Source organism: Balaenoptera borealis (assembly GCF_965194805.1).
Source record: "Balaenoptera borealis genome assembly, chromosome: 8".
Classification (NCBI taxonomy): Eukaryota; Metazoa; Chordata; class Mammalia; order Artiodactyla; family Balaenopteridae; genus Balaenoptera; species Balaenoptera borealis.
The window spans coordinates 76,450,163-76,738,520 of record NC_138865.1 but is presented as its reverse complement, the minus strand read 5'-3'; the positions used below and the strand labels follow the sequence as shown (position 1 = coordinate 76,738,520).

At 35.0% G+C, this 288,358-nt stretch overlaps 1 long non-coding RNA gene and 1 pseudogene across 5 annotated transcripts; both read left to right on the top strand.

Annotated features, from left to right (window-relative positions):
* The first annotated feature begins 73,579 nt into the window (after positions 1-73,579).
* Positions 73,580-284,565, top strand: LOC309633122. 4 transcript variants are annotated; one of them, XR_014247314.1, is made up of 5 exons: positions 73,580-74,949; positions 83,750-83,883; positions 87,722-87,842; positions 219,710-219,842; positions 279,841-284,565. It is a non-coding gene; the product is annotated as an uncharacterized lncRNA (long non-coding RNA). The 4 variants fall into 4 exon arrangements; XR_014247315.1 differs by having other exon boundaries at positions 83,750-87,842; positions 279,841-280,020; positions 280,454-284,565; XR_014247316.1 differs by having other exon boundaries at positions 83,750-87,842; positions 279,841-280,609; positions 282,068-284,565.
* Positions 284,566-285,461: 896 nt separating this feature from the next.
* LOC309633111 (large ribosomal subunit protein uL14 pseudogene) lies at positions 285,462-285,984 on the top strand (annotated as a pseudogene). Its single transcript has one exon. The product of its transcript is annotated as a large ribosomal subunit protein uL14 pseudogene (transcript).
* Positions 285,985-288,358: the final 2,374 nt, after the last annotated feature.

The window sequence follows — 288,358 nt, the reverse complement described above, 5'->3', positions numbered from 1 at the left end:
CCTCTAAAGCAGATGTGGAAAAGTGGAAATGGTAATTCAAACTTAAGTACTTTCAAATTTTTAGTACATCATATCAATGTGACCTCTTAAAATGTTGTTTATACATTGCACTATCACTGGCAATGCATGAGCATGTTCTGTTGCTATCTCTTAGAACTTCACTAGAACATGGCCCTTTCTTGGAACTTTCTTCCCTAAATTTTTCTCTATGTTGTCTTTTATTTTTCAGAGAAAATATATTTTAAAGATGACACCTTTTTTCTGATTTTCCCAAATACCTTTCTACTAACAGTGAGGAATAAGTGTACGGATACTATAAACAAGATTATGTTCAAAAATCATGGTGGATCCTAATAAGTTTAGACTTTTTTTTAGACTTTTGTATATATAAATATTTACATAAAAATATTTGGGGAGCAAAGTGCCAGAGAAAATTCAGTACACACCATTCTTGTTTATAGAGAGATGTTTCTGGGAGGTATCATCGTTGAAAGTCAGCTCACTAATCTGAATATGGATTCTTTTACACAGAACATTTGCCCGGTATGAGGCAAGTTGTATACTTATAGTGCTTTGCATATTAAACACACTCAAGTATTCATTTATTTATTAAAAAGTCTTACAGTGTACCTACAGAGGGCTTCCCTTTTCTGGTAAGAAAGTGGCAGAGGCCTACATTTAGAACTCACTACCCAGCTTTTGAAAATCAAATGAAACCATCAATGCTCAAAAATTGCAGAATATCTAGCAAACAGAGAATATAATATGTTTTAATATACATTTAAAGATGGAGGAAACTATCACCACTAACAGAACCAGCACTTGAGCCCATCTCATAAATGGAGAGTTAGGAGAAGATTACGTGGAAAAGAGGAGACAGCAGTCAGGGCCCAGCAATGGTGGAAAACAAATAAAACCATCTCCAGAAAGAAAGTGTCCCATCTGAAATGCAACAGAACACTGGTTTGCAGGGATCTAAGGGGCAGGGGGGCTCGCAAGTGAAGAAAAGACAGCTTCTGGAAAGCATTACCATGAGGCATCCTATGAAGAGTGGTAAAAGGACAAATAGAAATAAGTTTGGGAAATAAAGGGTTCTACAAAAACAACAAAACAAACAAATACAAGATTAAGGGGCTGCTGCAACTCTTAAAAAAAAAGTGGCATCTATCAAAAAATACACTTCGCTGTACCAACAGAACAGGGCATATTTGAAGCTAGAAACTTGTAAACCACTTAAACCTTTCCCCTGTCTTCAAGGAATCACCTGTTTTCACTGATGCAGGAAAATCCAAATACTGTGTAATGAAAAGAAAATCCTGGGCAGCATTCATACAAAGCAAGTATAAAATGAAAGTAGACGATGTAAATTAAGTTTGATATCAATATTTTTTCTTAAATCAAGAATTCATTCTTATACTCCATTCAAATCCAATAATACAGGGCTCTTCCTCACCTCACTCCATTCCATATTTGTATCTCCCTTCTCCCATGATGAATATCCTAGTGTCCCCCAAAACCATAATTATATTTATTCGTTGACGCTATCATTTTAAGTAGGGACGTAGAACTGAAATAACTATCTCTCTGCTCCACCATTCATATATTATTACCTCTCAAATAATCAGACCAGATCTGATACATTCCTGAGCACAATCCTACCTAGTTTAGTATAAAATTGTACTTATAAGATTAACAAGAACCAGTGACTATGTAAAAAGTGTGTTGCCATGCTAGGTTACATAAAGTAGAATTTCTAACCATTTTTTCAACCTAGGCCTATGTAACAATAATATCTGTATATATTAATAATTATTATTGTGACTCACCATTCTTGATAAATATAGGTTAGGAGCTTTGGCATAGAGAAGAGTGTGTGTACTATTCACAGCTATTCATCATTAACTATAGCTTCACCATTTTTTCTTCCCCTTATATTTAATGCAAGTGAATGAAAATGATATTTTTTTCAGGGCTAGTCTTCATTCCACTGTAATTTGCATTTAAAAGATCAAAACAAATTTAAATTTAAAAAAAGATCAAAACAAACATTAATTATTTACGTAGACATTTTATTGAAGTATACGGGTATGCAGAAACTTACAAAGATCACAAATGAACAGCTGGATGAATTTTCACAAGCTAAACACACTTGTGTAACTGACACCTGACTCAAGAAAGAACATCAGAAAAACAGAAAAAAACTCTCATGCCACTTTTCATTCATGAGTAACCACAATCCTGAATTGTAATACTATCCATTAGTTTTTTCTTGTTTTGAAATTTATATAACTATATACAATGTGAACTCTTGGTGTCTGCCTCCTTTTTCAGTATTATGTTTGGGTATAAGCAGTTTTAGTTCATTCTCAGTATTATATAGTTAACCATTATTTGAACAAAGCAAAAACAATATTTATATTTTCAATTTTTGATTGGCAATTGATTTCCAGTTTTTTCTTATTATGAATATAAGAATATAAATATGTGTGTAACGTATTTTGGTGACCATATATTTGCATTTCTATTGGGTATATATACCTAGAATTAGATTTTTTGGGTAAATTATCATTTATATTTAGATTTGGTACATACTGCCAAGTGGTTATCCAAAACGGGCCCAGCAATTTATACTTTTACCAGGAATGTATGAAAGACCTGTTACCTCCTCCTCTTCCAAATTCTTCTTTAATCTTGGTTTGTTCTTTCTCTCATTCTTTCTTTTTTTTTTTAACTTTGTACTTTATTCTTTCTCCCTGCCCACTCCACAGTTTTTCTCCCTCCCCCCTCTTTCTCCCTTCCTCTGTCTCCCTCTGTCTTTCTCCCTTCTTCTCTCCTTCCCTCTTTCTCCTTTCTTTTTTCTTATTTTGTCGTTTTTGTTTTAGCCTTTCTGTTGCTGTGCTTTAGTATCTGATTGTGTTTTACATTTGCACCTATCTGAAGAATAATTATGTTGAGTACCTTTTCATATGTTATTGGTCATTTGGATCCCTGCCTTTGTGAAGTGCCTGTGAGAAACATTTTGTCACCTTTTTTCTTGGACTGAATTTTTTCTTATTACTTTTTATGAGTTCTTTATACATTCTAGACATAGCATAAAACAACTGCCTTGTCCCATGCTGTGGCTTGCCTTTTTACTGCATTAATGGTGTTATTTGCTGACCAATATTTCTTATCCTTGATATAGTCTGGTATATCAGTCCTCTTCAGTGAGTGCTTTTTATTTCCTAGTTAAGAAATATTTATGGATTTCAATATGATAAAGCTATTCTCCCTTGTTTTCTTGCAAAAACTTTATTGCTTTTATCTTTATATTTGGACATATACTTCTGGAAGTATTTCTGTCTATGATGACAGGTGGGGTAAATTTCATTTTGTTTTCATATGGATATCTGTTTGAGCTAGCACTGATTATTGAAAATATTTTTTTCTCACTGCATTAGATTATCAGGTTTGTCACACACAGTTTATTGTATGCATAGACTGCTGTTTCTGGATTCTCTATTTTGTATTGGGTTGGCCAGAAAGTTCTTTCAGTTTTTTCCATAAGATGTTATGGAAAAACCCAAACAAACTTTTTGGCCAACTCAATACTATTGGTTTATTTGTCTTTTCTTGCTCTAATACTATATTATTTTAATTAGTAAAGCTTTTAATATATCTTGATTTCTGGTAGTGTAATTCCTTCAGCTTTGTTCTTTTTCAAGATTATTATTCTTTGAAACATCTTGTCTGTTTATACACACACACACACATGTGCACACACACACAAACAAGCAAACACAACTGCTGGGATTTTTAGTAAAATTGAGTTTTCAAATCCATTTGGGTAAAATTGAAATTTTTACCAAATTATGTCTTCCAACTAAGCACATGTTATGATGTCTCACTCGATTTTTCTGTATCTTAATTAATGATTTCTAAATCTCATTGTAGAGTTCTTTCAGGTCTGATAGATATATTCCTAAGTTTCTGATGAATATTGATGCTATTAAAACTATCATATTTTCAAATGTAATTTTCTAGTTGTTTAATGCTTGCATTATAATACAGTTTATCTTCGCAGATAGCCATTTTATATCAAAATATTATATCTGATTATGAAATCAGCTTCCAACATGGTAGAATGAGGAGCTTGAAAGTTGTAAAGGTGGACAAAATTGTAAAATACAACCATTTCAGTGCTCAGGAATTCAAAAGTAGATAATCAAGAAAGAAGCATTTATTAATAAAAATGACTAAATTTCAAGTAAAAACAGCATAGTCCATAACATTTTTGCCCAAAGCTTCTCCCATTTCCCCCAGCTTGGTCTGCATAGTAGTACAACCATGGTGGGGTAGGCTGTGAATATAAGTTTTGCCACCAAAAGGGGCACGCTTGGTTTGGATTGTGTCATTTGAAGTGACAACATCCATGATAAGGGAACAAAGAGGGCCAGTGGTTTCTATCCTGAGATCACAGGCCTGCTTGATGGAAATAAGAAACCTGTGCACTAGCAAAGGCGAACAGGGAGGTGAGATAGTCATACATCCCAGGTTGACCAGAGGCTGTGTATGTGTGCTACATAAACTGTGTGTATGTGCCAACCACCTGCACATCCCTGGCAGAAGAAGCCTGTAATGACCAGGGGGAGATGTCAGAGAGCCCATCTGAAACACAAAGCAGACTTAAAAATAGCCTGAAGTTTGAATGTGCTCCCTGGCCCCCACACACATCCTTCAGCACATAGTGGAAGACTTACTGGTTTGTAGTGTTTGAGCCCAATCTTTGGCTGAAAAATAAGCTATGTAAACTCAAGCTTGACCTTTGGGGAGTCAGGCTTAAAATCAAGAAAGAAAAAAAGAAAAAAAAGAAAAAGAAAACTAAGCAGAGGCATCAGCAGCTGCACATTGTTCAAGAAACAGACTTCATAGATTTACTCCTGCTGTAAAACCTGCACAAAATGCATGGAGTGGCGTTCGAGGGCTCTGAAAAGTAATCATACCAGGTAAATTGAGGAAGAAGACCATAATGTAAAGCATCATTGACCTAATGGTGAGATTGCTTGCTGTTGTTTTCCTCCAGTATTTCTGGCCAGTGTAGAAGTGGGCACTGGTTAGCATACAGAGAGGGCTCTAGGAGAAGCCCTCCAGTTCTGGCTCAGAGTGAGAAGGAACACTCATCACGCTCGGAGAGAGTGAGGCACCTCCTCTCCCTTTTCTCATATTTTCCTTCCGCTACCTCATGTCTCAAGCCATTCCACCGTAGCATTGGCGGCAGCAGCAACAGGAGCCCAGAGGAGCCCAAACTCTAAAAGAGGAGCATCTTCTGCTCCCATTGCCAGATCTGTGTTCTCAGGATGGTGGGATCAGCCCCCATTGCTCTTTTTCTCTCTCTCTCTCTTTTCCCACTGCTTGACTTTCATTTTCGTCCTTGTAATGATACCCTTCACTCTTACAATGTGGTCTAATTTTCCCTCTTCTAGTAAAAGGACAAAAAATATATGACGTATATCGTATGATTCTATTATACAAAGTTCAAAACAGACAAGTGTTTAGGGAAGCATTTTGGGGTGATCAAAACTATTTTAAAAAGCATGGAACTAACTACCATACAAATCAGGGTAGAACATAATGGGAAGGAACAGGGTCATCATATAGTGAGCTCAGTGAAAAGGTGAAAATGGGTGAGTAGCTCTGGGGGCATAAACTGTATATCTAACCAAAACCCCAAATCTGGAAGCACAGATAATGTTTGTCTTCTACACTTGGTGTTTCAACACAGTATACTGTGGAGACCTGACACTGAATACACATTACATATGTAGAGAGAATAAAACTCCTTCCTCTACATTGTACATATTTGTATTAAAGGTTTTTATTCATGTCAAGTAATTTATCCTGGTTCTATGATACTCTTGGGATCTAAAATGCCACCTTGCTTTAGGCTCTGTGCACAACTATTGGCTTCGTAAATACTGACCCACCAGTATACATCTACACTCAGTTTACAAGGCATTCTCAGTGCGCCTTTTCATTTTGAATTATTGTGCTTTAACTTCTCAGCATATATAAGTTACATTATGCTTAGCCGCATGTTCTTAGCCCTCTTCCTCAGTTTCACCTCTTGGTGAGACACTGAGTATCCTTCGCGAGACTTTAAGTATCTTCATTTTCTGCCATTACCTCCTCCAGTTTCTTTAGTGCTGCTTTTAGATATAAAAATTTTTAAAGAAATCTATTAATAGCTACCACTTATCAAGTGCTTACTATAAATTTTATATACATCATCTCATGTAATACTTAAAATAAAAGAGGTTAATGTTGCACAGATTTAAAGAATTGAGATTCAAAGAAGTTGAATAACTTGGCCACCATCAGAGAGATAATAAGACATACTTGAATTTTAGATGTCTCATTCATTCATTCATTCATTCATTCATCCATTCAGTATCTGATATTGGCTAGCTCTCATGCCAGTTGTTTGTGACACACTGGCAATGGGAGATAGCCAGAGTCCTCTCCCCATGGAGTTGACAACTACATGACAACTAATGTATATAGAAACAAACAACACCCAAATAAATGCATAATTACAAATTCTGTCTATATGCTACAGTGAATGGAAATCATCTGTAGTCGAGACTGCTAATTGACTTGTGCAGAGACTGACATGTCTAGAATAACCCTTTGCTTTATACAACATAACCCTTCATATTCACAGTGATGTAGCATCTGTTGAGGTGGGACAGGCATTTCTGAAAATTAGTTTCAGAATGATTCTACCAGAGCTCTACCTTACAGGATGAGGTATTAATTAGTACTCAGTAACATCAGTCAGAACTTCAGTCATCCACAGACATAACACTGGTCCTCAGTATAATGAACAGGCTGGAAGGGGACTTCAGAAGCTGAGTTCTGAGAGGCTGTTCATAAAAAATTGATTTAATTGATTTTTCATATTTATGTTCTAAGACAGTGGTTCCCAGCTTTTCCCAATAAGAGGACCTTTTTAATTTTATACATATCCACACATAATAAGAAATGTATTTTTGATAATTTTGGATTGGGAAAATCCAAGTCTAAAAGCTTTCACAGTATCAGAAACAATAAAATTAGTTTGCATTTTATTAATTAGTAAAGCATCTTGATATATTTAAAAACTAACAGTATGTGTGTTTGGCCTCCAAGTACTATTTTACTAACTCTACTAGGGGGTTAGGAGCTATGTCCCCAAACTATGGGTTCAAAATGCCTTGGCTACATTAGTTGCTAGTTGTGTGACCTGAGCATGATTACTTAACCTCTATATGCCTCAGTATCTAGACAATGAAAATATCAAAAACAACTATAATAAAGTATATACCTCAAAGAATTTTTTAAAGGCTTCATGGTGTGTGTGTGTGTGTGTGTGTGTGTGTGTATGTGTGTGTGCATGTGCACTATGCTTGCATATGTGAAACTTTGAAATGAAGTAAGTTATACACACAGAGAAATCCAAACAATATTTCATTCAGTTCAGTAACTGGTATCCCTGTCAAAGAAGCAGGCCTCGTCAGCACTCAATAAAGCATCCTCTTGGCCCCTCCAGTCCCTGTCCCTTCCCAAGGCAGCCACTGCCCTGACTTCTAATAACAGAGATTAGTTTTGCCTTGTGTTCATACATTGTGAAAATGGCACCGCATACATATCTGACTCATTCCTTCAGCATTAAGCTTACGATGTCCAACCATAATTTTAAGTGTATTATACATTGGATATCCTCATTGCTCTATAGTATTCCATTGTTTGAACCTTGCGGAGCTTTTTGTAGAAGAAAATGATGTAAATTGCCTAAAGTGCTTATAAGAATGCCTGGCTAAAAATGCTCACTACATTTTACTGGTAGTAACCTGATGATAGGAGCTTTTCAATACATCAGCCCACAGGCAAATGAAGGTACGATGTCATCATTATCTGTGCTCTGCACAAACAGAGATGACACGTGGAAAGCAGCATGGTGTCCCTGTTAAGGGACACAAATTAACCCTTATTTAACCTCTCTAAGCTTCAGTGTCCATATGTTTTTTTCTTCTTTTGTACAGCAGGTTCTTATTAGCTATCCATTTTATACATATTAGTGTACATATGTCAATCCCAATCTCCCAATTGATCACACCACCACCCCCCGCCTCTTTCCCCCCTTGGTGTCCATACGTCTGTTCTCTACATCTGTGTCTCAATTTCTGCCCTGCAAACCCATTCATCTGTACCATTTTTCTAGGTTCCACATATATGCGTTAATATATGATATTTGTTTTCCTCTTTCTGACTTACTTCACTCTGTATGACAGTCTCTGGATCCATCCACGTCCCTACAAATAACCAAATTTTGTTCCTTTTTATGGCTGAGTAATATTCCATTGTATATATGTACCACATCTTCTTTATCCATTCGTCTGTCAATGGGCATTTAGGTTGCTTCCATGACCTGACTATTGTAAATAGTGCCGCAATGAATATTGGGGTGCATGTGTCTTTTTGAATTGTGGTTTTCTCTGGGTATATGCCCAGTAGTGGGATTGCTGGATCATATGGTAATTCTATTTTTAGTTTTTTAAGGAACCTCCATACTGTTCTTCATAGTGGCTGTACCAATTTGCATTCCCACCAACAGTGCAAGAGGGTTCCCTTTTCTCCACACCCTCTCCAGCATTTGTTGTTTGTAGATTTTCTGATGATGCCCATTCTAACTGGTGTCAGGTGATACCTCATTGTAGTTTTGATTTGCATTTCTCTAATAATTAGTGATGCTGAGCAGCTTTTCATGTGCTTCTTGGCCATCTGTATGTCTTCTTTGGAGAAATATCTATTTAGGTCTTCTGCCCATTTTTGGATTGGGTTGTTTGTTTTTTTAATATTGAGCTGCATGAGCTGTTTATATATTTTGGAGATGAATCCTTGTCCATTGATACGTTTGCAAATATTTTCTCCCATTCTGAGGGTTGTCTTTTCATCTTGTTTGTAGTTTCCTTTGCTTTGCAAAAGCTTTTAAGTTTCATTAGGTCCCATTTGTTTATTTTTGTTTTTATTTCCATTTCTCTAGGAGGTAGATCAAAAACGATCTTGCTGTGATTTATGTCAAAGAGTGTTCCTCCTATGTCTCCCTCTAAGGTTTTTAGAGTGTCCTGTCTTACATTTAGGTCTCTAATCCATTTTGAGTTTATTTTTGTATATGGTGTTAGGGAGTGTTCTATTTTCATTTTTTTTAAGTGTAGCTGTTCAGTATTCCCAGCACCACTTATTGAAAAGACTGTCTTTTCTCCATTGTATATCCTTGCCTCATTTGTCAGATTAGTTGACCATAGGTGCGTGGGTTTATCTCTGGGCTTTCTATCCTGTTCCATAGATCTATATTTCTGTTTTTGTGCCACTACCATATTGCCTTGATTACTATAGCTTTGTAGTATAGTCTGAAGTCAGGGAGTCTGATTCTTGCAGCTCCATTTTTTTCCCTCAAGACTGCTTTGGCTATTCAGGGTCTTTTGTGTCTCCATACAAATTTTAACATTTCTTGTTCTAGTTCTGTAAAAAATGCCACTGGTAATTTGATAGAGATTGCACTGAATCTGTAGATTGCTTTGGGTAGTATAGTCATTTTCAAAGTATTGATTCTCCCAATCCAAGAACATGGTATATATCTCTCATCTGTTAGTACCATCTTTAATTTCTTTCATCAGTGTGTTGTAGTTTTCTACATACAGGTCTCTTGTCTCCCTAGGTAGGTTTATTCCAGGTATTTTATTCTTTTTGTTGCAATGGTAAATTGGAGTGTTTCCTTAATTTCTCTTTCAGGTTTTTCATCATTAATGCATAGGAAAGCAAGAGATTTCTGTGCATTCGTTTTGTATCCTGCAACTTTACCAAATTCACTGATTAGCTAGAGTAGTTTTCTGGTGGCATCTTTTAGATTCTGTATGTATAGTATCATGTCATCTGCAAACAGTGACAGTTTTACTTCTTCTTTTCCAACTTGTATTACTTTTATTTCTTTTTCTTCTCTGATTGCCGTGGCTAGGACTTCCAAAACTATGTTGAATAATAGTGGCAAGAGTGGACATCCTTCTCTTCTTTCTGATCTTAGAGGAAATGCTTTCAGTTTTTCACCATTGAGAATGATGTTTGCTGTGGGTTCATCGTATATGGCTTTATTATGCTGAAGTAGGTTCCCTCGATGCCCACTATCTGGAGAGTTTTTTGGAAACAGGTGTTGAATTTTGGCAAAAGCTTTTTCTGCATCTATTGAGATGATCATATGGTTTTTATTCTTCAATTTGTTAATATGGTGTATCACATTGATTGATTTGCATATATTGAAGAATCCTTGCATCCCTGGGATAAATCCCACTTGATCATGGTGTATGATCCTTTTAATGTGTTGTTGGATTCTGTTTGCTAGTATTTTGTTCAGGATTTTTGTATCTATATTCATCAGTGATACTGGTCTGTAATTTTTTTTTTTTTTGTAGTATCTTTGTCTGGTTTTGGTATCAGGGTGATGGTGGCCTCATAGAATGAGTTTGGGAGTGTTCCTTCCTCTGCAATTTCTTGGAAGAGTTTGAGAAAGATGGGTGTTAGCTCTTCTCTAAATATTTGATAGAATTCACCTGTGAAGCCATCTGGTCCTGGAGTTTTGTTTGTTGGAAGATTTTTAACCACAGTTTCAATTTCATTACTTGTGATTGGTCTGATCATATTTTCTATTTCTTCCTGGTTCAGTCTTGGAATGTTATACCTTTCTAAGAATTTGTCCATTTCTTCCAGGTTGTCCATATTATTGGCATAGAATTGCTTGTAGTAGTCTCTTAGGATGCTTTGTATTTCTGTGGTGTCTGTTGTAACTTCTTTTTCATTTCTAATTTTATTGAATTGAGTCCTCTCCCTCTTTTTCTTGATGAGTCTGGCTAATGGTTTATTAATTTTGTTTATCTTCTCAAAGAACCAGCTTTTTGTTTTATTGATCTTCGCTATTGTTTTCTTTGTTTCTATTTCATTTATCTCTGCTCTGACGTTTATGATTGCTTTCCTTCTACTAACTTTGGATTTTGTTTGTTCTTCTTTCTCTAGTTCCTTTAGGTGTAAGGTTAGATTGTTTATTTCAGATTTTTCTTGTTTCTTGAGGTAGGTTTCTATTGCCATAAACTTCCCTCTTAGAACTGCTTTTGCTGCATCCCATAGGTTTTGGATTGTTGTGTTTTCGTTGTAATTTGTCTCTAGGTATTTTTTGATTTCCTCTTTGATTTCTTCATTGATCTCTTGGTGGTTTAGTAACGTAGTGTTTAGCCTCCATGTGTTTGCATTTTTTACGTTATTTTTCCTTTAATTTATTTCTAATCTCATAGCACTGTGGTCAGAAAAGATGCGTGATATGATTTCAATCTTCTTAAATTTACTGAGGCTTGATTTGGGACCCAAGATGTGATCTATCCTGGAGAATGTTCCATGTGCACTTGAGAAGAAACTGTAATCTGCTGTTTTTGGATGGAATGTCCTATAAATATCAATTAAATCTATCTGGTCTATTGTGTCATTTAAAGCTTCTGTTTCTTTATTAATTTTCTGTTTGGATGATCTGTCCATTGGTGTAAGTGAGGTGTTAAAGCACCCCACTATTACTGTGTTACTGTCGATTTCCTCTTTTATAGCTGTTAGCAGTTGCCTTATGTATTGAGATGCTCCTATGTTGGGTGCATATATATTTATAATTGTTGTATCTTCCTATTGGATTGATCCCTTGATCATCATGTAGTGTCCTTCCTTGTCTCTTGTAACATTCTTTATTTTAAAGTCTATTTTATCTGATATGAGTATTGCTACTCCAGCTTTCTTTTGATTTCCATTTGCATGGAATATCTTTTTCCATCCCCTCACTTTCAGTCTGTATGTGTCCCTAGGTCTGAAGTGGGTCTCTTGTAGACAACCTATATATGGGTCTTGTTTTTGTTTACATTCAGCCAGTCTGTGTCTTTTGGTTGGAGCATTTAATCCATTCACGTTTAAGGTAATTATCGATATGTATGTTCCTATTACCATTTTCTTAATTGTTATGGGTTTGTTTTTGTAGGTCCTTTTCTTCTCTTGTGTTTCCCACTTAGAGAAGTTCCTTTAGCATTTGTTGTAGAGCTGGTTTGGTGGTGCTGAATTCTCTTAGCTTTTGCTTGTCTGTAAAGCTTTTGATTACTCCGTCGAATCTGAATGAGATCCTTGCCGGGTCGAGTAATCTTGGTTGTAGGTTCTTCCCTTTCATCATTTTAAGTATATCATGCCACTCCCTTCTGGCTTGTAGAGTTTCTGCTGAGATATCAGCTGTTAACCTTATGGGAGTTCCCTTGTATGTTATTTGTCGTTTTTCCTTTGTTGCTTTCAATAATTTTTCTTTGTCTTTGATTTTTGTCAATTTGATTACAATGTGTCTCAGCGTGTTTCTCCTTGGGTTTATCCTGCCTGGGGGTCTCTGTGCTTCCTGGACTTGGGTGGCTATTTCCTTTCCCATGTTAGGGAAGTTTTCGACTGTAATTTCTTCAAATATTTTCTCGGGTTCTTTCTCTCTCTCTTCTCCTTCTGGGACCCCTATAATGGGAATGGTGTTGCGTTTGATGTTGTCCCAGAGGTCTCTTAGGCTGTCTTCATTTCTTTTCATTCTTTTTTCTTTATTCTATTCCGTGGCAGTGAATGCCACCATTCTGTCTTCCAGGTCACTTATCCGTTCTTCTGCCTCAGTTATTCTGCTATTGATTCCTTCTACTGTATTTTTCATTTCAGTTATTGTATTGTTCATCTCTCTTTGTTTGTTCCTTATTTCTTCTCGGTGTTTGTTCTTTAATTCTTCTAGGTCTTTGTTAAACATTTCTTGCATCTTCTTGATCTTTGCCTCCATTCTTTTTCCAAGGTCCTGGATCATCTTCACTGTCATTATTCTGAATTCTTTTTCTGGAAGGTTGCCTATCTCCACTTCATTCAGTTGTTTTTCTCGGGTTTTATCTTGTTCCTTCATCTGGTACATAGCCCTCTGCCTTTTCATCTTGTCTATCTTTCTGTGATTGTGGTTTTCGCTCTGTATGCTGCAGGATTGTAGTTCTTCTTGCTTCTCTCAGAGTCCATATCGTTAAGGTGGGGATAATAACAGCACCTCTTCAAGGAGTTGTGTCAATTATATCATAATAAATGTAAAACGCTTTTCACTAAGTATTGTATAAACTTTACTTAAATAATAATTGTACTTCTGTATGTTAATATTGTATATGTCATATGACATGTTTCATTTATATACATATAAAAATAGTTTAATTAAATATATATTACATAAATTTCAGTATATGAACAAAATATTTAGAAATTAAGTATTATTAAATTTATATAACTCTATATCATATGGGTTATATTAATATTAGTATAGTTAATGTGATAAGAACTATTAATATATCAGTATGTACACATTACATTTGAACATAATTTGTGTCTAACTCATCACATCTCCTGGCCTGTGCAGATGTGGCCCCAATACATGAGATTGTAGTATTATGTTCCTCAGTGTTTACTGAGGACTATCTAGAAGAACCACTGCAAGGCCCTGTGAGGGGTACATTAGGTCACTCCCTTTTGACTATTCTGAGTACAGAGAGAAACTGAGTGCAGAGAATGCAGCCCATGTCCTCACTGGAGCATGCCCTGGGCACCCACTACTAAAGTTACTGTTTTTAATTAGGTCTGCATTCCCAGAATCTGCTCCCCAGTTGCTGTGCCCCATTTACTACTCAGGTTCCAGGATGGAAGTGCAATTAGAGACCATAGTCCAAGTGGACCCAGGCCTTCCTAATTCACCTACCAGAGATACTAAAAGAAAGAGGAAATATTTGATATCTCCTGAGACTAGAAAGATGCCTGCAATTTTGTGGTCAAGAAGAAAGTGGTTGGAAGACTGGATGAATGTGTGATGGTATCAGTATGGTCTAAGCAGTGAAAATATCCATCTCTCTAGACTTTGCCTGGGGGCCTAGGGCCATCCAGGCATCATTGTTCCCAAGGCCCCTTCATCTTTAATGTAGGGATGCTAAGACTGAAGTGAGGACCTGGTGGCACAGTTGGATCCTGACTCTGAGGATTCCTGAAGGTATTCACAGAAGAGGCCTTTAGGAAAAGAAGGGAAGTTACTGACTTTAGAGGAAGCATTTTCTGTGAGTTTTCATAAAGTTAGACATGGATGACTCTGCCTGTGACTTTCCCTTCTTTGTTGTGTTAAAACTTTCTTCAGTAAACTTGAAATTGTCAAATCAATCACTTTTGTGGTGATTTGTGTGTTTGGAGGAGGAGAAGAGATGAAAATGGAAGGTGTTAGGTGTTCAAATTTCCAGCTTTTGGTTTGGACTTAAGATTAAATATAAGACTAAACATTTCCCCAAAACTAATAGGATAACCTTGACATAAGAATCATTAACAAATGGTAGTTGTTTTTTTTTTTTCTCAAAATGAAATATGTGTTGTGAGTTAAAATGTTGATTGTGTAAGCCTTATTAAAATAGCTACTGGTCATTGAATGAGCCAGATGTTTTAGATGTCATTTTCAGATCCTTATGATAATCCTAAGAAGAAGTTATTTTTTCAGGCCCTGATGAGCAAAAAGACTCAAAAAGTTTACTTTATTTAAGATTTACTGAATATTAGGGTCTTGGCTGAACCATTTTTATTTCACCTTCCAGGAGGTACATAATTCTCAGGAAGATTGAGGAGGCGTTGAGAGTTTCTAAATCATCTAGTCCTGCACATCAAAAGATGATTTTGGCTCATATTTGGAAACAGGTAAGAAAGGGGTTAGAAGGTGACCTTTAGTTACAATGTCTAACTCTAACACACCAATATACACACAGGAAACAAATAGACATGATCCCCCATTTTTTTTTAATTTTATGAATCCATGTGGATTTTTGAGGAATGAAACTTTTGGAAATCATCAGATCTCCATAACTAAATTCAAGGAATGATTATAAAGATAAATTTAACTTGAAAAAAAGTTTGATCATTAGTGCAAATCCCTGGGTGCTCTCTAGACAAATCTTATGTTCATCACCACAGATACGGCAACTATTCTTTCTGAGTCTCCACCCCTAATTGCATGTTTGTACTCTATTCCTGTTTCCGTTTAGAAAGAGAAATTAGTCATGCCTGGAATTCCCTTAAAGCATATACAAGTGTTAAGTTTATAGTTTAAACAAAATGATTTATACTTTCCTTTTTATAAAGAAAGAAAAAATGCTGTGCTTTCATACTACTTTGGAGAAAAAGGAAGAGATTCAAGAAAACAAAACAATAACCAAAAAAAGTCAATTAAGTAAGAATGTAAGAAATATAAGAAAATAAGAAATGTAAGAATATAAGAAAGCAATAAAAGACGATATATATTTAAACGTTGTAGAGTGATGAGATCTGTGTATTCAGAGGAAAGTATATGTCTGGAAAAGATTGGAAAGCTTCAAAAATTTTACATAAAATAGCCCTTGATATGCTAGATGAGCAAAATATGAAATGAATTGAAATGAAGTAAAATAAAAGTTACAAAGATAGAGAAGTGGGGAAATATCATGTGAGTTTATCTGGTAGTGGGCTGTCCATCTGGTTGAATTGGACTTGTTTAAACACTGACTAAGGCTGGCATATAGGGAAGAAGCTACTGTGAAGTATTGGGTTGGGCAAAAGGTTCGTTCGTTTTTTTCCCCATAAGATGGCTCTTGTAGCACTTAGTTGTCTTTAACTTCATTCAAAACAATTTTGTTAGATTGTATTGTGACAGCTGTCATATCAGCATGCATTTTAAAAAAGACTTATCAAAATTGGTGAATTTTTGTGTATCCATTTTAATATTGAAGAGAGAAGGAAAAAGCAACATTTTCTGCACATTATGCTTTATTATTTCAAGAAAGGTAAAAATGCAATGGAAACGCAAAACAAAGATTTGTGCAGTGTATGGAGAAGGTGCTGTGACTGATCAAACGTGTCAAAAGTGGCCTGCGAAGTTTTGTGCTGGAGATTTCTCACTGGATGATGCTCCACACTCAGGTGGAACAGTTGAAGTTGATACTGATCAAATCAAGACATTCATTGAGAACAATCAACATTACACCATGCGGGAGATAACTGACATACTAAGGATTCCAAATCAAGCATTGAAAATCATTTGCACCAGCTTGGTTATGTGAATTGCTTTAATGTTTGGGTTCCACATAAGTTAAGCAATAAAAACCTTCTACACTATATTTCTGCATGTGATTCTCTACTTAAACATAATGAAAACATTCTGTTTTTAAAACAAATTGTGACAGGCAATGAAAAGTGGATACTGTACGATAATGTGGAATGGAAAAAATTGTGGGGCAAGCGAAATGAACCACTACCAACCACACCAAAGGCAGGTGTTCATCCAAAGAAGGTGATATTGTGTATATGGTGGGATTGAAAGTGAGTCCTCTATTATGAACTCCTTCCAGAAAACCAAACAGTTAATTCCAACAAGGACTGCACCCAAGTAGACCAACTGAAAAAATCACTCAATGAAAAGCTCCCAGAATTAGTCAAGAAAAAACGCATAATCTTCCATCAGTGTAACACAAGACCACATGTTTCTTTGAAGACCAGGCAAAAACTGTTGCAGCTTGGCAGGGAACTTCTGATTCATCCTCTGTATTCAGCAGACATTGCATCTTTGGATTTCCATTTATTTCGGTCATTACAAAATTCTCTTAATGGAAAAAATTTCAGTTCCTTAGAAGACTGTAAAAGGCACCTGGAACAGTTCTTTGCTCAAAAAGATAAAGTTTTGGGATGATGGAATTATGAAGTTGCCTGAAAAATGGCAGAAGGTAATGGAACAAAAGGGTGAAAACGGAGATAGCCTCATCCACCAGAGGGCAGATAGCAGAAGCAAGAAGAACTACAATCCTGCAGCATATGGAACGAAAACCACCATCACAGAAAGATAGACAAGATGAAAAGGCAGAGGGCTATGATGAAGGAACAAGATAAAACCCGAGAAAAACAACTGAATGAAGTGGAGATAGGCAACCTTCCAGAAAAAGAATTCAGAATAATGACAGTGAAGATGATCCAGGACCTTGGAAAAAGAATGGAGGCAAAGATCAAGAAGATGCAAGAAATGTTTAACAAAGACCTAGAAGAATTAAAGAACAAACACCGAGAAGAAATAAGGAACAAACAAAGAGAGATGAACAATACAATAACTGAAATGAAAAATACAGTAGAAGGAATCAATAGCAGAATAACTGAGGCAGAAGAACGGATAAGTGACCTGGAAGACAGAATGGTGGCATTCACTGCCACGGAATAGAATAAAGAAAAAAGAATGAAAAGAAATGAAGACAGCCTAAGAGACCTCTGGGACAACATCAAACGCAACACCATTCCCATTATAGGGGTCCCAGAAGGAGAAGAGAGAGAGAAAGAACCCGAGAAAATATTTGAAGAAATTACAGTCGAAAACTTCCCTAACATGGGAAAGGAAATAGCCACCCAAGTCCAGGAAGCACAGAGACCCCCAGGCAGGATAAACCCAAGGAGAAACACGCTGAGACACATTGTAATCAAATTGACAAAAATCAAAGACAAAGAAAAATTATTGAAAGCAACAAAGGAAAAACGACAAATAACATACAAGGGAACTCCCATAAGGTTAACAGCTGATATCTCAGCAGAAACTCTACAAGCCAGAAGGGAGTGGCATGATATACTTAAAATGATGAAAGGGAAGAACCTACAACCAAGATTACTCGACCCGGCAAGGATCTCATTCAGATTCGACGGAGTAATCAAAAGCTTTACAGACAAGCAAAAGCTAAGAGAATTCAGCACCACCAAACCAGCTCTACAACAAATGCTAAAGGAACTTCTCTAAGTGGGAAACACAAGAGAAGAAAAGGACCTACAAAAACAAACCCATAACAATTAAGAAAATGGTAATAGGAACATACATATCGATAATTACCTTAAACGTGAATGGATTAAATGCTCCAACCAAAAGACACAGACTGGCTGAATGTAAACAAAAACAAGACCCATATATAGGTTGTCTACAAGAGACCCACTTCAGACCTAGGGACACATACAGACTGAAAGTGAGGGGATGGAAAAAGATATTCCATGCAAATGGAAATCAAAAGAAAGCTGGAGTAGCAATACTCATATCAGATAAAATAGACTTTAAAATAAAGAATGTTACAAGAGACAAGGAAGGACACTACATGATGATCAAGGGATCAATCCAATAGGAAGATACAACAATTATAAATATATATGCACCCAACATAGGAGCATCTCAATACATAAGGCAACTGCTAACAGCTATAAAAGAGGAAATCGACAGTAACACAGTAATAGTGGGGTGCTTTAACACCTCACTTACACCAATGGACAGATCATCCAAACAGAAAATTAATAAAGAAACAGAAGCTTTAAATGACACAATAGACCAGATAGATTTAATTGATATTTATAGGACATTCCATCCAAAAACAGCAGATTACAGTTTCTTCTCAAGTGCACATGGAACATTCTCCAGGATAGATCACATCTTGGGTCCCAAATCAAGCCTCAGTAAATTTAAGAAGATTGAAATCATATCACGCATCTTTTCTGACCACAGTGCTATGAGATTAGAAATAAATTAAAGGAAAAATAATGTAAAAAATGCAAACACATGGAGGCTAAACACTACGTTACTAAACCACCAAGAGATCAATGAAGAAATCAAAGAGGAAATCAAAAAATACCTAGAGACAAATTACAACGAAAACACAACAATCCAAAACCTATGGGATGCAGCAAAAGCAGTTCTAAGAGGGAAGTTTATGGCAATAGAAACCTACCTCAAGAAACAAGAAAAATCTGAAATAAACAATCTAACCTTACACCTAAAGGAACTAGAGAAAGAAGAACAAACAAAATCCAAAGTTAGTAGAAGGAAAGCAATCATAAACGTCAGAGCAGAGATAAGTGAAATAGAAACAAAGAAAACAATAACGAAGATCAATAAAACAAAAAGCTGGTTCTTTGAGAAGATAAACAAAATTAATAAACCATTAGCCAGACTCATCAAGAAAAAGAGGGAGAGGACTCAATTCAATAAAATTAGAAATGAAAAAGAAGTTACAACAGACACCACAGAAATACAAAGCATCCTAAGAGACTACTACAAGCAACTCTATGCCAATAAAATGGACAACCTGGAAGAAATGGACAAATTCTTAGAAAGGTGTAACCTTCCAAGACTGAACCAGGAAGAAATAGAAAATATGATCAGACCAATCACAAGTAATGAAGTTGAAACTGTGATTAAAAAAATCTTCCAACAAACAAAACTCCAGGACCAGATGGCTTCACAGATGAATTCTATCAAACATTTAGAGAAGAGCTAACACCCATCCTTCTCAAACTCTTCCAAGAAATTGCAGAGGAAGGAACACTCTCAAACTCATTCTATGAGGCCACCATCACCCTGATACCAAAACCAGACAAAGATACTACAAAAAAAAAAGAAAATTACAGACCAATATCACTGATGAATATAGATACAAAAATCCTGAACAAAATACTAGCAAACAGAATCCAACAACACATTAAAAGGATCATACACCATGATCAAGTGGGATTTATCCCAGGGATGCAAGGATTCTTCAGTATACGCAAATCAATCAATGTGATACACCATATTAACAAATTGAAGAATAAAACCATATGAACATCTCAATGGATGCAGAAAAAGCTTTTGCCAAAATTCAACACCTGTGTACAAAAAAACTCTCCAGATAGTGGGCATCGAGGGAACCTACCTCAGCATAATAAAGGCCATATATGACAAACCCACAGCAAACATCATTCTCAATGGTGAAAAACTGAAAGCATTTCCTCTAAGATCAGAAAGAAGAGAAGGATGTCCACTCTTGCCACTATTATTCAACATAGTTTTGGAAGTCCTAGCCACGGCAGTCAGAGAAGAAAAAGAAATAAAAGGAATCCAAATTGGAAAAGAAGTAAAACTGTTACTGTTTGCAGATGACATGATACTATACGTAGATAATCCTAAAGATGCCACCAGAAAACTACTACAGCTAATCAGTGAATTTGGTAAAGCTGCAAGATACAAAATTAATGCAAAGAAATCATTTGCATTCCTATACACTAATAATGAAAGATCAGAAAGGGAAATTAAGGAAGCAATCCTATTTACCATTGAAACAAAAGCAACAAAATACCTAGGAATAAACCTATGTAAGGAGGTAAAAGACTTGTACTCAGAAAACTAAAAGGCACTGATGAAAGAAATCAAAGATGACACAAACAAATGGAGAGATATACCATGTTCTTGGATTGGAAGAATCAGTATTGTGAAAACGACTTTACTACCCAAAGCAATCTACAGATTCAATGCAATCCCTATCAAATTACCAGTGGCATTTTTTACAGAACTAGATCAAAAAATCTTAAAATATCTTTGGAGATACAAAAGACCCTGATTAGCCAAAGCAATCTTGAGGAAAAAAAAAAAAAAAAAAACAGAGCTGGCAGAATCAGATTCCCTGACTTCAGACTATACTACAAAGCTATAGTAATCAAGACAATATGGTACAGGCACAAAAACAGAAATATAGATCAATGGAACAGGATAGAAAGCCCAGAGATAAACCCATGCACCTATGGTCAACTAAGCTATAACAAAGGAGGCAAGAATATACAATGGAGAAAAGACAGTCTCTTCAAGAAGTGGTGCTGGGAAAACTGGACAGGTACATGTAAAAGAATGAAATTAGAACACTCCCTAACACCATGCACAAAAATAAACTCAAAATAGATTAAAGACTTAAATATAAGACCAGACACTATAAAACTCTTAGAGGAAAACATAGGAAGAAAACTCTTTGACATAAATCACAGCAAGATCTTTTTTGACCCACCTCCTAGAGTAATGAGAATAAAAGCAAAAATAAACAAATGGAACCTAATGAAACTTAAAAGCTTTTGTGCAGCAAAGGAAACCATAAATAAGTTGAAAAGACAACCCTCGGAATGGGAGAGAATATTTGCAAACGAAGCAACTAACAAAGGATTAACCTCCAAAATATACAAACAACTCATGCAGCTCAATATCAAATAAACAACAACCCAATCCAAAAATGGGCAGAAGACCTAAATAGACATTTCTCCAAAGAAGATATACAGATTGCCAAAAAACACATGAAAAGATGTTCAGCATCACTAATTATTAGAGAAATGCAAACCAAAACTACAATGATGTATCACCTCACACTAGTCAGAATGGCCATCATCAAAAAATCTACAAACACTAAATGCTGGAGAGGGTGTGGAGAAAAGGGAACCCTCTTGCATGTGGTGGGAATGTAAGTTGGTACAGCCACTATGGAGAACAGTATGGAGGTTCCTTAAAAATCTAAAAATAGAATTACCATATGACCCAGCAATCCCACTACTGGGCATATGCTCACAGAAAACCATAATTTAAAAAGACACATGCACCCCAGTGTTCATTGCAGCACTGTTTACAATATCTAGGTCATGTAGCAACCTAAATATCCATCAACGGATGGATAAAGAAGGTGTGGTATATATATATAGAATGGAATATTACTCAGCCATGAAAAGGTATGAAGTTGGGTCATTTGTAGAGTCGTGGATGGACCTAGAGACTGTCATACAGATTGAAATAAGTCAGAAAGAGAAAAACAAATACCGTATATTAATGCATATATATGGAATTTATAAAACTGGTACAGATGAACTGGTTTGCAGGGCAGAAATAGAGACAAAGATGTAGAGAACAAACGTATGGACACCAAGGGGGAAAAGCTGGGGTTGGGGGTGGGATGAGTTGGGAGCTTGGGATAGACATATACACTAATAGGTATAAAACAGATAACTATTAAGAACCTGCTGTATAGCACAGGGAACTCCACTTCGCTGTACAGTAGAAACTAACACAACATTGTAAAATAATTATACCCCAATTAAAAAATAATAATAAAAAATGAAAAAAAAAATTTTAATGGGTGAATACATTGTTCAAAAATGTTCTTGGTGAAAATGAAAAATACGTCTTTTATTTTTACTTAAAAACTGAAGGCACTTTTTGGCTAACCCAATACCTTGAATGGTTTAAAGATTATCTTTGACTTATGCTATAGTGTGTTTCATGTAAGAACAGCCAAGAAATATTGAATAAGGAAGTCTGGTTTTTGCTACCTATCAGTAGGCTTTTACTTTGGGCAATTCATTTAACTTTCAGTTTTCTAATAAATTATCTCTAACATTCGAAAAGGCATAGGTATAAATGAAGAAACAGAACAACTGCCTGAGTTTCACAAAGCTCTAAAACCAAATGAAATCATGTGTGTGAATTTATTTAACACACTATAAAGAGTAAGCTAATAAAAGTGACACTAATACATGCATTGTAAGTTAAGTAGTATCAGGTGAAACAACCTGTCTGGCTAAGTTTTCAAAAGGAGAAAAATTGAGAATGTCTTTGAATTTTATTTCGAAGCGTTCTTTTGTGAACTAGTATCTGTCAAAATGTAAAATTATGCAGATTTTATCTCAGAAAAAAGAAGTATGTTTGAAATTCTCATTGTAATACTCTCCAAATTATTGCAGAAAATAACAAGAAAAGGCAATAGGATAGGTGTTATCATGAACATAAAGATTACTTACATTTTTAGAAGCCATTACTAGTCATATGTCCTTAAGAAAACTTTTCTCTAAGTACATGAAGTATTTGGCAAATAAAAACAAATTATTATGATTATAGTTCTCAACAACTCCCCAAAACTATTTTATCTAAGCAAGATCATCCTTTGGAAATTGAGTAAGAAGGTATGGAGGAAACAATATTATTGATCTGTCTGAGAAGCAGTGTAATATGTTACGTTTTAAGTAAAACTGAGTTGAAAAAATAGATGTCAGTGACAGTTTAGTTTCACAGAAGGTGAGGATTCCCTCACAGAGCTCCTGTTTTATAAGTTAGATTAATGAATGTAGCTCTGAGAAGTTAAGGAAAATGTATATAAAGGGTAACAGTAAAAAGATGAGACACCTTCTAGTTCCTATTCAATGAGTAGCCAAAGGGTTTTTTATGGTTACTGTTTAAGACCAAGATGAACATGTGACATAATGATCAGAAGGAAATTTGCTTTCCTTACAGAATGAACTATTTTTAGACAATGATACACAGAAAAGATGCAGGGAAACAGATTTTGGCATCTTGACACATGTTTTAGGTATGAACAGTCTACTTAAGAATTTGCTTAAAAACAATTAATTCACAGAGAAATCAGTTGCTCACTATAGAGCAACCTACGTGGAACAAAGAGAAAGAAATCTGTAGAGATGTGGCTCTTGGAAGTCTTTGCAGTACAAGAAGAGAAAGTATATTTGGGGTCTAAATTAATGCTTTCAACACTTCCTGAAAGATGCAGTTACCCCTGTTAACTTCATTTACCTTTAATTACTTTTTCCCATTTTCACCTTTTGTTAATGTTTTCATGCATTTTACTTCTACATATATTTTAGGCTCCCAGACATTTTAAATTCTTTTTATACTGTCAGTATACATGTATATTTACCATTTCATTTTGCTTCATTCCTTTGCATTTCCATGCATGTTTCTAGGATCATTATTCTACTACCTTAAGAATTCCTTTTATTTAGGATTCTCAGGGTTGATTTTTCTGTTTTTTGTTTGCCTGAAAATATTTTCATTTCACCTGCCTTTTGGAGTTGCCACTGCATGATTACTAGATCTTTTCATCATGTACAATATGTCTCTCATTCTCTTCATGTTCTCCTCTTTTATTCTTTCTGTATGCTTTTACCTGAATATTTTCTATTGATTTATATTTCTATTTACTAATTCTCTTCTAAGTATCTGATTTACTGTTAAACTCATCAATTTGATTAATAATTTCAGTTAATATATTTTTCAGTTCTTGAATTCTAAATTCCTTTTTTTAAAGATTTTCTTCTCCATTGAAATTATCTACTTTTCTCTTGATTTTTTGCATGTATTAATCACAGTATGAGTTATGACTTTGTTAGATTAACATTTGTTAAGCGGAGTCATAGGGTACTGGATGGTAAGATTTGATTCAACAAAAGACCACAAGAGAAATTGATATAGAGAAGTTTATTACTCACAGGTCCTGGAGGAAGTACCTGGTGTGCCTCAAGGTTCCACACAGGGAGGTTAAGGCAGGGTACAGGCAGAGTCAGAGGCAGGACCTGGGGCACATGCTTTTATTAGAGTCCTGGTGGTGAGGTGTTTTGTGTTCCTAGGCTAAACCGATTGGTCAATTCAGTACAAAAATTTTAGCAGGATTTTGGTAAGAACCATGAAGGTCTTATCTAAGAGGCACACAAGGAGAAGCCCTAGGAAGCTAGGGAAGCTGTTGATCACAAAGGCTGTTAGAGAAGACATATTAGGAACTTACATCTGCTTGTGACTCTGTGGGCTCTTTTCTAGGGCATGCAACAGTCTCAGGCTCTCCACAGTCTGCTTGGCAAACCAAATGGATGCTTAAGCAGCAATACCATGGAGTAGCTTAGTTAAAGTCCGGATGGTATGTTTAAAACCCGCATCTATATCCCAGCAACCTGCAGTTCTCTTTTTTATAAGACAATTTGATGCAGTCTTAACCCTGTCTCTTGGAATGTTTAGTAAATATGTTTTAGTTGAGAACTTAGTTTTGCTTTAGACAGGCAATCAGGATATAGACAAACTACCTCTATCCAAAAAAGGATTGAGTTAATTAAAAGCTTTGTTTCAGTCTTTGTAAGAAATGGGTTATTTTTGTTTCTGCTTTACTCCTACATTATAGCTCTTCAGGGCTTCTAAGTGAAAATCTAGGATGTTTATCAGAGCCCCTTCTCTTTGACAATTCCTGAATTACGTCTTACTACCTCCTCAACATTGTAAAACTCATGACAGCTCTACTTTGCTTCTCACTATTGGTCTGTCTTACACGTTCAGTTTCTCACCCTCTGGAATCTGAACCAATTTGACAATTAGGAAATCCCTTGAGGGAAAATATGGTGAAACATCAGAATTTCCTTATTGCTTTTCCAGTGACTCAAGTATTTGGGTCTCTCAAGTCCTTTTAATGTTGGTTCTATTTTAATGCATCAAACTGATTTTTTAAAAATTTTAGAAGTTTTTAACTAATATGGACCTACTGTATAGCACAGGGAACTCAACTCAATACTCTGTAATGACCTATATGGGAAAAGAATCTAAAAAAAAGAGTGGATATATGTATATGTATAACTGATTCACTTTGCTGTACAACAGAAACTAAGACAACATTGTAAATCAACTAAACTCTAATAAAAACTAAAAAAAATTTTTTTAGAAGTTTTATGTTTGTTCTTATCAGGGATCTACTTCTGCTTCAAGCTACACCCTCATATTTAGCCATGGAAGTTCTTGATCTTTTTTCAGTATTTGCTCTGAATAACATTTCTTTGTCTGTCTTAGAAATAATTATATAATTATATGGTTATATCTTTTACAAAATGTATTTTTCTATGAAATTCTGCTTTTCTTCTGGTCTACATTTACATTATATGAACGGTATAATAGATTGTTTATTACCAAATACTATTTCCACTTTGATGGCTTTTTCTCAAACTACATCCAGATGATCCTTGAAGACAAAGTAACCTTCCATGGACCTTGCTTTTTAGATCGCACTCAAAACTACTGTCAAGTATCCCTGAGAGGTGAAATGAGAAAACAGAACAAAAACAAAACAGAAACTCTTCATCACATTTTTAAAATTTTACTCTTAAATTGAAACTTTGTTTTCAGGAATAATGTTTCAGAATATTTCTGACTTCTGAATTGAATACAAAGATAATTATTACACATTTTAAAAATTACATGTATTGCATCACTAAATATCAGGAAAGGACTTAAAATGTCATCAACTCTAACTTAATATATGAATAAGGGAATAGAAGTCCTTAGAAGTTAAATAATTTTGGAAAAAACTACCATAGAAACCCTAAATTTGTATCACTATTTACACCAATGTGGAATTCTAATTTAAAATAACAGACATGTCTATAGAATCATTATATATTGCCCACATTCTCAGAGTCTTAAAATATGTAAAAATATTAATATTTCTAAAACATTTTTTACATGCATTCATACTTGATTTTAAAAATGAAGAACTAAAATGATTAAAAATAATTATTGAAGATGTATTAGAAAATAGTTTGTGGCCTATTTTTAAAACATGAGTAGATACATTGAAATCTTTTTAAACTACATTAACATTTCCAAATAAATCTTGTTTTTGAAAGAAAACTTACTCCATAGTTTAATAAATTTAACTGTCTCTGTTTCTCATTTGTGACTTGCTGAGCTAAGAATATATTATAAAGAGCAAAAGCATTTGTATATTATTTTGGAAAAAGGCTTTTAAAGAGGAACTCTAGAGAACACCTCTGTGTGTGTAGGTGGTACAGAAATTTCCAATATTCTGTTCCATTTTTCAAAAATCAAAATATAGACAATATTGAAATTTATCTTTGTATATAATACATGTGATCATAAAATTAAATGTCAAACTGCATCTTAGTGATTTTCAAGTCAATACTCAATTTAACCGTATAGCTAGCATTTTTAATTTGTACCACTATACATTATGACTAGTTAAATAAAAATAAGTATCAATTTTAATTGTTCCGTTTATTTCCAGTTTGGCATTATAGGAAATATACTTCTCTCTGAAATCTGAGTTTTTTGATATATCCAACTTTCTTTTGACTTTTCATGTTATTAAGCTGGTCATATTGTGAGATAGCTCTCATTTGTGACCTAACTTTTGACATAGAAATGCAGCTATCTGAAAACAAAATATAGCCAAGTTCTTCTTTCTCCTCCTATTTCATTTGCCTCCTGACATTTTAGTGTGTAAAATAATGGCCTCTGTGGTTGCATTCAGTGATTTCTTCTCTTCTGGCTTCCTCAGCCAACTTCCTGGGAGTAAACCTTCCCTTCTACATTCTTGGCTTCTTTGCTTGGTCATGGAAAAGAAAGAATCAGTTTATCACATAAAATATTTTAAAGGAAATCTCTTAATTATCCTTCAAAAGTATGAACATGGCACACTTTTTTGAAGGGACAAAGACAGTGAAGAAAAGAGGCAAAGGCAACAAACAGTGTGGAAATGCAACTTGAAAAAGAAAATCAATCAACATCTTATAAATACACTCTAAAAAACACAGGCTTCTTAGTCCAATTTGCTATTTTGCTATATTGTTTAATTTAAATTTGATAATGACTTGCAAAATGCCCAAGCAAAACATGTGAATTGTTTTCATTTTGTTTGCATCAGATCAGTTACTTCAGACTTTCACCTCAATCTGTTTCTGAAGGCACTTTTGTTACAAAGACCCTAAATATCCCTTGCAGTTTGATGGAGCAGGCTTGCCTGAAACTACCTAACACTGACAAACTATACTGGCATTATGTTTTGAGCTTAATCCAGAATACTTCTGAAAATATAAAAAGCATTTAGTTTTCTAACTATTCTCTGTTAAATGCTCATGTTCTCTAAATTTCATCCCTAACTTTGCGATTATATGTCAGATTCTCTTTGCTCTTGACCATTGGTACTTAAATCAGGCCATTCAGGAGAAAAGTAAAAAACACTCCAAAACCTCTCCACCTATTTGGAGTTGTTTTTCACTTATTCATTTACTGAATATTTAGAAAATTATTTCATCTATAGTACAGTATCTGTGTTTTGTGAAAGTACACTGTTTATGAAACCAAAACCACAACTTCAAGTGACATGTTTTCATTGTTTTTTTTTTTTAACATCTTTATTGGAGTATAATTGCTTTACAATGGTGTGTTAGTTTCTGCTGTATAACAAAGTGAATCAGCTATATGTATACATATATTCCCATATCCCCTCCCTCATGCATCTCCCTCCCACCCTCCCTATCCAACCCCTCTAGGTGGTCACAAAGCACCGAGCTAATCTCCCTGTGTGATGCAGCTGCTTCCCACTAGCTATCTATTTTATATTTGATAGTGTATATATGTCAATGTTACTCTCTCACTTCGTCCCAGCTTAACCTTCACCCTCCCCAGGTCCTCAAATCCATTCTCTACGTCTGCGTCTTTATTCCTGTCCTGCCCCTAGGTTCTTCAGAACCTTTCTGATTTTTGCAAGATTCCATATATATGTGTTAGCATACGGTATTTGTTTTTCCCTTTCAGACTTCCTTCACTCTGTATGACAGTCTCTAGGTCCATCCACCTCACTACAAATAACTGAATTTCATTTATTTATGGCTGAGTAATATTCCAGTGTAAATATGTGCCACATCTTCTTTATTCATTCATCTGTCAGTGGACACTTAGGTTGCTTCCATGTCCTGGCTATTGTAAATAGTGCTGCAATGAACATTGTGGTACATGACTCTTTCTGAAATATGATTTCCTCAGGGTATATGCCCAGTAGTAGGATTGCTGTGTCATATGGTAGTTCTGTTTTTAGTTTTTTAACGAACCTCCATACTGTTCTCCATAGTGGCTGTATCAATTTATATTCCCATCAACATGCAAGAGGGTGTTCCCTTTTCTCCACACCCTCTCCAGCATTTGTTGTTTGTAGATTTTTTGATGATGACCATTCTGACCGGTGTGAGGTGATACCTCATTGTAATTTTGATTTGCATTTCTCTAATGATTAGTGATGTTGAGCATCCTTTCATGTGTTTGTTGGCAATCTGTACATCTTCTTAGGAGAAATGTCTGTTTAGGTCTCCTGCCCATTTTGGGTTTGGGTTGTTTGTTTTTTTGATATTGAGCTGCATGAGCTGCTTGTATATTTTAGAGATTAGTCCTTTGTCAGTTGCTTCATTTGCAAATATTTTCTCCCATTCTGAGGGTTGTCTTTTCGTCTTGTTTATGGTTTCCATTGCTGTGCAAAAGCTTTTAAGTCTCATTAGGTCCCATTTGTTTATTTTTGTTTTTATTTCCATTTCTCTAGGAGGTGAGTCAAAAAGGCTCTTGCTGTGATTTATGTCATAGAGTGTTCTGCCTATGTTTTCCTTTAAGAGTTTCATGGTGTCTGACCTTACATTTAGGTCTTTAATCCATTTTGAGTTTATTTTTGGGTATGGTGTTAGGGAGTGTTCTAATTTCATTCTTTTACATGTAGCTGTCCAGTTTTCCCAGCACCACTTATTGAAGAGATTGCCTTTTCTCCATTGTATATCTTTGCCTGCTTTATCAAAGATAAGGTGACCGTATGTGCATGGGTTTATCTCTAGGCTTTCTATCCTGTTCCATTGATCTATATTTCTTTTTTTGCCAGTACCATACTGTCTTGATTACTGTAGCTTTGTAGTACAGTCTGAAGTCTGGGAGTCTCATTCCTCAGGCTCCATTTTTCTTTCTCAAGATTGCTTTGGCTATTCAGGGTCTTTTGTGTTTCCATACAAATTGTGAAATTTTTTGTTCTAGTTCTGTGAAAAATGCCATTGGTAGTTTGATAGGGATTGCATTGAATCTATAGATTGCTTTGGGTAGTAGAGTCATTTTTCCAATGTTGATTCTTCCAATCCAAGAACATGGTATATCTCTCCATCTGTTTGTATAGTCTTTAATTTCTTTCATCAGTGTCTTATAGTTTCCTGCATACAGGTCTTTTGTGTCCTTAGGCAGGTTTATTCCAAGATATTTTACTCTTTTTGCTGCAGTGGTAAATGGAAGTGTTTCCTTAATTTCTTTTTTTTAATTTATTTATTAATTTTTAAATTTTTTTTATACAGCAAGTTCTTATTAGTCATCCATTTTATACACATCAGTGTATACATGTCAGTCCCAATCTCCCAATTCATCACACCACCACCACCACCCCCCGCCGCTTTCCCTCCTTAATTTCTCTTAGAGATTTTTCATCATTAGTGTATAGGAATGCAAAAGATTTCTGTGCATTTATTTTGTATCCTGCTAATTACCAAGTTCATTGAGTACCTGTAGTAGTTTTCTGGTAGCATCTTTAGGATTCTTTATGTATAGTATCATGTCATCTTCAAACAGTGACAGTTTTACTTCTTCTTTTCTGATTTGGATTCGTTTTATTTCTTTTTTTCTCTGATTGCTGTGGCTAAAACTTCCACAACTATGTTGAATTATAGCAGTGAGAGTGGGCAACCTTGTCTTGTTCATGATCTTAGAGGAAATGCTTTCAGTTTTTCACTATTGAGAATGATGTTGTCTGTGGGTTTGTCATATATGGCCTTTATTATGTTGAGGTAGGTTTCCTCTGTGGCTACTTTCTGGAGAGTTTTTATCATAAATGGGTGTTGAATTTTGTCAAAAGCTTTATCTGCATTATTGAAATTATCATATGGTTTTTCTCCTTCAGTTTGTTAATATGGTTTATCACATTGATTGATTTGCGTATATTGAAGAATCCTTGCATTCCTGGGATAAACCCCACTTGATCATGGTGTATGATCCTTTTAATGTGCTGTTGGATTCTGTTTGCTAGTATTTTGTTGAGGATTTTTGCATCTATGTTCATCATTGATATTGGCCTATAGTTTTCTTTCTTTGTGACATCTTTGTCTGGATTTGGTATCAGGGTGATGGTGGCCTCGTAGAATGAGTTTGGGACTGTTCGTCCCTCTGCTATATTTTGGAAGAGTTTGAGAAGGATAGGTGTTAGCTCTTCTCGAAATGTTTGATAGAATTCGCCTATGAAGCCATCTGGTCCTGGGCTTTTGTTTTTTGGAAGATTTTTCATCACAGTCTCAATTTCAGTGCTTGTGATTGGTCTTTTTATATTTTCTGTTTCTTCCTGGTTCAGTCTCGTAAGTTTGTGCTTTTCTAAGAATCTGTCCATTTCTTCCAGGTTGTCCATTTTATTGGCATATAGTTCCTTGCGGTAATCTCTCATGATCCTTTGTATTTCTGCAGTGTCAGTTGTTACTTCTCCTTTTTCATTTCTAATTCTATTGATTTGAGTCTTCTCCCTTTTTTTCTTGATGAGTCTGGCTAACGGTTTATCAAATATTTTTATCATCTCAAAGAACCAGCTTTTAGTTTTATTGATCTTTGCTATTGTTTCCTTCATTTCTTTTTCATTTATTTCTGATCTGATCTTTATGTTTTCTTTCCTTCTGCTAACTTTGGGGTTTTTTTGTTCTTCTTTCTCTAACTGTTTTAGGTGTAAGGTTAGGTTGTTTGAGATTTTTCTTGTTTCTTGAGGTAGGATTGTATTGCTATAAACTCACCACTTAGAACTACTTTTGCTGCATCTTATAGGTTTTGGGTCATCGTGTTTTCATTGTCATTTGTTTCTAGGTATTTTTTTATTTCCTCTTTGATTTCTTCAGTGATCTCTTGGTTATTTAGTAGTGTATTGTTTAGCCTCCATGTGTTTGTATTTTTTACAGATTTTTTCTTGTAATTGATATCTAGTCTCATAGCATTGTGATCAGAAAAGGTACTTGATCTGATTTCAATTTTCTTAAATTTACCAAGGCTTGATTTGTGACCCAGGATATGATCTATCCTGGAGAATGTTCCATGAGCACTTGAGAAGAAAGTGTATTCTGTTCTTTTTGGATGGAATGTCCTATAAATATCAATTAAGTCCATCTTGTTTAATGTATCATTTAAAGCTTGTGTTTCCTTATTTATTTTCAGTTTGGATGATCTGTCCATTGGTGACAGTAGGGTGTTAAAGTCCCCTACAATGATTGTGTTACTGTCGATTTCCCTTTTTATGGCTGTTAGCATTTGCCTTATGTATTGAGATGCTCCTATGTTGGGTGCATAAATATTTACAATAGTTATATCTTGTTCTTGGATTGATCCCTTGATCATTATGTAGTGTCCTTCTTTGTCTCTTGTAATAGCCTTTATTTTAAAGTCTCTTTTGTCTGATATGAGAATTGCTAGTCCAGCTTTCTTTTTCTTTCCGTTTGCATGGAATATCTTTTTCCATCCCTCACTTTCAGTCTGTATGTGTCCCTACGTCTGAAGTGGGTCTCTTGTAGACAGCATATATACGCGTGTTGTTTTTGTATCCATTCAGCCAGTCCATGTCTTATGTTTGGAGCATTCAATCCATTTACATTTAAGGTAATTATCAATATTTGTGTTCCTATTCCCATTTTCTTAATTGTTTTGGATTTATTTTTGTAGGTCTTTTCCTTCTCTTGTGTTTCCTGCCTAGAGAAGTTCCTTTAGCATTTGTTGTAAAGCTGGTTTGGTGATGCTGAATTCCCTTAAATTTTGGTTGTCTGTAAAGCTTTTAATTTCTCCGTAGAATCTGAATGAGATCCTTGCTGAGTAGAGTAATCTTGCTTGTAGGTTTTTCCCTTTCATCACTTTAAATATGTCCTGCCACTCCCTTCTGGCTTGCAGAGTTTCTGCTGAAAGATCAGCTGTTAACCTTATGGGGATTCCCTTGTATGTATGTTTGGTTTTTTTTCCCTTGCTGCTTTTAATATTTTTTCTTTGCATTTAATTTTTGATAGTTTGATTAATATGTGTCTTGGCGGGTTTCTCCTTGGATTTATCCTGTATGAGACTCTCTGCACTTCCTGGACTTGATTGACTATTTCCTTTCCCATGTTAGGGAAATCTTCAACTGTGATCTCTTCAAAGATTTTCTCACACCCTTTCCTTTTGTCTTCTTCTTCTAGGACCACTATAGTTGGAATGTTGGTGCATTTAATGTTGTCCCAGAGGTCTCTGAGACTGTCCTCAGTTCTTTTCATTCTTTTTTCTTTATTCTGCTCTGTGGTAGTTATTTCCACTATTTTATCTTCCAGGTCACTTATCCGTTCTTCTGTCTCAGTCATTTTGCTATTGTTTCCTTCTAGAGAATCTTTATTTTCACTTATTGTGTTGTTTATCATTGTTTGTTTGCTCTTTAGTTCTTCTAGGGCCTTGTTAAACATTTCTTGTATTTTCTCCATTCTATTTCCAAGGTTTTGGATCATGTTTACTATCATTACTGTGAATTCCTTTTCCGGTAGACTGCCTATTTCCTCTTCATTTGTTTGGTCTGGTGGGTTTTTACCTTGCTGCTTCATGTGCTGCATATTTCTCTGTCTTCTCATTTTGTTTAACTTACTGAGTTTGGGGTCTCCAAAGTCTCCAAACTTTTGCAGCCTGCAGGTTCGTAGTTCCCTTCGTTTTTGTTGTCTGCTCCCAGTGGGTGTGGTTGGTTCAGTGGGTTGTGTATTCTTCCTGGTCGAGGGAACTGGTGCCTGTGTCCTGGTGAGTGGGACTGGATCTTGTCTTTCTGGTGGACAGGACCGTGGCTGGTGGTGTGTTTTGGGGTGTCTGTGAACTTAGTATGATTTTAGGTAGCCTCTCTGCTAATGGATGGTGTTGTGTTCCTGTCTTACTATTTGTTTGGAATGAGGCATCCAGCACTGGAGCTTGCTGGCCATTGGGTGAGGCTGGGTCTTTGTGTTGAGACGGAGATCTCTGGGAGATCTTTCGTCGTTTGATATTATGTGGAGATGGGAGGTCTCTGGTTGACCAGTCTCCTGAACTTGCTCTGCCACCTAAGAGGCTCAGGCCTGACACCAGGCCGGAGCACCAAGACCCTGTCAGCCACATGGCTCAGAAGAAAAGGAGAAAAAGAGAAAGAAAAAAATTGTTTTAATAAATAAATAAATAATTATTAAAATAAAAAGAATTTAAAAATAATAATTAAAAAAAGAAGACAGCAACCAAACCAATTAGCAAATCCACCGATGATAACAAGTGCTAAAAACTATACCAAGATAAGCATAAACATCAGAAACAAATCAGTCACAGACAGCAAACTCCAAGTCTACAGTGCTCCCAAAATCCACCACCTCAATTTTGGGATCATTTGTTGTCTATTCAGGTATTCTCCACATGCATGGTACCTCAAGTTGATTTTGGGGATTTAATCTGATGCTCCTGAGGCTGCACAGAGAAATTTCCCTTTCTCTTCTTTGTTCGCAGAGCTCCTGGGGTTCAGCTTTGGTTTTGGCCCCACCTCTGCGTGTAGGTCGCCCTCAGGCATCTGTTCCCACCCAGACAGGATAGGGTTAAAGCAGCAGCTGATTAGGGCGCTCTTGCTCATTCAGGCGTGGGGAGGGGGAAAGGAGGGGTACAGTAGTTATAATTGGAATGCGGGGCTAGACAGCGGCGGCAGGGGCTGGCATGATGTTGCAACAGCCTGAGGCACACCATGTGTTCTCCCAGGGAAATTGTTCCTGGATCACAGTACCCTGGCAGTGGTGGGCTGCACAGACTCCCAGGGGTTTGTGGATAGTGACCTGTGCTTGCACACAGGTTTCTTGGTGGCTGCAGGAGGAGCAGCGTTTAGCATTTCATGCCTTTCTCTGGGGTCCGAGCTGATAGCCATGGCTCGCGCCCGTCTCTGGAGTTCATTTAGGCGGTGCTCTGCCTCCTGTGGGCAGACAGGGAAGGAATCCCCTCTCCTCGTGCACTCCGAAACAATGGTCTCTTGCCTCTTAGGCAGGTCCAGACTTTTTCCTGGACTTCCTCCCGGCTAGCTGTGGCGCACTAGCCCCCTTCAGGCTGTGTTCACACAGCCAACCCCAGTTCTTTCCCTGGGATCTGACCTCCGACACCCGAGTCTCAGCTCCCAGCCCTCACCCACCCTGGTGGGTGAGCAGACAAGCCTCTCAGGCCAGTGAGTGCTGGTCGGCACCGATCCTCTGTGCAGGAATCTCTCTGCTTTGCCCTCTGCACCCCTGTTGCTGTGCTCTCCTCCATGGCTCTGAAGCTTTCCCCACACCACCCCCGTCTCCGCCAGTGAAGGCGCTCCCTAGTGTGTGGAAACTTTTCCTCCTTCACAGCTCCCTCTCAGAGGTGCAGGTCTCATCCCTATTCTTTTGTCTCTGTTTTTTCTTTTTCTTTTGCCCTACCCAGGTACATGGGGATTTTCTTGCCTTTTGGGAAGTCTGAGGTCTTCTGCCAGTTTTCAGTGGGTGTTCTGTAGGAGTTGTTCCACATGTAGATGTATTTTTGATGTATTTGTGGGGAGGAAGGTGATATCCATGTCTTACTCCTCCGCCATCTTGAAGGTCCCTCATTGGTTTTTAAGGCACTAATATTACAAAAATACCTGTAGCCTTGAAAAAAGATGTTATAAAAAGATGATGGTAATTTTCTAAGAACTGAAATAACTTGATCTGTATTTCAATGCAATCCCAATCAAATTCCCAGCAAGCTATTTTGGGGATATTTACAAAGTTATTCTAAAGTTTATATGGAGAAGCAAAGGACCCAGAAAAGCCAATAAATATTAAAGAACAAATCAGGAATATTGACACTTCCTGACTTCAAGACTTACTATAAAGTTACAGTAAGCAAGACAGTGTAGTATAGATAAAAGAATAGACAAATAGATCAATGGAACAGAATAGAGAGCTCAGAATAGACCCTCTATAAATATAGTCAACTGATATTTGGCAAACGAGCATATATAATACAATGGAGCAAATATTGTCTAAACACAGACCTTACCCCTGCACAAAAAGTAACTCAAAATGGACCACAGACCTAAATGTAAAATGGAAGACTGCAGTTTCTTAGAAGATAACAAATGAGAAGCCCTAGGTGACCTTGGGTATGGAGATGACTTTTTAGATACAACACCAAAGGCAAATAATTGATAAGCTAGATTTCACTGAGGTTAAAATTTTTAATCTGCAAAAGTTAATGTCAAGAGAATGAGAAGACAAGCCACAGACTGGGAGGAAATATTTGCAAAAGCCACATCTGATAAAGGACTGTTACGCAAAATATACAAAGGACTCTTAAAATTTAATAAGAAAAAACCAAATAACACAATTTAAAAACTGGCCAAAGACTTTGATACCTCATCAAAGAAGATATACAGATGGCAAATAAGCATATGAAAAGTTGCTCCAAGTTATGTCTCAAGAAAATACAAATTAAAGCAACAGTGAGATGCTACTACACCCTGTTAGAATGGACAAAATCTGGAACACTGATAACACCAAACACAGATGAGGATGTGGAACAACAGGAACTCTCATTCTTTGCAGGTAGGAATGCAAAATAGTACAATCACTTTGGAAGACAATTTGGTAGTTCCTTACAAGACCAAAAATATTCTTATAATACAAGCTAGCAGTCGTTCTTCTTGGTATTTAGTCAAAGGAATTGAAAACTTAGGTCCACCCAAAAACCTGCAACACAGATTCTTATAGCAGCTTTATTCATAATTGCCAAAAATTGGCAGCAACCAAGTTGTCCTTCATTTGATAAATTAATTGTGGAACTTCCAGAGAATGGACTATTATTCAGTGCTAAAAAGAAATGAGCTATCAAGCCATTTAAAAACATCGCGGAAACTTAAATGCATATTACAAAGTGAAAGAAACGAATCTGAAAAGGCTACATACTGCAGGATTCTAACTATATATTCTGGAAAAGCAAAACTATGGAGACAGTGAAAAATATGTGTTGCCAAGATTTGGATTGGTGGGGAGAGATGAATAGGTGGAAGGCAGAAGATTTTTGAGCAGTGGAAATACTCTGTATGATATCATAATGATGGATACATGCCTTTTTTACATTGGTCCAAACCCATAGAATGTACAACACCAAAAGTGAACCCTGAAGTAAACTGTGGACTTTGGGTGATTATGATGTGTCAGTGTAGGTTTATCAGCTGTGACAAATGTACTTCCTGGTGCAGGATGTTGATAATGGGGGAGGTTATACATGTGTAGGGGCAGGGGATATATGGGAAATCTCTATACCTTCCTCCTAATTTTGCTGTGAATCTAAAACTACTCTTAAAACATAAAATCTTAAAAATAAAGTTATCTCTACATTCTAACATGAATAGAGGAGGCACAGATTGATGCCTATCCATTGGAGTACAGGAACAGCTAGTTATAAAAGCCACTATTAACAATTAAATTATAGAAATTCATAATTAACCACATTAAAACAAAGGTAAAAAACCTGGAAATTTGATAATTACCATCTGGTAACTCTAGAAATCAGATTTTCCCCTATACTCATGGGTTACTTTTTTTTTTTTTTTTTTAGAATTTGTGACAAACGTGCTTTTTATTTTTTAACATCTTTATTGGAGTATAATTGCTTTACAGTGGTGTGCTAGTTTCTGCTTTATAACAAAGTGGATCAGCTATACATATACATATATCCCCGTATCTCCTCCCTCTTGCATCTCCCTCCCATCCTCCCTATCCCACCCCTCTAGGTGGTCACAAAGCACCGAGCTGATCTCCCTGTGCTATGCGGCTGCTTCCCACTAGCTATCTATTTTGCATTTGGTAGTGTATATATGTCCATGCCACTCTCTCACTTTGTCCCAGCTTACCCTTCCCCCTCCCCGTGTCCTCAGGTCCATTCTCTAGTAGGTCTGCGTCTTTATTCCCGTCCTGCCCCTAGGTTCTTCATGACTTTTATTTTTTTTTTTTAGATTCCATATATCTGTCTTAGCATACGGTATTTGTTTTTCTCTTTCTGACTTACTTCACTCTATATGACAGACTCCATGTCCATCCACCTCACTACAAATAACTCAATTTCGTTTCTCTTTATGGCTGAGTAATATTCCATTGTATATATGTGCCGCATCTTCTTTATCCATTCATCTGTTGATGGACACTTAGGTTGGTTCCATGTTCTGGCTATTGTAAATAGAGCTGCAATGAATATTGTTGTACATGACTCTTTTTGAATTATGGTTTTCTCAGGGTATATGCCCAGTAGTGGGATTGCTGGGTCATATGGTAGTTCTAATTTTAGTTTTTTAAGGAACCTCCATACTGTTCTCCATAGTGGCTGTATCAATTTACATTCCCACCAACAGTGCAAGAGGGTTCCCTTTTCTCCACACCCTCTCCAACATTTATTGTTTGTAGATTTTTTGATGATGGCCATTCTGACTGGTGTGAGGTGATACCTCATTGTAGCTTTGACTTGCATTTCTCTAATGATTAGTGATGTTGAGCATTCTTTCATGTGTTTTTTGGCAATCTGTATATCTTCTTTGGAGAAATGTCTATTTAGGTCTTCTGCCCATTTTTGGATTGGGTTGTTTGTTTTTTTGATATTGAGCTGCATGAGTTGATTGTAAATTTTGGAGGTTAATTCTTTGTCAGTTGCTTCATTTGCAAATATTTTCTCCCATTCTAAGTGTTGTCTTTTCGTCTGTTTATAGTTTCCTTTGCTGTACAAAAGCTTTTAAGTTTCATTAGGTCCCATTTGTTTACTTTTGGTTTTATTTCCATTTCTCTAGGAGGTGGGTCAAAAAGGATCTTGCTGTGATTTATGTCATAGAGTGTTCTGCCTATGTTTTCCTCTAAGAGTTTTATAGTGTCTGGTCTTACATTTAGGTCTTTAATCCATTTTGAGTTATTTTTGTATATGGTGTTAGGGAGTGTTCTAGTTTCATTCTTTTACACGTAGCTGTCCAGTTTTCCCAGCACCACTTATTGAAGAAGCTGTCTTTTCTCCATTGTATATTCTTGCCTTCCTTATCAAAGATAAGGTGACCATATGTGCGTGGGTTTACCTCTTTGCTTTCTATCCTGTTCTGTTGATCTATATTTCTGCTTTTTTGCCAGTACCAAACTGAACTGTCTTGATTACTGTAGCTTTGTAGTGGAGTCTGAAGTCTGGGAGTCTCATTCCTCAGGCTCTATTTTTCTTTCTCAAGATTGCTTTGGCTATTCGGGGTCTTTTGTGTTTCCATACAAATTGTGAAATTTTTTGTTCTAGTTCTGTGAAAAATGCCAGTGGTAGTTTGATAGGGATTGCATTGAATCTGTAGATTGCTTTGGGTAGTGTAGTCATTTTTACAATGTTGATTCTTCCAATCCAAGAACACAGTATATCTCTCCATCTGTTTGTATCGTCTTTAATTTGTTTCATCAGTGTCTTATAGTTTTCTGCATACAGATCTTTTGTCTCCTTAGATAGGTTTATTCCTAGGTATTTTATTCTTTTTGTTGCAATGGTAAATGGGAGTGTTTCCATAATTTCTCTTTCAGATTTTTCATCATTAGTGTATAGGAATGCAAGAGATTTCTGTGCATTAATTTTGTATCCTGCAACTTTACCAAATTCATTGATTAGCTCTAGTAGTTTTCTGGTGGCATCTTTAGGATTCTCTATGTATAGTATCATGTCATCTGCAAACAGTGACAGCTTTACTTTTCTTTTCCAGTTTGGATTCCTTTTATTTCTTTTTCTTCTCTGATTGCTGTGGGTAAAACTTCCAAAACTATGTTGGATAATACTGGTGAGAGTGCACAACCTTGTCTTGTTCCTGATCTTAGAGGAAATGGTTTCAGTTTTTCACCATTGAGAATGATGTTGGCTGTGGGTTTGTCATATATGGCCTTTATTATGTTGAGGTAAGTTCCCTCTATGCCTACTTTCTGGAAGGTTTTTACCATAAATGGGTGTTGAATTTTGTCGAAAGCTTTTTCTGCATGTATTGAAATTATCATATGGTTTTTCTCGTTCAGTTTGTTAATATGGTTTATCACATTGATTGATTTGCGTATATTGAAGAATCCTTGCATTACTGGGATAAACCCCACTTGATCATGGTGTATGATCCTTCTAATGTGCTGTTGGATTCTGTTTGCTAGTAATTTGTTCAGGATTTTTGCATCTATGTTCATCATTGATATTGGCCTATAGTTTTCTTTCTTTGTGACATCTTTGTCTGGTTTTGGTATCATGGTGATGGTGGCCTCGTAAAATGAGTTTGGGACTGTTCATCCCTCTGCTGTATTTTGGAAGAGTTTGAGAAGGATAGGTGTTAGCTCTTCTCTAAATATTTGATAGAATTCGCCTGTGAAGGTATCTGGTCTTGGCTTTTGTTTCTTGGAAGATTTTTCATCACAGTCTCAATTTCAGTGCTTGTGACTGGTCTGTTTATATTTTCTATTTCTTCCTGGTTCAGTCTCAGAAGGTTGTGCTTTTCTAAGAATTTTCCATTTCTTCCAGGTTGTCCATTTTATTGGCATATAGTTCCTTGCAGTAATCTATCATGATCCTTTGTATTTCTGCAGTGTCAGTTGTTACTTCTCCTTCTTCATTTCTAAGAAGATTTGAGTCTTCTCCCTTTTTTTCTTGATGAGTCTGGCTGACAGCTTATCAAATATTTTTATCTTCTCAAAGAACCAGCTTATAGTTTTATTGATCTTTGCTATTGTTTACTTCATTTCTTTTTCATTTATTTCTGATCTGATCTTTATGATTTATTTCCTTCTGCCTACTTTGGGTTTTTTTGTTCTTCTTTCTCTAATGTTTTAGGTGTAAGGTTAGGTTGTTTATTTGAGATTTTTCTTGTTTCTTGAGGTAAGATTGTATTGCTGTAAACTTACCTGTTAGAACTGTTTTTGGTGCATCCCATAGGTTTTGGGTTGTCGTGTTTTCATTGTCATTTGTTTCTAGGTAGTTTTTGATTTCCTCTTTGATTTCATCAGTGATCTCTTGGTTATTTAGTAGTGTATTGTTTAGCCTCCGTGTGTTTGTATTTTTTACAGATTTTTCCTGTAATTAATATCTAGTCTCATAGCGTTGTGGTAGGAAAAGGTACTTGATACGATTTCAATTTTCTTAAATTTACCAAGGCTTGATTTGTGACCCAAGATATGATCTATCCTGGAGAATGTTCCATAAGCACTTGAGAAGAAAATTTATTTTGTTGTTTTTGGGTGGAATGTCCTATAAGTATCAATTAAGGCCATCTTGTTTAATGTATCATGTAAAGCTTGTGTTTCCTTATTTATTTTCATTTTGGGTGATCTATCCATTGGTGATAGTAGGGTGTTAAAGTCCCCTACTATGATTGTGTTACTGTCGATTTCCCCTTTTGTGGCTGTTAGCGTTTGCCTTATGTATTGAGATGTGCCTATGTTGGGTGCATAAATATTTACAATAGTTATATTTTGTTCTTAGACTGACCCCTTGATCATTATGTAGTGTCCTTCTTTGTCTCTTGTAATAGTCTTTATTTTAAAGTCTCTTTTGTCTAATATGATATGAGAATTGCTACTCCAGCTCTCTTCTGATTTCCATTTGCATGGCATATCTTTTTCTATCCCCTCACTTTCAGTCTGTATGTGTCCCTTGGTCTGAAATGCGTCTCTTGTAGACAGCATACATACACGTGTTGTTTTTGTATCCATTCAGCCAGTCTGTGTCTTATGGTTGGAGCATTTAATCCTTTTACATTTAAGGTAGTTATCAATATGTATGTTCCTATTACCATTTTCTTAATTGTTTTGGATTTATTATTGTAGGTCTTTTCCTTCTCTTTTGTTTCTTGCCTAGAGAAGTTCCTTTAGCATTTGTTGTAAAGCTGGTTTTGTGGTGCTGAATTCCCTTAAATTTTGGTTGTCTGTAAAGTATTTTTAATTTCATTTATTGTGTTTTTCATCGTTGCTTGGTTCCTCTTTAGTTCTTCTACGTCCTTGTTAAATGTTTCTTGCGTTTTGTCTATTCTATTTCCAAGATTTTGGATCATCCTTACTATCATTATTCTGAATTCTTTTTCAGGTAGACTACCTATTTCCTCTTCATTTGTTAGGTCTGGTGTGTTTTGACCCTGCTCCTTCATCTGCAGTGTGTTTTTCTGTCGTCTCATTTTGCTTATCTTACTGTGTTTGGGGTCTCCTTTTCACAGGCTGCAGGTTCGTAGTTCCCGTTGTTTTGGTATCTGTCCCCAGTGGGTAAGGTTGGTTCAGTGGGTTGTGTAGGCTTCCTGGTGGAGGGGACTATTGCCTGTGTTCTGGTGGATGAGGTTGAATCTTGTCTTTCTGGTGGGCACGTCCACGTCTGGTGGTGTGTTTTGGGGTGTCTGTGGCCTTATGATTTTAGGCAGGCTCCCTGCTAATGGATGGGGCTGTGTTCCTGTCTTGCTAGTTGTTTGGCATAGGGTGTCCAGCCCTGTAGCTTGCTGGTCGTTGAGTGAAGCTGGGTCTTGATGTTGAGATGGAGATCTCTGAGAGATTTTTGCCATTTGGTATTACGTGGAGCTGGTAGGTCTCTTGTGGACCAGTGTCCTGAAGTTGGCTCTCCCACCTCAGAGGCACAGCCCTGATGCCTGGCTGGAGCACCAAGAGCCTTTCATCCACACAACTCAGAATCTAAGGGAGAAAAAAATAGAAAGATAAAAAGAGGATAAAATAAAATAAAATAAAGCTATTAAAATAAAAAATAAGAAAAAAAATTATTAAGAGTAAATGTATTCAGAAAAAATTTTTTTTTAATTTTTAAAAATAGATTTATTAATTTTTTATAGTAAAAAATAAGAAAAAGATTTTTAAGAAAAAATTTATTAAGAAAAAAAATTTTAATTTTTTAAAATAAAAAATATGAAAAAACTTATTAAAAAATTTTTTAATTTCTAAAAATAGAAAATACAGAAAAAATTATTAAGAAAGCATATATTAGGGAAAAAAAATTTTTTTAAGTAAAAAAAAAAAAAAAAGGACGGACCTAACCCTAGGACTGATGGTGAAAGCAAAGCTATACAGACAAAATCTCACCCAGAAGCACACACATATACACTCACAAAAAAAAGGAAAAGGAGAAATTAATATATCCTGCTCCTAAAGTCCACCTTTTGAATTTGGGATGATTCGTTGTCTATTCAGGTATTCAACAGATGCAGGCACATCAAGTTGTTTGTGGAGCTCTAATCCGCTGCTTCTGAGGCTGCTGGGGGAGATTTCCCTTTCTCTTCTTTGTTCGTACAGCTCCCAGCGTTCAGCTTTGGATTTGGACCCGCCTCTGCATGTACGTTGCCTGAGGGCGTCCGTTCCCCGCCCAGACAGAACGGGGTTAAAGGAGCAGCTGCTTCGGGGGCTCTGGCTCACTCAGGCCGGGGGAGGGAGTGGTACGGAGGAGGCGGGGCGAGCCTGCGGCGTCAGAGGCGTCGTGACGTTGCAGCAGCCTGAGGCGCGCCGTGTGTTCTCCCGGGGAAGTTGTCCCCGGATCACGGGAGCCTGGCAGTGGAGAGCTGCACCGGCTCCCGGGAGGGGCGGTGTGGAGAGTGACCTGGGCTCGCACACAGGCTTCTTGGTGGTGGCAGCAGCAGCCTTAGCGTTTCCTACCAGTCTCTGGGGTCCGCTCTGATGGCCGCGGCTCGCGCCCGTCTCTGGGTCCGTGCTGTTAGCCGCGGCTTGCGCCCGCCTCTGGAGTTCGTCTAGGCGGCGCTCTGAATCCCCTCTCCTTGCGCGCCGCGAATCAAAGAGGCAAGAAAAAGTCTCTTGCCTCTTCGGCGGCTGCAGACCTCCTCTCTGGCTCCCTCCCGGCTCGCTGCGGCACGCCAACCCCTTCAGGCTGTGTTCACGCCGCCAACCCCAGTCCTCTCCCTGCGATCCAACCGAAGCCCGCACCTCAGCTCCCAGCCCCGCCTGCCCCAGCGGGTGAGCAGACAAGCCTCTCGGGCTGGTGAGTGCTGGTTGGCGCAGAGCCTCTGTGCGGGAGTCTCTCCGCTTTGCCCTCCGCACCCCTGTGGCTGCGCTCTCCTCCGCGGCTCCGAAGCTTCCCCCCTCTGCCACCCGCAGTCTCTGCCCGCAAAGGGGCTTCCTAGTGCCTGGAAACCTTTCCTCCTTCACGGCTCCCTCCCACTGGCGCAGGTCCCATCCCTATTCTTTTGTCTCTGTTATTTCTTTTTTCTTTTGCCCTACCCAAGTATGTGGGGATTTTCTTGCCTTTTGGGAGGTCTGACGTCTTCTGCCAGCGTTCAGTGGGTGTTCTGTAGGAGCAGTTCCACGTGTAGATGTATTTCTACTGTATCTGTGGGAAGGAAGGTGATCTCCGCGTCTTACTCTTCCGCCATCTTGCCCCTACCCTGGTTTTTTTTTTTTTTTTTTTTTAAACTTAAGGCCTAATACAAACAGGGCACTCACAAGTTTGCCTTTTTTTTTTTTTATTTTTTTATTATTTTAAAATTTATTTATTTATGGCTGTGCTGGGTCTTCGCCTCTGCGTGAGGGCCCTCCCCAGCTGCAGCAAGCGGGGGCCACTCTTCATCGTGGTGCGCGGGCCCCTCACCATCGCGTCCTCTCCTGTTGTGGAGCACAGGCTCCAGACGCGCAGGCTCAGCAATTGTGGCTCACGGGCCCAGCCGCTCCGCGGCATGCGGGATCCCCCCAGACCAGGGCCCGAACCCGCGTCCCCTGCACCGGCAGGCAGACTCTCAACCACTGCGCCACCAGGGAAGCCCGATAGCTATTTTTATATTTGCTTTATGAAGTGTCTGTTCAAATATTTTGTCCTTTTTTTTTTCTTGTTATTGAGTTTTAAGACCTCTTTATGTATTCTGGATACAAGCCCTTAGTTGGATATGGTTTTACAAAAATCTTCTCCTTGCCTATAATTTACCTTTTTAAACTACATCTTTTGAAAAACAAAAGTTTGTAATCTTGATAACTCCATTTTATTAGATGTTTTTCGTTATACTTTCCATTTTTGTGCCATGTTTAAACAAAACATTTTACTTAACTCAATATCATAAACATTTCTTCTATGCCTCTTCCATAAGTTTAATAATTTTATCTCATATTTAGGTCTACGATCCATTTTGAGTTAATTTGTGTGTATCTGTGAAATAAAGGTCAAGCTTCATTTTTTTATTTTCTGTACCCATATCCAATTGTTCTAGCACCATATGTTGAAAAACCTACTTGTTTCTCATTGAATTACCTTAGCAATTCTGTTGAAAATCAATTGGCCATACAAATGTGGTTCTACTTGGGCTCTCTATTCTATTACATTGATTAATATTCATCCTTACATTAATACTGTACAGCAATGATTTTACCTTTACAGTAAGTCTTAAGATCAGATATTTTACATTCTCTAATTTTTTTTAATATTCAAAATTATTTTGGCTATTCTACATCCTTTGTCCTTCCATAAAAATTTTAAAATTGACTTGTCAGCTCTGTCAAAAATACCTGTTAATATTTTGATTGTGAGTGCATTGGATATATAGATTAATTTGTGTAGTATTGTCATTTTAAAAATATTGAGTCTCCAAACCAGACCTTGTCAATTTATTTAGGTCTTCTTTAATTTCCTTTTGTAATGTTTTCTATTTTTAAGCATACAGAGCTTAGAAAGCTTTTGTCACATTTATTCCTAAGTATTTTTATACTATTATAAATATTCTAGTTTTTAAAATTTTATATGGGATGATACTATACATAGAGAATCCTAAAGATGCTACCAGAAAACTACTAGAGCTAATCAATGAATTTGGTAAAGTTGCAGGATACAAAATTAATGCACAGAAATCTCTTGCATTCTTATACACTAACGATGAAAAATCTGAAAGTGAAATTAAGAAAACACTCCCATTTACCATTGCAACAAAAAGAATAAAATACCTAGGAATAAACCTACCTAAGGAGACAAAAGACCTGTATGCAGAAAATTATAAGACACAGATGAAAGAAATTAAAGATGATACAAATAGATGGAGAGATATACCATGTTCTTGGATTGGAAGAATCAACATTCTGAAAATGACTATACTACCCAGCAATCTACAGATTCAATTCAATCCCTATCAAACTACCAATGGCATTTTTCACAGAACTAGAACAAAAAATTTCACCATTTGTATGGAAACACAAAAGACCCCGAATAGCCAAAGCAATCTTGAGAAAGAAAAATGGAGCTGGAGGAATCAGGCTCCCTGACTTCAGACTATACTACAAAGCTACAGTAATCAAGACAATATGGTACTGGCAAAAAAACAGAAATATAGATCAATGGAACAGGATAGAAAGCCCAGAGAAAAACCCATGCACATATGGTCACCTTATCTTTGATAAAGGAGACAAGACTATACAATGGAGAAAAGACAGCCCCTTCAATAAGTGGTGCTGGGAAAACTGGACAGCTACATGTAAAAGAAGGAAGTTAGAACACTCTCTAACACCATACACAAAAATAAACTCAAAATGGATTAAAGACCTAAATGTAAGGCCAGACACTATCAAACTCTTAGAGGAAAATATAGGCAGAATACTCTATGACATAAATCACAGCAAGATCCTTTTTGACCCACCTCCTAGAGAAATGGAAATAAAAACAAAAAGAAACAAATGGGACCTAATGAAACTTAAAAGCTTTTGCAGAGCAAAGGAAACCATAAACAAGACGAAAAGACAACCCTCAGAATGGGAGAAAATATTTGCAAATGAAGCAACTGACAAAGGATTAATCTCCAAGATTTACAAGCAGCTCATGCAGCTCAATATCAAAAAAACAAACAACCCAATCCAAAAATGGGCAGAAGATCTAAATAGACATTTCTCCAAAGAAGATATACAGATTGCCAACAAACACATGAAAGAATGCTCAACATCATTAATCATTAGAGAAATGCAAATCAAAACTACAATGTGATATCATCTCACACCAGTCAGAATGGCCATCATCAAAAAATCTACAAACAATAAATGCTGGAGAGGGTGTGGAGAAAAGGGAACCCTCTTGCACTGTTGGTGGGAATGTAAATTGATACAGCCTCTATGGAGAACAGTATGGACGTTCCTTAGAAAACTAAAAATAGAACTACCATTCGACCCAGCAATCCCACTACTGGGCATATACCCTGAGAAAACCATAATTCAAAAAGAGTCATGTACCACAATGTTCATTGCAGCTGTATTTACAATAACCAGGACATGGAAGCAACCTAAGTATCCATCAGCAGATGAATGGATAAAGAAGATGTGACACATATATGCAATGGAATATTACTCAGCCATAAAAAGAAACGAAATTGAGTTATTTGTAGTGAGGTGGATGGACCTAGAGTCTGTCATACAGAGTGAGGTAAGTCAGAGGAGAAAAACAAATACCGTAAGCTAACACATATATATGGAATCTAAAAAAAAAAAAAAAAAAAATGTCATGAAGAACCTAGGGGCAAGATGGGAATAAAGATGCAGACCTACTAGAGAATGGACTTGAGGACACGGGGAGGGGGAAGGGTAAGCTGGGACAAAGTGAGAGAGTGGTAGTGTATATATGGGCATATAAACACTACCAAATGTAAAATAGATAGCTAGTGGGAAGCAGTCACATAGCACAGGGAGATCAGCTTGGTGCTTTGTGACCAGCTAGAAGGGTGGGTCAAGGAGGGTGGGAGGGAGGGAGATGCAAGAGGAAAGAGATATGGGGATATATCTATATTTATAACTGATTCACTTTGTTATAAAGCAGAAACTAACACACCATTGTAAAGCAATTATACTCCAATAAAAACGTTAAAAAAATTTTTTATATGGGAAATGTTCATTGCTCATGTATAGAAATGCAGTTGATTTTTTGTATAACACCTTTGTATCTTGCAACATTGCTAAATTCAATTATTAGTCTAATGGATTTTTGGTAAATTCTTTAGGGTTTTGTACATACATTATCACGTTGTCTGCAAATAATGGAAGTTTAACTTCTTCTATTCCAATCTGTAAAACTTTTTTTCCTGACTTATGGTACTTTAAAGTATCTCCAGAACAATGTTAAACAGAAGTAATAAGAGCAGATATCTTTACCTTTTTCCTAATCTTTTGGTAAAAATTTATTGAGTTTTTCATTTGAGAATGATGAAGTTGTAATTTTTTTCGTAGATGCTCTTAATTCTGATATTGATGTTCCCTTCTTGACTTTAACGCCCATGTTATTTTTCACACAGCCATTCTGCTTTAAATGTATGTTTTTGTATGCATGGAAAAACACTTGGTAGTAACATACCATCATATTAATAATGGATATCTCTAGATGGTAGAAATTTAAATATTTTTATTTTATCCTTCTTCCTTTCTATGTTTCACTTTTAATAATAAGCGTGCATTACTTTACTAATCCATATATATGCACACATGTACACACACACTAAATATTATTTTAAAAGGCAATTCATTTTCTCATTACAAATCACATATAGATAATAAATACATACCATTATCAAAAGCCAAACAAGTCCTTACATATCAAGCCCTAAAAGTCCACTCAGAAACAAAGATATTTAAAATTTCCTCATAAAAAAAAAAAAAAAATGAGTCCTGAAATATGTTTTAAATACTAAAAATAAAAATTACTAATTGGATCCCCATTATTATCCCAGACTGGACACCTCTGTTTTAGACTCTTGAATTAAATGTGGTTTCTTTAGCTTTTAACACATTCATTTTTTAATCTGACCAGTAATTTCTTTTTATGAAATATTTTTTTAAGACACAGCTATTCTTTATTATTATGTCAAACAATTATTTACCACACCCATCTTGACATTTTTTGTCCTCAAATATTATTTGAATATATCTATTTCTATTTCCATTGCCATTATCACAGTGAAGCAACTATCATCCCTCACCTGGATGGATTACTTAGTTTCTTAACTATTATTCCCACTTTTACTCTCTGCTCACCCTGCTTCAGGCTCTCATTACGCAATATCTAGAATCAATTATTTAAGCTACCACTCTTATACTTAAAGGCTGGCAGTCGCTCTATATTGCATTAAGAATAAAATCCAAACCATTAAATATAACTTACAAGGACCTGTATGATCCAGCCATTAGACATAGCACCAATCTCAATTTGAGGTCTTTTTTTCCCCTTTCTTTTCTCCAGCTGTGCTGGTCTTTGATAATTTCAATATTGTTAAATTCTTTCCTGCTTCAGTGTTCTCTGAACATGTGTATTTGCTTCTGCCTTTAATGCTCAGTCTCCAGGCTCTTTGTTTGACTGGTTCTTTCTCAAATTTCAGGCCTTACTGCCTTAATAAGGCTTTCCCTTGACCACTCTTTCTCATATTATTATCTTCAAGCTACATCACACATAGCAATTTTATGTTTATTTCCTTATTTGTTAACTTTCCTATCCCTCTAAAACATAGATTATTGAGGATTGACACCATACATTTTGATTTACCAATGTATATAAAGCATCTGGCACAGGGCTGCCATTTTATGGAGGTCTATATTATACAATGTAATTGGTGCTCCTGTAGGACAACTTTAGCACTTAGGTTGTGTGTGTGTGTGTGTGTGTGTGTGTGCACGTGTGTGTGTGTGCAACCATGTATATGTATACTTACATTCATACATATGCATGTATATACATATATGATTCTGAGTACATTTGTGTTGAACTCCATCTAATGATTAATTCAATAGTAACATACACAATTAATTCCTACAGTTCCTAACTTACAAATAACTACATAGCCTCATCATCAGCCCATATAAATAGAACATGGTTTGTAAGCGGCAGGGTTATGTTGGTGGTATCTGTTGTTTTTGAGTTTTAGGAAGGGTACCACTTTTTTTATCCTGCTGATTATAGGTAATATTTTGTACCTAGCAAACTAAGGTTCACAAATTCAAGATTTATTGATCTCCAGAAACATTTCATCAAAATGCCTGATGTATCATCTGCCCTATCATCTGGTTTGCAACCATGACATCAAAACAGGGCCTTTTCTTACATGTATATTCACTCTGTTCCAGAATCAAGATTCTCCTATTAAGCCAAGGTAGAGGGTTCTTTGAGCTAGAAGATTTGAGGGTCATTTATACACACTGAGGGATATGTAATCTATTTTCAGAACTATCAGACATTGTCACCTAATCCTACAGGCATGAAGGAGCATAGAGAGACTAACTGTTGGTTTACTTGACTAAAATTATGAATACAGCCAAAGAACAGCCATTTTAGAATGTATTGAATATAACCCAAGTGAAAGATCAGCCAGTTATAAAAATAGTTTCTTTACAAACTCTTTGCAAGCTGTATTCTGCACAGTGTTCTTTCAGTGAATGGAGTGATACCTATTCTGCAATGCAGGCAGTAAGGTTTTTAACAAGATTGTAATAAAGATGTTTCCAGGAAGCTAAAACAAAACACTGTTTACTAATGTTTTATAAACTTACTCATTATCAATTCACAATAAAACATGAAAAATCAGGATATTAATTTCTCTGGTTCTATTGGACTTATTAAAATTGATAGGTACATACACAGACACTGTGAAAGCCAAAGATGACATCTAGGAATTACAGTTGTTCATTTTCATCACAAGATAATCAATAACTATTGTCATGGGGTCAAAGGAGATCCTTTTATCTCTACTGCCTGACCACAGGACACACTCAGCATTATATTCCTTTGAATCACTTATTTCTTCTGCATTTCCTACCAGTTCAAGCAATTGTCAAGCTTCTCTATGAAATGCTGTCTCTACAAAGATTTTTCTAATAGAAGATATGCAATCAGCAGTTAGGTCTTCATTGCTAATGGTTCTATTGTCTGAGAGACAGGAACAATGGGAGATCCAAGTCTAAGACACTTTCTCACATTTAGGATACTAAGAATATCTGAAACCTTGAAATGGGTTCAGAGTTACATCATCAAATTTTATAAATGCAGGGTATAATGTTTTATTATTGACTAAAAGGGGAGGGAAGGGTTATTGCTGTGGTAGATTCCTAGTAAGTCCTCAGATAATTCTAGACAAGGAAGATTCAATAAATGCAGTGGCTTTGTTTGCCTATTTAAAAATAGTAAACAAGTAATAAATGTTTTGTATGTGCCCAGCGCTGTTCTAAGTATTTAGATACAGCTGTATGCCTCATTTATATGTTGTATCTTTTAATCCTCACAACAGACCTCTTTTATGTGTAAGAAAACTGAGGCCCAGGAAGTTATATAATTTGTTCAATATGCAAACAGTTAACAAGTGGTAGTACGGTATTCAAACCTAGGAAATGTGAGCCTACATATGGTCATTTTGTATAATATAAAATGTACATGTTCAAAGACCTGGGTAAATGAAGATAAAAACAGTAACTTCTAACTCAGTATTCTTCAAATGTGGAAGAGTAGTTAGAAATAAAACCCGTAGATACAGAAAATGAACATCTTTCTACTGAATTTCTGTAATCTTTATTCTTAACTAGCTTCTCAACAGTGAAGAGATACTGTACCATGTAACATGAAAAGAGGGGATTGTTGAGGAAACTTAAGGTAGAATTGCTGGTGGCATCTATGCTTTTTCTGGCTCCTTCTTACTTATAACCTTTTGTGCTGGCCACGGCCTTTTTCGGAGTAGTTAAAACTGTGTACTTCCAGTATGACTTCGCCAAATGATTATCATTTTCCTTTGCTAAAATCTTCTCCTTTCATATTGTACTCATAAAATGCAGTTAGATGTATGAGTAAGGTGTAGAGAGAAGCAAAGAAAAATGGAGGGTAAAAAAAGAGAGCAAATAAAAGTGAAAGAGCATAGTAAAATAAAAAATGGAAAGAAAGTGTAATTAAAAATGCTCCACAATTAAACAACCTTCAGGGTATACCTAAAGTAAAATAAAATAAAATTCATATATATTGAACTTATTACAACAGGTCAAACTTTATTGTTCATAGCAGGAATCAACAAAATTTTTCCTGCAAAGGACCAGATAGTAAATAGTAAATATTTTAGGCTTCACCGACCATGCAGTCTCTATTGCAACTACCTCACTCTGCTGCTGCAGTGTGAATGCAGCCATAAATACTACGTAAACAATGGTCATATATCAATGAAACTTTCCCCAAAGCAGGTGGGGAAAGGCAAAAAAAAAAAAAAAAGCAGACAAAGGAGATAGAGATGGTTAAAGTATTAGTAGGCCCAGAAAATTTAAACAAAAAACAAAACAAAGCAGGCAGCAGTCTAAATTTGGACTGCTGACTGCCGTCTGCTGATCCTTGGTGAAAATAAATAGGTCATCTGAAAGAACAAGTGGACTTATCAAAGAAGAAATCTATACTGACCTATCTCTATCCAATTTTATATTATACTCAGAGGATGTCATTTGAAATGCAATATATAAATATGTCTAGTTTTAAATTAATACATGTATTAAAATTATTTTCTTTCAACTCTAAAAAGTTTGTATTTTACAAGTATGATATAATTAAATGGGAAATATTAAGATAGGAAACTTCTATGTAAATGAAAAATCACACATTTTATAAATATTTTATTTATACCATATTTATTAGAAACCCAATTCTTTACATAAATAGTTCATCCAAATTCAAATGCCTATTGTTATTAATGACTATGCTTTTTATAATATTTTATTGGCTTAACTTACATATTCAAGAATAATGATAATATGGTAAATGTGGGTTAGCTTTAAAATACTGATTTTTCTTTTTATCTGTTTAAAACTATTTTAAAATATCTTTTCCTCTTGGTAATATTAAGTACTTAAACAAGAAATTTAGTATGATGTCCTAGGTAATTAATGAGACAGAATCATAGGAGTATATGACCACTTATTTTTCTAACATATGTATTTTTTTAAATTTTTCAATAAGAAATTAAGTAACATGTTTAATCAGTTTTAAAACATGGGACAAGCAAATGAATTATCATTATTTTACCCTCTACTTTGAGGCACTAAGTGGTTATTTTTGCTTAATTTCTTTTTATAAATTCACAGATGTTTTGATCTAAAACACCAAGCGTTAAAGATTGAATGGCAATGCTACTGAGTATGCGTTTTGGGTTTTTAGGATTTTTCCCCTTCTTGATCCCTTAGTAAGTCCAGATCAAGCACTTCTACTTGGGGGTAAGCGTTGGAGCAGGCTATTGTACACCAAAAGAACCACTACTTTACATTCAATTCCAGTTTTAAAACAGTGTTCTCTCGTCCTGGGTGAAGAGTTAGGTGAGTCAATAGACACAGTGCTTTAGTAAAATTCTGAATTGAAATTCAGAATTAAAATACTGCATATTGAAATCCTAATACCCAGGAGCATTTGGAGCAGTCTGTTTTGTAATGTAGTATCTTTTGAGTTCACCTTGTATTTAGAATGTTTTTACTTTTCCCCAGATGTCTTTCATGCCATTTGGCCCATGGCCTTTCTGGGATAGTGGAAATTGTAAAATGGCAAATGGCTTCCCCATATGATTACCATCTTCTTTTGCTAAAAATAATCTCATTCTATGCTCCTAAAACAGAGTTAGATCCATGATATATCATTGTTTTGATAAAAATGTATCACATGACAAATCTAATAGAATAATAGTAGCTTTCTGTAGTGTTCTTTTAAGAAGGATTTTAACAGGAAACCTATCAGAGTAATCGAGAAACTATGCCAGTACCAGCTGGTGATATTTGCCACAAACTAGTGTCAGCAAACATACCATATATTTACTCCCTAATATCTGTGTGTATAACTCTAATCATTGTAATTACACTATTATTTTTATTTTTATTTTCTTTTTTAGATTTATTGAGGTATAATTGACAAATAAAATTGTAAGATATGTAAAGTATACTTCATGATGATTTGATACACATATACACTGTAAAAAGATTAGTCCCATCTACTTAACATCTATCACCTCACATGTTTATCTTTTTTGTGTGTGTGAGAACATTTAAGTTCTATTCTCTTAGCAAATTTCAATTATACTATATAGAGTTATCAACTATAGTTATCATATTAATACAATACTCAGACCTTATTCATCTTGTACCTGAAAGTTTCTACCTTTTTACCAACCTCTCCCTATTTCCCCCAGCCCCAGCTCCTGGCAACCACTTTTCTGCTGTTTCTATAAGTTTCACATTTTTTTTTATATTCCATGTAGAACTGATACCATGCAGTATTTGTCTTCTCTGTCTGCCTTATTTCTTAGCATACTGCCCTCAAGATCCATCTACGTTGTGGCATGAGGAGGATTTCCTTCTTTCTTATGGTTGAAGAATATTCCATTGCATATATATATCACATCTTATTTATTCATCTGTTAATGAACATTTAGATTGATTCTTTATCTTGGCTGTTGTAAATAATGCTGCAATGAACATGGAGTGCAGATATCTCCCTGATATAGTGATTTGGGGCTATATACCCAGAATTAGGATGGCTGGATCATATGGTAGTTCTATTTTTAATTTCTCGAAGAACCTCCATACTGTTTCCCTAGTGGCTGTACCAATTTACATTCTCACCAATGGCGCATGAAGATTCTCTTTTCTCCACGTTCTCGTCAAAACTTATCTCTGCTTTTTGATCACAGTCCTTCTAACAGGTATGAGGTGATATATCCCACTGTAGTTTTGATTTGCAATTCCCTGACGATTAGCGATGGTGAGCACTTTCTCATATACATACGGGCTATGTATTTCTTGTATGAAAATGTCTATTCAGGTTCTCTGCCCATTTTTAATTGGATGATGATGATGATGATGATGATGATGACTATTGCTATTGAGCTGTATGAGTTCCTTATATATTTTGGATATTAACCCCTAATCAGATGTGTGGTTTGCAAATACTTTCTCCCATTCTCTAGGTTACCTTTTCATTTTGTTGATGGTTTATTTTGTTATGTAGGAGCTTTTTAGTGTGATATAATCCCGCTTACCTATTTTGCTTTTTTGTTGCTTGTGCTTTTGGTGTCATATCCAAAAACTCATTGCTAAAGCCAATGTCAGGGAGGTTTTTCACTGTGTTTTCTTACAAAAGTTTTATGACTTCAGATGTTACATTTATGTCTTTAATTAGTTTTTGTGAGTGGTGTAAGGTAGATGTCCAGTTTTATTTTTTACTATTTATTTATTTACTCTTGGCGGCACTGTGCAGCTTGCAGGATCTCATTTCCCCCTACCAGGGATCAAACCTGGGCCACAGCAGTGAAAGCTTGAAATCCTAACCACTAGGCCACCAGGGAACTCCAGTTTTATTCTTTTACATGTGGTTACCCAATTTTCTTAGAACCATTTATCAAAGAGACTATCTTTCCCCAATGTATATTATTGACTCATTTGTCATAAATTAATTGACAAAATATGCATAGATTCATTCCTGGGTTCTCTATTTTGTTCCATTAATCTGTGTGTCTGTTTTTATGCCGATACCACACTTTTTTTGATTACTATAGTTTGTAGTAGAGTTTGAAATCAGGAAAAGTGATGCCTCCAGATTTGTTCTTTGTAAAGATTGCTTTCGCTGTTAAGAATCTTTTTTTAGTTCTGTATAAACTTTAGGCTTCTTTTTTCTATCTCTCTGAAAAAAGCCATTGATATCTTGACAGGGATTGCATTGAATCTATAGATTGTTTTGTGTAGTATGGACATTTTAACAATATCAATTCTAATCCATGAGCATGAAATTTCTTTCTATTTACTTGTGTCTTCTTCAGTTTCTTTCATGTGTGTGTCCTTATAGTTGAAGTGAGTCTCTTGTGGGCAGCATATAGTTGGGTTTTGTTTTTGTATCCCTTCAGTCACTCTGTGTCTTTTGATTGGAGAATTTAGCCCATTTTCATTTAAATTAATTATTGATAGTTATGTACTTATTGCCATTTTGTTAATTGTTTTATGGCTTTTTTTGTAATTCCTTTATTTCTTTCTTCTTCTCTTTCTCTCTTTCTTTGTGATTTGATGATTTTCTGTAGTGATTTGCTTAGATTCCTTTCTCTTTATCTTTTGTGTATCTATTATGTTTTTGCTTTGTGGTTACTGTGAGGCATACATAAAACTTCGTTATGTTTATAACAGCCTTTGTTAAGCTGACAACAACTTAACTTTGAACACATAATAAAGGTCTACATTCTTCTCTCCTCCCAACATTTTATGTTTTTGATGTCACAGTTTGCATCTTTTTACCTTGTTTATCCATTAACAAATTATTGTAGTCATAGCTATTTTGAATACTTTTGTCTTTTAACCTTCATACCAGAGTTGTAAGTGATTTACCCACCACCATTGCAATATTAGAGTATTCTGAATTTAACTATATGTTTACCTTTACCAGTGAGATTTATATTTTCATATGTTTACCTGTAATGAATTAGTGTCCTCTTGTTTCAGCTTGAATAAAGTCCCATTAACATTTCTTTAAGACCTGTTTAGTGGTGATGAATTCCTTCACCTTTGCTTCCCTGGAAAATTCTTTCTCTCCTTCAATTATAAAGGACAGCTTTGCCAGATGTAGTACTCTTGGTTGGCAGTTTCTTCTTTTAGCACTGAATATTTCATGCAACTCCCTTCTGGCCTGGAAAATTTCTGCTGAAAAATATGATGATAGTTTTATGAGAGGTTCCTTTGCTTGTAACAGGTTGCCTTTCTTTTGCTTTAAACTTCTCCCCTTGTCTTTAACTTTTGACATTTTAATTATAACATGGTTTGGTATGGATACTTTGGGTTGATCTTATTTTGAATTCTCTGGGCTTCCTGGATCTGGGTGTCTGTTTCTTTCCCCATGTTACAGACATATTCAGCCATTATTTCTATGAATAAGTTTTATACCCTTTTCTCTCTCTCCTCTCCTTCTGGGTTCCTCTAGAAACTGTATATTGGTCCACTTGGTGGTGTCCCATAAATTCCTTATGCTATATTGATTCTTGTTTCTTTTTGCCCCTCTGATTGGATAAATTCCACTGTCCTGTCTTGCAGTTCACAGATGCTTTATTCTACTTCATCCAGTCAGCTCTTGAACCCCTCTATTGAATTTTTCAGTTCATTTATTGTATTTGTCAGCTCTGTGATTTCTCTTTGGTACTTTCTTATGTATTCTGTCTCTGTTGAATTTCTCACTTTCTTCCTGCATTTTTTCTTCTGACCTCCATGAGCAACTTTATGATCATTATTTTGAACTTTTTATCGTGTAAATTACTTACCTCCATTTCATTAAGCTCTGTTTCTGGGGTTTTATCTTGTTCTTTCATTTGGAACATATTCCTGTTTCTTCATTTTTCTTTACTTTTTGTGTTGGTTTCTGCACATTAGATAAAACAACCATCTCTCCCAATCTTGAGTGGAGTGGTCTTGTGTAGGATATGAAACTTATCAATAAGCTTAGCCTGAGCTTTTGGTTGCCTCTCAAATCTTTGTGTTTGTCCAAGCTGCCTTCATTGTTCTTAGTAGCTCCCAGTAGTTGAGGTTTTGCCAAGATTTTCCAGGGTCCCAAGGGGGAGAAATCACAGTGAGCACCTAGATGCAGACTGACTGGAAGCCAGGTCATCAGGCAGCAGATGGAAATGTACGTAGTCTCCCTTTCCAGGGATAAACTGGGAAATAAGCTTTTTTGCCTGCTCCCTCTGTGCTGAGCCCAAGTATATAGCTGGGGGTTGGAGGGGAGGTGTGATTTTGGTCCTATTAATAACTGCTTCTGTGTTTGCTACAGTCCTGTGGGACTCATAAATGCAAGACCCACTGGCTCTCAAGCCAGGAGATCCAGGAATCCATCCTTTGGGTAGCAGTCACAAAAGCTGGGGCACCACACATGTATACAAGCCCCTTCCAGGGAGACATTGGTGATTTGGAGCAGGGGAGTGAGAAGGCAAAGGTGGTGTCTGCTGGCTACTCTGGCCTATGGGGAGGATTACAGTCAGCCCCTACACGAACTTAACTTTCTTAACTTGAACTTAACTCTCTATTTAAGAAGTTTTTGTCCTTCCTATCAATCATTGTTAAATGTCTTCTCCACAAAATTTTTAATTTCAGCATATGTTTTAGTTGGCCAGAAAATGTTTGTTTTTAAATAACTTATTTTGTATTTTCTAAGAAAATACATAGATGACAGGTTTTCTGATTTCTTTTTTAAACTTCAGAATGCCCATAAATTCCTTTTCCACATGAATTACAATATTTTAATTTTAAAATCCTTGGCTATATAAAATTTTTCCTTCAAAACTTCATAATTTCTGTTCTATTGTCTTTTAGACATTTTTCTTCCTTAATGTTTATTCTTTGTGCTGGATTATGTCTTAGGCATACATAAGCCAGAGTGGCAATGCCTCCAGGTTTTTGCAATAAGTTGACTGATTGTCTTGTGGTCAAAATGTCCAACAGTAAAATAAGTTATTTCCTTTTTCCTTGTTTTGATATGTTTCATGTTTATTTATTTTTCCTTAGTATAAAATTGAAAGAGTGTGTGTCAGAAATTATTAAGCAGGACTAATAGTAAGCTTAGACCTATGCAAGTTTATTTTACTTACGCTGTTATCAGGTGGTAGCAATGAATTCCATAATCTTACAGTCAATGAATAATAAAATTTAGAACTAGGTGACACTTTAGAAATTACTAGTTTACCACTCCTTTCTTAGACATGAGTAAACTGAAGCCCAGAGAGGTGTCACAAAGAAGTTCATAGAGCTGTTTGTCAGTAATATCAAGAGTAAAATCTATATCCTTTTTTCTTCTAGTATTTTAGCATGAACAAGAAAACACTTACATGACTATTCCATTTATAGTTTCCTACTTATTCATTTCTGTCTGAATCTCTCCGCTTTTCTCATTGCACATTTCTAGAACTTTGAAATTCTCAATAGGGAGCCTGGCCTCTGATCACCCTGCTTAAGGAACTGTCAGACATCACTGTCCAAAAGGACCTTTTCTTTTTAGAATGAGGTATAAATACCCCCATCTGATATATGCACAAGATTTACTTCTCTGTTCAAAAAGACCATATTGTTTTGTTTTTGTTGTTCTATGTTTTCAAAATTCCGTGTGGCCAGTGGAATTAGTTTTGCCTATGAGAAAAATTGGTACTTGTTTTTCATTATTATACTTTATTCTGTTCATTTATTCTATAGCTTGGTGTAAGATCTATTTTATTTTTTAAAGTACAGTACAATTTAAAACATGTTTTATTCTGGGTTTCAATTTGGTGGATTATGTTTTATTTTTTGTTATTTATTCCACATGTTTGTAATCATTAAGACTTAAATCATTAACTGCTATTTTGTAAGAGTCATTTGATGTCTAATCATTCTTTTAATCCACTTAAAATAATTTTTTAAACTTTTTTTATAAAAATGGGAAATCATGTTGATGACAAAAAACAAATAAAAATAAATCTGTCTCACTTTAAATTTAGTAGCTTTTTAAAAAATAAATCCTGTTTTATAAACTTTCATGCCTTGTATCGATACATCTAGATCACAATGAATTCTTGGCAAATGATACTATAAAATTTAGAGTAAAATGAAAGGAAGTGATTCAAGTGATGACAGATAGATAGATAGTAAATTGATATAGATATTAATTTATTGACTGATATAGTTTGTATTTCTAAAGTGGGATTGCTTGCTTCCTCATTAATGTGCTTTTTTTTTTTGCTACCACCTTCACCCACGCATTTAGCAAAGCCAAGTAACTTATTTTAGTTTTCATTAAAGGTTATATTAAATTACCAAATACCATATAATAGGCAGCCAGGATAAATTACTAGACTTTTACTCTGCTCATTTTCCCAGTTAAGAGATTAGCAGGATTTGTTGCAAATAAATACAGACTTACCATTTCCTTAAAACAGAAAATCATCAAGGTCCTTGCTACTCAGCATGTGGTTCAGTGACCAGAAGCTTGACATCAAACATATAGAAACACACAGAAAATATATAAAATCTCCCATATATCCACCACCAAGAATTAACAAATGGTTATATTTGCTTCAAGTATTATTTTTTTTAAAATAAAACATTACAGATATAGCTGAAGTCTTTTGAACCTCCTGGTCCTTTTAACTTCTGTGTCTCCATATCCTATATTGAAGTCTCGTAACATAGTTCATTTTTGAAATAACATATGTATGTTGATAGTCAATATGTAGTACTGTTTCCTATGTTTTAAATGTTTTATATAAATAATGTAATACTTACTTACAATTCTATGACTTCTTGTTTCACTCAACATTTGTTTTGAAATTACCCATTAAGATATGTTTCTATATTTAAAAATATTTTCTTCTATAAGTTTTAAAGTTTTCTAGTCACATTTATGATTTAGTCTATCTAGAATTCATTTGTGTTTCTGTGACCCAATATAGAAAAAAATTGATTTAAATCTTTATAAAAATCCCTTCGCCTTAATCTTTGAAATCTCCTTGGCTTTCTTTTTTATATATATATGTATATGTGTGCATATACATATTTATATATATTTATATTTACTCCTTACATTTTTTTCTGTTAAGAAGAGTTAAATCTTATAGACATTTTGTAAAGATCCTTGAAAAATCCTTTGAGATTTTCATTGAAATTGAATTGGATGTACAGATTGGAGTAAAACTAATAGTTTTATAATACTATATAGTACTGTCACTTCTATTTATAAACATAGTGCATCTATTCATGCATTTTTTCATGCGCTTCAAAAAAGTTTTGTATTTTTGTCCATTAAATTTCTTGTGCTACTTTTGTAGATTTAATCTCAGATAACATACATATTGTTGCTATTTTGAATAAGATTTTACTTTATGTGTGCAAATATAGACATAGAAATAGACATACAAACATAGATATAGATTGCATGTGTGTATGTGCATGTATGTGTCCAGCAGTCATGCTGAGTTCTCTTCTTTGTCTATATATGTACAGTCTTGTCCTCTGTGCATGCACACACACACATACACACATCAAAAAAACCCCAACAACTTCTATGTCTTTTTTCCATCTTATGCCTCTTATTTTATTTTATTATATTTTAATTTTATTTATTTTTGGCATTACCGAATTGGCTAGGACTTCCAGTACTTAAGTAATAGCAGGCAGCCTTGTGTTTCAGTGATTTCAGTGGGAATATTTCAAAAGCTTCATACATTAACATTTTTTGTAGGTTTTTTTTGTTGTTGTTTACCTAAGACATACCTTTTACCTATAAGAGAGTTCCATCCTATCTGTAGTTTGCTAAGTTATGTTTAAAATCATAAATAGTTGTTGAATTCTATGTTGTTTCTACCTGTCCTAAGTCTGTTTTTCTCATATACTTTGTTGTTTGGGTAAAGTATATTAATAAGTGTACTTGTGTTAAAATCCCATTGCATTCTTGGGATAAGCTTTTTTTTTTTTTTTTGATGAATTTGTTGCATTTATTATAATGCATTTTATATGCATTACTAGAGGAAGATCTGTTTTTATTCCATTTAGATGTTAACCATTTTATACAATGAGATTGGTTTATAATTTTTATTTTATTTTATTGTTCTTACCTATTTTGGCATTGATACTGTACTAGCTTCATAAAACAAACACAGTAGTTTTCCCTACTTTTTCTATTTTTAACACAGTTTGCATAAGTTATGAATCATATGATCTGTATAGTGAGATATACCTCATTTAAAAGAATACCTGAGCCATATATAAAAGACTTTACCTTTTAAATGCCAAAGTGAGAGATTACGAGATTTAATCCCTCCCTACTTCTCTTCAGATTACTTGTAAACTGAAAACTACTCAAGAATAGGTTTTGTCTAATTCATCATTTTTTTTCAATACCTAGAAGGCATTATGTATTCAAAAAATAGTTTTGATGAATAAATGAAAAACACTAAGTGTTATCTATTAGATGTAATGGGACTTACTGTGCAAGAATATTGAGAATATTAAATGTGTGATTATGTGTAAAGCATCTACATAGTACCTGGAATGTGTGTTTATATTCAGGACCAACTCCTTGTTGCATAAAAGACACTGAGCATTTAAACTCTAGAACAAGTTTTTTCACACTTTTGTGTGCTTAAGGACCATGTGAGGAGATCACCTTCAATGAATATTCCCAAATAAACCAATTCAAGTGAATAGCCCAGAAATCTCTTAAACTAGCAAAATAGGTGATCTAGATGCATAAAGAACATGGACTATACTTTAGAAAATACAGCCGTAGAAAAACATTGTTAACTAGAGTGAATTGTTTACAGTTCAAGCAGTTGACACATGACAATTTTAAAAGCAATAGCATCTAGAAATTCTAAAAGCATAATATTTAAAAAGCTTATTGCAGTATGTGTTCTTAAGTAGATAAGAACCCCATGGAGCTGGACGAAGAGTTACTGAATTATTCCTGTTGATGTGTGACCATCTGGTAATGGGGATTAAGAACTAGTCCTCTCTCCGTAAATAATAATGCATTATCATTACATTCATCCTCCTTTCCTCCTATACCACCTACACCTGATGGGGTAATCACTTTTCTCATAGCTACGGTACACAAAATGCTCTTCAGAACATGGTTTAGAAAATTCCTAAGAAGGGACTTGTCCTCTTCTCATGTCTACCATTTACACCTAAAATAAGAGCTTGTGAAGTTGTAGAATATGTGAGCTTCATGCAGAGTACAGTCTGAAGCTCAGTATTCACTTTCTGAAGTCCAAAAATGCTTTTCCTTCAAAGAGCTCCAGGCACTGAACAATTTGCTTTCAGAGTGTAGAAATCACTTTTCCAATGAAGATTTCTAAATGCCCTTTGAGTATGTGAGAGTGGGAGCACAGAGAATAAAGAAGAGTGAGAATATGCGGGGGAATGGAAAGAAGGTAGAGAAAGAAAACAATTACAGGTACAAATGACTGAAAGCATTATGAATTGCCTAATGACTTCATTTTGGGGGTTATGGGAGCTTTGATAGTGGTGCTGAAAGTACAAGGATACCTGGTACCGTGAGACTTTTCAGACCCGTAGCTTATACTTAGCTGTGCTGTTTTCCTTAACACCACTCTGGTGGTCTTTTCTCTGTCTTCTCCCCAGTTATTACAATATCAAATTTCTCACATCTGGACACAAGCTAGGAATCTTTGTTTGCAAAGCCCTCTATTAAGGTGAAACTTCTAGTTCCAGTGAAATAGAAAATAAATAGATGTATCTATTCTGCATACGGTATAAACCTGACAGATGAATAGTGCACTTTTTGTGCAGTAGCTCAAAAGTGGGCTTTTCATATAAACTCAAGTCACTTCCTTAAATTTTGAGGTCATTTCAATCTTACAAGCTATGCTTTACTTTAGGAATCACAGGTATTGTTGAGGTTTTTAAAAATTAACTCTGATGAGATTGGGAAAATACTATTAGTTTTTATATAACCATTCTTTACTACAAGTTTCACCTTCTGACTTAAAACATATGCTCCTTTTAAAAATGTTCATTAACCTTTCACATGATGTATAACTAGCTTTATCACAGTAGATAAAAAAAAATCCCACTTAGAGTTTTGAAAGAGAGACCCAGTGGGAAATACACAAATGGTAAACTCTACCGAAGGACACAAAAAGGCCCATAAAACATCAGAAGGGTTATAGAGGTCTATGGATTTTAATTGCTGTGTGCCATTGGGCCTCTACAAAGCAATCAAGCAGGCAATCTCCAAAGACAGTCCTGCCATAATACATTTAACAATAGAGTTCTCACCCCATCGGCAGACTAGGGTTTATGAAGGTCCCAATAGCAATTAATGACCTTGTATGCTGAGAGAGAAAGCGAGAGAGACAGAAAGAGAGAGTTAAACTGGCTCTCTGTTTGATGCATAATATAAGTATAGAAATAATAATTTTCAAGAGGAAGGAAGTAAAAGTTAGAGTAAGGGATATAATAACCTTTGTAAGTGCTCTTTATATTTTCTTTCTTTCACCTTCCCCCAAAGGTAGAGAGAATTATTGAAAATAAGGGTTGTCACCCAAATGGCTTGTTACTTAAAAGATGGTTTTACTTTGTTCATATAGTGGGGTGGGGAGAGTAAAATTGATAGATTTATTTGCTGTTGACCATAACACAATATTTCAATTAAAGGATAATAATTGTAAACATTAAGTTGTCCCTAATATCCATTATACATTGATCCCAACTCACTGAAACTAGCTAATACTCTTTATACTACATTGCATACCTGCTATATATCATGCACTGCACATTATTTTATTTAATCCTAAAATGTAAGTGTTATATTCTTTAACTGATGTAGTAGAGCAGGTAGAAAGATGGCTCAAGGCCAGACTTCTAATAAGTGACTACACTGGGATTCAAATCTAAGACCCTGAAATCAATGTCTTTCTACTACTTATTTACCACTGGAGTCAGTAATACATAGCTGTGTTGTGGGAAGTCGCCTGCTTTTCAACAGCTTTCTCCCAACTCTGGCCTAGGTTTCTGGAAGAATTGGAGAGTATTTAGATATGATAGATGTTTCCTTCCTATCTGCCTTGAAATGCCTACTAAGCAGAGACTTGGTACTATATTTGGAGAATCTTCCCTACAAGTCAGCAGAGACTGTAAATAGTCTGAAAGCCTTCTGCCCAATATCCCGGTGCCTTATATTGACTAGACCTATTGGCCTCCAGAGAACATTGTTCAGTAGTGTCCTCATTTAATTTCCATTATCTGTAGCCATTTTGCCATACTGACACTTTGATTCAGTTACCCCAAGGTAGAGTTTCTGTCTGTTACCTCCTATAGTGGGCACTGGGAGAGGGCAGGTCTGAATCAAAGTTCCAAACCAAAAAAAAATAAACCAACTTGTGAATTGCATTTATAGCCCTTCAAATTGTTAAAATTTAGAACTTTCCCCCGTCCCTTGCTTTTTGGGGTTGTACTTTGGTTTTCTCTATACACATTTAATATTGAATTCAGAGTACAGTCTTTCACCCGCTCACCACAAGCCTGGGCTTAATGGAAGATAAAGTCTATATCAGTTTGTCTCAGACATTACTTTTAATAGTCATCATTTAATTCTCCCTTTTTTCCTCCAACATAACTTATGTCAACTGAGAACAATTTGTGTTGAAGGGGAAATATTATGACAATGCAAATACTTCCTTTAAAACTAACCAAGAAAAAATGTTTTATAAAGGATATTATTCTCACGTAAAACATTATTTACCCTATATTTTTTGTGTAATTGATGTCTTAGTCCCACAGGATGGCTCTCACATGAAGAGGGAGAAACTCGGATAATAGCAATAATAATAGCCCTCTTTTATTTAGTACCTGATAGGAATAAGGCTCTTTACAAGACGGCTTTTATTTTTACTTAACCAATGTTTAAAGAGAACATTATAGTTTCCAAAGGTAATTTCACAGAAACAACATCATAACTATATTTTTAATGTAAATAGTTCTATCCACCACATTTGAATTTATGCCTGAAATTGAAAACAATTGTTTTGAACCCTAACACTTAATTTGGTGACCCAACACAGAAGAATATATAGTACCTTGATGTAAATAAAACCATGTTTCTTTGATTCTTTCATGTGTAAACCTCCAAACTTTCCAAAGGCCTAACTCATTTTGAGTAAAAGCTAGTTCTCAAATTGGCCCCAGACAACATCCAAGGCCTGCTTCTGTTTCCTCTCTGATCTGTCCTCCTAACTCGCTCCAGCTTCCCCAACTATAGCCACACAGGCCTCTCTGCTCATTCTGGAACAGACAAGGATTCCAATAACTCAAGGCCTTTCCCTTGCTCTGAATTCTCCTTGGAGGCTGCTTCTTCCACCTGTCTTCCTGGATGTCTCCCTTAATGTCAAAACTTTGCAGATATGTCACCTTCTCAGTGAGGCCTTTTTTTGATATTCCAATTTATAATGCCTCCCCCAATCCCACACTTCATACCAGTCTTTTCTGATTTGTGTTTCATTTTAGCCAATTTATCATTCTCTGCCATATATTTTACTACTTTATTTAATTTTTTCCCAGCTTTATTGAGATACAATTGACATATAACATGGTGTAAGTTTAAAATGTACAACGTGATGGTTTAGTATACATATGTATTGTGAAATGATTACAACAATAAAGTTAGTTAACACACACATCACCTCACATAGTTATCTTTTTTTTTTTCCTTTTTCATTTTTTCTTTTTGCAGTGAAAACATTTGGCAACTTTCAAGTACACAATCCAGTATTGTCAAATATAGTCACTATGCTGCACCTTACATCCCAGAACTTATTCATCTGCTAACTGGAAGTTTATACTCTTTGACCAACAACTCCCCCTTTCCACCACCTTCCCCCTAGCCTCTGGCAACCACCAATCTAGTACCTGCTTCTATGAGTTTAGCTTTTTTTGATTCCACATATAATTGAGATCATACAGTATTTATCTTTTTCTGTCTGATTTATTTCACTTAGCATAATGCTCTCAGGGTACATCCATGTCACAAAAAGCAGGATTCTCTTCTAGTGTATGGCTGAGTAATATTACACTATACATTGTAATATAGTAAAATGGGTTGTTTAGGTCACTTAGGCTGTTTTCATTTCTTGGCTGTTGGGAATAATGCTACAGTGAACATGGAATGTATATATCTCTTAAATAGTGATTTCATTTCCTTTGGCTATATACCCAGAAGTGGGATTGCTAGATCATATGGTAGTTCTATTTTTAACTTCTCAAAGAACCTCCATACTGTTTTCCATAATGGCTGTGCCAATTTACTTTCCCACCATCATTGCATGAGGATTCCCTTTATTCCACATTCTCGACAACTCTTGTTATCTCTTCTTTTTGATCACAGCCATTCTAACAGGTGTGAGGTGATACCTCATTGTAGTTTTGATTTGCAATTCCCAGATGATTGTTGAGCACATTTTCATATACTTGTTGGCCATTTGTATGTCTTTGGAAAATGTCTATTCAGGTCCTCTGCCCAATTTTGAATTAGATTATTTACTTATTTGCTATTGAGTTGTATGAGTTCCTCATATATTTTGGATATTAAGCCCTTATAAAATACGTGAATTACAAATACTTTCTCTCATTCCATAGGTTGCCTTTTAATTTTGTTGATGGTTTCCTTTGCTGTGCAGAAGCTATTTATTTATTTATTATAGGCTTCAGTAGTTGTGGCTCGCGGGCTGTAGAGCGCAGGCTCAGTAGATGTGGCGCAAGGGCTTAGTTGCTCCGCAGCATGTGGGATCTTCCCGGCCCAGAGCTCAAACCAGTGTCCGCTCCATTGGCAGGCGGATTCTCAACCACTGTGCCACCAGGGAAGTCCCGAAGCTTTTTAATTTGATATAGCCCCACTTACCTGTTTTGCTTTTGTTGCTTGTGCTTTTGGTATCATATCCAAAAAATTATTGCCAAAACCAATGTCAAGAGATTTTTTCCTATTTTTTTTTGCAGGAGTTTTATGGTTGCAGGTCTTACATTTAAGTCTTTAATACATTTTGAGTTAATTTTTGTGAGTGGCATAAGGTAGGCATCCAGTTTTATTCTTTTTGCATGTTGTTATCCAGTTTTTCCCAGCATTATGTATTGTAGAGACTATCTTTTCCCTGCTGAGTATTCTTGGCTCCTTGTCATATATTAGTTGACCATATATGTGTGGGTTTATTTTGGGGCTCTCAATTTTGTTTCATTGAACACATTGTCTATATGTCTGTTTTTATGCCAGTACCATACTGTTTTGCTTACTATAGCTTTTTAATATAGTTTGAAATCAGAAAGTGTGATGCCTCCAGCTTTTTTCTTCTTTCTCAGAATTGATTTAACAATCTGGGGTGTTTTCTGTTTCCATACAGATATCAAGATTGTTTGTTCTATTTCTGTGAAAAATGCCATTGGAACATTTTTTCCCCAAGGCTTAGTTTTATTTTTTTAGTTATATTCTTGTCATTTTTGTCCATTCTTTTTATTTTATTAGCAATAATATTTAATTGTATATATATATTGTCTTCTGTATTCAATTTCAGTTTCATTACATATGAAATATTCTGTCTGTGTCACTTTTCCTTTTTTTCCCCCCCTTATAGCTTCACAACTGTTCTCCAGTGTGTTTATTTTTATTTTTTTAAATTTTTATTGCAATATAGTTGGTTTCCTTCTTTTTCAGATTTCCTTCCCATTTAGATCACCACAGAGCATTGAGTAGAGTTCCCTGTGCTATACAGTAGGTTCTCATTAGTTATCTACTTTATACATAGTATCAATAGTGTATATATGTCAATCCCCATCTCCCAGTTCATCCCACCCCCGCCACTGGAACTTTGATAGGGATTGCATTGAATCTATAGGTGGTTTTAGGTAGTATGGACATTTTAACAATGTTAATTCTTCAGATCCGTGAACAAGGAATATCCTTCCATTTATGTGTGTCTTCTTCAATTTCTTTCATTAATGTGTTAATAATTTTTAGTGTACAGATCTTTCACCTCCTTAATTAAATTTATTTCTAGGTATTTTATTCTTTTTAACACAATTGTAAATGAGATTGTTTTCTTTATTTCTTTTTCAGATAGCTTGTTTTTAGTGTATAGAAATGCAAGTAAATTTTATGGTTAATTTTGTATCCTGCAACCGTACTAAATTTGTTAATGAGTTTTAACAGTTTTTTGGTGGTGTTTATAGGGTTTTCTCTATATATGATCATATCATCTGCAAACAGAAAATTTTACTTCTTACTTTCCAGTATGGATGCTTGTTATTTCTTTTTCTTGCCTAATTGCTCTGGCTAGGACATCCAGTACTATGTTGGATAGAAGTATTGACAGTGGGCACCCTTGTGTTGTTCCTGATCTTTGAGCAAAAGCTTTCAACCTTTCACTGTTAAGTATGATGTTAGCTGCGAGTTTGTCATATATGGCCTTTATTCTGTTGAGGTACATTCCTTCTATACCCACTTTATCAAGAGTTTTTTCATGAAGGGATATTGAATTTTATCAATATTATGCTCTTTCTGCATCTGTTGAGATGATCATATGATTTTTATCCTTCATTCTATAAACATGATGTATCGTGTTTATTGATTTGCATATGGGAACCATTCCTACATGCCTGGAATAGATCCCACTTGATCATGATATAAGATCTTTTTAGTGTTCTGTTGAATTCAGTTTGCTAGAATTTTGCTAAGAATTTTTGCATTTATATTCATCAGGTATGTTGGCCTGTAGTTTTCTTGTAGTGTCCTTAGGTGTTGGGGTAATGCTGGCTTTATAAAATGAGTTTGGGAGTGTGTCCTCCTCTTCAATTTTTTTGGAAGAGTTTGAGAATGATTGGTAAAATTATTTAAATGTTTGGTAGAATTTACCAGTGAAACCATCTGGCTCTAAAATTTTCTTTGTTGAGGTATTTTTGCTTACTAATTTAATCTCCTTTGTCATTATTGGTCTGTTTTGTTTGTTTAATTAATATCTCGCTATACATAAATTCCTTGAAGACTGGGATTTGGGGCTCTTTTATTTACTACTGTATTTCCTATACCTAGAGAAATGATGGCAGATAGTAGGATAAATAATAATTAAATAACATATTAAATATTAATAATAATATTAAATAATATTAAATAACAATAAATAATTGTTAAGATAATGAATGACTGAATGAATGAACAGCCTGGTTCAGCCCAGGAGTAGTCTTTAAAGAAGCAGAGTTCAAATAGGTCAAAATGAACTCCACTTTTCAATTGCATCTCTAGAAGCCTATAAAGGAGATTCAATTTCTGACATTTGGCAGTACGAAACCCTTTTTTCCTCACTCCCAATTCTCAATCACACCTGCTTCCCAATCCTTCTGTTACCAGTTCCCCACCAAACACAAAATTCCTGTCCCTAGCCTACTGCTTGTCCTTCCACCCTTCCCTCTTGTTCTTCTATCCCTCCCTCTTTGTGATTTAGCATGATAAAAATAAAGTAAAATCAAACTGGCAATGGCTGGCCTATCTATAATGGAGGGGGTCAGGGAAAAGGAAATTGAAATCCTTTTTAGCAATGAGAGGAGAGAAATGATTGGGCAATACTCAAACAATAAAAATTTATAAGCTTTCAAAATTTGTCAATGTTTCTGAATTCGTGGCTCATTTTAAAATTAACTTCAAAAGGAAACTTGTCCCTTGACAGGGAGAGGAGTATGCTGTGACACAGTTGTCAGTGCCTGTCTGTGTGTGCTTAGCCATATTAGAAATGTATCTGTTCATCCAGTAACCACCTCAGTAGTGCTATTTACGTTAGTAATATCACAAGCAGTTAATTTTTTAACAGGATTCATAAGTTTAAATTGTCTTCAAATATGTTAAATTATGACAGGCTTGAAATGAACTTTCTGTATCAAAAGAAGAGCAGTAGAATGGAGTTTCAAAATATACATTTATGAATGAAGCTAGTATCTGTCGCTGATGGAAAGAGGACACATTCACATTTGTTGCAAGCTTTTCAGACCTATCAAGGGAAGGTGGCTACAGATGTAGCTTTGTTTCATTTTGTTATCAAAACACATGAAACCAGCATTTTTGCCTACCATATATCGAGTAATAAAATTAAGATAGAAAAGTTTACACATTGCTCAGTGAATATTATTGAGTGCACATAGGTTTGTGTGTGTGGGAGGGGGGCTTACTCAAGTCTTTCTAATGACTGTCTTTCAGGCACCAAATACCTATCACTCCAAATGATCCAATATTCATGTAAAACTGAAGTTCGGGGATATATTATTCAATTAAGGAAAACAAAATAACTCTGGAATTAACAAAATAGGAAATGTGGTCAAAACCCTGGCATGTGCTATTAAATTTTACAGGATCTGATACACTAGACTATGCCACATACTAAAATATGTCATAAAGTTTTACCACAATCCTAAAGATACCGAAGAAATGAAGTTAAGCAAAGACTGTGAGCAGTGGGTTATCGTATGACTATGCCAGACCCAGTAGTTAAAATTTTTCAGAAGAATCTGTATAAACAGATGGTAAAGAGGCTTTGGACTCACACTTATTCTAATAGAGAAATAATGTTTTATAATTATACAGCCAAAAGTGTGCTATAGTTGATTATAATTAGTATTTAAAGAGGTGTTTCCCCACCCCCAGGGTGGGAAATGCTTTTATTAAATTTCTGACAATTTTGAAGCAACTATAATAATAGGAATAATGGTATTTTAAAAAATAAATAAATAACCCAAAGGCTTTTCCTCTGCCTCATCCTCATCCTCTTTCTCTTTCCACTTGGTAAATGTTGGAATGCCCCGTGGCTCAATCCTTAGACCTGTTCTGTCTTCTTTCTGTACTTACTCCTCATATGATCTCATTCAATCCTATGGCTTTAATTATTTCTGTATTATTCAGGATGAGGTAGGCTATGCTACAATAACAAATAACACCTGTATTTTGGGATACTATAACAGGAAAACTGATATATCACTCATGCTTTGTCATTGGGAGTCAGTTGGGAGTTGCGTTACACGTTGTCTTCGTTTTGGGACCCAGACAGATGGAGCAGTCACCATCTGTAAAACCGTCAGTAGACGATGGCGGAAAAAAGAGTTCTTGAGGCCCTCATACTGAAGTCGAATGGTCAAGCCTAGAATAGCTTCCTCTCAAAGCTATTTTCAAGGCCTAAACTAACCATAAGGGATCTAAGAAATGCAATTTTACAATATGCCTGGAAAGCAGAGGCCTGGAAGTATCTGATACCACATCATCTCTTTCTTCCTGATGACTCAGTAAATAGAATAAGCGTTCGGTAAACCCTTCACTGAACACAGTACTCATGTATCCAACTGCTAAATCCATATTCTAATTTGAAGGCTTAAGAGCATCTCAAATTTGACATGTCCTAAGAAGAGCGATTGATTCCATAGGCCTATAAGCACTCCTGCTCCAAGCTTCCCTATCTCAGCAAATCATTTACCATCATTTACCTGTTTACTCAGGCCCCAGACCTTGGAGTTATTTTTGACCCTTCTCTTTCTTGTAAGTCACATATTCAATCTGCCATCAATTTTCTTTATCTCAACCTTCACAATATCCAAAAGCAACCACTTCTTACTGCATCGCCTTCCATCTAGTCCAAGCCACTACTTTCTCTTACTACTTGGGCCACTAAAATGGTCTCCTAATTGATCTCCCTGTTTTTCCTAAAAATTATTACCCATACAGCAACTAAATGACCCTTTTAAATCATAAATAAGATTATTTCATATGCTGTTTTTATAACTCCAATGGTTTCCAATCACATTTATATTAAATTTCAAATGGTCTGTTAGGCCCTACATAATATGACACATACTAAAGTCTATTCACCACCCAGTGGCCAGAATAATCCTTTCAACATGTAGTTCTTATCATGACACATTCTCTCTCAAAGTACTCAGACTGTTTCCCATTACACTTAGATAAAATCCAAAGTTCTTATTATGGCCTTAGATTTTCTTGTCGTCTTGACCCTGGTTCTCTCTACAACATGATCTTACCATTCCTTTCCTCACTAACTACTGTTTTTCAAACTTCCCATAAACATACTTAGCTAACATCTTTGCCTTTGTTTTTCTATTGGTCTGGAGCTCTCTTACCTAATCATCTACTTGTCTTGCTCCCTCATTTCACTGTGGTTACTACTGAAATATCACCCATCACAAAAACCTTCCTGCCCTGACTGCCATCTAAAATGCATTCCTCCTCTCCTTCCCCACCCCCTTATCCTGCTTCATTTTTCAAATGCCAAAAACCATGGTTTTTGAATAAGATTTAAGGCAAAACAGGAGATCATGAGGAAAATAAAAGAATAGCTCTTTTGCAAAAATAAAGTAAAAATCCAACACTATTTTTATCAAAAGGGTAAAGGAGGCCCCATTCCTTTTATGCTTCATTAAGGACATCCCCGAGGCTGCCAGGGATTTTTAGGCCCATGATTTGGGTATTCCTTTAATATGACCAATTTCCCTTTTCTTTATAAGAAATCTTCTAAAAAGAGCAAGCAGTCTTACCTTATTGTCTCTGATCTCCTCTCATTTGATCCTATAGAAACACTATTGCTATGTGTTTGTTCCACTCCCAGTTGTGCTCACATTGCCCTGGTGAAAGTCAGTGCCTATTGAATGAATAATTAAATGGGACAGGAAGTGTTATGAAGTTCCTTTTTAACAAACACTTTTCCAAAAGAACAGGAACTTTTTTTCTAATCAAATATAAGAGAACAAATTTTAATCACTGCTATAGTGGTTTCCTCACAGACTTAAAGAGATATTTCCAGAAAAATCCAATTTGATTTGCATTCAAATTTCTTTTCCCTCAAGCTTATAATGCATAAACTTCAGTTTGGATTAATGTGATTTCCTTTACATAAAAGACTTCTTCTTTTACATAACACTTCAAAATTATCATGCTATTAATAACCTCAGAATATGTTGATGAGGGTATGATGAGCACAAGAAACATTATATAAAATTTTCAGTAGATCTACATAGAGATTTTTGTAAATGAGACAGTGTGAACTTTGAAGACAACCATAAAGGTAGTAAGGCATCAAGGAGAGTACTTCAAAGTCTTGAAATTAAAGTTATCATCAGGTTCAGTAATTTCCAAGATTATTTAACCATTCTGAATAATCACAGTAGCACAGAACCAAACAGAAGAGATTTGAGCAACTAGGGAGTAATGGGCTGAGGTCATATCCTAAAGGAGCCTTAATTCCTTCCTTTAAACGAAGCTGCTAACCAATAGGATTATTATATAGTTGACTGATTTGTTCAGGTAGCGTTTATTTATTACTTTTATTTATTACTTTTGAGTAATCATTAAAACATTTAATAATTAAAACATTAAGAAACATTATTTATTAGTCTATCAAGTGGCAAGTATTAGGTAAGCATTGAAAATATAGAAAATAAAAGCATAGTCCCAAGTCTCATTGTTTTGAAAAAAAAAAAAAAAAAAAAAAAAAAAAATATATATATATATATATATATATATATTCATGACATAATTTGTTCATGAAGCATGATTACTAAAATCCAGGTTTTCCTAGAAAATATATAGTGTATGGTATCTGAAAGCTTAGTGGACACCTTATTTTAGCTGACAAACTTAACAACCAGAAAGTTAGTAATAGTAAGCAATAATGATGATGATAGGAATAGCTAATATTCATACCTCATCAGTGTCTTTGTAGAGTGTTTTATCAGTAAAAAACAGTTAATATACTTGTGAAAACAAGTATAAGCTAATATAGTCCCAGATCCTTCAAATACAAAACCTAACTTTAATGAAATATCTGCTGTGACTTTGAGTTTCCTCTTCTCATTGTATTTTACTGGCAGTATGCTTCTCTTAGGCTGTTCAGCAGAGTGATTAACAATGAGGACTTTGGAGCCAAACTGCTTGAGTTCTTTGCCCTGGCTCTACCACTAGATGTTTGACTTTGGAAAAATTACTTAGGCACTCTGTGCTTTACTTTTTCACTTATATAATGGGATAATGATAGAATTTGTAGGGGCTCAAAATTTGTTCTGCAAATTGTGTCTCTTTGGCATGAGGAATAATTTAGGCTGATTATTTTTAAGAAACAGAAAACTCAAGAAGTCTTTCTTTTTACCCTCAGTTAGCTACCTAAAAATTCAGGTAAAGGGCCTTTTCCCAGAGTAGAGCTATCGCCAGAGATATCTGGAGAGAATATGGGCTAGATGTGGTGGGGGAAACTCTGTAGGGCCTAGAGATTAAAGTCCACTCTGTGTCCTGTTGTCCCTGAATGGCCTAGCAAACATTTATTTACCGGACATTTGCTTTTCAATCTTCAAGTGAATTGCCTTCCTTTCTGTTGAAATTCCAACCCATTACCCCCAACATTCTTGTCTTTAGCTAAAGATGGTATTTAGGGTGAGGCTTCAGCCATTTTGGTGAGTTACTCAGTTTTCCTGGGTCTCTCCCATGTACACATGTTATTAAACTTTTCTTTGATTTTATCCTGTTAATCTGTATTATGTCAATTTAATTCTTAGACCAGCTAGAACTTAGAAGGGTAGAGGAAAATTTCTTCCTCCCCAACAAACTTATCTCAAGGGGTTGTTATGTTACAGAACCAAAACATGGGTCCGTTGACCCAAGCACAATGTGACTGACATCTGACAGCAGTCTGTGCTGAAGGAATGTGCACCGTTTATTGTAAGGTGCCATAGAAGGAGTCCAGGCCAGCTAATGCTCAAAAAGCTCCAACTCCCCGATGGGTTTCAGCAAAGCATTTTCAAAGGCAAGGCAAAGGAGGGGAGTCCCAGGGTATGTGATCAGCTCCTATACAAGTCTCAGATTGGTTGATGGTAAGGTAAAGTAAAAAGGTGAGAAGTTGTTGCAAGTATTTCCTGGTTTTGGGAGGGGATGTGTTAATTTCTTCCAGCTAGTGGGGATCCCAGCATCTGCAAAACAACTAGGGGAATGTGTATTGGAATCTATCATCTTTAGAGAGGAGCTAAAGCAGAGAATGTGAGGGAAGGGTCTGTCCCAGGAAGGCCCCCTAGGGTTCTGCTCTGTTACAGTTATAAGGAGTGAATGAATTAACAGTCTATAAAGCCATTAGAAAGAATGAAATCTAGTAAATGTTATCTACTATTATTACTTTCATTATATAATAATTTTGAAGCAGTTAAACACCATAAAACATTATTTGTAATTTTATTAATTCTTGTACTGTCAGAAACGTTATGTTAGCTTTCTCATTCTTACATGATTATTTTTACTTCTAGACTTGAATTTTTGGCAACATTATAAATCCATTACTCAGTTTCAAATTCTTTTGGGGATTGGTATAGATATCCAGTATTTTGGTTCCATATTATAAGAATATCTTGATGTGAATACATTCCTATATCTTATCTTGTATTTATTTACAAAGATAATCTATTCCCCTATTTTGACCCTTTTGATCAAATTAAAGTAAAATAAAATCCTAACTTATCCATCTAGGTAACAGCCATTTTCCTCTGCTCTCTCTTTATCCTCCCTTTTCTCATGATTAAAGTCACATGGAACATCTATGAATTTTGGAAACATCAATTTTCTTGTTGTACCAAACAACATTTCAATATTTTATTTATCCTATTACTGAAATTTTAACATGTTATTCCCTTACAGTTTTTAGAATTTCTCTCCACAAACAAAGCTATGTCTTCTACTATGTATGTGTGTGTGTGTGTGTGTGTGTATATATATATATATATACATATATATATACATATATATATACATACATATATATATGTGTATATATATATATAAAATAGAACATGATCCAAAACTTCAAAATTCAGAGGCACATTTAACTGACTTTAATATAAACATGAGTATATTGAAGAATCTTACATTTGAGACCATGTTTTAGTCATCATATATCATTGTGCTTTAAGTTTTTATTAAAAAGTAATATAGGAAAATATCTATATTGCTCAGGTGAAAAACAGAACAAAGAGGTAGAGTGAGTCAATTAGCTCACTTAGAAAGTTGGTCAAAAGGTTAGAACTAAAAGGTAAGGTTTCTAACTCAGTTATCTGGTCTTTTCTACAGAGAATAGTCAAATATTACAATTGGAGTCTGGTTCCAATGTTAGCATATTTGGTGAAAACCAAGCACAGGTGAAATTATCTTTGAAAATTCTCTAAATTATCCATAAAGTACAGGACAGTGTACATGATTCTGTATGCACAACCCTGTAGATATATCTATCAGTTTGTTAGAACTTTAAACTGAAGCAACAGGTAGAGCAGATGAGATAGCAGGGTGAATTATGAGACTGGCCAGCCTATAGGACTGGAAAAAAAATAGATGAAAAATAAATGAAAGCATAGTATGATACTTCAGTGGAGTATTGTATTGAAGCTATAATGGACTCTAGGGTGGAAATTAGAAAATCTGATAAAAGGCTTTATTAGGGGAGGCTGTGCTGTGAGTCCCTAGCACTTGGAATGGGCTACCTGTTCAGTAAAGGGTCTTCAGTGAGATTCCTCAAAGAATTTAATCCGCATCCTCTGCAGTATGAGGGGCAGAAGCAAGCAATGCTTGTCTCATGCAGAGATGTCTAAATGGCCAGAGACAGGTTGGCTAATGACCAACATGCAAGTCAGAGGAGGCGGTTGCACCCAGCTTGACCTGCATTTTCAGATTATTTTGATTAGAGCATGTATTACTGTTTCCTTTGGACCAGGAGTGGTCTACGAGCACCAGAGGTTTAGCAAGGGAGTTGTATTATGTTCTGCCCTGTGGATGTGCCTGTTCTCTAGCAGATACCAGATCCTTAGATTCCTAGTGGCTTTGGAATATTTAAGGTGAGAAGATGGAATTATGGATGATAGATACCCAGCAATGGGAATAGGACATTCTAGACAATTCATGAGCGATCCATGACATGTTTTTCAGACCACAAATTTCGTCAGATGTAATAGAAAGTTCATGTAAAGAAATGTTCTATAATGTAGTAGATTTGGAAAAGTAATAGTTACTAAATCCTTTTCTTGATATTTACAATACATATTAGCATATTCAAGATTCTGAAAAGTCTTGCAGTAAACACAATTTAATTTTGTTTAACCCATCATTTACAAATTATTTCTTTGAATATAGCCTTGTCTATATACTGTGAAATAAAATTCATATTTGGAAGAACACCAAATAATTGAATGTTAAAGCATGCAGAATTAAATAATAAACCATTGGTAAAAAGGAACAGGAAAAGTCTCCTGCTAGAGGTGTTTTGCATCAGATTTTGAAGGACTGAAAATTAAAAAGGATTCCAGACACAGAAATGCTAACATGCCAATTCAGTACATTTTTGAGATTTTTTTTTTTCCTCCGAGAAATATAAAGACAGATTGAGGAAAATGATGTAAAAATAAGAGAGACAGAGAGAAAGAGAAGTGGATGGAAAAGAACCTATAAAATATGAAACTTTTCACTTATTTCGTATTTCATTACTATATATGTTCCTGTCGTATATAATAATATAATTCACTGACAGGTAACACAACCAAGGTTAGTATTGTGTTCCTTAGTTATAGTACCTATGATGGAAACAAATCAATTGAATTGGAAAATGCTTTTCTCCTACTCATCTGAAGATTTTTCATATATTTAGAGATGACAAAGTGGTTTTATTGACAGAGACCAGGGTTTCTAAATCTCAGCAGTATTAACATTTTGGGCCAGATAATTCTGTGTTTTGGTGTCTATCTTGTGTATTTGGGGATATTTAGCAGCATTCCTGGCCTCTACCCACTAGATTTCAGTAGGACCACTTCCCTCCCCAGACTTGTATGTACCCTGGGGGACAAAATTGCCCCTGTTTGAGAACTACTGGTCTAAACTATCGATAATTTTTTTTAAAAATGTGAAGCTCATGGTAGAATCTTATAATCTATTCCTCGATTCCCTATTCTTGGAGTGATTCCAGGTAATATTTGCACATTTTAACGATTCTGGATTTGACTAACTTAAATAATTAAAAGCTAGAACCGACACTGAAAATATATTTTCCCAAAATGAACAATGCAAGCCTGCCATCTATTTAAGAAAGCATGTTTGTAGTTATGGCACATGTCCTCTTTCATTGTTACATAATAGGCTTATTCTTTGAATTGTGCTAAAGATTTAACACCACAGTTTCTCATGCACAGTATCAGATGCCAGGGATTCCTTGTTCCTTTTGAACACACATAAGAAAATCAAAGTTTCCGAGATGAGATGTCTCTACAGTGTTATCTTCCTACTTGCTATTCTTCACTGACAAGACTAAACAGAGCACTAGAGGAATTGCAGCTATTAATTTCTTTATGAAGGAATAACACTGTAATAAGATCTGCATAGCTTTATCATCTGAGATTCCTATTTTTCTTCTATGTTCACATGCATGTACTCAAAATCCCTCATTTGGAAATGCTCATAAAAGAAGTAACAAATCCATCTCTACATCAAGAATGAAATATATAAAACCAGCTTGGTTCCTTCTCTTCTTTTTCTTTTATACACTGATATAAACATTATTATTTGGGTATCTACATATGGCTCTGAAATCCTGTGCAACTGTTCAAATGTTGAAATTAAATGAAATAATCATTCTTGCTTTAAAAAAAAAAAGTAAAACAACCTTTAGACCAAATGTGATGCATTATATTGACATAATAAATGTGGACATTAATTAAAGAGCAGCAGAATCCAGCAGAGAAGTTTGCCCTCCATCTGCTTGACTTGAGGTAATAACAATGTTCTGTTAACCCAAACTGACAGATTTTCTAGGGTTTGACTTCGTCTCTAAAGTTGCTGCTCCTGGTATGAATCACCGTATGTGTGACATCATCCATAGCATGCCGTGTGGAGTAAAATTAACTGCTTATTTATTTATTGCTTTTGCTTTCAGTTGTTTCATTCTATCTTTATCTTGAGCTCTGTGTTATATGCAGCCCTTTGCACTTGTGTTAGGTTACTGCCCCTCCGCTTTCCAGTACAAAGTGCTCAGACCCAATAAGAAGCCCTAAGTTCTGATTGCTCATATATGCCAAAAGGAAGTTACATAAAGCCACATCATATCCACACTGAGAAAGAGCTAAACTAGTAAAAGCGAAACACGGCATACTAATTATTAGGGTTATTATCCAAGCCAGATATGAAAGCAGAAGTATGTTAAACCCATCACACATTCTGTACAAAAAAGAAAAGAACTTACAGAATTTCCTAAATAATAAATGAGTGGCATGGGGGATCTTGTCCCAGAACGGAAACTTAAATCTTTGAATCTGTTCATATCCAGTATATATTAGTTAACCAAGGGACTGTTTTCCTCTTCCATCTCATTACAGATCAAACATCAAAAGCTTTCCACTAGAAGCAGGCACCCAGGAGGCATTTTGCTTTGTCACAATACAGTCTTCACAGCCTCCCTGATAGGAGCGCGAACTCTCTTGGTAGTCTTAAAGAACAACAGTGCAGTTATTTGTGGTGCTTCTTCCTCTCCTCCCCTGGAATTGTTGCTTCACTGTAATAAGTAACATTCCTTCCAATTATCCAAGCTCCTCAAGTCCACAGAGCTGACCCCCATGACTTTAGAACAGGCTCACTGTTTAGAGTCATTAATCCGAGATTATAAACATGGAGGGAGATTCATGAGAAAGGGATGAACTCATGGTTCCTGAAGAAAGACAATGGCATGCAGTGTTTTTTCAGAGGCTCTGTGTGTGTGTCTGTGTGTGTCTGTGTGTGTCTGTTTTGACTTTAAATCCTTCCTCTTTCCTGAGAGGATTTTTTCCCCTCATGTTTTGAACTGCCATTATCCTCTGCTTGTTCTTAGCTGGAGTGGTAAGCAATATCTATCACAGCTGGTATGTCGGGAATGGTTTCATTTTTCTCTATGTATTTGGACAGCAGATTCCAGAAGGCAACACCCTACCCTGATGGAGCAGTGTAAAAAATTGGTCAGATCAGATTTGCAAACTTTTTATCCACTAGCCAATGCCAGAATTTAATTGCAAATTGCTCACCTTTCCTATAAACCCATCTGTTTTTTTAAAATTAAATATGATAATAATGCACTATTGGTGACTCTGTGTAAGTCAGAACCCCTGAGATACATTTGTATGAATTTAAGGCATTACACTGATTCTAGAGATCATCCTGAATGTTTTGATGTTCTCTGGTCTTTCTTCTTGAGTTCTACAAAGTTTTTTTTTTGTTTTTTTTTTTAATCTCTGGAGGAAAAGAAGGAACTACATATAATAGACACCTATATTCTATACTGTTCTGTTTATAAGCTAATGTAGTAATTAGGAATCTTGAACTCATTTTTGTGAACTTGATATGTATCCAAGTCTTTCATCTTCACTAGAGATCTGATTAAATCTTCTGAGATCTTTTTGGAAGCTGAAGAGAAATAGCATCCTGAATCTGCATGATTTCAATACTACATTACATAGGAAATTAAAACATTCTTTTTGTTGCTGGAGTTGGCTTTAGAACAAACAGCATGTGTCCCCCTTGGTCTGGAGCTCTGATGTCAACGTGAGCTAAAATATTCTTCCATCCATTTCCAACCTCGGCTGCTTTTGCTACTTCCTTATAAAAATTATACATACACTTTGCAAATGAAGAAAGGAATTAGTGATGCTCTCTCATTTCCTGTCTTCCCACAGATGGTGATAAATTCTAATTCAGACTCCATTAAACCTGAGTAGAGAAACCCAGCAGGTGGCTATACTAATGGAAAATCCTGGCTTTAGAATAATGGGAATTACAACCGACAGCTCTTCTACACCACAAAAAAGATGATGTATCCTTATTGACAGTGTCGCATTTGAGTCCAGAAGGCTGATCTGATAGTTCATTCCTGGCACAACGGAAGCTAAAAGCCCCCTGGGTGTTTTCTTGGCCACACCACTGTAATTTTTGTCATATGAACTTTCTATTACAATTCATTTTACAAATCTCATATAAGTTGAAGAGAGTAAGAGGAATGAAAGGGAGGGGAAGGAAAGAGGGGACCTTTATTTTGCCTACAGGCATACTTTTATTCTTTTTTTCTTGGTTTAAAGGACAAATAAAGGTTGACACACAACAGTATTTCCAGCCAATTCGGTATTTTTAATGCTGACATACTTGGCCCAGGTTCTTTTAGTGATGCTAGACAAGCTCATCTGGGGGAGTTTCTGTTTGAAAGATGCATAGATTGCCCTGGAGGTGCAATGCCTGATATCGCACCAGAATTCTTGCAGGAATTTTTCATTTGTATGTATTTTTATCCCCTTTTCTTTTAGCACCACCTTAATTTTTAAACTATAACACAGTATTTGCAAAAAAAGATTTGGTCACACTGATCTGAAAAAGCATCCACGTATTCAAATATTTAGAACCTCATATTTTCAATAAGCCTTCAAGTCTCTGAAAATATAGCAAGGAGTTATCAAAATATTTCATTGTTTTCACCATCTGTCAGCTGTTTAAAAATATTAATATTAATAATCATACTTTGCACTTACTCAATATAGCAGGTTTCCTTTCTAGAACTGTTAGTACTTTGCAAAACTGAACTGAGTCATTGACGCTTTTTCCCCACAAACACCCTTCTGGGTAAAAAAAGTAAATGTGCGGAAAATATTCAAAAGACAGGTGAAGTTTGGAAATGGGCTGGAGAAGTTAACTTTTAATTCAATGCAGAATTTTGTTTCTTCAGCCAATTAATCTCATTCACTTTTCGTTTTGCAACTTGTTGAGTGGAAGCTTTGTTTTAACCAGTTAAAGAGCTTGGTCATCCTGCTTTCATTACCCACAAGTTCAAAGCTTATAAACTGGCCTGTAACTGAAAAAGAGACCTACTAGCTTAGAGATTTGTGGCTCAAGGAAGAGGTCTTAGGACCTTAGAGAAGAGGAATACAGACCTGATGAGACCATAACAGAGAGGGACTTGTACTATTTTCACTTTCTTAGCAAGCATGAACTGGAAATTGACATAAGTACGTCCCTGTCACAAATGTGTAGGTGTGGGTATCTTTTAATACATATATATGTATAGAATTCTCACTACATATGGGCATAATCATTTTTAATTAGCTTCTCTTTGTTATGATGTTCTTAATTAAAAAACTGCCCCGGATACGTTTTATGTGGCTATCCCCAGCTGAAAGGCAGACCGTGACTCCCTATCAAATTGAAGAAGGGGCAAGCCACTGCAAGAGAGCAATTCACAATGGATGTTACGGCAAGAACAATTATTTATATCTGACCAAATTAGAAATATAAAATTCCAAATCAGAACAGTTATGAAATATTTTCCCTTTAAATGGTTTCATCATGTGAAAGCACTAATCCCAATGCACAGATTTGTCAGCAAAATCAAGGAAGACTCAGATGAAGTCACGATGTAAATGTAAGAGACTTTTGAGTTCCCTATTCATATTTTAGAGTCTACCACTGTTGCCTACAGGCATAAATTGCTAGGAAAGCAGACATTGAGAACCTAAAATGCCTGATGATATAAAAATATTATCATTTTGCATTTTAAAAATTGTAGTAACATTTATTGACTGTTTAGCATGTGCTGGGCTCTGTTCATTATATTACTTAAGATTTGAAATACTCTTTTACAATAGTATCCCTATTTTACAGAAAAATAAACAGAAACATTTCCAATTTAGTTCACCTTACCACAGTCATTTTACTTGAAAGGGAGTATGCTGGAGTTTGAATTCATGTCTTGCTGTCTCAAAAAAAAAACAAAACTGAAATCTCAATTGTGTAACGTAGTGGATCTCAAAGTGTGGTTCTTGAACATGCAACATCAGCATTACCTGAAAACTTGTTAGAAACGCAGTTCTCGGGCCCCAACTCAGACTTATTAAATCAAAAATTCTGGGGCTAGGACCCAGAAATCTGTGTTTTTGAAAGTCCTCCAGAGAATTCTGATGTACACTCATGTTTAGGAATCACAGTTTGGGTCGGTGAGGAAGTGGAATAAATGAACCCTTGTACACTGATGATGGGAAAGTAAATTGGTACAGCCGTTGTGGAAAACAGTATGGAGGGTTCTCAAAAATTAAAAATAGAACTACCATATGATCCAGCAATCCAACTTCTGAGTATATATCAGAGGGAAATGAAATCAGTATCTCATAGAAATATCTGCACTCCCATGTTCATTACAGCGTTAATCACAATACTATACATAGGCTATTGTGATTTGTGCAAACAGGTTGTTCAATACTTTTAGAGAAGAGCAATTCATTTTGGCCTGGGATTAAAGGCTAAAATATCTCTCTGCAGGTGGGGGTTGGGAAGGGATTGGTACTAATTAAGGCACTTGGTCAAATCTTTAGTCATTTCCTTCCCTTTAGTCTATTACTCACCCTTGGCCCTCATTGTACCTGCTAACTCCTGAGACCAGGGCCTCACTAGGGTGCTAACCAGCAGACTGATTCCCAGGTCTCCCCAGTCCCCTGAAACTTTCTGGGCTGAGGCTTTCTGAACTCATTTCATTCTTCAAAGTGTTCCTAGCTACTTTCTGTCATGTATTGAAATATTTAATTTTTTTACTCTTATCCAATTACACCCCCTGGCTCTCTTCACCGTTATGATTGTATTTATTTGTGGAATTTTACACTTGTATTTCAGTGATGCGTCTGGAGAGCAGGGCAGAAAATATGGAGTCATCTGGGACTAGAATTGGGAAAACTGTGCACTGTTACTAATAGAGAAGAGATACCCGTAGTGTACTGAATGTAAAAGTGGGCTTCAAGTCAGAAGAGGTAAGATTTTAAAATAAACTGATTTTGCAACTTACTGTTTATACTTGGACACTTAAAATGATAATAATGCTTATTACAAATCTTAACTTGAGAGAGCAAGAAAATGTTTATTTTCTAATATTCTCAATTCGAATTTTTAGTTCTTGAACTTTAACCAATTATATGTGTGAGAAAACTTACCATAACTCTCTCCAAAAAGCCAACAGAAAAAGTATTTTAAGGTATAGCTACTTAAGCTATACATCTAGACAAATTAGTGAGTCATTAAGTCATTTAAATGGTGGCAATTAGCATTATAATAAAATGAAACAAACAAGACTGTAATAGAAAATAAAATATCAGCATATCTAAGTAGCAGTTCTAGAATTATACTGAATGTGAACTGATAACAAAATTTGATCATTTCATTGTATTTTTCCATTATATTTTTCTGCCTTTATTAAGCCATATTTTATCCAAAAAAGGAGCAAATTTTAAAACATTCAAATTAAAATGTGAAATCCTTAGAATGATAATCTTCATGACATAAGCACAGTATATTGTGTGTTCTCAGGAAAAGGTAACATAAATCTATATAGATTTTATGTGAGGATCTTAAAGGAAGGCTGGCTTCACATCACATTAGTTAGCTTAGAAAATCTTTATTATTTCTTAAGGATTCTAGCTGCTGTCCTGAAATAATATGTATATATGTTCTTGTAAATTTATCAAACAAATACAGTTTTGACTTCGGAACTACTTTATTCTCCAGAAAAATTTTGTAAATCTATGTTTTAAAAACTACAGTAGGCCTTTGAGAGAGGATAGAGTTATTTGGTGCCTCTGTTTAGCCATAAAAACCTTGATCCTAATTATGGACAAAAGTAATCTATAGTAGCTTACTATTAAAGACTAAACTTTTTTTTAAATCACAGTGAAGCAATCTTAGACTAGACGATCTTGATTAAAGAATATGAAAGGAAATACTGTGCATTGATATATTCCTATTTTAATTTCTAAAATTCATTAGAATATTTTAAGTATATTTTACTTTTACATAAGCTGAAGTGTGGTTCTATTTTTCATGAAGTCTCCTGTGCCTTTAATGGATATAATCATGCATTTTTCACCAAAAAAATTTTGTTAAATGTATTTTCCCGAAATTCATGGGAAATCACCAAAATATTCAAGGCTGAGAGTGGCAACGTTAGATCTATATTTTATAAAGTTAGTTTTGTAGCAGTGTGGAAAATGTAGTGGAAGAAGGGAAGAAAGGGGAAAGTAGACTAGTTAGGAAGTTGCATTAATTCAGGAGAGAGTTGTTGATGGTACGAATTAGGTCAGTAGCAGTGGTGATGTGAAAAAAATGAATTCTAGAGATTTTTATTTTAAGACTTGGAGGAATAAGTATGGGAATCCCAAGTCTTCAGCCCTAGTTGGGTTAAGAATAATGAAGGAAGAAGTTGATGGGAATCTCCAGTATGAAATTAGGAAGGGTTGAAATCTCATCAGTCAGAGGTCTCCAGAGAAACAGAGCCAATAGAATGGATGGACAGATAGATAAATGGTAGGTAGGTAGGTAGGTAGGTAGGTAGGTAGATAGATAGATAGATAGATAGATAGATAGATAGATAGATAGATAGATTTTAAGAAATTGGCTCACATGATTGTGGAGGCTGGAAAGTACAAAAGTTTCAGTGTAGGCCAGCAGGCTGGAGATTCAGGGAGAAGTTGGTGAAGTTCAAGTCCAGAGATAGTCTGGAGACAAAGTTTCCTCTCCCTCAAGAGACCTCTATCTGTTTTCTCTTAAGGTCTTTATTTGACTGGATAAAGTCCACCCATAATATAGAATAAAAGTTTGCTTTACTCAAAGTTTACTGATTTACATATTAATCTCATCTAAAAAATACCTTCACAGAGATACTCAATTTGGTATTTGACCAAATATCTGGGTACTGTGGCCTAGCCAAGTTGACACATAAAATTAACCATCACAAATTAGAAATAATGTTTATTATCAAGCAAGTAGATCTATGTAGTAACTGTGATTGTCAGTAGGTAAAAGAAGAGAATATAGGTTCCCTACTGAAGAGAATTGGTAAAATATGGAGTCTATAATTGACAGAAGAGTGTCAAACACAGACTGATTTTCTTTGCCTCCATTCTTCCTGAGCTTCTATTTCCCACCACCAACACTTTCCAGGCTTATTTCAGTCCTCAAAAAAACCCTAAACAGGCAGGAGGCATTGTAATTACTTTTTCCATGCTCTCCCTTCCCTTCCCCTTCAACAGGATTTATTTAGAATAAAGTCATCTTCTAGGACAATGACCAGTATATAATCAGAATTACAAGAGGCTTGTGTTCCTTTAATCATACTGACATTCTGCCTGGATGCCCTGTATTGAGATGTGGAATTGAAACCAATATTCTCTTCAGGCTCAACACATACATTAGCCAACTTCTGTGTCCCTTACCGTACATAACTCTGAAGTCAGAAGTTCTTAAATTGGAGATTTCCTACTCTTGAGGAATACAGAGTCAAGGTCATTCAGATACAAAAAAGGAACATGTGTGTATCAAATATTGTTGGAAAATATATAAATATCAATATAGTAAAAGGAATTCACTGAGTCTCCACACAGAATCAGTTATATGAAAGAAACCAGCAATTTCTTCATTTTCAAGAGACGAAAAAAATTAAAACAAAACTTCTTGTTCAACAAGAAAAAAAACCACCTTTTCTTCATAACAATTCCAAGAAAAATTCTGAATGTTATAGAAAACCATTCCTAGCATAGTAATTCACAGGTGCTCTAGAACCAGAAACCCCAGTTTCCTACCTCTACCAGTTACTAACTCTATGCCTTTGTTCAAGTTACTCAACTTGTTTGTACTTCAATTTCCTTGACTACAAAATAGGAATAAAATATTACTGAGAAAAGAGAAAAGTAGCTTCTGCCAGTTGGTAGCTAGCTTGTTGCTAGGCCTGCACTCACAGCTAGGCTGGGTGTTCTCCCACTGAACAAAACAATGCCAGACATCACCACCATCAGATGGTCATTCTGTGACCAACATCACTCATAATCATGTCTGAGCAAAAACAAAAATATGATCACTGAATAAACCACAAAAATTACTAAATCCCCCTCTCACAGATAACGTGAGAAATGCCTGCTTCTTTATCCATTATACCTTAGCCCCATTTTATTTTTAACGTGTTCTTCATACAAATTAATATATACAATCATAGAATCCTCCCTCCTTTCTGATAATACTCAATTCAGAGCAAACTCTTACTTATATGAATTCTCTCTAAAATTACCCAACCAAGACCAAACTTTCTAAATCACTTCTAATACCTTCTTGCTGGGATGGACCATGGTTTTCAATGTTGTGCAGTTTTATTTATTGAAACAAGTTAATAATATCAATTTTTTTTCAATATCAGGTATGTTTTTCTTGGCCTTTGCATGGCATGGGACTGCTATAAGTAGCAAATTGGTTAATGTATATAAATCATTTAAAACAGTATCTGGCATATAGTAAGGTTAAGCCATTATTATTTTTAAGTACAAACAAAATGCCCCCAGGAATGTTAAGACTCCTGTATAGGTATTTTTCTTTTATACATTTAACAAATGTTTATTTATTAGGCTCCTTCTATACTTCATACATATTGCTATATATGTGAATACAAAGTGAAATTGTGCCTACCTTTAATATTTAAGTTAGATCATAGCCTCCTGTGGATTTCCAAGGCTATTTAAATTGTCCAAATAACCCCTTCTGCAATCTGTCCAATTGCACATAATGTATTACTCAGCCTTCTTTACCTTCATATCTCTATATTTCCACCAGCACAGGGCTGTTTTCCATGATAATCACCATGAAAGCTTTTGGGATAATAGAAGAGAATGACATCTCCAAATATGATGGTACCTAAAATGAATGGATGATCCTTATCAGGGATTACTGAAAGGTAAGCAGATGACACATTTCTGGTTTACCATAGCTGACTGTATTCCAGTCCACTGGGTATAATGATAAACAGAGACCATTTTCACCCTCAAACATATCTTGGTTTGGATGATATATATTTCCCCTACATAGTGGCCATCATTCTGTTTGGTGTCCCGTCATGTAGTTGCTGCCCATTCTTCCATCTCTGCTCTCTCTTCCATTAGAGGCACCACAAATGACATTGTAAAAGCAAGCAGTCACTCTTTTATATTTTATTTAAAACCATTTTATTTCATGTCAATCTGACTTATTCAAAAAATGTTTTACATACAAAGGAATGGTTATCTTTCTGGGATAATTATTTTTTGCTATATCCTGGAATAGTTGGTTTAAATGGCAGCTGTTTTTTTAAAGATAATTTTAATTTTTTACTAAATATATTTGTTTTAATCATACCATAATACTGTTTTATAAGTTTTTATTCAATAATATGTTTTTGGCATATTTTTATTTTAGTAATATAGTAAAGGTACATACTATATATATTATTATTTCTTGGCTATGTAATAGTCTACTATGACACTGTAGCAAATTTAATAAGTTATCAATTTTTACTATTTCAAGTAATACTTCATTGATCATATTTCTACAAATATCTTTATATTAGGCAAAACTATGGAGACAGTAAAAAGATCAGTGGTTGCCAGAGGTTTGGGGGAGAAGGATGAATAGATGGAGCACAGAGAATTTTTAGAGCACTAAAAATATTCTGTATGATAGATACTACATTGATGGATACGTGTTATTATGCATTTGTCCAAACTCATAGAATGTACAACACCAAGAGTGAACTGTAAGGTAAACTACGGGTTTGGGGTGATTATGATATTTCAATGTAAGTTCATCATTTGTAAAAAATGTACCCTCTGGTGAGGGATGCTGACAATGGGGGAAGCTATGCGTATGCAGGGGTTATAGGGGAAATCTCTGTACCTTCCTCTTAATTTTGCTGTGAACCTAAAACTGTTCTAAAAAAACTAAGTCTTAAAAAAAAACACATGGATGGGGAGAAAATATTTGCAAAACATATATTTGATATATTACTTGTATCCAGAATATATATTAAAAATCACAGAATTCAATAATAAAACAACCCAATTTTTAAAAGAGCCAAAAGATTTGAAAAGATATTTCACAAAAGAAAAGAGCCAAATGACAAAACAAGCACATGAAAAGGTGATCAATGTCATTACTCATTAGGGAAATAAAAATTACAACAATGAGATTCCACTACACACCTGTTAAAATGGCTGATGAGGATGCGAAGCAACTGGAACTCGCATTCATTGCCTGTGGGAGTGTAAAATATTACATTCTCTTTGGAAAACAGTCTGGCAGTTTCTGACAAAATGAGACATACACAACAAATATATTTATGACTCAACAATCTTACTCCTAGGTATTTATGCAAGAGAAACAAAAATCCATGTCCATATAAATACCTTATATGAATGGTTATAAAGACTTAATTATTATTGTTATAAACTGGACACAACCCATGTGCCATTACATGTGAGTGAATAAACAAATTGAAGTGCTTCTGTACAATGGAATACTGCTGATCAGTTTATCCCTCAATAAAAAGGAATTAACATGCAAAAATGAAGACAAATCTTAAAGTATTATGCTAAGTGAGAGAGTCCACACAAAAGGCTGTATTTTGTATGATTCCATACTTATCACATTCTAACAGACTCAAACTTATAGGGACAGAAGTCAGATCAGTAGAAGCCAGGATCTGTGGGTGGGGAAAGCAGATTGATTATAAACAGTGATGAGGGAGTGTTTTACGGTGGTGAAAATATTTTGTATGTTGATTGTGGTTGTGGTACAAACTTCAGGTTGTTTGTCAAAACTCATTGTGTCTTTTAATGTACCTAAATTATACCTAAAAAAACCCGACCTTTTAAAAAACACAGGTTTTGATTTAGAAAGAACTAGGTTGTTATCTTGGTACAGAAGATAATGACTTTGTAACCGTAGACGAGTTTCTTAACTTTGAAATATTGGTGTACCTCTCCTTATATTGGAAATGATAGTAGCGCATACAAAGCGTTTGGCACAGAACCGCCTTGTGGGTGTTGGTTACTCTGAAACGGGTACAGATGATCGTTATCCCACATAGCGAGAGGAGTGGGAAGTGGTAATGGGATAGAGGTAATGGGTACAAATGGAACTCTTCTCTAAGATGAACAGGAAAAACCCATGTACCCCACCACTTCCGGAGCCAAGTTTATCTTATCAAATAGATCTGAATAGAAGATTCTCACAGCTTACGGAAAGTAATTTAAAAAGTTTCATTGCCAACACAGGAAAAACATAAACTATAAATATATGTGTGTGTATCATGTACAGTTTGTTAATTGGAGTGTGAATGCAGTAGAAAGAGGGTATGAGTAATAGGTGGCTTAAGCCAAATTTAGTTTAGTCATATCCTTGTTCTGCCAATATACCTCAAGCTTAAATGGTATCACTGAAGCTGTTTCAGACTTGAATTGCTCCAAAGCATTATCTTTGTGCCAACTGGGCTGAAATCTGGTAGTAGCTCACTTCTGCAGCCAGATAGGCAGTATTTTTATGTTTTATTTATTTACAGCATCGCTTAAGCCATGCATAACTTTATATGCACTTATAAAGCTAAACTCACAGACAATTTGTGAAGCAAACTTATGCTGAGAAGTAAGCAGTTTACAATATGAAATATATTTTTGTATAGGGAAAGTTGTTGGGGATTGCATGGTTAATTAAGCAATCAGCCCCAATAAGCTATCTGATCGCTGCGTAGAACTACTAACGCTAGAGGTCTTAACCACTTTTTGTGACTTTTTATGAGCAAGTTTGTTTCAAATTTGACTCTGTGATTTGATAAGCCTATCTCCCCCCTGCACCTAAGTAATTGGTGAATATATCCTCTCTCTTTCCCAGGATCTAATAACAGAAAAGAAATTCTAGTTGTTGATCACCTGCTCAAGAAACAGGTCTGGGGTATAGATCGTCTTCCAAACCCATGGTTTTTATTTGTTTGCTTTTCCATTATATCTTGCCACCTTTCTTCAATATACTTCTTCTGTTTGGGAGAGGAGTAGTGGATGTTTGAGTGATGGTTATAGTCATTTAAAAAAATCCAGTGATTTGATTGTTTAAATACTACACGTGTCTACCATAAATACATATACAAATATGTGTTTATAAATTAGCATTTAATGACAATGAATTAAGAGCCCGAGTGCCTGTGGTATGCCCACTCTTGTCCATAAATCATAAATAACTTGACCTAAGGGCTAAGCATTGGTTGATTTGAAATTTCATGTTAAGAATAACTTCTCGTTGAGAATCAATCAAAAGTGAACTCACACAGTTCTGAGATTCTGATGCATTCCAAAAGAGAGACATTATTCAAGTTATAAAAATAAGCTATCAATATTTTAAGTAGTTTTAATTATGAAAGCAACATAACCACATTGTAGAGGAAGCAGTTACCCATAATTTCATTCTCCTAAGAAAACTATTATTGTTTTATAGCCTTCTTAATATTAATGTAACTTTTACAGAGTAGTTGCTCTTAAAAAACAGGACATGCCTGAATTTCAAAAGGTGTGGTTGGCAAACTATGACCAAAGTTACAGATTTGGTGGGTCAGCTGCCTGTTTTTGTACACACAAGTTAAGGATGGTTTTTATGATTTTAAATGGTTGAAAATCAAAAGAAGAAATAATATTTCATGGTGTGAAAATAACATGAAATTCAAGTTTCAGTGTCAACAGATAAAAATTTGTTGGAATACAGCCATGCTGATTTATTTATGTATTGTCTAGGGCTGCTTTCGAGCTACACAGGGCCAGAACAAGGTTAAGGCAAGTAGGCGCTCACTTTGGGCACAGAATTTAAAGAAGTACTCAGAAACGCAATAAGAAAGATAAATGCCAAAATCTGCTCAATATCATTTAGGCCCTAGTGTTGCATTTATATTTCTACCAAGAATTGCTTCTTTAGTATAAAACACAGATCAATAAAATTTTGTGAGAAAGATGTTCCTTGCCACCTCTCTTTGTCAATCAGAAGAGAGGAAATAAACCAAATGAAATATATTTGATTAATAATATGGCAGGCATGAACTCTTCTCATCCTTACTATGGTTTTTTTAAAAAAATAAACAGGAGGGGGAGGTAGTGGAGGAGGATGAAGAGGGGGAAGACAAGGAGGAAGAGAAGGGGAGGGAGAGGGGGGAGAGGAAAAGGAGACCTAGATGAAATTGTGTCCTGAGACCTAGATGAAATTCCGTGTACAAGACTGACTCTGTCTAATATGATGCCAAATAAGATGCAAGGATGGGGAGAACATAGATTTAAAAAGATAACCATTCATCCAGATGTTACCAAACATTGTTTAAAAAAAAAAATTACTTGTCATTTCATGTTTGGTACTGGGTTATCCTGCACCATAATTTCATTGTGAGGAAGTTTAAGATGTCAGGCACCAAGCCTTAGATATTATCTAAATTCTTAACAGGAGAAAAATAGACTCTCCCAAGGGTCAGTCTACATTTTTCAATCATTTTCAAGAGCTGTTTGCCTAATAATGGTTGCTAAGACATTAAACCAGATTCTAAGTATTGGAGATGAAATGCCAATACACTGAATATCAGAGGGAATTTTTAAAACGTGATTTGTACAGATTATTTTTGAAATTCTTACTTGTTTTTCTGAACTCTGATTTTTTTCACATGTCAGTTTTAATAAGCAGTTTGCTTCTAAACACTCTTAAGAAGTGATGAACAGATAGTTTTTTATACTTATTCAAAGAATCTTTGATGCTAATTTGTCAGAAGTCATTTATTACTGTTGAGAATCTTGGAAAAAATGCTTTAAGGGGACACACTCAGGATTTCCTGCACCTTAGGAGTCACTCTGCTTTTCAAAGATTATGTCCTGTAACAAGGATACAGGTGTTTATTACCTGTGCAAAGTTGCATTTTACCTGCTTTTCTAAATATTGTGGTAAGAACATCTGAAGTTTTAATTTTGTTATTAATTGATACATAAAGTTTAAAAATTAAACTCCCAAATATTTGGAGAGACATCACAAAGATATTTGATTAGACAGGTTTGCAACAATTAAGGAAGGGACATTTTTGAAGACTGTTGTATAGTCATTAAAGCATTAGATGATAACAATACTCTTTTCCTGCCCTTATGGTTAAGACTGGTGATTTGAAATTTATTTGTGCTTTTTTTTTTTAATATATATAAATTTATTTTATTTCTTTATTTTTGGCTGCATTGGGTCTTCGTTGCTGTGCGCGGGCTTTCCCTAGTTGTGGCGAGCGAGCGGGGACTGCTCTTCATTGTGGTGCTCGGGCTTCTCATTGCGGTGGCTTCTCTTGTTGCAGAGCATGGGCTCTAGGCACGTGGGCTTCAGTAGTTGTGGCTTGTGAGCTCTTGAGTACAGGCTCAGTAGTTGTGGCGCATGGGCTTAGTTGCTCCGAGGCATGTGGGATCTTCCCGGATCAGGGCTCGAACCCGTGTCCCCTGAATTGGCAGGATTCTTAACCACTGCGCTACCAGGGAAGCCCTATTTGTGCTTTTTTAATTTGTTTTTTTTTTAAACCATCAGTTGTTCAGCATAGCGAGATTTATAAACACTGTCAATTACATTTTGATTAATCAACTCAACTAGTTAATATGGCATCCTATAGAACTTCTACCTTTAAAGTCTATCACTAGGAGGTCAGCCTTTATGAAAACAAAATACTTAAATTCCAGGATTGTGAAGTTACAGTAATTTGAATAATGTGTCCAGTTTAATATTGTAAAATTACTTGAGTATATAATATGTATATATCATAAGAAAAATACAGCATCTTTGTTGGGTAGAGTGATTACCAAGTGCTCAGCTGATTCACCCTTTTTGCTGTGTGTATGCAGTGAATTGCATATAGTACTTATTTAATGAATATTTGTTAAATAAATGAACTCAGTAAATTGAACAAACTGATAAAATTATGTTAACGCATGCTATCATTGTGGACCTTGTCAAAGTCTCATTAAGCATTTTAAAACTTAAGCCTAGAGTCTTCAAGTCTTAGTTTTACTAAAGACTAGAGTCTATGTTAAAAATGTGTCTATATTGATAGAAAGATAAATAGATATAGATATAGAAAGTTTATAATATCTCTGTAAGTAATCTTAGGTCCATGACTAAAAGGATCAGAAGGGTTTTTTTTTTTTTAAAGCTTTCTCTCTAAGGGGGAATATAACAATCTGTCTTTTCTATTTCAATGATCATTTGAATTCAGAGTAAAATTTAAAATGAAATATCTTAAGGACTAAATGACTGTCTATTGTATTGAGGGTCATCACTCTGCTTGGTTGTGGATGAAATGTAGTCTCTGTTCTGTGGTTATATTAAAGACGTGAATAGCTTTCATGAGTAATGTCTGCTCCACGTAAATCATAGTCTAAAAATGGTCCCATTGGTAATTCTGGAAAAACAAAGGTTTGACCAATGAGTAACATTTATTGAGTACTAAAAGAAGAAATCTATATGAGGCGCTTGAAAATCTTTAATAGATTTAATTCTACCTATTCCATTAGGAATATTTTCTCTTAGGTCAGAGACATGACAAACACCTGGAAATACAAAGAGTTTACTTTAAAGAATCCAAAAGATCCATTTTAATGAAGTACTCAAAGTGCTGGAAACAAAAACAAAAACATTCATCTGGGAGTCAGTTGATGTGGCTTTTGTCTCAGCTGTGCTAACAACTGGCTGTGTGACCCTGAACAAGTCACTTAATCTTGTTGGCCCTTAATTTTTCATCTTTTAAATGAAAGAAGTTACAGAGGGATTTGATAATCCTAAACCTTGAGTCTAAATCCCAGTGAATTCTACAGAAAGGAATCAAGTCTGGGGAGTACGCAGGAGGCATCTGAGTTGTTTGTAATGAAAGAAGTCGGCCATCAAAAGTTGGAATGCAAGAAAGGCGGAGGGTCCACACGCCACACACTGTTTTCTGCCCCAAGGAAATCTACCTTCTATCACACAATTTGTCAGCTCAATTCTTCTGGTTTTCCTGATTCTTATCCACAGGACACTGCAATCACTTGCTAGTTTGTGTGTATTTGCTCAGAGTAATCATTTTACATCCAGCGACTTATAGTGTGGTCCTAGGAAGTAACAGCCTTTCAGCTGCAGGAAGGAAGAGGATCAGTCTGAGCATTCTTGAGGAAGATTGCAAGACTGCTTTTAGTTCACATAGTGTATTTCTAGTCTGGGATTTCTTTTAATGGGGAAAAAGCAATTTTTAAAAGGAGAAAGTTGGATGGTTCCTAAAGCAACATTCAAAGCAATTAAATGGAGCTTTTTAAGCAACATGATCTTTTTCACTCTATCTCCTCTTTAGCCTTAAGTAAAAACCAAAAGAGACCTTTGAAAACTGATGATTTTTTTTACATTTAATATGTGATCTTTTCATGTTTCTGCTGTTGTATGCTTTTGAGCTGTCTAACAACTAGAGCTATGTAGCCAGAAGAAGGGCAGACTTGTCTTATATCCTGTGAAGAGGTGACTACCTGAAGTGTGAGAATGAAAGAAAACATAAGAATTCTATGAAAGGTTTTACTACAGAGAATATGGGGCCAAGACCTTCATCTAACCCTGGATACACATTATTCTTAATAATGCATACCGGTATCTTTTTTTTTTTTTTTTTTTTTCGTCGACTTTAAGTAGTGAGCTTATGAAAACTGACAATATTTTACAGAAACAGATTTTTTTTAAAAAAAGCATAGTTCTGTTTCCTGTATCTTTCACAGTTCTTTAATTTGAGACATATCACTTTTATCTCGTCTTGCTCTAACACCAGATTTGGTTTAATTAAATTTATGTCAAATGAACACATGAAACGAAAGGAAAATCAGAAAGCCTGCAGTTGCCCATTAGTGAGTCAGTGACTGCAGTGAACGGCTTTTGAAGCCTGGCTTACTGCCAGGACAAGCTTGCAATGATGCTCGGAGACACCCATGATGCTTTGAAGGGAAGGACTTAGCTGACCTGAGCCTGCTCAATGGAATCAGTCAAAATCCTCATGGGCTAGATATAAAATCTATAAGTCTTCTGTCTTCAACCATTTACCTGTCAAAGGAAAAGAGTAGAGGGTATAAAATCACAATCCATATAGAAAATTAATTATACTAGACCCATGTATTATTATTATTATTAATTATGGGGGATGATTTTGTCTGCCTGTTTTGAAAGCAACATACCAAGCCTGTTGAAAGGTAGTGCCAAACTGTCAATCTCTGGAGCTACTCTATCAAAACCATCTTTAACTTAAGGCTCTCCTAATTGAAATATCTGTCAGCTAGTCAAATAATATATGCTGTTAGAGAATATAAAAAGCATAACCTCTGGGAGCTAATATTTAGAGCTTTACAAATGTATCACTGCTAAAGCACTTAAGTTTAAAAATAAACGAAGCCCCAAATGTTTTGACACTACCGCTAAAATGCAAGGTAAAATATCACATCTCATATTGTTTCTGACACCACATGATCTTTGTGCTTTTATACTTAAATACATTTAATACATCCAGCTTTGGCACCTCCATGTGAAAAGGTATTGAATGACTCTACCAATCAGAAGTAGTGTTTTTATTCTTCTTTTGTATTCAGACTTTTTCTCGAGGGATATATATTACTACGTTTATTCCTATTGCTTACTGGAAACTGATCCAGAGGTTCGTTTGCATTTTATATTTTGATATTTTAGACATTAAACTCTTTACACAAGCTTTCAACAATAAAATAAATAAATCATTACGTATCAGCAGGGTGCACTGAATGTAAGTAAAACAGGATATATAACAGCAAGCTTGGTAAACACCTAGAAATGCAAAGGGACCAAGGAAGGCAAGAGAGGGCTTTTAGTGTCTATTTTTTTGTCCTGTTTGAAAAGAATTCAAACAAAGAAAGGACTAAATGGTCCCAAAGTCAAATCAGTATTATCTGAGGTGCTTCAACAATCCAGCAATACCAAGAATCATCAATGTACTTGTTCAATTTCTTATTCACTCAGTTTTCCTGATTTCCCACAGTTGCACTGTCTCATATTTTCTACTTACATATGACTTGCTTTTTTTTTTCTATTTCATTTATAACTGAAAATAAAAGTAAAGCAAACAAAAGTAAAAAAATGCCAAGGGTTGCATTTTTTTAAACATTTTTATTGGAGTATAATTGCTTTACAATGGTGTGTTAGTTTCTGCTTTATAACAAAGTGAATCAGCTATACATATACATATATCCCTATATCTCTTCCCTCTTGCATCTCCCTCCCGTCCTCCTTATCCCACCCCTCTAGGTAGTCACAAAGCACTGAGCTGATCTCCCTGTGCTATGTGGCTGCTTCCCACTAGCTACCTATGTTACATTTGGTAGTGTATGTATGTCCATGGCACTCTCTCTCTTCGTCCCAGCTTACCCTTCCCCCTCCCCGTGTCCTCAAGTCCATTCTCTACGTCTGCGCCTTTATTGCTGTCCTGCCCCTAGGTTCATCAGAACCTTTTTTTTTTTTTTAGATTCCATACATATGTGTTAGCATATGGTATTTGTTTTTCTCCTTCTGACTTACTTTACTCTGTATGACAGACTCTAGGTCCATCCATCTCACTACAAATGAATCAATTTCATTGATTTTTATGGCTGAGTAATATTCCATTGTATATATGTGCCACATCTTCTTTATCCATTCATCTGTCGATGGACACTTAGGTTGCTTCCATGTCCTGGCTATTGTAAATAGTGCTGCAATGAACATTGGGCTGCATGGGTCTTTTTGAATTATGGTTTTCTCAGGGTATATGCCCAGTAGTGGGATTGCTGGGTCGTATGGTAGTTCTATTTCTAGTTTTTTAAGGAACCTCCATACTGTTCTCCATAGTGGCTGTATCAATTTACATTCCCACCAACAGTACAAGAGGGTTCCAAGGGTTGCATTTGAACAAGGTTCCATTCACAGATCTGCTGTGTCTAGGTATATTCTAAAGTGTGTGTCTGCGTTGAAACACCACACTAACAACTGCCTTTGGTAGAATATCGTTTTGAGAAGAGAAATTGTTTCTGCCTAGAGCTGAATAGGAGACATCACTTCTTAGCCAATAACAAAGTCCTTAATTTTGTGGAATTTGTGAAATATGTTCAGCTGGATTCTTCCACTTGCCTCTAGTCGGGTATTAGTGGTCTTTTCATTTTCACGAGATCAAATAAGATATGAAAATACTCAGTGTTTTCAAATTCCATAAGATATGGTACAATCCTAGTAATATAAGAAAAAAGATGGGTTTAATTTGTATTCACACTACCTCTGATGAGGTTAAAAATATAAGTTTATATTCAAATCACTTCTTAAAAATCATGCCTTTGTTCTCAACATACATTTAACATTTAAAATATTTGATAACACCAACACATATTTCTCTGAATAACTTCAATTATAATTTAAAAGGAAGAATTTCATGTTTATAAAACAATCTTCAACTATTCAATATGAATTCAAAATTCTTGCTGCCATACAGATTTTTTCTTTATGAAATATTTGTCAATTTCTCCAATTATTTGTTCAGCAAAGAATAAATTAAATTATCTGTTACCAATTGCACATTATCATAGTAAATGAGAATAATCTAAATGCTTTATCCAAGAGCTATTTAATAATAAAAGTTTTAGGAAATTGAATATATTTGTGAACACGGTAAGCAATGGTCCTGTTTGCTTGTTTTTGATTGTGTTAAGATATTATTAGATGTCTACCTTGTTTTACTCCTGGAGACTTTTTGAAGGGTACAGGAGAAAAATTAGTAAGCATTCAAAACTATCCTAGAGAACTGCTCAGAAATGTTTATTCCCTCTTGCAAAATATTTGCCCAATAAGCTCTTTTAAACCTACATAATGACCACAGTATTCAGGCAAATTTCTATTTTGAATTATTCTAGTAATTGGGTAGTGCAGCTGTTCCCCTGGCACTACCGACCTATTCTCTTTACTCCACATTTTAAAACCAAACTGCCAGAAGTGTCTGAAAGACTGTACTTCAAGAAAAAAAAAAAGCACTTCAGGGCCAAGCTTTGCTAACACATCGAGCATTAGGAGATGAATCATGGGCGTAACAGAATGCTGAGGACACCTTTCTCGCTGATATCAAAGGCATGCCATGAGGAGTCAACATTTTGCCTGAAGTTGCTCTCTCTGGCTCTCCCCTTGCCTGTAATGAAATAGCTAAAAGGACATTTGGGACAATCCTGCGCCAAACAGAGCTGTCTTAGATCCACCTGAAGAATCATTGCCAAAAGAAAGAATGATTTTGAAAAGTATCTTAATCCAATTCTCGATATTTGTCCACAGAGAAGAAAATGTGTGGTAAGGCATGGTTCACCTTACTGGGAGTAGAATTCGAGGTTCAATCAGTTGGTCCTGAATAGTCTGCAATAAATTACCACCTGTTTGAACTCTGCCTTCATTTTGATCCAGTCAGTGCTAGTGTAAGAGTGAGTTTCATAAGGATGCATATTCCCAAGTTGTGTCTTTTCTGATTTCCTCATTTACTCAAAGTGGAAGTTTTAGGATAAAATGCAGAGAGAGAAAAAGAGGAACAAACCTTTTAAAAGTAATCCGAGACATTTACCCACATGTTACTACCAACAGTAGGGCTCTCTGACAGGAAGGTATTCTGTCAGATGCTTGTCTAGCTCAAAGTAAAGATTAATACAGAAGGCCTGATATTCTGATTATGTCAGTGCCTGGCAAAGTGTCTTCATATCACTTCCAAAGGAAAGAAAATTGCTCACAAGTACCGTTTACTCATTTACATTCCTACAGTGAAACAAATGGATCAATAAATGGATATTAAACATTTGGAGGATTGGAGAAACCAAACTTTATACACAGATTTTTTGTCACATAACCAGTTGCATCCCTTTTAAGTTTTTAGTTTTAGACAGATGCTAAATTGCAGATTTCAGGCACCTTTTCAATAAAGGATTCTTTTTAAGAATTAAAAGCATATAGGCTGTTTTAATGTTATCCTCAAAATAAATAAATCAATAAATAAATGTGTATTTTCTTTCTTAGGTGCCATTGAGAACAGATAGTTAAGGGTTAAGAAAATGAATTTTAAATATAATGTTAGAAATGTGATCATCCTTCATGTAAAATACAAAATATTTAATTGGAGCAAGGTGTATTATTTATGGAATTCAAACTTAAAGCATTTTTACTCAAGTTGAAGGTAGTATATTTTTTCATAACTGCAACGGTCTGCAGGAGAGCACATATCACTTCTGGATTTTTAGAACAATAGCTTGTTTTATCTGTTGTCAACACTGGTACATAAAATGCTTGTAGTCATATTTTAGAAATCACACAGAGTTCTGTCTTTGAGTTCTGTCCTTACAAATCCCCCAGTTCTAACAATCTCATCATAGAATATTAAAATGTTCACAGTAAAGGGACACACAAGTTTGAAGGTTCCAGTCAAACTGATTATACAAAGTGATAACACTAGGGTTGTCCCAACGTAAAAACTGACAAGTCAAAAGGGGAGATAATGTGCATTTTCCCTGGCAAATGATAAACATTCAGTGCAGCAGGGCAGCTGCAGTCCCGAGATCAGAGCCATTATGGGAAGAAAGGATTTTGATGAAGACCGTTAACTTTGCACAGAAGCAAATCTGAAAGAAACAATACGGGAGGATGGGCCCAATGCACATCTAAAATATTAATTAATACACCTCCGAAAAGATGAGTGCTTACGTTTCGGTTATGAAGACAGGGTGAATTCATGGACTGAGTTCAACATTCACCCTTGGATAGTGATGGGTGCAAAAAAGGAAGGCAGCGATGAAGTCACTTACAGTTTGCAATTCAGCTGTCATGTGGAAGTCTGCAATAGGTATAAGCAAAATATACTGTGAAGAATATGTGGCTCAATATTATACAGCAAATTCAAACTTTACAACTGCTTATGCATAATTAACTATCTGGGACTAGCCTGCTCTGGTGCACCACTATACAGAGTAGTAAAAAATTAAACTAAAAATACAGACTCCTAGGTAACTGTGGTCACACAAAACTCTATCTTCCTTTGCAGGCTTATTATTTCTTGAAGCTGTGCCTGACAGCTTCTATGAACGCACATTTTTGCATATATTTTGTTTATGTGCAAGCCTTGCCATTTCAGCCATCTCCTGCTGAGGCCCCTTCCTACCATATGCTTCTGTTTTTCTTCATTAGGTGATGTGATCCCTTTTGACTGTTGCATGCACGTGAAAGGACAGTGGGCTTGGTGGGGAGAAGAAACCCTGCTTTAAGAGAGTACACGTCAGTTGGCCTTCAGCTGTTTGGAGCTGATTGCATCTGACAAGTGTTGTAGCCTCTCGTCGTAATGGATGTCTCTGCTTTAGCAGAGAAGAGGTGAAAAGGATGTAATTCCCAGTGAAAGAAAGCAACATGAACTATTATTTAATTACCGCCTAATATAAAACTCCCTAGGAGTCCCTGTTGATTTATAGTTCAAGCTTCTTCCTTTTTTTATTAATGAACAATCTCGTCTTTTAATGCAATGCATTTAAGTCTCACCTGTTATTGATAGGGACTTTCCCAAACAAACAAGGCAAATAATCCACTTTAATACTCTAAGCATGGATGCTTCTAAGTGGTTTATTTTCTTACATATAGAAACTGCTCTTTCACCCTGTTTAAAACAAAAACAAAAACAGAAAACTGCCCTAGTGTTATCCAGGTTTATTTCTTTCACTGGTTTAGGATTTGGTTGCACATTTTGATTACTCTGCATATTGACCTTTTCAACTCTCTGGATTCTAAGAATCAATTAAAATCCTCTTCTCTCCCTCCCCTCTTCAGTTCTCACACCAATAGGATGCTGAGTTAAGGAGACATAGTTTTTATTTTGTTTTTTAACCACATGCAATTTCTGGATATGCTGAAGCTGGTGTTTGTCAGCAATCCACCTTCTACACAGAATTTGTTGTCTTCCAAGGGAACTTCAACATCAAAATTTGAGAGGAAGTAGTAATGCAAATCTGTTGTTCATTGTCAAATTACAGGAAACTTTTGTAATCAAGTCCGTTCTCTTCATTTATTTTATCGGGAAAGTAGTACAAGCAAAAAGTCATACAATGTTTTGGATTAAATTCTATTTACATAGTAAATAAACTTTAATAAAGTTGCATGGTTGTTGAAAAAATATTGAGTCGATTTAAGTAGTAGAAGGCTTCTGTTCACATATTAAATACATAATAATATTGTATAGTTTTTCCCTTTAATATATAGTTTGTAAGAATTTTATTGGTGAAGTTTCTTATGTTTTCTGTCTTTTTGCTACTGCTTATATTTGCCTTTTCCAATTTTGCCAAAGTACCATTCTTGTCCTACCTATGACATAGTAGCTTATATCATTCATGCAAATTCTTTAACCAATATTTGACAAAAGACCACATATTAACATATTAACTTTGAGGAAACACTTTGTGTTTGTGCCAAAACCACACAAACACTGAAGAAAACACTTTATATTATATAGTCCATGTTTGTAGTTCAATGACTTTTAGCTTATATTAATTTTAAGCATCCTTTTTTCATTCTACTGTATTTATATGTAGCCTGGTAAAACTTTGAAAATTGTGATTTCCTTTTAAAGGTAGCCAATTTGCTGATTTGGATATTGTCAGAAGAAAGTTCGTATAATGATGCTAGATTCTGATACTTTTTTACTTTACAGTTTTGTTTTCCTGAGAAATAATCACATCAAATAATTTATCTAAGTATATATAAAAGAGAAATGGATACTCTACAAATGACAATACAATTTTATGTTAAAAGTTTGCATTCAGGGTTTTTCCAGAGCTAAATCCCTAGTCTTTTACACAGATTCTAATGTTGATCTTTACAGTCACGTAAAATATATTTTTATCCAGTGACTGTCATTAACATAGACAGTATAGAGAGGGTTAATTTTTCAGTCGCGGGTGTCGGTGCTATTGCTTGTTTGCTTTGGAATATTTTATTACTTTAGAACAAAGTGTGAGTGTATAATTTTATAAATGACCCATTTCTTTTCAGTTTATGTGTGTTGATATAAATCATATATTGATAATTTTGGAGAAGGAAAGGCTATTTATGTGGTATTTTTCAAAAAGAAATAGTAGCTATGTCAAATTGAACATTTCGACTCCTGATGTAAAATTTAATAGTTTAAAACCACATGCTAAAAATTGTGAGTAGAATTCACCACATATTGTGAAAGTAAAATTTTATTTTTAACTGTGCAGTAAAATGAAAGAATACTTTCTCTCTTTATAATTAATATTGCTGTGTGTAAATTTACTCAAGAAGCCACACACAAATATCTTCTCTTGTGTTTTTTCTCAAGAGAAGATGAAAAAACTAAAAATTAATTCCAATGTTTTGAATATAAAATCAATTTAGTTTCATATAGTTCCCAATCATAATACATAAACGGTTCTTCTTCTTTTCTTTACAAGTGTTTGTGGGAGGGAAAGCAAAAACATGATTATAAGAAAAGTAACTGTCTTCAAGTCTCACTGGACAAAAAAATTGTCATTCACAGTGAGGAACTGGGAGACTTTATGCTGTAGTGCAGCAGAGAGCAAAAACTGCTGATTAAATTCAATATATAAACTCCATCAGTAATTGAGCTATAACAAAACATTTTTCCAAGATAAGTTTCTTAATGTTAATTAATCTGGTTGGTGAGCATGAGATAGAATATTTAACGATACTGCATTTGCTATACAACTGATCTTCTTCCACTCTGAGGATTTTTTTTTTTTTGCATGATTTATGGGATTTTACATGTTTAAAAGAGAAGTGAATAATGAAAATTATCTGTGAGAATGAATATATAACTACTTAAATCTTATACCTTTGCTAATGCAGAAGCAAGTTTAGTGCTGAGCCTGAAGTAAGAAGTTTCCCTTAGATGACTGGAAATGTTAATATCCTTTTTGGCTTTTTTACTGAAAGAAAAAACTACACACACATTCCAAAATAGGGTTACTGCAACTGCATTTTAATAGGCTGCCTTTGGCCCTGAGGGTAAAACCCTCACTTTTAATAAGACAATTCTAAGAAGGAAATTATTACAGACGAAAATCAAAATCTCTTATAAGGTAAAATATTTTTAAATGGTTTCTTCTCTCATCCTCATAAACAACAAGATAACCGACACATACACTTCTAGGAAAGTAGATCAATTAAAATAGATTTTGAGTCTAGGGAGAAGATTTCATCCACAGGGTTCAGGACAAATTTTGTAGTCATATTTACTCAACTCAGTAAAACACTTGACATTATTTTAATTTCTTCAAAGCAAGTTCAGACTTCTCCGTGACCATTGTATAAATGATGCAAAGACTCATCTGAGTTCAAACATATAGCACTTGTCTAATTATTAAAGCGTCTTCGTGAAACTCACAAAAGTATCTCTCTATCGTCTCTGCAAAGAGATTTGTAGACAAAAAGAATTTTGTACCCCACATAATTAAAAGAACATTTAACAAAGTAAAAATATATTTTCTACAGATGTGTCAAATGGGTTTTGAGTAGCAGCTAAAATAAAATCTTAGGCCTTCAAATTTCTGTTTCAATTTGATCTAATAAACCAGAAGGAATACTGCTGCCCACAAATTCTTCTGGCATCAGTTTTCTGCAGTTATGCAACATGCATTGAATGTCCATGGGTGGAGGGGTAGTGGTCATTTTGAGAGGGAGTCCCTACCGCAACATATAGGTACTTTACAAATCAACAATTGAAGTTAGGAACTGTATGCACTGAAGACTCAGTCCCAAATCCAAAGGAAAACCGTTGAGGTTTACAAACTACTTTTCTTAATCATCAAAAGTACAGGGGGTGGTATTCTTACTTCATTTGTGGGTCCACTCCAACTCCAAGCAGATCTGAAACCATTACAACGCATGGCAGTTGGTCAATAGTGTGGAAAAACCTCATTTACTGACTGGCCAGACAGTTTTAAAACCTTCAGATTTTTCTAAGTCTAGGTTATTAACTGTCTGACTGTAATCACATCTTCACCATAGGGAGCTTCAAAAGCTTTTCATTTGCATTGAATCAGTTGCCTTCCTCCCTGTCTTTTTTTCCCCCTGGAAATAAGCTTAAATAATTCAACAAACTACACACATGGCTAGTGATTATTGAACCATCTGAAACACTCGAGGCAAATGGACCATTATGTGGTGGGAATTAAAACTTTCCTCGCAGTCATTAGGAGGGTATGTATTCATATATAGCAAATATTTGTATCTGCAGCACTTCTATACTCCCCATTCTCATAAAATAATGTGAAAACACCTAAAATTGTGCCATAACTTTTATTCACGAGTGCTGGTTTTGGAGGTTATTAGGTCAGATCAAGAGCCTTTTAGTGTGCATATATATTTAACACTTCTTTGTCCAAATGAGGAAACTAAGTTACTTTAAAAGAAAATACAATGTGACTTTTAACAGTCACACTACAGATGGATGAGAATGAACAAATTGCATTATTTTAGTCCTAAATTCTCACAATACTTGGATCACAATATGATTAAGTACGTTTGGCTCCTGGACTTGACTTAGCCTTAATTATAAACATTTATATTTTGTTAGGTCTGTATGTAAAAGTACTTATGGATATTTTGCATTTACAGCCATGCAAACTTTTGAATTATCCCAAATCTGGAGGAATATTTTATAATTCATCTTGCCATCTGTTTTTGTAGATTTTTGATGAATTCAGATAAAAATCCTAGGCATTGTCAGCCTAAGATAGAAACTAGGATTTTATGCTGGATTTTAACAAATTAAAAAAATTTTTTCAAAAGACATAAATAATTTTTATTGATATAGTGCTTTTATTTTTCGAAGCAGATAGCAATTTAAAAAACAAAGAATATTGGGCTTCCCTGGTGGCGCAGTGGTTGAGAATCTGCCTGCTGATGCAGGGGACACGGGTTCGAGCCCTGGTCTGGGAGGATCCCACATGCCGTGGAGCAACTGGGCCCGTGAGCCACAACTACTGAGCCTGCGTGTCTGGAGCCTGTGCTCTGCAACAAGAGAGGACACGATAGTGAGAAGCCTGCGCACCGCGATGAAGAGTGGCCCCTGCTTGCCGCAGCTAGAGGAAGTCCTCGCACAGAAACGAAGATCCAACACAGCCAAAAAATAAATAAATAAATAAATAAGTAAAATACAAGAATCTTAGGAAAAAAAAAAAAAACGAATAAAAAGCAGAAAAAACCACATATTATCATGACAGCAATAAATCTACAATGTAAAATATAGAATAGTGAGTAATTGGCACTGACTGCAGAGTGGAAAATTTATTGGGAATAGAGTTTTTTTTTCTTTAAACATTAACTTTGAAGTCTTTTTTTTTTAATTTTTATTTATTTATTTATTTATTTTGGGCTGTGTTGGGTCTTCATTTCTGCGCAAGGGCTTTCTCCAGCTGCGGCAAGCGGGGGCCACTCTTCATCGCAGTGCGTGGGCCCCTCACCATCGCGGCCTTTCCTGTTGCCGGGCACAGACTCCAGACACGCAGGCTCAGTAGTTGTGGCTCACGGGCCCAGTTGCTCCGCGGCATATGGAATCCCCCCAGACCAGGGCTCGAACCCGTGTCCCCTGTATTGGCAGGCAGATTCTCAACCACTGCACCACCAGGGAAGCCCGAATTTGAAGTCTTAAAGAATGAGTCATACTTCATTTCATAAGACTAACACAAATATTTTTTATTAAAGCACTTGCAATCAGGTGTTATATATGTGCTGACATCCTCCAACGTTAAGGGTGTGCCTATGCTAACAGTCTCATAGAAGTATCTTTTGTGATTATATACTATATGTACAGATAGATATACATATATATAATAACTTCCATCTTTGTGATTTATTTTAGTATTTATATAGCTTTGCACCTGCTTTCCAATAGTATACAGCCTTTGTCAAACTTTTAATACATTTGTCTAAATTATGATTTATATAAAAATATATGATGCAACGAAAACTCACGTGTGTGTAATGAATGATCAGTGACACCACGTGTTCTTCTAATTCTTGTATCTTTGATCCTCTGTATACTTTTCCGTAATTCTCTGTCACAGAGTGAAACCTGATTCACATCCACCTCTTAATGGATATTTGTTGTTGACTCTAAATTTAAAATGAATTAGTATAAATTATGAGTATTAATATAAGCAACTGTCTATAAAACTCAAGTGATTTTGATTTTATAGAAGTAAAAAAACAGGGATAATAGTATAATGGTACCAGTCTACCAGGATTATTCTATAATAATCCTTAATATGTTTAATAATAGGCTTGAATTTGAATTCAACATGTTTGGTAGATAGTTCGTCACTTCAGAAATATTGTAATAAACAGGGCAATAAGCCCTCAAAATAATCATATCGTTCAACATATCCACTAACATAAGTAAATATCTTAGTCTATAACTGGTGAAATATATTTCTAAAATCAGAAATAATATGAGTAACTACTGAGCGTACTTCCTCCTCTAGTGCTTTGGCAGTTTGACAACTTTGAGAGCAGAAAGTATTCAGGGTCATATCTTTCAGAATGCTTGGGTGCAGAGGTGAGTCTTGAATTTAGACTTCTTAGAATGCTGAATCTAAAAACTTAGGCAGAATTAAGAAAATTCAAACTGAAAATATGGTGAATTAGAGGATTAGTCTTACTCAACAAAACAAATCTCTGGTAGGCATTAGGTTTAGCAAGATTTCTTTCCCCTACATATTCCTTGTTCTATTCAAATTAATATCCTAATTTTAACTTGGGATATTACTTATGTAGTTTCATAAAGAAGAGTTAATCAGATTGAAAGTAAAATCAACCTGATTAATTACCTTTTTTAACTAAAACAGATTTCTAGTGGTCTACGTCAGTTTCTGCTGCTTTACTTTTTGCTATTCTGTTCAACTAGATTTTATTACATCCCCAACTTTTAATACTGAAATGCCTCTCAAATCTTCACAGCATGTCAGAGTATAGTTCTTTTTTTAAAACCTGCAATTAAAACATCTTCTCTGCAAATATTTTCACGTGCCTTCTAATTATTTGCCCCCCATGACTGTAAAAGATTAAATAATTTGTTTTGAATTGTTCAGAATCTGAATCATGTTTTTCATGGAAAAGACAATTTCCAAATAACATAACCTTCACAATACTCACTTATATACTCCATTAAAGCGTGAACATTAATTGTGCTTCAAAAATATAAGTTATGAATAAACATGCGTAAATATGATTAATGCCTTTAGGAGGAACATTATATTTCTTTTCAAAACCAAATGTAGATGTTATATAAGAAACTTTTATTCATTTAGTTGGTCAGTTAATGTGTAGTGATTGAGTTTGTGCTAGATACTATTCCAAATACAGGAGGTACCCAAGGGTATAAAACCTCTCATTGGCCCCTGCCCTAAGAAGCTTAGTAGAGGAGACAGGAATATTCACTTCACAACACAGAGAAAATTCAGCTTTGAAAAGTGCTGTGAAAAAGGTATATACTGCAAAGAGTGCCTATAAAAGGAGAGTTAACCTGAGGAAGTGATACTTTGAGATCTGAAGAATGAGTTAGAATAACTAGATGAAAAGGGAGGAAAGAAAGGTCCAGGCAGAGACATGAGGGTGTGTGAAAAGGAACATGGTAAATAAAGGGACCAAGAGAAAATCATTTTGATTGAAATTCAGAGTGAAGAGAATAGGGTAGAAGATATAGCCAGAGAGGTGGATAGAGACAGACCATGCTAGTTTTCGTAGTCCCTGTAAAAATTCATTTACTGAATTCATATCAACAACAATAGGCAGTGAAAGTAGAGTTTAATTTAGGAAACAAAATGATCAAGTTGTGTTTGAGAAGATTCCTCCAGCATTAAAGAATGGAGGTGGAGATGGGTCAGAATTAATTTTGTTACAACTTGGCAATTGTGGTTTGCAGAATTCTAAGAAGGCACCCAAGGTCCTCACTCCATTATGTATTATATATATCCTGTATAATACTCTCTCCTTGAATTTGAGTAAGATTGATGAATATGATGGAACTTAACTCCCTTGATTGGGTTATGTTATATGACGAAGGTGAAAGGATTCTGCAGTTTTAATTAAGCAGTAAGACTTTGAGATCAACAAAGGAGAGATCATCCTGGCCCTGACCTAATCATGCGAGTCCTCTTAAAAAGCCCTTTCAAAAGGGTTCAGTCTTTTCCTGGAAGAGAGATTCAAAGCAGGAAAGAATATCCTGATGACCTTGAAGAAGCAAACATCCATATTGTGAACTGCCTATGGAGATAGCCACGCGGCAAGAACCTGAGAACATTCCCTGGCCAACAGCTAGTGAGATAATGGAGTCCTCATTCCTGTAGTCACAGGGAACTGAATTCTGCTAGAAACCTGAATTAAGGTTGAAATAAGACCCCAAGCTCCAGATGAGAACACAGCCTGGCTAACATCTTGATTTGAACCTTGTGAGACCTTGAGCAAAGGGCCCTGTTTTAAGCTGCTACTTTTGTGGTAATTGGTTAAACATCATGGAAAACTAATGCATCAATTCTTCAAGAGACCAGGTGAAAGATAATGGTACATTGGCCTAAGATAATGGTATCAGAGAGAATTAGACATATTTGAGAGAAATTTAGGAAACAGAATCATTAGTACTTGATATATATTGGGTATATAGTGTGAAGAAGGATTGTTAAGGATGCCATCAAACGTTCTAGTTTTATCAGTTGGATCCATGATGGCACCAATCACTGAAATAAGGAACTCCCAAAGAGTGGCTGATGGTGAGTTTGGATTTCAGGATTTTAAGGGTTATATGCCTTTGAAACATTTGAGAGTAAACGTTCTGAAGTGGCTATGAAAAATAAATGACATATCATAGTGTTTGGCGCAGAGTAAGCATTAATGAGGAAAGTGAGCAGCCAGAAGTTTTAAGACAATAGAGGGGATTTGAAATTGTTGGTGAAGGTGTGAATGTGCGTTGACCAGTAAAACAGTAATAGAATTAATGGTACTTTGAGCATCATTTGAGATTGGTGATTAGGAATTTATGGTGGAATTAATAAGGCTGTTTTGAGACTCCCACTAAGGTGTTCTATGTGAGTTCTGGGAAAGTGGACAGTGGGGTTCATTCTGAGTTAAAGTTTTGCCAGATGAGTAGGATAAAAGGAAAGTGGAGGAAAAGCCCTGACATGAATGGGGAGGAAAAGTAAAAAAAACAGGTAAAAAGAAAAAAAAAAATGTGGTGAAGAGGTGAGGCTGAATTAGCTAAAGAAAAACAAATAAACATAGATCAGTAGAATTAGATAGATAACTAAATACCCTGAAATGCATTTGATATGTAACTCATTTGGTTTTGAATTTGTCATCTATTGCAATGATTTTCTTAGAAAATCCACAGAAAAGTATCAATGTCATATTTAAAGGAAACATTTTATAAAATTATTTAAGTCTACCCCTTTCCTCTTGAAAATTAAAAGACAAAAAACAGGCAGCCAGATATTAGATAAAATACAAAATTAAAAAGCATTCTGTGTAAATTCTATATTTTGTTTATATATCAAACAACTTTCATGAACTTGGCATCCAGATAATACAAAGAATAATCATTAACAGATTGTTCTCTGAAGTATGGCTATCTGAGTTTGAATGTATACGCTAAAGGTGTGACCTTAGGCAAGTTACTTATTTGAATTTCCATTCCATCGTCTCTAAAGTGGGGATAATAATAGTAGATAATTATTGCAGTTTTTATGATGAAAAGATAGAATGCACTTAGCACAAAACTTGACAGCCAGTAACCATGAAACAAAACTACATGTTGTTAAATTTAACTTGCTTTAACTGTACAAAGTTCTTGAGTTTAGCAAGTAAATTGTAAAATGATGGAATAGAATGCTAGAACAAAAAATAAGATATTATTGGGGAAATATATTATGTAGAATGACTAGTCTAAAATATTATAAAAATTTCCAAATGTCTGGAGTCCCAATATGAATTGGCACAGTCATTGTATGTAGGTATTTACATAGTAGATGTTCAGTAAATCTTTAGTAAATGAATAAGGAGAAGAATACTATGCTGATTATTATTATACAGAAATAACAAGTTAACATTTAAGCAATTGCCATATTGCATGTAATTATGTGGACCATTAAAAAAATACAACATGAGTCAGGTGTTCTTTAAGTGTGAATATGTCCTCCATTATAGTGGGAAACAAAAACAAAATAAACAGACAAATAAATAAACAAAGCAAAGAAAACCAGAATCACTTCTTTTCTTTAATAATTGGCCAGTAAAAATTGCTCTCTTGCATGTTGCACACAGAATAATTAGAGTGTTAAGCCATTTGAGTTTGTTAGACAGTGTGATTGAGTAAATCACAACAATAATTCACAGGGCACAAGGGCTACAAAATTAGTTTTTCACCCAGTGCTCCTTTAATAGCACCCATAGGGCCTGATTTCTGATTTTTTATTTATTTCCTGTGTGCACCTGTTTAGCTGTTAGATTTCTTCCCTCCCCTGTTACAACCTCTTGCTCCGTTTCACATTTCTAGAGGACTGCACACACAGCAATATTGTAAATCAAAGAAGTGCAGGGGACAAAGAAGAAAAAAGAGTTCTCAAGAGAGGGAAAGGTGAAAGAGACACTGGATACCAAGCACATAAAGTAATTCAATGTGCTACATTATTGTAAAAAAAAAATCTTCTGAAAATATGCCATTTTTTGTAAATATGTTTTGGCAAATTTTACTTTGACATTTTTTAAATAAAAAATTATATGTGTGCTTGCCACTGAGCGAGATGTGTAACAATAATCTATTTCTCTTTCTTCCAAATCTCTTGAAATAACTTTTCCTGTGCCATAAGCAATTAGTCATATCCAGTGTATTCTAACATGTGACATAAAAAAACATGTGACATGTAACGATAAAAAAACCCCTTTGACTAAGTGATTTTAAAGGATTGGTTCAACACAGTTCTTGACATATAATAAGTACTAAATTAATGTTTGAAGAACTTAGATTTTAATAGAGGAGGGAGGGCTCATGGACTGGTAAGGAGCATAACTTCCAGTTTTCTTTCTCTTTTTAGAGCTGTGTAGATTAGATTGAGCAAGTTATTTAATCTTTTCATGCATCAGTTTTCTCATCTATAAAATAGTGTTAAAAGTAATAGTAATAGTAGTAAATAACTCATTAAATACACATACACATGTATATTCTAGTACAGTAAAAGATAGTTCTTTCGCTTTGTAAGAGGAGAGCATGGTGGTTAATCAGATAAGCTCTGAAACCCTATTGACTCATTCACTTTCCATCTCAGTAACTTAGTACATAATGATTATTGGGAGAGCTACATGTCTTAGTCTGTTTGGGCCGCTCCAACAAAATATGACAGACTGCGAGGCTTATAAACAACAGAAATGTATTTCTCACATTTCTGGGGTCTGGGAAGTCCAAGATCAAGGCACTAGTATAGTTGTATTCTGGGTGAGGGCTCTCTTCCTGGTTCATAGTCAGCGCCTTATTTCTGTGTCCTCACATGGTGAGTGGGGCTAGGGAGCTCTGTGGGGTCTCTTGTATAAGAGCATTAATCCCTTCATGTGGACTCCACCCTCATAACCTAAACACCCCCAAAGGCCCCATCTTCTAATACCATTACATTGGGCATTAGGGTATCATATGAATTTTGAGGAGACATAAACATTCAGACCATAACACTATCTTCAACCCAAACCACAGTTTCTTCATATGGAAACTGTATAGTAATGTACTTATTTCATAGAGTTGTAAGAAGTCAATATGGAAAATTGATAAAGCACTCCATAGAATGTTTGGTACATTTTAAGTACTCAAATACTGATTGCAATTATTATAGTATTTTTATATCACATTGCTAAGTAATGCTCCAGTTATTCTTAATATTTGCTCATTAATTGATTTTTGGAAGTTTGGTCTTATTTCCTTCTTTTGTCAATTGAAAATGAAATGTTATTCTCAGTCTAACCCGGGAAACACAAGAAAGTAGTTTCCTAACCATAATCAACCCAATGGCCTAAAACAATTCACTTGTGTTTCTGTTTTTGGCATCTAAATCTTTAAGATGAATAGTATTTTCAAGATAAACAGTTTCTTGTTTGTGATGGAAACTCATATCCAAAGTGTTTGTTACCACATAGGAAGCCAAAGGAAATAGCAAGTGGGTATAACAGGCAGTCAGTTTACCAAATAATCAGCTTGAATAAGCAACGTGTACATTAGCTAATGGGTCAGGCTGCAGGGATTAGAATCCTAGCTTCACTTCTAATTATTTGTGTGACTCTTTTTAGGGAAAAGAAAGTTCTATACTTTAAAAAATAATACTTTGAAAGATAACAACAATTATGTCAATGGAGTTTTGTTTTATAATTATAGACAATAAAAAATTTCAGTTCATTACTAACAACTCATTGAAAAGGAGCTTTTGTGAATATTCAGTTTATCCAGAATATCACATATTTATCACATATCACAAACCAGTAGGCCTTGCTAAGCAACAGCTATATTGAGGTGTTTTGCACATCTGTTGTAAATGATAACATATTTGGCTGATGGCTTCAATTTTGAAACCATAGAATAGACTTTTAAAAATATGATTTTTTTAAATAAAATAGAACACAGGCAAATTAATTTTGTTTACCAACCTTTCCAAAATTTTAATTATTAATATTACAATATGGTAAGATTGGATGCTATTCTTTTGCTCAAATACCAATGTATTGCTTTTCTATTTATAGTGGTAGCCATTTGTAATAATATAGTGTTTACCGCACTATCAATATATTGGAAAAATCCTCAGAAGTTATCTTTTTTTAATTTTTTTAAGCTAGTGAAAAATATGGAAAGTGACCTGAGTCCTGAATTTACATTTTTCTCCTGCAATACTTTCACACCAGCATCACAGGCAACAGTACTGTACATCGCACCAGTTATGAATTTTGATCCTACAGAATAATTACCAAGGAGGACAGTGATGCATGCAAATCTGGTGTTGATCTTTTAAATATTGACAGACAGAAGTTTATATATTGCTGCAGTTTGAAATTTTCACTTGTTTTGTAGCCAAAATGGAAATGTTCCATTATGACAAAATATCAGAGCATTTGAGAACAAATGCACCCCACCACTGAGAGAAAATCTTCATCATTCTGTAAATGTAAGAGAAAAAATGTTGATGAACATTATTGGCTAGATTTTGAGTCCTATAACATGTAGAGTTGCCTCTTAAAATTTTCTCAAGCCACATAATGATATTAAAACACAGTAATCTCTTTGAAGTCAAAGAGGCTAGAACACTTGGATTTATATGAAAGAATAGTTTATAATCTACACCATCAGTGCTATTTAAATTGATTTTTTAAAGTGATCTTTGTATTAGGAAAAATAAATAAAACAACAATCAAACATTTTTAACAACCAGACCAAACCAAAGTGAACAAAAACACAAAACAAAACAGTTTAGGTAGTTTGAGCAGTTATCCCAGAATCAGAAGATTCAGGTTCTAATCTCAGTCCTTATGAAAACTCAAGACCTGAAACAGGGGATTGGCTTGGGTCATCACCATAGGTTTTCTGGTAATAAGAAGAAAGGAAGAAGGAGGGAAGGGGGGTGGGGGAACAGAATAAAAATATTAAAATTGACATTATCAGAATACTTGGTTATAGGCCAGAGCATAAAGAATCTTTGGGCTCCCAAAAGTAAACATAGAAACAAAAGCAAAACAAAGAAATATAAAAAAACAAAACAAAACAGCCACCAGTGTCTAATGTAAACAACAAAAACCCAAGACAACAACAACATATATGAAAAGAATAAGTGACAGTGCATGATTTTTTTAAATGTGATAAAACAGTGAAAAATTATTGATTTGAAGTTTTTGTTGTTGTTTTCATTAGAAACTGTAATGGATTCAGGATGGATCTCTGGGTTGACCAATGTGGGAAAGATATTTTAATAATGTGTTATATTTAAACAACATGGTGTAAATGGATTTTGTGAAGTTGTGTAGTTCCAGGTTAAAATATTGAATGTCTAATACTATATGTCTTATCTCAGGGATTAAAGTGGAGATCATACTACTCACCACCAGAAATAGAGGTGACCAACTGAGGAAATGCTCAGCATAATATGTCGCTCAAAGCAGGCACTCAATAAATATTAAAACTCCGTTAGTACCATTGACAATTTTAACAATACAGCAATTTGGAAATTAAATAATCTAAACAGTGTTCTTCACTCAGATAAATTTCATCTAAATTATGCAACTGTAGTGTTATTTAATGTGATAAATAATGAAAATATTCATGATTTCAAAGGAAGGGAATAAAGAAAAGCATGGAAGTGCAGAAACGCATAATTTCCAGGTCATACAGAGTATGACCAAAAAGGGAAGATTCCTTATACAGCTAGGAAAAAAATCTGCATTACTTAATAGAGCAGGGAACCAATTAAGAACAGTCCCCTATCCAGTTTAATTAGGCTAACTACAGGTAAGGGAATCCTATGGTACAGGGAGGAGCATTAGGTGGTGAATTCTCACTGCATTTCTTTAATCTATGAGCCCTCCACTGTGACAGTGTTAAAGATATGTAGTGCTTGACTTTCACCCAGGATTGCCCTCTTAATGTGAGACTTAAATGAACACTTTCACATTACTAGAAAGCGAACACTAGGTATACCCCAGTGTCGTAAAGGAAGTAACAAATTACTTGTTCTCTTATTTTTTTTTCTAAATTACCACCAGATCATAGCATATTGACACCTAATTTCAGCTTTAGTAAATTGATATCTTGCAAAAATTCTGTATGCTTCATGAAAAGCACATTAATCAGGCAGTGTTGAGAACTAACTAAAATACTACTGAAAGATGAAATCAGAAGGTAAAAAGAATAGCTAGTTTTTTCTGTGTGGTTATTTAGCTCCAACTTTGACTTATTCTTAATTTGTTCTACTTTTAGTGTTTCAAAAAGACATTCTAGATAAAAACTGGATCTTGTTTGTTTTCCCCTTCACATACTGGTTTTATTAATGAAGGAGTAATAAAACTCCACAAGGGGGCAAGAAAGTAAACAAAAAAACCCAAAAAACAAACCAAAAAATGAGATGTCTTCTAGCGTGGTCAAAACATATATATATATATATATATATATATATATATATATATATATACACACACACACACACACACACACACACACACACACACACACACACATACATATGAACATATAAGAACTAACTGCAAATTCAACTCAACTTGTTTCAATGAAAGCAGAGTTGGTTAGGTTAGAAGATGGGTTATTTGCCTGATGTTAAGTAGAGATGCTAGTGTCAAACAAATATATGAAAACTTAAGATCTGGGAAGAAGGTACTGTTTGTCTTCAGTAGTTTCAACTCACATAGATTTTTATAATTCTTAATTAGAAATTAATTCATGTAGATTTTTCTATTTTTTAAAATTGATTTGCCCATCTTTAAATGTGACATTTTAATAGGAAGAAACTCTTTTCTAGATCTCTGAGTAGAGTGCTGAAGCTACTGAGATTTCAGGGGCAGAAAAAAAAGACACTGCAGGAATTGAGAAATTTTGCTGTGGGAAATACCAGTGTGAAAGGTGGAAAATTCTCAGGTCATGTTTTTGCTGATACTCTGCTCTTTAAGCAATATTTCGTCTCTTTCCTCAGAGCATACAGCTGAAACACAGGAAAAATAAACTATATACCAAGACTATCAGGGGAAATAATTACAAGTTAATGTTAAACAATATTCCAAATCATAACATATGCATATATGTGTGTGTGTATACATATATATATATATATATATCTTCTTAAAAATAATCTACATCTACAGCTTTACGTATAGCTACTGTTTATCTCCTTAAAACATCTCTTTGGTTTTTGTGAATATGCAGTAAGGAAAAGATGATGATAATGCTAACAAAGATAAAAAAAGAAAGTATCTTGGAATTTAGGGTCTAGTAAGTTAAATCAGAAGAGGGGGAAAAAGTATCATACCTGCTCATTGGCTTCTGAATGCTTATTTTCACCTGACCACATAAACTGACATTCTCTTGGCACTCTTTTCTTTTAACCACACCACTTCAGTGAGCCTTACTTTCCATAGCAGTTAGCATTTCACTGGTTAAATAAATTTTCCACTGATTTCAGAAAGAAAAACACATTTAGAATTAAATTTTGTGATTCCTGCCTAAATATGAATGCACAATTTCAACGTCAAGGCAATAAGGGATTATGACTTTATAATCTCTCAAGTATTCTCTGATCTGAATCTGAAACACCTTTGTATCTCAGAGTACAACAATGAATGACATTCCACAGTTAGACAGTAAACATAATACAATAATACACATATTACTTCATGTAAGCATATTTTAAATGCATTCATTTAAAGCAGTTTAGCTTTTCATGTTATTTTGAGTGAGGAGAGCAATATTGCTGATATCCATTCATAAATTTATTCAAAAAACATTCATTGAGCACCCACCCACTTTGTGTACTTGAAATATGCTGGGCATGTTGGAAGGATGCAGAAAATGTAAGACATATTTAAGTTTCCCAAGAAGAAACAGAAATTTTGCACATCATTACTGAGTGATCCAGGACAAACATAAGACCACAATTTGTATGATTTGTCTAGTAATATACAGTCAGGTGTCTGGGCTTTTCTATAGTGCATACCAAATGGGAAATCTGAGTTATATTCTCAGTCAGATGTAATTGTCCAATTGACTCCTCTAATGCAAATGTCGGAAGGTCTCCAGTTGTGAATTATATTTACACCATTTTAAACACCTACACATACAAATTACTAACAGTTTGGGTTGGGAATTTTTATTGGAAGAAAATCGTAATCTGTAATACAACATAAACCAAATTTTGTAGAAAAAGTGGTAAATGGATTTTCTTACAATATTGTAATTATTGTTAGCAAAATTATTTTCATGGTATAATGTGAAATTTAGAAGGGTCGTCATGCATCTGAAACACACAAAACAAAACATAAAAATGTATTTATAAAATAAAAAGAGAAAGGGAAATTGTATTACTAGGGAAGTGTATAGTCCTACTGCAGGGAACATTGCAAACCTATCATCTACATTGTCATAATAATAGGCCTTTTAAATTTTAATAAAAAAGACTCGGAGGCGCATAAACAACGTTCAACATTTAAGGAGCATGGTAAATCAGATTGTGTTCCTTTTGAAAAGGCTTTATGACGCAGTTATTTATTCAGCAAAACAAAACTGTTCCCTGTGTCCGTTAACGAGCCTGGCTTTGTGCTACACAGACTTCCGCGGGACTGACTCCTGTTTGGAACCATTTCACACTAATTAGAAATAAGAAAAAAGGCAGTGTTTATAAGCACAACAGTTCTGGGCCTCTTTGAACAGCTCTCTTCCAAAATTAACTCGGTTGTAACCCTGCGTGAATAATAGCTTTGCGGCAACAGTTTAGAGAAATATATTGTTAATAATTGCCATCTTGCTGAGCAAAATGCTAGGGCAAATTTTACATAACAGCACAAGACAAAATAAAAAGGTGGGTTTGTGACGCTTTGAAAGACACAGTTTGCTGTTCAGTTTTGTTTCTAAGACTCTTCTCATAATGATTTGGAAGAACATCACAAACAGATAAGAAATTAAAACGAGTGACAATTTTTAAGAAGTATATTTAAGATATTAATTATTTGTATTGATACCAGTTTATAGAGTTAACTCTAAATAGGCAGTTTCTTTTTCAAATAGCACATATAAAGCAAAAGCGTTGCATTTTAGTTTGATACAAATAAATCACCGTAGAAAAACGTAGATAGTATTTATAATTAATAAGTAGAAAATTTTACAAGGTTCCTGAAGTAAAGTATGCCTTAAAATTCATGTAAGTTTGTGCATAGCACAGAGATAGAACGGAACAATTTTTTTTTTTTGAGAAAGAGAAATGTAAGAATAGAATCTAGGGCTTGACTTAGCATCAAAAAATATCAGGTAAAAGCAAAGAAAAAAAAGAAAATTACAAGAGGGGTATCACTCTTTGAAACAAATCATCCCATATGCACACTGGTTTCCCTTATGAAGCCAGGTTTCTAGTAATTACTTGTTTGGACTATGCATCGTACTATATAAATTTTCCTATCCCCAAAATCATCCTTCAAAAAAACAAAATATCTATAAAAGAGATGAAAATTGGCAATATAATTAGAAACCCTACACAGGAGCCTCAAATTAACGGCCTATTTGCTGCAGAGTCATCTAATTCTGATGACTCTGCAGAGAGAGAGAAATTGGGTCCTCACTGCTAATACAGCTGTGAATTGAACAAGATCAACAATACATATAGGCTGTTTGCCACAGAATCTTCCATCCTTTTAATCAAATAACTTTTTTTCATGACAACTGAGTTCCAAGTTCTCGATATACAAAGATGAATAAGTACAACCCCTGCCCTCAAGCAGCAGACGTTTTGTTAAAAAAAACAATGAGGACAGTGACCAATTTGTACAATGTACTGCAGGAGCACAAAGGAAGTCAACTCTGGAAGTGGAGGGAAGGTAGAACAGCGTTAGGAAAAGGTTCATGGAGAAGGTTAAACTTGAGATGAATCTTGAGAAAAAAAAATATTTATATATATACATATTATGTTATATATATATTTCTAAAAGTTATTTCAAAACTGGACTTATTCCCTAAGAAATTTCGGCAAAAAGATGATAAGAGTAGGATATAAGTGAACCAGAAACAAAAGAATGCCTTGGTAAGGAAGAGGTATTTTTTTTTTTCCCCACATTTATTTCCTACTGTAAACATTATCAAATTTCCAAATTCAATTTAGTTCAGCAGATAGCTGTTGATAATCTTGTCAGTACTTTATGCTATTGGAAAGTTACATAAAATGTATTGGAAATTGAACCTAAAAGCTTATAATTAAATCACAAAGATAAACAACCAAATGCATGCTAAATAGAGGAAGATTTAAAAGACTGGGAAAGTGCAAATGAAGGAAAATTTTAACTAGGGTCAAGGTATTATTAAGAAAATGTCAAGATTCAATTTACCAAATAATTGAAGTATAAGTGTATTTAAATGCACAAAGATAAAAATTTTAAAAAGGAAAAGAAAAGGCCTTTGGGAGAACCCTGTAAATATTTTCACAAGCATAGAGAGACATCACAGTTGGAGGTCAGTAAATAAGGAAGAGAAGAAAGTATGAATCATGAAAGTCATGTAGGTGGGAGGAAGGTGCATTCAAACATTAGCATTGACAGAGTTTCACCCAAGAGATTCTGATTTATTTTGCCTAGGACGAGATCATAGCATTAATTATTTTTTTCTTTAAATCCTCCATGTGACCCTAATGTATAGCCAGGATTTGAAAGCAAGTTGACTGTTATTGCACCCGATCCTAAAAATGTTAAGAGAAAATCTATTTCCCTAAAGCAATACAATTTATAAACACTTGAGGTACATTTAAAGTGAATTTATTAAAAACATGTTGAAAAATTACAAACATCATTACTCCCTTTGTACCATCCCATTAAGATAAAAAATATTTTGTATAAGATTTTAATACAGTGAAAGGGTTCCTTTTTAGAGGTTTGTCTCTTAATTCCTCTTTTTGCAAACTTCAAATACTGCATTTACGGTATACACTGCCTAGAACTTAACAGTATTCAAGGTAACTCAAAAAACTTTTTGTAAAAGAACAATGTTTTCTATTAACACATTTCACTCTAATTTTCATGATATTGTAATTATGTTGGCAAGTTATTTGGATTGATGGGTTTCAACTCAATTAAATGCTCCTATTATGAAGCAGGGAGTTGAACCAAATGACTAAAGATTCCTCCAACTCTAAATTTTTCAGGGCTAAGAGTCTCATTCAGGCTCTGGTATATAGAGAAGCAACCAAGTAGAGGCCATAATTGAGGTTCATTAACAGAGATTTGCAAATTTAAGGCAAAGAAACCCTTATCTTGACCTTAAACCTTAACAGCACATCGCACACTTACAAAACTAGGTCAGAGCTCTTTAAAAGAAGCCTATAGGTTTCCCTGCCATTTTAACAAGTCCATGATAATCCCGTTCTTATACTAACGAAAAAGACAAAGATTTGAAAATGCTGGAAGGCAGGTCAGTACATCTGAACACGTTAAAACTGTCAAAAAAGTGTCTTTCAAACTTAGTACCAGGTTAGTGAAGGGAAGGTCTACATTAGTTAGTATCCAAAAGGCAAGGCCATTCTTAGCTGTTTACTAAGGAAGGCAGAGGGTTGCCTGGTGGCGGGTGTGCAAACTCTGGAGGCAGATTGCCTGGGTTCAGATTTTACCCTCTCCCTTACTAACGGACATCTTGAGCAGGGACGTTAACACCTGCAAGTCAGGGTTCATAAAAAGCACCGTATAGCACAGGCGTATAAAAAGAAATGCGTAGTATCCAGCACCAAACCGATTAATATACATTAGTTGTGACCTCATAACCCAGCAGAAAAAAAAAGTCATGTCAAACTCATTTTCAGCAAATTTTCCTAAAATATGGTTCGGCATATATAGCGCAGTCCTCAAAACAGCATAAATAAATACTTTAAAATCTATCAATAGTACAATTTATCTCAGCCCCTGAAAAGAAAATTGCATTTTAACTCTAAAAATGCTGTGAAAATGTAAGGTAGTGGGACAAAATTTTGATAAACACCTTTTCTTTACAGTATGGTTTTAGGATTGCATCCATACCAAAGTCTTATGGTCTTTTTTATGCTATACTGAAAGTTATTTAATAATGAATGTTAACCCTGGTCTTTTTCAAATAATTATAATTTAAATGTTTCCTTAAAATAGCTATTAAAGTCAAATGTAGACAAGAAATCGGCTTTAACATACATAGAATCAAAATGTTTGCAAAATAGGATTTTCAGGTAAGAAATTGTTGGTCCAAATGTTTCACTTCTAGTTAATGGCAGAGCTCAGAATAGAACCCGAATATCTTGATTTAGATAGCTTTGTACTTTTGCATTTATAATTCTTATTACAGCTTTAACATTTATTTATTTTAAATTATATTTTTACTACTCTTTTTCCTTCTACTAAACTATAAGCTTCCGTGGGTCTGTTTTGTAACTACTATATTTTAGTAGAATACCAAGAACAAACTGAAACTCAAAAACAAATGAGTCAAAGCTTTAGTGTTATCATATCACTCTATAGTATGGTATAAGTATGAAAATAACATTATTTTACAAAGATATCATTTCTAAATTAAAATACTACAGGTACTAACTATATTAATGGTTGAATTGTTTCTATTATTCTGTAGGAAAGTACAACAAATATTTTTATCAAATATGTATAGTTCTAGCTAGAATCTAAGGGCTTCTAATATAAAATTTGGAAATATCTAGAACAGTGCCTGACAAAAAATAAGTATTTGACAAATGGTAACAAGAATGAAGATGATGATGATGATAAAGAAGAAAACAAAGAAGTGCCTTTCAGCCCCATAATTTCATTCCACCTGAAACTTAAAAAGTCTTCCTAAACTTTTTTCTTTATGTTGCTATACAGATGTCCATAAACAGTTGTTGGGGAATAAAAATGATTTCATAATTTACCAAAAATTCAGACAATCAAAATTATATTTTTCCATGTTGTTCATGGTTCCTCACGATCCTCTCTCACAATTAGAAACCGTCTGTTGTTTTATCTTTCTGTTTTCCTTTTTCATTTCTCCTCTATACACTAATCCCCCACTGTCCTAGAATTAGCTTCTAGATGGATAAATGTGACTACTATTACAGAATTAATTGTATTGTGATCAATGAATGGCATTTCAATTAGTGAAGACCTAGAGAGAACCATGTATCTGATTCCAAAAAGACAATGAATTAAAACAATGAGTACAAATGATTTTTATCAATTTTTCACATTTTAATAACTTTTATTGTTTAGTAGTTTTAAGACTCATAAGAATTACAAAAATTTTTAGAGTTCCCTTGTGCCTATCATCCAACTTCCCCCAATGATAACATCTCACATAGCCATAGTACATTGCAAAAGACTTCTTAAAATAAGTCTTACTTTTTTATTTATTTTATTTGGACTTAACAGATTGGTCTTCAAAAGATTTTTAAAGTAGGAATGGATTCAATTTTTGTTAAACTGAGTATCTCCCAAAAAAGAGTGAAAAGCCTCAAAATATTTTTGACACTATATCCCTCATCTCTTTGAGCAACCAGTGAATGAATGTGTCAAATACGGCCATTGAATGTGTTCTTTACCATTTCTGGAAGGCTAAAGAAGGGTGTCTGAGAACAACCAGTATAATCAATTGCTGATTAGTTCAGCCCATATGCCTATAACCTTGAAAATATTCCTGCCTTAACAGTGATGGTGGCATTATAATAGAGATAACTGCAGCTATTTCCTAAATCTAAGGACTAAACAAATTGCCTTTAGAAATAAACCCCCAAAATTTCCTGCCTTGAATAAAGTTTGGTAGATTGCTGTGTTCTCTTACCACCCCTCCTTTTAATATATAATGATTGAAGGAAAATGTGGAATATAGGAAATAGTCACAAGAAAGACTTGGCATAAGCCAGTAGCTCTATCCTTTATATACTAAAGCACGCATACTGTTTATAATTTTTAAAAATTAAAGCAAAGTCACAGTGTAATGACAAAAGCATGAGGTTGGGAGTCAAGCCTGAAATAAAAACTCCAGATTACAGCTTATTAGCTGTATGACTTTGAGCATATGACTAAATTTTACCTTTACAAAATGAGAGTAATAACAACCATCTCGTATTGCTATTGTAGAGATGAAATAAGGAGGAATTATAAGTGTCTAGCACATAGTACGGCTGCAGTGTGGAGCGCACTACACAGCTCCAAGGGTTGTACAACATGACTCAGTCCCTAATATCACAGTCCTGGCTTATAGTTCTGCTTAAAAATTGAAATAATAATTATAACTGTTATTATTAAAGATGATAATATGGATAATAATAGTACATATCTTAATATACAGGATACATTACTGAGTGCCTTTTTAAAACTACATAAACATTTTATAATACCAGTACTTAGAAGAATAACTTGGTTGGAAAATTGGAAATAATATATTTAGGACAAGTTGAGGACAGCAAAGGATAAATTCCTGTGAAGAAAATGAACATGAATGAATGGTTATACTTTGTAACTCTGCGATTAAGGGTAGCAGATAGTCACATTTAAGGACAGGGGCATACATCAGAATAAGAGTTGGACACTAACATCAGATAGAGTCTGGGAGAGATAGGTCATGAGGTCCCAAAGAAGCTACATTTAGGGCACTAGATCAAATGGATACCAAAATTAGGGCAAAGCTCCAGGCAAAAGACAGTTTAAAACTGCCAGTGTTTAGAGTACTGAAATCAGTCATTTAAAAGCTGTGAAGTCATTGGGTTAAAAAGTGTATTCCGTTTGAAGCAGAAGTAGTAGCCCAAAGCTACTGGTCGTACCACCGGGATGTAAAGGGCCCTCAGGAAGTAGCCTGAGATGAGGCAATAATAGTGAACTATGTGGTTTCCTAAGCAATTGACTTCCATCCTCTGTAAGCGATTCACCTTAGTGCTGAGGAAATACAAAATTCATAACCAATAACTCTATTCCTAATTCAGAGAATGGATAGATCAGCACAATTCCATACTACAGCTAAATAAATGACCTGAGTGTGTAAATTGATTGTCCAAAGAATAGCTCCAACTTTTGACAAAGCAAGTAAACATATTCTTTCAAGTTTTCCAGTCTTGGTCTAATTTAGTTCTCGTTCCAATGTTTTGTGCATGCTACAACTTCATTGTGACTATATTCTGTAAATTTTGTCAACATCTCTATGAAATCGTAAAAGTTATAAATAACCAAAATATAAATAAGATGTATGTACTAAAATTTGCACATCTAAATGGAAAATGGAAATTTCCATTATGAAAAAGAGCATAGTCTTGGGCTCATAAAGAGAACAAATATCTGAATTATAATCAAGTCTATATGATGTATCACAAATGATATGCCAGTATTTATCATGTATCTATATTTTGGAATATAGCTATCAAAGACTTTATTAATTTATCCATATAGTCCTTTTCTAAAAGAAGCACATAAAATGTAGATCAATTATTTTTCTGCCAACTCTATCAAATGCCTTGTCTAAGCTAATTATTTCTATTCCTTTACTGCACATTAGTTCATTATATCATTTGAAATCCAGTTTCTGCTGCAGAAATTATTTTAAGACCACTATTTCCCATTCTTTCTTGGCTGAATACATTTTGCTCAGAATAAAAGTCGTAGAAAAAAGTCCTTGGCTGCATAAAAGTCCTTTGTTGGTGCTTTTGAACTCCCTGGTCGTGGACTACAAAGAGTCCAGCGCTCTGCCTCTCACCCCTGTAGAACAGAAACGTCGCCTTTGTGGATCTTGATATACAGGATACATTACTGAGTGCCTTTAAAAGCTTTGTGAACCTTGATGGAAATCAGAGGTGAAAATGACAGTTCAAATGTCTGGTCTGGGTTTAAGAGATCCATGGTAATATATTTTTCTTCATAACAGATGCAGATAAAATAGTGAGAGTTGTTCTACCAGTAAAAGCAGGCTCAGACTTACGGTCACCACTCTTTGTACTCCCCAAAGCTATAGCCCAGTGGACTTGGGAAGCAGACTCACTGCTAGGGGTACTGCTAGGAACACAGAAACATTATTATGCCTATCAGGATTGGATAAGATTTGGATCATCAATGTCTTTAAGTTCTGAAATGAATTTTGGATTGAAGTCACTTATTTAAAAGAATAGACACTATTTAAGGATGATTGAGTTATTCCTACTAATCATGAAGATATTTGAATTACCAGTATTTAAGCCAATGCCTAGGTTAAGAAAGGTGCCCAGCAAATGTCTGTTTCTTTGAAAATGAGATTAGTTTGGATTTGTATGAGTCAGGGTTCATTCAGGGAAGCAGAGGTACAAGGAGTATTATGTGAATGGATAATTGATTGTATAGATTAGCCATTCTTTAAAATGTGCGAGAAGCTGGGAAATAACGTATAAAGGGAGGAACTCAGAAGATCATGGAAAGAATCAATAATCATTCCTACTGAAGTCTTGCGTGACTGAATAAGTCAGAACTTACAGGGAAATCTGAGGAGCTAAGCACATCCAGCCTTCAAAATGGTACTGTAAAGGGGTATTTATTGTAGGATATCTGGGAAGCCATTTTCTATGTGCAGCTGCCATCTCCGTGACTCCACGGGGGAGCATCTCTTGCTGGACCTGGGGACCTGGTAGTCAGCAGGGCTATCAGTCAGGAAGAGGAGCTGGAGGTACAGCAGAGAAGTATGAGGGCAATCTGGGACCACCAGGGACTTCTGTGTCTGCTTGTCACTCAAGATAACCCCTGTACCTCTCCTAGTAATGGCCTTCACTTCCTTCCACCTTCACATCTCATATGGGTTCCTCTGTTGGTCAGCTCTAATCCTAAACCTTAAGGGTGGGTAAATCTGAAAAATGTAGTTTCCATTTTAACTAAGTTGACATTAGCACTGGTCAGCCCAAGGGTTTTCTTTCCAATGGACACAAAAATAACTGTATTGTTAAAACTGTACGTTAAAGTAATAAGAAAAAGAAAGCTTAAGAATCTTCTGTATACCTCCATGGTTTATTCACCTGACAAAACAAACAAAACACAAGCTATATAATACTATATCCCCTTAAATAGAGCTTATATTCACAGATAGAATGTTAGTTTGGTAGCATATCTTTGTGTAGAACACTAAGAAAAATCTGCTCTAAAAATGGACCATTTTACAAGGACCTACTGTATAGCACAGGGAACTCTGCTCAATATTCTATAACAATCTAATTGAGAAAAGAATTTGAAGAAGAATAGATAACATGTATATGTGTAACTGAATCACTTTGTTGTACATCTGAAACTAACAGAACACTGTTAATCAACTATACTCTAATATAAAATAAAAAGTTAAAAAAATGAAGTAGATGGAAAGGTAAAAATTTTAAAAATAAAAATAAAAAAGGAATTTAAAAAAATGGGCCATCTTATTTGGGTATATAGCCTTAGTGAGATGAAATTTATATTTTCAAACAGTGTATAAATCCCTGTGTAGAATTTAAAACAATAGTTATCTATCTGAAATTAATTGTGCTCTTGAACATTTATTTCCACTGATGACAGAATTATGTCTTACTAATTTACAGTAACTTACTGGTTTAAGTCTCCGTATTTGGTAAAATGCAAAGAGAAAAATTAGTATTCTCCCATCCAGTTTGCATACTCTCCTGGAAGTGATTTTTTTAAAGTTTTATGGGGTGGATTTGGAACACATAGGTGGAGTGGTGTCTGATCTATATGATAGTCTCTGTTCTTTCTGGTCACTGTTCAGGAATAACTTGTTTTTCTTGGTCCTTGCTTTGTGCTGCATACAATCAATACTCATAGCTTAGCCACGGCCTTCAGTTGTCTGATACGTAAAAATGTGCCATTCTCGTTCCAATCTTTACACTTCTGCTAGCCTTTTTAGTAATTCAATATCCCTTGAGAGGCTGAAAAATCTTGGCCACCAGCTTTCTCTGTCTTGGGAAATTCAAGAACTCTTAGCTGCTTTCTTCAATCTATTCTGCACTCTGTGAGAAAACTCTCATGCACATTTACCTGCGTACCCACTTGAGCCTGTGATAATTGACAACTTGTTCTTCTTAAAAAGCAGGGCTTGAGCCAAAGGTTAAATTCAAGTACTTTATTTAGGAGTGCAATCCAGAATGTAGGAACCTGGGACAGAAGGAGCAAAGTAGGGAGCCATTATAAAGAATCCTTATTACACTGGCCAATGGAATAATCAGCCACCTCTACAGGCAACTGGATGCTTTATCCTATTGACTGTCTGAAATGTATCTTCAGAGGTTTCTCGCCTAGAGAAAGATTATCAGTCAGCTCCCTCATTTACTGACTGAGAGATGCCCCGTAAGGTATTTACTCCTCTCCACTTCTGGATTACACATATGTAAGTGCCCAGTCCTGGAACAGGAAATGAGAGGTGCACAGCCCAAGTCCACACTAAAGCACTGTGACATTTCATTGTGTGAAGCTGACTGGACACAATAAACAGGTCAGCACAGCAGAAGTTGTAATAAGACTGGGAGAGAGTATTTGAGCGAAAGTTCAAGAAGTATGCATCCAATACAGTCAACTCAAATCCTTGCACTACTCAAATCCCATGTGCCCTTCATTAAATTCAATTCATCTAAATCCCTTTCAAGGTAATAAGCAGGAATCTTTTTACATATATTCAATTTGAGGGTAATAAAACAAGCTATAGTCCCAGCCACTGTAGCTTAATTGATTCAAAACCTTAATTGCTATTTTTCATTTTCTTTCTCAACCAGCCACAATGGGCATTCTTCATCTCCAGCAAGTGCTTTGGTAGATACGTAGCCCATGAACAATGATGTGGCTTAGACCTTTATCCATAAGGGGTCTGAACTTCTAGTTTAACTTGCCCTTCTTGGGAATATTACCCATATACCATTACCATTAGACAAAAATATTCAGATCATCCAGGGAATCACCTAGGTTTCAGATATATTTCTTCTTGCCCATAGTATGTAACATATCCATAGCTTTTTATAGTAGTCAGCTTATCATCCTGGTCAGTATAGCAACTCCTATTTTTGCCTCCTGTTCCAATGGCACTAAGTGTCAAAGCAATTAGACAGTAGTTAGAGCTTCAAATCAGTGGAAACTTTATTGTGTGTCCTCTGGTAGATGTGTTCCTCTTGCCCACTGCTCTCTCTCCTTTCTCCCCCAACCAAAACAAAACAAACAACAACAAAAAACCAAGCTATATATCTAGTAGCAGATTCTAGAGTTGAGTGTTATAGAGGACATATGATACAGGTGGTTCCTTGGAAGTGATGGTGAGAGGGTGAGAGAAGCCACCCTCATTCCTACCTCATTGTTTCTAGATCCATGTTCTAATTATTAGAGAAAGGACACTGTACATTGCCCGTTAGTTCAACACAAATACTACATCCTGGAGGACAGGGCAACAAGCCTGTATGATGTTATTCCTAAGCTGGCACCTTAGCTTAGCTTATTTCTCTCATTCTTTTAGGCTAGATGATTCCAAATAGTGAGGTATAAAGACCAGTTGATTCCACTTTTAGGCACCCATTGTCATGTCTTTGCCATAAATGGGGTCCCTGGTTTGAGGCAATGTTAAGCAGGAAATTATAGTTGCCACTATATCAGGCATTATGAAAGTTTCAGATGATGGTTCTGATAGATTCACTATGAACAGAGAAAGCAAATCCATGTTTGGAGTAGGTGGATATTTTGGAGTAATAGATATGTTCTAACATTAGAAAATGTTGATTGTACAACTCAGTAAATGTACTAAAAACCTTTAAATTGTACATTTAAAATGAGTAAATTTTGCAGTATAAATTAAAGATTCCCAGATCAGTGTAGCTTCTGTCTGGCACAACTCTTTTGTCATCATAACAAATGATGAAGGATAGATGCCCTTCAAGAAGGGGAAGATTTTCATATAGCACAGTAAGTAAGGCTAGGCTTCAATGACAAAGAGATCACAATGGCTGTGCTCCACAGGGTCATTCTGGGATCCGCTTTCCCTCTAAGTTCTTTCTTTGCATCTCCTGTAGTTTGTGGTCCTTTTTACAATAGAAGCCTTCATGTCCAGGCCCCAGCTGACGTAGACCGTTCATAATATATTGGTGAGAACATGGTCACATGGTCTGTCCTAATTGCAAGGAAGGCTGGGAAATGCAGTACAGCTGGTCAGTCACAGAACCAGCATGGATGGGAGTGAGAAGGGATTCTGGTGGAGAGGTTGCAATCTGCTCCACAGTGGTTAAAAGTAGGAATTTGTCAGTCAAGCAGTCAGTTTTCCTCTAACCTTACCTTTTTCCAGCTGAATAACAAAAAGCAAGTCAAGACAATTTCCACATTTGAAAAAGGAAGCTTATGAAAAAAACCACACAACAACAAAAGATGAATGTGTCTGATGTCCTAATAGTTTAGTTTCGTTATTTTGCTCTTCTGCTAAGGAATTTATAATAGATTCTTCTTGCCCTAAGTAATATACTTTAGGTTTTCAGGATACTTCATGATCTGAAAATTAGACTCAATCTACCTAAATTAATTAAACAAAACAGATTAAATTTTATTCCAAAATAAAGTTTACCCTCCATAGACATGCCATTTTATCTGCCTTTGCTCATGTTTCTCTCAACCTAGAATAATACTCTTTCACTCCAATAATGAAAATCAAAACTTTTTCTTTAAGAACCATTCAGTCCCATCTCCCCTATTATACATTTACCAACTACTCTAGGCCAATTTGATATTTATTCCCTTACAACTAAATGTTTACACTATTTTCAAAATAAAAATATCAAGATATTTTTATATTTGTGGCAGTTTCTGCTCCTGAGTCTCTGCTTTGGTAAACCTCAACTCTGTATTCACCTGTCTCTCCAATCTTGACAGCAGTGGTTTGCCCTATGTCCTCCCCTTTCTTATAGATCCAAGAAGATTTGTTGATTTTTCATAGTGTTTAGCTTTTTACTTGTTTTTAGGATGAGTGGCGACTTCCAAGCTTCTGACATGAGGAGCCATAAGAAATTGTGTTAGATCTAGAATCCTATTTTATGATCTGTCGCCTGTCCCATGCTTTGCCCAATGCCTATAAGTATTTGTTGAGTGAATACACTATAAGCATAAGCATACAAACTGTATTTTACACTCCTTTTCTATCTTGCCCAGAGTTGGTTGTATATCTTAGGTTAAGAGTTTGGGCTCTGGGGCTGTAATACCCTGCAAGCAATTAGCATACCTAGCATCCACACCTTCGTTTCTAATATCTTTTCCAAATAAAAGTAATCAGTGCACCTTGGCGAAACAGCTGAATCCAAGGCTGGGTTTGAGGAAGTATAGAGTGAAGCTGGACCATCTTGTTATATTAGAAAGTAAGACAGCACTTATTTTCTTGAAATGGCGGGCCTGTCAAAAATTGTAGGCCCTTGAAGGGACTCACAGTGGCCAAATATTGGAAAGTTTGAGCATTTAAAATAAGTAATGACAAAAATTAATTTTAAACCATTGAATAAAATAAGAATCCTTGAGTCCATACTGATAATTTATATGTGAAAAAGAGAATGTTCCTTTCATAAAGAATGTCAATTAGTAAATGTACAAGGAATAATACAAGGTCACCTTTTTTGAAACAATTCTATGAAATAAATGTAATAATTTATTGAAGTAGGAATCACCAAAGGGTGCAAAGATAATCAAAAATTAGGTGAGATTTCAAAAAGGAACAGAATAATTTTATGTATTATTTATTAATTACAAATGGGAATATGGTAACTTTATAGTGAAAAAACACGATAAAAACCAATTTAACCAAGTGATCAAACTAGCATCTGGATCCCCCTAATAATGATACACTGAGGAGGACACAGCATCACTTAGGGAGTATTCCTACCAAAAATAGATAAGCTGAATATAATCATTAAGAAACATTAGAAAACCCCAATGAGACATTCTACAAAACAATGTGCCTGTACTTTTCAAAAATATTTATATCATAAACTCTTCCAGATTAAAGAACAATAAAGAAACACAACATGTCACTGCTGTGTGTGGCACTATATTGGATCATAGCTCAGTGAAAATTTATAATAGCTATAACTGACAGTAATGGGACAATAAATGAATTTCAACATTATTGCATATTAAATAATAGTATTGTATAAATGTAAAGTGTCCTGAATTTGATAATTGTACTGTGTTTTTGTAAAAAAATTATTTTTGCCCTTGTTCTTAAGAAAAACACAAAGTATTTAGGGGTATAAAGTCAATGAAATAAAGTAAATGTGGCAAAAAAGTTGATTGACCTGGATGTAAGCACTTCGTTATTCTTTAAATTCTCCCATTAACTTCAGATTACTTTAAAGTAATTTCATTTAAAAAACTTTTTAAATGAGTAGGGAAATTATAGAATTTTTATTCTTACTGGTTTAGATTTATAACCTACTCTACAACGTATGACTAACTGTGTGCCTTTGGGCAAATTGCTCAATATATCTAAGCCCTATTTTCTTATTTATAAATAAGATGATAGTAGTACTTATCTTGTAGCATTGTACAAAGAAGGACTTGAAGAAATATTTTTAAATTGTTAGCAAAGTGCCTGGCAGTAAACACATAATAATGTCAGCTATAATTATTATGCTATAATAATAATAATAATAAGGCATTTTCTCATTATAGCTCAAATTCTATAATCTATTCAATGTGAGACTTTAAGCAGTTCTTAGAAATACATCCCTTAAAGATTCAGTTTCATAATTTAACTATGCCTAGCCATATCAGCCAACATGTGGCAGATTTAAAAGTTAGGTTTGTCAGATATTCATAAACATTTGATTATTGGGTCAAATCTACATTCATTTCTGATCATATCCAATTTTCTCCAACGAATGAGCCCCTGAGTATATGACTTTTAGAGTAATGCCTTCCCCAGATATCTGTGATTAGTAAATTACCTTGGCTTCATAATCTATGATGTGAAAATACCAATATTTCATGTTTTATTTATCTATGCATATGAAACTGGCCTAATTTGATATCCACAATTGAACTGAAATAAAAATATGTTAATTTTATTTGGAGAAAAAGCTATGCAAATCTTTTGCCCATTTTAAAATGTGTTGTCTTTTTATTATTGAGTTGCAAGAATTCTTTATATATTCTGAATACTAGACCTTTATCAAATATATGACTTACAAATATTTTCTTTCATTCTGTGGATTATTTTTCACTTTCTTTTTTTATTGATGTATAGTTGATGCACAATATTATATAAGTTACAGGTGTACAATATAGTGATTCACAATTTTTAAAGGTTATACTCCATTTATAGTTATTATAAAATATTGGCTATAAATGGTCAGTAAGATACAACATGGTGCTTAACATTATTAGTCATTAGGAGAATGCAAATTAAAACCACAGTGAGATACCACTTCACACCTACTAGGATGACTGTAACAAGTGTTGGTGAGAATGTTAGAAGAATTGGAACCCTCATACATTGTTGGTGGGAGTGTAAAATGGTACAACCACTTTGGAAAACAGTCTGGCAGTTCTTTAAAAGTTAAACATAAAGTTACCATATGACCTAGCAATTCCACTCCAAAGTACACACCCAAGAAAATTGAAAACACATGTCCATGCAAAAACTTGTACATGGATATTCATAAAAGCTAAAAAATGGGAATAACCCAAATGTCTATCTACTGATGAATACAGTGTGGTTTATCCACAGAATGGAATATTATTTGGCCAGAAAAAGGAATGAAGTACTGTTGCATGCCACAACATGAATGAAAGAAGCTAGTAAAAGAAGGCCACATGATTCTATTTATATAAAATGTCCAGAACAGGAAAATCTTTAGAGATAGAAAGTAGATTAGTGGCTCTCAAGGGCCAGGGAGAAGGGACAATGGAGATTGACTACTAATGGTTAGTTACCAGGGTCTCACTTTGTGGTGATGAAAATATTCTGGAATCAGTGGTGACAGTTGCACAACTCTGTTTAGTGATACTAAAACCACTGAATTATAGACTTTAAAAGTGAATTTCATGTTGTATGAATTATATCTCAATAAAGCTGTTATTTTTTTAAAAAGCTAAAAATATGTTAATTTTGTATGCCCACAAATAAATTTTATTTCTATAGTTAATATTGTAGTATGCTGAAATAATAATCAAATTGAATCTTATGGTATTCAGATCAAAACAAACATTGTCTTATTTAAAATATGGGGAAATAAATTACATGGACCATTAGCAATTATCATTAAATAGTTATAAGCACATTATTTTAGGGATTATAGTTTAACTGAAGGATATTTTGATTTTGTATAATATTAAACAGATTTTTAATGTATAGTGTTAAATAGATTTATAATAAAGGTAAAAATTATAAGGTGGGAAAATACTATCCATAGACTGTCAATATATAGGTACTTAAATGTAATGATAGTGGAGGATTATTGTAAATATTATTTGAAAATTACTAGAAACTATTTTATTAGAGAAATAACTATTTTATCATAAATTTAAGATAATTTAAATTATTGCTATGATTTTAAACCTAAAGAACTTGTTTATTTAATTGTTAATTTTCCCCTTAGGTCTTTAATTTTGGGTATGTGCCTAAGTGAAGTATTGTGTGTGTACAAATTCCTTCATACAGCTAAATTCTCGACCTTTCTCTGATTACAACTATCATGTACGTAGTGATGCAAATGGAATAGAGCTTGGCTATGCTTCTAATATCTATTCATTTATTATGGAATGGTATATAGTGATCATTTGATTTAGTACCTTTTTTTTGAAGATACTGGTGTAGATGGTCTGATTACAAGTCAAGATATCTAAGCAGTTAGTAGTATGGCTTTTCTTTTTTTTATTAATTAATTTATTTTTTATTTATTTTATTTTTGGCTGCATTGGGTCTTCGTTGCTGTGCACGGGCTTTCCCTAGTTGCAGCGAGGGCAGGCTACTCTTTGTTGCGGTGCGCGGGCTTGTCATTGCGATGGCTCCTCTTGTTGCGGAGCACGGGCTCTAGGCGCACGGGCTTCAGTAGTTGTGGCTCATGGGCTCTAGAGCTCAGGCTCAGTAGTTATGGTGCACAGGCTTAGCTGCTCCACGGCATGTGGGATCTTCCCGGACCAGGGCTCGAACCCGTGTCCCCTGCATTTGCAGGTGGATTCTTAACCACTGCATCACCAGGGAAGCCCCTAGTATGGCTTTTCTAAAGTCTTAGCTCACGAATTATTCTCCAAGTGGCAATAACCTTTGATGATAAGTGATCATTTATTTGATCATATTTTTTCAGCATTATAATTGAAGACAATCACAGTACTTGCTTTATGTATTGTGAGAAATAAATGAGATAACGAATCTTAAACAGTAATGACAATTTCTAGAAAATAGTAAGTATTAAGTAAACTGTAATGAAAATATTGAGGATGGTGATCATAACAGTGCTATAGATGAACATTATGATACTATTCTAAGACCTTTGAGCTAGTTGGTGTATGTTTATCATCTGTAGTGAGTTGATTCTATTTACCTTACAGAGAGCATTGTATTAAAGAAATTTTGCTGCAAAATAAGAAAATTGTGTTATTAAAATAAATGTTATTAGGTTAAGGCTTTAACTCAGAAAATTGTGGTGTGTATCAAAATTGTATACTTTGCTAGTGAGCTGGCACTAAAGAAACAGAAGATAGTGTTAAATAAGAATGCTAAATTTGTTCTAAGTATGGCATTACTCTCTACCTGAAGAATATGAGAAGAGTTTAGGGATAGCAGACTATGTAAATCATTCTTTATGCATTTCATTACATGTTTGGAAGACATTCCATTGGAAATACATTCTAAGAAAAGCTCTCTGTTTTAAGAAAAGAAAACTTGTGTTCCATTGGAATAAGTTATCAGGCATCAATTTGGAATTCGAGTAATGTCCGTTCTTTGTGTAATTTTATGTATTTATTATATTGAATATCAGCATTTTAATTTATATTTCAAAATGTTCATTGATAATTAATCAATAATAGAAGCTAAAAGTAATTTAATATCTGTCCTAACCTTTAGTCAAATATTTAAAGTACAATTATATTCAGTGTTTTCATTGATCATTAGGCTAAAAAACTTGAATCATTTTACTTTACTTCATTCACTTATAGTTCTAATTTTTTGAAAAAAGAAGTTGAGTCTAGTTTTTAAGTAAGTGCTATTCCTTTTCTAAACTTACTTTTCCAAAGTTATGAACAATCTTTGAATAAACAAGTCATTTTTAATTTTCATTAAAATGAGTTCCAGGGCTACATTAATCTTACTTTGTATTTAAATGAGTAGAATTTGTGAAAATGGAATTAAGGTGTTTTAACTTATCATGAAATTATGTGTGGTTTTTATGAAAACATCAACTATTTCCAGAGTCCAAACCAATTTATTATAAAGTCCATGTACATAAACTGAATAATCAGAAACATAAAAGGAAAAGGCTTTGTAGACTAGATGGATAGTTCGATGATAACACATCAAATAAGCTAATAAACACACACTGTTAGGTCCTTCGAAGAGCTATTAGGACAGGAAAACATTGGAAGTTTCCTAAAACTATCTGATCTCAGTATTTAAAGAATTGAACAAGTTGTTTTTTGTTCATTGTTGTTCATAAACAACTTTATGTTGTTACTTGTTAATTGATTGAAACCAGTGGGTGGGCCCTAGATCCTGATAGTAAAGTGTCAAAAATTCTGGAGAAATCTAGAAAAGGAATAAACAGCTTCAGGATAGTTGGGACTAATTCTGTTAAATAGAAATATGTTGAATATGAGAATAAACATCTACTCCATATACACCACACCTCCTAGTGTAAGAGAATAAATCGAGCCATTTCCTTTATTTTCACTGTACTTTTTTTTAAGGGTTAATACAACCCTAAAGATATTCTTCTTGTTTGATACACTGTGGATTGCAATGAAAGCTCAATGTGAGTATCTAAACTGCAGTTTTTCAAAATGATTACCACACGCAGTGTAGCAGTTGTAATATTTCTATTTTCTTTGCCATTAGTCTAGAAACAGTAAAGATCCTGCTGACATTCGTATAAGAGATGTGGACAAACCGGAGAAAGGATCAAGATCCCCTTTGGTAAAACAAGATGAACGTCCCCACACTGTATAGTAGATGAGCAGCACTATTTTGTATAGCTTGATAAAGAAAGGATCATAGAAGAAGTACAGAGAGGTTTTGATCTCCAGAGTCAGATCCTTAATTTTGCTGTATGTAATGTGTTCTTCACATTTCAAATACAATGCCTTTGTATGAATCATGGACAACACCTCACTTTTGAAAGATATATCAAATTGTATGAAATAACAATATAGGTCAGGTGAGCATTCCTTAGGTCAACAAAGAAACTGACGTTTTTTAAGCTAATGCTTGATTGGAACAGGGTGAAAAAATTTTAATCTACTTTTTGAAAAACCAATCTATGTAACTTACAACATTAAGAACAAATGTATCAATAAGTTTGTTTATAAATCTATTTAACCTCAGAAATACTTATCCATTCTAAGTATGATGCATGGACACACTGCTATATATATATACATATATATATATATATGTATGTATATATATACATACATATATATATATATTTTTAAGAGTTCTATGATTGGGAAGAAATTTCAGACTTCTAATGGTATTCCAAAGAGACTATGGAACAAATACATTTGAGCTCCAGTTTATCAGCTCTTATGTGCATATATATGTATTATAAAGTTGCTGTTGTTGCATGCCATCAAAATGGTCTTATGTAATGGACTCCTAATGCATCCATATTTCCATTCTATTCTTTGAATCTGGCTTAAAAATAACTATGGGAGAGGGTAGTCTCTAGGACTTTGGCTTCCTTTAGTAATTTAATGTATGAGTCTTGTTGCTTTCTTTTTTTTTCTTTATTTACATGTCTATGTCCTATAATTTGCATTCTTGTATTAGTAATTATTGCAGTCAGATAGCCTTCAAAAATTCAGAGAAATATGAAAATAAAATAAAAATTTCCAGTAATCATTAACAACCACCCAGAGATAATCATTTTTTACTACTTTGGTGACTCTCCTTCAATATTTTTTCTCAGGTCATATACTACTATAAGATTGGGAAGACACTGTATGTGTAATTTTGCAGCTTGTTTATTGATATCTTTATTTTCATTTGCTGTTTCATTTCAGTGTTTTAACAATCCTTTCAAAATATTTCCTATGGCTGCAAAATTATCCTTTATGTTGTCATAATGTTATCTATTTTTGACATTAGGTTATTTCCAGTATTTTTTTTTTAATTATTTATTTATTTATTTATTTTTGGCTGCGTTGAGTCTTCATTGCTGTGCGCAAGCTTTCTCTAGTTGCGGTGAGTGGGGGCTACTCTTCATTGTAGTGCACGGGCTTCTTATGGCGGTGGCTTCTCTTTGTTGTGGAGCACGGACTCTAGGCGCGCAGGCTTCAGTAGTTGTGGCACGCAGGCTCAGTAGTTGTGGCATGCGGGCTCTAGAGCACAGGCTCAGTAGTTGTGGCGCACGGGCTTAGTTGCTCCGTGGCATGTGGGATATTCCTGGACCAGGGTCGAACCTGTGTCCCCTGCATTGGCAGGCGGATTCTTAACCACTGTGCCACCAGGAAAGTCCTCCAGTATTTTTCTCCTATGATAAGTAATAGTTTGGCAAACATTTTTATTCATAAGTCCCCTAACATTTTTTAAAGGATGGTACTATACATGAAATTTGTCAGCTGAAAGGAATGGAGTTTTATCAACAAATGAAGCAAACTTTCAACAGAGATACCATGTTAGGTAAACCATCCTAGTAAGGTTTCTCCATTGCTAACCCTTTGTCAATATTTTTGTTATTGTGTTCTGGACCACCTTTATTTCTTCTTAACCTCTTCCTGGAGATGAGATGCCTAAAACAAATTTCTGTGTTCTAAAAGACCGACACACAATAAATATGAATCCTTGCTTTGACCATTAGAATATAAGGGATTTAGGTAACACATTTCCAAACCAGCTAGACTTATGATATCTTGACTCAAATGATAAGGCCTCTGAGATTTGGTCGCTTCTTGAACAGATATCAATTAGCCCTGCAGCTTTTGCGGGTATCTTGCTCTTGAGTCTACTATGTGGCCTAGGATTTTTTCCCCAATGAATTTTCCAAGTTGGATAAATCAAAATGAACTTTTAACTGTATATCAGACTTCCTCAGGCCTCATTATTGCTTTTCCAATCTTGGGCATGTGTGCAATATTTCCCAGCTTAGAAGGGTCTGTGACTTTAATTAGCATGATGTTTACTTCCTCGTTCCCATCATTAATGAGCCTGTTTCAAAGAACTGGACTCACCACTAACCCTTGTAGCAGTCCTCTAGACACCTCTTCCCTCCAAGAAAAACTGCCATTTATTATGAGCCCTTTTATTTGATACTTCAACCAATTTTTACTCTATGTAAAAGTGTTCATATCCAAGCTAATTTAAACTAATTCTTTGAGTAAAATTTTTATAAGATACGCTATCCTTTTGCTTTGCTGGAATCAAGATATACCACATCTATTGCTGCTTTCATCTATTAATCTCATAACTTGATCCACAAGGAAAAAAAAGCAATTAAATTTGCCTGCATGATTTTTTTCTTTGTAAAATCATACTGCTTGCTTTTCATAATTCATTTATCCTCTAGATGTCTTCCAATATTTATCTTAGGATTTGTCTCTTTATTTTACTAAGAGTTGAGGTGACTGCTGCTCTCCTTTTAAGAAAACAGAGCCTTGTTTGCTCATAGCTTTTCTCTTTTATAGTCTCAAGTTACCTGTGAAAATAAACAAAGCTGTGCTTATCATTGGGAAGCAAGCTCACTGAACAGATTATGTCTCCCTATTTTGTCTTAAAAATGTGACATGAAAAAATATATATATATATACACATTTATGTATTTATATATATATATATTTATGTATGTATGTATTTATCAACATACTGGACTGTATAGTAGAAAAACAAAATGGTTGATTTCTGAAATGACCCTGTCTTCTCTGTGTTTAACAAGATCTTCACTGCATACTGATTGCTTCAACTCCCTACCTAAGCTTTATTTATTTATTTATTTATTTATTTATTTATTTATTTATTTATCTTTTGTTAAAGACGATTTTAGAAAGCAGGTCAATATCCTAGTCATTTCAAAGTCTTTGTGGATTTCATTATTTTCTCCTCATTAATTAGTATGTGTGTGTATATATATATATTTATATATAAAATCCTTATTTATTTCTTTGAAAACCCCTTTGGATATTATTAACATATCATTTCTTTTTCTTTTTTATATTTTTTTCTGAGGTATTCATTTCATGAAAAAGTTTATCTCATTATTTGTATTTTTTTAAGTTTGGGTTCCATTGATCTTTCCTTCAGCAACTGTAGTTTATCTTCATTTCTACACTTCACCCCTGAAATAACATTATTTATGTTCATTGCTGGTATACTTAATTTACAGCATTTGGAAATATTAAATCTCTTCTTGAATCCATTAATTCATTTCTATTGTCCCTTAGCAATAATTAGCACATCTCAAGTCTCTATAAGTTTTCAAAGTGAGTCAGATACAAATCCCCTTTACACATTCCCCATTTCTAGACAGGCTAAGTCAAGATTGGATGATTTCAAATCTAAGAGTGGGGGCAATTTTTTAAAGAAGTGAATAGTTACAAAGTTATTGCAAGATTCCTGGTAAGAGTGAATACAAACTAAATTTTGTAAAGCAGAATTGGAATAGAGAGGAGGGGGTGGATGTTAAAGGTAACAGTCGTTGGCAACTGAGAATATCCAGGAAGCTGGGTTTCCTTCTTGCTGTCATTTCTCTTTCTATCGTGGTAGGTTAAATCAGTGCTTTTCAAAATTATTGTGCACATTACTTACCTGGAGATTCTGTTAAAATCAAAATCTGACTCATTAGGTCAGGCCTAGCCTGAGATTCTGCATTACGTACTAGCCCTTTTTTGATGCCAATGCTGATAATACTGGTTCTAAGGTCACACACTGAGTAGCAAGTGACTAAATGACTATCTGAAATCTCTGAGGAAGGACACACTATTCTACACTCACTCTAAGGAAGAACACTTTCTAAACCATTTACAATTAAAGCATACCTATTTTGCGTTCCATTTCTTAAGAATCTAACATAATGACATACAGATAATGAATGACAATATTTTAAAGTACCATCCTTAACAAATAACATATTTACACCCACAGTACATTTCTGTGAGAAAGAATCCCTTTTCTTACAGAACCTTCAGACACTGAGATAGAATTTTCAAATCAATCCAAAGAGGCTGCCACCAAATATAGGATTTGTCATGTTGGATGTCTCATTGGAGAAATTTAAATTCCTCATGAAATAACATAGGAGCCTAGTTAGGGTTGTGTTCTTAGATGTGAGAAGAAAGATGAAAACCAATTTATTAAAGTGTGATTGACGTATAAAAAGCTGAAAATTTAATGTTTACAACTCTATGAGTTTGGGGATAAGTGTATACCCATGAAACCCTCACCAACCACCAAAGCTGTAGACATATCTATCACATTCCAAAGTTTCCTATCATATTATTATTATTGTTATTTTGTGTGTGTGTGAGAACACTTAACACAAGATCTACCCTCTTAGCAAATTTAAACTTATGAAGAGTATTGTTAACTATAGGCACCCCAGCCCCTGAAAACCACCATTTTTACTCTCTATAAGTTCAGGGTTTTTTTAGATTCCACATATAAGTGAAATCATGTAGTATTTGTCTTTTCTTGTCTGATATTTCAATTATTGCACTTGCCCTAAGGCCCATGCATGTTGTCACAAATGTCAGGATTTTCTTCTCTTTTCCTGTGACTGAATAGTATTCTATTGTGTATATAAATATACAATAGAATACATATATATGTGTGTATGTATGTGTGTGTGTGTATATATGTATATATATATACATAAATACATTTTCTTTGTCCATTCAATTGTTGATGGTCACTTAGGTTGTTTCTGTGTCTTGGCTATTGTGAATAATGCTGTGGTGAACATGAGAGTGAAGTATCTCTTAAAGATAATGATTTCATTTCCTTTGGATATATACCCATAAATTGAATTACTGGATCATATGGTAGTTCTATTTTTAATTGTTTGAAGAACTTCCATACTGTTTTCCATAGTGGCTGCACCAGTTTACATTCCTACCAACAATGTACAAATTTTCTCTTTTCTCCACATCTTCACTGCCATTTGTTATCTCTTATATTTGATAACTGTCATTCTAACTGTGTGCAGTGATATCTCATTGTGGTTTTCATTTGCATTTTCTGATGGTTAATGATGTTGAACACATTTTCAGGGGCCTTTTGGTCATTTGTATGTCTTTTTTGGAGATATACACTAATCCCTTATCAGATATGGTTTGCAAATTTCTTTTCCCTTTCCATAGGTTGCTTTGTATTTTGTTGATTGTATTTTTGCTATGCAGAAGCCTTTTAGTTTGATGTAGTCCTACTTGTTTATTTTTTATTTTTGCCTGTGCTTTTGGTGTAATATCCAAAAATATTGTGAAGAACTAATATTAAGCTTTTTCCTTATATTTTCTTCTAGGAGTTTTACAGTTTCAGATCTTATGTTTAAGTCTTTAATCCATTTTGAGTTGATTTTTGTGCATGGTGTTAGATAAGGGTCAAACTTCATTTTCTTGAATATGGATATCCAGTTTTCCCACCACCATTTATTGAAGAGATTATCCTTTCCTGATTGTGTATTCTTGGTGCTCTTGTCAAAAATTGGTTGACTGTATATGCATAGGTTTATTTCTGTGTTCTCTATTATGTTCCATTGGTATGTATCCAGAGAATGTTTAAGGGCCTCTTTTTTCCTTGTGCTCCATATATATATAGAACACACATATATATAAAACAGGGACAAATACTTAATATATATGTATATTAAATATAAAATATTTAAATATTAGTATAAAGTATATATTTATATATTATACCTTACTTGTACATTTTATTGAAATATAATTTGTCTGGAATAAACTGTATCAGCACAAACTCTATCAGTGCAATGCTGGCCTCATAAATTGAGTAGGGAAGTGTTTCCTCCTCATCTATGTTCAGAAATGTTTTGCTGTTATCTCTTCTTGAAATATTTGGTAGACTCTCAGTTATAGAGTTCTCTTTGGGAAAGCTTTTAATAATAAATTGAATGCATTCAATAACTATAGGGAAATTCAGGTTATTTCTTCCAAGTTAAGTTTGGTAGTTTATGTTTTTAAGGAATTTCAATATTTCATCTAAATTGCCAAATTAACTGGCATAAAGTTGTCCATGCTAGTCTTTTATTAACTTTTGAACATTTATAAAATCAGTAGTGATTAACTCTCTTACATTCCTAATTCCTGATAATTATTATTTGCATTACACATTTGTTTCCCAACAATAGTACAAGAGGGTTCCCTTTTCTCCACACCCTCTCCACCATTTGTTGTTTGTAGATTTTCTGATGATGTCCATTCTAACTGGTGTGTGGTGATACCTCATTGTAGTTTTGATTTGCACTTCTCTAATAATTAGTGATGTTGAGGAGGTTTTCATGTGCTTCTTGGCCATCTGTATGTCTTCTTTGGAGAAATGTCTATTTAGGTCTTCTGCCCATTTTTTGATTGGGCTGTTTGTTTTTTTAATATTGAGCTACATGAGCTGTTTATGTATTTTGGAGATTAACCCTTTGTCTGTTGATTCCTTTGCAAATATTTTCTCCCATTCGGAGGGTTGTCTTTTTGTCTTGTTTGTAGTTTCCTTTGCTGTGCAAAAGCTTTTAAGTTTCATTAGGTCCCATTTGTTTATTTTTATTTTTATTTCCATTACTCTAGGAGGTGGATCAAAAAAGATCTTGCTGTGATTTATGTCATAGAGTGTTCTTCCTATGTTTTCATCTTAGAAATTTATAGTGTCCAGTTGTACATTTAGGTCTCTAATCCATTTTGAGTTTATTTTTGTGTATGGTGTTAGGAAGTATTCTAATTTCATTCTTTTACTTATAGCTGTCCAGTTTTCCCAGCACCACTTATTGAAGACACTGTCTTTTCTCCATTGTATATCCTTTCCTCCTTTGTCATAGATTAGTTGACCGTAGGTGCGTGAGTTTACCTCTGGGCTTTCTATCCTGTTCCATTGATCTTTATGTCTCTTTTTGTGCCAGTACCATATTGTCTTGATTAGTGTAGCTTTGTAGTATAGTCTGAAGTCAGGGAGTCTGATTCCTCCAGCTCCATCTTTTTCCCTCAAGACTGCTTTGGCTATTCGGGGTCTTTTGTGTCTCTATAAAAATATTAAGATCTTTTGTTCTAGTTCTGTAAAAAATGCCACTGTAATTTGATAGGGGTTGCGTTGAATCTGTAGATTGCTTTGGGTAGTGTAGTCTTTCACAATATTGATTCTTCGAAATCAAGAACATGGTACATCTCTCCATCTGTTGATGTCATCTTTGATTTCTTTCATCAGTGTCTTACAGGTTTCTGAGCACAGGTCTTTTCCCTCCTTAGGTAGGTTTATTCCTAGGTATTTTATTCTTTTTCTTGCAATGGTGAATGGGATTGTTTCCTTAATTTCTCTTTCTGATCTTTCGTTGTTAGTGTATAGGAATGAAAGAGATTTCTGTGCATTAATTTTGTATCCTGCAACTTTACCAAATTCATTGATTAGTTCTAGTAGTTTTCTGATGGCATCTTTAGGATTCTCTATGTATAGTATCATGTCATCTGCAAACAGTGACAGTTTTATTTCTTTTCAAAATTGTATTTCTTTTATTTCTTTTTCTTCGCTGATTGCCGTGGCTAGGACTTCCAAAACTATGTTGAATAATAGTGCTGAGAGTGGACATCCTTGTTTCGTTCCTGATCTTAGAGGAAATGCTTTCAGTTTTTCACCATTGAGAATGATGTTTGCTGTGGGTTTGTCGTATATGGCCCTTATTATGTTGACGTAGGTTCCCTCTGTGCCCACTTTCTGGAGAGTTTTTATCATAAATGGGTGTTGAATTTTGTCAAAAGCTTTTTCTGCATCTATTGAGATGATCATATGGTTTTTATTCTTCAATTTGTTAATATTGTGTATCACATTAATTGATTTGCGTATATTGAAGAATCCTTGCATCCCTGGGATAAATCCCACTTGATCGTGGTGTATGATCCTTTTAATGTGTTGTTGGATTCTGTTCACTAGTATTTTGTTGAGGATTTTTGCATCTATATTCATCAGTGATATTGGTCTGTAATTTTCTTTTTTTGTAGTATCTTTGTCTGGTTTTGGTATCAGGGTGATGGTGGCCTCATAGAATGAGTTTGGGAGTGTTCCTTCCTCTGCAATTTCACTCTCCAAGTGTTTGTGTTTTTTATGTTGTTTTCCCTGTAATTGATTTCTGATCTCATAGCGTTCTGGTTGGAAAAGATGCTTGATATGATTTCAATATTCTTAATTTTACTGAGGCTTGATTTGTGACCCAAGATGTGTACTATCCTGGAGAATGTTCCATGTGCACTTGAGAAGAAAGTGTTATCTGCTGTTTTTGGATAGAATATCCTATAAATATCAATTAAATCTATCTGGTCTATCGTGTCATTTAAAGCTTGTGTTTCCTTATTAATTTTCTGTCTGGATTATCTGTCCATTGGTGTAAGTGAGTTGTTAAAGTCCCTTACTATTATTGTGTTACTGTCGATTTCCTCTTTTATAGCTGTTAGCAGTTGCCTTATGTATTGAGGTGCTCCTGTGTTGGGTGCATATATATGTATAATTGTTATATCTTCCCCTTGGATTGATCCCTTGATCACTATGTAGTGTCCTTCCTTGTCTCTTGTAGCATTCTTTATTTTAAATTCTATTTTTTCTTATATGAGTATTGCTACTCCAGTTTTCTTTTGATTTCCATTTGCATGGAATATCTTTTTCCATCCCCTCACTTTCAGTCTGTATGTGTCCCTAGGTCTGATGTGGGTCTCTTGTAGACAGCATATAGATGGGTCTTGTTTTTGTATCCATTCAGCAAGCCTGTGTCTTTTGGTTGTAGCATTTAATCCATTCACTTTTAAGGTAATTATCGATATGTATGTTCCTATTACCATTTTCTTAATTGTTATAGGTTTCTTTTTGTAGGTCCTTTTCTTCTCTTGTGTTTCCCACTTAGAGAAGTTCCTTTAGCATTTGTTGTAGAGCTGGTTTGGTGGTGCTGAATTCTCTTAGCTTTTGCTTGTCTGTACAGCTTTTGATTTCTCCGTCGAATCTGAATGAGATCCTTGCCGGGTCGAGTAATCTTGGTTGTAGGTTCTTCCCTTTCATCATATTAAGTATATCATGCCACTCCCTTCTGGCTTGTAGAGTTTCTGCTGAGAAATCAGCTGTTAACCTTATGGGAGTTCCCTTGTATGTTATTTGTCGTTTTTCCCTTGTTGCTTTCAATAATTTTTCTGTGTCTTTAATTTTTGTCAGTTTGAATCCTATGTGTCTCGGCGTGTTTCTCCTTGGGTTTATCCTGCCTGGGGGTCTCTGCGCTTCCTGGACTTGGGTGGCTATTTCCTTTCCCATGTTAGGGAAGTTTTCGACTGTAATTTCTTCAAATATTTTCTCGGGTTCTTTCTCTCTCTCTTCTCCTTCTGGGACCCCTATAATGTGAATGTTGGTGGGCTTAATGTTGTCCCAGATGTCTCTTAGGCTGTCTTCATTTCTTTTCATTCTTTTTTCTTTATTCTGTTCTGTGGCAGTGAACTCTACCATTCTGTCTTCCAGGTCACTTATCCGTTCTTCTGCCTCAGTTATTCTGTTATTGATTCCTGTAGTGTATTTTTCATTTCAGTTATTGTATTGTTCATCTCTGTTTGTTCGTTCCTTAATTCTTCTAAGTGTTTGTTCTTTAATTCTTCTAGGTGTTTGTTCTTTAATTCTTCTAGGTCTTTGTTAAACATTTCTTGCATCTTCTCAATCTTTGCCTCCACTCTTTTTCTGAGGTCCTGGATCATCTTCACTATCATTATTCTGAATTCTTTTTCTGGCAGGTTGCCTATCTCCACTTCATTTAGTTGTTTTTCTGGGGTTTTATCTTGATCCTTCATCTGGTACAAAGTCCTCTGCCTTTTCACTTTGTCTGTCTTTCTGTGAATGTGGTTTTCCTTCCACAGGCTTCAGAATTGTAGTTCTTCTTGCTTATGCTGTCTGCCTTCTGGTGGATGAGGCTATCTAAGAGGCTTGTGCAAGCTTCCTGATAGGAGGGACTTGTGGTGGGTAGAGCTGAGTGTTGCTCTGTTGGGAAGAGCTCAGTAAAACTTTAATCCTCTTGTCTAATGATGGGTGGGGCTGGGTTCCCTCCCTGTTGGTTGTTTGGCCTGAGGCGACCCAGCACTGGAGGCTACAGGCTCTTTGGTGGGGCTAATGGAAGACTCTGGGAGGGCTCATGCCAAGGAGTACTTCCCAGAACTTCTGCTGCCAGTGTCCTTGCCTCCACGGTGAGCCGCAGCCCCCCCCCCCACCGCCTCTACAGGAGACTCTCCAACACTAGCAGGTAGGTGTGGTTCAGTCTCCTATGGGGTCACTGCTCCCTCCCCTGGGTCCCGATGCCAACACTACTTTGTGTGTGCCCTCCAAGAGTTGAGTCTCTGTTTCCCACAGTCCTGTCAAATTCTACAATCAAATCCCGTAGGCTTCAAAGTCTGATTCTCTAGGAATTCCTCCTCCTGTTGCCGGACCCCCAGGTTGGGAAGCCTGACGTGGGGCTCAGAACCTTCACTCCAGTGGGTGGACTTCTGTGGTATAAGTGTTCTCCAGTTTGTGAGTCACCCACCCAACAGTTATGGGATTTGATTTTATTGTTATTGCTCCCCTCCTACCATCTCACTGCAGCTTCTCCTTTGTCTTTGGATGTGGGGTATCTTTTTCGGTGAGTTCCAGTGTCTTCCTGTCATTGATTGTTCAGCAGTTAGTTGTGATTCCAGTACTCTCGCAAGAGGGAGTGAGCGCGTGTCCTTCTACTCTGCCATCTTGTACCAATCTCCACCCTATATTTTTTAATATGCTTTAAATTTTTTTCTATATACTCACTTATTTTTTATCCTATGGACTCATTTGGATCTGTCTTGGTGTGTTAGAATCTCCTATTTCCAGTGTACTCCTTTTAATTGCTCCTTGTATCTCCTGTAGTTTCTGTTCATGTGGGTATGTGTTTTGCACTCACCTTTCTTTGTACTGTCAATGCAATTTCTTTAATCAACAAGCTGTTTCTCATGGATTAAAGATTACAATATCTTCTGATTTTTGACAGTCTTTTAGTTCTGCCATATCCTTAATTTCTACCTTTTGCTCCCTTCCAGCCCTTTTTACCAGTAAGTGTCCAAGAAGCATCTCCACTTTCTGTGGCAAACACTTGTCTCTCAGAACTGGTACCATCCCAGGACTCCCATCTCTGTTCCCTTGCACTGTCAAGCCCTTTCATTCTGGTTCACCAGTAGCCAGTGTTTTCATGTGAATATTTTGTTAATAGAGTCATACTTCCTCTTTCTTGGAATGTTTGTAACCTTACCCCATCTTTCCCTGACCCCCTTCTGAACCATCACATTCTATTCTCAGTGCCATTCTGATTTTACTGGAATTAATGTTCATTTTGCTATTTAGGTGAAATTTGATGTTCATAGTATTCATTGTTTCCTAACTATGTTTTAAGCGTAGGTTACAAATAGTTTTATTTAGTCATTTTGTTGATCTGTTTTTTGTTTTTTTGGTTTTTTTTTAGAATGTATGGAAAGATTCCACTTTAGAGGCCATGATTATCTTATGGGTACCTAAACATTTCTAAATTCCTTATTGCATTGCTCTGTAAAAGAATTATCCTATTTTCTCACAGTATCTGTGTAACACAGGTACAGCTTAAGACCTCTGGCTTAAGGTCTGTCAGGAGTTTGCAGCAAATTGGAGCTGCAATCTCATCTGAAGGTTTGACAGGCAACAATCTGTTTCCAATCTCACACACATGGTTCCTCACAGGCTGTTTTCCTGAAGGCCTCAGTTACTCACTGGCTATTGGCTGAAGGCTCTCTTTCCTCCTTGTCATGTGAGCCTCTCTATGATGTGGCTCATATCATGCAAATGGGTTTACCTCTGTGTGAGCAAGCAAGAGAGCAAGAAAAGTCACTCAAAACAGAAACCGCAGTCTTTTTATAATCTACTCTAGAAGCAACATTGTATCACTTCTGCCACATTCTGTTTACTAGAAATCAGTCACTAAATCTGGCTTGTACTCAAGAGGAAGGGATTAAACAAAGTTGTGAATGTCAGTAGGTAGAGATTACTAGAGGTCATCTCAAAGTCTACCCACCACAAATAATTTTTTAAGAAATATTTTCCTGCTTGCTGCTCTTCTCACCAAAAGGGCTTAGAAGCAATTATACATGAGTGCAATGAGTACTTCTGATGCCTATTATATGTGTCTAAATACCACTCCTTAGTAAAGGAAAATAGAGCTTGTTAGAGAAATTGCTTGTTCCAAATCTCAGGCAGGGGAAGTACAAAGTGATCCTGAAACACCTTTTTTTTTTTTGAGAAAAAAACAGAACAAAAACAAAATTAATTAGGACACATCAAAAGAACAAACCAACCAACTTGAAAAGCTCCCACTGGCCAAATTTGGGACAAAAGGAATACTGGTTTTAATAGATTTTACAATATTGAATTTTTAAAAATTCTTTGAGTTTGTAATAAAACTACACAGTCAGAAGGGGAAGAGGAAGGAGGAAAAGCTCTCCTTAGATACAGAGTTATGAATAAATAAACAAATAAATAAATAGATATATCTGCATAAATATATACATAAATATATATATGTGTGTGTGTGTTCACATATGTACTTACATACAAACACAAACATATACATCTAAGGAGATATGGTCCTTGTACTATTCTCTTAACTTTTTAATAGATATGAATATTTCAAAAATAAAAAGTTAGAGGAGGAGAAAATAAAACTTTAAAAGTCTTAGAAGGGGCTTCCCTGGTGGCGCAGTGGTTGAGAATCTGCCTGCCAATGCAGGGGACACAGGTTCGAGCCCTGGTCTGGGAAGATCCCACATGCCACAGAGCAACTGGGCCCGTGAGCCACAACTACTGAGCCTGCGTGTCTGGAGCTTGTGCTCTGCAACAAGAGAGGCCGCGATAGTGAGAGGCCGGCACACCGCGATGAAGAGTGGCCCCCGCTCGCCACAACTAGAGAAAGCCCTTGCACAGAAACGAAGACCCAACACAGCCAAAATAAATAAATAAATAAATAGCATTCCCTTAAAAAAAAAAAAAAAACTCTTAGAAGAAAATGTAGAATCATAGGGTCACAAAGGAAAATGCTAATCATAACTGAAAAAATAGATTAATTTGACTAATTTGATTATATTAAAACAAAGAACTGCTGTTAATCAAAAATGTGTTAAAGAAAGTAATACTAGAGTACAGATTGGGAGAAGATAATTGAAACACTTGTAACTGAAAAAGGATAACTATCCCAAATATGTAAAGAACTTATACACACCCAAAGGGGGGGGGAACTGATTAAATAAAATATAAGAGGATCATGCCTAGGACTTTTTCCTGCTAGAATGTACTTTGGGTTTGGAGTAACAGAGAATGCTTACAAAGTATGACTTAAATGTTATCTCAGAGGAAACCCTTTAGGTTTGAAGTTTCTTAATTTTTATATTCTATTTGTTATGTAGGTGGAGAATTTATATTACTAACATCAACTCTCCAGCCAACTGCATTTAATAAATCTAAAAATTACCAGTAATTTACAATAACATCCTAATCAGACCAGGTATACTCTGATAAAACATTGCTACATAAGAACTCTCATGAGAAAGTGCCAATGACATTTTACAATGATGTCTAGTGGAGATCAACAAGACCTCAGGTGTCCAGAGAAGGAGAGAGTATGTTACAAACCCACTGTTAGCCTTTTCCTTCCAATATAGAATGGAAGGGAAAGCCCTTCTAATAAAATAAATTTAACTAACATCTCCTATAGCAAGGAGGGAAAATAAAAAGACTGCCAAACCCTCAAGAACAATAATGGTCTCCCATTTCCTTATATTCTCAATTCCCATCCAGTTCTTGGCACACATGGGAGCTCCATCAATACTTATTAACAAGATAAAATATTGAAAAGATGTATGAATGAACTATATGACTCTTTCCAGGTAATAGAACAGTGCTACCTCACTCTGAAATATTGTAAACAGCTTTCTCTGGTCTTCAGTATGGTGAGTCAAAAGCAAATTTTCATGTAGGGATACAATAAGTCAAGGGGATTGTAATACTTCTGCTTTAGAATAGCTGAAAATTTGCTTTAGAGAAGGTTTTTTATGTTTGTTTGCTTTTTAAAATAAATCTAATCATATTTTATATATAAGTTTTCATTTTGCCTACTCACTCTCCAGTAATCTGTCTATACTTTTGTAAACGGGTATTAAACAGGCTGAATATTACTCTGTATGTACAAAATGTGGTCTAAAATGTGAATCCTATAATTAATTAATATTAACCCAAAATAAGTTAAACTTTTGCATTACAAACATCCTCTGTAGAATTAGATCTGTTCTCTAAAATTTTCCCAGGTAAAATTAGACAGTTTTGCCAACCATCATTCTATACCTAAAAAGAAACAATATTTTTTCCTTGTAAGATATGAGTTGGAGAATTTGGGAATTGATCAAGGAAACAATCTTACCATGAGGTGACAGTAGCATGTACAAGCTTTATTTGAGTAACACTGACAGGTTTGAAGGCAGGGGAAGTCCCTCAGAGCAGGAGATCCTCCAAGGCTATGGCCTTGGGTCCACTGTCCAGAAGGGGAGGAGGACAAGGAAACTCCTATGGGAGAGGGGGATTGGAGAGGGGAGTTACCTGTCTAGGTGGTGTCACTCAGCTGCACTGTGGGGAATCTCTGGGTCAGAGAGCTTCAAAGGGCAGTTGTGTCTTGTTTTGTTGTTTTGTTTGTTCTGGTTTTGTTTTTTTAGTAGACCCATGGTTTTTATCTGTGGCTATCAGCTATTAAGTTCAGTTTCCTGGGATATGTATGCAGCAGGTTACAAATGGCTGTAAATCTGCTTTTTGAGGCTGTATTTAAAACAATTGAATGTGTAAAAAGTTGAGTTTGGCTTCAGCAGGCTTTTGAGTTCATTACTCTCACCCTGCTTTGAAGAAATAGACAACATAGGGCCAATACAGGGCTGCCTTATGTAACAGTCTTCCAACAGCATCAAGATGTGAAGAGTAAGATTTCTCACATGTTATAACCTATTAACATAGAAAAATGTATTCCATCCAGCTTTGTACTAGCAGCATCTCTTACCAGGCCTATTCCTACTGTTGGCAGGAGTTGGGGAAAGGATACAGATGGAGGCTTCTGGCCTGCAGTCTGTTACCCTTCTCTTTTGACCTTGTCTGCATATGGGGGGACTGCAGAGGTTCCAAAATGCACATCCAAGACTTTTCACAGTAACTACCCCTCCCAAAAAGCCATGACTTGGCCACCCTCAGGCATAAAGATATGCACATTGCTTCCCTGTCAGCCCTAAGAAGGACAGAGTTGATTACATGGTTCTGGAATGGGCTCAGAATTGTTTGGACAAGGAATTAAGCCTTCTGGGTACCCAGATTTTATGGTCTGGAAGGGGGAGGCACATTTCTTTGGCCCCTCAAATTCCTTGCCCCTTGGTGTACTAGCAAAGGGGCCCCTTCTTCCTGTGTCTAGGGATATCACTATCTTACAGAGCACTTACCACAAAGAAACCTCAATGAGTAATTATTGAACAAACAAGTATGTTGGTGATCAAGGGAATGAAGAAATACATAAACAAAAAACATAAGGATAGTTGGTTGAAAGCAGTGATCCTGTTTCATAAAGCACCATAAAAAATACAGTTTAACAATTAATGGTCACGGGGCACAGTAGAAAGATTCAGGTACGTGGCTTTCTTTCCCCTGCAGCAATAGTGCTGGCCATTCTCTGGTGATGAAAGCCACATTAGATAAATCAATGATCCATCATCCCATTGTAAATCACAAGTTCCAGAGTGCTATATTAAGAAATTGATCCCTCTACCCTGAAATGTCTCTCTAATAGATACAGATCATCATTTCTTTGTCTATGTCATAGTCTTCCAGCATTATGTATATGTTTACAGGTTATTATTATTTCAATAACTCTGTCTTCAGCACACAGGACTAAAGGATTAAAGGTCTTGATAGATAAAGACTAAATATAAATGTTAACACAATTGAATTTTCACTTCGCAAAACTTGTCTGGAAAAGAGTGAAACATTTTACTGGGGAAGAAGTTGGACATTCTTGCTTGGGAAAATGCTTCCACTAAAATAACCATTTGTAGTCTGACAGTACTTTGAAAAAAGAGGCACACAACTAAGACAACCATTTAATAGCAAATGAAAACTTAAATTTTGTGTCTGAGAGGGCATGGGTGCCTTAATGACTTCCTTATGAGTCTTTAAAATGGAGTTTTTAAATTTCTGGGGAAATGGCATTTTGCAAATATTAGGTTGAAATCTTCGCTGGCTCTCTGAGGTTAAACATCTGTCTCCATTTGACTTATAAGTAGGGAACTTAAGTTTTACGGAAGTTGAACTACATGAAAAATCTATTAATGGAAGACTCACCAGGAAGAGAGGGACAGGAGTGAGATATGCAGAATTCTATTTTGAGAGAGAAACAGAAGAAGGATGATGAGATAAGGGCACAAGCAGAGAGAGGTCATGAGAATAGCAATGGGTCTTTCTGACAGGGAAGAAACACAAATATGAGAATATTTATTATGCTCATATGTGCTAGGACCAACATTTATCATTTAATCCTCCATCAGTTCTTTAAGGTGTGGATATTAGAGTCATTTTAAAATTGAGGAAATTTATACTCAATAAGATTGTATAATTTGTTCAAGATTATTCATCCAGATCTGACTCAAAAATCTTTACACTTTCAACTGTGTCAAGGGAGGTAATTCTGGTATATTCAACAGTGGCACATCTGTTTTGTTTTGTTTTTTCTGTTCTTAAACCATATTATTGGGGCTGCCATGACTCAGAGCTCCAGCTAGTTACCGTAGGAACCTGCAAATCCGCCAGACACTGTTCCCCACATTTTACTATGATGAATTCCATTGGTCCAGGCAACTATGGTTCTGAGACAGAAACTTATCTGTCTCAGAACACTCAGAAGCCAACACTCATGTTGAATATTTTGAAATTTTCATTCTATCATTTCTCCAAATGTATGTTTATTATGTTTCCCACGCTCTTTGATTCCCACTTCATTGATGTTTTTCTCTTCTTCTGTTCTTATGCCAGTTTTCTATGCTTTCATTGTAATAATGACAGTAATCAGCCTTAAATGTGTATCCTACTTGAAACATGCAAAGCACTTTAATACATATGACATTTGATTGATGCATATTCAGTAGCCAATTTATACCCATTTTGCAAAGGGAGAAAATGGAGCTCAGAAAGGTTAAGTGACTTGTCCAAAGTCATTCAAGTAGGAAGTGGCAGAACCAGGGCTGATCCCACTTTTCCTGATTCTCACTCTCCACCACTGCCTTTTCATGTACCTGAGGCTTAAATCAGGCCCTTCAGAGTTCCTTAATCCCACTAAAACTATGGAAGTGACTGAAATACCCTGAAACATCTGATCCACTTCATACACCTGGTGGGGTTAAAAGCAAAACAAACAAAAAACAACATTAACAAAATCAGATATCTTTTTAGCTGCGTATAATAGCCAGATGAAAGGCTCAAATTTCTGCAAGAAAATTTAAAGAGTACACTCAGCCAAGGCCCATTATAACCTCAATGGATACTGAATGATCACATCTGGTTACTTTGGCGGGCAGAAATTTTCTGAGGAAAAAAAAAAAATTCCTTTTTAAGTAATTTTAAAGAATTTCTCTTCGAAAGCATTTTAAATAATTTGAAAAATCATTTAGTATAGATTTTACATTATAGTCCAACACGAATCTCAGCATATTTCATTTCTAAAATATGATGGAAGTTAATTCCTGAGTGTCCTCTCAGGTTCAAAGTAGTTTATAAAATTGAATGTCAGTAATAAAGTCAAAAACTCACCATTCCAGATCCTAACCAACAGCCAACCACAGCGACATACCCTGAAAGTAATAAAACAATTATATAAGTAAAACTATTTTTAACATTTTCATGGTATTTCACAAATTAAAAAAAAATTAGAGACACATTACTTTGAATTAATCATTGCCTTCTCCAGTGATCCTCAACGATTCTCTTTATAACCCAAAATTTTCCAAAATTCCAGTAAAACGAAAATGAAGTTAACACCACAATCAAATCATAGAATTCAGCTTTGCTGCTGTAAACATATTTATACTTAACTTAAAATCTTATTATACTGTACATATTTTATCCTATACTGTGAACTTAATTCATCTTATCTAGTCCTTTTGTGTCTTTCTAAACCCTTGAGTCATAGTAAACATTTAAGCTGTCTTGTAAGGGAGTTACCTGAACAGTCAGGAGACTAGCCTACTCCTTCTCACCCTCCTCCCCACAAATGGTCCCTGATCAAGACACGTACATGTTTGAGTGTCTCACCATTTATAAATGTGATATTTATAAATGTGATCTTCTACCAAGACCACTAAAACTTTCTCCATATCAGCAATAAGTCTGTTTCTCTTTCTTATCATTCATGTGTTTAATGGAGTAGCAATTTTCATTGCCTTCAAGAATTTTTCCTTTGCATTTATTCACAGCTTGGCTGTTTGGTGCAAGAGGCCTGGCTTTCGACCTGTCTCAGCTTTCGACATGCCTTCTTCACTAAGCTTAATTATTTCTAGCTTTTGTTTTAAAGTGAGAGACGTGCAACTCTTCCTTTCAATTGAACACTTAGAGGCCATTGTAAGGTTATTACCTGGCCTAATTTCAATACGGTTGTGTGTCAGGGAACAGGGAGGGTCAAGACAGGGAGAGAGATGGGAACAACCAGTTGGTGGAACAGTCAGAACACACACAACATTTATCAATTAAGTTTGCCATCGCATATGGGCGTGGTTTGTGGCACCCCAAAACAATTACAATAGTAACATCAAAAATTACAGATCACAGGTCATCATAACAAATATAATAATAGTGGAAAAGTTTGAAATACTGTGAGAATTACCAAAATGTGACACAGGGATATGAAATGAGCAAATTCTGTTGGAAAAATGGCACCAATATACTTGCTTGACCCAGGGTTGTCACAAACCTTCAATTTGTAAAACCGCAATATCTGCAAAGCACAGTAAAGTGAAGTGCAGTAGAATGAGGTATGCCTGTAATCCTCTTTCTTTTCCAGAATATCAGCCCTACTACTTATAGGAAACCATCTGATACCCCACATATGCTAACAAACATGTATTTTCAGCTATTCATTTGAGGCTGGAAGGGAGGGAAGAGGTAGTGACAAATATTTGTACCATGCCTGTAATAAACCAGGCATTTTACCAAGCATAGGAGATGCATAGGAGATGCATGGACTGACCCATACCCTCTTGGAAATTTGAGTTTAGTCAGGAAATGAAAAAACAGACATACAGTAAAACAGAGTGTTACCAGCAATATGGCAAGGAAGAACTGAGTGCTCTGAGAGCCTATTGAAGAAGCTAGACTAGAGAGTCAGAAGAGTTATCAAAAGTAACATAAAGGCTGGGAACAGAAGCATGACCTGTGAGGAATGAGAGGCCGCATGTTCCAGGCAGAAGAAGAAACACGTAAACCGCCACCAAAACATACAGCCTTCAACACTGCACTATTAAGTTCTGCTCTGGTTCCCTTAGGTGATACCTGCTTTGAAGTTCTGACTTGCTTGTTAAGCGGCAATGAAGGCAAATTGCTTCCCCTTTCAAGATGTACAGATCACCACCAGCACACCACCATGTTAACAGGCAATACCAATCTCTATGCTGCTCTAATGCTCTGAACCCCTCCAGGTGTCACAGTGTGTTTTGGGCAGAGATGAGAAGTTTAGCAAGAAAGTCACCTAACTAAAATCATGACGTTGACAGGATCATCTGGTTTACTCTGGCAAATACTACATTAAGTTACTGGTAACAATGTAAAACTCAGCACTGGTTGAATGATCACCTACATTCTGATTTTCCTCTGGCCCTCTGAAAATAGCATACCTGATGTTTTTCACCCATGTCTCTTTTTCATATGTAGATATCAGGTATCTGATATCTTGAGATTCTTAGAATGGAAAGGTAGACAAGGTTATGCTTTGAAGCAACGTAAATTTACATTCTGATATTATGTCTTTAAACATATATTTGTACTGAGTTTTGATATCAGTAATATAGCTCAGAAAATTACAGTGTCAAATATGAGTACATACCTTGTAAAAGAATTATGCATTTGTGTTTACTATATATCCTGTATATAATATGCTTGATTATTGAAAAAAAGTCTATAAATAGCAAAGTCTCTTATTTTTTTTCAGTAATAGAACATTCCTGAAAATGATACTTCCAGGCTAATAAATGTTATCAACACCAAACGATATAGCAGGAAACTCACACAGAATCTGATGCTTGTGTTTCCAAAAGACATTGCTCAGCTTATGACATGTTCTGTACAAAGGCTGAGGTACAGGCAGCCTACCTGAAAAAGAGTCTCTGAAATTTAATGCCCATACCATTTCTTATGGGCTTGGTTTGCCAGCTGTTTATAATTCCATTTATTGCTTCCTTAATTGCCTGGGCATGACCTTATATTTTGTAACCTTTTCTTTTTTCTCTTTAGGGCTTTAAATGATTTGCACATATCATCTTTAATTGACACCTTAGTGTGACATCAACAAAATAGAGAGGATGGATACCACAATCCACAAAACATTATCCCTGCAACTACATTTCTAATACTTTGGAAAACACATTAGCAGGACACACTTGGCTTTAAGCTTATCTTGGCGATCTTTTCTAGGAGGGTGATTCTAGTACTCAAATCAGCTAGTGTAACAAATCAATGGAAAAGGATATTTAACTTCAACCCAAAATTTAGCAAATGAGGTTCACATTGGGAACACTTTTCTTTTTTTTCATTTAAAAAAATTTTTTTATTTTATTTATTTTTGGCTGCATTGGGTCTTCGTTGCTGTGCACGGGCTTTCTCTAGTTGCGGCAAGCGGGGGCTACTCTTCGTTGCGGTGCAGGGGCTTCTCATTGCAGTGGCTTCTCTTGTTGCAGAGCAGGGGCTCTAGGCACACGGGCTTCAGTAGTTGTGGCACGTGGGCTCAGTAGTTGTGGCTCACGGGCTCTAGAGCGCAGGCTCAGTAGTTGTGGTGCACGGGCCTAGCTGCTCCGCGGCATGTGGGATCTTCCCGGACCAGGGCTTGAACCCGTGTCCCCTGCATTGGCAGGCGGATTCTTATCCACTGCACCAGCGGGGAAGCCGGGGAACACTTTTCTTTATATGAGTCTCATTAGGAAGAGGTGAAAGTAGTGTTGAGAAAATATAACCTGTTGTATATCTTGGAGATAATTGAGATAGCAGATATTATCATCATATACCTTTAGAGCTCCTAGCAAGCTTAGATTTCACAAGACCAGTCCTCTCTTGGTGTCGAGGACACTGAAGCCTGATAGCTTTCTCAGCATCACAGTTTCTAGCTGTAGTTGAGACAACTCAGGCATTCCAACTGCTGGTCCTATGTGTTTTCTACTTCATCAAGCTCTTTTCTTTCAGATCCTGATTTAATATAATTAAGGCAGTTGTAAAAAATGTATGATTGGAAAACACATAGACCAGTGGTGGGGGGGAGGGGAAAATGGCACTACTTTGTTATGAGAAAGGGTTACTGAATGATTATGCTGTTTTATTGTATGTAAACCAGGAGAAAAGGAGGCAGTTCCAGTGACTGAACAGTTAAGAGATATTAAAGATAACTTAGAGCACTTGGCTCTCTCATCCCTTGTCAGTTGCTTTAATCCCCTCTATTAATCCTATCTAAATAATTCTATTATAGAATTAATACACAGTCATCCAAATTATACTTGAATACCTCTGGTGATGGAGAATGTGCTATTTCAGAGTCATGCATTTCATCTGACTTAACCCAAATCAATTTCCTTACAAGTTCTTTCCTTGCAGAAGCAGACTTGTTGATTGGATAGTGAAATTATGACAACCGTTTGATGCGTAGATTTATGTACTCTTCTATAATGGGAGAATACATCAGAATCAGATATAAGGGCAAAGCATTTACTATCTTTTACAATGAAACACGCAAACCCAAAAAGGGAATTAAAGTGATCTTCAACTTTTCAACTGTGAAGTATGGCAATTGCATTAGGTACTTTATCAGTCTTGCATGATAACCTGGGAAAAAAATATATATGATCAAATTTAGCAAGAAGTTAATAGTAGCAGTAGAAATTTGGATCTATAGCTAAGGCTCTTTCCTTACATTACAGTGTCACATACCTTTAATAGTTTTGGACCAAAAAAAAAATTTCTTCAATATAAGAAAAATTCAAGAGTATTATTTACCTTCTAGTAAAGCAGTCATTTATCTTAGACTGTTCAATGGTAGAATAAGATATTCTACAGAAAGTACAGATGGATGAGTGATAAGTGCTAGTGTAAATGAAAAACATCTCAAGGCAAAAATGCAGAAGCCATACATAATAGAAAAGATGTTTATGCATCACAATCAATGACCTTGTCTTGAATTCTGCGTCTGAAAGAGAAGCATTCTTAGCAGAGGCTTCATCCAGAGACCATCTTTTGTCTATTGTCACTGCTAAACTTTCCATGGGTAAGGAGTGAAATTTAACATTGAGTGAATCAGATATTACCCTTTAACTAATACTAATACATACAGTATCATTAATACAAAGGCTTCAAGTATTTTCTACTAATACTCTTTATAGAACAATTACTTTTTAATTTTAACTTATTCCCCAAATTGTATTGTTTTCTATGTCTAAATATGAACACACACGTAGAAAGATAGGGACACCTGTTTCATGTATACGTTTGTGCATGTGTATGTATGGTGATACATAACACTTCAATATCATTAATTCACTGTACTGTGCAGTGTACTACAATGGGCTATGGTTCTTGTATTTAGAGAATTAGCCAGGTAACCCATCATGCCTAAAACCAAGCAATTTTTTTTAAAAAAACCTAAACATCAACCCTGGCCCCCCCCAAAAAAATAGAATGTGCAAGTATTTTGATAAGCAAAGCCAATTTAAGAGTGTTTTTTGCACCCCAAAACTACAGGTAGAGCAAAACCGCTCATGATTAACTCCTGTAGTATACCAGAGCTGACTCATACCAGCTTACAAAGATTACTGTTACATTCTCAGAAATTTTGGGAGCTGGTGTTAAATACAGCCATTATTAAAAAAAAAACTGAAATTTATAATTAAATAATATATTAAAAACAAAGGTAATAACTCAAAACTCATAATTTCCTATTTATTTTGCTACATTTTACTATCATCAGTATCAGCTTGAGGTGATTTATGTCTATTATACCTGCATGATGGAAGCACTATACCATGGGGCATGCCATTATACGTCTCTTCCCAATACTTCTTTTACTGACCTCAGTTGGTACCTTAAAATCAACCATGGTGGGGATAGTTTCAGCACGGAAATTAACTCAAGCTACAATGCAGGGTTTTTGGTCCCTCTCCATCCCAGAGGTACCTGTTGCTAAACATTTACCAGCACCCCACTGATTAACTCAGAACATGGATGAAATGTAGTCCAGTGACTCACAGCACAGGCCTCCAGCTCTGCCCTAGGCCAGTAATATCTGTGTGCTCTTGGACAGTTTTTCTTAATGTGTGGTTGCCTCAGTCTTTTCATCTGTAAGATGGTTTTCAAATATCTCTTAAGCGCTTAACTTTGTCTGGATTGGAACTTTAAGTGACCAGGAAATGCTAATTATAATCACTATCAGCCTCGAGATACAGCAGTGAATTATAGAATGGGCTGTAGTGGATTTAGTTTTATATTCAAGAGATCTGGCAAAATAGACAAATCATGTTTTTTTATAATTCAGTTATTTCTTTATATAAAATTGTATGCCTTAGCAGCCAAAATATAAGAAGTTAGTTGCACTACTTGAAAAAATTATAGACAGTAGGGTTTTTATACTTGTAGAAATCTCACATTTGCTTTCCTAATATTTAATTCCATATTCATAGTTATCTTTTTATTTTGTAAACACCTTGTATAAACCACTTAAATATATAGTATTAAGTTAACCAAATATCCAGTATGAGCCAGTAGAAAGTTTTTGGCACCAGTACTTTATAGAACTAAAGTTTCATATTGATTCTATCTCAATTTACTCCATCTACCAGAGCCAACCATCTATCTGCCTTGGCTCCAATTTCCTTAACCTTACATTGAAGTTACTGTACAAGGTTGGATTAGCAGCTGACCTTGAATCCATTTTTGAATAAAATCTCTCATGGGACCGTACTATATGCAGTTAGGATAGTGCATGAGATAATGAGCTAAGCACATGTATTTACTTCCCCTCCCTCCCAAAATCCCAGAAAAAATATGGAAATGTAAGTATACATAAAAAGTAATATAAAATATCCAAAGCAACATCAGCATGTGTGAAATTTAGAGGAATTCTTACAAGATATAAAGCAAAGACAATAATCAGACCAGAGAATTCATAGCCAAAAACATGCAGAAGTAAATTGCACAGATAAGAACACAAAGCTAATAGTCAATATATGCAATAAAAGGGGTGCTCAAAAGCAAACACTGCAGGGGTTTCCCTGGTGGCGCAGTGGTTGGGAGTCTGCCTGCCAATGCAGGGGACACGGGTTCGAGCCCTGGTCTGGGAGGATCCCACATGCCACGGAGCAACTGGGCCCGTGAGCCACAACTACTGAGCCTGCGCGTCTGGAGCCTGTGCTCCGCAACAAGAGAGGCCGCGATAGTGAGAGGCCCGCGCACCGTGATGAAGAGTGGCCCCCGCTTGCCACAACTAGAGAAAGCCCTCGCACAGAAACGAAGACCCAACACAGCCAAAAATAAAATAAATAAATTAAAAAAAAAAAAAAAACAAACCTCAAGCTTGAGGGAAAAAAAAAAAAAAGCAAACACTGCAGAATTTTGCTAGAAACTTCATTCTGAACAACTGGACCACTTGTAACCCTCTTCTTCTGAGAAGTGCATGAAGCTAAATGTTTAAGCTGAAGCTCTTGGCATTATTTATTCATTCATTCATTCACTCATTTATTCATCCTCTTATTTTTTAGAGGAAATCTGAATCATTGTTTAAGGCATCTTTCCTGTCACCTGTGTTCATGCATGTCTGACACTATCTTATTTCTCACTCAGATTTGAATGATACTTTTGATATACCCAGATTCAAAGTTATTTTTCTCAGAACATTGAGAAAATTGGCCTATTGCCGTTATGCATCTGAGTTGTCAGTAATAATTCTGGCAGATCAATCTGATTCTTGTCCATTTGCAGCTACTTTTTCCCCTCTTTCTGGAAGCTTTTAGGATTTTCTGCTTTTCTTGTTCTTAGTTTTCACTGCCATTATTTTTCTATCAGTGAGACTTTTTATCCTGTTACACTCTGGGTGACTAGTTTCAGTAGGACTAAGGTTGTTCTCTAATTCTGGTATACTGTGGTATTTTCTACTATTTCTTTGAATCTTTCTGTCTCCTCCATTTGTTTTTTTCTCTCCTTTTACAATGTCTCTTAAGGTTCAAGATGGTGATATAGGAAGATCCTGAACTCACCTTGTCCCATGGACACATTGATTCTACATATGGAACACTTCCCCTGAAAAAACCTAAAGGCTGGCTGAGCAATGACTACACATAAGGCAAATGAGAAAAAAAAACCACATCAAAGAGGGTAGAAGAGAATGGGACACAATCTTACTGTAAACCCCACCCCCTACACAGCAATCCATACTCAGAAGGGAACTCAAAACTCCAAGCTTCTCTCTGAGGAGCAAAATGTTTGAACTCCGCATTCCTTCTGGCACCCCAGTTTTTAAGACCCACGCCTGAGAGACGAATGCCCCCAAATATCTATCTTTGAAAACCAACAGGGCTTGTGTCTCTGTGACACCTAAGATTTCAGCAGTCTGAGAAACAGCTCTTAAAGGGCTCATCTGCTTAGACTCACCTGCCCCAGGGCCCAACCCAGAGGTGGCCAATTGCACCCAAACTTTAAGTGAGAGAGGCTTGTTTGCTTATATTAAAGCATTGACCTGAAGGGCAGGCATCTAATTTAACACACACACAGGAGCTTGGTGGAACACTCTGTAGGACAGAGACTGACGGCCATTTTACCCTGTCCCTCTGGCTTGCTGTAACCAGTGGGCACCATCTTTTTTTCTTTTTCCAGTGTGCACCATCTTTAAGCTCCCCCTCAGCCTTGCTACAGCCAAATGGTGCCATCTTTGTGCTCTCCCTCTGCTGAGATCCAGGGCATTAGTATCTCACCAAAGAGAGTTTTTGCACATGCTTTGTCCCCCAGATTTTTGTGGCTGCTGCCCAAGGAACCCTCCTTGTTCACCTGGCTCTAGTGGCCAGGGGGATTTGCATTCCTGGGTCCCATGGGACTGTAACAATCTGAGAGACAGCTCTTGGGAGGCTACCACCACCAGGGTACTGCACAGACAGCAGACTGAAACACACTCCCAGTCTTTCTATAAAAGAGACCTATTTGCTTGTCCTGGAGCCTGAGGGGAGGCTTCAGGTTTGGCACACGCCTATAGGCCTAAAATCCTAGGAACTTAGGCCAGTGGATGCCATCTTTGTGCTCTCCCTTTACCTCACTACAGTTCACTGGTATCTCCAAGAAAAGAGCTTTTACACTCATGGTGTAATAGGTGCCCCCTTCAGTCCACAGGACTGTATATATTTGCATACTTTAAAAGCTGCTGCCTGAGAGTCTGGCTTCCAATCAGCCTGAATCTAGGTGCTGACTGAGATCCTTCCCTTTGGGTCACTGACAGGTCTTGGCACTCCCTCAACTCCTGGGAGCTATTAAAAACATAACAGGCTGTTTAGATAGTCACAAAGGTTTAAGAGACAACCAAGAGCTAGGGCAGGGTTAAAAGACAAGTTTCATCTTCTACACAAGGCCACTCCTTCAAGACTAGGGGAGGAATTGTTTTATCTAATACAAAGAAACCAACATAGAGAGTGAAGCAAAATGGAGAAACAAAGGAATATGTTTCAAATGAAAGAATAAGATAAAACCTCAGAATGTCTCTTAAGTAAGCATTAGAATTTCCTTATCTACCTTCCATATTTCTTAGTTTTAGTTTTAGACATTTTTATTGTTAAAAATAGTACATAGGGGCTTCCCTGGTGGTTGTATCCAACCACCTTATTAAACTCTCATTAATTTTAATTCATTTACTGTAGATTCTTTAATATTTTTAACATACTAACTATATCATCTGGACATAAAGACATTTTTTTTCTTTTAATCACTTATACAGTTTTTCCCTTGATTGTACTGACTCTAACATCCAATAATATGTTGAGTGGAAATGGTTATAACAGACATTATGGTTTTGCTTCTCAAGAAGAACAATATTTATGTTTAACAATTAAGTATGATGTTTATAGAAGGTTTTGGGGTGTTTTTTTTCCATTTTTCTTTTTGGTTGGTTGGTTGATTTTTGTAGGTACGTTTTTTAGATTGAGGGAGTACATTTCAATTTTGGTTTTCTACCGATTTTTTAAAACTATGAATTGATGTTGAATTTGATCAAGTGCTTTTTTGCAGCTCTTAAGATGATAATATTTATATTATACTTTTTATTTTTAGTTTATTTAAGGCAGTGAAATACACTGGTTTATTTTTAATGTCACATCAAACTTGATAACCAGATTTATATATCTATCATTTACCTATCTATTTATCTATCTTTCTATCTATAGGCACACATACACAGTTCAGATTCAATTGACTAATATATCAATGATAGTACATCTCAGTTCAGGAATGAGTAAATTTGGTCAACAATTCTTATTTTAAACATTTGTGAGATTTTTGTATCAAGGATATGCAGATGCAGTAAAAAGTAAGTTGGGGAACTTTTGGTTTCTATCCTTTGCAAAACTTTAGTAAGACTAGAAATGTATTTTCCTTAATGCTTGGTTGATTTCTCAAAAAAGGGACATTAGTGTGTGTGTGTGTGTTTGTGTGTTTATGTGTGTGTGTATTCAAAGGTTTTTATCCCAACACTTTCATTATAATAAACATCAGACACATAGCAAAATAGAAGAATTTTGCAGTGGACACCCTCCTACCTTTAAAATATCATCATGCTTTCTATAATACATACTTTTTCATCTATTGTTATTGAAAGATATTTAATACTGATTAAATTTTAAATGACTTTGAACTATTCAGGTTTTCTAATTTTCTAAAGTTAGATTTGGTAAATTACAGGTTTGGGAAAACTTATTCATTTTATTTAAAACCTTCAAAAATTTTGGTAAAACTTGCTTATAATAATATCCTCATTATCTGTTTAATGTCTATAGCATCTGTAGCATCTGTACTAATGTTTCCTTTTTCATTATTGATGTGATTTGTATTTATTCCTGCTCTTTCTTTCTCAGTCTCTCCAGAGTTTTCTCAATTGTGTTATTTGTTTAAAAGAACCGTAATTTGGCACTCCAGAGCTACTCAAACAGAAATTTTGGGGTGGGATCCAGCAATGTTTTTTAACAAGCCCTATACAAGTGATCATATACAGTTGATCCTTTTTTACTATATATTTCTTTGTTTATTTCATTTATTATGTTACCTTTTCTCAACTTTTATTTGGATTTATTTTGCTCATCTTTTTCTAACTTCCTGAAACAAATTCTCAGCTCATCAATTTTCAACCATTCTTTTTTTCTTTCATATGCATTTAAGGCTGTAGATTTCTCTATGTATTGCTTTGCCTGTATCATACACTTTTGAATAGTTTTTATTATCTTTAACTGCAAAATATTTTCTAGTTTTCACTAACATTCATTCCTAGATACATTGGAGTGTTTGCTTGTTTGATTTTTAAAACTTTTTATTTTGAAATAATTATAGATTCACAGGAAGTTGCAAAGAAAGTAGAGAGGTACCATGTACCCTTCACCCAGTTCTCTCAATGATCATATCTTATGTAACTTTGGTACCATATGAAAACCAGGAAACTGACATTGATACAATACATGTGATTAGTTCTATGCTCCTTTTATCCCATGTCTATCCATATCTATATCTACATCTATTTGTATAACTACCACTGTAGTCAAGATACAGGAATATTCCTTCACAAAAAAGATCTCCCTAGTTCTACTCCTTTATAGACATACCCACCCCTAGTCCCCCACCATCTGTAACCCTGACAACCACTGATCTGTTTTCCATCTCTAATTTTGTCTTTTGATAATGTTACATAAAGGGAATCATACAATATGTGGCCTTTTGAGATTAACATTCTTTTTTCTCAACATAATGCCCTGCGATCCATCCAAGTTGTTGCATGTATCAATAGTTTGTTCCTTTTTATTACTGAATAGTATCCCCTGGTATGGATGTACCGTAGTTTGTTTAACCATTAGTCTGTTAAGAGATTGTATTCCAGACAGTTTGGGTATTATATTCTGAGACTCTGGCTCTTATTTCAATCTTTTGTTTTAGCAGACACCTTCTGATACTATAATATTGAGAGAAAGGGGTGGGGCAACCTTCCCAATCCCAGGAGGGGTGGATATTCAAGTTCCTTACTTAGCCTCCTTTGAGTCTGCTGGGGCAAGAGTTGCAGAGGTGGAAGTTCAGGCTCCCCATGAAACTTCTGCTTACACCGCCCTAGCTGGGGAGGGCACTTCATTACTGTTCCTGACATGATCAGAACTGACACCACCATGTTTGTGTTAGGGGGCAGCAGAGGTAGTATCTTACATCCAGGCTGGGATGAAAGTCTTACATCCCCACTGGGCCTTTTATGATCACTCTGAAGGAAGGAAAGGGATGCCATATTATAGCGGGACAAGGGTAAAAATCTAGGTTCCTCACTTGGCCTTAGCTGTGGGGGTGGGAGTAGAATCCATGGTATTTCCAAGAGTAGGGCAATTGTCTAAAAATTTTCTATCTTGTTAGCCTTTCCCTTTTCCTGGCCCGTTGGCTAAGGAGAGCAGGCTTTCCCTGAAGTTTGTCTGTGGCTATTTGTGTTTCCAGATTTCCAGTTTTTCCAGCATCTAGTCTTGGATATATTAGACAAAAAAATCCCAGGAAATCCACTGCCAGGTCATTCTTCAGGTTTCAAGGTTCTTAACTAGTTTACCTTCTCTCTACCTTTCAGAGTTTTCTTATGTTTGTTTTATATATACAATGTCCATAGATTTTAGTTGTACTAGTAGGAGAAACAAGGAAAAGTGTACTCAGTCTATTTTGTCCTGGAAATGAAAGTTCAAATACAGTGTTTTATAAAATGTATTTCTTGCCTTTACAAGGGTAATAAGACAAAAAGAGAAATAAAAAGCATGTAGACTGGGGTGGGGGGGATAAAAAGAAATAAAACTGCTCCTATCCACAGACAACACGATCATCTAAGTAGAAAACCCCCAAGAATCTATAAGCAATTATAGAACTAATGGGTTTAGCAAGGTCCTAAGTTACAAGGTCAACACATGGAAAACTAATCTTATTTCTATGCACTAGCTATGCAAACTTAGAATATAAAAACTGTTTTTAAAAAAAGAAAATCCATAAAATACCATAAAAACACAATAATCTCCAAAAATTGAAATACTTAGCTATAAATATAACAAACCAAGAGTAGGATCTATATGTTGAAAACTAAAAAATGTGATGAATGAAATAAATGAAGTTCTAAATAAATGACCAGCCCTACCATTTTCATTGATTGACTCCGCTTATTAAAGATGCTGATTTTTTCCACATTGTTCTATACATTTTAATGCAATTCCTATCAAAATCTATGCAAGTTTTTTTTCAGATATAAACCAGCTAACTCTAAAATTTATAAGGAAAAGCAAAGGAACTAGAATAGCTTAAAGAATTCTGAAAGACAAGAATAAATTTGGAGGAATTACACTGCCAATTTTAAGACTTACTATAAATCTACAGTAATTAAGTCAGTATGGTATTGATGAAACAGACACATAGATAAAGGAATAGAACAGAGAATCTAGAAATAGATCCACATAAATATGACCAATTGATTTTTAACAAAGGTGCAAGAGCAATTCAATGAATAAAGGCTAATCTTTTCAGCAAGTTGTACTGAAACAACTAGAGATTCATAGGCTAAGGAAATGAACCTTGTTATAAATTTTACATCTTATACAGAAATTAACTCAAAATGAATCATGTATCTAAATATAAAAATATAAAACTTAGAAGGGACGTGGGAGAAAATCTATGCGACCTTGGGTTTGGTGATGAGTTCTTAGACATAATACCAAAAGCATAATTCATAAAAGACAAAAATGATAAATTGGACCTCACCAGAAAAAAAGCACTATGAAAGAGATTGCTAAGAGAATGAAATGGCAAGCCACAAAATGAGAGAAAATATTTTTATATTACATATCCACGAAGAACAGTTATCCAGAGTAAATAAAGTACACTTAAAGTTCGAAAATAAGAAAACACAATCCAGTTTAAAAAAACAAAAGGCAGGAACAGCCACTTCACCAAAGAAGATATGAGAGTGACAAAGATATTCAACATTAATGTTCATCAGGGAAATGCATAATGAAACCGTGATTAGATTCCACTGCACAACTATTTGAATAGCTTAAACAAACAAAGGAACAAAGTTCTGGTTAGTATTCAGAGCAACCGGAACTCTCACAACATTGCTAGTGGGAATACAAAAAGGTTTGGCAGTTTCTGAGAATGTTAAACATACATTTACCGTGTATGACCCAGTAGTCTCACTCCTGAGTATCTACTCTAGAGAAATAAAAACTTATGTTTATGCAATAACCTGAACACAAATATTCATAGTGGCTCTATTGATAATTGAGAAAAACTATCAGCAACTCAAATGTCCTTCAAGGAATGAATAGAAAACAAATTATAGTTTGTTTATCTATACAATGGAGTACTATTCAATAAGAAAAAAGGATGAACTTTTGAAATATGCAAGACTTTGGATATATCTCAAATCTTTATTCTGAGTAAAAGAAGTCAGTTTCAAAAGATGTGATTCCATTATTACAGCATTCTAGAAAAGTCAAATCTATAGGGATACAGAAGTGATCAGTGATTGCCAGGGATCATGAGAAATAAGAGTGTGTGATTTTTTTTTTATTTTTTATTTTTATTTATTTATTTATTTAGTTTGGCTGTGTTGGGTCTTCGTTTCTGTGCGAGGGCATTCTCTAGTTGCGGCAAGTAGGGGCCACTCTTCATCGCGGTGCGCGGGCCTCTCATTATCACGGCCTCTCTTGTTGCGGAGCACAGGCTCCAGACGCTCAGGCTCAGTAGCTGTGGCTCACGGGCCCAGTTGCTCCGCGGCATGTGGGATCCTCCCAGACCAGGGCTCGAACCCGTGTCCCCTGCACCGGCAGGCAGACTCCCAACCACTGCGCCACCAGGGAAGCCCCAAGAGTGTGTGATTTTAAAGATACAGTAGTTCAAGGGAGATTTTTGAGGGCTGATGGAACTACTCTGTGCATGTTTTTGATGGTACTGACATGAATCTATACATGTATTAAAATGCATAGAACTATGTACTGAGGGGGGAAAATGTTTTACACAAGGGCAAAAAAGTCCATTTTACTTCAAGATGATTTTTAAAATTTAATTAAAATATTTATTTCTCAATTCTCAAATATATTGGGATGTTTTTAGTTATCTGTTTTTTTACTGGCTTAATTGAACTGTGCTCAGAAGAATATTTTATATTGAAATCAGTTCATTAGAATTGATAGAGACTTACTTTATGACCAGTATATCATCTATGGTTTCAAATAATCTGTGTATATTGAAAGAATTTATATATGTAAATGTATATGTAATATATATGTCTTTCATTGGATCAATTTTGTTAATTATGTAGATCAATGTCCTGTTTAATTTTGTAGTTGTTGCCTCTTCTGTCAGTTACTGAGAGAAGTAATTTTTTTTTTCTTTTCATATGCTAGGCAGTGTAATTAAGTGTCATACAGATGTAAAATTGTATGGCAACCTGGCAATTAGAATCTTTTCTCATTAGGAAACATTCCTTCTTATCTCTAGTAGTTTTATTTTTTTACTTTACTTTTTTGGTTTGGTATTGCTATATCTGCACTAGAATTATTAAATTAGGGTTTACATGATATATGTATTTCTATCCTTTTAATTTCTACTATTCTGTTTTAAATGTCTTGCTTAAATAGCATATATTTGAGTTGTTTATTTATGTATTTATTTATTTATTTATTTATTTATTTTTGGCTGTGTTGGGTCTTCATTTCGTGCGAGGGCTTTCTCTAGTTGCGGCAAGCGGGGGCCACTCTTCATCACGGTGCGCGGGCCTCTCACTATCGTGGCCTCTCTTGTTGCGGAGCACAGGCTCCAGACGCGCAGGCTCAGTAGTTGTGGCTCAGAGGCCTAGTTGCTCCACAGCATGTGGGATCTTCCCAGACCAGGGCTCGAACCCGTGTCCCCTGCATTAGCAGGCAGATTCTCAACCACTGCGCCACCAGGGAAGCCCTGAGTTTTATTTTATTTCCAATCTGCAAATCTTGTCATTTAACTGAACAATTTAGGCCTTTTACATTCAATGTAATTTCTAATACACTTAACTCATACCTGCCTACCTATTTTTTGTGTGTATTAGTACATCTGTTCTAGTTTGCTTTTCTAGTAATTCTTATTTATGATTATTTGTTATAATTCCATTTTCCTTCTTTCATTTGGAATTTATATATTCTCTATCTGCTATTTTAGTGATTACCTTTGCAATATGTAATTAAATTTTCTAAGTCATAGTCCATTCAGGCTGCTGTAACAAAATACAACAGACCAGGTAGTTTATGAACAACAGAAATTTATTTCTCACACTTCTGGAGGCTGGAAGTCTGACATTAAAGTGTCAGCATGGTCAGGTTCTGTGTCTGGAGAAAACCTACTTCCCAACTGATAAATGGATGGCTGCCTTTTTGCTGTAACCTCCCATGGCAGAAGGAGCAAGGGAACTTTCTCTGGGTCTCTTTTAGAAGGTCACTAATCCCATCCATGAAGACTGTGCCTCATGACCTAATCACCTCCCAAAGTCCCCACCCCACCTCCCAATACTGTCACATCAGGCACGAAATTTCAACACATAAATTTTGGGGGGACACAAACATTCAGGCCATAGCAAATATACATATTCTTTGACCCAGCATCTTATTATTCATAATTTATTTCCAGGAATCAGGACAAATATATAATAATAAAGTCATCGTCACAGTACTGTTTAATGGGCTGAAAAATTGAAAAAAAAAGTTTAAATATCTGATATCAGGTGGTTAGTTAAATAAAATTTCACAAAGAAATAATGTTCAGCCATTTAAAATTATATTTTTAAAGGATAAATAATGAAATAACTTATCACAATACAGCATTAACAGAAAAAGGAAAGGAAAACTCAGTAAATTTCACAGCACGTGGATGCATAATCATGTGTGTATATATGCATATGTGAATTTACATATGTGTATATGTTAATTTAAAATATAAAGATCATAGGAAAAATATTGCTAACAGTAGTTGTAGCACGGTTTTAAGATCAAGAGTGACAAAGATTCTTCTGTTTACCAGCATTTTATACATTTTATATGAGAATGTATTTTTGTGATAACAAAAACAATCAAAAAAACACTTTTAGGAAATATAGACCACAGAATAGTGTTAACAGTAAGAATTTAAGTAAAAAATTTAATTCTATCTCTGCTATGATTACAGCAATCTAGAAATTACATATGTATTTGAAAAATATCTTTCTAAAGAATGCAGGGAAATTAAAAGTTAATTTAATATGATCTTCAATTGTGTTACCTTTTTTTTTTTTTTTTTTTTTTGCAAAAACAATTACCTTTCCTAAAAATTAAAGTAAAAAGCACAAACTTCACTGACAGAGACTGTGATGACAGCCCGAGCAATAGAAGGGGAAATTGTATGGATCCAGTATAATCCAACTTCAAATATAGTTTCTCACTGCACATATCCAGTTGTGTTTGTCAGATACAAACTGTTATTGCTATCATTAGCCAACAAGTAAATCCCTGATAAATGAGCATGCCAGAGGGTGCCCTTTCAGTCATCTTTGGCTCAGCCCTGCCATTAATCTCAGGAAAGACTTTTCTGTGATCTGCAGCCCTGCTCATATGCTGTAACCTTGGACTACAGCCTAACATTGGACTAAGAACAAGGAATTGAGGTTCCCTCATTGACTCTGACTTCAGGCTGACACAACTTTTGTGAATCATTTCACCTGCTACTGTGTCACAAATTGCCTTAATGTCATAAGCACTTACTTACACACACACACACACACACACACACACACACACATGTAAACATGCCCGAATCATTCTCGGCATAGAATGAATGAAAGCCTTGGAAAATGGGTGTGGCATGAAACAATGTTCTTTGGTTACTTTTGTGCATTTGACCTTGTCCTGAGAGATGGTGGTGTGAAAGCAGAATACTTCTAACTTGATTCATCTGAATGTTAAAATGAAAAAAAAGAGTTTGTTTATAGATTACCAGTTTATCCTCAGAATTGCCAGTGTATTATCTAGAAGCAGTATATACTAATTTTTCAGTAGAAATTATTTGAGAAAAAATGTTGCCCATCAGTGGATTCTACGCCTTTCTTATCTGGTGAAAAATTACTTAAACAAGCACAAAACTATACACCTTCTGCAGACAGCAAGGAGCCACCACTGATTCCCCAGCTCCTGGCATTCACTCCTTTGTATGATTCTCTCCCCGTGGCGCTTAGATTTAGGTGTCAACTTGCCTAAGCTATGGTACTCCATTATTTAATCAAACATTAATCTAGGTGTTGCTGTTAGGGTATTTTGTAGATTTGGTTAACATCTATAATCAGTTGACTTTGAATAAAGGAGATTACCTTCAAAAATGTGGGTGAGCCTTATCTAATCAGATGAAGGTTTTGAGCTAAAGAACTGAGAATTCCCAGAGAAGAAGAAATTGTGTCTGAAGACTGAAGTGTCAACTCCTAACTGAGCTTTCAGCTTGCTAGCCTGCCCTGTAGATTTCAGACTTGCCATCCCCCACAATCATATGAGCCAATTCCTTAAAGTAAATTTCTTCTCTCTGTATATGTCCTATTGGTTCTGTCTCTCTGGAGAACTCTAATACAGAGTGTATATAAAAGTATTTTTTATCTTTAATAATGGTATTATAACACATAAACAGTATCCCATGTCTTGTTTACTAATTGATAATGTGGTTTAGATAACTTTTTGTACATCAGAGTGTACAAATCTACCTTATTATTTTTACAGATGTTCAGTGGCCATCACATATACAAACTCATGCTGCATAAGCATGAATAAAAAGATAAGTGTAGTAAGTTTTCCAGATTTTAATTTTCAATTTTCAATCTTAATTATGATTTAATTAATCCAGTGTAGAGTTGAAAGTTTTGGGATAGTATGTTTAAAGTTGTAAAATGGCTAACATGCAATAATTAAACTTGGATGATGCTCTCTGTGTTTCAGCTCCCCCAGAAAAAAATGGAAGTCGGGTATTCTGGGGAGAGTCAGATTTCTTTTTTTCCCTCTGTTGTGACCTAGCTTTGAATCATATCCCAGGAGTTGTCTGGCTCAGAGGGTGTTCTTTGCTTTGCAAATATTTGCTTTGGCTTCCCAAAGCTGCAGTTTTATTCACAAGATCTATACTCTTATGCTGTTGAGACCCAACATAAGACTTTGTGGAAATCATTTATATTTTCTCTTTCTCTTAATATTGTTATACAAAGGTAAAAGTCATTTTCATAAAATATTTTAAAATTAGAGAAATGTGTTACAGTTGGGATAAAATGAAACAAAACAAAAATGATCTTGGATAATCAAGAAGTACTTAATTTAAGGAATGGAGCATAAGATGGTAACATTTAAGGCTTGAGAAAGTTACATAAAAGTTTTTAAAAAATGGGCCTCTTCCAAGATATAAATTTATTACAACTTGACACTAGAACTAGCCTATCGTGGATGTAGTGCTATGATCATACTATTGTCTTTCTTACCAAGAGATCCCATTTTTGTTTTTTAATTTCAGAGTAGGAATGGCTGCCATATGTGAAATATACTTTCTTGAGTGTTCTAATACCATTTGTTACAAAAAGGAAATACAAAACTGAACAACAAAATATACATGCTACTGGCCTTCCACACTGCGTACAAGACAGGGCCCTTGAGTTTCTCTATAATGTGGCTTTGTGATGGTGGCAAAGTGAGGCAGACCAATTCTCTTTGTCTGAAAATCTGAAACTCAGTAACTCCAGCCTCTCAGTTCTGTAGCTTTTTCTTGGCAGTGTGAATCTTACTTGTGAATTCAAAATGGCAAAGAGGATTAGTACATGTAAGTGTAAATTCCCAAGTGTAAAGTTAAAGCCAGCAGGGGCTTTCTGCAAGTGACTGAGCGAGGCGCTGCCCATAAGGAGGCAAATCAGTCAAGAAGTTGATTTCATGAATGGGTAGCAACAATGCAGATCAAATTAGAAAGATGAAGGATGAATTTAAAAAGAGAAAATAGTAACAGAGTTTGTGGACAGGACATGAAAGAACAGAAGACTTGCAGAGTAGTTGTTTTGATGGTTCAGAAATTTGTCAACAAAATAAGTTTATCTGCTGCCACACAGTGCTGGGAAGGTAGACAGTACTGCTTAAAAGATTTGTACAAAAATACTTTTTATCCTGTTTCCTCCTTTTAAGATGTCTCCAACCTAAAAAGTAAAAATTTTGGAAGAATTTTTTTATCTATTTCCAAGATACCATCTGTCTCACCTAGTATCATTTAAGAATTACTCGCTAAATGATAATTGAGTGAATTTTCACTAAAGTGTGAATGACTCAAAAGACAAATTCCATAGGAATTTTTAAAACTAAAGGGAATGAGAGGTGTTGGAGAAGATCTAAAGGTCTAAAACCTTGTGATTCTGCCTTGCTACTATGTTGACTCCGGCATCCAGAAGCAGATGGCCAGCACATATTTTGAGCTGAAAGGTCATGAATTTACCTACTTAGCCAAGAGATAAGTAATAAGTCATTGCATCCAGGCTCCCCCAAGCCAATATCATCTGCTGTCCAGAAGATAGCACAATAACACTATTTTGAGAATAGGGATTCTGGATCAATTTGATTTACTGTCATCTCTAGATAAGTATGATAATCTACATTTATAAAGATAAATAATAAAATAATGAGCTGGATATATATATACATATACATATGTGTGTGTGTGTGTGTGTGTGTGTGTATATATATATTCATGCTCCTTCCACTGCACCATGTTACTCTTATACTCTCAAGCAACAGAAAAGAGAAAAAATATGGAATATTTTTGCAATCAGTCACAGAGCTTCTCTTTAACATTCTGAGAGCAGTCTTTATGTTGGACACAATTTATATACACCTGAGAGCCCAGTAATGTACCTTCAAAGACATGAGAAATACACATTTGACTATTTATGCCAAAAAACAGGATAGAAGATTTGCAGACAAAAACTCAGTTACATGAGAAAAGTCCATACGAGAACAATATCCCCCCGCTCTGTGAGCTGATAAAAGAAAGTCACTGGGCCTTACGTTATTGACCGCGTATGATCAGTGTGATTTTAAGAACACACTTCAACTAGACAAGGTTAATTTTTTTTCAGACATGTATGTATGAATATACATACTTGTCTATGTACGTGTATGCATATAATTTGTACCTATTTATCTGTCTGTTCACATAGTACATGTAGATATATGTTTATATGCCTGATATGTTAATCAACATTACCTGAACTAACATTCTGACTCTTAGAACAGTGGATCGTAAATATTCAAGTATATACGATTTAACCAAAAAGCATTTTTAAAAGCAGATATTATTTAGTAAGTAGATTATATTTCACCCAGAAAAACCATCTTCGTTTCCTAAGTTGTTCCTGAAGTTGATAAAGGGGCATTTCCTAGATTACACATAAACAAATAGCCAGTCACATCCAAGACAGAAATTTCTCCAAACCAAGGAAACATCAAAAAAAAAAAAAAAAAAAAACCCAAGTGAAACATTATATACAGATACTGATTTGTTTTAACATGTTAGAATGGAATGAAAACCTTTAGAGTACCCTACAAACCTGTCACTTCTTATCCCAGTTGCCCCGTAGAAACTCAGCACTGCAAGTTAGCCATTGTGCTTATTCTCCACATGGGTACTGCCATGACTTAGAAAATTAAGCACTTGGTTTAATTGTATAAACTCTTCAAAGACTATTAGAGTGCTCTCTAGCATGAAAGTTCTTAATTTCAAAGCTCATACATTTTAAAATTTGCTTTCATAACCATATCACCTGAGTCTTAAACAACTTTGTGAAGATAGCAGATAGGGATCATTATTAATATTTTGAAGAGGAAAATAAAAATCAAGGCATATGTCTATGAAGATGCATACTTAAAAACATGAAGTTTAGAATTTGCTTCATGTGTTACTGAATCCATTTTTTTCCCAATGGATTGTGCAAAAGTGCTTTTCTCAAAATCTTTGGCATTTATAGTTGTCAGAATAATACTTGAAGCAATAAAAACAACCTTCAAGCACAGAAAATTAATTTTTACCAACTTTCAAATTAATATAAAATGATATTAAGTTCATAAATGGGTCTTTTAGGGACAAAAGTTATATCAAATTTTCACACTTTCAAAAACAAATGCTAACGACACATGATTTCTCAGTTAGTGAATTTATTCTTTACAGAAAGACTGAGTTTAGCATATTCCTTTACCATAAACTGGTAAATATCCACAAATAATGTTGATTCATTCTAAAAGTATTGACAAAACAAAGATTCTAGCTTGCTGCACATGTACTTAATTCTGTAATCATTGCTCTCTGCCCATCCAATACTTATTTGTTTATTCATTAACTCTTCTTAATTGATTATCCAGAAGGAAACAATGGACTACTTATTTATACGTTTTAAGATAATTTGAGACTTTATTTTTTGCTCTCATTTGGGATTCTGGAGAGGTGGAAGAACTTTATTTTACTCCTGTCAATTTCAATTTCAATCTATCCCTGACAACATACAGTCACTAGAGATCTTAACTAAATTAAATACCTGGGTGAGTTCGATTGAAAATGATGTTAATATCTTCATTGTATTTAAATCACAAATATAGAAACCTTGGTACTATATATAACAAAAAGGGCTTAGACAGTAGTAACAAACCAAATGACTAAAAACCAATATTTTATGAGGTGTCATAAAGTTTAGCCTAAATAGCATACCATGAAGCTGGAAAAAAAAACACTTTATCACATGAAAGGATCTCTAAAAGAAATATATACCTTGATACTAACACCTCACCTTCTACACATACATATCAATAACTAGTCAACAGAGTATTAATTTTAAAAAATAATGATTAAATAGTGGGCCCTATATACAGCAGAAAAGATAGGAGGAAAACAGTTGCTTAATTATAATAGAGGGCACTCAATGCTTAAACAACAGACTCAGTTAATATAAATTAAGGTATATGTTCAATTATTCATGTATTTTTCAGTAGTATTTGTCATCTACTAAGTGTTATGTACTCTGCCTACCCATGCTAAAATATTCGAATGAGTTACGGTCCTGGACTTGAGGGTCTCAGAGGCTAGCCAGGGCAAAGTTAAAAACAACAACAACAGCAACCAAAAAAACATCTAGCCACAATAAAAAGAGGAGACACATATGAAATGGGCCCAGCAAAATGGATACTAAGGAACAGTCAGAACTAGAAACTTGTGATAAAAACTGCATCAGGGGCTGGCATTTAAAAAAAATGAAACTTAGACAGTTGAGTGGAACTTGATGAGAGGAGCATAGGCAACAATTCTGTCATTACAGTACGCATGTTTGAAAAGTTGAAAAGAGAATTATTAGGAAAGAAAGGATGACAGGCAAGTCCATGGTTGTGGATTAAGAACCAGAGAATTTAGGTAAAGAAGATATTATGTCAAAGAAGTAACAGAGATAGGGCGTTGCAACCCAATGCCATAGCTGAACAAAGGAATCCTTTCATCCTGCACTGGAGTCATGTCCATTAACTAAACATCCCTCTATTACAGAATTCCTCTCCTAAACATGAAAGGAAAGTGTTCATATGTCCATGTATATATTAAAGTTCATATTATTACTCACTGTAAAACCTGGAAACAACTCATGTGTGTCAACATGGAATAGATAAATAAGCTGCATTATGTTCATTCAAGAGAATATTGTATTTCCTTATAAGTTATGTTATTACTTCTGTAGTAAGTTCCACAGCTAAGATTCAAACAAGGCAGTCTTGCTTCCAGCCTGAACTCTTAGCCATCACTACACCAAATCTCTGAAAGCATCCTCAATTCATATCGTGATTCTGGAGAACACTCTGCAAAATCTTTCTTATGTGTCTCCATCCACCCTCTTCCTGTCACCTGCACAGTGGTAACCAGACTGAATCAATGAACTCAATCCCGGAAGACTGCTTCCTGTGATATACTTCGATGTCTTTCACAAAACTCCTAAGTTCTTAAATCTGGGAGTATACATATGGATGACAGTGTTAATTATTAACTACCCTCCTCCACCAGAACTTACCACTCTTTAGTAAAGCATCCCTTCCAACTGTTTTCTCATACAACCACAGTGGCTGGGAATACAAGAAAAGTTGCATGTGATATGAAATCATATCCCATCTAACTGTCTGTTCTTTTCCTGATTCTTTAAGTAAACCCAAAGTGTATATAGTCAATATATTAGAAAAGTAAAAGGTGGATATTTCTGGTTGATTACAATTCCCTGGATTTGCCTCAGTTTCTGTGTACCCACTCTGCTTGCTCTTACTCTCAAACAGTCTTGATTCTATTCCAGAATCTTGTGTCTGCTACTCAACCTCTGGTCCTGTAGCTGTACTATTGCAACAGTCCTTTGATAGCTCACAATGGCTTCTGATGTTATGTAAGAAACTGTAGAAATGGATGAAAATTTACATCATTGACCTCCATTACATTGTCTTCTTCACCTTTATATTTTGACATTTCAAACTAGTTCATAAATGCTTTCCTCTAGGATCAAAATTTAACCAGAATATGAGCCGTGAGATTTTTTTCCAGGACATTAGGTGCTCTGTCTCAGTGAAAACTTTGAGAGGGTCCTAGAGAGTTTTTCATCAGCCTCAAGACTGCAGCTTCTCTGGATCTCAGTCAGTGGGTTCTAGTGATCACTAGGTTGGTACAGTCTCTTGAGCATTTATGGCATCTTCAAGTTTCAAAGGTTATATTTCTTAATATTTTTGAGTGAATATGATCACATAGATGAAAAACATAGATGTTTTTCCCACGTTCTTTTACATACTAGGGTTTTCTGGCTGGCATTGCCTGCCAAAAAGATACAACACATGTCCTAAGCCTGAATAATACTTAATAGCATCTCTCAATGCTACTCTTCTTGGTGATGGTTATAATACAGGTGGAATGCTATTCCTGTGGCTATAGGCTTGGGTCTGGATGACTCTTAAATTGGCAGTCCCAAGTCATATAAATTGTAATCTCAACATTCTCAATTCTCATATTGATGTTCTTTGCAACAGATTCAATATTATCTTTGTAATATCTTTGTAGTGTTTTACTGGGGAGAGAATGTCTAACCTTTCCTATGTTTTTCAAATTTAACCTGATACATAACAATGTATTTAATAATCAAACCTCAACCAGGGAGACAAAATGGATCAGTTACTGTGCTCCTTGTTGACACCCAACTCTCATCCCCACTGTCACAGAGATCTGCATGACTTTGAGAATTTCCAATACTCAGTGACCTACTTTCCTGGGTTTACTACTCAGACTTGGCCATTCTAGTGGCTTAATTCTTTGACTGGAATATACTGAGACTTCTGCCTTTGCAATTCCTAACTACCTCAAGTAGATCACCCAAGAACCTACACTCAGGCATAGACTACTTCACTGAGAAGTATTTAGATAATTAAGTAGTATATAGACAAGCTATCCCAGTGGCTGAGAGCATGCATATGACAAAATTTCATCAATCATGCCTACTACCACAACCAAAGCCATCACTTGCCATATCAAGGGTCATGAGTGTAAATGTTTGTGCTATCAAAAGGGAATAGGAAAGACTGGATGGACTCATTTTGGACTTCCTGTACTGTCTGATAACCACATTTTGTATCAGTACAAGGGGGTATTAGTTTTCTAGGGCTGCCTTAACAAAGTACCACAAATTGCATGGCTTAAACAAGAGAATGTGCTGTCTCACAGTTCTGGCTTGAAGTCTGAAATCAAGGTGTTGGCAGGATTGGTTCCTTCTGAGGTCTGTGAGCAAAGAATCTGTTCTAGGCCTCTCTCCTTTGCTTATTGATGGTCATCTTCTCCCTGTGTCTCTCCAAATCATCTTCCCTCTATGTGTGTTGGTCTCTGTAAATTTCCCCTTTTTATATGGACACCAGTTATGTTGGATTAAGGCCCACCCTAATGACCTCAATTTAACTTGATTAATTCTGCAAAGACCCTACCTCCAAATAGAGTCACATACTGAGGTCCTGGGCATTATGACTCCAAGTTTTTTGGGGTGGGAGAAGGACACAATTCAACCCATAACAAAGAATATAGAACAATTTAAGCAGACACTTTCCCCCTCCATATGCACATACAGTCTATGGCTGTTAAGAAAAATATTGATACTTCTCTTGAGTCAGTTGGGTCAATCATTTACCTCACCTCCAGGTCAGAGATTTAAACTGTGTTAAGATGTACAGATAAGCTAGGGAAGTATTTTCCTGATTGACATAAAAAATAGAAAAATTATACAATCATCAAAATTATTTGATATTATGTACCTGGTGTTTTAAAAGAGCATAAGACTCTAGGCTGATATTTGGAATGCTCTGCTCCAACTAAACAATAGAACTCTAGAAGATATTCTCAATTAAGATTATTCCTGTACACTTCTACCTAATAGCACTGCTACTGTCTGATTCTGGTGTTACAACTCATGTTTCTTGTTCTCTCCCTCTTCATATACTGAAGAAATATAGTCTAGAGCCTTCAGCAGCAGAAATATATACATATAGAAATTAAAATGTAACTAAGTATCTAAACTATTATTTTACTTTTTGTATTACCCTAATTGTTTGATATTTTAATAAGGATAGCATTTAGAAACTAAATTTGAACTAGAAATTATACTAAACTCCACTGTGCATATCATTAGAGAGAACTGAAGAGCGTAGCCAGTCAACTTCTACCTCCTTTGCACTGAATCCGGATGTCTTCTTGCTATTCACATTAGTCTTGAAGAACGATTCGCTTTATGCCAATGCTTCGCATCTTTGTTTCGTGCCTCCTTGCCTTTCGTGTCCTTAGTACATAATCATCAGTCACATTAATAGAATAGGAAAGCATGCCCCAAGGAGTAGTTGAGAATCACTGATCAGTATAGTGATAGTAGCATCTCATGTGGATCTAAATATTAACTGTTATCTGGATGAGGGAAGCAGAATAATCAAAGTTTCTCTTCTGTTTATATTTCAGGGCTGTGTCAGATTATTTATCTACCCCTTGATTCTGAAAAATGATTTGAAGTAGCCTATACAATGAAATCATTTCAACAATATAAAGGTAGCCAAAGGAAATTGGAATAAAAGAAAAGTGAGGTTAGCAAAACAAATATTCCCCAATTTATCTATAGTTTAAATCAATATTAATCAACTCCGTGGCAGACACTTTATAGAAATTGAAAGGTACATTCTAAATACATGTGGAAACGTGAAGAGCTTAGAATAGCCAAATAATTTTGAAAAATAAGAGCAAATTTGAAGGATTTGCACCACTTAAATTCAAGATTCATTATAAAGGACAGTAATCATGACAATTGAGTCTTGGCATAAAGGTAAGACATAAGTGAATGGAAAAAAATAGAGAGACCAGAAATAGAACCACATACATCTAGCCAACTGCCTTTTGACATAGTCAATGGGTAAAGATAATCTTTTCAACAAATTGTACTAGAAATACGGGATATTTATTGTGCATCTAATATGTGCTAGGTACTGTTTTGAGTGAGGATAGAGCAGCAAAGAGACAGTTCCTGGTCTCATAAACTTTATATTTTTGTGTAGAAGAGAGGCAGCAAGTAAGTAAACAAGCAAATGCATTATATAATTTTAGGTATTAAACAAATTCCATGAGAAAAAATAAATTAGGTTAAAAACAATAATGCATCAAGTGAATTATCATAAAGATTTTCCTTTGTAAGTGAACTGTGTTCATAATGTTTGATATGCCTACTATGGAAATGAAGTTGCACACAGGCAAAATTCCATGTGGAAAATAAAAATGTAAAGTGATTAAGTAAAAACAAAACCCTGAAGTAAGTAAGCTACTGAAGTAGATTGAGTTAACTATGTAATTTTGCCTTAAAAGGCCAGATCTTCAGACACTCAGGAAGACAGTTTTGAAATATAAGAGAAAGAGATAATGCTTAAGTCAAATATATTGGCATGGTGATGACAAAAATCTAAGTTCCCCTATCCCTCAACACACACACACACACACACGCACACGCACACGCACACGCACACACACACACAGAGGCAGAATTTTGATGAGTCACATGTATGAAATTACCAGTGAAAATAGGCCAGTGATGAGATTCATTGAAAAGGTTTGTTTTTGTTCTAGAGATATAGAAAATTCTGTGAATAATAAACATGAGATCTACTTTTTTATCATATTGATTAGAATATTTAAATTAATATCTTTTCAGAGTATAAGGGAAAAAGTGAATTAATTAATGAAACAAATGAACCAATAAAAAACCAATTGAACACATTTAGGACTACTAATTTATTTTAGGCACGGGTAAAGCACATTTGCATATGTTATTTCAGTTAATATTATAACTAGGAGAAAAGGGGAAAACAATGGCACATATCAGTGACATAACATGTAAATTTTTTTTTCATTCAGGAATTTTATATTTCATAGGATTCTCTGACATTTTGTTTTCCTCTTTCTGACTTGCTTCACTCTGTATGACAGTCTCTAGATCCATCCACGTCTCTACAAATGACCCAATTTCATTATTTTTTATGGCTGAGTAATATTCCATTGTGTATGTGTACCACAACTTCTTTATCCATTCGTCTGTTGATGGGCATTTAGGTTGCTTCCATGACCTGGCTATTGTAAATAGTTCTGCAATGACCATTGGGGTGCCTGTGTCTTTTTGAATTATGGTTTTCTCTGGGTATATGCCCAGTAGTGGGATTACTGGGTCATATGGTAATTCTATTTTTAGTTTTTTAAGGAACTTGCATACTGTTCTCTCTGGTGGCTGTATCAATTTACATTCCTACCAGTAGTGTAAGAGGGTTCCCTTTTCTCCACACCCTCTCCAGCATTTGTTGTTTGTAGATTTTCTGATGATGCCCATTCTAACTGGTGTGAGGTGTTACCTCATTGTAGATTTGATTTACATTACTCTAATAATTAGTGAAGTTGAGCAGGTTTTCATGTGCTTCTTGACCATCTGTATATCTTCTTTGGAGAAATGTCTATTTAGGTCTTCTGCCCATTTTTGGATTGGGTTGTTTGTTTTTTTTGATATTGAGCTGCATGAGCTGTTTATATATTTTGGAGATTAACCCTTTGTCCATTGAGTCCTTTGCAAATATTTTCACCCATTCTGAAGGTTGTCTTTTCATCTTGTTTATGGTTTCCTTTGCTGTGCAAAAGCTTTGAAGTTTCATTAGGTCCCATTTGTTTATTTTTGTTTTTATTTCCATTACTCTAGGAGGTGGATCAAAAAAGATCTTGCTGTGATTTATGTCAAAGAGTGTTCTTCCTATGTTTTCATCTAAGAGTTTTATACTGTCCAGTCGGACATTTAGGTCTCTAATCCATTTTGAGTTTAGTTTTGTGTATGGTGTTAGGGAGTGTTCTAATTTCATGCTTTTACATGTACCTGTCCAGTTTTCCCAGCACCACTTATTGAAGAGGCTGTCTTTTCTCCATTGTATATCCTTGCCTCCTTTGTCATAGATTACTTGACCATAGGTGTGTGGGTTTATCTCTGGGCTTTCTATCCTGTTCCATTGATCTATATTTCTATCTTTGTGCCAGTACCATATTGTCTTGATTACTATAGCTTTGTAGTATAGTCTGAAGTCAGGGAGTCTGATTCCTCCGGCTCTGTTTTTTTTTCTCAAGATTGCTTTGGCTATTTGGGGTCTTTTGTGTCTCCATACAAATTTTAAGATTTTTTTGTTCTAGTTCTGTAAAAATTGCCATTGGTAATTTGATAGGTATTACATTGAATCTGTAGATTGCTTTGGGCATTATAGTCATTTTCACAATATTGATTCTTCCAATCCAGGAACATAGTGTATCTCTCCATCTGTTTGTATCATCTTTAATTTCTTTTATCAGTGTCTTATAGTTTTCTGCATACAGGTCTTTTGTCTGCCTAGGTAGGTTTATTCCTAGGTATTTTATTCTTTTGTTGCAATGGTAAATGGGAGTGTTTCTGTAATTTCTCTTTCAGATTTTTCATCATTAGTGTATAGGAATGCAAGAGATTTCTGTGCATTAATTTTGTATCCTGCAACTTTACCAAATTCATTGATTAGCTCTAGTAGTTTTCTGGTGACATCTTTAGCATTCTCTATGTATAGTATCATGTCATCTGCAAACAGTGACAGTTTTATGTCTTCTTTTCTGATTTGTATTTCTTTTTCTTCTCTGATTGCTGTGGTTAGGACTTCCAAAACTATGTTGAATAATAGTGGTGAGAGTGGACATCCTTGTCTTGTTCCTGATTTGATAGGAAATGCTTTCAGTTTTTCACCATTGAGAATGATGTTTGCTGTGGGTTTGTCTTATATGTCCTTTATTATGTTGAGGTAGGTTCCCTCTGTGCCCACTCTCTGGAGAGCCTTTATCATAAATAGGTGTTGAATAATGTCAAAAGCTTTCTCTGTATCTATTGAGATGATCATATTGTTTTTATTCTTCAATTTGTTAATATGGTATATCACATTGATTGATTTGCGTATATTGAAGAATCCTGCATCCCTGGGATAAATCCCACTTCATCATGGTGTATTATCCTTCTAATGTGTTGTTGGATTCTGTTTGCTAGTGTTTTGTTGAGGAATTTTGCATCTATATTCATCAGTGATATTGGTCTGTAATTTTCTTTTTTTGTAGTATCTTTGGGTGGTTTTGGTATCAGGGTGATGGTGGCCTCATAGAATGAATTTGGGAGTGTTCTTTCCTATTTCTTCCTGGTTCAGTCTTGGAAGGTTATACCTTTCTAAGAATTTGACCATTTCTTCCAGGTGGTCCATTTTATTGGCATAGAGTTGCTTGTAGTAGTCTCTTAGGATGCTTTGTATTTCTGCCGTGTCTGTTTTACCTTCTCCTTTTTCATATATAATTTTATTAATTTGAGTCCTCTCCCTCTTTTTCTTGATGAGTCTGGCTAAAGGTTTATCAATTTTGTTTATCTTCTCAAAGAACCAGCTTTTAGTTTTATTGATCTTAGCTATTGTTTTCTTTGTTTCTATTTCATTTATTTCTGCTCTGATCTTTATGATTTCTTTCATTATACTAACTTTGGGTTTTGTTTGTTTTTCTTTCTCTAGTTCCTTTAGGTGTAAGGTTAGATTTTTTACTTGAGATTTTTCTTGTTTCCTGAGGTTGGCTTGTATTGCTGTAAACTTCCCTCTTAGAACTGCTTTTGCTGCATCCCATAGGTTTTGGATCATTGTGTTTTCATTGTCATTTGTCTCTAGGTATTTTTTGATCTCCACTTTGATTTCTTCAGTGATCTCTTGGTTATTTAGTAATGTATTGTTTAGCCTCCATGTGTTTTTGTTTTTGATGTTTTTTTCCCTGTAACTGACTTCTAATCTCATAGCGTTGTGGTCAGAAAAGATGCTTGATATTATTTCAATTTTCTTAAATTTACTGAGTCTTGATTTGTGACCCAAGATGTGATCTATCCTGGAGAATGTTCTGTGTGCACTTGAGAAGAAAGTGTAATCTGCTGTTTTTGGATGGAATGTCCTATAAATATCAATTAAATCTATCTGGTCTATTGTGTCATTTAAAGCTTGTGTTTGCTTATTAATTTTCTGTTTGAATGATCTGTCCATTGGTGTAAGTGAGGTTATAAGTCCCCCACTATTATTATGTTGCTGTCAATTTCCTTTTTTATAGCTGTTAGCAGTTTCCTTATGTATTGAGGCGCTCCTATGTTGGGTGCATACATATTTATAATTGTTATATCTTCCTGTTGGATTGATCCTTTGATCATCATGTAGTGTCCTTCCTTGTCTCTTGTAACATTCTTTATTTTAAAGTCTACTTTATCTGATATGAGTATTGCTACTCTAGCTTTCTTTTGATTTCCATTTGCATGGAATATCTTTTTCCATCCCCTCACTTTCAGTATGTATGTGTCCCTAGGTCTGAAGTGGGTCTCTTGTGGACAACATGTATATCAGTCTTGTTTTTGTATCCATTCAGCCAACCTGTGTCTTTTGGTTGGCGCATTTAATCCATTCACATTTAAGGTAATTATCGATATGTATGTTCCTATTACTATTTTCTTAATTGTTATGGGTTTGTTTTTGTAGGTCCTTTTCTTCTCTTGTGTTTGCTGCCTAGAGAAGTTCCTTTAGCATTTGTTGTAGAGCTGGTTTGGTGGTGCTGAATTCTCTTAGCTTTTGCTTGTCTGTAAAGCTTTTCATTTCTCCGTCGAATCTGAATGAGATCCTTGCTGGGTAGAGTAATCTTGGTTGTAGTTTCTTCCCTTTCATCACTTTAAATATATCCTGCCACTCCCTTCTGGCTTGTAGAGTTTCTGCTGAGAAATCAGCGGTTAACCTTATGGGAGTTCCCTTGTATGTTATTTGTCGTTTTTCCCTTGTTGCTTTCAATAATTTTTCTTTGTCTTTAATTTTTGTCAATTTGATTGCTATGTGTCTTGGCCTGTTTCTCCTTGGGTTTACCCTGCCTGGGACTCTCTGCGCTTCCTGGACTTGGGTGGCTATTTCCTTTCCTATGTTAGGGAAGTTTTCGACTATAATCTCTTCAAATATTTTCTCAGGTCCTTTCTCTCTCTCTCCTTCTTCTGGGACCCCTATAATGTGAATGTTGCTGCGTGTAATGTTGTCCCAGATGTCTCTTAGTCTGTCTTCATTTCTTTTCATTCTTTTTTCTTTATTTTTTTCTGCAGCAGTGAATTCCACCATTCTGTCTTCCAGGTCACTTATCCGTTCTTTTGCCTCAGTTATTCTGCTATTGTTTCCTTCTAGTGTATTTTTTCATTTCAGTTATTGTATTGTTCATCTCTGTTTGTTTGTTCTTTAATTCTTCTAGGTCTTTGTTAAACATTTCTTGCATCTTCTCAATCTCTGCCTCCATTCTTTTTCCAAGGTCCTGGATCATCTTCACTATCATTATTCTGCATTCTTTTTCTGGAATGTTGCCTATCTCCACTTCATTTAGTTGTTTTTCTGGGGTGTTATCTTGTTCCTTCACCTGGTACATAGCCCTCTGCCTTTTCATCTTGTCTATCTTTCTGTGAATTTGGTTTTTGTTCCACAGGATGCAGGATTGTAGTTCTTCTTGCTTCTGCTGTCTGCCCTCTAACAAGTAAAGTTTTGTGAATGTAAACATTTCTTCCATTTATTCTTAATAGAAAAAATATAGACAAACTCTGATTGTTTGTAAGTGAATTTTTGTTTCTATAAATGTGTCCTACGGGGAGGATGGGGACATAGGACCCAAATCTTATTCCCAGAGCTTGTGATTGCTTTTAAGTTCTTACAGACTTTTCCTTTTTAACCAATTTTTTTTTGTTTTATTGATTAAAAACAGATTTTATTTTGAAAAACCCAAGGTTTACACAGAAAAAATAACAGGCAGTATCAATTGGAAGAGTGGAGAATGAAAACATTCATTGTGAATCTTTATGATTTACTTGGACATATCCTTGTAATCATATAAACCCCCAAGGTACACTAGAAACTGGATCAGAGCTTGGTATAATGTGCTGAATTTTGGTTGCAGAAATTAAGGGTAAAACATTTGTCTCCATGGGGACAGATCTATTACTGCACTTTTCAAAATGTCAAGGTTACATTTTAAAAGTAGTTGCAATTTTCTCTCTTTTTATAAAGATAATTCCCTGTTTGGACTTCACACATAAAAATCTGTGATTTAAAAATATTTGTCTTCACAGTATTAAATTAATAATCCCAACCTAACATGGCTTAGGGTACAACATACGTGTTTTTTAATCTCCAGATTCCAGGAAAACATAGTGTTGTTAATTATTTAGTAATATTTTGTCCTTTGACCTCTGAGTTTTATAGGAAGTCATAGTTTGTATCAGAACCATTGTCAAATGAGAAATCTCTTTTGGAAATATTAATCCATAGAAAAAGGAAAGCACATTCCTATATGTTTCCCTTTAATATCACAGAAAACATGATGTCTTTGTTTTTTTATGTTAAAATATTTTTAAAAATTATTGCTGTCACCCTATCTCTGATAAGTTTATTTTTACCAGACAAAGAATTTACACTTGTGTGTACTTTATATGCCTTAAGTAAATCCTAATTACGAATGTAATGAGTAGAACTAAGCATTGCAATTTATCTTTAAAACTATTAAATCACCAAACTTAATTGTGGTACAAATGTTAAAATTATTAGTAGCTCTTTGGAGGTAGATATTCGATAGTAATATTTCATGAGATGGGATGGTAAATATGAAATAAAATTCTCATAAAGAATTTTAAAGAGTACAGGTCTTTCACCTCCTTGGTTAAATTTATTCCTAGATATTTTATTCTTTTTGATTTGATTGTAATGGGATTTTTTTTCCTGATTTCTCTTTCTGATAGTTCAATATTAGTGTATAGAAATGCAACAGATTTCTGTACATTAATCTTGTATCCTGCAACCTTACTGAATTTATTTATTAGTTCTAATAGTTTTTTGGAGACTTTAGGGTTTTCTATATATAGTTGGTTATCTGCAAATGGTGACAGTTTTACTTCTTTCCTTCCCATTTGGATGCCTTTCACTTCTTTTTCTTATCTGGTTGTTGTGGCTAGGACTTCCAATACTGTGTTAAACAGACGTGGAAAGAATAAGCATCTGAAAAGTGTAAGACACTGATGAAAGAAATTGAAGATGATACAAATAAATGAAAAGATATTCCATGTTCATGGATTTGAAAAATTAATATTGTTAAAATGTCCATACTATCCAAAGCAATCTACAGATTGAATGCAATCCCTATCAAAATACCAATGAACATTTTTCACAGAACTAGAACAAATAATCCTAAAATTTATATGGAATCACAAAAAGACCCCAAATCACTCAAGCAATCTTGAGAAAAAAGAAGAAAGGTATTATGAAGGTTTTGTGCTCCCTGACTTCAGACTATTATACAAAGCTACAGTAATTAAGATGGCAAGGTACTAGACACTAACAGACACCTAGATCAATGGAACAGAATAAAGAGTGCAGAAATAAACCCACACACATGTAGTCAATTTATCTACAAGAAAGGAAGCAAGAATATACAATGGGGAAAAAATAGTTTCTTTAACAAATGGTGTTGGGAAAACTGGACAACTACATGAACCTAGATCATTTTCTCACACTATACACAGAAATAAACTCAAAATAGATTAAAGTCCTGAATATAAGACCTGAAACCATAAAACTCTTAGAGGAAAATATAGACAGTATGCTCTTTGACATTTGTCTCAGCAATAGCTTTTGGATGTGTCTCCACAGGCAAGGGAAACAAAAGCAAAAACAAACAAATGGAACTTAATCCATGTGAAAAGCTTTTGTATAGTGACAGAAACCATCAACAAAATGAAAAGGCAACCTACTGAATGGGAGAAGATATTTGCAAACAATATGTCTGATAAGGGATTAATATCCAAAATATATACAAAACTCATGCAACTCAATATCAAAAAGCACAACCCAATTAAAAAATGGGTAGAAGACCTGAATAGGCATTTTTCCAAGGAGACACAGAGAAATTTGTATCCTGATTTCAAAAAAGTTAAAATGTGAAAGAGAAAATGTACCTTAGCACTGAGAAAATATCCTATTTCTATTTTTGGTATTAAAGATTACATCATCAACTTGGCTTAATATAATCTCTCACAGTGTAATACAGAGCAAAGAATTTGTTATTATCTACAATCAGAGATCTTCAATATGGTAATTAACAAGATATGTCATAATATTTTTAGCCAAGACTCATAATATATAAGAAATGAAAATATTTAAATTAATTTGGAAATTTTAAATTAAATTTAATTTACAACTCAACATCAAAAAAACAAACAACACAATTTTAAAATGGGCAGAAGAACTGAATAGACATTTTTCCAAAGAGAAAATGCAGGTAGCCAATAGGCACATTAAAAGATGCTCAACATCACTAATCATCAGGGAAATGCAAATCAAAACCAAGAGATATCACCTCACACGTGTCAGAATGGCTGTTGTCAAAAAGAACACAAATAAATGTTTGCAAGAATATGGAGAAAAGGGAACCCTCGTACACTGTTGGTGGGAATGTAAGTTGGTACAGCCACTGTGGAAAACAACATGGAGGTTTCTCAAGAAACTAAAAGTAGAACTACCATAAGACCCAGCAATTCCACTTCTGGGTATATATCCAAAAAAACCAAAAACACTAATTTGAAAAGATATATGCACCCCAATATTCATAGCAGCGTTGTTCACAATAGCCAAGATATGGAAGCAACCTAAGTGTCTATCAATGGGTGAATGGATAAAGATGTTGTATATTTATCTAATGGAGTAAATATTACTCAGCCATAAAAGAGGATGAAATGTTGCCATTTGTGACAACATAGATGGATCTGGAGGGTGTTATGTTTAGTGAAATAAGTCAGACAGAGAAAGACAAATTCTGCATTTTTCACTTACATGTGGAATCTAAAAAATAAACAAATGTAACAAAACAGAAACGACTCAGATACAGAGAACAAACTAATGGTTACTAGAGAGGAGAGGGGTGAGAGGAGGGACAAATAAGGAGACTAAAAGCTACAAACTACTAGATATAAAATAAATAATTTACAAGGATGTAATATACAGCAGAGGGAATGTAGTCAATATTTTACAGTAACTTTGTAGAGCATGCAATCTCTAAAATTATTGAATTACTCTGTTGTACACATGAGACTAATATAGTAAGTCAACTATATTTCAATGGAAAAAAATTTTAAGAAAATTCTTTAATTTTAATTTATTTATTAGAATCTTAACAAATATTTTTAAAAGTCTATTTAAGGAAATTCTGGTAGATGGCCAGTTGTAAAAGATCAGTAACTAGAAGCATTACACTAAAATTCCTATCACCATCCTAAGAATCAAGAGGATATATGGACAAGATTTAAGTAATTTTGTGGATGTCAGAGGATTATTCGCCTTTACTTTGGGCAACTCTTTTTAGTCTATAAACCATTTTTATAGAAAAACAACACATGAAATATGGCCTTTCTTTGCAGAAATTAAACAGTATATCTTTATGAGAAACATTTAAAACATGAAATATTTTAAGAAATATTTAGTTATATGAAATATTAAATATTTCAACTAAATATTACAAAATATCTTCTATATGTCAAAAACAGGCATTTGCACATGGGTTGTCTTATGTAATCTTCACAATAACCTTATTTCAATTTTAAAATGAGATTAGGCTTATGGAGACTAAGGATCTTGTTCAGAATCACTCAGGTAATTGATGGTCAATTTAAACTTTTAATTAAGATCTTCTACCGCAAGTCTAGTGCTATTTCACTACCTATGCTAACTCTAAATAAGTATTGCTTCATTTGGACATTCAATAAATCTTTTATTTGTTCAGCAAATATTTACTAAATTCCTAATGTCTTAAGCTCTATGTTACATAGGGGAGATATAAGAGTTACCTTGACTGAACTCAAGTAAATTTTCTTCTCCTTCTGTATGGAACATGTTTATCTCTGGCTGCTTTCAAAATGTTCTATTTATCATTAGTTTTCATCGGTTTGTTGTGCCTTGATCCTTTTTTTTTTTTTTTTAATCATGCTTGGGTTCCAATGATATTTTTGATTCTGTAAATTTATGTGTCTCAGCAAATTAGAGAAGTTTTAAGCCATATTTCTTCATACATTTATTTTGTCCCTTCATGTTTTTCTCTCCTGGAACTACAATTACCATATGTTAGATTATTTTAGATTTTTGCACCTTGAGTCTCTTCATTTTTTTTTTTTCATTTTATCTTCTCTGTTACCCAATATAGGTAATTTATAATATATTGATTTATCTTAAAGTTTATTCACTCTATCTTCAGAGCTTCCCAATATGTTGTTAATCCCATTAGGTAAAATTTTTATTTCAGATATTTGTATATTCCACTTTTCAATTTCTTATTTGTTCTTCTTTCATACCTTCTATTCCTTTGCTGAGATTTCCTGTCTTTTCTTTCATTATCAACATATTTCCATATCCTTGAAGATAGTTACACTATCTGCTTTAAAATCTGTTCTGCTAATTCCGACATCTTCATCATCTCTAGTTTTGTCTCCATTGATTGATTTTTTTTTTCTTGAGTATGACACTTTTCTGTTTATTTGAAATTTGAGTAGTGTGGATTTGTGTCCAAACTACACAAAGTATATTGTGAATTATACTTGTACAGATTCTAGATTATGTTATATTCCTCCAAAGAATATTGATTATTTTTTAAGCAGGCAGTCATCTTACAGAATTCACACTAGTTTTTTCTGTGTGATGCATGACAGCTGAAATCTCATTTCTCTTTTTAGCCTTAGCATGTCTGCTTGCAGTCTTATCCATGGATTTTGGTTAGAGTTCAACCAGATATTTAGATATACCATGGTGTTTCAACCTTATCTTTCTTTTTAGAGAACTTCTTCCCAACCCACTTCACCCCCTCTTAACTTTTCAGCTGTGTAGTTGTCCCAAACACTGCCCTTTGGCTTATCAATCCAGTAAGAAAGTCTTCTCCCTTTCATAGTTTAGGTGCACCACGTTGCACTATTGGTGTTGGCCCTCAGGCTAAAAGTGGTGAAACCAGGAAACTTACCCATTATAATACTCTTTTACCAAGTGTTGAAACTCACCTAAAATGCCTACCTAATTTTCTCAGTCTCCAGTGACCTTAGATAGTTATTTCTTTTTACATATTCCCCTTTAGTTTATAGCTGTTATTTGTGGAAGTATTGGTCCAATAAGAGCTAATCAACCATTACCAAAAGAGAAATCTAAGAACATTAGATTATTTCTTTTATTGTAATGTAAATATTTAAAAGCTATACACTTCCCTGTGAAGATTGTTTTAGCTACATCTCACACATTTTGACATGGCAAGTTTTTATGTTCATTCAGTTAAAAATATTTTCTAATATGCCCTATGATTTCTTCTTAACTTCTCTTTTTAAGTTATTTAGAAGTGTTTAATTCTCAAACTGTTGGAGATTTTTCAAATATCTTTATATTGTACATTTCTATTTAATTCCATTGTGGTCAGGTAATATTGTCTGATTTTCATCTATTTAAATTTATTCCCAATGTGGCCTCAATTAGTGAACATTCTATGTCCACTTAAATAGAATATGTATTTTGTTGTTATTGAGTATAATGCTCTAAAGTGTCAATTTGATTAATAATTTTGCTCAAGTCTTCAATATTCTTACTGATTTTACTTAATATTTCTAAAATTTAACAAAAGAGGTCTATTGAAATCTCACTGTGAAGGCAGGTCTGCTGGCAACAAATTCCTTTAATTTTTGTTCATCTGAGAAAATCTTTGTTCTTCACTTTTGAAAGATATTTTGTAGGGTACAGAATTATAGGTTGGTAGACTTTTTTTCTCAATACTTTAAATATTTCACTATGCTCTCTTGTTTCATGGTTTCTGAGAAGTTGAGGGTAATTCTTTGCTCTTCTATAGGTAAGATGTCTTTTTTCCTTTGGCTTCTTTCAGGATTTTTAAAATATATCTTTGATATTTTGTAGTTTGACTAGAATAAGCCTGGGTGTAATTTTTGGCATCTGTCCTGCTTCACATTCTTTGAGCTTCTTAGATATGTGATTTCGTGTCTGACATTAATTGGGGGAAATTCTCAGTCATTATCGTTTCAAATATTTCTTCAGTTTCTCTTTCTTCTCCTTCTGGTATTCCCATTACTCGTATGTTACACCTCTTGTAATTGCTCCACAGTCCATGGATATTCTGTTTGTTTGCTTGTTTTCTAGTATTTTTCTCTTCACTTTTCAGTTTTGGAGGTTTCTATTGAGATATCCTCAAGCTCAGATATCCTCTTGCCTCAGCTGTGTTCATTCTTCTGATAAGCTCATCAAAGGCACTCTTCTTTTCTGTCATATTGTTTTTTATCTCTAGCATTTCTTTTTGATTTTTTCTTAGAATTTCCATTTCTCTGTTTACATTGTCCACCTGTTCTTTTTTTTAAATATTTATTTATTTATTTGGTTGTGCTGGGTCTTAGTTGTAGCTCCAGGGCTCCTTAGTTGTGGCATGCAAACTCTTAGTTGCAGCATGTATGTGGGATCTAGTTCCCTGACCAGGGATTGAACCCGGGCCTCCTGCATTGGGAGCATGGAGTCTTAGCCACTTAGTGCCACCAGGGAAGTCCCCATCCATCTGTTCTTGCATGTTTTTTACCTATGGATAGAGCCCCTAGCATGTTAATTATAGTTGTCTTAAATTCCCAGTCTGATAATTCCAACATCTCTGCCATCTCTGGTTCTGATACTTGCTCTGTCTCTTCAAATTATGTTTTCACCTTTTGGTATCCCTTGTAATTTTTTCTTGATAGCTATCCATGATGCAGCAGCTAAAAGGAACTGCTGTGAATAGGTCTTTAGTAATGTGGTGGTAAGATATGCAGAGAGGGAAAATGCTCTATAGTCCTATAATTAGGTCCCAATCCTTTAGTGAGCCTATGCCTCTGAACTGTGAACTTCACAAGTGTTTCTCAGAGTTTTTTCCACCACTTAGTAGGAGAGGATGGCTAGAGTTATCTGTGTGTGGGTATTTCCCATCCCCAGGTTAGCTAGGCTCTGTTAATACGCAGGCAGCTTGGGCTTTAGTTAGCTGGTTTCTCTTGAGGGCAGGACCTATTAAGAAGAACAGAGTGTTCTGGAATATTTCAAAATGGTTCCTTTCCCTGCATCCCACCCACTCTGCCAAAAACACAAGAGGAATCTTCTCTGATATTTGCTGTGGAATTCTGGTCAATCTCACAAAATTGTGGGGACCCCCCATAACTATTCTCCTGGAGATTTAAACTCTCATACTTGTCCACGCTGAGCCTCTAGCAATTCCTCAATTACAGTTTAGATTTTCCTACCACAGGCCTAATTCCTGTGGCTACTCCACTTCTGAATCTCTGCTCCAGTGATCCGTGACTCCCTGTATCTACCTGTCTGTCTCTCCAATCTTTACAGCAGGGTTTGCTTTGTGTCCTCCCCTCTCTTATGGACCCAAGAAGATTTGTTGATTTTTCAGTCTTTCAGCTTTTTATTTGTTGTAAGGAGCAACTTCTGAGCTACTTATATGCAGAACTGGAAACCAGAAGTCCACTTAGTTTTTTGTATAGAATAATTCAGAAAACACAGAAATCATCTGTAAGTTTGTCAAAATTATATGGAGCCACTAATAGAAGAAAGCTACTTGAATGAATATTCTGTGAGTCATATAAAACAATTAACCAACATACTAAATTTCCATCAAGCTTTCTGGTGCTTTAACCAGGGAAATTACATTGCTATATAATATATTTAATAAAGAAATTTAGACACATTGCCTTTAAGATCTGGAATGAGACAAAGATTCTGCTATTACAAATACTTATTAACCTTTGACCAGAGGTCTTGGCTAATATTATAAGATAAGAAAACAACGCTTACCAAAACAAGGGGCTCTGCATCACTGTGACTGCTCAAAGTGCATCCAGGTATCTAAGAAGTGGCTTTTCTCCTTGTCAGAGGTAAACTTGACGCCTAATATCATTCCTTCATGTCTAGTTTTAGATGATGATGATGATCCTTTATAGACAAATCTTATATCCAAAAAGCTCTGAAAACTGAACTTTTTTTGGAACTGCAATTGGTGGTCAAATCCTCTCCCGACCAGAATTTTTTTTTGTCATCAACACCTAAAATGAACTCACAAGAAGCTATTTATATTCTTTATTCCATGTAGTATTAAAATTGATCAATTTTGCTGCAGAAATATTCATGTGGACTTCCCCAGAACCCATGAGGGGTTTTATGTGACATATAGTATATGATCCTTCTTACTTCAAATTCTGAATTCCATGGTACCGATGACTCTGAGGGTTTGTAAAGAACTTGTTAAAGCAAACACTTATCAATAATATATTTTATTATATAATCCTCACAACAGTACTATGAAGTAGATACTAATATTATTCTTATTTAACAAATGAGAAAAGTGAGTAGCAGAGAGGTTAAATAAACTAACCTAAGGTCACACAGCTTGTAAGCAGCAGAACTGGAGTTTAACTAAGGCACCCTGGATCCAAAGCTCACACTTTTTACTGGTTTTCACTGTTTTGTTTTGTTTTTTTTACTGCTTTTCATTGTTCTTTCAATAACCTGGGGTGGGGCTGGGTGGTTTCTTTTTTGTTGACCCTACTCAAACTAAGATAAACTGCACCTTCCCCCTTTTCATTAAATTGAAAGAGAACTGTATAATCTTATTTAAATATTGGAATCTATACCATGTAACTAAAATGTGAAGACCCTTTTCTAACCCTCATTCTCATCTATCCCAACTGTTCTGCTCTGTTTTCAATATTGAATATTGTTTTCCGATTGAAACTTTTTTCTTTTTTATATCCCTGAGCTGGTTTTGTCCTCCTTCTATCCCTCCGTGAATATTCCATCTTTCTGTTTTGTTTTGTTGCTTTCTCTTATACCTCACAAAATCTAAGTATTCACTAAAACAGTACTCGTACTTCTTGAATTTTATTTTCACACTCTCTCTCAGTAAAGTTTAACTCAGTTTCTGGCTTGGATGCAAAGGAACTCCATTGTGAAAAGGTCTAGATGGCTATTTCCTCATTATCTGACAAGCTCTGTGACTTGTCTGTGCTTTATGTCTGAGAGCCAGGATGAAGGAGACCATAGAATATTCCATGGTATCTGGAAATATACAGGCTCACCTTTTTCTTAATGACACTAATGCAAATTTCACCAGCTCTTAACTTATCTAAGAGTTCTAAGTATGTACTTCTTCAACCCATTGAAAAGATTTTTAGAAGTCAGAAAATCATAAGGAATCACAAATTGATCTAATTCACAGGATGTTGCTATTTAAGGTTGACCCACTTGATTGAAAGTTCTTGGCAGGCAGGTACTGCTTATTATTCTAGCCTGAGCATTTATTTCTTTTTTTCAGAAACAAAACAGTATCCTGGACATCACAATGCTAACAAAATGTGTATTATTCCAAATTAAATACATTAGTCTAAGACAGAAGGTGATCAGAATACATGTCAATTGGATCCCTGACAAGAGAAAAACTGCAGAAAAGTTTATTTATCAAATGTTTGTATTCTAATTTTAGCTCTCAAGCAATCCATTAGTAAATGAAGCACAAAACACTTCCTTTATGTCTAGTTTGTTTATTTACATTTTTCATTTGTAAAATAAGAGAAATCTGCCAAATTTCCAGCATCTACAGTGAGGTTCTGCACATGATAAATGTTATTCAAGGATATATAAATATATAAAAAATATACATATGATCATTTTAGAGTGGCTAAACTATATCACAAGTAGGAAAAATATGCAATATATTATACATATATATAAATATTATATATACACATACCTATTAACTGGTTTCAATAAAAGCATCAAAAGTGTGTGAATATATATAGAAAAGAATAAATTCCTAGAAGGAAAGCAAATTTGTTATAAATTAAATAGTTACAAAGTTCAATGAAAGAATTTTCAAAGTAATGAAAATCAAAAATAAACAGAACAATTTATATGGCCAGGTGAATAAGATTACCACCAAAGGCAGGAAGGCTATTAGTACATAACTATGCCATAAATAAAAATTAAGTTTCAGTACAGAAGTACAGCTTAATTCAAATTTTGAAAGCAGAGAGCATCATAAAATTCCATTAGCACATGGAAACAATTGTATCCTTGTATCATTTTTGATCTGAATATGTGTTCTGATTATTTGTTTTTATTTTTAGCAAAAGTGAGGTTTTTAGAGTTTAAACTCAGACATGGGGAATTTTAGTATTAGCTTTTCCTATACAGTTAAGCATAAAGTCACATAGATTAATAATCTATGAAGACCTATTACTTTACCTTTTTGAACAGATTGCTTCTCACATGTGAGAGTTTTGAGTAGGTACCACTTTGTCTTGCATTTCTTTCTTTTTACAATTTGTGAATATATAATACAGTTGCATGGTTCAGAATTCACAGTGATATAAAAAGGTATACACACAACAGCAAGTTCACAACTTTTCTTGAACCCATTGGAGTGCTGAGATTTCAAGCCAGCTAACTGGCCCAAAAATCTAAGAAAAATTCTGGAGCTTGCAGGAAAACATATGATATGAGCAGTGGCTTACCAGGACGGGATGCAGCTGGATAAGAAGGGTTAAGCTGGGGTTGTGGTCCAACCAGTAGAGATTGAATGTGCACTGGCAAGAGGGTGAAGGCCCTCGGAACTGCAAATACGGGAGGAGTCTGCCAACTGAGGACTCAGAAAATTTTGACAGATTTCAGAGAAAATCTCCCTTGTGGTGCAGAACTGAAGGAGGAAAACAGCAGCCGCTATGGGAGCATCACAAAGCTCAACTGAGGTATTTCTTCTCTATCTTCCCTACAAAACCAGAAACCTTACCCTGTGCCTGGGGCAGGCAGGGGAGGGGAGAAGGTGAGCACCCACTGGTGCTCTTAGGGCTCTAGTGATAACCCATTGCAGCTAGGGGAAGGAAACAGGAGAAAAACAAACTTCAAACCCTAGAAGAAGGACATAAAGATGTACTGGACTCAGAACTATAAAGCAAGTTACAGGACTGAGAACCAGGGACACAGTGCCTAAAACAAGACTTAATCAAGAACAACCATGCCCTGCCCAAAGCACACACCCCAGGAAAAGAAACATCAAGTAACAGTTTCCAAAAAGCAGATCTTCACCGAGGCCCAATGTAGAGAGAAGACCAAAAGATTAGCATGGAATAGGCATTGAACTAAAAAACCCTCTGCAAGCCCCTACCCTAAACATAAATATCATTAGAAGAATATGAGACCTATGGTACCCTGAGAGTAACCATAGCAACAACAAGCCTGAAAACCAGGTTTTAATAGGTGAAATAAATTTCTTCCCCCCGAAGTCCTAGCAGAAAGAAAATCATGCCTATTTCCAAGCATAAAAACTATTTACCTTAATCTCTTCTGACCTACACAAGATATTTATCTTCCAGGAATAAATTAGGATGCATACAAAAAGGCAAGGATAACAAAGCACATTCCTAAGAAACAGAGCAATCATTAGAACACTTATATGACACAGGTGTTGGAAGTATCTGAGAGGGAATTTAAAATACATATGATTAATATGTAAAAGGCTGTAAGGGGAAAAGTGGACAACATGCAAGATAGGTGGTCAAATTCAGCAGAGAGATGGAAATTATAAGAAAAAGTTAAATAGAAACAACAAAAATCCAAAACACAGTGACAGAGATGAAAAGAATATCTTCAACAGGCTTAATAGCAAACTGGGCACAGCCAAGGAAAGAATCTGAATACTTGAAGATAGGTCTACAGAAATCACCCAAGGTGGAATGCAGACTATGACTAAGGAACCTACAGATGAGTGAAATGAACAACTGAAGTGAGTGAGGAAAAAAAAGCCAATCTAAGTAACTCTGGAAAACAGTGTTTTGACTGAATAATTTAAGGCTTAAGACACAACAGATTGTAAAGAAACATTGTAGTCTAGTTGGGAAACTTGTTTTACACACTTGTGGGACATATTATCAAACTGCTTTATATGAATACTAGGCTTGAACAAATAAATAAATTGCAGATTTCTCACTTTTGGAGGAAAATGGAGATGCATGTCAAGAGGACACAGAATCCACATTGAAAAAGAGCTCTCAATGACCAAGGCTGAAATAATTTGAGCAAAAAAATAAATAATAGTAGTATTGGATTTTAACCCAAAAATAAAATAAATATCCATAAATCTGAAGACTTCAGGTTTCAGCCCAACATGTAAACTGGTTGAAGATCATTACTCTTACCCTTACAATAAGAAAAATGCTAGAGAAATGGGAAATCAGTGACTTTCTCAGACCCATCAGAGGACTAAGTTCACAGGACAAACTGCATTCCTAAAGCCCAAAGAGTTAAAGTACCTGATGTTTGCTTACCTGAAGCAGAAACTGTCAGTCAAAGATCCCTTATCTAGTAAGAATTAGGAATTGCCAAGGATATACAATGGAGAAAAGACAGTCTCTTCAATAAGTGGTGCTGGGAAAACTGGACAGCTACATGTAAAAGAATGAAATTAGAACACTCCCTAACACCATACACAAAAATAAACTCAAAATGGATTAAAGACCTAAATGTAAGACCGGACACTATAAAACTGTCAGAGGAAAACATAGGAAGAACACTCTTTGATATAAATCACAGCAAGATCTTTTCTGACCCACCTCCTAGAGTAATGGAAATAAAAACAAAAATAAACAAATGGGACCTAATGAAACTTCAAAGCTTTTGCACAGCAAAGGAAACTATAAACAAGATGAAAAGACAACCCTCATAATGGAGAAAATATTTGCAAACGAATCAGTGGACAAAGGATTAATCTCCAAAATATATAAACAGCTCATGCAGCTCAATATTCAAAAAATGAACAACCCAATCCAAAAATGGGCAGAAGACCTAAATAGACGTTTCACCAAAGAAGACATACAGATGGCCAAGAGGCACATGAAAAGCTGCTCAACATCACTAATTAATAGAGAAATGGAAATCAAAACTACAAGGTATCACCTCACACTGGTTAGAATGGGCATCATGAGAAAATCTGCAAACAACAAATGCTGGAGAGGGTGTGGAGAAAAGGGAACCCTCTTGCACTGTTGGTGGGAATGTAAACTGATACAGCCACTATGGAGAACAGCATGGAGATTCCTTAAAAAACTAAAAATAGAATTACCATATGACCCAGCAATCCCACTGCTGGGCATATACCCAGAGAAAACCATAATTCAAAAAGACACATGAACCCCAATGTTCATTGCAGCACTATTTACAGTAGCTAGTTCATAGTAGCACCCTAAATGCCCATCAACAGACGAATGGATAGAGAAGATGTGGTACATATATACAATAGAATATTACTTAGCCATAAAAAAGAATGAAATTGGGTCATTTGTAGAGGCGTGGATGGACCTAGAGACTGTTATACAGAGTGAAGTAAGTCAAAAAGAGAAAAACAAATATAGTATATTAACACATATATATAGAATCTAGAAAAATAGTACAGATGAACCAGTTTGCAAGGCAGAAACAGAGACACAGATGTAGAGATCAAACGTATGGACACCAAGGGGGGAAAGCGGTGGGGGTGGTGGTGGGATGAATTGGGAGATTGGGATTAACATATATACTCTAATATGTATAAAATAGATAACTAATAAGAACCTGCTGTATAAAAAATAAATAAAATAAAATTTAAAAGTAAATTAATTAATTTAAAAAAAAAAGAATTAGGAATTGGCAGAGACTGCAGAGGGGACCCCCAACTGACACAGCTTTTCCTCCAGGAATACCAACAGGTTTTTGTTGCAAGAGCTAAGAAAGCTCCTCAAGTGACTCTGTGACAGGGAGAAGAAAAAAGTAGCCACTGTGAAGCCCTCCCAGATGCTTCTCTCTAAATAAAGACCTAATCTCCAGGATAAAGGACATCACCAGAGGGCAATACTGAGAACTTATCTCAGCTTGGAGAAAGGAAATCCACCTTAACTCTAGCTTGATCCTGACTTCCCATCTCACTTAAGGGGGGAAAAAAGCCACAGTTTACATGGAAGATGGCTTCAAGGAAATATGCTGGAAACACTGAGATTGGAGAGGGAATTGGGGGCCAGGAGAGACGAAAGCTGTACTCCTGGAGGAGGAGCAGAAATACTTCATAGGCCAAACTCCTGAGACACAGGCCCATTAAAAGACTGAGGCTTAATATGGAGGTTAAACACACCCTCTTTTCCACCATCACCTGTCACAACACTAACAAACATCCAGAAATAATGACAGTGGATTAAAGCTTAAAAACTTTAAGGCACACACAATCTCTAAAGAAGAGTACACAAAAAAACTGAAAGCCAAGAGGGGAGAAAAAACAAGATCACCAGAGTAAGTCAAAGCCTCTAGTGCCTATAACTAAAATAAGCATTAAAGTTACCCCAACTCTTACCCAAATTAACATAAATCTCATACTGATGGCCTATTTACCTCAGTAGCTATTACCCTATGCAATATGTCTGATCTCAACAAAATTTATCTGGCATGCCAAAAGGCAAAAATAAATACCATCTAAAGAGACAAAGCAAACATCAGAACCAGACGCAAATATAAAAAAGATGTTGGCATTATCTTACAGGAAATTTTAAGTAACAATGACTAATATGATAAAGACTTTCAAGGAAAAAGTAGACAACACGCAAGACCAGATGGAATGCCAGCTGAAAAATGGAAACTTAATTTAAAAAAATAAAAAGGAGGGCTTCCCTGGTGGCGCAGTGGTTGAGATTCTGCCTGCCAATGCAGGCGACATGGGTTCGAGCCCTGGTCTGGGAAGATCCCACATGCCGCGGAGCAACTAGGCCCATGAGCCACAATTACTGAGCCTGCGTGTCTGGAGCCTGTGCTCCGCAACAAGAGAGGCCGCGATAGTGAGAGGCCCGCGCACTGCGATGAAGAGTGGCCCCCACTTGCCACAACTAGAGAAAGCCCTCGCACAGAAACAAAGACCCAACACAGCCATAAATAAATAAATTAATTAATTAAAAATCTTTTTTAGAAAAATAAATAAATAAATAAAAAGGAAATGCTAGAAATAAAAAACGCAGTATTTGAAATGAAGACTGCCTTTGATGGGCATGTCAGTAGATTGACATGACTGAGGAAAAAATCAGTGAGATTGAACATAAGTAAATAGCAACTTCTCAAATTGAAATGCAAAGAGGAAAATAAAGAAGAAAATGAAAAGCATGGGATAGAACAGAACAGAACAGAATAGAATAGAACAGAATATCTAAGAACTGTGGAGCAAGATCAAAAGCTGCAACATGCATATAATTGGAGTATCAGAAAGAAAAGAACAAGAGAACAGAGCAGATGGAATATTTGCAGAAATAATAGCTGAGAACTTTTGAAATTAATGATGGATACCAAACCACAGAACCAGGAAGTTTACATAACAGCAGCAGGGTAATAACTCAAAACACTACACAGACAAATCATAGCCAAACTGCAGAAAACCAAAGATAAAGAGAAAATATTGATGGAATCCAGGAATTGGAGAACACTTTCCATACAGAGGAACAAGGAGAGAGTTACAGCAGACTGCTCATTTTTTTTAAATAAATGCAAGCAAGAAAAGAGTGAAATGAAAAGGTCTATGACCTTCTATCTGCAAGCTGGAAAGCCAGTGGTTGTAATTCAGTCCAAGTCCAAAGGATTGAGAACCAGAAGTGCTAATGTCTGAGGGAGAAGAAGATAGATTTCCCAGCTTAAGCAAAGAGGGCAAACTTGCTCTTCCTCTGCCTTTTTGTTGTGTTCAGGCACTCAACAGATTGGATGATGCCCACCTGCATTGGTGAGGGTGAGCTTCTTTACTCAATCTACCAATTCAAATGCTAATCTGTTCCAGAAACTCCCTCACAGGCACACTCACAAATAATGTCCTAACAGCTCACTAGACATTGCTTAGTTCAGTGAAGCTGACACATAAAACTCTCTCACACCCAGGGTAGTGGTCTGGGCCCTTCATTTTTTCAGGACTAGCAGGAGTCTCCCTCCTTTCCAATTCTGAAAAATGCTAGCAGCTCCCTTGCTGCATTTGTCCCCCCAGCCTACCCTCACTCCAAAGCCTCAGGATTCTCTCCTCCTCATGCTTCCCACCTGCAAAAGATTCCACTGACACAGGCTTTTAAAAGTAAAGATTTAAAAACCAGTAAGGAAACATGTCTTCAAGGGACACTACAAGGCAATCCAGCTACCCATACAGACATAAAAGAAGATTTTTAGAGAAAGTGAAAAGACAAAAATACAATTAGAGGGAAACAAAAAACCCCAATAAATATTACAATAAACTACCCTGCCGTATCTTTACCAAAGATCAAACTTTTGTTTCAAGTACTACAGAAGACCGCCAAATAGGGATAAAACTTAACCATTTTTGTGGTTCTTAAACTACCAAGATGGAGCATATTTCATTTGTCAGGTCACCTCTGAACAACTGTCTTTCTTGTGACTGGAAAGAACACTCTGATAAGCTACATTTTGGAGGGAGGGTGGAGAGCAATGATTCAAACTCAAAAGCCATCATATAGTAACAAGAAACTACCTTCAAAGAATAGATGCAGTTACCTATAGGGAGTATGTTTTATTAGGTGCCAAAGTAGGGATAACCCTTAACTTGATTAAATATTAATCAGTGATGCTTTACAACTCAAGGTAAAAAGCAGTCATACTGAAGAAATATTTATGTATCCTTTTCCAGAGACCGAAGATAAATTAAAGTCTCCCTTTACACAGGCTTTACTAAATTTTCATTTAACATTTTAGAAATGTTACAATTTAATTTTTTAATACATTTTAAATCATCACAGTAACCTAATTTGTATCTGTAAATACTTCAGTGAAGTCACTGTAATTATTTAATAGTGTGAAAAGTCACAATTTTAGGTTGTTTTTCTACATATGTATTTTTTTAAGTATTGAGAACACAATAAAAAATTTGCAATTAGTTTCATAGAGATATAGAACTATTAGATTTTTCTAATAGGGAAATCAGACACTCAGGGTTCTCTTTTAAGCTTCCTCCTTCTCCCTATTTTGTTTGTTTTTCTCCAGGTTGTATTTTTTTAATGGCTGAAGAAGTGGGGAGAGCAGGCGTAGTGGAGAGGGAGTGAAGAAGTGTCTATGAAGGGGGAGACTTCATTGTACAGAATGGTCATTAACTGTGATGCAAACGCCAATGTTTCCATGGAAACCTCTGTCCACTACAGAATATACTAGAGCAATTTTTGAACCATTTGTCCATTTGATTAATTATGTCTTTGTGCCGAAGGCAGCTTGGCTTGATTGTCTCATCATGTATTAGAGAAGCTACTGCTCTAACAAATGGGCCTATTGTTTTGGGCCTATTCATCTTAGTGCATCCCTGCGAGCTGATAGACATTTCAACAAAATGACTGTCCCTTAATGAGCTGCAGCCTGTCAGAATTGTTTAGGGCTTCCTGTGAGGCGCAGACCATGGTCATGACAGCCTCAGTTATTATGACAATGAGTAGGATGTCTGTAAAAGAGTCTATATAAATACAATGACCCTCGTTTTGAAATAACATAGTTGCTTTTTAATTATCAAACTTATGTATATTATAGTCACAGAACACTCCTGAATTTTGTTCCAACATAAGTTATAGAGTTTTCTGACAAACTAAATGAACATGACCACCAAATTAAAAAGCGTAAAACATTTTTCTTAATTTGATAGGATTGTTCTTGATTTCTAGTTATCCGAAAAAATGTTATGCAATCACGGAAACTAGCTAATGGAAGCAAAACCAACATTTTTCATATATTTTCTTATATTACGATGATATTCATGCTGAGATTTTATCACTCTAAAATGAGTAAAAGCTAATTTTACTTGAATAAATATTCCTCAAAAAAAAGCAAAACAAATCAAAAACAATACTTTAAAAAAAAAAACTTGGGGAGGACCCATAATATTTAAAAAGAAGTAAATATATATCTTAGTAAATGAGATAAATATGACATTTCTAGCACCCCTGACTATGTGTGAGGTGGTAGAATAATAACCTACTCTGGGTTAAGAGTATGCACCTGTTGATTTGCTCTGAAGACTTGGGAGTATTGTAACCCCAAAGTCCAAGGGTCTTTCACAGAGGTCAGTACTTAATAATGATGTGTTTTCCTGTCCACAGTAAATTGTAATAATTCTACTAAAAAAGAAGGAACATATTGGCAATTTTGATTTCATGTTTGCTCAAAGCAAGAGCAAATTCTCCCTCAGAACAGATGAATGCACTTTCTAAGAGGGATGGTGTGCCAGTCACAGCCAGAGTCAACACGCCTGAAACATCCCCTTTGCCAAAAGTTAATTATGACACTTGAGAAAAGCTTCCTGTATGTTTTTAAATTGTGTATTTCAGTTTTACTTCTCTAGCTCTTCTGTGCAGGGAACAGTGATGGAGCATCATTGTGTATGGTCTATGCTTCCTTTCACTATTTCTCCATACAAAGTCAATGATTCAGTTGTGTCCCTAAAATTCACAGATGGAAATCACCATTCTGTAGCTACCAACAGCGACACTTAATCAGTTAATAACTGAGGATTAAACTTAATTCAGATTAATTTGTATTAGTATAGAGTTTGTAAATCAATTGCTTTCATATTAATTTACATGTTGTCTAGACATGACATCATGTTGATTCTTTGTGTGGTTCAACTACTAATTACAGACTTTGAGGGTAACAAATGCAAAGTTTTTGTTTAAAGCTCTAAACAAAAATCAAGGCTGGAGTGGTGGTTCAGTTTGTTTTAGGTTAGGATTTTTTTTAAGCTAGGTACAAAACTACATGTTATAGTCTGGAATGAAAAAAATTTAATCTGTTTAACATGGAAATGGCTTCTGATAAAGATAAAAAGGGATAGATGTAATTGCTGATGAGATAAATTTTAGAAAAAGAAGAAAATTGTTAAAAATTAGACCAATATCCCCAAAACTCAATTGATATGTAAGAGACTGAAACATTATTAAAATGATTAGTACTTACAGATTTCAGTTTACATTTCTATCTGTTCCATTCAGAGGCTAAACCTTTACATAATGAAGTAACTGTTCTGTGGAAAGCATTTATTTAATTCTGATAATTCATTTAATTCTATATTTTGAACTTCTCAGAGTTTAATGGTCTTAATTTTCTGAATAGAGTAGGCAGTTGTGATAAAAAGTAAGCAAACTAAAATAAATAGGAAACATTTCCTTCATTTCTCTCCAGGATCCAAAAATGAAATTGGTGGCCTATGTTCAAGTTGGAGAAACATTATCAAATTTCATTCATTTTCTAGTTCATAAATTTTCCTTCAAAACCGAATCTACTAAAGAAGCCTAACCCTTAATTGTGTTTTCCTTATTTGGATTTTATTTGGATTTTTAAATGGACAAGTCCAACAGAATTAATCATTATTTTCACTTTTAATTTTCCTGAATTGGCTTAGGAAATGAGCTTCCCCATTTTCAGAATGTATATTACAATTACCTGGTTTCTTTCTTTATATGCCTGTCAGTTATATATTATACAGTTTATAACCCCGTTTTTATTGGGGGTATCCATTTTATCCCTCCAAAAATAGTATTACGTACATGGTCATGAGAAAGTCATTGCAAGAAGAGAAAAAGATTCGATGTTACGTCAAAGTGATTTATGTAGTTGCTGTTCTTGGATGGGTAGGAAGGATAAAATGCCAATGATATGCTACCTTTGTTATATGTATATTACCCTTAAAGCATGACATTTCTACTCTGCTAAGTAATTCTACTGTTTTCTGTAATTTATATGGAAGACTGTCCCTACCATTTAAAATGTTGGAAATTTTAATCTTCATGGAGCTATCTTTAAATGTTAATAAGCATTAATATCATAAGCATTATTCTATTTATATATCTATACACCAGTGGAGACACCAACTATCACCTTTGCCCCCGAATAAATCTTACTTTGGAAGAGTTTTCATGAAGTTTCATTTCCAAAATATCACTTCTTAAAATTTGTAAATAATTTTAAACTTAAAATTTAAACCTAAAGAAAAGTTGCAAATATAATACAAGGGAATTTCCATATACCCTTCACCAGGATTTCATCAGAATCCTTTTAATGATATCATTTTACATTTAAGTTGTTTGTTGGCTTGCTCTCTCTTTATCTCACTTTCTCACCTTGTATAAATGTACATATATATGTGTATGTATAATCCAAAGTAGCTCTCTAATGAAAAGAATTCTTTAAGACTCCAAGGGGACACCACTTAACAAGTCATGATTTTCCTATTCCATTGAACATTATCTAAAACAAACATATATTTTTCTTATTTGCCTTAGATAAATGATGTAGCATACTAAATAATTTTGTTCCCCAGCTTGGACTTACGCCCAATCAATAGGCATACAAATTACAATGAGTATTTATAAATGTGATTTCTAAATATGTTCAGATCACACCAAGAATCTAAGTTGCTGTCTGGAAGCAATCGTACAAGAAGAGAAAAATGGATATTCCAGACTTGGGCAGAACAGTTTTATTTGCACAGTATACCTTTGGCCCAGAATAATGTTTAGCTGAAAGGAAAAATACCAGTCTTACTTCCAGGCATACAACTCAGGAGAATGTCATGACTTCAGTCAAAAGAAAGGAAGCTAAGTTAGATTGTCAGAGTTTAAAGCTATGGGATGAAAGATTTCTTTGGAGGATGGGAAGCAGCAAAATTTAATCCCCATTTCAATATTTCTTAAAGTTGTATTTTATAACCTTTTATTGTTCTCAACCACATCTAGAAAGGGATGCAGAAATAATCAATTATCAGGTAAGCCTTACAGCTAATCATAAACAGGCTTGGATTCCAAAGGATGCTCAAATTCACAAAGACAGTCTAACCTTCCCATACACCTCTCGTTGGATGGCCTTTCAATTCTTAGGAAGTTGGCTTTGGAATGTGTCTTTAAAATTATCTTGGCTTCATCTATCTTTCTTTGTCTTCCCCCCCATGAGTCTCTCTCTAGTCTACCACACACCCCTTTTTTTTTAAGGCCCAGGAACTCATCTTAAGGCTTGACCCTGGAACTATCTTAAACAACAACAGTAGAGGGATCTAAATAATCTATTCTTTTAACTTCAAATCATTATAACATTAAATATCCTATCTAAATAAAGTTGAATATGCTAGGAACAAAACAGATGAAGATAACTGAAAACTCTTCAGAGCCATGTCTTTTGTTAGCACTCTCATATCATGTTCTCATGAAACCTATTGGAATAAGACCAATAAGATGACAATAAAGGACTCAATATGGAGTAATTGTTAGAGTCCTTACGATTTTATGTAGAAAACTATGTCATCTGCAAGTAAGGTCAGATTTATTTCTTTCTTCTCTGTTTTTATGCCTTTTATTTCCATTTTCATGCCTTATAGTACTTGTTAGAACTTCCAGCACTATGTTGAATGAGAGTGGTGAGAATAGACATCTTTGCCTAGTTCCCAATCTTAGGAAGAAAGTAATCACTCTTTTACTGTTAAGGATAATGATAGCTGTGTTCTTTTTTTAGATCAATTGAGGGATTTCCCCTCTATTCCTACTTTTCTGAGAGCTTTTATCATGAATGAGTATTAAACTTTGTCAACTTTTTTTTCTGGATTGAATATGATGATGCAATTATTCTTCTTTAGCCTGTTAATATGGTGGATTATATTGATTGATTTTAAAATATTGAACTAGACTGGTATCCCAGGATACTTGGTCATGGTGTATAATATTTTTATATTTTGCTTATTTCTATGTGCTAATATTTTAAAGATTTTTGTGTCTATATTTAGGAGAGCTATTGATCTTTTTCTTTCTTTCTTTCTTTCTTTCTGGGTTGGGGCAATGGAGGGAAGGTACTTTCTTTATCTCGTTTTGGTATCAGGGAACCAAGCTTCCTAAATGAATAGAGGAGTGTTCCCTTCTCTTCTGTTTTCTACAAAGAGATTATAGAATTGTTGTTAATTCTTCTTTAATTTTTGTAGGATTTTCCAGGTGAAATCATCTGGACCCTGACATTTCTTTTCTAAAAGTTTTAAAATTACAAATTAAATTTCCTTAGTAGTCATAGGGATATTCAATTTATCTAATTCATATCAGGTGGGTTGTGGTTATTTGTGTTCTTTGAGGAATTGGTCTGTTTTGTGTAAGTAAGTAGAATGATGTGCATTACGTAAGTAGAATTCTTTGGTGCATGTCCTTATTGTCCTTTTGAAGTCCACAGCATCTGTAATAATATCCCATATAATTTCTGATATTTAATGTGTGTCATCTCTATTTTTTCTTTGTCAGTGTTGCTAGAGATTTGTCCATTTTATTAGACTTTACAAAGAACCAGCTCATAGTTTCATTGATCTTCTCTACTGTGTTCCTGTTTTTAATTTAATTGACTTCTTTTTATCATTTCCTTTTTCTGTTTTCATCAGGTTTATTTTGCTCTTCTTTTTCTCTGTTTTGAGGTAGATGCTTAGATTGTTGTATTAAGACTTTTGTTCTTTCCTAATGAATGCATTTAGTGCTATAAAATTTTCCTCTCAGCTCTGCTTTAGCTATGATCCACAAAATTTGATATGTTCACCAAACATGGTATGAAATGTTTGATATTTCATTAAGTTTAATGTATTTTTCATTTCTTCTAAGGCTTCTTTTTTTATTCATGGATTACTTAAAAGTATGTGATTTAATTTTCAAGTGTTTGAAGATTTTCTTTTTATTTTTCTATTATTGATTTCTAGTTTGATTCCATTGTGGTCAGAGTGCACACTCTGTATAATTTCAAGTTTTAAAGTTTGTTGAGGTTCATTATATGGCCCAAGATATGGTCTGTCTTGGTATATGTTCCATGAGCATGTGAAAAGAATGTGTTTTCTACTGTTACTGGGACTTTTTATGTTCTATAAATGTCAGTAAGATCCTGTTGATTGATAGTGTTGTTTAGCTCTTCTAAATAATTGCTGATTTTCTTTCTAGTTGAAATTTTAAAAGGGGTGTTGAAGTCTCCAATTATAATAGTGAATTTGTTCATTTTTTTCTTTCAGTTCTCTCAGCTTTTGTTTTACATATTTTGCAACTTATTAACAGTTTGGTACATACACAATTATGATGGCTGTGTTTTCTGGGTGGAGTGGATTGACCCTTTCATCATTATATAATGTTCCTCTCTGTCTCTGGTAATTTTCTTTGCTCTGAAGTTTACATTATCTGATATTAATGTGGCCATTCTTGCTTTCTTTTGATAAATGTTTGCATTGAATATCTTTCTTCCATCATTTTACTTTCAGCCAGTCTGTACTGTTGTACTTGAAGTGATATTCAAGGGCAGGGAAGGTTCTTCATTACTACTGGGTGGGGTGGGAATTTCAGACCCTCTTTGGGCTCCAGTGGCATCATGGTGAGAATGGCCATGGTAAACATTCCAACTCTTCTCTAGGCCTCCTTTTGACACTACTTTAGTGGAGAGGGAGCAAGGCGGTCACTTTGTTGCCATCTAGCAGAGATGAAATTCTCTATTTGGCATTCTGACATCATCCCAGTGGAGGTGTTGAGTTGCCTCATGGCAACCTTGCAGGTGTGGAAGTTGAGGTTCCTCAGTCAGCCTTTCCTGGTGTCATTGGAAAGAGGCCACAGTTTTTTCTGTGATGTTCAGCTGAAGTAAAGCAGTTACGGTCTAAAAGTTCTGTCTTGCTAAGCTGCTCCTTTAATGAAGGAGAGCAAGCTTTTGTTGTAAATTTTTTGTCAGTGTTCTTTGTTGCCTGTTTCTTCAGGTTCAAGTCTGGGATATATGAGACGAAAAGAAAACCCAGGGTACTAACCACTGTTTTTCCTTAGTTTCTGAGGTCCCTGAAAAACTTATCACCTTCTCTCCATGTTTCAGAGTCTTCTTATGTTTGTTTTATGTAGTATGTCCTGACTTTTAGTTGAACTTTGCGATAAGAATTTTAAAAGTATACCTACTCTATCTTACCAAGAAGTAGAAGTCTCTGGTACAAAATTTAAAGAATATGAGCCTAAAATATATAATTTGTTAAATTTTTAAATATTCTAACCAGAGATAAATACATAAATATAAGCTAGACCTGGATGTCTCTTGAGCTCCAGTCAATTATTTGTCAGGTTTTAAATAATAAAGATTGTCTTTGGTAGATATATAATAATGGGCATTATAATATCTAAATTCTTAGTCAATAAACCCAAATCTCAGTGGCTTACAAGAGCAAACTTCTGTCTCTCTTACAAAATTGTTCTCATGTCTTTGGTTCTACTTAAACTGTGTTAGACTTAGGTTTGCTGATTTGGGACTGTGGATCTGCTCCTCATGTTTCTCCACGCTGGGTTCAAGGCTAAAGGAGCAACCTCTCAGTATATGCTACTCTTTCATGGCAAGGGCGAGAATAAGAAATTGACAGACATACACAATGACTATTAAAGCTTCTGCTCAGAACTGGTACACTGTTCCTTTTGCTCATATTTTAGTGGGAAAGTAAGTCACATGACCAAACCTAAAACCAACTGGCTGGAGAAGTATACTACTTACATAGGAGGCAGGCAAATTGATTTGGTATACATTCTGAAATGTAGAATGTGTCAAAAAATATTTTCTATTAAAGATGCTAACCTCATCTAGACAAAAAATAGCTCTATAATACGTTGTGAAATTGTTCACATATGCTTTAAAAGGTAAAAAAATAAACTAGTAATTAACCTAAAATGGTGTGTCAACTTAAATCTTCAAGATAAATATTATAAAAGCTATCTTCAGGCTCGTAATTTTCAGCCTACTAATGTTTACTTTGCATTCCGTAATCTCCATTAGAATACAGGTACATCTATAAGAGACAGATATATATCCAGATATATCCTATTATTCCATGAAATCTTGTATTAAGGCCAGACACAGAATAATTCATAAAATGATAGCAAGAGAAAAAAAAGGATTTTTAGGCAGCTGGAGTGAGAAGAAAAATTAGAAAGAAAATGTTCTCTACTGGGAACTATTTTAAGTAAAGAATCTGGGGCAAAATTTTACATAGCTTCTTCTTTCTAAATGAGAGAATTGATTCTTATCCCCACAAATTCAATAGTGAGCTCACATGAGTTCCACATAAAGGATTTCAACATAAAGGAAGTCATACAGTGTAGTGAGAAGTAAATTAGTTTGTGTTGCTTACCTTTGTTTAGTTACGTACCTTGATATTTTCTGATAATTGCACATGGATTATACTAGTTATCTAGCCTGATACAAAACCAACTCAAGTAAATAGAACTCAATATTACTTAATACTTTCTGTATTCAATGCTCTGTAGACAGTCATTGAAAAGAAAAACACCTAACAGGTAATCATAAATTGGCACATAGTAGACCTGCAAAAAGAGTTAACAAATTTATATATTGTTTAATTAATCTAATAGGGAAGATGAGACAGATGTCCAAATAGATAAAATGTTAGTCAATATATTATATCTATACTGGAGATATGGGAAGTATTAATGGAGCTCCAAGCAGGAGAGATTATATGCTTTCAGGGGAGAGGAGTATATGAGAAATAGGAAAAAAAAATATTTTCGAGGGGGATTTGACATAGGCTTTAAAGTTTAGGGACAATGCTAGCAGTTAAATGTGGGAAATAAGGGGAAGAAGGATTTAAGATGGTGGTGTAGGAAGATCCTGAACGCACCTCCTCCCACAGACACAACAAGTCTACAACAACATATGGAATAATTCCCTCCAAAAAGGACCTGAAAACTGAATGAACAGAACCTCCAAAACAAAGGATAAAAGAATAGCACTGAGATGGGTAGGATATGGGCTTGCCAAGGAAAAACCCACACCCCTGCTGTGGCCATCCACAGTCAGGAGGGATCACAAAGGTATGGATCTTTTCCCTGAGGAGCAAGGGATTTGAACTCCACATCAGGCACCCCACTCCCTAGATCCTGCACAGGAGAGATGAGCTCCCAAGACAACTGACTTTGAAAAACCAATGGGGAATATGCCCAGGAAAACTATAGAACTGCAGGGAAGAGAAAACCCGCTCTTAAAGGACTCATGAGCAGACTCTCACAACCCAAAAACCAGCACAGAAACATCTGATTGAAAAATGCATGGACGATAGGTGAAAGGAGACTACTAATCTTGAGGCATCTGCCAGAGAGGCAGAAAACAATTGAGACACTCCTTGGGGACTGAGTCACTGGCAGGTGCTATTTATGCAATCTCAGGCTACCTTACTCATACTGGCATAGGAGGGGACTATTTTGGAATTCTCTACTTTTGGCACCAGTGGGCATACCCTCCTGAGAGACCCCCCACTGCTGTACTTTAGCTGGGCCTCCCAGCTGGCCCAGTGATAGCCCTGCCCAACAGTACCCCATGGCAACCCCCACCAGGTCCTATAGCCAGCCCAGGGCCCAACCCTCCCCACAGGTGCCTCACAGCAGCTGCAGCTCCACCACAACAGAAGGGCACAAGCAACTCACATAGGGGACACCTCTTGAGTGCCTGGCTCTGGTAGCCAGGCAGATTGTACTCCTGAGCCCCACAGTTTGTCCCCTAAATAAGGCCACTTCTTCAAGACTGGGAGAGATAGGTGATATACTTAATACATGGAAACAAAAGCAGGGAATTAGGCAAAATGAGGAGACAAAGGAATATGTTCCAACTAAAAGAACAAGACAAAACTTCAGAAAAAGAACTAAACAAAATGGAGATAAGCAATCTACCTGACATAGAGTTTGCAGTAACAGTCATAAAGATGCTCACCAAATTCAGGAGAGGAATGGATGAACACAGTGAGATTTTCAATAAAGAGACAGAAAATGTGAGAAAGTACCAAACAGAAGTTATAACTGAACTGAAAAATAAAATGCTGGAGGGGTTCAACAGCAGACTGGATGAGGTAGAAGAATGAATCAGTGATCTGGAAGACAAAACAATGGAACTCACCCAAACAGAACAGAAAAATGAAAAAAGAATTTAAAAAGGGGAAGATCCTTAAGGGACTTTTGGGACAACATCCACAGAATGAGACTTGCACTATAGGGGTCCCCAAAGGAGAAGAAGGAGAGAAAGGGCCAGAAAAATTGTTTGAAGAAATAGTAGCTGAAAATTTCCCTAATCTGGGGAAGAAAATAGACATCTAGGTACAGGAAGACCAGAAAGTTCCAAATAAAATGAACCCAAAGAGACACACCCTAAGACATATTATAATTAAAATGATAAAATGGCTTCATTGGTGAATTCTCCAAAACATTCAGAAAAGAGCTAATACCTATCTTTCTCAAACTCTTCCAAAAAATTGAAGAAGGAAACCTTCCAAACACATTTTATGAAACCAACATTACCCTGATTAAAACAAAAATAGACAAGGACACCACACACACACACACACACACACAAATTACAGACCAATATCCTTGATGAATATAGATGCAAAATCCTCAACAAAATATTAGCAAACCAAATTTAACAAAACACTGAAAGGATTATACACAACAATCAAATGGGATTTATTGCAGGGGTGCAACGATGGGTCAACATCTGCATATCAATCAATATGTTACATTAACACAATGAAGTACAAAAATCATATGATATTTTAATAGATGCAGAAAAAGCATTTGACAAAATTCAACATCCATTTATGATAAAAACTCTCAACAAAGTGGGTATAGAGGAAACATACCTCAACATAATAACAAACCACAGCTAACATCATACTCAACAGTGAAAAGCTGGAATTTTTTACTCTAAGATCAGGAACAAGACAAGGATGACCACTATTGCCACTTTTATTCAACATAGTATTGGAAGTCCTACCAACAGAAATTAGGCAAGAAAAGAAACAAAAGGCATCCAAATTGGAAAAGAAGTAAAACTGTCACTATTTGCAGATGACATGATACTATATATAAAGAAACATAAAGACTCCACCACAAAACTGTTAGTACTAATAAATGAATTCAGTAAAGTTCCTGGATACAAAATCAATATACAGAAATCTGTGACATTTCTATACACTAATAACAAACCACCAGAATTAGGAAAACATTCCCATTTATAATTGCATTATAAAGAATAATATGCCTAGGAATGAACTTAATCAAGGAGGTGAAAGACCTGTGCACTGAAAATTGTAAGACATTGATGAAAGAAACTGAAGAAGACACAAATAAATGGAGAGCTATTCCATGTTTATGGATTGGAAAAATTAATATTGTTAAAATGTCCATACTACCCGAGGCAATCTACAGAATCAGTGCAATTCCTATCAAAATTCCAATGGCATATTTCACAGAGCTAGAACAAATGATTCTAAAATTTGTGTGGAATCACAAAATATCCTGAATAGCCAAAACATTCTTGAGAAAGAACAAAGCTGGAGGTATCATGCTCCCTGATTTCATGCTGTACTACCAAGCTACAGTAATCAACATAGTATGGTACTGGAACAAAAACAGACACACAGATCAATGGAAAAGGCTAGAGATCCTAGAAATAACCTCACATGTACATAGATAATTAAATTAAGACAAATGAGCAAAGAATATACAATGAATAAAAGATAGTCTCTTCAATAAATGGTGCTGGGAAAACTAGATAGCCACATGAGGAAAAAAAAAGAAAGAAAGAAACTAGACTCCTATCTTACACCATACACAACAATTAACTCAAAATGGATTAGAGATTTGAATGTAAGATCTGATACCACAAAATTCCTAGATGAAATCATAGGCGGTAACTTAGTTGACATCAGACCTGATGACTTTTTTGTGGCTCTGACTCCAAAGGCAAAGGAAACAAAAGCAAATGGGACTATATCAAACCAAAAAGTTTCTGCACAGAGAAGGAAACCATTATCAAAATGAAAAGGTAACCTACTGAATGGGAGAAGAAATTTGCAAATCATATGTTTGATAAGGTGTCAATATTCAAAACATATAAAGAACTCATACAACTCACAAGAAAAAAAAAACAAACTGGTTTTAAAAATGGGCAAAGGATCTGAACAGACATTTTCCAAAGAGGACACACAGGTGGTCAACAGGTACGTGAAAAGATGTTCAATGGCACAAATTATTAGGAAAATGCAAATCAGAACCACAATGAGATATCACCTCACACCTGTTAGAATGACTACTATTGAGAAGAAAAGAAATAGCAAATGTTGGAGAGCTTGTGGAGAACAAGGAACCCTCACACACTGTTATTAGGACTGTAATAGTGCAGCCAGTATGAAAAACAGTATGGAGATTGTCAAAAAAGAATAGAACTACCATATGCCCCAACTATTCCACTTCTAGATATTTATCTGAAAAACACAAAAACACTAATTCAAAGAGATATATGCTCCTCTATGTTCAGTGCAGCTTTATTTTTAATAACCAAGATACGGAAGCAACCTAAGTGTCCTCAATGGATCAATGGATAAACTTGTGGTCTTTATACAATGGAATACTACTCAGCCATAAAAAAGATGAAACCCTGCCATCTGTGACAACATGGATGGAACTTGAAGGTATTATGCTAAGTGAAATAAGTCAAGAAAGACAAATATTGTATGATTTCACTCATATGTGGAATCTTAAAAAACAAAATAAATAAATAAAGCAAACGAAAACAAACTCTTAGATACAGAGAACAAATTAGTGTTTACCAGAGGGGAAGTGGCTTGGGGAATGGGTGAAGTGGATAATAAGGATCAACTATATGTTGATGGATGGCAACTAGACTGGAGGTGGTGGTCACTTTCTAGTGTATACAGAGGTATAATTATGATGCTGTACACCTGAAACTTATATAATAAAAAATAATGTGGGAGATAAGTAAGAAGAAGCAAGACTATAAGTGAAAGATACTAATATGAATGTAGTTACAATAGAAGGAGGCAACAAGACTGACAGGGAGACTAGGTCTCTGTATTAGTCATCTTGGACTGCCATAGCGAAATACCACAGACTGGGTGGCTTAAACAACAAAAATTTATTTTTTCACAGTTCTGAAGGCTAGAAATGCAAGATAGAGTTTGCCACCACATTTGGTTTCTGGTGAAGCCTCTTTCCCTGGCTTGTTAATGGCTACCTTCTTCCTGTGTCCTTACATGATCTTTCCTCTGTGTGCATGTGAAGAGAGAGAGCAGCTCTGGTGTCCCTCTCTTTTCATATAAGGATACCAGTCTTATAGGATTAGGCCCCAAATGTTAGGACATCATTTAACCTTAATTACCTCCTTTAAGGTCCTCTCTATAAATACAGTCACTTTGGGCTTAGGGCTTCAACATATGAATTTAAAAGGACACAGTTCAGTTCATAACAGTCCCCAAAGTGGAAATTTTTCAATGCAGGCAGAGAATTTGGAACTTAGTTTAGTTAGAATTAGGAAGCCATTGACACAAAACTTTGGATTAAGAGATTGACATCTGAAACTTTCATACAGTTTTCCTTAAAATCAGTAGAACTTCTTGATTGCCTTCCAGTAGGCCTGGAGCCAAATATGACATAGCCTATTGTTAAGATTCAAAAGTAATGATTATGCAGATATCTATGGAGTTTCATTTGAGAACAAGGAATAAATGAATTCTAAAGGACTCTTCATTTGTGATAGCATATAAATATAAATAAACTACATTTATTTAAACTCAGCTACTCATTCCAATCAAAACATTTGGCATTATAAGATTTTTCCCAACACGAATCTGAACTTTAGTCCTACATGTCTGCACAAACTCAGAGCCTCTATAAAATACTTGAAGCCAAATAATCCATTTGAACTAGACATATGTTTTATTTTATAATTATTATAAAAATGTGAGTATCAATCAAAAAAATAAATCAGAGTTTCTGCCTTTGCTGACTGAATACAATTTTAGGTTGGTTCTTTTACTGCTTTATAAATCATTAAAAGCTTTTGTCATTTCATTCATTTTTGGCTAGAGAAAATTAGACATGATTTATGGAAATTTAAAATAAGGCAATGAGAAGTGGAAAGATAAAAACACAATGTCATTAATTCACAGCTTAAAAATTCTGTCACCAAAAGGGGAAAAATATTTTGAGAATTTTTTTCTCATAATTTCCAATATTGCCTACATAATCAATTTATCACGTAATTAAATATTATCTGGCTTTATCTTTATCAGCTCAGTGCTTATGCTTTTAATTTTTACTTAATTGGGTATGTTTTCCCATCTATTACAATAGATAAGTTACAAAGACATTTTTTAAGTCTTTTCTATCAAAGTTTGTTAAAGAAAATGCAAAAGTAATTCATACTAGCTGTGATTTTTTAAAACCCTAAAAAGAATGTTTGTATAATTTATCATTTCAGACTGAAGATTGAAGAGTAGCAAAGGATATTTTGTCATGTGTGATAGTAACGCACCTGATTTCTGAGTAAAACGTGGCAATGTAAGGATATTCATTCTGTCAACTACAATGCAGAGGACTCATTTGATTCTCAGGTAAGGGAACAACATAATTTGTGCTAACCCTGGTTTATCACTTTTGGTGGGCTTCCAAAAGTCAATATTACATTGAGTGGTAAAAACGTCTCATTTGAATGAAAATGGATAACAAGTTTATTGTGAAAATATATAGTTGCAGTGTTTCGTAATCTTCCTAATAATAAGAACATTTGGTGAGAAGGTGTATATTAAAAATCCAGGGAAGATAATATTTTTTAAAGTTGAACTGTCTTTTTATGTTCTCTGTTTTTATACCTTTAATTTGTTTGCTTAACAAAGAAAGGCTGATGATAATTCTTTATCAGGTAGAGCAGAACCTGTCATAGGAAAGTAAGTATGCCTAGCCTGAACTATATTGAAAGAGTGATGAGAATTTGCCTAGAGGCCTAGGAAGTAACTTGATTTTTTTTGTTTTGTTTTGTTTTCTAGCCTTGGGGAATGATTCATGGGGAGAAAAGGGGAGGTGCAGAAACAGAATATGGAAACATTGACAAACTAGTGTTAATGAAAAATTAATCAGTTGATCTAAGAAAGAAATGGAAATTTTTATTTGAGCCAAATTTGAGGATTATAACCCGGGAAGAGTATCTCAGAAAGCTCTAAGAATTGTTCCACCCCTTAGAATTCAAAGCACAGTTATGTAAGTTTTTTGAGACAGAGGGCTGTACATCAAATGATGTATTATTGACAGTTTACGTAATCCAGATCTAAGTGTCATCGTGGTAGGTCATGTGACCCCTTACAAGATCAAGAAGGAATGCTATCTTTTAAGAAGCTGTCTTGATGCTAGGAGAATGTTGCACTTTACGGTTGTGCAGGTATTCCTGCTGCTGGGGGAGGCTTGGGCGATGCATAATACAGATACACAATGCACAGTGGGGGGAGAGAGGAGGCCAAAGGGCAGAGAAGAATTTTTTTGTTTAAATTTTTCTTGCCTTGTCATAAAATATGAATTTTACTTCACACCAGACAATTGAAGAGAGAGTAGAAGGGATCAGGTACTGTTTTACCATCTCAGTCACTAAGAACAGTAGCCTCACCTGATTACAATTTTCTGCTCTTTTCTTCTCTATCCCAAACTTACAAATGAGAAAACAAAGGCTCAAGGAGATGAAGTTAGTTTAGTAAGATCGTTTAATTTCTGCGTGGTAAAGATGTGTTTTTCATTATAGCTTGCCAAGCAATTTTTAATCTGACATGATAGTTATATGACAAAAAGTATTTATTTTCATGAAAAAGATACTTTTACCATGTAACATTTTAACTTCTAAAAATGTATTACTTACTTTGTTCTCTGATTTTAGAACTTCTAATTTTAACTGAATATAAAAAGAAAAATAGAAAAAGAATAACCATTTAAATGGACCTGTCAAACTATTACATGAATATGTACAATGTACCATGTTTCATGCATTATATTATAATATAATGATATATAATTATGTCAGGTATGATTTATTATATTAAATAAGTTTGTCTATACAAAATGTTACCTGAAAACTGGGTCCATCTCTTGGTGGGTGTCGAGCCAAAAGACACAACCAAGCCAAAGAGCAGGAAAAGGAAGAATTTATTACTTGCAGCAAGTAAGGAGAACACCAGGGATCTTTCCCAAAGCAGCATCTCCCCGAACTGCAAAATTTTGGAATTTTTAAGCTAAGTGTACATGCATACTTATAAAGGGGCTTGGGCATTGTATGCATGTTCGTGAAGGGGCTTGAGCAGAGAAAAATTCAGCATAGAATTGGGGCAAAGGTGGACAGAGTCCAAACTTCAGTTGACTGAAGTCAGAAATGGTCATCATCATCATTCCATCTTCCACCTGGTTGGGGGTCTTAGTTCCTGCAGAGCTCAAAGATATGTATCAGATTGTTATGTATATCCCTTGAGGAGGAACTAAGAATGTTTTATCACTGAACTATTGTTTCTTAACTGCTTTTCCTTTGTTCCTGCCTTCCCTCACTTCTCTTAAGATCATTAATTACTGAGACCCATTCAAGGGCAAGCACTGTGGCCAAGCTTAGATCACAAAATGCCTTGAGCCAAAAATGGCTTCTCTTATCTTATCTATCTTATCTTCTCTTATCTTATCTATCAAGATAGCCCATGCCTGGTCTCTTTCTCTGTGGACCCACTACCCCATCTGCTTACAATACCTCAAAGGGAGGAGGGTGAAGTTAGTAGAGTTTTAGATGCTGGATTCCTAGGGTGACCTTGAGAGAGACTGGTCAGATTGTGTAACCTAGGGAGTTGCTGGAACTATTGGAGGTCTTTATCTTTAGGATTTACGAATCCATGTGGAATTATTGTTTATCAGTTTACCTGTGGTTTTATCGAAACTAGAAGGGTCTAAATAAACCAGTGCTAAAAGAATGAGAGTTTAGATGGTGTGTGATAAACATAATTTTATCTGGCCCCCTTTATTCTGTGATTCAGGATACACTTTGCAACATGTGGTTTCTGTTCCAATTCTCATTTATTCTTCCACAGCCACTATGCCAGCAAATTTTCCCCTTTCTCACCACTGACAAAATTTATAACTGAGTGTAAGTCATTTAAATCCCCTTGAATCAGTGCTTTGGTTTATATAAGAAAAATCTTGGAGCTGATGTTCAACAAACTCCTTATACTTCTGAGTTTGAAATACTGACGTCTAGAGACTAACTTTTAAGCATCTGTCCTTAAACATAAAGGAGAGGCTAAATTTTGTGTCAACTCAGCTTTAACTATCATCATCTCAAATGCCACACTGGAAAAATTGTATAAATGTGATTTTTAAGTATAAAAAATAGAAAATGCAAAATTCTTATTTTCCAAATATTCACTAAAAATTTAAAAAGAAATTGCAATATAAAATCATAGTAGGGCTTCCCTGGTGGCACAGTGGCTAAGAATCCACCTGCCAATGCAGGGGACACGGGTTCAAGCCCTGGTCCGGGAAGATCCCACATGCCGTGGAGCAACTAAGCCCGTGCGCCACAACTACTGAGCCTGCGCTCTACAGCCCGCAAGCCACAACTACTGAGCCCACGTGCCACAACTACTGAAGCCCGCGCGCCTAGAGCCCGTGCTCGGCAACAAGAGAGGCCACTGCAATGAGAAGCCCGCACACCACAACGAAGAGTAGCCCCCGCTCGCCGCAACTAGAGAAAGCCCACACGCAGCAATGAAGACCCAACGCAGCCAAAAATAAATAAATAAAATAAATTTATTTTAAAATAATAATAAAAAAATAATAATAAAATCATAGTAGCTTTCAAACATGGTGAATTTGATATTAAATCTACTCATTAAATTAGAAAAACAGTTGCTATAATGAAACTATTGATTCAAATGAATATTCATCCCCTTTTTCAGATATCAAAAGAATCAAAGCAACCACAAATGAAATAGAAAACTGACACATTGTTTTACTAGTTGTCTTAGTCTGCTCACACTGTCATTACCATAGACTCGATAGCTTAAACAAAATTTATTTTCTCACAGTTCTGGTAGCTGGAAAGTCCAAGATCAATGTTCTGGCAGCATTCAGTTTCCAGTGAGAGCTCTCTTCCTGGCTTGCATGCGGCCACCTTCTCTCCATGTCCTTATAAGGTAGAGAGAGAGAGCTCTGGTATTGAACCCGTGCAACGCAGATTGGGACTTGAACCCATGGTCTTTTAACTGAGGTCGCATACCTGGTCTCAGAACTTAATGAAGCTCCGGTTCTTGATGTCTCATCACAGAAAGAATTCAGTGAAAGACAAAGTGATAGGTAAGAAGTGCATTTATTAGAGAGAAACACACTCCACAGACAGAGTGTGGGCCATCTCAGAAGGCGAGAGCGGCCCCAGGTTATGGGGTTGTCAGTTTTTTGGGGGGTGGGTAATTTCATAGGCTAATGAGTGGGAGGAGTATTCCAGCTATTTTGGGGAAGGGGTGGGGATTTCCAGGAATTGGGCTACCGCCCACTTTTTGACCTTTATGGTCAGTCTTGGAACTGTCATGGCACCTGTGGGTGTGTCATTTAGCTGATGTGTTACAATGAGCGTATACTGAGGCTCAAGGTCTAATGGAAATTGACTCAACCACCATCTTGGACCTATTTGGTTCTAATCAGTTTATGTCTTGTCCTCGGGCTATGTTATTCTTTTAAAGGTTGTGCCCTGCCCTCTTCCCTCCTGTTTCAGTATCTCTTCCTCTTCTTATAAGTCCTCCATCTCTATTGGATAGGGCCTCACTCTTATGATATTTAACCTTTATCACCTCCTCACATGCCCTGTCTCCAAATACAGTCATGTTGGGGGTTAAGACTTCAACACAGAAATTTGGAGGGGACACAGTTCAGCTGAGCACTAGTAAACCCCAAATAATTTACTTTCAATAAAACATTATATTCTGTATAAAGAATACAAATGCTTTGTTACTTTTATCTCATGAAAAAATAAATCTACATAAAATGGAGGGAATTCCATTGTCTTCACAGTGCAGCCCTTTCCCTTTCCATTGAAAAGAGGTCCTCTATGAGGAGAGTGAGAAATTCCTTGAACTGGACTGGTAAAATCTGCCTCTTCTCTGTTTCATTTCCACCTCTGACCTGTTCATAGATTATCTTGGTAGGATGCCTGATGGGGTTGGCTTTGAGTGATATGACCTTCAGCACTTCCTTAAATATGAACATAAAAAGGATCAGCTTCTAGCAGTTTAAAGTGAAGTCAAGCAAACTACCAAAAAAAAAAGACAGTTTAACTTAAAATTTTACTCAACAGTTTACTCAAAATTTCTAGTTTTTTTTTAAGACTTACCACAGCCTAATTTAAATGAACAGACTCCTGTATTGTTCACTTTCAATTAGCTAATTATTGGCTAGAAAGAAGTTTCCTGGCTTTCATCCCATTTCAAATAATGTAAAAGCTCCACTATGAGAAAATATGAATGGCTTACTTAATTTCCAAAATCATTATTTCATTTATTTTATTCAATATAGTTGGGCTTATTTTGAATAAGCTTAAAAATCTAGTTTATTGCTTCTACATGCAGCTGTATTTTTTAAAAAACTTAGTTTATGATGTGGTTTTATTAATTTGATTTTTAGTTTTCTTGTCATAAATAGGAATTCTCTAAATACTGATATATAATCTTTCTACTTGGTCCAAAATAGGTTAAAACAAAACAAAACAACAGTCATCTTTTAATTTCTACTGCTCTAACAAGGGACATATTTTAATTTATGCTTTTTTTTTCTTCCTTGTAAGTGGAATTATTTCTTGTAATGTTTTAGCATGGACACGTTTCTCTCATCCATCACTTTCTTTTTCCTAATTGCGGGAGCCCATCCCAACCCCTTCCCTTTAGACAATCCTGATTAACAACTTAGTGTATGTCCATGTGTATTTTTCTCCACATTTTAATAATCTTTATAGATCATATATATTAATATACATACTCATACACACATATTCAGAGTTGGGTTTTTCATACTGCTTTTACTTTTGTTTTTCGTTACCCTGAGCAATTCTGCCATATATATCTTTATGTATAAGCTCTTACAAATTGTTTTTTGTTTGTTCATTTGCTTGTTTTTGTGCCTCTACAGAATAGCTTTCTAGGAAAGGAATAGCTTTTTAAAAATTTTAGTAGATATTATCAGATTCTCATATTACATATCAATATAGAGACTTCTGGAACAGACGGCTAAAAAGGTAAATCGCATTACAGTTCAACGAGCAATCTAAGAGAGTACCTTATACCGCATATCCATACCAGCATTAGGTTTTAGAGCATTTTAAAATGTTCTCGGGTTAAATCGTTGTTATATTGATTTCTATTTCCCTGGTAATTAGTGAATTTCCTTTTTCCCAAGTGTATTAGTCATTTGGATTTGCTTTTGGTACATTGTGTATTCATATCTTCTGTCCATTTTTATATTGTATGTTTTGTCTTTTTTCTTGTCATTTTGTAAAAACTCTTTGTGTATTGCTGAAACTCGTTGCCTGCTATTTGCATTGCCATTTTTTTCAGATATATCATGTGTCTATTGATCTTGCATGTTATTTTGTTTTTGCCCTACAAATGGCTTAAATTTTATTTAGCAAAACTCTGAGTTTCTAGATACTCTAGGTTTCTAATATTATACATTAACTATCTAGATTTTCTTGCAGTATTGTAAGAAAACATTTGGCGTTTATATTCAACTAATGTTAATTTTTGTAAATAGTGTGAGACAGAGATCTGTTTTAAATTTTTTCCAGGTTGATACATTGCTGTTTCAGCACTGCTTATTAAATAAATAGCCCATACTTTTTCTCATTGAATGCGTCTATACAGTTGTATTAACTTCATTATTTTGATAAGGTATTCAATATAATATAGCATCCAAAAACACAGTGTTTAAAGCTGTTTTTGCAAAAAGTATTTGTTTATTTAAGGTTGCTTGTCCTCTAATGTACTAATGCAAGTTGGTAAGTGTGAAGATGGGATTCATAAATTCTATCTCCTTGCCATATGAGTACAATTCTTCTGAATTTGATGTGTATAGTAAACAAACTTAGTATTTCTACCATGCCAGTATTTCAGCCTTGTCAACCATAAAATCATTCATTTTTGCAAGCATTTAAATTATTTTTGTCACATATATACATATATGAGGATATATATCTTTATGCATATATGCATATTATGTAAACATATACATTTTGGTATATTGGATTGGCCAAAAAGTTCATTCGGGGTTGTACATATTATGGAAAAACCCAAATGAACTTTTTGGCCAACCCAATATTTGTGTGTGTGTGTGTTTGATATACTGTGTCTCCCAAGACTAGGTACAAATGAGATTTGTGATGCTTTGACTCATATACAATGTGTACACCTACTAATTCTATGGGTAAAGCAGAAAGAAAGAACATTTAGGAAGGCTGTATGTGTCATACATTAAACCTTTGAATTTAGATATTTAGATAGTCTGTGTTTGGATCTATGTTGTGCTACTTAATGAGCTGTGTGATCTTAGGCTCCTTAACTGCATTACATCTAAATTTTCTCATCTGTAAAAAAGAGATAACAAGTATTGAATAAGTGTGCGTTAAAAATTTAATAAAATATCTGGCTTCTATTAGTTGTTCAATATATAGTATTTCCTTTTTCTCCCTTTTGTTCCAGAGTATATTCAGTATAGTAATCTATAAAATTAGAAGAGGGATATAACCGCAAATCTCTCTTCTACTTAACTCTTTCACTCTAAACAGTTGATTCTGTTTCTCTGTTTACTTGTCTTGTCGAAAGTGAGAAAGATCAAGAAATACATAGAAGGTCCGTGATTTGCTTTCATTGCTACATTAATGCATTTATACCTTTCAGTGTCTATTTCTCTTCTTTGCTTCCTGAGTACCCAGTCTCTACTTCTTCCCACTAGCCAATGGCAGCACTTTGGACTCTGGTCAAGCCCATTCTCATTTATTCCTCTCAAATTCCTCATGTCCTAATAGCTTCCTACATGTTTTTGTATCAAAAGGTAGGTTGATATATAATTTTACACTCATTTTAAATTTTCACAATCATCCTGAGAAGTAAGTATTATTATTATATCAATTTTACAAAAGAGACTATATGACTGGTCCAAGATCACCAAACCAAAAAATAGCAAAGCCAGGATACAAACAAAGACTTTCTGATTACAAATTACATGTACTTTCTGCTGTCCCTTATTTGTATATGACTATTCAGCATATGTCTGAATTAAGATGATAATGATTAAGAATCAATTAATGCAGAATTTTCCAAAATTTAACTGATTTGAGTCAACATTTAATAGATTTATTTGGTCACAGAAATAAATGTGTGTGCATGAGTGTAAATCAATTACTTTACATCTCAACAAATACTTTTAATATTTTACCCCTAATTAAAAAAAATATATATTTCAAAAAGAGGTCAAATAGGTTTAAATGTAGAAATATTTCAAATGCCACAAGAGAGTGAGAAACTAGAGTAAAAACTAGAGGTTAGAATTGCTATTTATGGAAGGAACACCTTTACCAGGGCCACCTATAGCTCTCAAAATGTCACTGGTCCTGGTAATTTGACATCTCAGATAGTCCCTCACTTTACGATTCCACGTACTCAAATATAAGATACTACATTTATTTTATACAGAATAGCATGCACTCTTCTTTGGCAAAGTATCATGAAAATGCATATTTTTATTAGAGTTGCGAAATTTAGCAAATAAAAATACAGAGTGCCCAATTAAATTTAAATTTCAGAGAAACAACAAATATTATTTTTAATATAAGGATGTGCCGTGCAATATTTGGGACACACTTATAATAATGAGTATTCATTTTTTTTTATTTGAATTCAAATCTAACTGGGCATCTTATGCTTTATCTGGCAACTCCTATTTCTATATATCTATAATAATACTACAGCTAAAAAAAAACTCATATTGATGTTCAAAACAATAGTAACCACTAACATCTAAACAGGATCATCACATTGCAGAAACCTATTTTTTAAATTGTGGTAAAACACACATAACATAGAATTTATCATCTTAACCATTTTTAAGTATATAGTTCTGTAGTGTTAAGTATTTTCACATTGTACAATCAATCTCCAGAACACTTCTCAACTTGCAAAACTGAAATTCTGTTCCCATTGAGCAACTCACCATTCCTGCCTTCATCCAGCCCCTGTCAACCACCTGTCTACTTTCTGTCTTTTATTTGATCACTTTAGGTACCTCATATAAGTGGAATCATACAGTATTTGTCTTTTTGTGACTAGGTTATTTCACTTAGCATAGTCTTCTCAGGGTTCATCCATGTTGTATTATGTGTCAGAATTTCCTGAGTTTTTAAAGGCTGAATAATATTCCATTTTTACTTATCCATTCATCTGTCAAGGGACACATGGGTTGCTTCCACTTTTTGGCTATTGTGGACATTGCTATAGGGTTGGTGTCTTAGTCCCTTCAGGCTGCTATAACAAAATACCATAGACCTGGTAGCCTAAAAACAACAAAAATATATTTTTCACAGTTCTGGAGGTGGGAAGTCTGAGCTCAGGGTACCAGCATGATCACGCGAGGGCCCTCTTCCAAGTTGCAGACTTTTCATCATGTTCTTACATGACGAAAGAAACTGGGGAGCTCTGTGAGGTCTCTTTTATCAGATCACTAATCCCATTCATGAGGATTCTACTGTCAACCCATTTATCTCCCAAAGGCCCCAGCTCCTAACACCATCACACTAGGCATTAGGATTCTAACAGGTGAATATTGGAGTGACACAAAAATTCAAACCATAGTGATTGCTTTTTTCTGAGGCTGTTCTCCTTGGCTTGCAGATGGCCATCTTCTCCCTGTGTCTTCACATGATCTTTCCTCTGAGTAGATAGGTGTCCTAATTTCCTCTTTGTTAAAAACACCAGTCATACTAGATTAGGGTCTAACTGATTTTAATTTAATTGCCACTTGAAAGACCCTATATGCAAATATAATCACATTTTAAGGTCCTGGAGGTTAGGAATTCAACATATGAATTTGGAGAAACACAACTTAGTCCATAATAGGTGGAATTGCTGGATCATATGGTAGTTATATTTTTAATTTTTTGAAGAAACTTCATGTACTTTTCATAGCAGCTGCACCATTTTTCATTCCCACCAACAGTGCACAAGGGTTCCCTTTTCTCCACATCCTTGACAACACTTGTTATATTTGGTTTTTAATAGTAGACATCCTAATGGGTGTGAGGAGGTATCTCTTTGTGGTTTTGATTTGCATTTTCCTAATGTTGAGCATCTCTTTATGCACTGGTAGGCCATGTGTATCTCCTCTTTGCAGAAATATCTAATCAAGTCCTTTGCCCATTTTTTAATTGGATTGTTTTGTTGTTGAGTTGTAGGATTTCTTTCTGTATTCCAGATATTGACTCCTTATCAGATAAGTGATATGCAAATATTTTCTTTCATTCTGTAGGTTACCTTTTCACTCCACTGATTGCATCCTTTGAGGCACAAAAATTTTTACATTGATGTAATCTAATTTATCTATTTTAACTTTTGTTGCCTATGCTTTTGGTGTCATATCAAAGAAGCCATTTCAATGTCCAATGTCATGAAGTTTTTCCCCTATGTTTTCTTCTAAAAGTTTATAATTTTAGCTCTTAAATTTAGGCCTTTGAACCATTTTGAGTTAATTTTTGTATATGATGTAAGGTAAGTATCCAACTTTATTCTTTTGTATGGGAATATTCAGTTTCCCTAACACTATTTGTTGAAAAGACTTTCATTTCCCATTGAATAGTCTTGGCACTTTTATCAAAGATCATTTGACCTTATAAAGGAGAATGTATTTCTGGGCTCTCTATTCTATTCCATTGATCTGTATGTGTATCTTTACTCCAGTGCCATACTGGTTTAATTACTATAGCTTTGTAATAAGTTTTGAAATCAGGAAGTGTGAGCATTTCAACTTTGTTCTTCTTTTTTCAAGATTTGGTAGTTATTTGAGGTCCCTTGAGATTCCTTTGAATTTTGGGATAGATATTTCTATTTCTGCAAAAAAAAAATACCATGGTATTTTGATAGAGATTGCATAAGTCTATTTTTTTGATGGATAGTTATTCTATTCTTTATTTTCCAATATACTTCCTAGAAATTAGAGTCATTTCTAATTTTATTACTTTGGATATTATTTCTCAGTGGGAGGTAGAATGATAAAGACATTACCATGCAGCAAGAAGTAGCACTTCTGAGAAGGATAGCATAAAGAGAAAAATAAAAGACTTGGTATACAAGTTACAAAAGTTAGGAAAAAGTGGGTATAAATGTGTATAGTCTGCTTAGGCTGCCATTACAAAATATCACAGAGGTGGTGGCTTAAACAACGGAAATATATCTTCTCATATTTCTAGAGAGTACAGGTGCAAGATCAAGGCATCTTCAGGACTGGTTTCTGGTGAGGTCTCTCTTCCCAATTTGCGTCTTGCTGTGTCCTCACATGGCCTTTCCTCTGTGCTTAAAGAAAGAGATGGTGAGTTCACTCATGTCTCTTCTTTTCTTGTAGGGACACCAGTCCTATTGGATTAAAGCTCCATATGACCTCATTTAACCTTATGACCTCATTTACCCTTAAAGACCTTAACTTTTTTTTTTTTTAATCAGTCATCAATTTTATACACATCAGTGTATACATGTCAATCCCAATCGCCCAATTCAGCACACCACCATCCCCACCCCACCGTGGTTTTTCCCCCCTTGGTGTCCATACATTTGTTCTCTACATCTGTGAAAAGACCTCATCTTGAATTATAGTCACATTGGGTTTTGGGCTTCAACATATGAATTTGAGGGTTGGGGGAATTCAGTTCATAATAACATGGATTGGAAAATAGGGAATAAGAATGGTATGTCACTAACAGATAGTGACAGCCTCTTGTTGAATGGCCACCTGTGCTGTTTTGGACAGAACTGGCAAAATAGAGTCATAATAGATTTCCAGAGTCTAGTATTAAATTAAGAGAGTTCATACAGTGTCCAAAGTTGTGAAAAACTAACCTTTGTGAATGAAAAGACTACCTTCACTCATTCAATGGCATTTTAAAAATTACACACAATCATTCTTTACTTTTTGAAAATAAACAAGTAGGATGAAAACATTTATATATCCAGACATTCAGTTTACATTTTGAAGACTGGATTCTAAGGCACTGAGTGAGATTACAGTAATACTTTTCATTTCCTTCAATTTAAATAAATTTTAAATTATTTTAATTTAATTTAATAAAGCTTCCTGAAAAATAAAAAACACTGAGTCTTTATTAACATTGCAGTGAAAAAATGTAAGCCAGTGTATAAATCACCTGGATGCCAGAGTGATGATTTATTTTTAAAATAAAATTGCTCTAGCCTCTCCATAATCTCTTAACTTCCAAAAAAGTAAAGCAAAAGTTTAAAACAATTAGAAGAACTACTTAGAATTTTGGAGTGACACTATATATGAATGAAATTTCAAAATTCTTATTTAAACACAAATTGACATTTTTACCATGATAAAATATGAGAAGACTACATCCTAGAGAAATAACTGTCTTCTAAAATTATATCAAATAACTATGCTATTTCAAGCAACACCGCATAAGTCGGAACTCTTCACGGGTTTTCAAACAGCCTTTAAAACCACCATTTTCTTCACCAAGATTATGAATTTAAAATAGTATTTACCAATTCTTTCTTAAATAATATTAAGTTCACCGTATCACAATTTATTATGTATTTATCTAATTACTTATTATATTCTATTTATTCTTTTTAAAACATTAACAGCTTGAGTTTAAACCATTCCCAACTATTATTTGGAAATTATGTCTGCTTGAAGTCAAGTGGTTCACTATTTGGAGTGACAATAATTTTGAAAACTCACTGATAATAAGTTCCAGCTTCACTACTTTTGGAAGCAAGTTAATTTCCATCTATTTCACTGCCAGAGGTAGCAAATTTTAGGCAAGGGCAGCTGACTTGCAAGTAGGACATTGTATAACAAGAGTATTAGCATAAGAAGATGGTGGATTATAGCCATAATGTGAATTAAGACCTGGGAGATGTTCCAAATCTATCACTTCCAACGCATGTGACTTTGGGGAAATAATTTAAATTAATTATCCTTGATTTTTCTTTTAACTATTAAAATGGAAATGGTGAAATAAAATTAAATAAGTAAAATCAAATTTTAAAATGATGGTAATATTTTCCTATCTATTCAAAGAGATGTTGTAAGGACCAAATGACTGTGAAAATGCCTAGAATAGAGAATTTAAAATAGAATTTATTGAAGAATGTTATATAAAAACTTTACATGTGCTTTAAAGACACATGGAGTTATAGTTCTAATTTTTGGTTAAGATAATTTTTGTTCCTAGGACAATATTTTGATATATATGAGAAGCCAGTAAGTTTCATCTGGCATGCAGAAATGATGTCTTTTTCAGTTTTGCCAAATGTTCAGTATTTGAAAATCTGATATTCCTTTATATCAATCGTCCAATGTTCAGCAATTCATCCTCAAAATTATATATATATTATATATATATAGTGGTATACTATATACCACTGGGTAAGAACGATATGGAAATGGCCAGAGTTACCACCTCCCTTTGATTTAATCTTAAATAAACATATTAGTTGCAGATAACTAGGACTACACTTTATCAGATTTTTTTTAAATAACAAAAATATATACCAGAAAACAGAAAAACCTGCATTCTTATCTCCCTTCTGTGACTCACCCTTCTTGTATGACTTTGGACTGCTCGTCTGACCTTTTGGATACTTGGCAAAGTCTATTCAAAAATGGGAGAATATATCATGATTCATATCTCAAAAGAAACAGTATTCTCTTAAGCTTCCTTCAAATATTAAGATGCTTAAAATCAGTATAAAACATCTGTCTAAAACGTCTACATATTTCAAAAGAAAGTTTTCTACAAATTTAATTCCTTACTTCTTGTATTAAAAAGAGGCTATATTATTGAAGAAGAGGTATTCTTGTGTTACATATTCATAAAACAAGTAATTTCTATACTGCCTGTGGGACATTAGCCATAAGGAAATACAATATTATTAAAACATAAAGAAAATTAAAAATAAGCAAAAAGTGCATTTTAAATTTTAAATTAGTTTATTTGATTGCACAATACACATTAAACCTGAGAACTATCTGACAAGTTAAGTTTACAAAGTGAGATTAGCTCTGTTCCAGTGACATGTAATTTTGATAAAGTAAGTGATTAAGTTCCTTATATTTAGTGGAAGGGAAACTGTTCTGAAAGTAGTAGGTGGGATCATTGTAATTCACATATAAATTATTTTGTTTATAATAAAATGCAGCTGAAGCAAGATAAGGCTGAATCAGTTACCAACATATGTTCTCGCATCTCTTGGGCAGTCATTTCTGGAGGGTGATTAGCAAACTGGAAAGTTTTAATTTGAATTGGCCAAGTTTCTAAAACTGGATCATGAACATATGTGGTCAAATGGCAGTCCCCTGAGATCAGGAATCACTTATTCCAATTTTACATTATCTAGTATCTTAACAAAGTTGCATATTTGATCTGCAGTTTGCAGTTTTCCAGAATTATTATCAAAATGATAAGACCAGGGGAATAAGCTTACATAATTAGTATTCTGACTTTGGCATTGTAAGAAAAACAAGTTGTGGAGAAAAGCAAAAAATGGAGAGACATGATATTTTGCCTGATTTTGCCATTTCTATCTGTGTGAAAAATTTGCCCTCTCATTCTCATATGATTAATGACTAAATCTTTTTTGTGCCCTTCAACTCCTCATTTTGTGGGCCTTGGTATCATCACCGCTGAATTGAGGAAACTCATTTTTGGATTATTGAGAAAAGCAAATGAGCTAATAAATGTTACATGCTTAGCACAGTACCTAACTCGTAATTTCTCGAAAAAGGTTAAAAATTAGTATTAATAGCAGGCACTCAATCAACATTAGTTCTCTTCAAAACCCTTATTACCTAATCCCCCAAATTTTAGTTTCTCTTCTTTACATTATATTAAATATTATATCAGCGATCAGTACGTACCATGGTACTTTAATTTTGCCATGAGCCTATTATTTTAAAGAATCCCAAGAATGTATGGAGGACACCAAAATTCTATTAATTAAATGAGGAATGAACCATGAACTAAAGAAGCTGAATCTATAAGATTAAAGGAATAGATGTTACACTAAAAAAAAAAAAAAAAAAAAAAAAAAAAGTCAGAAGTTGAAATAAGCTGTTTTTCAGCCTTTGAAGTGGCCTTTCTTAAAAACTAGTTATTGGCTATTTTGTCCTATGTAGGTGTTTTCACACCTGAGGTCTCATAAAGGATATCTCATTTATCAAGTATAAACATAAGTGTCTGATAAGTTGTTTTTAAACCTGCTTTGATGAGGTGGACACTGGAGAGTCACACACACAAAAAAAATGTGGAATTTTTTGTCTTAGTCTATAATTGAAAAGAAAATCTGTAAGTTATACACACAACCATTTTCCCAGTTACATAGTTAAAAATGGCTGCTTTGACTCCGGCTTCAAGAAAAAAAAATCCTAAGTAGTCTTGTTGGTCATTAGTACCCTATGCATCTCTGCTTAAAGTCCTTTTAGGGGTTTCCACCTCAGGACGCAGGATGAAAGAGTGAGCATATTCATATCTCTAACCTTCCACCAAAAGTCTTCCAGAATTACAGAAAATATACCTACCCCTCCAAGGAAAACAGCAACAACAAAACCTTATCAGTTCCATAAAGAAGAAAAGGAAAAAGCCTTGGAATAGAATATTTGAGAAAATGCCAAATAATAGGTTAGAACTAATAGGCAACAGAATAGAGGCAAAGTAAATACAAAAGATGACTACACACTGCAGCATTTGATGATGCCATTAGCATCATCAGAATGAACCTATCTGAATGAGGGTGTAGAGGCCTGAGATCAAGGTGAACTGATCTGCTGTGTTAACTCCAGAGCAGCCATCAGATTCTGGAGAACAAGGAGAAAACGTCGGGCAGGTGACTAAATATACCTGTTGCCTCAGTTTCCAGGGAATAATTATATCTACCTCTGGCGTTATGGTTAGTGTAAGTGAATTAGTAGGCATAAAGTATTTATTATTGCTGTTATTATTGTTATCTTAGATACAAGGCTTTTCCTGCTGTGTTTCTTAACTTTCTAAGTAGTTAATATTTTAGTCAGGGTAGTTATTTATTTCTATTTCATTGGAAAATGATAAGAATATAGAAATACTATTACATTTTATAAACCACCATTTACATATTAAAAGTGTATGCTATCTGCTTGAGTGATAATGTCTATTAAATACATTTTATTAATCAACATTTTCATTTTTTAGTCTAGCTTATGGGTGTTAATGCTATCACAATATGGTCTTTTTTCTTTAATTTCTATTAGAGTATAGTTGATTTACAATGTTGTGTTAGTTTCTGCTGTACAGCAAAATGAATCAGTTATACATAGACATATATCCACTCTTTTTAAGATTCTCTTCCCATATAGGCCATTACAGAGTTTGAGTAGAGTTCCTCATGCTATACAGTAGGTCCTTATTAGTTATCTATTTTATATACAGTGGTGTGTATATGTCACTCCCAATCTCCCAATTTATCCCTCCCCTGCTTTTTCCCCCTGGTAACCATAAGTTTCTTTTCTACATCTGTGACTCTGTTTCTGTTTTGTAAGTTCATTTGTATCATTTTTTTAGATTCCACATATAAGAGATATCATATGATATTTGTCTTTCTCTGTCTGACTTACTTCACTCAGTATGACAATCTCTGTGTCTATCCTTGTTACTGCAGATGGCATTATTTCATTCTTCTTTATGGCTGCATAATATTCCATTGTATGTAAGTACCACATCTTCTTTATCCATTCATCTGTCAATGGACATTTAGGTTGCTTCCATGTCTTGGCTATTGTAAATACGTAGTGCTGCTATGAACATTGGGCTGCATGTATCTTTTTGAATTATAGTTTTGTCCTGGTATGTGCCCAGGAGTGGGATTGCTGGATCATATGGTAGTTCTATTTTTAGTTTTTTAAGGAACCTCCTTACTGTTCTCCATAATTGTTGTACCAATTTACATTCCCACCAACAGTGTAGGAGGGTTCCCTTTTCTCCACACCCTCTCTAGCATTTATTGTTTGTAGACTTTTTCATGATGGCCATTCTAACCAGTGTGAGGTGATACCTCATTGTAGTTTTGTTTGTTTTTTTTAATAGTAATCTTTTATTTATTTATTTATTTATTTATTTATTTATTTATTTATTTATTTATTTATTTTTGGCTGTGTTGGGTCTTTGTTTCTGTGCGAGGGCTTTCTCTAGTTGCGGCAAGCGGGGGCCATTCTTCATTGTGGTGCGCGGGCCTTTCACTGTCGCAGCCTCTCTTGTTGCGGGGCACAGGCTCCAGACGCGCAGGCTCAGTAGTTGTGGGTCACGGGCCTAGTTGCTCTGCGGCATGTGGGATCCTCCCAGACCAGGGCTCGAACCCATGTCCCCTGCATTAGCATGCAGACTCTCAACCACTGCACCACCAGGGAAGCCCCTCATTATAGTTTTGATCTGCATTTCTCTGATAGTGATGTTGAGCATATTTTCACGTAATGCTATCACAATATGTTTTAATTTGCACTTCCATGATCATGAATGATGTTGTGCATCTTTTCATGTGCTTATTGGCCAATGGTCATTCTCTCTGGGATATTTTTGTTCAAATCTTTAAATTGTTTTTGTGTTACTTATCTGTCTCTTATTGATTCATAGAAGTTCCATATACCTTTTACATGCAACTACTTAGTGGTATATAGATACAAACTTTCATGATTTTATTCTTGCCATTTGGTGGGCAAAAAATTTCTTATTTTTAATTGAGTACAACTTATGAATCTCTTATTTTATGCTCAATATTTTTGTGTCCTATTCAAGAAATCTTTACCCTCTTCCCCAAGATCATAAAGATACTCTCCTATTTTATCTTCTAAAAATGTACTATGATATCTTTCATAGTTAGTCTATATCAATCTAGAATTGACTTTTATGCCCTTTGTTCCATATGGATATTCAACTCACCTAACACTACTTCTTTAAACCTGCCCTTTCCTTGTTTTCATTGATCATTGCAATGATCTTTTTGTAATAAATTGAGGCCCAGTATAGTCTCTCTTTCTCTCTCTCTCTCTCTAACTTTGTTCTTTAAGATTTCCCAGGCTATTCCTGGTCCTTTGCATTTCCATATAAATTTAAAAATCGGCCTATAAATTTACACACACACACACATACACACACAATTGCTGGAATTTAAACTAGAATTGCATTGAATCAATAAATCAATTTAAGGGAAATTAAAAATTATACAAGACTGATTTTTCAAATCTGTGGACATGGTATATTAACATTCCATTTATTTAGGTCTTAAATTCCTCTCAGTAATGTTTTATAGTTTTCTGTGTAGAGACTTTGAAGGTCTTTTGAAAGATTAATTCCTAATTTTTGTTTGCTATCATAAAAAGTAATGTTTTAAATCTTTATTTGTGGGACTTTCCTGGTGATGCAGTAGTTAAGAATCTGCCTGCCAATGCACGGGACATGGGTTCAAGCCCTGATCCGGTAAGATCCCACATGCCTTGGAGCAACTAAGCCCATGCGCCACAACTACTGAGCCTGCGCTCTAGAGTCCACATGCCACAACTACTGAGCCCACGTGCCACAACTACTGAAGCCCACGTGCCTAGAGCCCGTGCTCCACAACAAAGAGAAGCCACTGCAATGAGAAGGCCGCGCACTGCAATGAAGAGTAACCCCCACTCGCCGCAACTAGAGAAAGCTCGCGCACAGCAATGAAGACCCAGCGCAGCCAAAAAAAAAAAAAAAAAAAATCTCTGTTAGAAGTTCATTGGAATTCGAACTGACTTTTTCTTAATTTTTAACTCATATCCTATGATCTTTATTAATTCACTTATGGATTCTAATATTTTGTACATTCTTTTAGATTATTTTTCTATACAAATTTTACCTATTTTGTCTAATTGTTTTGTCTTTTATTTCTCTTTCATGACTTGTACTGGCTAGAACTGCCACTTCTAGGTTTGTAGATTAGATACTCTATTTTACAAAACTCCATTTCTGAATAGACGAACGTATTATGTATGTCTTGTAAGCAGTATATCACTTTGTGTGTGTATATGTGTGTATTTATGCAATCTAACACATTTAGTCTTTTAATTGAAGTATTTAACCCATTTACATTATATGAAATTACTGAAACATTACAATTTTATCTATCATTTTGCAATTTTTTTCTATCTGTTCCACCATAGATATCCCTCTTATTTTATATCCTTTTTTAAAAATAAATTTTCTTTTATATCTTTAAAATGCTGATAAAGGTACAATCAACCTAGAAATTTCTGGTCACCTAAAGTACATTCAAATTTGAAAAATAAATTAAACACATTTTGAGACATATGAAGAATAATAATTGAGCTTTTATACATCCTATTTAAAAACACTAAAGGATATACCTTAACAAAAAGAAACATGAATTCAGAAGGAGTGGGTTGAAAGTGACCTTTATCAGCACAGAAACAGATTAAATACTGAAAAAAATGTTAACTCTAAAAAATGTTAACTATTTTTTAAAGATGGAATAATAACTCTAGATGAAAATAACCTTCATGGAGATTCATGGAGGTAGAGGTAGAATTGTTCATTATACATTGAAAGCATGCTAATAACCTTGTACGGGGAGAAAGGAAGACTGAGATCCTGAACAAACAAAATATGCGTTACTAATAAAAAATATTTTAAAACATAAACAAGTAATGAGAATTTGAAAATAAAAGAAACATTAAAAAAATTTAATTCAATAGAAAGCAAGAAGAAAAAGGAAAGAAAAAATGGATAATATTTAAAAATCCAAATATGACATAAAGCAAGGATAATTATATTGTTTATCAAAATTAATATAAACACATTAAACTCATCAATTATGAAAAACCATGACACCATAGGCTTAAAGAAGAACTAAACAAGATGTCACTGTACACTGCTTACAAGAGACACACCTAAAGGAAAATGGCACAGAACATTTTTAAATGAGAAGATTAAAAAGTACATACCAGAAATCAATTGAAGTAATGCTAATATAAGACAAAATTTAGTAAGAAATAATTTTTAGGAATAAAGGCTAAAATCATATTAGGATAAAATGGATAATCATTTTAAAAGGTGGACTCATGAATCTAACAGAGTATACTCAAATTATACTATAAAAATGAATGAAATTATAAAAGCATACAAGAAAAAAATTTAACATATCTTTGTTAAACATCTCAACTCAATCAGACAGATGAAAATAAAAAATGGAAGAATGCTCATCTGTAATAGTGCTTTATTATTAAAGGTCATTATAAGTCTGATCACTTTATATTACTCATAACTAGAAAATATTAAAAATTATAAGAAAATCAATAAAGACATTTTATAAATAAATGCAGTCAAATAGTATATAATGATGTATTTCTATTTCTAGAAAACCATCACATCAAGAAAAAAATTTAAAACTTATGACAGAGAGATAAGATGTTTCTTTCAAAGGCAGAAAATGTTTTAGAGTCTACAGAGCTTCACACTTATACTAACTATTTTTCAAGTAGAAATTTTAATTGATATTTTTTAAATATATAAAGTTTGGAACTGCTTATCAAGAATAATTTATGTACAAAAATGGAAAAAAAAATACCACAAATTTATTTAGCTAATCCTGGACACTGTGTAAATCCTGTGTAAAACTTAGATTAAATAAGTTTCTTGACCATCTTTATCATAATAGAATATATGATAATAAAAGTGCAATAAGGAAATGAAGCAAAATGCAAAATCAAAATAACCTATAACAAAAATTTACAACCACTCAACAGTAATTAGAAACAGTTGCATGTTTAAGGACGTACCTTGTCAGACCTAGTAATTGCACCCCAGTATTTTCTGTGTGACAGTAACTTTTATATAGTGGCTAATCCAAAATCGAAGTTATATGCAATAGCAGTCTATATAATGTTTCTTAACTTATGAATGACAGAACTTCTGATTGATGTCATAAATAACTCATGTGGGGGATTCTGCTTCTATCCTTGTGGTTGCATCCCCCAATGTTCATATGTTGTAGTACTAAACCCCAGTAACCCAGAATGTGACCTTATTTGCCAATAGGGTTTTTGCATATGTAACTAGTTAATATAAGGTCATACTTGAGTAGGATGGGCCCCTAATCCAATATGACTGATATGCCCTTATAATAAGAGAAAATTTGGATACAGCAATGTGCCGAGAGAGAATGCCATATGATGATTGGAGTTAGGCTGCCCAAACAAGGAACTACCAGAGACTAGGAGAGAGGCCTGGAACAGATTCTTCTCTAGTGCCTTCTAAGGCAGCATGGCCCAGTCAATACCTTGAGTTCAGTCTTCTAGCCTCCAGAACTGTGAGACAATAAATTTCTGTTATTTAAACCACTTGGTATGTGGTATTTTGTTATAACAGCCCTAGAAAACTAACACAAACCTTGATAGACTGAAAGGGACTAACCTTACAATCCTGCCATAAATAAGTAGAAAATTGGAAAAAAATGTATCCAACTATTTAAAACATTGAAAAATGGTATTTTATCATAAAATAAAGGTTACTCTACAACTTCCCTGAACAAGTTTAAAAACAATCTTAGAAAGAGTCAAAATTGTCTTTGAGTATCTTGCTGCCTGTGCCATGGTCAATGATAGAAATAAAATAGCAACCTAGAAATTACTCAACTAAGCCAAAGATAGGCAGTTAAAAAGGAAAGAAGGAGCAGATGGGAAAAATAGAAAACAACTACCAAGACAGTAGGCTTAAACTCAAACATTTCAATAATTACATTAAAAATAAACTATTTAACATCCTATTTAAAAGATCCAAATATGTTGGTGAGAAATAAACTTTAAATATAAGGATACAGATGATAGTATAGATTATATTAAAGTAAAAGTATGGAAAAGGCCATACCAAGCAAACACTAATCATAAAAAGCTGAATTTAATATACAGTGGTAGTTGACATTATAAAGATAACAAATATAATTACCAGAGAGAAAGAAGGACAATTCATAATGATAAAAGAATCAATTTATAAAGAAAACATGGAAATCCTAAAGTTGTATGCATCTGATTAGAGAGCTTCAGAATACATGAAGCAAAAACATAATGAAAATGAATTAGACAAATCCACAATTATACTTGGAGCATTCAACACTCATCTAATAATTAATGGAACAAACAGAAAAACTGGAAGTAAATAAGCCTAAAAATCCATTCAACCTACTTGACCTAATTGGCATTTACTGAACACAATGCCCAACAACAGAAGAATACACAAGTGCATAGGAAACAGTCATTGAGATAAACCATATGCAGGGCCATAAAACAAGTCTCAATAAATGTTTTTAAAATGGCTCATATAGAATATTTTCTTTGACTGAAAACAGTATTAAACTAAGAACCAGTCATAGAAAAATCTCTGGAAAAATAGTAAGTATTTGAAATGTAAGTAACACAATTCTAAATAAACCATGGGTCAAAAAATATAAGGAAAATTTTAAAATATTTTGAATTGGATAAAAATTAAAGTATGACACCAAAATTTATGGTTTAGGAAGGATGATGTCATGGAAATGGTGGAGTAGAGTTCTCCAAGAAGCATTTCCTCACTGAAGCAACTATTAAGAAGGTACAAATTGACAAGATCAACTTTTTTGGAACTCTGGAATGTAATAAAAATTATAGCAACAAGGTGCAGGATTCAAAATCAACATGTAAAAGTCTGTTGTGTTTCTATACACTAACAATGAACCATCTGAAGAACAAATAGGTCATCAATCCCATTTACAATAGCACCAAAAAGAAAAAAGTACTTATGAATAAACTTAACTAGTTAGGTGAAAGACTTCTACACTGAAAAGTGCAAAACATTGTAAAAGAAATGAAAGAAGACACAAACACATAGAAAGATATCCCCTATCCATGGATTCGAAGACTTAATATTATTACAATATCCATAGTACCCAAAGTGATCTATAAATTTAATGCAATCCCCATCAACAACATAATTGCATTTTTTTACAGAAATAGGAAAAAAATTCTACAATTTTTATGGAACCACAAAAGGCCATGGTTGGCCAAATCAATCCTGAGAAAGAACAAAGCTGGAGGCATAATATTTTCTGATTTCAAAATATATTATAAAACTACAGTAATCAAAACAATGCTGGCAGAAAGACAGACAAATAGTTTCTGTAGCATCAGTTCTGATTTTATTTCTCTCTTTTCTGACTTTATTTGTTCTTCTGATTTTATTTATTTGCATCTTCTCTCTCTCCTCTTTTCTCAGTCTAGCTAAGTGTTTCTCAATTTTATCTCTGTAGAGAGAATCAACAAAACCAACGTTTGGCTCTTTGAAACAATCAACAAAATTCATAAACTATTACATAGACCAACCAAGTGAAAACAGAAGGGTCAAATTACTACAATCAGAAATTAAAGTGATGACATTAATACAGACTTTAGAGAAATAAAATGTGTATAAGAGAATGCTATGAATAATTATACACCAATAAATTAGATGACATAGGTGAAATGAACAATTTCCTAGGAACACACAAATTACCTAAACTGACTCAAGATGAAATAATAAATCAGAACAGACATATAACAAATAAGGAGATGAATTAACAGTTAAAACCTCTAAAAAGAAGAAAACTGAGGAGCATCTTCAATGGTGAATCGGAAGACTCAATAATATTTTTTTTTTTTAAAGAAATTCACGTTCTTTTATTTATTTATTTATTTATTTATGACTGTGTTGAGTCTTCGTTTCTGTGCGAGGGCTTTCTCTAGTTGCGGCAAGTGGGGACCACTCTTCATTGCAGTGCACGGGCCTCTCACCATCGTGGCCTCTCTTGTTGCGGAGCACAGGCTCCAGATGCGCAGGCTCAGTAATTGTGGCTCACGGGACCAGTTGCTCCGTGGCATGTGGGATCTTCCCAGACCAGGGCTCGAACCCGTGTCCCCTGCATTGGCAGGCAGATTCTCAACCACTGCGCCACCAGGGAAGCCCTCAATAATATTAAGATGTCGATTCTATTTGCATTTATCTATAGATTCAATAAAGTTTCAGTAAAAATTCGAACAGGCATTTTTCTTCTAGAAAGTCCTAAGCTGATTATAAAATTCATGGGGAAATTTATTTTTCCAGTTTTATTGGGCTATAATTGATATATATATATAACATTGTGTATTTTTAAGGTATACAACTTGTTGACTTGATACTTACATTTCGGAATGATTACTACCATACCATTGACTAACACCTCTTTCATATTACATAATTACAGTTTTTGTGGTGAAAACATTTAATATCTACTGTCTTAGTAACTTTCAAGTTTATAATACAGTATTATTAACTATAATCACTATGCTGTACATTAGATACCCGGAGCTTCTGCTTCTTATAACTAGAAGTTTGTACACTTTCACTAACATCTCCCCATTTCTCCTACCCCACCATTCAACTCTGTTTCTACTTAACATAATACCCTCAAGGTCCATCCACATTGTTGCAAATGGCAGGATTTCATTTCTTTCTTCATGACTGAATAATATTTATATATTTATGACATGACATATTTACATCTTCTTCATTCATTCATTGACGAACACTTAGTTTGTTTCCACCTCTTGGCTATTGTGAATAATGCTGCAGTGAACATGGAGTGCAGATATCTCTTCAAGATCCTGATTTCATTTCTATTGGATATATACCCAGAAATAGGATTGCTGGGTCATGTGGTAGTTCTGTTTTTAATTTTTAGGAACATCCATACTTTTTTCCATGGTGGCTACAATGATTTACATTCCCACCAAGAGTGTACAAGAGTTTCCTTTTCTCCACATCCTCACCAACACTTGTAATATTGTCTTTTTCATGATAACCATTCTAACAGGTGTGAGGTGATATCCGGTGATTTTGATTTGTATTTCCCTGATGATTAGTGATGTTTAGCACCTTTTATTTACCTGTTGGCCACCGTATGTCTTTTTTGGGGAAAAAAAAGTTCCTCTGCTCATTTTTTAATCAGATATTTTGTTGTTATTGTTGCTATTGAGTTATATGAGATTTCATATATTTTGGATATTAACCCCTTATCAGATACATGATTTGCAAATATTTTCTTCTATTCCATAGGTTGCCTTTTTATGTTTTTCTTATTTCTTTTGCTGATCAGAAGCATCTTAGTTTGGTATAGTCCTATTTGTAGATTTTTGCTTTTGTTGCATTTGCTTTTGGTGTCATATCCAAAAAATTGTTGCCAAGACCAATGCCAAGGAGCATTTTTCCTGTGTTTTCTTCTAGGAGTTTTATCGTTTCAGGTCTTATGTTTAAGTCTTTAATTCATTTTGAGTTAATTTTTGTGAGTAGTATAAGATAAGGGTCTGTTAATAGCCTCACAGACTACTTAGTTGTGTAATGTATACTGCAATGTATTTTCCCTCTCAGGACCTCATTTTTCTCGTTTGTCTATCTCCAAATCATCTTCAAATATCTATGTATCTATCTTTTCTTTTTCATTTTAATAACATGTAAAGTAAAACATTAACAGAATAGAATATGCATTTTTGCTCCTATATTGAATATCATTCCATTTAGCAACTGTTACTCTTTCTTCTTTTAATCAGCCGTCTTGATCTCCCTATTCACAAAACACCAGATATTTTCATCTATTGTAACCTCATTACTGGTAACTACGTAATAGATATTCTAACACACGTGTCTGTAAAACGATTATAAACTTTCCACGTGGGAGTTACAGTAAAATTTGTATGTGAGATAATGAAAAAGATAAATGTCTTTAGTTTCTGTTTTGATTTTTATCTATTTTTCCTTCTATTTTCCTGATTGATTACTTAGTGCCCACATTCTTGATTATCAGAAACACAACAAAACATTTGCAGCACATTGCTTATATTCTAAGCAAGATATTATTCAACATTCAAAATTTTAAGAAAACCCAGGAAATGCACTTGCATTTATTGATCTCTTTTCTATCAGTGTGAGATATCCTGATTACAAATAAGGTGAACCACTTATTTTGTGCAGGTGGAAATGGGCACACGCTTTCATTATCTGGAGATGTTTTGATTTTTTAAAGAAAATATGACATTTATATTTCATTCTAAATTCCACGGAACATTATTTACTGGGGTTTTTTTGTTTTGTTTTGTTTTTTAAAGAACAATTACTTTAAGACAGGACTTATATTAGAAATAATGCTCTGGCAAAGATAGTTTCCCCTGGAGAGTCTGGTATTCATCAACTCTGTTACATTTAATGGAGAGATTCTATTTTGTGGGGGAGGTACAGTTCAAGACATAAGTTTTCCAAATGTATACTTTGAGGCATACTGGCCTAGAACATAGAAAACTGAAGGTCAAATTCTAGAACACTGCCTCAAGAAAAGATCCTGCATCCAGAGTTTTAGTAACTGTCAGTAACAGAGGAAGTGTATCCTCTAATGCAGGGAACAAGAATGTTTAGCCCTCACCACATCCTATCTGAAACACCACTCAACACTCTCCTATTTTATCCAATTCTGCACTTACAGGGAAATTTTTTATTAGCATTTCAGGAATGCTGTTACTGGAAAGGTGTTACTTCAGGTGAATTACAGCCACTAGATTTAACTAATATATATCTTGTACATTAAGGCATTAACAGAGTAGCTTATAATCTTTGATCTCTCATGAATTTGATCTATGTGAGTCAGCCTCTTCCAGGCTTTGAGAAATTTGTCACCTTTGAGACACTGATAAGACTGAGAGGACTTATTATAAGCAACTATGCAGTGTTTTACCTTCATCTCCTTGTTTCCCATTTTTTACCTATCTGCCCTTTACTCAATTCTCTTTGGAAAGTTAACAGTATATGACCTAAGAAAATATTTAGCTGAGGCTTGGAACTTAGTTATATATGACATTTTCCAACTATGGGTTAGCTTGTTCTACTTACAAAGGGAAAACTCTTTTATGAATGGTTCTAAAAAATGTAAGTATATTTCCAAGGAAACTGGAAATTGCATGAGCCATTCTTGCTGTTTAGATAGATGAAATCATATTTATGTCATTAGAATGTGTATTATTTTCCCAGCTGCCCAGAAAAATAATATGATTTAAAGACATTTAATTAGCACATTTCTTTTGTCAACTCACTAGGGGGACAGGGACCCAATTTTTGAGATAAAAATAATCTGTTGAAGAAATATGGTTCTCTGAATAAGACCGTTAGTGCAGTGCTTCTACAGAACATAGATTTCTTTTTTTTAATGTCTGAGTTATAGACTCCTGGAAAAAGAATTCAGAGTGGAAATGCTGACACAACTTTAGCTCCTGTACGGTGGTATGAACTCGCCGCTATAATAATTAAGCAATTAGGCATGACAGAGAGTGCGAGTTTCCTGAGATAATCACACCCCTGGGGCATTGCAAGTCATGATCCAAAGATAAGTGTTTTTAATCTCCCAAGGGTGTGATTATCAAATGAGAACCACACCCTCTGGAGAAGACTTATGACTCATAAAAAATCTTTACTGTAAGGGAAAAAGCCATTATGCTGCTGTATGCAGATGAAGCTAGCCATAGAGACTGCAATGTGTTTGCCACCAATTGATTAAGAATTGCAGGGACTTCCCTGGTGGTGCAGTGCTTAAGAATCCACCTGCCAATGCAGGGACATGGGTTCGATCCCTGGTCCAGGAAGATCCCACATGCCACGGAGCAGCTAAGCCCGTGCACCACAACTACTGAGCCTGCGCTCTAGAGCCCGGGAGCCGCAACTACTGAGCCCATGTGCCACAACTACTGATGCCTGTGTGCTGTAGGGCCCATGTGCCGCAACTACTGAAGCCCACGCGCCTAGAGCCCGTGCTCTGCTACAAGAGAAGCCACAGCAATGAAAGCCTGCACACTGCAACGAAGAGTAGCCCCCCGCTCGCTGCAACTAGAGAAAAACCGCACGCAGCAATGAACACCCAACTCAGCCAAAAAAATAATAATAATAAATAAATAAAATAATAAAATAAAAGAATTGCAAAATGTATACCACTTTAATGGTATTGAGTATTGATCCCAGGGACTGGTTTGTTTTCTCATGATTATTAAAATATAATGATAAGGGCTCTCCACTTCTCAATTTCAGAAAAAAATGAGTGATTGATTAAATGAGTCATAAAGATCATATTGCCAAGCCTTCCTATTGACTAGGTCCTATCAAGTATATCCTAAAATAGAGTCTCTCATTACCCAAGTTACTCACTTTGAAATAACTTGGTTACTTTAGAATAATCAACATCTTAATATAGGAGTATTTTGTATCTTAGCATCCATTCATCATTCATTCATTCATTCATTTCATTCTAGTACCTAATAAGCACACAGGAAGCAGCTATGCTAAAGCTATAAAGAAACTAAAGACCTATGTTCTGATTATGGAATACAGGCACGTAAATTATTAGTGAAGAAAGTGCCATGATGGTGGTGGCTGAAATGTGCTAAGGGAGCAAAGAAGAAAGTGAGTAATCTCAGCTGGGGAAGAATAAGGCTTCATAGATAGAAAATATTTGATCTGGATAAAAATTATTGTAGCTACTACTTGTTGAGCATTTACTGTGTTATCAGGAATTCTGCTGATCATTTTACTTTCATAATCTCATTTTAGTGTTCACAACAGCTGTGCTGAGGTGGATGGTATTTTTCTCGTGTCACAGATGTAGAAACTAATTCTCAGAGTGGTTATGTGCCAAGCTCAAGGTCAGATAGCTAGTTGACAAGCTATAACTAGAAAAATGGGGTTGTCTCTAGAACGTGTACTATTAACCAGTGGGCTCTACTGCAAAATGTAGCTGCATCCTTGTTTATTTGAGTCCATATTGAAGCGAAGCATTCCAGGAAGAGGCAATCAGCAATCTAAAATGGGGAGACTCATAAGGGCACAGCATATTCCTTAAACATTTTCTGCAGCTGGAGTCTATGATGCATGGGTGGAGAGAGTGATAGAAGAGGCTGGAAAATTCAAAATTCAAGTTTGCATTAAATTGGGTCCAAGTCACAGAAGAGCTTCAGTGCTTTGCTAAGCAGTTTGCAAGACTGTCCCGAACGACTCCACCTCATTGATTTCAAGGTCAGTCAGACTGGTCAACAAGGCAGTAAGGATTCCTTCTCTCACTGTTAGCTACCAAGGTCAGAAACATTTCCTAGGAATCCATGATTATGACAGCCGTTATAAAAGAGTTATGAGTCAGACAGATCCAGTATTTGCCCTTTATAAAAATAATTTCTGATTGTAGTTTTGCAAAGCCCATGTTGGATATCTTTAAATTTTTCAAAAGAAGTAGAGGCAGTGGGAAAACAAAACTAATTTTGATTTGAAAACTAAACATAAGTGGCATTATACCTTCAGGATGCGGAAACTGTTGCTCTAGAACCTAATTATCATAAAAACCCTGTGAGAGCCAGGCTTGTAGCTAGGCGGAGAACTACGGAAATAAGCATAGAAGAAAATACATATATAAATAAGCAAGAACTGGCATTTGCAAGGCACCAGAGTCTCTGAGAGATATGAAGCTGTATTAACACAAGGAATCTTCCTTTGAGGACTTTGTGATCTGTTTGGGAGACAAAACATGAAAAGATTTCTGGCAAAAGAGTAATAAATTACATAGTTTTATATCATTGACTATTCCTTGGCGTTTAGATGGAAAACTACTGGTTGACTGGTTTTTGAAGTGGTAGAAATTTAATAGTAAACATAGTAGAAATCTTTTATTTGATGTCTAACTTGGACCTTCACTTACTATAACTTGGATAGCACTGTATTTTGAGTCAGTCAGGCATGATTTTAATTCTGCTTCACACCTATCACCTGTGTGATCTTCTACCCATTTTTTGACTTCTGAATTTCACTATTCATTATGTAATATATAGTCAATAGTTTCCAAATCACAAGATGGCTGAGAACATATGAAATAGTGTATAGAGTTTAGTTCAGTGGCCAGCACATGAGAAGCCTTCATGAAACATAGCTATAATGATGATGATCATGATGACGGTTATGTGACAGTTACTGTGCTAGATACTAGAGTCTTAAAGGTGAGTGAGAAATAATCATTCCTCTGAATTTGGTAATGGTTTCCCTCCCACTGTTGCTAGTTCATGTGTGCTTCAGTATCCTTTGTTGTTCTGTTTACATCTTGACAAATAGTCCCTTTGTTCATTGTTTAATTACTTTAGAATGTGACTTCTGTTTCCTGCTGGGACTCCCTAATATGGTTCAATATAAAGTGCACCTTAAAAACTTTAATATACTTTATATATCAAAATAGTGTTCTTGATTGTTTATATTTATTAAAATTGCCACTTTAGGATGATATGTGATGCTTATCCTGGGAAGTTTATTTCCCTGGCACACATATATGGACTGCAAGAGATTGTTCCCCTGGCTGTCAGATTCCACAGATGGTGCTAAGTAAGCTGAATAGATGAGGTTCTCCCATGGGAGCTTCAAAGACTACCTTCATGTTTGCAGAAGCAACTCCCAGGACATGTTTTGGTTCTCCTTCATGGAGCCTTTCTTCTCCATCTGTGGAAATGGACATAGCGTTAACATTTTGAAGGAGAGACCTTTCATTCAGATCTTAACCTTATCACTGGTCCCATAACAAATTCCTGAAAACATCAGCTCTGCTTACTCAAGTGAAATCTGCCCATGATTTTTCTCTGTTCTTTGTATGTCTGCTACTTGTGTTTCTTCAGTGCTTTCTCAATTAAACGTCCCTGAAAAGAAGATATGACAAGGCCAAATATTAATAATAGATTACCTTAAAAGTAACATTGAAGAAGCTCCAGAAAATTTATTTATTTGAACTCTTGGAGTTCTCATGAAGTCACTGGGTATCACTTTAACAGACAAATTTTTGGAAAAACAATATAAAGAGTGTGCAAGTCATGAGCAGGTTACTTAGCCAGTCTGCAATGTGATTTATTCCTGTATAAAATGAAAAGACTACCTAATTCACAGGTTGCTGAGATATTGAACAGAAAAACAAACAAGTAAAGGACATATCAACGTGTTGGCACTGAATAGTTCAACAATTTAGAGCTGTTATGATTATAATTTCAATGATATAATCTTTCATTAATCTTTCATTGGGAGTCTGCTTGGATGTATTTTAATTAAACTGTTGCTGTCTCAGTCACTGGGTTGGTGAGCTGAAGAAGGATAGCTCCAGTTCATATGAATTGCTAGCTTTAAATGATTCATAGGAATGTATCACTCACTCTTTTAAGAACTTTATTTTTATTATCTCATCCACTGATAAAAAAAATGTTTGAGGTAGGTTGTGTTACTCCCATTTTATACATAAGGAAACAGACACAAAGAGGTTAAGTGACTTACTTATGTTCACGTGGCTAGTAAGAATAAAGGTGGGATTTGACTCCAGGCAGGCTGACTCTAGAGCCTGAGTTCTTAACCAGTTGGATTTCTACTTCCCAAGACCTCTGGAGGTCTTTTGAGAAGCAGGAGTTGATATACTGCCTAAGAACAATGGACACTGGAGTCAAAATTACTAAACTGAAAAATATATCTACTTAAGATCTTTTCTAGAATAAGACAGATGAGAACATTAATTATTATTTAATATCTGTTCTTGGGTAAATAGACATCATTATGTAGTGGTTCTTAACTGCTTCTTTAGTACAAAGCACATAGTAAGAAAACTTTTCTTTTTTCCAGATATGATATTAGGAAGGCCATGAGAAATAGCATATATTCAAAGGAATTTCAAATTCCTTCTAATTGCTTAATTAAAGATGAGGTTTTTCTTATCCATTTTATGATAAGGAAGTGTGATTGGAGAATGGAAAAGGACAAATGATTCTGTGGAAGATTATGGAATCTGACCTTGCATATCCTTTCAATCTATTGCCTTTTTTAACTTGGCCAGATATGGATAAAATGTAAGCATAAGACTTCAATTTATCAGACTTAGAAATAAATTAATACTAAAAATAGAGAATTAAGGACGTCTGAAAAACATATGGGTTAAATGTCTTATAGCTATTTTCTCTCGATAGCTAGGAGGACACAAATACATTTTGTCTTGTTTTTATTTTAAAGTCAGTGGATAAAAATAGAGAATACTAAACACTTAATATAGATTGAGTGAATAAAAAAAAGTTATCTTATAAAAGGAATACTTTTTGATATTTAAACAGTGTAGATGAGTTGAATGTGAAAGAATGATTTCCAGAGGCTAGGGGGAAAGGAGCCTGAGAAGTGACTGCTAATGGGAGCAGTGTTTCTTTTTGGAGTGAGGAAAATATTCTGGAATTAGATAATAATGATGGTTGCATAACCTTATGCATACACTAAAAAAAATGAACAAACGCTGAATCGTACACTTTAAAAGGGTAAACTTTATGCAAAGGTATGTGAACTGTATCTCAATTTTTTAAGTAATGCCAAAAAATCTATTGCTTTTGAGCCCTTAGATGTGAAAGGCACAACAGGTTACAGGAATAGAATTTGGAGCTGGAATCAATAAAGGAAACTTACCAAAACAAAAGCTCATGAAGCCCAGTAAATTAATATAATACAATTAATGTGGCTACTCATGATTCAAGGACAATCTACTCAAAGTGACCACATTTTCCAAAACAACAACCAAAAAGAGGTCAGTCTAACCAAGTACAATGATTGCCCTGGTTCTTTAAGTACAACATGATAACTGGAAATACAATTGGATATCCAGCTGTCAAAATAGGAATATCAAGATTTCAAGTGCTTAGGGACACAGCAGGGCAGAATGTTTAGAACATAACTATTCTGGAGTATCCAAAGTTATGGATTCATAACTCTCTGTTAGAATTCTTCATTAGCTGAAAGCAACTATAACTAAATACAGCAAAAACAAACAAAAGGATAAAATAAAAACATGAAAGAGCAAACAATATTAAAAGAGAAGCTGAAAAATTAGGCCTCAGGAAAGAGGAACCAGGGACACCCTCAGGAGTATGTGTCCTGAGAAGTAATGGAGGGTTTTCTACAAGGAATTACCATGGACATAGCTCAGATCCAATCACTTCTCTGCCTTGTGTCATTCTGCTTAAGAACTGTATTTTCGGAAAAAAAGAGCATTTGACCATAATTTAGATGTAGAGAAGGTGGAAAATAACCTGGATTGACAGCCCCACCTTGACTGTATACAATGGAAGAGTCATTTGCCAAAGAACTCTTACCAAATGAACAAATTTTCCTGGGAACAGGAAACAGGTCATCCAAAACAACCAATGTCAACCAGAGCCACCAATCTTCAAATAGTTCTACATATATTACCAATACAGGATAGAAGTTAAGAGCTAACCTGTTTGCATTCAAATTCTGGCCCCTTCTTGTATTAGCCATGTCATTGTGGATAAATTATTTAACTTCTTTGTATTTCAGTTTCTTCATTTGTCAAATCAGGGTAATAATATTACTCATCTCTTCGGGTTCAAACTTAGCCCAATATCAGGTACCCAGTAAGGAATTTATACTTCGTATTTGTTATTATCATTGATGGTATATAAATAATACACATATACATAGAACATAAATATATCTATTACAAAGTACCTATTTAAAAGTTTAGAAGATTGTGGAATAGTCATTCCTTGTCAATAGATGATAACAAATCAGAGTAATAAAGTTATATGTATTAAAAAAGAGTAGTAATTTTGCCCTAAGTCAGATTGTATCAATACTACTCAATTTATGCAAATTAGCCAACATTTCTTGTTGTTTTATGGAGAAGCAATATTTAGTGTTATTCTTTTTTTTCCCTTTGGAGAAAGGCCATAACTAAATTCAAAGTATTTACCTTTTTATTTATTTTGTGAGCTGATGTTGATTTAGTCCAGAAGACAAACTTCATAGCATAAGCGTTTACACAATCATCTATATCCCAAAGAATGCCATATATATATGTATCATACATTATAAGATTTAGTTGGGGCTTACTGTATTAGCCTAGTAACAATAGGAATCCATAATTTCACTGGAGTCATTAATCACTCCTGCTCTTTTAACAATAAACTCGACAGAATGGATTGTCATATAGGAGTCAATTTTCAAATAAACGTGATTAAATAAACAACACGAAAACAAGCAAAATACAGTAGACAACCTGTATTTTTCAGTAAATTTATTCTGTTGGCTTATTCTTTGTAAGTTCAGTGGAAACTTTACTTCTGTTCTTGAGAACATCGTCTCCTTTGGTGGCTTCCAAATTCTTAGCCACAGCTGAAGGTTGTAAGTGCTCTTGCAGAAACAAAATCAATCACCTAACTCTAGATTTAGAGGACTAGCAAAAATATGGCCATATCCCCATTCAATGACTCTTCCCCATTGTACCCACAGAGACAGTCAACACCTCCAGCTACTGTCTCCCTCCCATTCAGAAAGGCAGCATTTGGAGGAGCTGCATGGAGTGGCTTTAATTGAACTACTTGCAACAGTCAGGGTTCAGTTACAGAAACAGAACCACCAGGAGTATTCTAGAGTGGGAATTTATTATAAAAATTGGTTCTAACACAAAGAAAAATGCAAGTCTGCAAACCAGCCCCAGCACTGGGAAACGAAATGAAGCAGAATGAATCCATGGAGAGAAACGGGTTTTCCCAAGCACTTATACACAAATAAACCTTCAATCATTAAAAAAATTTGACATGTATTCTAAAATGAAAGGTTAATTTTAAAATAGAAGCTAGTAGCTCTGAAAAACAATAATAATTGAACAAAATTGTTTAAAAGACAGTTATAAATAGGTGGTGATTAAAATTCAAAGCTGAATATTTCTCTTAACTTTTGTCACTAAGAATATATCTGGGGAATGGTGTTTTTCCCAGTCTTCACTAGTTTACAGGTACAAATGGAGACATGCAATAGTAGTAAGAATCTGGCTCTTGATAACGTCCTCCCAAATCACTCATGCAGCCCTCCACAAAGTCTGATGTTCTTCAGTAGGCTCTTGGGTATATACAGAAAGTCAGCTTCCCCCAGGTGCTGCTGCTTCTCTGACGCTTGTACACTGGACTTTGTTGTGTCTGACTGGCATTGGCCATCTTCCTCCAGGCGTCTGGATAGATTACCACGTCCAGTGGGCTCCCCCAGCTGCTGCACCCGAAAGAAGCCATCTCAGGTGCTCTAAAGTGAAATGAAAAAGTCCTCCTCACTCCTATTTTGTCTTTATAGTGGTTCCCAAGCAGGGATGAGTATGTCCTCAAAGTTCCTTGTGAAAGCTTGACTTTCTGCTCCGATCCATATTTCTCTCTCCGTACTGCTCAGATACCAGAAAAAGGGGACAGATTTGGGAAGAGACCACATGTTGTCCTCTTCATTCCATACTCCTGGCACCCCCTCTGCTAATGATGCTTAATTCTCTGAAGCAGCACAATCCAGTAGAAGTGGAATGTGAGAGATGTAGTTTGAAATTTTTGTTTTTAAACTGTTCAATTTTCCCTAAAAATGTAAAGAGGAAAAGATGAAATTAATTTTGATAATACATTTTATTTAATCCATTATATCCAATGTATTATTTTAACGTTTAAAATATAAAAATTATTAATGATATATTTTACATTTTTTTTTTTTACTAAATCTTTGAAATCCAGTATCTATTTTATACTATCAGCACATCTCAATGTGGACCAGCTACATTTCAAGTGCTCAACAGCCATAAATGACAACTTGTACCATACTGGACAATGCAGCTCTAAAGAGCCAGGAACCTCATCCCACCTTAGGTAGATGCTAAAAAAATATTATTTTCCCATCAAAACTATGATTTACATAGGTTGAAATAGCTGAACAATTTCTTGGAAAATAACAGTAAATAATTATCACTTAATGTAACTTTTACTCTTTAGATAAATGGATATTTCACTTTCTCACTCTTATACTATCATCTTTGATATCCATAATTAATATTAATATATTAAATTCAAGGTTCCAGAGTCATAAGACAGAGACATCTTTAGCTCTAAGAAGTAGCTTCGTCCCTTGGTGATTTTCTTTGAAGAGTAGAATTGAAAGTTCTTCCTACTCAAAATTTCTCATCAATAAATACGTCGAAAATGACAATATCTACTGTGTGCAAAAATGTTATTTCACGAGAAGTGGCTTCACTGACCAATTTCAAAATGTGGATACCTAAGTTTTATTTGTAGACACTTATACTTTGCTTTGTATGAGCTTAACCATTCATTTAAATTCCCAATCTTACGGCTAGCTGAGAACTAAATTTTTCTTTGAAGAAGTTTCAAAGATGAAAAAGAATTATAAATTAAATGAAGAAGTGAGGCCTTTAAAGGCACACTTTTAGCACAGCCTTACAACTATGCCTGTTGCCAGTAGGTCATGCTGAATGAACATTAATGATTCTACCTAATGCTTGTGTATAAGTTACAGATGGTGGAGTGAAGGGAGGTTGTCAATTCAAAGACAGAACTTCAGACTCTACAATTAAGTGATTCTTGAAGTGACTTATATTTGGCTTTTCAATCCCTCATTCATTTTATTTAAGGAAGATGAAATCTCTGCCCTTAGCCATTTAGCACTTGTTCAGAGCATTATGTAGAAGAATTTGTGGAAAGCAGCAGAGATGCCTTCCCTGGCCATATGATCTGGACCTTAAAATTCAATCTAGAGAAATAAGGATCCAGAGAAGTTTAATTCATTTCCTATTCATATGTGGTTTACTTGCATCCTGCAAAAAAAGGAAGACTTACACTGCTAGCTCCTTCTGCACTAAGGAGAAGAACATTTGCATCTTTGCAGATGATTTAACAATCACTAAGCAGCAGGAAAGAGTGCTCACCTCAGCAGAAGATGGGAATGCAAAAGCTAGGTACCATCGCTGGAATGCAGCTGGGTGGTCAGGATATTGGCCAGTGATTACTATCCAGTGCAAGAGAATGAATTCTAAATGAGAGAATGAAAAGACCAAGGCCTTGGGGATTGGATTTTCAGACACAATTAACATAAATTGAGAGACAGGTTTGGTTTGGCCCTAAATACAGGAGGAGACATATTTCTAAGCTTTTGCTGTGTGAACCTTAAAATATCTGCAAAAACACTTGGATTCATTTTCTCCCAATTCTTTCACAGCTGTAGTCTGCTATTATTGCTATTGTTAACAATAACAACAGTAATATTTTCCATAGTACCTTTCTCCTGAAGTCTTTAGGACATCAAGCAAGAGCTTCCAAATTCTATGAATAACATTTACCTAAAAAGCATGGCAAAATGTCAAATTAGTGAAAAAGAATAACGTGTTATTTTGTGATAGGAAACAAGGGAGAAAGAGATGATTTAGAACAAAACAAAATAGAAATAGCAAAAAGAGAAATTATGTGCTGAAAGTAAGTAAACATAGCAGACAAATCCACCTTCCTTTGGCCAAACTTTTCTGGAAAACTTAGGACATGTTACATGTTAGTCATATGTGAAAGCCATCACAGAAGACCTTCAGAATTAAAAGATGTAACTGCTTTTATTTCCTCTTATTTAAAGCTCTAAACTAGGCCAAGTATTAAAGACACCATAACCATAAGGTAAACTGGGAAGGAACTGAGTACTAGAACTTTTCACATGAAGATGAAACAGAGGTCTAAAAAAAGATGAAACAGATGGGAAGACAACATTTCTTTGAAGAAAGTCATTGCAGCTTGTATTAGGTAGTGTTTGCCTCAACCATGTGAGATTGACTATTAAGATGCTACCTGTTTTGTCCTTGTCTTTTAGATTTATGAGATTTATTATGTGCTGGATTATAATAGGCAACGTTCATTGGATGGCTACTGGATGGCAGGCATTTTTCTAAGTACTTTACCTGGGTTATAAATTTAATATCACAGCTTCATGGGATAAGTGGCATTATTATCCAGCCCACTTTTCAGATGAGAAAGCTCAGGCACTGAGTTACCCAACACCACATTCTAGCAAGTTGTACAGCTGGAACTTGAGTCTAAACAGTCTGACTCCAGGGTCCACTTTTAAACTACTACACTATATTTATCAAAGTTTTAGTGAAGTTTCCAGGTACTGAGGAACTGTTAGTTTGCTGTAGCTTTTTACAGATGCTGCATTAGAGGAAACAAGTTAAAACTGTCTATGCTAGTCTCTATCTCAAAGAAATAAAACTCTACCTACTATCAAGACCAAGTTACATCCCAGTTTCATTCCTCCCCATACAACCTTTGCCAGTGTTTGCTCCTTCTTTTCCATCTACCTTGAATCCCGCTTCACATCACAGTATGTCTACTACATTCATATGAACTCTTGATATTATTCAATTGTATTGAGTCATATTAAGTCCTAATGGTACACTGAACATGATACTTCTAAAAACACTAAAACAGTGATTTCCAAAAGCAAGTAGAAATCATATGTAATAACATGTACAATAATGTAAAGTCTTACATAAACACCTGTATTGAGATTTTATGCTCTGACATCAAATGAGAAAGAACATAACTCAAATAAGGTTTGCCCAAGTATTGCGCCATTGAACCCAGCCTACATCAATTTATTTTCACGTTCCAAATTGTCTTATTGTTGAGCTAAAATAATTATCATCTAAGAGACGAGAAAAGTCTAATAGAAGTTTGGAACTCTCACAATCAATACTGGTTGGCATAAAGTCCCACTGGGGAGCAATGAAAAATGTACTTGCTAGATTTCTAACAATAGGTCAGGTTATTGCCATGGCATTTCTGACTAATGCAGGTGCTTCTGAATTGTGCATTGAAATATATGCTGTTCTTTCTGTAGGGCAGCTGTTTTTGTTTCTCTACTTTTTTTCAATTTATTTGGGAAGAAGAATAGGAATTACAATTAACAGCTTGCAGCCTATGTTTTGATTTCCTTTTTCTGGGTAAGCTTCTTCATTAACAACAATTTAAACGAATGTGCTGCCTTCTAACTGTACCAAGGTTTTCTGTTTGGTCCAACTATATAGAAATATAATACAAAAAATCAAGGACAGGAAGAGTTGGGATAATTAAATATCTTTCCAAATTTACTTAAAGCTACCTAAAAGTTGTGATTAAATATTAGCAAAGAGAATGTTAGAATGTACCTGTCTACATGATGAAAATATTAAATACAAAGATTTGGGGGTTAACTCTTGTCTCTTTCAGAAATACTTACAGGCCAAAAGGAAACAGATTAGTGAGCCAATAAATGGCTTGAAAACGTTTTTACTTTTCTTTAGGCAATGTGGAGTCACTAAAGGGTTTTAAACAGGGGAGTTTGGGTCATAAGTTAATTTTGGATAATTCACTTTGGTGGAAGATGGATTGGAGAAAGCTAACAACATGGTAACAAGTTAGGATGCAGTTGTATTAGTCCAGTCATTCTCAGTGGGGGGTGATTTTGCCCCACTGGGGACAATTATCAACATCTAGAGACATTTTTCGTTTACATAACTGGCCATGGGGGATGCTGCTAGCATCTATTGGGTAGAGGCCGGAGATACTTCCAAACATACTGCAGTGCATGGACAGCCTGCCACAGCAAAGAATTATTCAGGCCAAAATGTCAATAGTGTCGAGGTTGAGAAAGTCCATATTAGTCCATGCAAGAAATAATAAGAGGCTGACCCAAAGATGTGAAATGTAGAAACAAATATTTTTAGGATATATAAGCAATCAAACCAATGACTAATTAAACATTGTTAGTGAGAGAAATTAAGTGGTCTTATAATGGATATTAGAATGGGTATTGGGAGGCCGTGTGGGTAAATGGTACTTACTTGCAAAAGAACAAGAAAGGTAGAATCGGAAGAGGGAGTTGCAGTAGTAAGTGGTAGGTTGGGAACAGAACATTGAATTTGAGGTGCTTGTGAGCATTAAATTTACAAGTCTGAAAATCAGAATAGAAGTCTATATTGAAGATACAGATTAGGAAGATATCAACAGATGGCAGTCGGAGTTGTGGGAATAGATAAGATGCCAATGAGAAAGGGCGTGGGAGTGGAAAGATAAAAAATATTGAGGAAGGGTGGAATAGAAAGGCATGGTTAGAAACTGTGAAGACACAGTTGGAGATCTGGAAGGAGGACGTATTCAGTTAGTACAGCTCTGCTAGCCAGGAATAGCTCCAACTTTAAGCAACCGTGGCCTTCCTAAGTCCTTGTACTCTTAATAATTATTAACCACACAGGAATTCACTTTATGTGAAAGGGGGAAGCTGAGGGATGTAGAACTGCTATTAGATGGACATTTAAAAATAAATAAATATTCCAGAGAAACAAATATGAAAATCCTTTAATAAATGAAAACACTTGCTACTGAAACTTTAGCAACAACTTCTAGCTGGCAGTAAAAAGTTTTTGATTAATTATAACTTGTAATACAGACTTGATAAAGTTTCATGATTGAATGTTAGGTTTTAGTAACTTTTTAAAAAAGCCAGACCCTGTTTTTACAAATGTTAACTTACTCTCTCTAAGAGAAATCTCCATATATTATTGCAGAAAAGATATAGAGTCTGATAGAGTATTCAAATACTATTCTGTAACTCTGACCCCAAATTAATATTCCAGTTGCTTTAGCAAAATAGTCAGGAAGTAATTAAGAATATGACAGCATATCTTGAATTAACATATCTTGAAATAATAAATATCATGGTAAAAGATTGATCTCAACCAGTAAGAGATAAGTACAAGTTGTGTTTATCTTCTGTCACAGATATTCTCTATTTCTTAGTAACATTGATTTTACCTAAATTTATTCTCTAATAAGTCATACAGTGATACTTATTAACCATAAGTAGGTTAGCATTATTATGTATAACTCAGATAAAAAAGAATTAGCATCAAATTTGTTATTTTGGGCATAACACCCTAGCACATATTCTGTATGCCCACTCTTGCTTCCAAATTCTAAAACGTGAGTTTAAATAATTGAGTTTGATCCTTAGTGATAAAAGCAGAAAATAACCAATGTCAAAGTACATTTTTAATTATATCAAGTAAAAAATGGGTATGACCCATGAGCTTTGTTCCAAAGTTCTGCATAATTGTTTTTTATGACAGCCATGCCTTGATCTTCACTGAAATGGGTAGAGTAGGAGAGGCTCCATGTAGATAATAATTTAATGGACAGAGGATGGTACAAGTCATAAGAGCATTACTCTATTATTACTTCACCTTACCTTCAATTTTTATTTTCCAAGTACTCTAATATTGTCATTTCAGGAATATTTTAAGGCACTTAAATCTCTCTACTGGTTCTTGCCACCCACTGACAAAACCTGAAGCAGCTACCTTTAACATAGTTCTGTCTCACTTGCCCCAAGGAGCTAGTTCATTTCACCTACTCTGTTGGTCAGTCTGGAGGATTAATGGAATAATGCTTATAAATCAATATGAAAAGCCTGATAGACACTCTGTACACCACTACCTTTATTAAAGAAAGACCATTTTCACGAATAACTATAGAGATGAGGAAAACCTTACATGTATATTTGGTGTTCTGAAATCTATACAGTAAAGCACATAATGTAGAGGAAGCTGACATAAATTTCAAGAGCAGCAGTGTTAAGATCTATTCTATGAGTTCAAACACAATAAGTAATGAGGATACATTATTATTGCCACTGGATGATAATCCTCAAAATTCTACAAAATAAATGATTCTTCTTGCCACCCAGGATTAGTTTTTCATTTTAAAGAAAAAAAATAACCCCATATAAAGCAGCTTCTATAAATCAAGGGTTTAAGGAAATTGGATGTACCCCATAACAGAGAATATGTTATGTTAATTAGACAGTACACTCATTTAGTAGTAGCATTGATAATAATTGTAATACAATTGTAATACAATAGGGGTCTTAAAATAAAAAGAATAGAAAACTCGTTAGCTTTAAAGTTAGACAAGTAACTGCTCCTAAGAGAAAGGAAAATTTAAAAAATCTCAAGATAAAATTTAAAATGTTGGTGGGTTGGAGGGTGGGACAAATGGGTGAAGGGGGTAAAAAGGTACAAATTTCTAGTTATAAAATAAGTCATGAACATGTAACATACAGCATGGCGACTATAGGTAATAATGCTGTGTTGTATATTTGAAAGTTGCTAAGAGAGTAGACCTTAAAAGTGCTCATCACAAGAAAAAAAACTATATGTATGGTGACAGATGTTGACTAGACTTATTGTAGTGATTATTTAACAATATATACAAATATTGAATCTTTGTTGTACGTGTTATACACCTGAAGCTAATATAATGTTGTATGTCAGGTATACCTCAACTAAAAACAAAGAGGGAAAAATGCCTTTCCTTGAAATTGACTATGATTCCAAAAATCTAGATTTTTCTTCCTTGGCTGAGTACATCAATCACCAACGACACCTGCATTTGTTACAAAATAGAAAGCCAAAAAAAAAAAAAAATAGAACTAATGCTTATGTAGGTGTTGTAGTGCTGCTACAGTCCACCTCCAAATTCACCAGTTTTATTTCTGCCAGGCTGTCTACTTATCCTCTAGATGGCTGTTGAATGTTAATATCTTATTTTGAAACAATTATGGCAGAACTTTAAAAAAATCAATACTTTAATAAACTGAAGAAACTTTCTACAGAAAGTGATGAAACATAGGACATAAAAACTGCAATAACTATCATAAAGCACAGTAGCAATGAACATGAATTCTAGAACCAGACTGTCTGAATTCAATTCCTGGCTCCACCAGTTAGTGATGTGTGACCTTGGGCAAGTTACATAACTTTTCTGGCTCTGTTTCCTTATCTATAAAATAAGAATATCATCAGTGTACTTGCATACTTTCTGTAGAAGGAAAGAAGACAGAAAGAAAAGAAAAAGAAATATTGAAGCAAAAAAGAATTTTCTAAAAAGAATCAAAGCAGATACAATGCAAAATTGTAGTTAAAATTATTCTGATGTATATAAAACTTACTGAGATAGTAAATAGCATTTAGAAACTTAATTTTTGGAAACTATACTTTTAAATATTTCACTGAAAGTAGGAAATTGAATAGTTATTTGTAATCATGAATTTAGAATCAAACAGAACAGAAAAGACTGAAGGTGAAAATAAACTTAAAAGAAAAAATTCTAAAAGTCAAATATGCCATGCAAGTGCTGAAGTTGTTATAAAATGATTCCATGGTTCACAAAATCATCAATGAGATGAAAAAAAATTAAAACACTTTCAGCTAACTCATTGCTTTTGAATACTTTGTCATCTTAAGCAAATGATTTTTATGAACTTTTATCTGTCTTTATTGTTTGATTCTGAAAATTCTCCATCATACTTTTTTCCAGGAGGATCTGCTTTAATCACTTTAATTCATTTATTTTCTTTTTAAAAAATTAATTCCATATAAATGAAGTAATAATACAGAAATCATATTACATATAAATTACTTGGAACATGACATTTTAGTAAAATGTTATGATCAAACATCCATAATTTACCTAGCCATTCTCCCTTTATTAGAGATTTGTTTGAAAATTTTGCTATTATACATAATTCCTCATTGGCTGCATTTCAGATTATTCCCTCTTTGAATTTCTGGAATAGAATTTATTGGATTCAATTATAAGATGACTGTTTTTAATCTGCCTTGCACAGATCATAAAGCTGATTTTCAAAACGTATGGACTGGCCCCAGTGAGCATCAGTTTCACTGTTCAGTCTACAGAATCTCACTTCCTTGATGGATGCTTACAGATAACTTAAATGCCGTGTCCCTCTACACAAGAGAATTATCTCTCTTTGCAGTTGACTTTATAGTTCTCTTTTGTGCAGTGCACTCATACCTGGAAGAAATTCCTTTGTGGGAGATGATTTCATTGCTAAATCTTCTTAAGTATTACCCATATATACCACTCTGTAGAAAGAGAGAGAGAGAAAGATTTTGATTGTGTAGGTATTTCTTCACCATATCATAAACTGCTGACCTCATAACTGTCCAGTGAAACCCAATGATAACATCAGGTTTGTTGTATTTCCAGGTAAGTGGCTCAGAGAGGAGAACCTATAGAGAATGCCACACTTGAGGACATAAATTCTCCTAGAAGAAGCGATTGTGAGGAGAAATATTGAGTGCTCTCTATTCAAAAATATTGGTACAAATCTTCAGGAAGAAAAAGCAGATAGAAGCAGATTTGTTACATTCATTTTAAAATAATTTTAGGAATTTCTTTGAAAGTTACTTTTATTGCAATAGTAACATTATTAAGCTCACATTATATTCTCTCTAGCGCTGTTCTTCCTTTTTAGTTTCCTCTTTAATTTCCTATCCTGTGACTTTCACATGCATCGCTGTTCTAGTCTCTTGGGCCAAGTCTTATTTTTTAAACTGAGAGTGATAAGAGCAAATACTCAGGTAGAAGTTGTTGATCTAAGTGTTTTGGAAGTATTAACTAATTTAATTAAAACAATACAAGTACTGAGCAGTACTCAGGGACAGACTGAAATGTCAGATAGATACATGAAAAATATTTTTTTGAAAAACTCAAATAAAATGTCAGGAGATTAAAACTACAAGGTCCGAAATGTAAAGTACACTGGAAGAGAAGAACAGCAGATTACACACTGCAGGAGGAAAAAAGTGAATTTACATAGCATTGGAAACTATCCAAAATGAAAAGCAGAAGAAAAATTATGGAAAAAAGAATAAACAGGGTATCCGTGAGCTGTGGGATAATTTCAAATAGCCTAATGTACATGTAATTAGTCTCCAAGGAGGGGTAGGTCAAGGAGGAGACTGAAAAAAAGTATGTGAACTACAGCCGTTATTTAATGGCCAAAAATCTGAAGAAAAAAAAAAAAAAAAGATATTCTATTTTCAGCCTCAGAATTTCCTTTTTTTTTTTTTTTTTTTTGGTCAGAATAATTCTTTCTTTATTTATTTTTTTTATTTTTGGCTGTGTTGGGTCTTCGTTTCTGTGCGAGAGCTTTCTCCAGTTGCGGCAAGCGGGGGCCACTCTTCATCGCGGTGCGCAGGCCTCTCACTATCGCGGCCTCTCTTGTTGCGGAGCACAGGCTCCAGACGCGCAGGCTCAGTAGTTGTGGCTCACGGGCCTAGTTGCTCCGTGGCATGTGGGATCTTCCCGGTCCAGGGCTCGAGGCTGTATCCCCTGTATTGGCAGGCAGACTCTCAACCACTGCGCCACCAGGGAAGCCCAGAATTTCCATTTTATTCTTTTTTGTAACTTCCACTTCTCTCCATATTATATTTATAGTATTTAATCCTTGAACATGTTTATAATAGGTAGTTTAAAATTGTTGCTGCTAATTTTATCATCCCCATCATTTATAAGTCTGTTTTTATTGTTTGCTTTTTCTCCTGATAATGGGGCACATTCTTCTTGCCTCTTTGCATCCTTATTATTTCATTGGATTGCAGACATTGTAATATTATATTATTGCATGTCTGGCATGTGTTGCTTTCTTTCTAAGAATGTTGACATTTATTTGGCAGACAGTTAAGTAATTTGGATCGACCTAATATTTTTGAGGCCTACTTTTTACTTTGTGGTGGTTGCCCTGGTGTAGCTTTTACTCTAGGGCTTCTGTCGTCCTACTGCTAAAGTATTACTCTTCAGGAATCTATCTTGAAGCCCCTGAGTATTCAGCAAGATGTCTCCCACCTGCCTTGTTGTAACTTATATTAATACATCCCTCAGTCCTGTGTAGGCTCTGGTTACTGTTCAGCTTATGCATATTTGGTGATTGTTTACCAGCCTGATGGAATTTTATTCTATGCCTGTGCAGATTAATATTCAGCAGTAGAATCAACTTGACTCCTATGCTGATTGCTGAAGCTGCTCCCTGTGTATCTCTCTTCTCTTTTCATACTCTGTCCCACAAATTCCAGCCACCTTAGCTTCCCTAAGCTCTGACTTCCATCATCTCATTTCAGCAAGACCGATGTGCTCTACGTGAGAGTCCCATCTTGGGTCATGATCTAGAATATGCCTCCAGGCAGAAAGCCAGGGAAATCATAGCACCCGTCTTGTTCATTTCCTCTTTTCAAGGATAACAGCCCTAGACCGCCTGTTGCCAGTATCTGAAAACAGATCTTTCCTATATTTTATGTAGTTTTCTAGTTGTTTGTGATAGGAGGGCAGGTCCAGGACCAGTTACTCTCATAGCAAGAAACAGAATTCAGAATTGCTTTTTATAGACTTATTTTTGAACAGAAATAAATTAAAGGAAAAATTGCAATTTTTTGGATACAAATGGCAAATAGTAGCAGCTGCAGAGATATCAGCTAATTGTTTTATGAATGACCTTATGAAAAATAGAATATATAGTGACATGTTCAACTTTATCTGTGTCACTAAAATTTCAAGAGAATGATATGTTCTGGTGACTAGGAGAAATGATAGCACCATTTTGTTTTCATTCTAAATAACCTTTTATGATGCCTTGATTGTTCTCACACTCTCTCTCCCTCTCTTTTGGTGCTTTCAAAAATATCCACAATATAATCGTCTATTACTTCATATGTAGATGGGGAGGGGTATGAAGGGAAAAGATGCAATAAGGTAAGGAAAACTTTGACAACTTCTAACACCTAAATTTGAGAAAAATAAATGAGTCAAATACCAGGACCATGGAATAGCAACTCTAGTCTTTGTAATTCACCTGCATCCTGAATATTGTAGTCACAGACAATAAATATTGAGTCTCTTCCTCCTAGATGTCCGCCCCATTACTCACCTAACAACAACTTGTAAAAGAGGAACTGTGGTAATAACCATAGTTTAATGTTTGTAGTTTGTTATTAAAAATGATAATAGTAAGATAGATGCCTTAGTACTGGAATCTGAATTTTAGGTAGAGAAGAACCAGCAGACATTCTTCCTTGATATAGAGAATATCTATTTAGGCAGCTTATGTTTTCTTTGCTCACCATTAGGGTTTAAGGTAGCATGAGTTCTGTGAGTTTAACAATTACAAAAAGAAATTTTGATTTTCTTTTTCACTTGCGTTTTCATTAAAGATAGTGGGTTTTTTTTTTTAACATCTTTATTGGAGTATAATTGCTTTACAATGTTGTGTTAGTTTCTGCTGTATCACAAAGTGAATCAGCTATACGTATACATATATCCCCATATCCCCTCCCTCTTGCACCTCCCTCCCACCCTCCCTCTCCCACCCCTCTAGGTGGTCACAAAGCACCGAGCTGATCTCCCTGTGCTATGCTACTGCTTCCCACTAAGACAGTGGTTTTGAACCCTGGCTACACGTTAGAATTACCTGTGGATTTTTTAAAATACATGTATTTCCTTACCTTTCCTTTTTGGAGATTCTGATTTCATTGAGCTGGGGTGAGGCTCAGGTGTAGGTATTTTTTTTAATCCTCAGGTGAGTCTAAAAATCACATGGGTTTGAGAGCTACCTGATGTGTGCTCCAAGAACCACCAACACTGGCATCATCTGGGAGCTGTTCTGAAATGCAGAATCTCAGGCCCTGACCAAGATCTACCAAATCTGTATTTTAGCACCTAGATGATTCATATGCACATTTAAGTTTTAGAACATTCTTTGTTGACAAAGATATATTTCTTGCCTTCAAGTAATTCTGAATGTAAATTGTAGAGCATTTAGACCTGTGATAATCCCAGATTAGGCCTAGGATCACAATCAGATGCTCTTTTTTAAAAAACGCAGATTACTAGGCTGCAATCCAACCCTGTTCAACCAGCTCCTCCAAGCACGAAGCATGAAGTTTGGGCATCTGTGTGTTTATTATATGTTCCAGGTGGTTCTGAAAATTAGAGAAGTTTGGGAAATAATGTAAAATAAGGACCATAGTTTTCAACATTTTGCTTCTACCCAAAGTCCTAACCAGGCAAAGAACAAATGCTGTTATGAAACTAATAAATAATGGTAGATACATATTTGTTCTTACAAAGAATTCCAGAGCATTGTGACAAAAACAATTTGATATAAATTTCATAGTTTTCTGTTAAAATAAGTTTTATGCTTCAGATATTTTTGCTGTGGCTACAATGAGGAAAAACATACATACCTGGCCATTTAAAGATTCTGTCAGTTTAGAATTTTAGGCCATTTCTATGCAATGCAGGGGGCAGTCTAATAGAGGCTGCAGAGTGAAATGGGCAGTCTGACATGAAACTGTGGAAGAAAACTGACAGATGTAGTGAGTGTAAGAATGGCATAATGCTGAATAAGCTGTTTTGTAACAGAAAAAAGAGAGCATTTCAAAACTAGTTAACTTAGTTATGAGACTTTAACTAGGTCAAAAACTTATAAGTGTTTGTGAATACTTTTAACACTGTAGAGACTGTGAAAAATTTATCACGTGGTTAAATCACAGGTGTTTGAATCATGGAGTCTGAGGAAATTCCTAGCTTAGGAGATGGAAGTAAATAAAAATACACCAAAATAGACAGAATTTTTTCTATAGAAATATAAGTTTTTATAAAAGTTTTTAGCATTTCTTATTAAACTATACATTTATAAATGGTTAGAAGTCATGAAAACTCTACTTTGTTATGTCTCCATATTCAGTGTATCCAGACACAAAGAATGAGATTGGAGTTAAGGAAACCTGATATTGAGTTCCAGCAAAGATACTTAATATGTGCTGTTTGTCAGTCCACTTGATATTTCTGAGGCCCAGTCTTCTCATCTCTAAAATGGAAATAATAGTACCTCTCTTGTTAGGACAGCCATATGTCTCATACCTTCTCTCACTTGTGGACAAGTGATTATGGAAAAACCTTTAATTAGAATCTCAAAATTAGTGTAAAGCCCTCACAGTTTAATGCAGTTACACATCACAGATAAATGTTACTGCCTTGATTCCTAGAGTAATAAAGTAATAAAAAATTAGATACTACATCCTGGAGAGATAATGCTCAAGTGAAGTCAAAAGCACATTAATCTCATGACATTTGGCATTTGCAAAAGACATACAGTTTGGGGTATGTTATGGTAATGTACTGAAAGAGTCAAGTTAGTACTTAGCTGGATTTTTATGCTGCTAAGCCTTTTAGATATTTTTTCACAGTAGCATATTTTGTTTGCTATTGATTCCCTCAATTATTCGTTCAACAGATGCTTTTTTGAGACCATACTATGTGTCAGACACTATACAAGATGTGAAAGATTCAGTGGTCAGAAGAACATTTAGGTGGGGTGAACAGGCAACAAGTGAACAAATAATGTAACCCACTATGATGTTGTTTAATAATAACGTAAGATGATATATCACATACCATTATAGATTGTGTTACATGTTGTGAAGAAAAAAAACAAAGTGATTAGCTGGTGAGTAACTATAGTGTCATCATAGGTAGGCCTGTTCAGGGAGATATTTCTGGGCCAGTAGCATTTGAACTTCCCTAATATGAAAGAGAAAACAACATGTCAGCCATGAAGATACACACCAAGAAGGCATTCTTAGGTGGGAGTAGAAGTCCTGTGAAGTTGGAATATAACTAGGCAGGGGGAGAATGGCATGAATTGAGGTTGGAGAATTAAGATAGATACCCAACATGCAGGGCCTTGTAGGCTATGGAAAGTAGTTTGGATTTTTATCTAAAAGCAACAGGAAGTCATTAAAGGGTTTTAAGTGAGAGGAAGGCAATATTTATAAAGTAAAAGACTGGAAGTAGTCCAAATGTCCACAAATAGATGACTGGTTGAATAAATTATGGTATATCCACAAAATGTACCTCTAAACAGGAATAAGAAACATCTCTCTAATGGCTATGTATCTAGCATACACCATGAAGTAAAAAAAAGTAAGGTGGAGACAAGTATATACAGTACGCTATCATTCATCTTCAAGAAGGGGGAAAACATGAATACACAGGCATGTACACAAATATGCCTATAATGAAAAAGGAAGATAAACCAAAACTAGTTTTAAAAAACAGGTTACATAGAAGGGGAGGAGGAGACTAGGGTGAAATGGATTAGAATGGAAGTGAGACTTCTCTCTATTCTGTAGTTTGATTTTGGAATTGTGTAAATGTTTTTATAGTAATAGAACATAACAAATGTAAGCAGAAAGAAATCCTTAAGAATTGAAAGCAAAATAAAACAAATGAAAAGAACTGCATATTGGGGGCTAAACTGCACAAATGGGCATTATATCAAGTAATTTTAAGCCTGATCTTAGCCAAAAGTCTGAGAAGCAATTATATCAAGTGATTTTAAAACACAGTAATTTGTATTATATGTCTCCAGTGGGATATAGCCTAAGGAGAAAAACACTCAAAGATCTTAAACCATTTTTAGTAATTATATTGTTATTCTGTAACTATTTGTGTGTGTCTCCCTATATTTGACAAACAAATCATTTAAACACACATATTAGGATGAGCAAAAATACTTGTGCTACTGTTGTTAGGATCCAAGACATTCACTATAAGAGAAAAGATGTGCAAACATAAGACTAATAAAGTCAAATTAATATTGGAGTTGGAAATTTGAATATGAGCTCATGGTGTATTTTATCTTCAACTTTTTCTAAAATCTGTCCAATGAGAAAGTCTAGAAACAATGATCAACACAGTAGCCATGAGCATCACTAGTGCTTAAATTAAGGTCTTTAAATATCATTTCTCCTAAAGGAACCAAAGGTTTTGAAAAATTGGATGCTTCCAGGTGTGGGGCAAGAAATGTATAAGGAAAGCATAGAAGACCGTATCATACCAGAAAGGGTGGAAGCATTTAGGTCATGTCATCAAAACTCTGGATTCAATCTGAAGTGGTTCAACTGGCCAAAAGACAATTTGAACAACAGCAATAATAAATAATTAAAATAAAATAAATATGTTAAGATCTATGATTTCATAATAATACCCAGTAAGAAAAAAAAAATGTATCAGTCACCTGTAGGATGCTAGAAAACAAAGCCATTCTTCTAAAAATCCGTAAATAAGGGAAAAGATTTCCCAGTTATCCTGTATTTCCTGTACAAATTCACCTCCACATTAACAGCTTAGATAATGAGAGAAAGTTATTCTTTATAGATGTATCCCAGCAAATAAATGAAAAAATAGTGTAAAATTAGCATATAACCATTTTGCAACCCTTAATAAATAATGGATTTAGTTTACAATCATCAGCAATAGCTAAAACTACTAATGAATTATAGGTGGAGACCATTATTATGAATGTACCAGGCTGACAAAACCTTAACCTACTGATCACTTTTAACATCTCAAAAACAGTGACAATCAGAGTGTGACTTTTGATATGTTGTACTAGGAAATACAAATATCACCCATGAACTATTCTCGCCACAATATGAACCAGAAATCCTTCTAGTACCTAATCTAACTACCAGGTTTCAGAAAACATATGAGTCAAAGGAAAATGTTCAAAGATGCCATTATAGAGGACATGCAATCACAAAAATTCAGAGTGAGGGACACTACAGATCAAATGAAAATATAGTTAAGACAAGTGATAATTGATGATAATGGATTAATTATTAAATCCGGATCCATCGTACTATTCTCTCTACTTTTGAATATGTGTGACATTTTTCAATAATGACATTTAAAAGAAAAAATAAGAGGCATGTGAAGCTCTCACTTACATTTAGGAAATTTGGCAGAGGGGCATAGGTGAAAGCAGTAGACCAGTTAGGAGGTTTCTGTAGTGAGGCAGAAGAGAGATGATGGTGGTTTATACTAAAAAGTGGCAGTGAAGATTGAGAACTGAAAGGATTTGATATATTTAGAAGAAGTAGAGTCAGTAGTACTTCTAATTGATTGGATTGGGGGTTGAAGGAAAGAAAGTCATCAAGAATACCTCCCAGGACTTCTGTTGGAAATCTGGGTCGATGGTGATGTCTTTTGCCGAGATTGAAAAGACTGGGAAATGGTGGATAGCCACATGGAAGGGTGAGGTAAGAAGTAATCAAGAGTTCTGTTTGGCGCATTTTAAGTCTGAGACATCTATTACACATTCTTGGTTGTAAATAAAAACAAATCAAAACCAGAACAAAGAAGTCTCTTGGAATGTGACTAGGTAATTATTATGCTTTGATAACTTGATAGAAAGGCTGAACATGACAGAAGTAGTTCCCATTGGGGTACATATTTATTTATATCCAGCTTATCTAAAGTCTTAGCCGACTAATCTAAAAACATTGAGCATTGAGTTTCCCTTATATTTTCTGAATTCAGCGAGAACTGATTAACCCATTTAGAAAGAGCTGAACCTATCTTTATATGTAGCTAGTTATGTTCTAATGCATACATTCAGCAATGCCATGAGGCTGTCCATCTGCAAACTGCCAGAAATAAGCTGTCCAAATTCAGAGAACTTCTTATTTTAAGGCTTAAAAATGACACTGATTTAAAGATTGCTTTTGCTGATTTGATAAACTGTAAGTTGAAATAATTACATTAATGTAGCACATTGTCATGCCAACAATTTTTCTAAAAAGATAAAAGAAAAAACATAATTGCCTTTAACCTGTATGTGTTAACAGAATAAAGCGTGGTCTTGAAAGTCAATTTCTGACCACCTTCAAAGTGCTACACTAGAAAAAAGTGAGTGGAAAAAAAGTGTTAAGTGTTAACTTCCCCTGGGTGAATGATACCTTCTAGGACAATGTATAAGGGTAAGAGATTCCAAGGATTGGGAAAGAAATGCCATTTTTAGGTGGTCTACCACAGTTGTCTATTTGCCAAGAGTGGGTAAAAATAGCAAAGAAATAAGGGCACAGTTCAAAAGTTAGTAGGACAGTCAATCCATACAAATGACCCCCTTGGGAGGTGAGACGGCACCGCAGACAGGGAAGAATCATCAATGAAGAGCCCAGGAAACAGGGAGAAGCACAAGGCCCTGAAGCAAGGCAGAGGAGAACTAATTTTGAGAGTTTCAAGCCCTTTCCAGGGGAGTGCTTTGACAGGAGGCCTAGCCTGGTCCCTCAAGGGGCTAAAGAGTATCAGATGCTATCAGCAACTCCATTACCCTCTCTGGGCAATCAGCCAAGTTGGACCAATCCATTTGCCAAAAAGCCCCCCTCTTCTCCCCTACCCATGTCTTCTGCCTTCAGGATGGGCCCTTTTGTCTTTTCCTAGTGTTTCCAAAATGGAGAAATATATAGATGGTTTCGTTCTTTCTCAGCTTTGACCACAGCTTTAATCTTGACTTCATGAGAACACCATCTATTTGTCATCACCACAACCAGCAGTAATAAGAAAAATAATTCCTACAGTAGTAAATCCTTGCTTAACAGATTTTTATTTTAAAATAGGCTTGACTTTTTTTTTTTTTCATTTTAAAGAAAAGTTTTTGGCAACAGGTATATCACACCTGAATCTGTTGGGTTCTGTATTTTTAAACAGTTCTGACATATTCTTTTTCTTTTTATAATACATGCTGAGTGGGAATGGATCATGGCCAGTCCTAAAATACGGACTGGGCAGCTCTTGGAATTTCAAAGGCAGTACAGTCATAGCAAGGTTTCTAATAGGATGAACATAAAATAAGAGAAATATTTTATTTATTATTTTTAAAGTTTCATTCACAGAAAGACTATTTTTAAGTAGACAGAAGTAAATCAAAATGGGGAATGTTTCTGGTTTAAACAAACATTGGAATTTAAAACAACAAAAATTTTCCAACTTATAAAACAACTCACCCTAAAGTTGCCCGATGAGAATTTAATAATCAACAATAGTTTTTCTTTGAAAAAACTCATGAGTTATAGTGGTTCACAGTACAAAGTGACAGGCCAAGATACAAAACAGCTTTATTTTGAATTTTCTGGTCCTTGTCAAGTTATTCTTGATAACATCTGAATCATTAAAGCTTAGAATATTTTTTTAATGCTGATATGTGATAGCCCTAGTCCCTGAGTGATATCTGGCAAGAAAATATGCCTAATATTCATAAATCAGAGCCATGGCGTTTTAAAAAAGAAAAAGACATGGAAAGGGAAATTTTGCTGTTTTTCAGCACATGAATGTTGTTGGGTGGGTATTTGATGGCCCAGAAAGGGGTGGTGAGTTTCTAGGACTTTTGGCCTTGACTAGAAGACCCTTGGGTTACCTGAACTGACAAACTAATGCTAAAACAATTCTTTTAAACAAACCATCGTGAACCTCACACGGAAGGTAAAAACCCATCACAGTGCAGCTCCACAAACAGCCTGGTGTCGTCAAATTGCAGGTAACCTCGGCAAGGTTTTTAGTGTCCTCTAATGCTTTCGCTTCCACACAAGGAACTGTAAAAATAGGAGCTCTTGGATGCATTAGAGGAGACCTTTCTCCTCTCACTGAACAACACTTTATTTTGCTTCATTCAGTGATCCAAGCATTGCCACTTTACTCCCGTCTCAGTGTTTTCTATATTAACACTATTTTTTTTCAGATGCATCCATCTAATCCATCCAAATCTGTACATATTAACATTGCTGAGCAGCAACTCTGGGAGGATGTCCACCCTGACCTTTCCTTTTCCTGACACAGTTTCCATTTCCAGGTTTATTTTTGATATCATAGATGTTGCTATAACAGCCAACAGCCTTGCCTTTAGGTTTCTCTTCTCAACTCTAGAAATAATTCCTCCTCTAACAATTGATGGAGTGAAATACCTGTGAGAATTACAGGCGTCGGTGTACTGGAAATTTTCTCTGCTTATTGTATTGCCCAAGTACTGAAAGATCAAAATATAGGTTTACGAACAAAACTATATTGGCTAAAACCCTGTGTTTTCTACAAAATTCTAGCTTTCCTTTTTTCCCTTTCTCTTACACATACCCAAAATTACATACATAGATAATTTTATACTTCATTAAGAAGTGTTTCTCTATAAAATTTCCTTTATTCGATAGCACACAGTAAAAAGAACTTGGTGAAAAAAAACCTGGAAATAACCTAAATATCCATCCACAGTAGACTGGGTAAATAAACTGTTACACTCATACATAAAATACTATACAATATGAAAACATAATGTGCTACATTTTCTTTTAATAAAACATATATTAACTAAAATAAACCAAAGGAGCAGAGTTGAATGTATAGTATGCCATATATTATAGAAATAATTATGTGTTTATATACATATATAGTCTGCCATATGAATTAGAAGTATTTAAACAGATACATAAGAAACTATTCAGTTGCCTTTAGGAAGTAGATATAGGGAACATTAGTTATAGGTGAGTTGAGATCTTTTATTTCAATTCTGTCTGCTCTTTTTAGTTTTGTCTGCCATATTCATATATTACTTGTATTAGACATATACATTAAAAAGAAGGCTTACCTGGATTTTTTGAACATTCCAACTGACATCCAGCTCAATTCCATGATTACTGAAAAAAATGGAGGCACACACAGTATATAGTGTGGTGTTGTGGAAGGAAACTCCAGAACTTTAGATTTTATTAAACATGTCATTTTATGACCATGTGTAAATCACTCATCTACTGACACCTGATTGCCTCATCTGTAAAATGTGAAAAAGTAGCTCCATCTACCACAACTTTCATTTACCACTCAATGTTGTGACGGAAATAAAATAAAGTCCCTTGTGAATCTTGCAGGGCTACTGTAGGTGTGAAATTTTGTAATAGAGATCATGTTCACTTTCAGATCTCACATTAATTGAATCTGACTTTATCCCAGGAAGTTCACATTTGTTCTTACTTGGTATTTTTCAGTGGGAAGCTATATTCCACTAACATCTGAGTAGTAAGAAGAACCATGATCACGATAGTATATGCCTAATCTAAAATTGCAAATTTTGGTAACAGGTACATAAATGAATAAACTGTATTAATAAAAAAAAAAGTAGTTAATAGATACATGACATTGTAATAAATTCACTCCTCATAAATTTTTTTTAAATTAATTAATTATTTATTTATTTTTATTTATGGCTGTGTTGGGTCTTCGTTTCTGTGCGAGGGCTTTCTCTAGTTGCGGCAGGTGGGGGCCACTCTTCATCGCGGTGCGTGGGCCTCTCACTATTGCGGCCTCTCTTGTTGCGGAGCACGGGCTCCAGACGCGCAGGCTCAGTAGTTGTGGCTCACGGGCCTAGTTGCTCCGTGGCATGTGGGATCTTCCCAGACCCGGGCTCAAACCCGTGTCCTCTGCATTGGCAGGCAGATTCTCAATCACTGCGCCACCAGGAAAGCCCTCCTCATAAATTTTTATGCTTACTTACCTATAATAATAACAAAAGTTGTTGTTTACTAAATACAAAGCATGGTCCAGAAACTTAATGATGTTATATTTGTTACTTATTTCTCAGACCACATTTTAAGGTAATTATTACTAGTATCTTTGTTTGGGTAAACAAAGTAAGAGTGAGTGATGTTAATTTCCTTGTCCTGGGTCACACAAGTAGTGACTGAAGTCTGATTATGACTCAAATCTGTCCAAATATCTTTTCCCATCCTAAACTATCAGGCTTAAACCAAATTTCAACCCACATCCATCTCTCCACCTCTCATTATCTTAAGCAACACTACCAACTATAATGTCTACTCTGAGGGCCGTGATCTTTTTTTCAGTGGGACTATAAGTAGAAAATTCTACCTTTATGAAAATCTGGTAGTTCTTTTAAGGAATATTCATACTTTATGAGCCAAACTTTTATGAATTTACCACATGTTTGTAACCAAACTTTCAGAGATGGGGACATGACTTTACACTCAGAGGTGCTCATTTTGCCATCATAGACAGCAGCAATTCATGTGTCTGACACAAATGTCTAAATATAGTACATCTTGGTATTGAAGTACATATGGAATGATAAGCAGCTTTTAAAAATCATTCTTTTGTAAAACTTTTAGTGATATTGAAAAAAGTTTATGACAATGCAATGTAAAGTTGGAAATACATGTGTGTATAAAATAGAAAAAGATGACTGCTAGGAAAATCATCAAATTATAAGCATGTGAGTAGTGGTTGTTTGTTTTCTTCTTAATATTGTGGTATGTATTTAATATTTACAAAAATAAGAATACATTATTTTTATAATGTAAAGGCTTTTTAAAAAATTAAGATAAATAATATCTAATCATACTAAATCTTTCATTCTTAAGTTGCTTCATTCTCTTTAAGCTTGAGACTCTAAGCATACGACTATGCCACCACCTCTAATAGACAAAATGAAACGAAAACAAAGTTTTATGTGTAAAATCTTTGTCTTATATTGCTTAACTGTTGGTACCCTTGATTCTTAAAGACTAGAGATTTCTGATGTTACATTTCTTTTATAAATATTTCTAAGAACCATAATACTCATTGAATGTTGGAACAATATCTCTAAATGCCTAAGGTGACTTCCATTTTCTAAAACATGAACTACAGTTGTTCATTTTATTAAACTTGACTCTATTTCCAGACCTTTGCTATGCTGCAATAAACTCATTTTTGTGTCTTTGAGCACACATGCAAGTAAACCTAAAACATACAACACCTTGATCCACCATTGCTGGGTCAAAAGGTGTGATCGGTTTTTTTTGTTTTTTCTTTTTAAAGAATTCCCACATTTGAAGTTTTTTTAAAGGCTTTTAAAATTAATTAATTAATTTATTTATTTATGGCTGTGTTGGGTCTTCGTTTCTGTGCGAAGGCTTTCTCTAGTTGCGGCAAGCAGGGGCCACTCTTCATCGTGGTGCGTGGGCCTCTCACTTATCGTGGCCTCTCTTGTTGCAGAGCACAGGCTCCAGACGCGCAGGCTCAGTAATTGTGGCTCACGGGCCTAGTTGCTCCGCGGCATGTGGGATCTTCCCAGACCAGGGCTTGAACCCGTGTCCCCTGCATTGGCAGGCAGATTCTCAACCACTGCGCCACCAGGGAAGCCCATGTGGGAGGTTTTAAAGTTCAGACACTGCTAAGGTATTATCCAAAGGTAATGCACCTGTATATACACTTGTATATACATATATAATTTTTTTCAACCCTTTAAACTTGTAAAAAAAAAAAAAAAATCTTAGCTCACTAGTCATACACAGTATGTTTTGGGTAGATCCTCTTTAGACCCAGAAGTAACACTTCACTTCTGCTCTTGATCTATTGGTGAGAACTAGTCACATTGCCCCTGCTAGATGTGGGAGGACTAGGAAATGTGGTTGACTTATATGCTCATTAAGAGAATGGGGTTGATCCAAACCTCATCAGTCCTACCATCAGCACCATTTCCTTAGGCTTTGCTTAGAATTCTTTTTGACCTTGGTTTAGGATAGGATCCCTGGTTATTAAAGACATGCTATCTGGGGCTCCTGACATCCATAATACTTTTCTTGCTACCACTAATTAGTGAAAGGGGAAATGATTTACTGGCAACCTAGAGAGAATTAGTATAATCCAAAAGTTTAACCAGGTTTCATGTACAATTTCTCACTTATTTCAGTGATTGAAGGAAGACGGTGAATGAATAAATCATTTCAAGAATTCACAGGTCTTAATTCATGTCCAAGAGGGCAACAGCAGTGTTTCCTGCCAGGTGTGAGGAGGGATTCTAGTTGGAGTGTCAGGGAATCAGGCTGATTAAGCAGCTTTGAACTTCTATTCTTTTTTTGCATCTAAGAAGCTGAGGAAACTGAACAGATTTTGTATAACTGTGGCAAATAAATCCTCACCTACTTCTGAATTCAGCAAATATCAAGGTTAAGTGAAAAACAGAACAGTTCTAGATAATCATTTCAATATATTTGAAGGGATGAATTTCTATGATAAAAAAACAGCTGAACTTTTCATAAATAAATTCATAATTATTCTAAAGGAATTAGTAAAAAATTAAATGCCTATTTATTTCTGTTTATTCACATCTTAGTAATTTCAACAGTGAAAGTAATTTTATAGAATAGTATTGGGACAGTTACCAGAGGGGAAAGTATTTGGAGAAACTGAAAATCACTATATGTTTGTTGTTTTAAAAAAAATGTCATTTTTTTCTCCCAGGGGAACACATTTTTGCTGTTTTTTGCTATTCTGTCACAAGGTACTTCGTACTTACCCTGCAATCCTCAGTAAATGCCAACTGAATGATCTCTGAGGGAGATGACTTTAATTCTACCTCTGTTTCTAATTTCCTCACCAGCCAATTCTTGATAGAAAGTCTGAGCTTTAATGATACAGGACAATAGAGACAGTAACATACTGCCTTCCATAGAGAAATTGGGGGAAATTTTTTCTAAGAAAAACATAGTGCAGTTTCTTAGGGCTGCATCTTTGCTATACTCTGCTTGCTTTGAGACGGTGAGCCTAAACCAGCATAACTTTTTTAAGAAAGTTCTGGATGACTGAACTCATATTTCTCCATACAGCTTGCCATCTGTCCTTCTATAATTCTTTTTGTTTTTAATTTGGTTACATCCTCAGAAAATCCTAAGATTTCCATGTGAAAGTTATGCCATAAAAGATGCTGTTTGAGGGCAGGGACTGACTCTTGCACGCATTTGTAATGCTAACATTTTCTAGTGCAGTGGTTTTCACACAACGAAGGCATAATATTTAGAATGAGGACAATTTCTTTTCTCATACAAGAGGCTTTTGATTGAATCAGTGCACATGGTTATTGTGTTGCAATAAGTATCTTTCCCCTTCCAAAATTCTTATCTTCGCTCTCACCATTCACCTCGCTGGGAACATAGCACATGCTCATCTACCCATCCAGTAGAATAAAAACCGTACTTCTAAAAAAAAAAAAAAAAAAAAAACCCGTACCTCTCTTTTGAGTGAAGAATTTAAAGTTGTAAAATGAAAATTTCCAAGGGTTCCGTCTTCCTCTGAAATTGCACTGTCCCTAATCATACATGTTTTTATGAGCTTTAATATTTGTACATTGGATTTTTATGCCCCGTCTTCTTCCAGTTGATCACAAACTCCTTAAGAGAACAAGCTTTAATCAGTCTATTTTTTTCCAGAGTACCCAGCAGAAATCCTTGCACATAATAAATATCCAATAAGTATGTGTTGAATATAAAATTAAAGGGCAAACATTTTTCCTTAATTTATTTCCCAAACTAGAGATTCAAATAGTTGAATGATTATTTGAGGAATGTCCAAAAACTAAGGTAAACAGGCTTTTTTTTTCTTGGACATGATCATTGTGAACAAAAATGAAAGTACTATTCTAAAGATTAGATAATACATTACTTTCTAGTGCCAATATCCAAGGCCTTAAAAGAAGCTGTTTTATGAAAATGATGCATGCTCTGTCTTCTGTTGCTGATCACTTTTCCCTCACATTTCCCACAAATATTTACAGAATTCAAAATGATGAATAAATGAATGTCAAATTTAAAAAATCTCTTCTAGGCCTTCTCCACCTTGAGAAGCTGGATCACAAGCGCTAAAGCCATTTCTGCTTCCCTGTGTACATGTTCCTGGCTGGTTAGATGGCTGATAAAGTACAGTAAGCCCTTATCCTCAGAAGGTGCATTGCTCAAAACCTGATGTGAATGAAATACGCCAGACAGAGAAAGTCAGAGACTCATGGTATCACTTATATGTTGAATCTGAAAAAAAAAAAAAAAATCAAATTTATGGAAATAAAGAGTAGAAAAGTGGTCACCAGGGACTGGGCAGGGGTGTGGGGGGCATGGGGGAAATAGGAGACGATGGTAAAAGGGTACAAATTTTCAGCTATGAGATGAATAAGGTTGGAAGGTTGAAGGATCTAATATAACATGGTGACTATAGTTCATAACACTGTATTATATAATGTAAGTTTGCTAAGAGAGTAGAAATGAAATGTTCTCACCAAAAAAAAAAAATCCAAAAAACCAAATGCATAGATATATACATATATATGTGTAAATAGATATACCTCAGTAAAACTAGAAAAGAAAACTTCATGTATACAGACCATAAAAGTCACTGAAACAAGATGTCATCATGGGAAAAAACAGTAAAACTTGTCTCTTTTCAGTTCAATGGTCCACGTTCAAATATTATCCGCACAAGATTTCCCATCTCACTGCCTGGGAGGTATTTGAAGTTCAAAGATACCAAAAATGTGACAAAACAGAAAACAGCTCTAAAACAGAAACACAGAAGAATTAGTAGGTGTTTTCTGGGTGAGTCAGTAAGTTTCAGACTTTCTCTACATTTATTTGTTGGCAATTCAGTTTTTTTGTTTTATTCATATTTTAAAATTTATTTTATTTATTTATTTGTTTATTTATTTAGGCTGCGTTGGGTCTTCACTGCTGCTCACAGGCTTTTCTCTAGTTGCAGTGAGCAGGGGCTACTCTTCGTTGAGGAGCGCGGGCTTCTCATTGTGGTGGCTTCTGTTGTTGCAGAGCATGGGCTCTGGGCGCACGGGCTTCAGTAGTTGCGGCACGCGGACTCAGTAGTTGTGGCTCACGGGCTCTAGAGCACAGGTTCAGTATTTGTGGCTCATGGGCTTAGTTGATCCACAGCATGTGGGATCTTCCCAGACCAGGACTCGAACCAGTGTCCCCTGCATTGGCAGGCGGATTCTTACCACCACACCACCAGAGAAGTCCTTGTTTGTTTTTTATGACTTGCATTTATCTGCACAGAGATAAGGAAAGCAAGCAAAATAACTTTGCTAATTCTAATCATGAAGTCACATCATTTTTTTGATGATTTTAAGTGGTCTGGAGATGGCAGTTAAACCCTATATGACTTTGGTACCTTAAAATATAGCAACTATGTCTTTCAGAACCTTGAGGAAATACCAAACTTATGAACGTTACAAACTACCAAAGTTATGTAAAGAGGTTGATTAGGACTAAGACTTAATAAGTCTTACTATTATGTTCCTGTCTCAAGGCAAAGTCATCAGTTAGAGAACTCTGCTCAGATATCACTATAATTATAATTTTTGTGAATTAATTTATATCTACATAATACCTATTCCTTGGACTTCTTGGTGTCTAAGAATGATGACATGGGACAAAGACAGACTCTCTGGACACTTCTTTCCATATATATTGACAGTGTTCAAGAAGTATTAGAGGGACTTCCCTGGTGGCGCAGTGGTTAAGAATCCACCTGCCAATGCAGGGGGCACATGTACGAGCCCTGGTCTGGGAAGATCCCACATGCCGCAGAGCAACTAAACCTGTATGTCACAACTACTGAGCCTGCACTCTAGAGCCCGTGAGCCACAACTACTGAGCCTGAGTGCCATAACTACTGAGCCTGTGTGCCACAACTACTGAAGCCCGAGCACCTAGAGCTCGTGCTCTGCAACAAGAGGAGCCACTGCAGTGAGGAGCCCGTGCACCGCAATGAAGTGTAGCCCCTGCTCGCCTCAACAAAGACCCAACACAGCCAAAAATAAATAAATAAATTTATTTAAAAAAAGAAGAAGTGTTTGAGATTAGCCATTGCTTGCATCCTTCCCATGAAAAACTGCTTAATGATGGCTTTAGTATGCTTCTACGAGCTTGTCAAGGATCTGAACAGTATTGAGCTTTCTACAAGCTGTTCTTGTCTATTATTTATATTCTAAGTGGGTATTTTTCCAATGAATTCTTAGTTTCTGAAATGTCTAAAGATTTGAAAATTACAGGTTTTACCTCAGCAAACAGTTCTATCCATAGACAGATGAAAATATACTGACACGGAGACAGGAAATTGTTTCTAAACGGTCAGGATCTGACTGCATATTTACAAGTGAGTATTCTAGTGAATCGTGTAACATCAACATTCCTTATGTCTACATGGAATAAAGACCTTCATCGTATTCTCAGAGACACAGACTCCTTCCACCTTTTTAAACCCCTGTAGCACACGAAGCTTTCTGTTCAAGGCTCCCACTTAAAGTCTTTTCTTTATTATGTTCCTACAGGGATTTCAAGGGTTGCTTCTAGATCTCTTTCTTTCTACTTCAGTTTTGAAAAAATTCTACTGGGGTTTCTATTTTTATGTTACTTCACCAGATGTCCAAACCATTTAAGACATGGCCTCTAAATCCTTGACAGCTATTTGAGGGTGTTAGTATGTTCTCAATTCATTTCGGTTTTTGTCTGAGCTTGTCTTGCATTTTGATGTGGAAAGAATAAAACAAACATCTAAGGGGGGGTCAACTGGGTGCAAGTCACAGTGCTAAGCACTGGGGGACAATAATAATAAGACCTGTTCCTGCTTAAGAACTCAGACAAATAGAAGAGGGTATAATTTGTTACCATTTTTTATAAAGTCTAAGAAATTGACCTCTACAGTTTGGACTAACTCTCTTCTATCCTTTTTGAATTTCTGCTAGTGCATTCAGTACCAGTGACTGAATTCTATAGTTGTATATTATTTTTATTTTTATTGAATATCCTAGGGTGACTAAAACCTTGTGACTCCTTTTACCCCACCTGCCTCTTACCAGGGCCTCTGGCAAACTTAGTGTCCTGTCTTGTAGCCAGTATTCTAAGCATATCCATAAAGGCTCTAATCTAATACTTAACCAAAAAACTGATGGGCTATTCACTACCACTTTTCTACCAAATTTAATGTCATTGGTAAATATATGTACGCCTCTTTCCTAATCCTGGTCTGAGTGGGGTAATTTGTTCAGATTGATAAACACAAAAGTGTAAAAATGTTAAAAGTTGCTAATTTGCTTTTCCTGTCACAAGGATTCAGAACAAGTGATTTCATGTTTACCTTAAGGTTTTAGGCTAATTATCACAAACAAAGGAATGCCATCATCTTGGATTGGATTTCACCAGAGTCAACCTACTCATTTTCAAGAAGTAAGTATATTTATAAACTTTTATAAATATGTAACTTTGACATGTAAGCTGGGTATATAGTTGAAATAATTAATTGATGATACTAGAGTAGCTACAGACAAAGGATATTCATAAGGAAAAGTGTTGTATAATAAGAATTATTAATACTACTACTAATAATAACTACAACTATTATTGAGTTTTTATTGTATGTCAGATTCTAAGGTAGGCACTTTGTCTAACTAAAGACTTTTAGTTGGGTCTGACAAAAGACAAAAGTCTGAAACGTAAGAGTCTATGAAAGCAGAGAAGAGTCTGGGCAGAACCTGCAACCTGTGCAGTCACTCAGGCCCCCCCTAGGTTTAATGCTTTTCAGGAGCCATGTTGAAACTCTGAATAATTTTATCTTTTAACTAATGTTTGGTAAGTGAAGTCCAGTGGGAAAATGTAGCATGTATATGAGCAGAGAAGATAAACACTGTCTTTCCTTTCTGTCTCATTCACATATAACCTTTGCAATGCCCAGTGAGTATAGAATCCAAGTGAAGCCACAACGTATTTGAGTTTAGTGGGACTCAAGGTCCCACACAATACAAGTGTACTTCTCTAAGACTAAGGGAGACACTGACAGCCCATGAGAGCCCGTGCTTTTTGTCAAACTAGAACTTGCTTCACGTGCAGGGAAAAAGGCAGTGGCATTCTAAGAAACACAAACTACCAAGGAACCCCACTGTATCCTTTCTTACTCATGATACCTTCCTATATTTGCCCATCACTTAACACTGATAAGGATGAAAAGGAAGAAAAGGGAAAGGTAGAGCAACCATACTTCCTTTTTCTTTCAATCCTTCCTTACTCATCAGTAAGCCAAAGGTAAATGGCATTGATAGAATGTGTGCTTATCAAAAAATGAAATAAAAAGAGTTGCGTTAGTTTTGTCCAGCATTTCTACTCTTCTGGTGTAAGCATATACAAAATATGCAATACAAATTGTGTAATTTCATTAATTATGCACACAAGTGAAATGCTCTTATATTTTCATTTAAAACTGGCATTATAAACAATACAAAGATGAATGTTAAAATTCACGTTAATATTTTAACTTTTTTTTCTTTACTTGGAGTGATACTGAATAGCAAATAAAAACATTATGGAACGTCTAAAGGCAGACTGAGGAAGAAAAGAGAAAACATAGTTTAGTACTTTTAGTGACCTTTTTCTTGCTTTTTTAACATGGAACCCACATTTTCATTCTGTACAGGACCTCACAAATTATGTAGCTGGCCCTGCCAGTGGTGATACGGCACTCTCCTTGTCAGGAACCCAGGTTCCTTCTATCCTGTTACTCCATGATTTGTGGCCTCTGCTGTATTGGTCTAAGATGCAGCATCTATTTCACAGCACACATGATGGCAAAACAGATGAAGGCAAAGAGAACATATGCTTTCTCTTTTGGTAAGTAAGTTTAAGAAAAATGCCACATGATTCTTCTGCCTTCATTCGTAAGTCAGAATGTAATCATAAGCACAAATACTGCAAAGGAAGCTGGGAAAAGGAAGTCTTTGGTGACCATGTGTTCAGCTAAAATTTGAGGTTCTATTATTAAAGAAAAAGAGGAGAATGGATGTTGGGACACAACTAGCTGTATCTACCACACATGCAAAGGAAAAAAAAAAAAAGAGCCTATGAAGAATTATCAGTGGAAAGGCTGCAGGAGGCTGGGAATATTGTGAAAGTTGTGTTGTGAGAAAAAGAATGTCGTCTATCAAAAAGATAGAGAAATGGAGAGAGAGAAACTAGATCAGTAACTATATATATTAGATAAAATAACAGAAGTAAAAGGGTATTAATTATTTGAAGAGGATTATAAAAAGAAGCCTAGACTGTGGATTCACAAAGACTGAAAAATGTGGATTTCATCACTGTTTATGTGATTTGGGCAAATTACTTTATTTAAATTATTAATTCCTACTTCATAGCATTTCTTCTAAGGATAATCAATAATATGTCTAAAGTGCCTAACAGTGTCTGATGTATATTAGATACTAATTAATTCAATTTTTATTTTACTTCATTTTCATTTTAAAAACAAAAACCTCTATTATTTTTATTAATTATACTATGCTTTTTAATCCATGGCAGACACTTTATTTTGCATAAAGTATTTTTAAGTGAAACATAAATATGAAATTCAATGCATCATAAAAAATTAAGACATTAATTCTAATAAATAATCTGATGCATTAAAATTAGAAATATCATCTGGTGTTCAAGATGTCGAAGCAAGGACGTGGTGGGTCCTCTGGTGCAAAATTCCGGATTTCCTTGGGTCTTCCAGTTGGAGCCGTGATCAACTGTGCTGACAACACAGGAGCCAAAAATCTGTATATAATCTCTGTGAAGGGGATCAATGGACGACTGAATAGACTTCCTGCTGCTGGTGTGGGTGACATGGTGATGGCCACAGTCAAGAAAGGCAAACCAGAGCTCAGAAAGAAGGTACATCCAGCAGTGGTAATTCGACAACGAAAGTCATACCAGAGAAAAGGTGGTGTGTTTCTTTATTTTGAAGATAACGCAGGGGTCATAGTAAACAATAAAGGCGAGATGAAAGGTTCTGCCATCACAGGACCAGCTGCAAAGGAATGTGCAGACTTGTGGCCCAGGATTGCATCCAATGCTGGCAGCACTGCATGATTCTTCAGTGTATTTGTAAAAGAAAAAAATGATAATAAAAATTATTTCCTCCAAAAAAAAAGAAAAATTAGAAATATCTATCTATCTATCTATCTATATATATATATATAAAGCACACAAACTTTAAACAAAGCATTTCATTTTTATCTTAGCTAACCTTAAACTATAACAAGGAGAGACTAATAGTCTTGAGATAATTTTTTCACACTTAAATTGATCATTTAGATGGTCACATCTAGCAGCTTTGAATAATCCCTCTATTATATTAAGTAACTTACACCTCTGTTGCTAACCTGCTACTATTCAGATATTTTGAATTCATTTTATGTTTTATCCTCTATGTCCAGTGTAATGCTATGTATAATTGGTAGGTCATATTGTACAAAATCTTATAAGTACGTTTAATAAAAGCCTGAACTTAAAGCATTTCAGCATTCTGAAGAACTAAATATTTAACTAGGTCTGTATTATTACCCCCATTTTATAGATGGAATCATAGGTACAAATGTATTAAATAATTTGCTAGAGAACGTAGGTTTAGTCAATAGCAGAAATAAATTGTAATACTCACAATTTGCATTAGGAGAAAAAGTTCAGCAGAAATTTCTGCTACATCTGTATTCTACATAGAAAGCTAAATTGAAATTATTACTGCTCTCATTATTAATATTCATTCGGTATCAAAATATGCTAGGTACTATAATATACCTGAAACGAGATAAAACCCCCGAACCCCAGCCCAACTATATATCTAACCCTCCCAACTTATTACTAGTACATCCAAATGGGTGTTTTATCACCTCAATTATTTTTAAGAAATGACATCAATAGCAAAGAATCTTGTGAGTTTAATTGTTAAAGATAATACATCTCATATTCACCCAAGTAGTATTAACCTTTTCTCCTATTATAAAAATAAAGTCAATATTTGAAAATGCATGATATGCCCCAAAAAAGAACTAAGGACATTATCTAAAAATTGGACAGCCCTATTAGTCAAGCCATTAATTTGGGTTTTTACACACCAAGAGTAAGTTTCAGTCATAATTTTTAAAATATCCTGTACGGGTGGGGCACTGCATTCAATGTAAACAATCACCACAAAACTCCTGTGAAGTATATATTATCTGGTATATACATGTGGGGAAGAGCAGACTCTGAAAGGTAAGGAAATATGCCTAAGGACACATAGTTTGAGGGAAAATGGCATAGCTGGTCTTTAATTCAAGTAATTCCAGTTCTTTCTATTCCAACACAATTACTCTCATATTTTTGTATAATTTATGACTAGTCTGAAAATAAAATATGCTTAAAATCCAAATATATTTGTACACTGTCCATTTCCAGTTTAGTTGTTAATATTATTAAAATAACTGATATTTGGATGTAGTTTTAAAATATTCTGTTTTCAACTGACAAATTCTTTTCTTTTTTCTGCTTTTTGTGGATTATTATTTTTTGTAAATTCTCTTTCATTTACCTTCTATTGGTTTGCAAGTTATACACTTGTTTGCCTCTTTTTAGTGGTTACCCCAAAATGTTTTAAATATACATGTTGTAGTATAAGTTAAAAGGTAATCAATGTCTCTTTAGCTGCTGTATGACTATACCAGGATTTATTTAATGGTCCTATAATGATTAACTTTAGATTATTTATTAATTACCTTTAGTATTTACCCAATATTCCTCTCTGATCAGTATGTTAAAGGTTCTAATCTCAAGCTTCCCAGAAAATTCCGTATTACCATTAATTGTGGAATAATTCCACACATATACATACAGTGCTGCTTAACATCAGCCTGAAGAAAGTAACTGGTAGAAGGTAACTGTTAGTCTCATGAATTGTTCCTTCCCCAGTTCTGCAGAGGTTGTTCAATGCTGTGTAGCAGACTTTCTTCGATATCTGAAAAAGGAGATAGTCCATTCTCAATCATGCCTAATAACGCTCTCAGACTCACGGCCCAGAGGCCAAATTTGTTTGAGCAGCACAAGTTTTAAAAATTGAGTCAATATTTTAAACTTAGGAAACTTTCACATAAAATTTTGCTTCCCTTGAAATAATTGGTGGGAAAGCATTTGATTTAACTAATTTTATATGGGACTACACATACTATTGTATGACTGTTTTTTTTCTTTTCTGAATCTCCTCATGATGTTTTTACCCAACTCTCTGGGGTCTTTTCTTATTGATGGCTTAGAGCTCTTGATATAGAAAATATTTGCTTTCTAGTCTTTTACTTTGTGAATATCTTTCCCAGTTTTTTCTTTGAATTTTGTCTTTCTTCATTATTCAACTGAGGTTTAAATTTACATGCAGTTAAAATTTTTTAAGTCTAGATTCTGAATTTCATGCCATCGTTATCCCATCCTGGACTCAGGATTAAGAACACATCCATTCATATTCTCCTCTTGCATTTTTATGATTTCATTTTTGGAGTTAA